The sequence below is a fragment of the Eschscholzia californica genome, unplaced genomic scaffold, assembly GCF_041429995.1.
Source record: "Eschscholzia californica isolate CP2 unplaced genomic scaffold, dmEscCali1.0.p SCAF_3, whole genome shotgun sequence".
In the NCBI taxonomy this organism is placed as follows: Eukaryota; Viridiplantae; Streptophyta; class Magnoliopsida; order Ranunculales; family Papaveraceae; genus Eschscholzia; species Eschscholzia californica.
In genome coordinates this window covers 44,674,245-44,947,379 of record NW_028238420.1, presented here as the reverse complement: position 1 = coordinate 44,947,379, position 273,135 = coordinate 44,674,245, and the positions used below count along the sequence as shown (strand labels likewise).

General features: G+C 35.4%; 25 protein-coding genes, 4 long non-coding RNA genes, 4 other non-coding genes and 1 pseudogene across 45 annotated transcripts; 15 read left to right on the top strand and 19 right to left on the bottom strand.

Moving 5' to 3' along the window:
• Window positions 1-15,209: 15,209 nt before the first annotated feature.
• Window positions 15,210-16,356, top strand: LOC147550770 (uncharacterized). The gene is made up of 2 exons (XR_015238425.1): window positions 15,210-15,265; window positions 15,879-16,356. It is a non-coding gene; the product is annotated as an uncharacterized LOC147550770 (long non-coding RNA).
• A 234-nt stretch (window positions 16,357-16,590) lies between these two features.
• On the top strand, window positions 16,591-17,197 carry LOC147550769 (uncharacterized). Its single transcript, XR_015238424.1, has 3 exons — window positions 16,591-16,749; window positions 16,866-17,078; window positions 17,171-17,197. It is a non-coding gene; the product is annotated as an uncharacterized LOC147550769 (long non-coding RNA).
• Window positions 17,198-20,004: 2,807 nt separating this feature from the next.
• Window positions 20,005-22,743, top strand: LOC147550768 (putative protein phosphatase 2C 39). The gene is made up of 5 exons (XM_086667930.1): window positions 20,005-20,215; window positions 20,557-20,817; window positions 21,853-22,129; window positions 22,206-22,360; window positions 22,440-22,743. The coding sequence occupies exons 1-5, from the start codon at window positions 20,183-20,185 to the stop codon at window positions 22,575-22,577; spliced, it is 864 nt and encodes a 287-aa protein (XP_086524056.1). The 5' UTR covers window positions 20,005-20,182; the 3' UTR covers window positions 22,578-22,743.
• An 884-nt stretch (window positions 22,744-23,627) lies between these two features.
• Window positions 23,628-29,857, bottom strand: LOC147550767 (putative E3 ubiquitin-protein ligase RING1a). 2 transcript variants are annotated; one of them, XM_086670526.1, is made up of 10 exons: window positions 29,269-29,857; window positions 29,130-29,169; window positions 27,898-27,956; window positions 26,507-26,588; window positions 26,171-26,294; window positions 26,033-26,074; window positions 25,058-25,555; window positions 24,876-24,983; window positions 24,026-24,253; window positions 23,628-23,924 (listed from the first exon to the last, which is right to left on the bottom strand). In XM_086670526.1, the coding sequence occupies exons 1-10, from the start codon at window positions 29,564-29,566 to the stop codon at window positions 23,892-23,894; spliced, it is 1,512 nt and encodes a 503-aa protein (XP_086526652.1). In that variant the 5' UTR covers window positions 29,567-29,857; the 3' UTR covers window positions 23,628-23,891. The 2 variants fall into 2 exon arrangements, with proteins under 2 accessions (XP_086526652.1, XP_086526653.1); XM_086670527.1 differs by having other exon boundaries at window positions 26,174-26,294; window positions 29,269-29,836.
• A 1,508-nt stretch (window positions 29,858-31,365) lies between these two features.
• MBAC1 (Mitochondrial substrate carrier family protein) lies at window positions 31,366-36,014 on the top strand. Its single transcript, XM_086670693.1, has 8 exons — window positions 31,366-31,872; window positions 32,651-32,740; window positions 33,733-33,834; window positions 33,996-34,100; window positions 34,503-34,601; window positions 34,682-34,885; window positions 35,113-35,211; window positions 35,290-36,014. The coding sequence occupies exons 1-8, from the start codon at window positions 31,765-31,767 to the stop codon at window positions 35,422-35,424; spliced, it is 942 nt and encodes a 313-aa protein (XP_086526819.1). The 5' UTR covers window positions 31,366-31,764; the 3' UTR covers window positions 35,425-36,014.
• A 7,389-nt stretch (window positions 36,015-43,403) lies between these two features.
• LOC147550765 (dof zinc finger protein DOF1.4-like) lies at window positions 43,404-45,426 on the top strand. The gene is made up of 2 exons (XM_086669495.1): window positions 43,404-43,676; window positions 43,793-45,426. The coding sequence occupies exons 1-2, from the start codon at window positions 43,629-43,631 to the stop codon at window positions 44,705-44,707; spliced, it is 963 nt and encodes a 320-aa protein (XP_086525621.1). The 5' UTR covers window positions 43,404-43,628; the 3' UTR covers window positions 44,708-45,426.
• A 1,773-nt stretch (window positions 45,427-47,199) lies between these two features.
• On the top strand, window positions 47,200-48,884 carry LOC147550764 (Pentatricopeptide repeat (PPR) superfamily protein). Its single transcript, XM_086672671.1, has one exon. The coding sequence runs from the start codon at window positions 47,322-47,324 to the stop codon at window positions 48,450-48,452; it is 1,131 nt and encodes a 376-aa protein (XP_086528797.1). The 5' UTR covers window positions 47,200-47,321; the 3' UTR covers window positions 48,453-48,884.
• A 7,652-nt stretch (window positions 48,885-56,536) lies between these two features.
• Window positions 56,537-57,661, bottom strand: LOC147550763 (uncharacterized). The gene is made up of 2 exons (XR_015237153.1): window positions 57,088-57,661; window positions 56,537-56,763 (listed from the first exon to the last, which is right to left on the bottom strand). It is a non-coding gene; the product is annotated as an uncharacterized LOC147550763 (long non-coding RNA).
• Window positions 57,662-60,233: 2,572 nt separating this feature from the next.
• LOC147550762 (protein RALF-like 22 pseudogene) lies at window positions 60,234-60,596 on the top strand (annotated as a pseudogene).
• A 694-nt stretch (window positions 60,597-61,290) lies between these two features.
• Window positions 61,291-62,810, bottom strand: LOC147550761 (proton pump-interactor BIP131-like). Its single transcript, XM_086666957.1, has 4 exons — window positions 62,526-62,810; window positions 62,227-62,421; window positions 61,932-62,108; window positions 61,291-61,630 (listed from the first exon to the last, which is right to left on the bottom strand). The coding sequence occupies exons 1-4, from the start codon at window positions 62,634-62,636 to the stop codon at window positions 61,415-61,417; spliced, it is 699 nt and encodes a 232-aa protein (XP_086523083.1). The 5' UTR covers window positions 62,637-62,810; the 3' UTR covers window positions 61,291-61,414.
• A 684-nt stretch (window positions 62,811-63,494) lies between these two features.
• Window positions 63,495-64,599, bottom strand: LOC147550760 (transcription factor bHLH162-like). Its single transcript, XM_086666956.1, has 3 exons — window positions 64,358-64,599; window positions 63,791-64,138; window positions 63,495-63,684 (listed from the first exon to the last, which is right to left on the bottom strand). Exons 1-3 carry the CDS (start codon window positions 64,487-64,489, stop codon window positions 63,619-63,621), a joined length of 546 nt encoding a protein of 181 aa, XP_086523082.1. The 5' UTR covers window positions 64,490-64,599; the 3' UTR covers window positions 63,495-63,618.
• Window positions 64,600-71,414: 6,815 nt separating this feature from the next.
• Window positions 71,415-77,020, top strand: LOC147550759 (putative hexosyltransferase MUCI70). The gene is made up of 9 exons (XM_086666955.1): window positions 71,415-72,958; window positions 73,641-74,036; window positions 74,198-74,411; window positions 74,561-74,670; window positions 74,760-74,959; window positions 75,142-75,245; window positions 75,956-76,143; window positions 76,276-76,475; window positions 76,564-77,020. The coding sequence occupies exons 1-9, from the start codon at window positions 72,697-72,699 to the stop codon at window positions 76,783-76,785; spliced, it is 1,896 nt and encodes a 631-aa protein (XP_086523081.1). The 5' UTR covers window positions 71,415-72,696; the 3' UTR covers window positions 76,786-77,020.
• Window positions 77,021-83,634: 6,614 nt separating this feature from the next.
• Window positions 83,635-86,624, top strand: LOC147550758 (mannan endo-1,4-beta-mannosidase 2-like). Its single transcript, XM_086672503.1, has 5 exons — window positions 83,635-85,149; window positions 85,263-85,460; window positions 85,623-85,745; window positions 85,862-86,073; window positions 86,166-86,624. Exons 1-5 carry the CDS (start codon window positions 84,784-84,786, stop codon window positions 86,563-86,565), a joined length of 1,299 nt encoding a protein of 432 aa, XP_086528629.1. The 5' UTR covers window positions 83,635-84,783; the 3' UTR covers window positions 86,566-86,624.
• A 558-nt stretch (window positions 86,625-87,182) lies between these two features.
• On the bottom strand, window positions 87,183-94,992 carry LOC147550757 (vesicle-fusing ATPase). Of its 2 annotated transcripts, none has more exons than XM_086672502.1 (21): window positions 93,826-94,992; window positions 93,355-93,773; window positions 93,172-93,253; window positions 92,943-92,993; window positions 92,681-92,851; window positions 92,446-92,600; window positions 92,235-92,343; window positions 91,931-92,030; window positions 91,794-91,849; window positions 91,262-91,327; window positions 91,090-91,172; window positions 90,744-90,877; window positions 90,005-90,215; window positions 89,192-89,323; window positions 89,053-89,113; window positions 88,905-88,964; window positions 88,592-88,650; window positions 88,390-88,477; window positions 87,887-88,009; window positions 87,722-87,787; window positions 87,183-87,606 (listed from the first exon to the last, which is right to left on the bottom strand). In XM_086672502.1, the coding sequence occupies exons 2-21, from the start codon at window positions 93,435-93,437 to the stop codon at window positions 87,463-87,465; spliced, it is 2,034 nt and encodes a 677-aa protein (XP_086528628.1). In that variant the 5' UTR covers window positions 93,438-93,773; window positions 93,826-94,992; the 3' UTR covers window positions 87,183-87,462. The 2 variants fall into 2 exon arrangements, with proteins under 2 accessions (XP_086528628.1, XP_086528627.1); XM_086672501.1 differs by having other exon boundaries at window positions 93,355-93,450; window positions 94,056-94,989.
• Window positions 94,552-97,485, top strand: LOC147550756 (large ribosomal subunit protein bL21m-like). The gene is made up of 5 exons (XM_086672504.1): window positions 94,552-95,101; window positions 95,204-95,284; window positions 96,132-96,233; window positions 96,852-96,926; window positions 97,023-97,485. Exons 1-5 carry the CDS (start codon window positions 94,583-94,585, stop codon window positions 97,092-97,094), a joined length of 849 nt encoding a protein of 282 aa, XP_086528630.1. The 5' UTR covers window positions 94,552-94,582; the 3' UTR covers window positions 97,095-97,485.
• A 333-nt stretch (window positions 97,486-97,818) lies between these two features.
• On the bottom strand, window positions 97,819-105,189 carry LOC147550754 (callose synthase 12-like). Its single transcript, XM_086672500.1, has 3 exons — window positions 99,438-105,189; window positions 98,309-98,416; window positions 97,819-98,207 (listed from the first exon to the last, which is right to left on the bottom strand). The coding sequence occupies exon 1, from the start codon at window positions 104,788-104,790 to the stop codon at window positions 99,445-99,447; it is 5,346 nt and encodes a 1,781-aa protein (XP_086528626.1). The 5' UTR covers window positions 104,791-105,189; the 3' UTR covers window positions 97,819-98,207; window positions 98,309-98,416; window positions 99,438-99,444.
• LOC147550755 (small nucleolar RNA J33) lies at window positions 101,727-101,807 on the bottom strand. The gene has a single exon (XR_015239048.1). It is a non-coding gene; the product is annotated as a small nucleolar RNA J33 (small nucleolar RNA).
• Window positions 105,190-107,411: 2,222 nt separating the features above from the next.
• LOC147550753 (DNA-directed RNA polymerase II subunit RPB2-like) lies at window positions 107,412-116,346 on the bottom strand. Of its 4 annotated transcripts, XR_015237152.1 has the most exons (27): window positions 115,721-116,346; window positions 115,318-115,539; window positions 114,943-115,233; window positions 114,638-114,838; window positions 114,333-114,397; window positions 114,166-114,252; window positions 113,428-113,548; window positions 113,305-113,349; window positions 113,066-113,203; window positions 112,887-112,959; window positions 112,713-112,789; window positions 112,511-112,618; window positions 112,311-112,427; window positions 111,630-111,785; window positions 111,421-111,525; window positions 111,221-111,343; window positions 111,057-111,134; window positions 110,854-110,949; window positions 110,637-110,752; window positions 110,462-110,531; window positions 110,311-110,364; window positions 110,084-110,227; window positions 109,587-109,886; window positions 108,976-109,398; window positions 108,745-108,869; window positions 107,844-107,922; window positions 107,412-107,700 (listed from the first exon to the last, which is right to left on the bottom strand). XR_015237152.1 is itself a non-coding variant. In XM_086666954.1 (26 exons), exons 1-25 carry the CDS (start codon window positions 115,961-115,963, stop codon window positions 108,789-108,791), a joined length of 3,534 nt encoding a protein of 1,177 aa, XP_086523080.1. In that variant the 5' UTR covers window positions 115,964-116,346; the 3' UTR covers window positions 107,412-107,755; window positions 108,745-108,788. The 4 variants fall into 4 exon arrangements, 3 of the variants coding, with proteins under 3 accessions (XP_086523080.1, XP_086523078.1, XP_086523077.1); XM_086666954.1 differs by lacking the exon at window positions 107,844-107,922 and having other exon boundaries at window positions 107,412-107,755; XM_086666952.1 differs by lacking the exon at window positions 107,844-107,922.
• A 7,742-nt stretch (window positions 116,347-124,088) lies between these two features.
• LOC147550752 (uncharacterized) lies at window positions 124,089-126,882 on the bottom strand. Its single transcript, XM_086668494.1, has 2 exons — window positions 124,581-126,882; window positions 124,089-124,390 (listed from the first exon to the last, which is right to left on the bottom strand). The coding sequence occupies exons 1-2, from the start codon at window positions 126,880-126,882 to the stop codon at window positions 124,089-124,091; spliced, it is 2,604 nt and encodes an 867-aa protein (XP_086524620.1).
• Window positions 126,883-129,869: 2,987 nt separating this feature from the next.
• LOC147550751 (putative F-box protein At1g32420) lies at window positions 129,870-131,315 on the bottom strand. Its single transcript, XM_086668492.1, has one exon. The coding sequence runs from the start codon at window positions 131,313-131,315 to the stop codon at window positions 129,870-129,872; it is 1,446 nt and encodes a 481-aa protein (XP_086524618.1).
• A 14,214-nt stretch (window positions 131,316-145,529) lies between these two features.
• Window positions 145,530-148,341, top strand: LOC147550750 (E3 ubiquitin-protein ligase RMA1H1-like). Its single transcript, XM_086669730.1, has 2 exons — window positions 145,530-145,701; window positions 147,329-148,341. The coding sequence occupies exon 2, from the start codon at window positions 147,344-147,346 to the stop codon at window positions 148,151-148,153; it is 810 nt and encodes a 269-aa protein (XP_086525856.1). The 5' UTR covers window positions 145,530-145,701; window positions 147,329-147,343; the 3' UTR covers window positions 148,154-148,341.
• An 86-nt stretch (window positions 148,342-148,427) lies between these two features.
• On the bottom strand, window positions 148,428-151,495 carry LOC147550749 (Tetratricopeptide repeat (TPR)-like superfamily protein). The gene is made up of 2 exons (XM_086669729.1): window positions 151,048-151,495; window positions 148,428-149,966 (listed from the first exon to the last, which is right to left on the bottom strand). Exons 1-2 carry the CDS (start codon window positions 151,435-151,437, stop codon window positions 148,719-148,721), a joined length of 1,638 nt encoding a protein of 545 aa, XP_086525855.1. The 5' UTR covers window positions 151,438-151,495; the 3' UTR covers window positions 148,428-148,718.
• Window positions 151,496-151,500: 5 nt separating this feature from the next.
• TRNAG-GCC (transfer RNA glycine (anticodon GCC)) lies at window positions 151,501-151,571 on the top strand. The gene has a single exon. It is a non-coding gene; the product is annotated as a tRNA-Gly (tRNA).
• Window positions 151,572-156,431: 4,860 nt separating this feature from the next.
• On the bottom strand, window positions 156,432-158,615 carry LOC147550747 (F-box protein At2g40925-like). The gene is made up of 2 exons (XM_086670108.1): window positions 158,344-158,615; window positions 156,432-158,248 (listed from the first exon to the last, which is right to left on the bottom strand). The coding sequence occupies exons 1-2, from the start codon at window positions 158,458-158,460 to the stop codon at window positions 156,662-156,664; spliced, it is 1,704 nt and encodes a 567-aa protein (XP_086526234.1). The 5' UTR covers window positions 158,461-158,615; the 3' UTR covers window positions 156,432-156,661.
• A 4,446-nt stretch (window positions 158,616-163,061) lies between these two features.
• Window positions 163,062-163,132, top strand: TRNAG-GCC (transfer RNA glycine (anticodon GCC)). Its single transcript has one exon. It is a non-coding gene; the product is annotated as a tRNA-Gly (tRNA).
• A 5,571-nt stretch (window positions 163,133-168,703) lies between these two features.
• Window positions 168,704-168,774, top strand: TRNAG-GCC (transfer RNA glycine (anticodon GCC)). The gene has a single exon. It is a non-coding gene; the product is annotated as a tRNA-Gly (tRNA).
• A 10,609-nt stretch (window positions 168,775-179,383) lies between these two features.
• LOC147550744 (MLO-like protein 14) lies at window positions 179,384-185,631 on the bottom strand. The gene is made up of 15 exons (XM_086671001.1): window positions 184,417-185,631; window positions 183,902-183,959; window positions 183,523-183,761; window positions 183,213-183,329; window positions 183,027-183,087; window positions 182,779-182,873; window positions 182,054-182,128; window positions 181,572-181,657; window positions 181,254-181,303; window positions 181,132-181,172; window positions 180,795-180,965; window positions 180,652-180,687; window positions 180,329-180,396; window positions 180,172-180,232; window positions 179,384-180,005 (listed from the first exon to the last, which is right to left on the bottom strand). The coding sequence occupies exons 1-15, from the start codon at window positions 184,540-184,542 to the stop codon at window positions 179,622-179,624; spliced, it is 1,668 nt and encodes a 555-aa protein (XP_086527127.1). The 5' UTR covers window positions 184,543-185,631; the 3' UTR covers window positions 179,384-179,621.
• A 4,502-nt stretch (window positions 185,632-190,133) lies between these two features.
• Window positions 190,134-202,910, bottom strand: LOC147550742 (nuclear/nucleolar GTPase 2-like). Of its 8 annotated transcripts, none has more exons than XM_086671000.1 (15): window positions 196,518-196,619; window positions 196,067-196,196; window positions 195,838-195,874; window positions 195,607-195,684; window positions 194,300-194,533; window positions 193,908-194,041; window positions 193,664-193,793; window positions 193,291-193,451; window positions 192,915-193,016; window positions 192,718-192,822; window positions 192,479-192,607; window positions 191,576-191,716; window positions 191,049-191,149; window positions 190,906-190,963; window positions 190,134-190,782 (listed from the first exon to the last, which is right to left on the bottom strand). In XM_086671000.1, exons 5-15 carry the CDS (start codon window positions 194,526-194,528, stop codon window positions 190,327-190,329), a joined length of 1,746 nt encoding a protein of 581 aa, XP_086527126.1. In that variant the 5' UTR covers window positions 194,529-194,533; window positions 195,607-195,684; window positions 195,838-195,874; window positions 196,067-196,196; window positions 196,518-196,619; the 3' UTR covers window positions 190,134-190,326. The 8 variants fall into 8 exon arrangements, with proteins under 8 accessions (XP_086527126.1, XP_086527124.1, XP_086527119.1 ...); XM_086670998.1 differs by having other exon boundaries at window positions 196,374-196,576; XM_086670993.1 differs by having other exon boundaries at window positions 194,300-194,556; window positions 196,419-196,544.
• On the bottom strand, window positions 199,365-202,910 carry LOC147550743 (E3 ubiquitin-protein ligase AIRP2-like). Its single transcript, XM_086671002.1, has 5 exons — window positions 202,777-202,910; window positions 201,214-201,364; window positions 201,056-201,122; window positions 200,730-200,967; window positions 199,365-199,952 (listed from the first exon to the last, which is right to left on the bottom strand). Exons 1-5 carry the CDS (start codon window positions 202,854-202,856, stop codon window positions 199,739-199,741), a joined length of 750 nt encoding a protein of 249 aa, XP_086527128.1. The 5' UTR covers window positions 202,857-202,910; the 3' UTR covers window positions 199,365-199,738.
• Window positions 202,911-216,804: 13,894 nt separating this feature from the next.
• Window positions 216,805-217,925, bottom strand: LOC147550741 (uncharacterized). The gene is made up of 2 exons (XM_086671413.1): window positions 217,732-217,925; window positions 216,805-217,573 (listed from the first exon to the last, which is right to left on the bottom strand). The coding sequence occupies exons 1-2, from the start codon at window positions 217,894-217,896 to the stop codon at window positions 216,980-216,982; spliced, it is 759 nt and encodes a 252-aa protein (XP_086527539.1). The 5' UTR covers window positions 217,897-217,925; the 3' UTR covers window positions 216,805-216,979.
• A 7,517-nt stretch (window positions 217,926-225,442) lies between these two features.
• Window positions 225,443-231,888, bottom strand: LOC147550740 (protein neprosin-like). Its single transcript, XM_086668491.1, has 6 exons — window positions 231,810-231,888; window positions 230,520-230,653; window positions 230,276-230,434; window positions 230,147-230,185; window positions 229,559-230,042; window positions 225,443-225,630 (listed from the first exon to the last, which is right to left on the bottom strand). The coding sequence occupies exons 1-6, from the start codon at window positions 231,886-231,888 to the stop codon at window positions 225,443-225,445; spliced, it is 1,083 nt and encodes a 360-aa protein (XP_086524617.1).
• A 12,518-nt stretch (window positions 231,889-244,406) lies between these two features.
• LOC147550739 (uncharacterized) lies at window positions 244,407-246,550 on the top strand. The gene is made up of 3 exons (XR_015238076.1): window positions 244,407-244,467; window positions 244,594-244,716; window positions 246,508-246,550. It is a non-coding gene; the product is annotated as an uncharacterized LOC147550739 (long non-coding RNA).
• An 18,080-nt stretch (window positions 246,551-264,630) lies between these two features.
• On the bottom strand, window positions 264,631-265,727 carry LOC147550738 (uncharacterized). The gene is made up of 2 exons (XM_086670957.1): window positions 265,525-265,727; window positions 264,631-265,422 (listed from the first exon to the last, which is right to left on the bottom strand). Exons 1-2 carry the CDS (start codon window positions 265,687-265,689, stop codon window positions 264,817-264,819), a joined length of 771 nt encoding a protein of 256 aa, XP_086527083.1. The 5' UTR covers window positions 265,690-265,727; the 3' UTR covers window positions 264,631-264,816.
• A 2,702-nt stretch (window positions 265,728-268,429) lies between these two features.
• LOC147550737 (uncharacterized) lies at window positions 268,430-269,551 on the bottom strand. Its single transcript, XM_086671604.1, has 2 exons — window positions 269,350-269,551; window positions 268,430-269,231 (listed from the first exon to the last, which is right to left on the bottom strand). The coding sequence occupies exons 1-2, from the start codon at window positions 269,512-269,514 to the stop codon at window positions 268,617-268,619; spliced, it is 780 nt and encodes a 259-aa protein (XP_086527730.1). The 5' UTR covers window positions 269,515-269,551; the 3' UTR covers window positions 268,430-268,616.
• Window positions 269,552-273,135: the final 3,584 nt, after the last annotated feature.

The window sequence follows — 273,135 nt, the reverse complement described above, 5'->3', positions numbered from 1 at the left end:
GACATCAATGGCGTCTTCCTCCGAGATTTTTGTGTTCTCTCTGTGAGCTTCCTTCTCATCTACTTTGGTTGTTTTTCTCTCTGTCTTCTCCCTATCTTTTTCGGGCTCCTTAACCGTATTTGAAAGACAATCAATTTTTTTTTGATATTCATAATAGGATTTTGTTTGTCGTAATTTTGCTAGTGCATCACCTGCATCTTCATACGTCGTTCTCCCGAAGCGATCGACAACCGCTTCGACAAACTCTTCCCATGAACGAATACCTCTTTGAGCCCAACGACACCATTGCAATGCTTTTCCATCCAAGTAATTAATTGCAAACTGAATCTTTTGGTCTTGTGCAGTGTCATAGAACTCAAAATATTGTTCAGCTTGAAAAATCCATCCTTCCACATCTGATCCGTTAAACCGTTTAAAATATAACCTTTCACCTTTAAAATGATCACCTCTTTGAGACATAATCTCTCTATTGTCGACCAATCGATCAATCTCAATCAATAATGATTGATTTACTGTCATCTCAACATCTTCTCTGCCAATTCAACTAATTGCTTCTCCATTCTTTTTATCCATTTTTTTTTTGAATTTGTACCAAAAATAAGGTTCTCTAATGAAGATAAAAGTAGTGCGAAAGCGAATAATGGGAGTGTCTGCTCTGGATACCAATTGATAAGAACCTAAGTCATTCTCTAGGCCAGCCAAATATAAACGTAATACTAATATAAAACTTTATATATAACTTCAATATTCATATTCATATCCTAACTACTATGAACTCAACCATATATATAAGCTACAACCAGACAAATTAGACTCTAACTAAGATTCCTAATTAGACTTCAACTAGGACTCAATATTTAGAAATATAGAAATATTGAAACTCTTAAATTACTTAGAAACTCTAAAATATAGAAACTCCTAAATTACTTAGAAACTCTAAAATATAGAAACTCTTAAATTAATTACAAACGCTAAAATGTAGAAACTCCTAATATTAAATAACTATATAATAACTTCCAAAATATAGAAACTCCTAATATTAATTATAAAGAATATCTTTCTCTACCAGACTAGCTGTGACTAGCATTTTTCTTAGTCACATCCTAAATTACCATAACCATATAAACTAGCCAGGATTATGTTCATATCTTGTGCTAAATTTCATTCATTTTCTTGCAGTGCAATAGACACCATAATGAAGCAAGGTAGTCTGACAGAAACCCAAAGATGGAGGGAAGCCAGAAAGTACACATCAAGAGTTCATGTTGCTGATGTTTATCAAGCAATCAAAGCTTGTATTTGAACTCCATCATCTTGGTATTTCTCTTCCCAAAATCATACTATAACTACTCTCTTTCTCGAATTTAGTATTGAAATCATTAATACAAATACAGGAGAATATACAATATAGTTGACGATGAACCAGCTCCACGGGCTGAAGTATTTGCATTTGCAAGAACCCTAGTTGAGATGGTTCAGAACAACATCATAAAGCAGTTGGTAGTCTGGGAATTAGAGCCAAATGTTCACAGGAGTTCGCACGGGCCAACCTCTAAAACCAGCAAAATCAAAATCATTTACGCCAAAGAAGTTGCAACAATCCATCCAATAAGTTGAAGCAAAGCAGGTCGATGTTAGAAAACACTAAACTGTCGGCAGAAGTCTTCAACTCCTTCCTCATAAATGAAGAAAGAAGGCAACCACGTAGATTTTGGTGTGGAAATGCTGGAACCTGGACAACTTTGTGATGTGTTACTTGTAATTGTTCAAAATGATTAATCAGGATGAGCTTGCTGCTCATCAGAATCCATTTTGCATCAGGTTACTAGTCATTTAAAGGATAAAATCAACAGGGATTGTTGTTCAACTTGTATACTATATTATCGTCTTGTTTCTCAACAATGATAATATCCTTCTGAAACGTTTTCAGAGATAAACCGTCAGTATTTTAAATAAAATTCCTCAAACGAAAAACAGAAGGTTAGTACTCTGTTTTTAAATTTCAGACACAAATTGTATCTTTAACTAATAAAATAAGAAAGAGGATAAAGAACAGAAATTATATTAGTTAGGACTGAGGCGAGTGATCTCTTTCCTTAAGACAATAATTCGCCTTGTTTATTGTACCAACAGTATAGGCGATTTGTCTCCTAGGATACAACGGATTACCTTTTCGGACCGGAGGTACTTGGATCTGAAAACTCTTTCGAACGTCAGTAAGTATTGAAAACTCTTGAATGCCTTAAACTCTCTTAATTCGAAGTAAATCTTGAAGTCTGGTTTCATGGCTTATTTAAAGGTGAGAGGTGACTGTTAACAAACAGTCACATTTGGAGGGAAAAGTCACAACCCTCTTGAAGAAAGGAGGTACTGATCCACGGGTTTAATCTGGTCCGTCGGATGTAGATTTAATCTTGTCCGTCGGATTGCCTTTGGTATTAAAATAAAAATAGAGGCTTCTATGCTCCTAGCGACGAGCAAAGTGCAAAGTGCAAAGTGCAAAGTGCGTGCGGGTGCCTCTAAAGCGCCCATTCGCCCACGCGCGTGCGCGGTGCAAACCACGCAAATCGTTGGACCTTTATTTCATTCATACTATAGTATGGGATAGCATCTTATTATAAACCCTACATATTCCTTTAACTTACTCGATATGGGACTTTCCTTAAATATTTCACATATTTCCATATTTAAACTCAAACTTCGAAAATTAATATCTTATTCATACGGAATCGGTTTTGAGCAAACCAAAGCTTGAAATTCAAGCACTCGACGAGACGAACACAACTGTACGTTATTTGAGTTGTTTCGACAAAAGGAACCTTGTCAAAAGGGAAAAAAATGCTCCTGCTGGAAAGTCGATTCCAACAGGGATATGGTGTATTTCTCACCTATTCTATTGGACGCCACTTGGTGCATCAGGTTACAAGAAACTAATAAAGGTAATGCTCTCAATCAAGCTGCTTGGTGGTTGTAAACTTATAGTTTGCAAAATTGCTACAAAACAGAAAGATGTATCTCCTTTTTTGCTTTTCTAATTTATTGTTGCAAAAACTATAAGTCGACCATGTTATTCTAGATATTCAGAGAGATGTGAGCTTCAGAAATAAAATCACATATGATCTCTCTTAACTTTGCAATTTTTGATTTGTATGTTGTTGTTAGATCTCTCTAAATACGTCTTCCGTTATGACTATTGACTACGCTCTTAATATGCAGCAGGGAAGTTTGGTCGATCTATATGAAAATTAGTCTTCCATCCATGATCCTCTTTGTTCCTGTTGTTCTCTGGTTATCAATCGATAAGTCGATTTCTCTCTGTCTTGGCTTGATTTAGATAGAGTTTCATTTCTTTAACTTATAGAGAGATAAATTATTAAAGAATAATAATTTATCAATATTCCTTCTTTCGGACTAACCGAGATAGATGTTAATGTAGTCGAGGCAAGAATAAATTCTCTTTCCTTAAGACATTTTACACCCCCGTAACAGTACCAAACGTTAGGGCGTATGCCTTCGGGATACAACGACTTTCCTTTCAGAGTTTTAAGATGGTATTTCTTTATTCTGAAAGCGGACGAACCTTTGTAAGTATTATGAGCTCTTGGACTAATGCGGATGATCTTCTAGATGCTTTGGAAATTCAAATTTCACTCGAAACTTTTTTCTTCCTTTTTCTAGATATTCTAGTCAAACCAGAACCTCTAGAAATACTTCCTAATTAGATATTCTAGACAAACCAGAACCTCTAATTGTTAGAAGGGAAGAGAAGAAGAAAATGAATTGAATTGATGAAAAATGAAGTGGGTTTGGTGGGTTTATATAGGAATTGAATAGGTACATTAGTTTGGGACACATCTCTTGAGTTTTGGGGACAAAACCCTTAGTTTTTGGGACACAACTCTTGACAAGGAGTTGGTTACATAACTGGGATTTTCGGCAAGGTTTTGGTACGTTCGATCTGGCTAAAAAACAAGGAAGAAACGCCCACCGTTGGATTTCCTTGGTTCTGTTCCGAACCATGCCCAACAGAGCTAACCAGATCCGTTAGATGAAGATCTAGAGAGATCCCGAAGTGTGCCCGAAGCGGAATGAACGCCCGGCGTTGGATCTGGCGCAATCCCGCGGAAGGAACGCCCACCGTCCAGATCTGAGCGCGTCCTCTTCGCGCAAATGCCCCCCAACTTGACTTGTCCTCTTTGACAAGTTAGTCCATATTTCAACCGATCTTCGACCAAACTTTAACCTTGAATTTCTCATTCATCCGGAATCGGATTTGAGTGATTCTTGGCTCTAAATTGAAGAACTCGACGAGACGAACGCAATGGTGCGTTCTGTTTCTGAGTTTGACGAGTCAGGTCGAGCCAAAATTGGCTCCGATTCCAACAATCCCCCACATGAATAAAAATTTGAGGTTTTATGCTATGATATATGCAGACATACTATACTGACAGACTGACACTGACAGAGCTCATAAGCGGAACTTCGCTGCATCGGAAGAAGGTAGTCTTTCGACTTTGAACCTTTCCTAGTTAATAACTACAAGGTCTACAAGGACGACAGTGAACTTTTCGTATTGAACTGAGTCCTGGGATTTGTAATCCAAAATAGCTATCACACAGCTAATCCCTTACTTACTTAGGTTCTCGGTTGTGTTCATTTCGGCCCTGAACAATCCCGATTTCATGTGTGCTTTAGAGAAGTCGGCCTAGACGACCTTCCCACGGAACCGACATCAATTCACACACATATAGGTTATCCGTAATAAGGTATCCTGCTATACCTCACGTTAGAATCAAGTTCTAAGTTTTCGGATTCATTAAAAGCTTAATACTTAGCCTCTCACTGCAGGCAACACTGTTGTCATCCTAGGAATGGGTAAGAGATAGAAGTCTCTTACAGTGTTACTGTCGAGTCAGGATATAGCTTCAGTTTCCCTTTGAACCTAGATCGTGGGATCTCCAGTCATCTAGGTAGGGTTTCACCATGCCTTTACTCATTTACTTTAGGCGTTTTTGTCACATTCCCCTTGATGATGCAATTTCAACTCTTTTGTTCACCCTTGTTCTTTACGGATCCGCCAGGTAACTTAGGATTGAGCATAATTTTAATTTATGCAACTTCTTTGACTTGGTCTTTCTTTGTTTCATTTCATTCAACTGACTTTAACCAAAACTTTGACTTGGTCTTTCTTTCTCATCCGGACTCCGATTCAACTTCTGTCTTCGCCTACGGATTCCTCTAGGACTCTATTTTTCAACCGGGTACTAAAATTTCTAGAACAACCAAATTTCAGAATGACCAAAATGCCCTCAAGTGTGTCTTTCTCCCGATTTTATCCGTTTTCCGCATTCAACTCCGTTAAAGACACCTGGACAAAAGAAACGCACAATTCATCAGAGTAACTGCTCGAATTGGACTAACTAACATCAATTAAGAGATTCAGATGGGACATTTTGATGACTCATCATGTTATACTGAGCAGGAAGAGATATGAGGACCAAATGAACAAGTATGTCTTCAGACAATACAAGTCTTAGTTCCTTGAGTTTGGTCACCAGGTTAGACATATCCATAATGTACCCCCATATGTTTCCCTTACCGTTATACCGCATGGTGACAAGCTTAATAATGCAGTGCTTGTCTCCACTTTCCCACTCGCTGAAAAGCGATCAGAGAGTTGCTTGAGGAACTCCTTATCAATCGCCTTAGTTAGTCCACTGCTTATCGAGTTTGGAATTTAGTTTTGCATGATCATCAGGCTCATCCGATCAGATCTCTCCCATTTTTCCATAACAACCTTCTGTTCAGTAGTACTTGAGCTGGACAGAGGTATCGGGCGATCCATCCTAAGAGCAATGTCAGGATCCATGCAACCAAACACAATCATCACGTGCTTCTTCAAAACACACATGCCTAATTAGAGTTTAATATAATCATGCATAAGAAAAAATAGCAATTGAACGAATATTGCAATTTATGGGCCCATTTCAAGGTATCAAGTGTAACATTACTACCTAATCTTTGGACAAAGATAATAACTTACTAGTGATACTCTCTGATATTGATACAAGATCTGCCAAGTGTTGTGCCTTTCTTTGGACCGACACAATACTCGCATCACACCTAAATATATTGTAGGGATTTACACCCTTCTACTAGTGTTTATAGCGGAAATATGACATCTAATGTCTACACTAGTATTCCAAGGATCACATGCAAAATTAGTAATTAATCTAATGGAGATAGTAGATTACCTTAATCGCTTTTCCCTCGAACTAGTTGAATTGATTGAAGAAGACCAAGAGCTTCAAGTGTAGCTCCTCTACTTGGGACACGAGCAATCAATTTGATCTCCCACCTTGTTGTATAGCTAGCACACCAATGGTGGTTGGAAAAGAAGAACTCCTTTCTTCTTGACTAGATAGATAGTTAATGGGAATTAGCTCACTTTCTCCTCTCTACTTGATGTGGTAGAGTAAGAAAGCTTAGAGAGAAATTCCACACCTTATTCTCTGCCCTAAGAGTGTTTATATAGAACCCTAATAACAATCCACCTCCTTTTAGGTTTCCTAAAACACCCTTTAGAATAAGATTTAGGGAAATAGTCGAAAATAGCAACTATTGGTATTTTCTCAATTCCCTAAGGAGGAGGTGTCCAAACACCACGAAAATTGGCAGATATAATTTTTATTATATCAGAAACTAATCCTCCAAAATTCAGCCCAATCCGAGTCCTAGAAGTACCCGAACCGGTCTAGGCCCAAAAACCCTGTTTTTGGCCTTTTTGTACTATCTTTGCCTAATTCCTTTTTAGGCCTATGAGATATGTTTATGGGACACTCCCATGATTATATCTCACTCCCACTAGTCATATCCTAGATCAATTTGTCACTCTTATGTGTAACCCGTTGTAGGATCCGATCGAAGTTAGCCGCGAATTACTTCGTAATTCGACGATCGTAGTTGGTCTCTAGCTACAACTCTACGATCCCTAAATCAATCGGACTTGATGATCTTCCACATCAATTGTCCTATCCGACAAATTGTTCGCATTGTCACCTTGGTCGAAGGACATCTCCTTCAACTCCTTCATATATCACATATCTTAGTCACAAGGCAATTTGAGGCTTCCCTTAGACCTGTCAAAGTAACCTTCCTTTGGGCCGATCACTTCACATGGACTAAGACATGTTTATCGACACCAACTATGGTATTTTACCCGACAGAGGTCACTTTAGCGACATGTCAGTTCAATCTCATAATTAATGCAATAACCATCCAAGTTCTTGACAAAATTAAAATCATAATATTTTGTCCAAGATTAATCAATAGCCTAACCTTATGTTTAATGATTATTGACATATAATCACTTAATCATGTTTCTAATTACTGCGAAACAAATATCAACATAGATATTGTATCCACTAGAGTTTGATAATCCAGATTACACATAGGCATGAAATCATCGTCAAATTACCACAATTAACGATAAACTAAAAAATCATATGTGCATTATGTTATATTAGAAACATGTGGTGCCTTCAAACACCCAATTAAGGCACTCAACAATAACTCACAATTCATGCATTACAAATAAAATAAATACATTGATGTGAGGTAGATACAGTACTCCAAAATGAGTAATGAGAGGTCTACAGGTGCCAAAATATGATGCTACATGCACCCAAAATTAATATTACGAGCACCCTCTCTAATTGCTAAAGGCACCCTAAAACTATTAGCACCTGACGCTATAGGCGGCCCGCCAAAAAGCTATAAGCACCCTATAAATGCTATATACACCCTACCGAATGCTATAGACACTCTACCGAATGTAATAGGCACCCAACCAAAGACTATAGGTACCCTACAAGTGCTATAGGCGCCCTACCGAATGCTATAGGCACCCTACAAATGCTATAGGCACCCTACAAATGCTATAGGCACCCAACCAAATACTATAGGCAACCCCGTCAACTGGTTCCTCTAGACATCTAAATATTCTCTAAACTATTCTGATTTAGTGAAAAATCATGCCAGGAAGAATTAATTGATACCCAACTTTCTCTCTAAACAACCGAATAAGAGAGATTATGGAACGGAGAAATTAAAACTTAATCAATATTTCTCTGGTCCAAAATCAATATTTCTCTGACCCAAAATAGTTGACAGAATCTTAAAAACAAAAGTATACTTTTCAAAATTAGATCTCCCAAATATTTTCCACAACTTAAAAATTATCTTTGAAACAAACTTCTTAATAAAGATAATCCAAACAATTTGAAAAGATTTCCTACGAGATCTGTTTTAAAAAAAATCAGAAATAACAACTACCCAAAAAATAAGGGATTTAAATCTCTTTATGGAAAATAAAGACTACCAACGAACAAGGGATTTAAACCAATGGTATCTATTGATATTTATGTTAAATAAAAAATTCAACACAAAACTGATGAATTGAATTACTTTAAACATCTCATCAATCCAAACAAACAGAGGTTCTGATACCACTTGATGAAAATTCATTACTCATGCATATAAATTACAAAAACACAAATAATGAAGGTAATCCGAGATCTCTATTTGATTAATTAAAGAGATGTAAAAGGTTATAGGTACTTACGCGAATCCATAGCTTGAAGATACAGTGTTCCCCTAAGATTTGGACAAAATCTTCTAAACCTTGAGAATGGACGTTGTTTCTGATTTCTCAAAAATGGGGGTTGGGAAAATCACGTCTCTCTTCTCTGGTTTAGGGATTTGCCCTGAATAAAATGGGAACTGCCTAAGTGGTTACTAGCAGTTACCCAAGTAATTATTAAAGAGCCCATTATTCTTTGATAATTACTTTTGAGGGCTCTACATATGACATATTGCTAATACGCTCTCCACACTTCAAACTGATATATTATGGTCCATAATGTATAAATCGATTAGATCACCTTTTGGGACTCTTAAGTGAAATAACATGTATTATGTAATTAATACACATATTAGTCCACATTAGTCATTAGTATTAAAAAAATACTAACACTAGTTTGTATGATAGAATTCTAGAATTTTCTTACTCTTTCTCAGTTCTTATTTACTGATTACTTAGAGTGGTAAAGTAGGTTAAAGAACTCATCGTTCTATGAAACATTACATCAGTTGTTGATTATTACTTTTTATTTCTTGATCAATTTTCTTATTCATTAACTTTCTAGATTGATCAGGCTAGAAATGGAATTTGCTATCTTCTCTAGTTTGGATTACTTCAAAGAAAATGTGCTGGAAGGAAATTGGGAGAAAGTTGAAGAATTGATTACTTGTTTCACCGATAGAGTTCCACATACAAGTTTGATAGACCTTTTCTTCGAAATCCAAAAGGAAAAAGGTAAAGATTACTGGAGTAGTAAGATATTTGTTTTTGAAATATCATAGTACCTTATGATTATCGAAGCTTTGCTTTATTTGTCATTTGAACACTAATGCATTTCTCTTTTTTTATAGCCGTGATTGTTTTGACGCTGATCCGGTTGGAGTTCATAAAATTTACAGCAAGGTGCTGAAAATAAATAAAAAGGAATAGGGAAATTTGGAGCAACGCTGAAAATATAGTTTTTGGTAAACATCTCCTTTTTTTATAGCCGTGATTGGTTTGGTCTTGATGGGGTTGTCAAAAAATTTACACCAGTGTCCTTGTAGGAAGTATAAGTCGCGAGCTTAGAAATCTTCAAGGTTAAGATTAGTGGATTCGTTTCAGCAGTTAATAGAAGTTTTTCCTGTCCTCAAGGACACCTCTTTATTATCCGGGTGCAGGACTCAATCGGGCATAAAACTTTTCGTCGATAACTTATACTTGTCCGACACTTTCTACAAGTCGCTCTCATTGTTAGAGGCTGGGGTTCCTAAAGAGGTAATCATCTGTTAGTAATTCTAAGCCTAAAAAGATTTTTTGAACAAAAAATTTTTTGGTCTGTAGTGCGAGATCTCGAGTCCAACAACGCTGAAGTAAAGGAAGTAGATAAATGCGAATTCAGGAGTCATGCTGTCTTCAAATCGGGGAAGGTAATCTATCTTCAATGTTTGTCTATAATGATAACTATAGTGCTAAGTATGTACGTTTTCATAATGCAAAACTATAGCTACATATAAACTGTCTTAGCTCGCGTGATGGCCACCGTTTTGATACTCACTTTCCCCTTTACCCTTACCCTCGTGATTTAACTTGGGCTCTATAAAATTTTGTAGTGCTAAGTAACTCTATCTAATTTCATAGTCTCACTGCTCATTACCTCATTTTGCGTTAAGTAGATTCGAAGGCTGTTATACACCGATTCAGGTGCCTGTATCATTGTAATGGGGTCAGACCCCTACAACCTTTGGTATTAGACACCTGACGTGATTGGACCCCACCGTGGAACGGGGAAACTCTTTCTTATGGATGACAATGATCTCTTCTTTAGTACGCATGGGCGTGATGAGTTTAGGGGTGAACATCGGTTGGATAACCGACTTTTTCGGCCAATCCAAAGTTCAAACCGAAGGGTTCGGTTTTTTCAAATCTAAATCCGAACCAATCCGTTCGTGGTTTGGTTCGGTTACCGATCCAAACTATGCATGAACGGTTTGGATCGGTTGGATAACCGAACCACCTGTGATATTTTACCATATATAAAATTTCGCACTTTCGACTTAAAAACGTGGAACTAACTTAACAATTGAATTAAGCTACAACTCTCCAGATTTGGTCTGTTCTTCAACAGACCCGTACTCCGGCGAAGGGAACCCCCTTCGCCGGAGTTTTTAGAGAGAGAGGGAGATGAGAGATAAAAAAAAAAAAAAATTTTTTTTTTAGGTTGAAGGTCGCCGGCCGGAAAATTTTCCGGCCGGCGACCTTCATCGGAGAAGATAGAGTGAGGTGGAGAGAGATAGAGTGAGGTGGAGAGAGAGAGAGAGGAGTGGTGGAGAGAGAAAAAGGTGAGTTGGAGAGAGAGAAAGATGATTGGGAAAGAGAGGTGAGGTGGAGATAGATAAGTGGTGGAGAGGGAAGTGAGGTGGAATTATGTTTGTTTTTTTTTTTTTTTTTTGAAAAAAAATTTAAAGGAAGGGTAGTTAGGACATTTCCATGAAAATAGGGGGCCATATTTGAATTTACGAGAAAAAGGGGGCCATAAAGGAAGCTGGTCACAAAGTAGGGGGCCATATAGGAATTTACTCTAACAAATAATACATAACCCATAGCATATATAAATATTAAAATTTATTAATTTGAGATATTAAAAAAAAACATTCATTGTTTAAAACAAAATACATACTTTTAAATTTTAATAAAATGTCTTAATTGTATAAGTGGGAGGGGAAGACAGAGAAAGAAGAAACTAAAAAACATTAAGGACTACAGCTTTTTGTTTTTTGTTTTAAGTTTATACCTTAAAACTCCCTTTGTTTACCCCAACCAAAGAAATTTATAAAATGTTAAAAATATAATATGTAATGACTTAAAGTTAAACTTTTTAAAACAAAATATACAAAATGAATTTAAAATTTAAAAAGCAATGTTAAACTCTAGCAAATTTAATTTGTATTGATTTAAAAATATTAAACTAAATTAGTACATTTATTAACAACTAATAAACTAAAGATATCTATTTTAAAAATATTAATTTAAAAAATATTAAAAATGTAAAAGTATTAATAAATAAAATTTAAAGTAACAAAATTTTAAAGTTTTAAAATGTTACACTTTACAAAATTTTGTTAATAAAAAACTATAAAATTTTAAGTCGACTAATATTAATTAATATATCAACAATAAACTATGTTTAATTTGAGATATTAAAAAAAACATTCATTGTTTAAAACAAAATACATACTTTTAAATTTTAATAAAATGTCTTAATGGTATAAGTGGGAGGGGAAGACAGAGAAAGAAGAAACTAAAAAATATTAAGGACTACAACTTTTTGTTTTTTTTTTTTAAGTTTATACCTTAAAACTCCCTTTGTTTACCCCAAAGAAATTTATAAAATGTTAAAAATATAATATGTAATGACTTAAAGTTAAACTTTTTAAAACAAAATATACAAAATGAATTTAAAATTTAAAAAGCAATGTTAAACTCTAGCAAAATTAATTTTTATTGATTTAAAAATATTAAACTAAATTAGTACATTTATTAACAACTAATAAACTAAAGATAGCTATTTTAAAAACATTAATTTAAAAAATATTAAAAATGTAATAGAAATGTAAAAGTGTTAATAAATAAAATTTAAAGTAACAAAATTTTAAAGTTTTAAAATGTTATACTTTACAAAATTTTGTTAATAAAAAAACTATAAAATTTTAAGTCGACTAATATTAATTAATATATCAACAATGAGCTTTGCTTTATTTGCTTTATTAGTCCACATTGGTCATTAGTATTAAAAAATACTAACACTAGTTTGTATGATAGAATTATAGGATTTTCTTACTCTTTCTCAGTTCTTATTTACTGATTACATAGAGTGGTAAAGTAGGTTAAAGAACTCATCATTCTATAAAACATTACATCAGTTATTGATTAATATTTTATATTTCTTGATCAATTTTCTTATTCATTAACTTTCTAGATTGATCAGGCTAGAAATGGAATTTGCTATCTTCTATAGTTTGGATTACTTATTATTACTTTATATTTCTTGATGGGGTTGTCAAAAAATTTACATAAAAATGTAAATATTAATTTAAAAAAAATTTATACCTTAAAACACCCTTTTTTTACCCAAACCAAAGAAATTTATAAAATGAAAAAATATAATATGTAATGACTAAAAATTAAACTTTTTAAAAACAAACATATAAACAAAAATTTAAAATTTAAAAAGCAATGTTGAACTCTAGCAAATTTAATTTGTATTGATTTAAAAATAATAAACTAAATGAGTACATTTATTAACAACTAATAAACGTTATACTTTACAAAATTTGGTTGAAAAATTTTAATTAAAAAATCATTAAAAATGTAATAATAGAAATGTAAAAGTGTTAATAAATTAAATTTAAAATAACAAAATTTTAAAGTTTTAAAATGTTATACTTTACAAAATTTGGTTAAAAATATTAAAATAAATTAGTACATTTATTAACAACTAATAAACTAAAGATAGCTATTTGAAAAATATTAATTAAAAAAACATTAAAAATGTAATAATAGAAATGTAAAAGTATCAATAAATTAAATTTAAAATAACAATATTTTAAAGTTTTAAAATGTTATACTTTCCTGGAAAACGAAAATAGAACAAGACTGATGGCAGATACATGCCTCCAATTCATGCCTAATCAGATTGAATTGCTCGTAATTTATAGATCCGAACTTGCTTTGTACGAAGCAAGCCATCTTAACTTCATACAGAAGATATGTATAATATTCAATTCCTTACATAACACATAATACATAACCCATAGCATATATAAATATTAAAATTTATTAATTTGAGTTATTAAAAAAAACATTAATTGTTTAAAACAAAATAGATACATTTAAATTTTGGGTTTATATTTGGATAAATTTCGAAAAATAGATTTTTTTTTCTCAAATTACATATTGTTACTCTGGAGAACTATAACCAAACTCTTAATCAAGAAATTTGAAAGTGAAATGCTTCTTCGTTTTTCCGAGAACTATAACCAAACACTTAATCAAGAAATTTGAAAGTGAAATGCTTCTTCCTTTTTCCGAAAATGTTCCAGATTGGCTTTATGGAAAAGTAAACTCCTTTCTCCACCCGATAAAATGGTCTTAATGGTCTCTCAAAAAAGACTATTATAAATACTCCACCCCTTTGAAGAAGTTTATGGTTGGACAAACAATCTTCCTCAAACACTTCTTGGAGACCTGACAAAGGCCAAAAATCAAGGTGGCTTAAAATTTATGAAGATATGACAGAATAACAAAGCTCTTCCATCTAAACCTATGTTAAGACTAACCATGAACTCAAATTTAGTAGGATTAATATTGTTAGAAAACAAAATATTTCTCATGTACGACTATCGGGGGAGGGAACCAAAAAGTGCTCTCCCCCGTTGGATATAACATCGAGTAAGATTGAGTGTTGCATTAGCTTGCTGTAATATCAAGGATATAAGGTAGAAGTCTCAACGGAAAGTGCTCTCCACCGTTGGATATAACATTGAGTAAGATCTTATTGTCGCCTCCATGAAAATTGACGAATAAATTTACTTTCTTCATACATCAACACATAAAATCCAGATAACAGTCCTTCAAAATCGGAAGGCACAATCAAACTGACATAATACGACAAAAATTATTCCCAACATTGAAGAAATGTGAAAACCACAATATAATTTCACTAAAGAAATGTCGGACGAGTAAAATAGAAATAAGTGAATAGTTCAACTTCAACATACAACGTAAATCACGAAAAGTAAACGAATAAGGAAGATGAAAATTAAAATATGTTAATGAGTGTGGCTGGTTTTGCTTTCACCCGAAAAGTACAAGAGTAAGAAAAAGGAAGGGACTTAGGTTAAGATTATCATCTCATCTTAGTAATTGAATGTGAGTGGTTTGTGGTTTTAATGATTCTTAAAAAAATGGGTTATTTCTCAAATGACCCCCAACTTTGTGACCAGCTTCCTGTCTGGCCCCCTAGATTAGCAAAAATACCCGTGTGGCCCCCTTTTTCAGTTATCTTTAACTTTCCGTTACTCTCTCTCCTCCATCTCTTTTTCTCTCTCTACCACATCATCTGCTATGCCACCTCATCATCTTTTCCGGTGAAGGTCGACGGCCGGCTAATTTTCCGGTCAGCGACCTTCAAACATAAAAAAAAATAAAGAAAATTCTCTCTCCTCTTTCTCTGTAATTTTTTTTTTAAAAAAAAAACCCTCTCTCTAGATCTGGTGAACCAGATCTGGTTCACTAGGTCTGCGAACAGACTTTCAATGAGGGCCGTATTGGTATTTTTGCTAATTTACGGGGCCAGGCAGGAAGCTGGTCACAAAATTGGGGGCCATTTGGAAAACAATCCTAAAAAAATGGCATCCACTTACCAAACCAAACCGTTCGACTGTATTCAGTTTGAAAACTGAATGGACCGGTTTGGAATGATCCGTTTGGACTAGATCAATTGATATTCGGGTTATCCGTTAACCTATCCTGAACTAGATCAATTGCCTTTCCTAATTTGTGAAATTAGGGTTTATTTATTTCCCTTGTCCATTGAACCCTTGTCAACGTGGTGATCCATGGCAACCACTTCCAGCATCCCTTGTAAGTTCTTCAATTACATCTTTGAATTTATTGTTTTATTTTCCTAAAGACCCTCCAAAATTTACCTTATTATAATGTTGAAATTTGAAACCCTAGAATTTAAATACCATATTTCTCAAGTTAGCACGAATTCAGGTTCGATTTAATATTACTGTAATGCTCATTGGGGAGAGATTCACGTGTACTGTTAATTTGGTTTAAGGGAGAACAATGCATTAAATTAGGAAGATGCCCTAACCCTAGTTTATGAGAGGGAGAAAATTGGGGCTCTCTAAGAAGAATTTAGGGTAGTAAGAGTTATCACACAATTAGGGATGTAATCATTACCAAAAGCAGTACTACTACAAGAGTTATTACAAGACATTGATACGTCACTTAGCGATAATGCAAAGTTACATCAAGATTCATGAATTAAATAAGCACTATAACTGTCTGATCCCCTGCTTTTTTTCTCTCTACATCTAAAACCATTTTCTAGAGAGTTTCTACAGGGTATCATCGTTAACGTTGTTTTCTGACAGTTAGGCCGGAACCTCCTTCATTTTTGAAGGAGAATTCCTCTTTTTTAGTATTAATAAAGTTTTTCTTTTGTTTTTTCTTCATCTTTTTCCAGGGGTAAAGAGGTATATGGGATGATGATGGTTCTTCGTTCTTCATGAGCTTCTTCTTCAATTTCATCAAATCGAAGATGTCATACAGAAAAGGAAGAAAAATGGAAATCATATAACAATACCGATTTGAATTTTCAATGAAGGTGAAAAGAAAAGAAAGACGGATTTATCTCCGCTCAAGAAGATAAATTTCTTAGTTGTTTCAATTTTATTTGTATTAGATTTCATTGTTGTAATTTTCTTGTTGTCGATCTGTAGGGTTTTTCATTCTCGATCTTCAGGATCTTTTTTGTCGACCTTTAGGGTCTTTTTTCACGATCTATAGGATCTTTTTGTCGACCTTTAGGGTCTTTAATCCTCGATCTTTAGAATCATTGTGTCTGCGTCTAGTCCCATTCCTTTCCCTTCATGAGGCCCTTTGCATTTGAACGTATGTAACTCTCATGTAATTCTCAAAGGAATAAAATATCATCCTTGTAACATTGTGATTAATTCACTTATGAATGAAATTTGGTTTCACTAGGTCAAAAAAAAAAAAAAACTGTCTGATCTTTAAGACGTGATGAACCCCTAAAGGCCATCATCATAAAGGGTCCTAAAGCCCATCTAAACTACCTTTATTTTATACATAAGTTCAATAAATTCTGAAACTGCACTTTCACGGTATAACAATATTGTTGTGTGCAGATTGCAAAAAATGTCGACGGCCTTCCTTGTAAACTTTAATTATGATCTTCTTGATGAAATTTTATCACGAATGCATAAGAAGAAAAGCTTAGAAAGATCCAAATTTGTAAACAAAAAATGGTCTTCCTTGATCTCTCATCCTCTATTTGTAAATAAACATATTGTCAATTCCTTGAAACCTAAAAGGTATCTTTCTCTTTATCCTTCAACAACAATAGGTTTCATTTCTTATCTTGGCCTTCTCCTTTTTTAAAGTACGATTTATTCATAACATCATCGACTGGTGTTAAATTGTCTTTCAGGGATATTTTCTTAAAGGAAATGACTGTTTGGAAGGATTTGCCAGGTAAAGTGAAGAGAACTGAAGAGGAGTCTTCTGGTCTCTTTTTTTTTTTTTGTTGAAAGAGAGTCTTCTGGTCTCTCTTTATTCGAAGCTGTATTCGATTACTTTATCTGCAAACTATGCTGCTACCAAAGAGTTGGAAGATTTACAAACACTAATTCATATCTCCAAGGTTATACTACTTTAGATACTACTAGTAATTTCTCAAATCATAACTTTTACTGAATATTTTATAATAACTTTATGTTTCCTTTTCTTGTTTAGGAAGTACTTGATGTGCTCAAGACTGCTTATTAGATGATGTTGCTATTGAATTGATAAAGGTTTAGCAAGTCGGATCTCATCTTAACTTTCTTTGACATTTTCTTGATGATTTGTTTGTTGATCCCCGACCGACTTTATTATGACCACCAGATTCCCGATGCTTTTAAAAGGTGAAACAGGATGAAGCAAAGATTGATAAATTCTGTTTTCATTTCTTCAATAGTACAATGCGGACTATGAAAAAATATAATGTAAAAAAAAAGAACTCACAGGTTGCAGGATTGGACTACGAGGTATTGACTCGATTAAGTCAGAATATTATCATCTTCAAATCATCTTAAATGGTTAACGAGTTGCTCTTTTTTTACAGGCTCTGATTGATATAGTAAATAAAACAGATACGGGCGGGTATCTTTTTTTTTTTCGCAAAAGTTGGTGGATCTTGGAAAAGCTGTGCTGAAAAACTTGGAGGACATAGCTTCTTCTCGAAATAAGAAGGGAACAAGAGAGGAGGGTAAGTGGAAGTGGTAGTTCAACGACATCACCACTTTCGGAAGAAGAATTTTATAATTTAACATGGCAGTTTTTATTACCATCACCATCTTGGTAGAGAAAGTGGGGACAATTTATTTTTGTATGTAAATCAAACTTATGAATACCTATACCCTTTTGTCGCTTTTGTAGACATTCTTTGAGAACACAGGAGATGTCAATAAAAGGTCGAATTTAATAATTTGATTTTTGTTTTTCTAATGGCCATGTATGAAAACTGAATGTTGGTGAGGAGTTGCATGAATGCTTTAATGCGCTGGATGTAGGTAATAGATTGTCAGTTGATCTTTCTTTTCTGGGGTTTTAAAGATGATGGATTAGACTTTCGCTGTGGCTTTCTATGATGACGTGAATGTATTTATAAACAAACGCTCAACGAATGGCAAATAAAATGGCTTTTACTACGCTTTCCTCACTAGTGCGAGCTCTAGTATCTACTTTTGCTTCGTTGACTTCGGACTGCGAATCATGAACCGTATACCTATGTAGACACCGGTCAAAGTGGAGTTAACCCTAACTCCATCAATCTCTCACAAAATCTGAACCAAATTGAGAATTTCAAACTTTCTCTTTCTATAAGCTTTCAAAACCGAACTTCTACTCACGGAATCACTCATAATCTCACGAATTTCTCTCAAATTTTGCTTTTCAATCAGTCATTTCACTCTCTAAGTGTTAGTATCATCCATCATTTGGTGCAGACGAAGTAGAAATCAATCCACATTTGCTCCATCAAGGTTGGTTCAAAAACCCTAACTTTTATGATTTTTTTGGATTAATTTGTTGTTTGATTGATTGAGGATGTTAATAGTATCTCGTAACCCTCTGCTCAAAAATCTTCATGATGGAACAGACTGCTCAGTCCTGGGCCTCTCTCAGCAATGAACGGATCAGGTTGTTCGTCCATGTCTGAAAGGACAACCTAGTCCGTTACCTTTCAGACCTTGACGGACAAGGTGATCCCTTCAAGACTGAGAGTTCCCCGGACAAGGTGATCCATCGTCGGAGAATGTTGCACTCTTTTCTAGGGTTTTGTTTGGGAAGAAAAATGAATTGAGATTCCTTTTGTTTTGGAAGAAGAAGATGGAAGAAGCAAACGAAGGTGAACGTCACCCACATTAAAAACTGGTGCTTATAGAGAACTCGGGTCAATGGACATTGACCCGAATCCATAAAATTTCAAGATGCTAACAACCTTTTGGCCCAGTGCCTTTAGAAGCACCCGCTAATTAAATATCACATTATCTTAGAAAATTTTTTTGTTTGTTTGTTACATTATCTCAGAATTGAAAACTAAAGATGCATACCCCAACAAACTTTTAGCATCCCCAATGCGACACTCAAACTTTAAATCTTAGAGTGTCGTATAGGATTTTTTTAGAGTTTTTCTTTAAATTTCTTCATCTCCAATGGAGAACTCAACATGAATCTCTAAAGTGATGTGTCAAGATTTATTTTAGAGATCCTTAAGAGGACCTTCTAAATTTAGAGTGTCCTCTTGAGGATCTCTAAGTGCCACATAAGTAAATCAATTACTTTTTAACTAAAATATAGGCTTTTAGACTTTGAGTGTTGCATTGGAGAAGGTTTTGCAATAGAGTGTGTCTAATTGGCCAAATAGGAAAGAGACCACTTAGAGATCCATTTTACAAGCACTACAATTTAATGAGGTTGACCAACAATTGATTGCCCACTAGATTAGGTAGAGTAATAAAAAACCAATCAATATGGGTTTGGCTAAGTTTTCGGCGGAAGTGGAAGGAGATCGTAGGATCAAGCGACTTTGTTTGATCGGGTTGGCTGCCCACCCCTGTCCTTGGAGAACAGAGAAATCTATAATGAAATAGTGTTAAAATGATGGAACACTTCTCAATCCTAAGTTGTCACCGACATTATACTTGCTTTAGCCACACTGACATACGGAACTGGTCCGTGGCGAAAATTCAAATAAAAGAACTTAGACACTTATGAAGCCTGAGCACCTATATATAACTCGAGTACGTTTTAACACAAATAAATAAAAGGCAGACATCTAGTTTGTAGGGGGTATCAAATTTGTGACATTAGATCTTTTCGATTTTTTTATTTTTTTTTGTTGAGGATAGATCTTTTCTAATTGATATCAGCACCCTTAACCACTCTTCAACAAAAAAGAAGAAATCCTCAACCACTTCAATGGCCCATATAACTATCCCACCCTTGGTCGGTCTGGGCAAATCTATGGTGTCAACCACTTCAATGGGGCATATAACTTTTCCACCCTTGGTCGGTCTGGGCAATCTATGGTGCCACGCGTATCATGTAAAGAGATATGACCTGTCAATGGTGAAGCTAGATTACATAGACACCTGTTTCTTTCTCTCTCTCTCTATGCACTTGTTTTCTTTCTCTCTCAATCTTTCTGTCTGAGTTGCCGTTATTTAACAGAAGATCAGATTTACCTAACAGAGATAGATAGATATGACCGGAAAAGAAATCCTTCACAAAATTAAGGTAATTAAATTCTTCTCATCATCTTTTTTGAGTTTGGGTATTCTTTGATTTACATTTTTGTTAAGTGGGTTTTCTTCAATAGAGATATATATCATAATTGACAATACTTATTCTCATTTGATATCAAAATTTGGATGATTAAGTAAGAATGAAGTTTTAGTTTTGATTTTTAATTGTTGAAACCAAATTTTAATTCAAGTTTGTGTTAAGTTAAACATTTTCGGAATTATAGACACCAAACACTTAAAAATGAAAGGTTAATAAAAACCCCAAAGTTGTAAAATGTTGGGAAAGCATTTAACTCATAGTTTTGGGATTAAAAAATGTTGAAATTTTTGTAGGAAAAAGCTGGTTTTGGTTCATCAACATCACCAGAAACAGGTGGGAAAGGAAAGAGCAAAATGTTAGGAAAACATTTAACTCATGGTTTCCACTTGGTGAAAGGACAATCACATCATCCAATGGAAGATTTCATAGTTGCAAAATTCAAAAAAGTAGATGATGAGAATGAGTTGGGTTTATTTGCTATATTTGATGGTCATTTAGGTCATGATGTCCCTAATTACCTTTGCTCACATCTATTCGACAACATCTTGAATGAGGTAAAAAATTTACCATAACTTCTTGCCTTTTTCATTTACTTTTCTTATAAAATGGAAATAGTAGTAAAATTTTATCTTTTTAAGAGGAATGATGACAAGGACCAATGGCCGCACCTATGGGGCCCATTTTCCGCTGTAGAAGTTATCGATATTGGCCCACTTTTGACACTTCAAACCCACTTCAAACCTAGTCCCATTCGGACGAGTTTTGTTTTGTTTTTGGTGAAGGCTCCACGAACCCACACAAAAGGCCTCTTATGCTTGAGCGTTCACCTATAGTCCAGGTTCCGAACACTCTCGCGAGTGATGTGGGACTATCACAATCTCCCACCCTCAGCGAAGAGGCGTCCTCGACTCTGATACCACTTGTGACGACCCAAGCCTTACCAATTATGGATATGTTCCCTACTTTTAACACCTCAAGGCCCACATGTACAAGGTTTTGTTCCTAGCGAAGGCTCCATGAGCCCACCCAAAAGTCCTAGACACTTAGCTTGAGCATTCACCTATAGTCCATGCTCCAAACACTCGCGAGCGATGTGAGACTATCACCCAATGAGCCCCCCACCTCATGTAGGGCCCAATGGCCCCCACACTTTACCCACATGCCACATAGTGCAACAAAAGCCTCAAACCCTGGTCTCCCAAGTGGAGAGATACATATGTTACTTATCAACCGAAGATCACATAGTGCAATAGAAAACCGTCTCCCAAAACTGACATACAAATGTTACTACTAAACCCAGTAGGCTTTAGAAATTGTAAGATACTACTTGAGTTAAAGACACCGAGTGTGGTACTAGAGGAGGAGGATCTGACTGAAATGCCCGTGCAAAGCCTATTTGGTAATGCAATGGATGTAATGTACATTAACATATTAGAAGAGCACAACACTTGGATAGGTTATCTGTTGGGTTGTGGATTCAAGTGCAATGGTAGCTTTCCGTGAGGGGCGGTTTAAGTACATACGTTTTGGAACCCGATTTTCTCTAGAAGAACTGAAGCCCTTCTAAGTACAGTTTTTTATACCTGCAGCCTGATTTCTGGACGCACACGGAGAATGCAATCAAGAGAGCCTACCATATAACCGATGACACAATATTGGAGAAAGCAGTCGATTTAGGAAAAGGAGGATCGACGGCTGTAACTGCAATACTGATAAACGGTCAGAAGCTAGTAGTAGCAAATATTGGAGACTCTAGAGCTGTTATCTGCAAGAATGGTGTTGCAAAACAGTTATCTGTCGATCATGAACCAAGTAAAGAGCGGAAAGAAGTTGAAGAAAGAGGAGGTTTCGTATTGAAACTTCCAGGTAATTAAGCTGCCTTTATGAACTGATCTGGAATGTACTAATAGTTAATCTGATGTTTTTAAATTCGATTTTTCAGGGGATGTTTCTAGAGTAGATGGGCAGTTAGCTGTTTCGAGAGCTTTTGGTGATAAAAGTTTGAAAGAACATTTGAGTTCAGAACCAGATGTTGTAGTAGAGATGATTGATGAAGATACTGAGTTCTTCATATTGGGTAGCGACGGATTGTGGGTGGTAATTAGTCTTCTCCCTCTTATGTAACATATATATGTATGTTGTTTTTGGTAGCTAAGTTTATAAAATACTGGTTTAGGTGATGTCAAACCAAGAGGCAGTGGATTCAATCCGAGATATCAAGGAACCAAAAGCGGCGGCGAAACACTTGGCGGAGGAAGCTCTTCGTAAGCAAAGCACAGATGACATTTCATGTGTTGTTGTGAGATTCATGTGATTCTCTTTTCTTTATAATTTCATGTGTTGTTGTGAGATTTATGTAATTCTCTTTTTTTTGTATAATGGTTCGAAGTCTGGTCTCTCTGGCCCTGCTTTTGTCGTCGTAATCTTTAGAATGTTCACCACTTCTTGTGGTCATTGTAATGAAAAATAAAGGTTTCTCAGTTTTATGCAGCTCCATCTGATCATTTGTTTGAATTAGGAAAAATGAGAAACAGGAGGTGAGAATTACACATCGTCGAAATAACTTGAGAAAGGATTATAGACACCCAATCACGTTTTCTTGGGGCTTCAGTTTTTGTTCAGCTAGAATTTGTCTCAACCTTGGTGGGGAAGAGGAAAAATAAACCCTTCTCAACCTCGGGGGGGAGAAGAGGAGAGACCAGCCCTTTCTCAACCTCGGGTAGAAGGGCCGAGCCGGCCTCAACCATGGGGAGCAGAAGAAATGTTGACCAGTAGTGTTGAACCCGCCTCAACCCCAGGGAAGGGGAATTGACCTTGGGAAGAAACTGAACCCACCTCAACCACGGAGAAAATGAAGAAAAGGTGAAGGGGAATCGAAGAAAAAGAAGAAAGGACGACAAAACAGTAAAACAGTAGGGCAACCTTGGGGAGAAGAGAGCTGAACCACCTCAACCTCCCGGGGAAACGAAAGACTAACCATCTCAATCTTGGGTAGAGGGTTGAACCCGAGGATACGAAAGATTAACCCACCCCAACCTCAGGTATAACAGCGCAAGATTAACCCACCCCAACCTCAGGTATAAAAGCGCTGAGCGCGCCTCAACCTCGGGGAGGAGGAAACGAAAAACTAACCCATCCCAACCATGTTCTGGGTGGGTGGGGGTTAAAGGAATCAACCTTGAAGAGAAGAGGACATGGTTGGGATGGGGTCATGTTCTGGGTGGGTGGGGGTTAAAGGAATCAACCTTGGAGAGAAGAGGACTGGACTACTCTCAACCCGCCTCAACCTTGTGGGAGGGGGGGGGGGGGGGGGGGGGGGGGGGACAAAACAGCACAATCCGAGAAAAAAAAGCAAGAACATGAGTTGCGTTAACTACAAGACTCCTCCAATCAATTGAAGTATAGATACAAACAACTTTGATGTGCTAATATATGATTGTCCTATAACTTAATGTGTTTCTCACTTTCTCCCATTCGATTGTAATAACTCAGATTCCAGGAGAATACTTCCCCCAGTTGTAGAAGATTTATAGGTCTATCGGAGCGAAAATAACACCCGTTTTGTTTCAAAAAATAGGACATCGACAAGCAAGGCTTCTTCAACATTGTATAGCTTATCATCAATTGCTTAACTCGGCATTTTCCGTTTATAAGCGAGAACCTGGAAAATAAAATGTTGAAGGTCAAATAGGTGGTTGAAATTAAACAGATAAAGGTGTTCAGAGTTCAGAGTTTCATTTGTAGATAGAGACAGGATCGAACCAAATGGCCTTGGCCAGCAGTGCAGTATTCTTGCAGCTCCGCCAGAGTTTCTGCCGGATCCAGTATCTTCAGATTGTCTTCAGAGGGATCAACCTTGGGGACAATGTAATTGGTGGCTGACGAAGGGTTCAATGCTGAACCATAACTCTCATCTTGTTTGAAAAGGGGCATTTTCACCACTAAGATATCAATATCTTCACTTTGGGCCGATGTCTGGAGAGCGATAAACTGAGACAACAACATGCATTAGTATGTCTATTTCCCCAAGGACCTCTTGCTCATAACCAAATTGAAGAGAATTTGAGAGTAACACACATATAACCAAGAATACCTAAAACATTTTCAGATGATTACTGGATAATGGGAGGACACCTCTGGCCTTCATTAAAATGAAGAAAATCTGAGAATAGTTCCTCATGAACTATCATATGGCCAAATAAGTATACATATAGGGCCCGCTCAACTCGCTGCCAATTGATTTTGAGTTGTGGATTCCCAGGCCAAAGGTAGCTCACTGGCTGAAGCCAGTGCTGGCCGAGTCATTAGGAGTCAGTCAGCGAACGAAAATGGCTAATCTCATTTCGTACATTTTTATGTGGATAGTATATATGTTCTTTTTTCTTTTAATTGACAGCGTGCCTCGAACCCTTGACCTTTCAGGTGGATAGTATATGTTTGTTTTACTCCTATACTAAAGTTCCATAAACACAACAAAATGAGGATATAGACAAAGAAGCGGAGGAGGGGTTTCTGCTTGGACTGGGGGTAAGCCCGATTACCTACGTCACTTATATTAGGTGGTCAAACAGTTACTCCAAACAAAGGCAGCATGTGGTTGAAGAAGACTTACTTGACACAGGTGCTTAATTGACAATGTCGGGCGACAACAAAGGTAAGGTTGCTCCAGACTCCGTATACTTTGTTCATCCAAAGGAACTAGTGTGAGATGTACATCCAACTGAAAACAAGAACCACATGAGTCAAAATATAGGTCGAAGCCTAATAAGAAAGAAATACAGATTTCTCTCATACCTGACTGTCATTTTCTTCTGAGTTGCGGAAGTGGTCAACCAACTTCTGTAGACGGTTTCCCCGTGCATTTTTCCCATTGCCACCGTTTAAACTTCCATGTCGTGTGTGACTTCGGGTACCACCTTTACCCCAAGCAAGAACTTCTGGAGTCCCAATAAGGCCAGAATGACTGCCTGTATTTTCCCTATTTATTACGGAATTGTCAGTTTCATTGTAACCTCCTTCCCCATTTGTAGCTGCTCCCGGCCATCGCTTTTGCCCTTTCTGCCTAAAATCTATACATCTCTCGTCAGCAGAAGATGATTCTCTTCCACCATCATTATCATTTTCATCTTCTTGTTCTTCTTCAGATCCATGCATTTCTATGCCTCGATTACTCCTACTTCTTCCCCTCCTCGACCTCCTTACAGATGCAGCTGCTGTGGATTTAGTTGTCGTGCGCCTCTTGACAAGTGCTTCTGATTGTCTTCTCACAGTCTGAGCAATAGATGCTTGGATCTGTCCATTAAAACTGAATATCAGGTAAAGTTCCAAGGTTGGCTTTGGATTAGTCCAAAACACCCGATGTTGTGTATCAAAAATTGATTTTAGATGCACATATATGCATATAAATAAACTTTTAAACGCTGACAGGTACTCTTATTCATAGATTTTAGATGCTCCAACATTTTCATATTGTTTTCCTCAGTTACTAGTTTGAGACATTGTCACTGTGCAAATGACAACTTATTGAGAAATGAAGTCTTTATGGAAATGGATTATTCTTTCTTGAGTCAGAAGTTATTACATGTTAAAAGAATATTCCCTCCTACTGTTTGTTTAAGTGAACTTTTGCATTTTCAGATATTGTGCAATCATATAATCGATCTTGAGGAGATTAAAGACAGTTTAGCACTGATTTGTGGTGTAGGTCGCACACCCCATTTAACAACAAAAGTTTCTGCATATAAAATTAGTCTTGTTCTGAGTTCTGACCTGCTTATTGCGATTCTTTTCCTCCTCGTGAAAAGCAAGTTCCTGTTACCAAAACCTCCTGGATGAGATGGTATCGATATGCAAAGTTGCAATAATTAATTCTCAATTTAAAAAAGAAGGTATATTCAGTTAACTTACTACCTCCTCTTCATACTTGTCGATATTTGGATATAGGGCCGCAATTAAGGCATCGTATCTTGGATCATCCCTCAAAGAACGACGACTTGCACAGTGAGTACGGCAAGAAGGGCACTCATTATTTCTGCGCAACATTAGCATTTCATATCAATAGGGTTGGTGAGACAACATTGATCTAATATTTAATCAGATGTATGCACACGGTAGTGTATATGCACATTGCAGCCCATCAGTTTTTAACATTTTAATCATTAGTCTCGCCAATGATGTACATCATACACATTGACCATATTCTTTAACCAACAAAGACAATAATGACTCTTTTGTGTAACATACCCCATTCGCATTGATTTGTCAATACATTCCCTGCAGAAGCGATGAAGGCATTCCATCACAGTTCTTGTCTTGCGTATAATACCTGAAAGCATTACAGGACCAATCAATAAATGGACTTTAATCTGCCAAATAAACATAACCAAGAATACAGACTGGACAGCAACTCATGTAGTTAGACGAGTCCTAGATTATGCATCTATACGGCTGTAGGAACTCAAACATCAACAAGAAAATACTTATGTTACAGAGTTCTCATATCGAGGGTTTCATGTCTGTTCCTGGTGATGACATTACTCATCATGATAAAATACAAGCGCCGTCTCCTGTACACAGTTAATAATGTAAGTCCGCGGCTCCGCGCCACACCAACTGAATCACCAATTCTTAATTAAAGTCTTGCTACCCATCTCATAATATTTTGTTCTCTCCCATTATTAATATTTCTGCTCTATTCAAAGTTCCTAAATTCCTTTGTGCATATCTTAGCTAGTTCGTTTCTTTTTAAGTTTAGGTAGGAATTGAACTAACTTTTATTACTAAAGACAGAATTTTAAAGTATCATAGTTTCCTTTTGGGTCAGCCCTTGTTTATAGCAACAATACTAGAGCTAAACATAATATTAAATGATGAATTAAATGAGTTCAGTTTGATAGACTAATCTGACTTAAGTGACATGAAGGTACATTTCCCCAACTTATCATACAAAGTCAAGTAATTGACATCACTACTTATGCAAAATATCTATTATTGATGGCAATCAAGACCAAAGTTTAAGCTTGCTAGAGATTGGCATCACAAATTGCATCTCCCGTACAAACAATGTGATTACATATGGTCGGTCCTTCATCCGATTTCAAAGGACATATCAGAAACACACAAAAAACCTGCCACAGGAGTTAATTGGTGAAGAATTTAATTGTCGACTGAGACAAGAAGCTGCAACAGCCACATTGGTGCACAAGTCCGTACCACGTAATGACCAAAAAGGAAAAGAAAAATGCACATAGCCTGTTTAACTTCCGGCAACCGTTCTATGGTAGATCTCAAACAAAGAGAAGAAAAACAATTATCCGAGTAAACTAGCTGAAGGAACGATACCCAGATATGCATCCATAATACATGAGAATGATACTCATAAGTTAGTTAGGGACTTTTTACTGGAACAACTTAATTTCCATAATTACATTTATGGACGGTTATAGGAGTTGCTCAAAGAATAAGTACTTCATAATTTATTACTTGAACTACTAGACAACTTCTTTTGACAGTATTTCTCTGTACAATCCAAGTTAGATGTACAAATTACCCTGACACGTCAAATTCATGTTCAGGAATGATAGTTTTACTCCGAGCAGCATAACATTGTTAATAAGACGCAGAAACTAACATACCTAGGCATATTGGGCATTGTACTTCTTTGCGTATTTCTGCCAAATTTACACAGACATATCTGAAGAAGAACAACATACAGAAACATCCATTATATACACAAAATAGAAATTCACAGTGATAATTTCGATGTAGAGGAAGATCACTAATAAAATATACAATTAGACACTTATGGCATTAATAGCAAATATTATCTTAACATGACACCATTAGCTGTGTGTTTCACATCTAATTCCAGTATATCATGAAGTTTATATGCCCAAGTATGTGAAGTGTCCTTGGAAGATGCAACTAAAATATATGTTACTTGTCAAACATTAATAAACAAGAAGTCTCCACTTGGCAGTCCTTTGAGCACGTTGAGCGGTCGAGGCCTAGCACATACAAATTTTTTTGCCCGTGACTCTTATATCAAATCTTATTTGACCCGAAAGTCAGCTCATTCTTAGCTTCTCGCAAAAAGCAAACCTAGCTAGGTAATCAAAGCCAATCATTCGTCAACTTTGAAATCACATAACAAAACTCATTAACTTGAAAGGTTCCTATATGTTTCCTCTCCAGGATAGTAACAGCCTATTGTGAAAAGACAATGGTGACCTAGCAAGTGTTTTATACAGCTGACCAGAGGTTACGGGTGACCAAAAAATATATCGACTTGGTTTACAAAGACAGACTGATATAAGTCTCTCGTGGATGTCCTCCTCACATGGATTGTGATGGTGTGGTTGGCACAACAATAGGGAAACAGTCATAATATAGGTAAACGTAACATGAAAAATACACTGGCTAAAGCAAAAAAAAAACCTCTGGGAAGAAATGAATTATGAAAAACAGTCATAATATAGGTAAATCTACAGCTAAAAATCAAGTCAAATTGAAGCTCATTCACTTCCCATCCGATCTCAACTATTGAATCATAGATACTCATAAATGCTTATCGAATTCCCATGAAAATCATATTGGCTAAAGCAACAAAAAAAAAATTAAAATCGAGCAGATTATAAGAATCCCAATTGAACTTATGACATGCAACAAACATATTTCGAGTCACAAAATCAAAGAACTCTACCATTTTCAACACAATTCATAAGATCTCATCAACCACATCGTAAAATATAACATTTCTCAGACCACAAGGCATGATAGCTCTCGATAATGCTCATACATAAACAGAGAAGAAGGATAATGAAGAGTTAGAGAGAGAAAAATTGATAGACGTAAACAGAAAGCATACTCATCGTTGTTTCCATCACTAGAAGGGTTTCCATCAGAATCTGAGAAATTATGAACGAAATTAAGTAAAGATCATGAATAAATAAACAAGGAAATCGATTTCAATAGAACCTAAACAAAATCTGTAACTGATTATATACCTTCTCCTCCTTTTTCATCGTCATCACCATCATCATCATCATCCTCTTCTTCTTCTTCAGCTCCTTCGTCTTTTGACTCTTTTACATCATCACCAACTTCCTTTCCCTCTTCTTCTTCTTCTTCCTCTTCTTCTTCTTCTTCTTGTTCCTCTTCTTCGTCGATTACTTCTGCTTCTTCTTCTTCTTCATCTTTAACTCCTCTTGCCGATTGTTGTCGGAGTTGGTGAAGATGATGATGTCTTTGGTGTTCAGAATCCTCCTCGAGAATCTCAGAAGCTGCTCGTTTCTGAGCAGGCATTGCGAATAGAATAGTAGAGAGAGAAAGCTTGAGCTATCGTCGTTGCTTTCGCTCTCCGACGGGGAGAGAGAAACAAAGGGCTAGAGAGAGAGAGAGAGAAAGTGGATGGGAAAAAATAGTAAGAGATGGGTTGGGGGAGAAACTCGCCGGTGATTTTATACTCCTAACAAACAAAATATCACGGCAAAGAAAAGCACATGCACTTCGTTTAATTTCTTCATTGCCCTTCGTTTACTTTTCTTTTCTTTCTCTCTAATCTCTCTTCTTTCCTTTTTCTTTGCAGACTCTTTCTCTGAACTTTTTTTAGGTAGAGGGTATTTTAGTCATTTTTGGAAAGTTGGGCCGTGCCGATACAACATAAGTTATGGCAAGTGCCATAGTAAAAGAGTGATTTCGAAAAGTCGCGTCGTATTGATACAACAAAAATACGGCAAGTGCGATCGTAAACACGGAAAAACAACTATGGTAGTAGACATAGAAGAATTCATCAGCACAATATGCTTGTTTCTTGGTTTGTATGTTTTTATTATTCCCCCCTTCTCTTGTGATGTATGAATTTTCGGTTTTCTTCTATACTTTTAAGTTATCGTTCGCCTTTTTGCTTGCATTTACATGTGCTTATGCTTTTAGTTCATACATGACTAACTTTAACACTTCGGCATGTTGGTTAATACCGTCAATATGACCATATTACGGTAATTGTTTTAGTAAGGAAAATTGTCTTAGTGTGATTATAAGAGGTGACTTAACAAAATGGTTGTTTTTGTACGTAATTACAGTCATCACAGAGCACTCGAGGAAGTGTTCCTACCGAACTTGGTTAATGCGTCTATGAAATCCTCATTCCCTTATCAATTCTCAACTTAACCAAGAATTCTATATATCTCTCCAAAATGTGTTGAACTTGTATCTTAGCTGTTTTTTTTTTATGAAATGTACCTTAGGTGTTAGAATAAGGAAAACTTGTAAGATTTAAAGGATCATTTGACAATTAAACTAAACTTCTAATAAAAGAAGAATGCACCCTATGTCAAGATCAACGTTGATGCATCTTTCATCTCTGTGATGGAAAACGCGGGTATTGGTATTATAGTTCATAACGCGGATTCAAAGTTTATGGGAGCATCTGCGACCCTGGAAAGAGTAAGGAATAGTGAAGAAGGAGAAGCTGTTGCCATTTTAAAGGGTCTCATCTGGGCTGAAAAGAATAATTACAGTAACATTATGATAGAGAGCGACAATATTAACCTCATCAATCATCTCAAAGATCGGAGAAAGGCCATTTATTGGTTCTCTAACATTCATATAAAGAAGATCAGAGAAGCTAAGAGTAGAATGGACAATGTGCAATTCAGCTACACTAGTAGACTTCTGAAAAAATGGGCGAGAAAGCAGAAGAAGTCGAAATCTTGGACAGTTGTTCCTTCTTTTTTAATTAATATGTATTGTAATAGTGTACTCGTTTAAGTTTTATTTTATGAAAGTTATTAACAAAAAAAAGAAGAAGAATGCTATTGAATCTACCCTATTAGCATTTTTTATTGGTAATTTATAGTTTAAAGTTATGTATAATTATACATGCAAGTTTCGTGTCGATTGAACCTGGCATAGCTTATAGTTATACTATAATGTCTTGTGTCTCTATTTGTTATTAGAGGAGACACACACCATGTTCGAAGACGAAAAGTGCTCTTAGCTCTCTCTTCAATCGACAGGAAACATTAGGTGGAATATGTAAGACACTGAACATTTCTTCAATTCATCTTCATTTAAATAAGGGTATTTTCACCACCAACCGTGCCAATACTGAGGAAAAAAAGAAAATGATAGGCCACCCGAAGTCAATACTGACTCTGGAGAGAAAAATGAAATCGACCACCATTATTTGACAATCAACTCTCTCCAGGTCCATGTATCAGATCCCGAAAATATCTCAGCGGCTGATTTTAATTTTCCACGTGTAGTAGGTCTCACCTTTGAGTGGCTATATCACCACTGAAGGACTGAAGGTTACGGTCCGGTGTAAGTGGAGTGTAAGAAAAGTGGGATTGCAACTGGCCAGTAGGAAAAGGATTTGTCACTGAAAATCACTACTATTTGGCAAAATGCCACGGATTTGAATTGCCATTGTTCTTTTTTACAGTAGAATAAGGTATGGCGATTGACTAGAGAGAGAAAGAAGAGAGAGAAAGAAGGAAATGGGTAAGGCAGAAACATCATATGCTTCCGCTTATAAGGATTATGTAGCAGGTTTAGCAGCTGGGGTTGCTACTGTTATTGTTGGTCATCCCTTCGACACCGTCAAGGTCTGTCCTTTCTCTCTCTAAACCCTAAACCCTTTTATTGACTAGTCTATAAACACATTTAACTGAAAACCCTTGAAAATTTGAGATAATTCGGTCCCTTTTATGCTGCTAATGCTATGTGTTTAATATGGACTGAAATAGCATACTTGTTGTTTGATTAAATGCCACAGAGAAGTTATATTTAACTAATGCTATTATCTGATATCCAAAAGGCCTTTCGGGCACATGCTTGTTTGATGGCTATAATCAATTTAGTAGTTTTTCGGTAAAATGTTTGGTGATATATGGATAGTTAAATTGTAGTATTTGCAATCTCTAAACAATTAAGATCATAATAATCGACCCTTAAATCATAAGGCCCATAAAAGATATAGAATATAAAACTACTAATCTGAAACTGTCTCCTTTGCAGTACATCGCAGTGTCATTATCGACGGACCAACACTGATAAAATCCCAAAAACCTGATACATGTGTCTTGCGTTTGTTTGTTGCCATTCTTTCATTTTCTTGTTACAAATCTATAAGCTTTGCTCTTTCATTTTGTATCGAAGCATGAAATTCTAGGTATATAGTTTTTATGAGAATTATAAAATATGTAGTATGAAATTCTATAATGCGTCTTGTCTTTCTTGAGTTAGCCGTATCTGAAAGATATTTTACGTACATTATCCACTAAACATGTTGATGATATATGTAAAATTTTTGGTAGCATATGTGGTGATTTGAGATCTGGGATTATATGGCATTTTAGTCACATTGTATTTTATGCATGTCAGGTGAAGCTACAAAAGCACAACACTGAAACTCATGGAATTAAGTACAAGAATGCTTTGCATTGTACAAGTAGAATTCTGAAGAATGAGGGAGTACGCTTCTTGTACTTATCGTTATTTTATTTTTTTGTAGTGGATGAAATAGGAAACAAGTTTTGGAGGAACCCAAAATGGTGGTTCCCTAATTTGTTCGAGAGTTCTTCTCCCTCCAATGCCTTTATATGAGTTGAAAGGCATTTGAAATTACTAAAAATCATAGCTATGCATCTTTTGGCCTGTATCGAGTATTGAAGCCTGTATCAAGTATTGAAGTACAGCCTTTTGGACGTCAAATATTTTGGTCTTGAGATTGATATAAACTCCATGAATCATCTGGTGTTCACCATTGTAGGTCTTCCGTAGATAACACCATAGGAAATTCTTCAAAAGCTAAAACTTGCTAAACGAGGTATATACCAAACATAGCAAGTTATGTCCTCCAAAAGGCTGTCCTAACTACAACTCCAAGAAAATGAGAAATAGAAAAAAATCCCGAGGAACAAAAGTCATTATGTCAGAAAAAAAAAAAACTAAAATGAAAGCAAAATAGTTTGTATAAACTTAAAACAGTTCAGATGGGTTCCTCTTTCAGCTGGATGGGCCTGAGCATTAGCTTTGCTCGGCCGGATCTCATCATAAGGTGATGTTAGGGGGCTAACATTATACTTGCTATTTGCAAGGTCTCCTAATTATCTTATTTAATATGAAAATATGACATCATTCAATATTGTATCTTCCATCTCCTTGTAACATATTTGTGCGGTGACAAACCATAAATTCTCAACAGTTTTTCACACCAGCGGTGAATTAGAATGAAGTACCATTTTATTGCATTACTGACTCTTGTATAAATTTTCTGATCGGAAAAGATCGATATCTTGTTACTGTGTAAGACCAATTTTCATGCTTAGTGAACGAACACATGATATTGGAGGTGCTAAGTGTAGTCTTACCATGCCATAATGTTTTTCTTTTGTAACTTGGAGGCCTTGTGTACTACTACGAGTTATATTGCCACGAACTCAAGATAAGCTTATATTTTACAGGTCAAAGGTCTTTACAGGGGTGCAACCTCTTCTTTTCTAGGGATGGCATTCGAAAGTTCGATCCTGTTTGGTGTTTATTCCCAAACAAAGCAATCACTTCAGGTTATTTCTGCAATCAAAAGAAAACTAGACATACTATGTACTTTCTCGTTGATCAATCATTATACTTCAGTTACTCAGGCGGATACACATGTTAGTTGTTTACTTGTAAATGTTCCTTTCTTTTATCATTTTGTGATTGAATACATATTGTGCATGTTTAGGGAGAAGTAGAAAGCAGTAAGCCTCAGCTCCAGGTCATCATTCCTTCTGCTGCTTATGGCGGAGCTATTATCAGCTTCATATTGTGCCCATCTGAGCTAGTCAAAGTAAGTAAATCAGATAAAGGATGAATATAACTATTTCTCACATGTATGGGTATCCAATACCTACGAGATGTTGGATGCGGCAACCAAACAAATCCAAAAATATGGCATCAATGTGCATGTAATACTTTACTGCCGTTATTAGATATTTTTTAAAACTTTTGGATCAGCCGTTGCTAAATTTATCCGTGAATGACATAAACTTCGAGTGGTATTTACCGTTTGGATTATAAACCTAGCACAACTACAGAAAATATCGAAATTTTCATATTATATCCACTGAAGTTATTTCGAGCATCCGATAGATACCCGTGCATTGGATACTTGTATCCGTATCTGACACGGCCAGAAATATCAAGATGAGCTATTTCATATATAATATATTGTGACATGGAACTTTTCCAGTGTAGGATGCAAGTTCAAGGCACTGACTCACTTGTTCCAATGAAGGATAGATATACTGGTCCTCTTGATTGTGCTCTTAAAACGTTCAAGAACCAAGGGGTATGATCAATCTTCCATTTTGTCTTAACTTAGTAGCTAATTCAATTTATGCTGACAGTCGATACACGAAACCTTGACAGGTTAATGGGTTATTTCGTGGAGGCTTTGCAACTTTATTAAGAGAATCTATCGGAAACTCAGTTTTCTTCAGCTGTTATGAATATAGCCGCTACTATATGCAATCACAACTGAATTCCACGTCGTCTGGTCTTAACAATCAAGAGTCCAAGATGTTGATGGATGTTGGGATTGGCATAACCAGTGGAGGGCTTGCTGGTGTTGCTGTAAGTATTCAACAAAATTATGATATCAAATTGGAAAGTGCACTTTATATGACTCTTATTTCACCTAATTTGTTTTTATGATATTCATTCACGCTGCCTATGTAGTCCATAAGTGGAGAATTAACCCGAAATTGTAATATTAAACTTCAAAGTAAAACATTTGTCATGTCGAATAAGATTGCATCTGAATCTAACATCTCGTAATCAGTTAATCTTCATTTTGGTAGTTCTGGTCGACTGTTCTACCTCTAGATGTGGCGAAAACTATTATTCAAACTACACCAGATACAAGTTCAACTCGAAATCCATTTCAGATACTTATTTCGGTACATATACAACTTTCTTCTCTTGTGTCATGTGCTTCTGAACATCCTCGTGATCCTGCTCATTTTTCTCTTCCATAGATATACAAGAACACCGGGCTTAGAGGATGTTACACAGGACTAGCCCCTACACTAGTGAGAGCTTTTCCTGCAAATGCAGCGGCCATTGTCACGTGGGAGCTTACTGCTAGGATTTTAGGAATCAGGCATGAATGAAGAGATGTTCAGTTTGTTTTTCATATCCACATCCATCTTCGAGTTTCTTGCTGACCTGCAATTATCTGCAATACTTGCTTAAGCTGTTTGGTTTTAGCAAAGGCATCATCCTTGAGAAAGTTTCTTGAAGAGTTTATCAATCTGGACAGTTCACTTGAATTGAGTTTTCTGACTCTCATTTTTGTAGGACGTGCAGCCAGTGTTATTCAGAACTAATTAAGAACAATGTGGTAGAAATTTCAATTCCAAATTTCGCCGACGCTTTTGTTACTGAATGATTAATGGAGATAATGGAAGTTGACTTCGTTGTTATTTTCTTACTGGCCATCAATCGGGAACCGTTGTCATACAGAAGCCAATAAGAAAAGCTATATACTGACAGCGATAACTAGGTAAGAATCGATGAAGAACAGACTAGTATTACTTCTGGATTTCAGTTCAATTTCTTACATATAGTTATTTGATAGATTTGATGATTTCTATTTCCTTGGATGCCTGTACTAGATTTGTCAATTGACTTGAGTCACAGTATACGTTGGTAAGATTTTGTTTGAATTTTTTTATACACCCACCATTTTTACCGTGTCAAATTTCACTCATACTTACTACGAAGTCGATATAGGTCAAGCTGATTAAAAAACTACTTAAAATCTTCCACCACTTCGAAAATCTAGAAAATTTTCAATCAATCACATTCACTATACCACTCAAAGCTTCTTTGTCGGTCTAAACATTATGAAATCAAACAATTTTTTTTCAGGACTCTGCCGATGCCTTATGTATCACGTCAGTTTCATCTTTCCGACTGTTTATAGCATCGGCTTCATCTTACTGCTGGAAATATCAATTTTTTCTTAAATGTTGCTCATGTTGCTCATGAGGAGTCAGGAGAGGGAGACCTGAAAATAAAAAGCTGAACTTGAGAATGAGTGAAAAAATTGAGAGCGACAGGGAAATAAAGGGAAAGATCGCTAGGAGAAGTTTTAGAGGGAGAAGAAGAGAGGGAAAGACAACTAGGAAGTAAAATTTGGAAAAAGATTGTGACCAACATGTCTGTATATTGGAGCAGCGAGTGTATTAGGGTAAAAATGGGTCTAAGTGTGATAACCGTGAGCATATTTGGTAAAACTGGAAGTGTGCGACATATCTCATTTTGTTTTTAGAGAAGTTTTAAAGTTTCCCCCACTTTCATGAAAGGTGTGGATGCTGCTAAAATTTGCCTTGAGAGAGGCGCTTTAACACTTTCGTTCTTTTTAACAGCTACTGTTGTAAAAGGGTCGAATAGCCCAATTAGCTTATTATCACCAAGGGAAGTTCTCCAGCGAATATCACCTCTATTACTGATGCGGGAAGTTTCGCGGATACACAATTTTTACCAACACTAATCACTTCACTTGCGCGTGCCAGTAGGCAAAATATAAGAGGGTACTGCTAAAAACACTTGGCCAACAGGCCAAAGTAGCGTCTGATTTGGGTGTTCGACTGGGTCAAAGAACATTGATCTGACCCCCTTATAGGCGCTTATAAGTCACTCGAACTAGTCAGTCTTAGGGCTTGCTTACTCTCTCCGGGCGAAGTTTGCTTACCTTCTTGGACTGACCAGTTTGAGACTTTACTCTCAAGTTGGACCCAACTGAAACCAGCATGATCAAATTCTTTGTAGTCCATTATTACTTACAAATCACTCTAAAATGATCATAAATATTTTTTGTTATCATCTCAAAAATCATTCAAACATTAGATTTAAAATATAACATCACAACAAATACTAGGGTTTTTAGATACAGGAAACTGGACTAAACTTTTTTTTGTTAAAAATCTAAATGTTTGTCTTTTGTTTGGTTAAAAATCTAATATTTTTTGCAATGCGTTGCAAAACTGTTGTTGCAAGGTATTTTAAGACGTTGCAAGGTTGTCACAAGGTGTTGCAAAACTGTTGCAAGTATTTGCAAATTAAAAAAGTACTCAGGGAGTGGAAGAGTAAAAACAATTGACTGATTCTTTTTTTACCAAACTAAAAAGTTTATAGGGAATTTTGGCCAAATTTCACTTTTAGATTCGACATTTATCAAGAAATAGAAGAGAAGTAAAACTAAAAATAGAGGAAGAAGATGAAGTCAAGAGGTGCTTACAACACTTTGGTTGGGCGCTTTTAGGGCACCTCGTATATGACTAGATTTTGGAAAAAAACATTCAAGCAATTTTGGTGGTTGGAGAATTAAAAGGTGGATTAGTCAACATATAAGAGGCAAAAACGTAAGATAGTCAAATACTAAGAAAAATTAAATCCAAAAAGATGGTGAAATTGATGTGAATGAGCAAAATTCAGCTCAACTTAATCTCTTTCTTTTTCTTTAAAAGAAGAATATTGGATTTTAGATTATCTATGTCAAAACTCAACTAAAACATAATCTAGTACCCAAAATCTTTGGTTATTCATCCAAATCTTCATAGTTGTAATTTTTATAATAGTGGAAAACACTTCATACTCAATTGCACATATTGGTACTTGGTTGGCTTCAAAGTCTATGGTCGGCTAGAGTTTAATTAAATTAATAAGAATTATAAGATAATTAAAATTATTCCACTTGATTCAAGTTTAAGATATTTTCAAAAAATAGACCGTTTAATTGTACACAATATTTATTTATTATTATTTCTAAAGTTGTTGAATGGTGGTAGGCTGGTAGCGGAGGATTCTCTTTCAAGTTTCTCACCACATTCTCTCAAAAGTGGTTCTCTCGTTCACACAAATACAAATACTCACCCATCTCTATCTTTATCTTGTCATAAATCTATCTATTCCTCTAATTCATTCCCACATTCTTGTACAAAAAGTTTCACTTAGAAGTAAACCGTGTCTGATCACTATTATGGCTTAAATTTGGCAAGTGTATGTTATGGAAGAGATTTAAAAAGAAGAAGTATTGAACTTTTTAAGAATCTCAACATTATTAAATGATGTGAAAAAATAGACAGATTGAGTCACGGCCAAAAGCAGACGTGACAGACTTCCATTAGACAAGTCCTAATGAGAGAGAAATGACCTATCTAATGAAAATCAATCACATCGACTTTCGACCTGTAATCATTTCATTTTTATCTGCCTGTCTAGCACTATTGTTCAGTTTAAGTTCTAAACTTACTAAGTAAAATTCAGAATATCGTACTTAACGATTACGTTCATCAATTATTTATTTTAGATATCGTTATTCAAACATCAAATTCCGGGGCTTTTCATACCCACAATTTTGATGACATCTACGGATCAATCTCACTAATCCCAATAATTCTCATGATGTTTAATATGTAGATTGAATACAATAATACTAATTAAGTATTATCTAGAACCATTATTTTTAATTATGCTTTTTCTGGTCTTTAGATTCGATCAATTTTTTTTTTGCATGCGGATCATGTGATCGTATCTACGTAGAATTTTTCAGGATGAGTTCAGAGGCCGATCCGATCAAGGAAGATTCTCACGCGTAGTCTTTGTTAAACTACTACTACTACTACTAGTAGTAAAATTAATTACTACTTGGAATTCAAAAATCCAATCTGTCATTCCTTTTAGAGCCACTCAATAGTTGCCATTTGGAATCTAATTCCTTTTTAGCAATCACTAGCTTCATGTGATCATATGAGTAGGTCTCCATCTTTTCCTATTAAAATAATTCATCTCTAGGGTTTCATGCAACTACTTGATTGAATCATGGATCATGACACATATCCCACATATTTCATGAATATGCTTTACTAATTGTCTAATTTCATTTTATATTATCTATTTGTGAGGTGGGTAAGTATGGAAAATTTGTTTTCTTACATACTAGTTTTCAAGAACTTAGACTCAATATGTTTTAGAATAAATGCTAGTATTAGATATTTTGAAGTTTTTGTCCAGGATGTTGCCTAAAGATGATGTGGCAAGTCGTGGGAGTCGAACCTCTGACCTTAGGTTCACTGATAAACTACTCTGCCAACTCTACTACCCAAACAAATGTGATGTTCATATGCATAAAATAACACATACAATAATATATATATATATATATAATGTTACTTAAATCGTGGGCCCTCTAATTTTGGAGGCCCTAGGCTAGGCCCCAGGGCCGGCCCTAGGCTAGGCCCCAGGGCCGGCCCTGCAAACATATCATTCACATAAAAATCAATATAACAACAATACACATGTGGGTCGTGTTAACTATCGAGAACTTTAATGGTTGTAACAGAATTTTCTTAAATCTACTAAGATAGACATACGAGATAAGTCAGTGCTACACCACATAATATATTCTGTCTAGGATATGTAATAACAATATGGTCTTCTAGTAAACGAAAATGAAATATTAATTAAAAACATCTATATATATATATATTATTGTATGGAAGAGTAAGGAGAAGGCAATATGTTTTTTCAACAAATAAGAAAGGGGAAGCTAGGGTCATATATATATTATATTGAGGAAAGAATTTCAAGTTGATTAGGAAGGACTATTAGATCTTAATAATATATTAGAAAATATGAATAAAGAATGAGGACTAAACAAAAGGAATCAAGATATCTATGAGGGGGGAGGTAAGGAAAGATCTTTGTCGGGCTTATGCTTTAGTGCAATTTGGTCAGCCTTTGACGATTATTAGCATTGTTTGGCATGGATTATATTCTTTGGTCCCCTTCACACTCACCTTTTCTCTCTCTCTCTACCACACTGCCTATTCCACATATCCCTTCACATGTTTGGATCCAACTCGAGGGGCCGGACTCTCAACAGAAAAAAAAAACTCCAGAGCCAGTTTTATGTTTTTAGATGAAGCCATGAAAGGCATTCTACAAGAAACCAGAACCGCCACATTAGTTGGGTAACTTCTTTTTCAAATTTTTTTGTGATTTTAGCGTTTCCTGATAAGAAATTATCAAACATTACAAAACGATCAATGAAAATTACAAATCAGTTAAGTTTCGCTGACCCCTCGATCTAAATTTATCCATGTAGTCCAAAAAAAAGCATAAAAGACCATGTTCTACCGAAATAATCTCCGATAACCAAGTTTATCTAATGTAAAAAAATTAGAGAGATGCTAGAATCACAAAAGATTTTGACAAAAAAAAGTTCCCAGCTGATGTGGCGGTTGTGATTTTCATCTCTCAACGGCCTAGATTTGGTCAAAGTTTCAAATCACACTCGCCACATCAGCTGGGAACCTTTTTTTTTGTCAAAATCTTTTGTAACTTTATCATTATATAGTATTACATTTAAACACTTATACGAAAGAGAATCAATAAACCTTATATAAATCCAACAACCTAGGACTTGAAATAAAGAGGTGAAATTCATTGTTATTGAATTTGAATTACTATAGGTACATAATAATACTAAGTTTGTTGGGTTTCAATGTCTTTAGTAATTAAGCTGTTGAAGTTTCACTAGTGATTTAATTTAAGAACTAAGAAGTTATCGTATTTACCACGTTTTGACGATGTATCAATGTTATATGATAACTAAAGTAGATCATAGTCTACTTCTGAAAAAAAAAAAAACAGTTATATATATAAATCACTTCTTAGTTTTGTTACTTTATTTTTTAGATAAAATGTTTGGAGATGGTAACTATAATATACAAAAGATTGAGGGGGGATGAGCAATAGTAATGATAAGGAATTATTATGGGGGTATAGTGAAGGAAAGAATATCACTTGGGAAACTACAAAATCCACTAGTTCCCTCCACCCCCGCAAGTTCATGTTTTTTACTTTTTCTTTCTCATGGTCTTGGACTGAGCTCCCAATCACATAGGTGATAGGTCTGCCATTTTCTTTCGAATGTCCCCTAAATTTTTTCACAAGAGAACCTATCTATTTCATTAGATTTTTTTTGTTGACAATTATTTCATTAGATTTAGTACCTTCATCTTTTTTTTTCGAAAAATATCAATTTTTAGAATGTATAGTACCACATTCTTAAACTTACCGTGACATCCCAATATTAGTTTTGAGATATGTAGAGGCGGAACAATGGAAGACCTAATTATACTACACTAACTTGACAAGCCGAAGAATAGATTTACACTCACATATTATATTCCACGTACTTATTTACCAAAAAGATAAATAGATACATAAATAAGTTGGTGGACCAATAATAGTGGTACAAATATTCTCAACAAAAAAAAAAATAAAAAAAATAATAGTGGTACAAATAACACTAACCATCACTTTCAAGTCTATTATTTTTCATAAAGCGAAGATTTTTGGCATGGCTATGCAAATCGAATTAAATATTTATATGTCAATTAAAGATACGAGGTTGATTTAATTTTGTAGTATTTGAATAGGATTACACTAGGTACCACTATTTCCCGTATTATATAGGTCAGAGAAGACATGTTCTAGATTGAAACATTCTTTTCGATACATTATTTAACAAAAATCGTTAGGTGGTTGATTTTGCTTATTTTTCAAAACTATAAATCAACATTTCACAAAAATACTACTACGGGCCATTAAATGAACCGATGTGTAATATCAGCATTATCCTAATAGCAATAGTCATTTTAGCTAGGTTATGAAGGAGCTACCTATGCTTGTCTAATGGCTCCGCGTTTCACGGGCTATAAAGAATAACTCTAATTTATTTTTCTTTGCTTAGTTTTATTAATCATCTATAGGAATGTTAATTTAAGAAAAAATCCATTGCATTATAAAATTTGGTTCAATATTTATTAAAATATAAAGTGGGATTTGGTGATCTCTTGCTCCTCTAGGATTTGATTTATGGGGATTACCTCTTGCCCTTTGCCACCATATACATAATATTATAAATTTGAAAAGCACAAAGGAATTTTAATAGAAGTTTGTGAGTGTCTTTTCTTCTTGAACCCTGTGATAATAATATATTATCTCTTTATCTGCCAAAGTAGGGTTTCTTTGTTCTTGGATGCTAGTGAGAGAAAGAGCCATCTAATTAGGTGACTTTTTTTCATGCAACAAGCAACTAACTATACCTAGGATAAAATTAGAAGCGTAAACATAATGTTGAGCAACCACCTATTTAGGAAACCAAACTCAACGACAGTTAAAATATGGGGTTAAGTGGACAAATTAATCGCAATAATATTGCTCCCTCCTAATGTAGACTATTCTCACACCTGTGGTATTTTTTAATTCTAACATGTACATTTTTTAACTCGACACGTTTGTGATTATCATGCTTATCTTGTGCAGGTCTAACTGTGACACCGAACTAATATATTGCTCTCTATTTTGGCTATTACTTAAATACTTAGTGAAGTCAGTAAATATTTGGATTTATGGTTTAAAACCACAAATTAATACTATAATATATCTTTTGTAAAAATCGTGAAAAATGTGAACCTTGGTCCTTGGGTAACGTCGGTGTAGACGATGGATATGTAATATGATAATCAACGATGAAGTTGTAAGGTTATTCTCTAACTAAAGGGTTTTGTTAAGGAGATCCATTATCTCCGTTTTGGTCCGCAGTTTGCAGATGACACAATTGTATTAATCTAGTTTATCCAAAATTGTGAAAGATATTTATAATACACTCCATTGTACACCTTCGTGCTCTAAAAGAGTACGAATAGACGAAATAATCCCTTACCTTAGGTAAGGTGGTACACAAGAGTGTACATGAAGATGTTCTTGTATTAATCTAGTTTATCCAAAATTGTATTAATCTAGTTTATCCAAAATTGTGAAAGATATTTATAATACACTCCATTGTACACCTTCGTGCTCTAAAAGAGTACGAATAGACGAAATAATCCCTTACCTTAGGTAAGGTGGTACACAAGAGTGTACATGAAGATGTTCTTGTATCATTGGGGTTTAACGAATATCTTGGTGTCTCTTGAATCAACTACAGGGTTAAAGTTAATAAAGCTAAATGTAAGATCTATGTGATATTCATGGTCATGGTTTATTTATAGACCTAAGATGGCCCCATGAATGAGAGACCCTATGTGTCCAAGCATATGACCATCCCACTCAAGTAGTTATAAATTTGTTCTTCTTGCTTTCTAAGTCTCTCTCCCTCTCTCTCTCTCTCTTTCTCTCTTCAACTTTCCCATTTCAAGTTTCAAATTGCTAAGAACTACCTAGGACTCTCTCTGTTAGACAAATCCAACAACAATTCCTTCTTTAGACAACATTTACAAGTTTGGGTAACTCTGAAAACATGGTCATCTCTTCTACCACCACCACCACTCCTGAATGGCCTCATCAGGTTCTCATCTCTCTCTCTCTCTCTCTCTCTCTCTCTCTCTCTCTCTCTCTCTCTCTCTCTCTCTCTCCCTCTAAATATATACTTTGTTGCTTAGTTTTTTTTATCTATTTGTGCAGATAGAGGAGAGTGGAGGTCTAATAGCTAATCGAAAAGGAAACATGGAAAAAATAGGTAACCAAGATCATCAACAAGCCCTAAAGTGTCCTCGTTGTGATTCTTCGAATACAAAATTTTGTTACTATAACAACTACAGTTTGTCTCAACCTAGACACTTCTGTAAAGCTTGTAAACGTTACTGGACTAGAGGTGGTACTCTTCGAAGTGTTCCTGTCGGTGGCGGATATCGGAAGAACAAGAGAGTAGTCATAAAGAAACCTAGTTCAAATAATGATACATCTTCATCACAACTAACAAGTACAAAACCTAATATTCAATCTCATCAACTCCAAATGAATCCATTATTCTATGGACTACCCGATACTAGCTCTTCTTTCATGAGTCATCTTTCATTTTCACCATCTTTAACTGGCTCTTATGATCACCAATCTCAATTAGGTCATATGGGACTAAACTATGACCATGAGACTTATGGAACTAGATATGTCAATGATTCTACTACTACTGAAGCTCAAGATTTGATTAACTCTTCGAGCTCCCTTCTTTCGTCTAGGTTTTCGCTCTTTGGGTCTCCATCTTCTAGTTTGAATATGGAGTCTAGCCTTGATCAACAACATAAATTTATGTTGAATAGTACACCTAGTGATCCCAGAGAAAGTAGAAGTAGTATTAGTTATATTCAAGGTTTGTTACCTTATGATCTTCAAATGGGAGGGATGAATAGTGATGACATGAGGATGGAAAGGAATAAAGAAATGAAGAGGGAAGAAGGTAATAAGGTTATGGAATGGAATCTACCCTACCAAAATGCGGTAGGCTCGAACGATTCAACTATGTATTGGAACTCCAATATGAGTGTTGGTGTTTGGCCTGAGCTTAACAACTATGGATCCTCTGTCACTTCTTTGATCTAGCAAATCTTGCATTACCTCCCTCTCCATCTTTCATTAGGGTTTTGTTATTTCGCTAGCTTTCTCATCCATGGGAGTCATTTTCATTCTTATTTCCTAGCTTTTCTCTTTGTAATGAAGTTTATCTGTACTCCAGACCTACACGAAATCAACGGTTTCCTGTTTCGTTTCAACTCTGTCTCTCTCTCGTGATAGATTTTTCGCTGCAGATAGATAGTTGACTCTTATTTAGGTCTGAGATTGGTCTACTTTTGTAGCCTCTACTATTATTTTCCACGAATGGACGGATTGATCATCACAAGGGGTTTTCGGATCCGAGCTATCATGTTAGTTGCAAACACTACAACTTAATCATTACATTAGATGTTTGCTCTGAGAGGAACCTCGGATCCTTCATCATCTTCATCGTCACCATCATAATTCAGGACAAGAGCTAGCTAGTAAGTTGATGATTTTTTTTCTTTTTTTTCATTAATGTATTTGTTATTAGGGTGGTGGGTTTTGGTATACTAGAGGGATACTGTTTGTACTAGAACTGAAAGAAAAAGATCTATCAGAGGGGGATGGTATAAGTTTTATTTTCTTGTTCATTATCTTGTTTCAATTTGGGGAAAAAAGGGTTTGGGTATAGAATGTAAAAGGAGATATGTTACTGGGGTAGGGGTTTTAGTGTATTTGTTTGCTCAGTATGGCCATTAATATTGTTAGCTGTTTTCTGGTTATCTTGTTTAGTTCATTAGTTGGTAATGGTTTACTTTGAGTTTCATTTTCTACCCTTTGCCAAGCAAAGGTGGCCGATGTGGCCAACTCCAATTGATCATGCCATGTAAATAGAGAGAAATGCCTCCACCAATTGGAGTCAGCCAGATTAACCTTCAATCTATAGTCGCTCCCAAATTACAGGCGAAATAGCATTTCTAATTGCCAAACACCCATCACATTGTCAATCCAACAATGCTAGAGCAACTTTCTCCTACACAACATCTTGACTGCTCTAACAAATTAACAATCTCACAATCAATTTCTCTCGATAGGCATGTTTTTATATTTCGAAACTTTGTCTTTTTTTTTGTTGAAATTCGAAACTTTGTCTTGGTCGAGAACATGTCGAATACTAGTACATAAAATCCAATTTTTACCACTATGAATGTCAACAAGAAGTTTGTTCACCGACCTATCTTGAAAGCTTCGAAGCATAATCAGTTGTAAGAAGAGAACCAAAAAGACTAAAAGACTTGTAGTATTTCTTTTCCAAAACAAAGTAGATTGCCTACCATCGAGGGAGGTTTCAAACCCTAGACGAGCTAGGGTTCCTACCACCACTATCGATGGACTCGGGCCGAATTTTGTTACAAATTTCGGATCAATTCCACCATTTTCAATTCTAGAATATTGGAGTTGATTTCGGTGGACCTTGAGCCTAGTTTGTAACAAAATTCCAACTCTAGTCCACCGATTTCAAATCAAAACATTTAAGTTGAATTTCGTGGAAGTTGAGCTGAATTTATAATGAAAATCAGTTTGAGTTCATCATTTGGGTCGCCTCTAACCAAATGTAGTCAAATTAGATTTACTAAGTCAAAAGGGTCCATTAGGACAATTACACTGTCAGAGGCCAAAAAATGGTTAATTCTATTTTGACCCCCTAAAGATTATCAACTCATCAAAATGGTCCTCTAACGATGACCAGCTTCCAATATCTAACTCTTTTGAATTTTTTCGTTAGTCGACTTCAATCAACTTTTATAGTTGACTGCTTCTTTTCTTTTTTACTCCTTCAAAGAACTCCACCTTATTTATCTTCTCTCTCTTTCCTTCGTCGGAAAAGGGTCGCCAGCGACGGTCAGACGACACCTCGGTGCGACCGTCACCAAATTTTTTCATTTCTATTGGGAGATGCCTTTAAAACTTCCCATAACAAAAATAAAATAAGGCCAGCGCTTTGGGGAAAGCTAAATAGTTTATGGGGTGTGAAGACTTGGTCAAAAATTGGTCAATTTTGTTTGACAATTTTATTTAGGGGGAAAGCAAAATACTTCTCCACCTCACCTCACTCTCTCTCCACCTCACCTCTGTCTTCTCCGATTAGGTCGTCGGCCGGGAAATTTTCCAGCCGGCGACCATGAAAAGAAAAAAAAAAAAAATTCACTCTCTTTCTTTCTCTCAACAGACCGGAACTCCGGCGAAGGGAAACCCCTTCGCCGGAGTTTCTAGAGAGAGAAAGAGAGTGAATTTTTTTTTTCTTTTCATGGTCGCCGGCTGGAAAATTTCCCGGCCGACGACCTAATCTGAGAAGACAGAAGTGAAGTGGAGAGAGAGTGAGGTGAGGTAGAGTGTTTTTTTTATTTCCCCTTAAAATTTATTTCTCCGGAAAATTTCTAAAATTCTACATATTCCCTTTAAAATTTTACACCCCGGAAATTATTTAGCTTTCCCGAAAGCGCTGGCCCAAAATAAAAAAGAGTCTCTAAAAAAAATTCTCGGCTTCCCTTCACACACCAACCAATCTGTCCACCCTTTCACCTAAAGCGACTTCACCCTCTCTCTCACATCCATTAAACCCTCCAAAACAGAAAACTTTCAAGAACTGTACATCTCCAATTCAAAGAAAAAAAAAATGCTGGTTCGGACAAAACTCCCCAAATCTTTATATTGGAACCAAATTGCTCTTAGGTATACAACTACAAAGCAAAATCTCTGTCCTTTGGAAAAGCTAAATCATAAAGATTGGTTAGCCCCAAATGAAGTCTTGAAGATTTTCAAAACCCTAAAAGACCCAGATTCAATTATGAATGTCTTAGATAAAATCTCCCAAAGGAAAGATTATAAACCTAATGAAACCCTTTATACTCTTGTTATTGACAAACTATCTCAATCAAAGAAGTTCAATGAAATTCAAGACATACTCAAGAGAATCAAAACCCAAAAGAACAATCATTGTAAGCTTTCTGATGATTTCTTTTACTTTGTTATCAAGATTTATGGTAATGTTGGTGGGTTTATAGATGAAGCAATTAAAACCCTATTTAGTATGCCTGATTATAATTGTTGGCCTTCTGTTAAAACCTTCAATTATGTACTTAATATGCTTGTTTGTGCTAAACAATATGAAATTGTTCATCAAGTTTACTTGGGTGCTCCTAGATTAGGTATAGCTATAGATACTTGTTCACTCAATATACTCATCAAAGGTTTATGTGAAAATGCCAAGCTGAAAGAAGCTTTTGAATTACTTGATGAATATCCCAAACAAGGTTGTAAGCCAAACCCGAAAACTTATTCGACTTTGATGCATTGTTTATGTAGTAATGGTAGAGTAGACGAAGCTTTCGAGTTGTTTGATAGAATGGAGAGAGAAAGTTGTGAGCCGGATACTATAACATTCAATGTGTTGATCTCTGGACTTGGGAAACAAGGTAGAGTTGATGAGGGGATTCAACTCTTGGATAGAATGAAGATTAAGGGGTGTTATCCGAATTCAGGATCGTATCAAGCTGTTTTATATTGTATAATTGATTCGAATAGGTTTATTGATGCTAAATGCTTCATGGGTAGGATGGTTAATGAGGGGATTTTTCCTAGCTTTTTATCTTACAAGTTGGTAATTGAAGGGCTTTGCAATGAGAACCGGTTAGAAGATGTGGATTTCGTTCTCGATCAAATGATTTGTCAAGGGTTTGTCCCGAAGATGGGAATGTGGAAGAAAATTGTCCAAAGCATTTTTCGGAACAGAAAGGAACTACAATAGTAGTGTGCAAGGATACCAGCATCTCTGTACCAACTTGTGATGAAACTTGTATTTTCTGTCAGAAAACTGTTTTTTTCAGGGCAGTCGAAGGATTATAAGATTTATGGAAGTTTCAGAACACACTACGCAGTCTAACGTACAAGGAAGATTACCCCAAACCTAGATGATGACTGCCATGGCATGTCAAATTGAGCATATACCCATCGTGAAGGCATTAAGGCTATTACGGCAGGCGAAACGAGACTATCTTATTTAGTTGTTTGACGACCAAAGAAATGTTGTTCCCCAAGGTTTTCAAGTAAAATATCTTGTAAGCAAAACTATGGAAAAATGTTACATTTGGGCATTGTTGATTCATTTGTTGGACTTATTGATATACAAATGTGGATATTCAATATATAAGTTAAATATAAATGGTGAAATTTTAAGTTATTTTTTAGAAGTTTACCCGAAATTTTCAGATTTCATGTGCATATTTACAAGCAAAGTACTAACAAAATGATCACAAAAAGCATAAAGATAAAGAATTCAGAACATAAAAATGAGATTAAAGAAGCTGCATTACTAAGATTTCCTTTGAAGGTTCAATGACAATGATGCTCCAAACCGTAAGAGTTACGGATGTTGTCCACACTATAGACACCAAGCCCGAGCTCAAAAGGTATGGAGTTATGTTCGGGATGAACGCTCTATGAGCCCACCTAAATGACCTTGACCCCAAGCTCGAGCTCATCGGGCATGGAGCTTTTTCGGGAGTAATGCTCCACAAGCCTACCTGAACGACCTCTACACTTACACTAAGTTTGCGCTGACACCGAAGTGACAAAGATACTTACTAGGCTTAAGCTAATACCTAAGCAACCTGGATACTTACTAAGCTTGAGCGACTTTGATAGTTACTAAGCTCAAGCTGACACATATATTCATACCCAAGAGATCCGCAAACTAATGAACTTTACGTTTAAGATATTCACGGCATTGCCATTTAGATATCGAATTAGATTACTTGTGATGCCCAATGAAACACTACAACTTAAAATCTGCAAACAAAACTTTGTTTTCTAAACCCTCAAAACCCATCACTTAATTCTTTCAAATTCAAACATATTTACTGTCAGTTTTTGAAGAATCAAAACAAAAAATTCAAATTGAATCAATTTACACTTGGCAAAAACAATCTGTTTTCATGTTAAAAGATTCAAAAATTTGGTTGTAACATAATCAAAACTCCAAAACTTGAAATGATGAACATAGCCGTTGGAGACTGAATATATACAAATTATAGAAATTGCCAAGCGTCTGTTTGACTGTTACTAAAATAAAAATCTCTCATGAAACGCCCACTCAATTTATTTCATCTTCCCAAAATAGCTTCCTGCTTTCCAACTTTGCTTGTTTTCAACTTACCCTCTCACTCTCTTTCTCTCTCTATAAATACATTCATCCCACCCTGCCTAGCTATTCACACATTACTCCTTTCTTTCTCTCTCTCTAACATCTAGTCTTCTCTCTCTCTCTCTCTCTAAGACAATTTGCTTTGTAGTGAATTAACAAGAATGGAGTCTATTACTAGGGTTTCAATTGTGGGGATCTTGGTATGCTCTGTTCTTAACTTTTCATTATCAGAAGGTCGTGACTTCTATGTTGGTGGAAAAAAAGGGTGGGTGCCAAACCCATCTGAAAGTTTTAATCATTGGGCTGAAAGAAATAGGTTTCAAGTTAATGATACCTTAAGTAAGTAACTTTTCTTTCTCTCTCTACCCATCTCTCTCTCTCTCTACCCATCTCTCTCTCTCTCTCTCTACCCATCTCTCTCTCTCTCTCTACCCATCTATCTCTCTCTCTAACTAATGGGTTGTTATTGATTTTGTTTTGTAGTTTTCAAGTATGAGAAAAACAGAGACTCTGTTTTGATAGTAAGCAAAGAAAACTACAATATCTGCAACACAAAAGAAGCAATTGAGAAGATGGGTGATGGAGAATCAAAGATTAAACTTGATAGATCAGGTCCATTCTTCTTTATAAGTGGTAATCAAGGTAATTGTGAGAAAGGTCAAAAGATGATCACAGTTGTTATGTCTTTAAGACCTAAGAACCAACCAATTTCATCACCACCAACTAGCTCTCCTCCTGCTTTATCACCTACAAATGGTGATAGTGATCAAGATCAAGCACCATCACCTGCCTCTTCTTTCTCACCTTCATTAATGGCTTCTTCTACTTATTCCATTCTCTTGGTTTTATTAATCTCTGTATTGGTCATTGGTAATTTCCCATTGGGTAGTTTTATTGTGTGATGTTGCATGTGTCTTAGTTCTTTCATTTGGTGAAGATTGTTTGTGTTTACTTTTTCTGTTAAACCCTCAAATTGTTGGTTCATTTTGTCTAATTCTAGGTCTTTGTTCATTTTGGTGTTTCATTAGTATCAATGTAATGATTTCTCTTTTGTGAAATATTATGCTTGGATTTCATTCCATATGTTCTTTAGGGATTGTGCTCTTCTTTCTTATCGATATAATATTGACAACACGCCCTCTAACTATGTCGTTCCGTATAGACAGACACTCATGGGCTTATACCCAAAAAATAAATAAAGATTCAAAATTGAGATCTCACACGAAACGAGCAATGGTTAGAATTTTGGGGTTTGGTTTGTAGAACTCATGGCGCCCATATAATTTCCCTCTAGGTTGTGAAGCCACAACCTCCACCCAAGGTGAACAACTTGTTAATATTTTTAATACTAATGACTAATGTGGACTAATATATGTATTAATTACATAATACATGTTATTTCACTTGAGGGTCTCAAATGGTGATCTAATCAATTTATACATCATGGACCATAAAATATCAGTTTGAAGTGTGGGGAACGTATTAGCAATATGTCATGTGCAGAGCCCTCAAAAGTAATTATCAAAGAATAATGGACTCTTTAATAATTACTTAGGTAAGTACCTAAAACCTTTTACATCTCTTTAATTCATCAAATAGAGATTTTGGGTTAATTTCATTATTTGTGTTTTGTTATTTATATGCATGAGTATTAATAAATGTTAAAATTTATTAATTTAAGATATTAAAAAAAACATTCATTGTTTAAAACAAAAAACATACTTTTAAATTTTAATAAAATGTCTTAATTGTAGAAGTAGGAGGGGAAGACAGAGAAAGAAGAAACTAAAAAACATTAAGCACTAGTTTCAACAAAAAAAAAATTAAGGACTATAGCTTTTTGTTTTTTTAAAAGTTTATACCTTAAAACTCCCATTGTTTACCCCAACCAAAGAAATTTATAAAATGTTAAAAATATAATATGTAATGACTTAAAGTTAAATTTTTTAAAAACAAACATATACAAAATAAATTTAAAATTTAAAAAGCAATTTTAAACTCTAGCAAATTTAATTTGTATTGATTTAAAAATATTAAACTAAATTAGTACATTTATTAACAACTAATAAACTAAAGATAGCTATTTAAAAAATTTAAAAATGCAATAATAGAAATGTAAAAGTGTTAATAAATAAAATTTAAAATAACAAAATTTTAAAGTTTTAAAATGTTATACTTTACAAAATTTGGTTAATAAAAAAACTATAATATTTTAAGTCGACTAATATTAATTAATATATCAACAATGAGTTATGTTGAATGTTGTCGATGGGTAAGGAAGTTCCGAATACACCAATAACAGCAAGCACACTTCTTTCCAAAGCAAATTGAACTTGGGCTCTATAAAATTTTGTAGTGTTAAGTAACCCTATCTAATTTTATAGTCTCACTGCTCGTTACCTCATTTTGTGTTAAGCAAATTCGAAGGCTGTTATACACCGATTCAAGTGTCTGTATCATTGTAATAGGGTCAGACCCCTACAACCTCTGGCATTGGACACCTGATGTGATTGGACCGCACCGTGGAACGGGGAAATTCTTTCTTATGGATGACAATGATCTCTTCTTTAGTACGCATGGGCGTGATGAGTACAGAGGATTTTTCTGTCTCGGTTCAGCCTACCAGGGTTCGGTTATTTCATTATGTGGTGGAGATGTTGCTCTCTTCCACAGGAGAGACTCTAATGTCAGTTTTCTTGTTGTCTTTATGTCACCATTGAAACCTCATATATTGCTATGCCACTGACTTGTATGTGGGAAATAGAGATTCTCGAGGTCGAGGGTGATCTCTCCACCAGATGTTGCTACAACATGTGTAATGTTGCATTCAGGAAACAACAACATCATACTAGTAGGACTTGATGATGGAACAATCTGAATATTCATATATCAGAATCCTAATTACAAGGTTACGACAACTCTCCATGTCTCACACATAATAACAAGCTTGTGCTTTTCTCAAGCCCTCAATGTCCTAATTTCAGGACATCAAAATGTCAGGTAAATGTCATATTAATAAGTTTCTTTTGTCAACGTAACTTTGAGAAGTTACAACTACTGATAGTTAATGTCACATTATTACGTAGATTTGTGCCTGGAAGTGGGATACTTGGGAGAAGCGACACACTTTCCTGGAAAACAAAAACAGAACAAGACTGATAGCAGATACATGCCTCCAGTTCATGCCTGATCAGATTGAATGGCTCGTGATTCATAGATCCGAACTTGCTTTGTACGAAGCAAGCCATCTTGACTTCATACAGAAGATATGTATAATATATTCAATTCCTTACATAACAAATAATACATAACCCATAGCATATATAAATATTAAAATTTATTAATTTGAGATATTAAAAAAAACATTCATTGTTTAAAACAAAATACATACTTTTAAATTTTAATAAAATGTCTTAATTGTATAAGTGGGAGGGGAAGACAGAGAAAAAAGAAACTAAAAAACATTAAGGACTACAACTTTTTGTTTTTTTTAAAGTTTATACCTTAAAACTCCCTTTGTTTACCCCAACCAAAGAAATTTATAAAATGTTAAAAATATAGTATGTAATGACTTAAAGTTAAACTTTTTAAAACAAAATATACAAAATGAATTTAAAATTCAAAAAGCAATGTTAAACTCTACCAAATTTAATTTGTATTGATTTAAAAATATTAAACTAAATTAGTACATTTATTAACAACTAATAAACTAAAGATAGCTATTTTAAAAATATTAATTTAAAAAATATAAAAAATGTAATAGAAATGTAAAAGTGTTAATAAATAAAATTTAAAGTAACAAAATTTTATAGTTTTAAAATGTTATACTTTACAAAATTTTGTTAATAAAAAAACTATAAAATTTTAAGTCGACTAATATTAATTAATATATCACCAATGAGTTTTGCTTTATTTGTCATTTGAACACTAATGCATTTCTCTTTTTTTATAGCCGTGATTGTTTTGACGCTGATTCGGTTGGAATTCATAAAATTTACAGAAAGGTGCTGAAAATAAATAAAAAGGAATAGGGAAATTTAGAGCAACGCTGCAAATATAGTTTTTGGTAAACATCTCCTTTTTTATAGCCGTGATTGGTTTGGCCTTGATGGGGTTGTTAAAAAATTTACACCAGTGTCCTTGTAGGAAGTATAAGTCGCGAGCTTAGAAATCTTCAAGGTTAAAACTAGTTGATGACTTTCAGCAGTTAATAGAAGTTTTTTCTGTTCTCAAGGACACCTCTTTACTATCGGGGTGCAGGACTCAATCGGGCATAAAACTTTTCGTCGATAACTTATACTTGTCCGACACTTTCTACAAGTCGCTCTTATTGTTAGAGGATGGGGTTCCTAAAGAGGTAATCATCTGTTAGTAATTCTAAGCCTAAAAAGATTTTTTGAACAAATGCTTAAATTTGACATTTGAAAATTTTTTGGTCTGTAGTGCGAGATCCCGAGTCCAACAACGTTGAAGTAAAGGAAGTTTATACCTTAAAACTCCCTTTGTTGACCCAAACAAGAAATTTATAAATGTTAAAAATATAATATTTAATAACTAAAAATTAAACTTTTTAAAAACAAACATATAAACAAAAATTTAAAATTTAAAAAGCAATGTTAAACTCTAGCAAATTTAATTTGTATTGATTTAAAAATAATAAACTAAATTAGTACATTTATTAACAACTAATAAACTAAAGATAGCTATTTTAAAAATATTAATTAAAAAATCATTAAAAATGTAATAATAGAAATGTAAAAGTGTTAATAAATTAAATTTAAAATAACAAAATTTTAAAGTTTTAAAATGTTATACTTTACAAAATTGGGTTGAAAATATTAAAATAAATTAGTACATTTATTAACAACTAATAAACTAAAGATAGTTATTTGAAAAATATGGATTAAAAAAATATTAGAAATGTAATAATAGAAATGTAAAAGTGTTAATAAATTAAATTTAAAATAACAATGTTTTAAAGTTTTAAAATGTTATACTTTACAAAATTTGTTTATAATAAAAAAACTATAAAATTTTAAGTCGACTAATATTAATTTATATATCAATTTATATTGTAGGACATTCATACACAAATTAAATAAATATAAATTTTTAAAATAATTCCAATTGGTCTCCTCACATTTTCAACAAATTCAATAACAAATTATATAAATTACTACAATAATTTTAGTTAGGGTCCATCGGAATAAGGCCCAAAATAAAACTCAAAATAGGATTAATGTCCTATCTTCCTAGAAAAAAGGGATGTTAGTTCTTTTATATGCAAAATGTTTTTTGTTATATACAAAATGTGTTTTGTTTTTTTATATGCAAAATGTGTTGTTTATCATACATATGTGAAAATTTATAATCTGTTAGTAACTCTGATATAAAAAAAAATATCTCAAGATACGGTTTATTATCCCAAAAAATATAGTGGGACCGGAAATCATAAGTTTTATTCAAGATACGTTCATGAGAGGATCTTTCCCCGCGACAATTAATGAGACCAACCTGGTCCTTATCCCAAAAACCGATCACCCATCGAAGGCTGCTGACTATAGGCCAATCGCTTTGTGCAACACCCTCCATAAGTTCATCACAAAGATCATTGCAAATAGACTGATGCTACTCCTAGATTCCAGTGTTAGGTGGAACCAGAACGCTTTTGTTCCAAACAGACAGATAATCGACAATATTATCATCGTTAAAAAATCCATGCACTCGATGAGATTATCTAAAGCCAAGGCAGGGGCATTCATATTAAAGTTGGATATGGCTAAAGCTTACGATCGAGTCGATTGGGCCTTCCTAAAAATGGTGCTGGCAACAATCGGAATCTCGGGGAAACTCCTGGACAAGGTTGTTCCCTATCGCCTTATTTATTCATTCTTGTCTCACAAGCCTTTTTTTTTTAATAGCGTGTGCCTCGAACCCTTGACCTTTAAGTTGGAAGACTTACCTCTTACCACTTGAGCCAAGGGTTGTTGGCGTCTCACAAGCCTTATCTATACTTATTGATCAGTTTGAAAGGGAATCATTATTTGACGGTTACAGAGTAAACAGAAAAGCGCCTCGAGTCTCCCATCTCCTATTTGCTGATGACTTAATCATCATGGGGGAGGCTACCGATAAAAACCTACAGGCGGTCAAATCGATCATTGAAGATTATTGCAGGTTTTCGGGACAGGCGGTTAATTTCTCAAAATCCTCTCTATTCTTTAGTTCAGGGACGTCAACAGAAATAAAAAATCGATATGTTACGGAGTTACAAGCCCCACTGATGAATGATTCGGAGAAATACCTGGGCTCACTAATTCTTAAGCCAAAAACTCGTATTCAATCATTTAATTTCCTTGTCCAAAAATTCCGTACTAGACTTGCTAATTGGAAGCGGAAATTTGTATCGCAAGCGGGTCGAACAACTCTTCTCAACCTACCTTGAGCCCTATATGCACATATTTCATGGGTTTATCTATACTACCTCAAGGAGTAATTAATCAACTCGAGAGGTTACAGAGGAATTTTTGGTGGAATCAAGATGAAGGGGAGCATAAAATGCATTTTCTTCCGTGGGAACTCATCCAGAGGCCTAAACAACTGGGTGGTCTGGGTATTAGGCCTTTGGCAAAAGTAAACCAGTCTTTAGTGGCTAAATTAGCCTGGCGACTGTTGGTCAATCTTACTTCTACATGGGCAAAAATCACTATTGCTAAGTATTACAACACGAATACATTCTGGAATGAAAGGAAAAAAAAGAATGCATCTCCGTTGTGGTCTGCGTTAATGGAGGTGAAGGAGGACCTGCGTAAACAAAGTTGTTGGCAAGTGGGTGATGGATCCACATTGAAGATAACTGAAGACCCTTGGATCCCCGAGTTACCGGGGTTCATACCACACTGTACTCAGCCTTTACCTGCAAATATTTATTGGGTTTCAGACCTTATAGAGAGAGATCATATGATATGGAAAGTGGATGTTTTGAATGCTTATTTTGATGAAGCTACTACTGCAGCAATTCAACAAATTAATCTTTCTATACTCACTCCTTTGGATAGATTAATCTGGATACCTACGGTCAGGGGGGAGTTTACACCAAAATCTTTTTTCAAAGAGATTACACCACATCACCAGAACCCAAGAACATATGTTGATTTCCCATGGTCAAAATTCTGGAATCTAACTTATGTGGAACCAAAAATTCTACAATTCATATGGAAGCTACTTAATCAAGGCCTACCTGTGTTAACCAGCATCTCCATAGGGAACCAACATATATCAACAGAGTGTGTGCTTTGCAATCAAGAACCAGAATCTATTCTTCACCTATTTAGTGAGTGCCAAAGATTTAGAGATCTTTGGACGCTTGCTCAAGTTCACGAACCCCTCACACGAGATGAAGATCCAAAAAATTTGATCAGAGAACTAATCAATCAAAGCAAGAGAAACCAGAAAAAAGTAAAGTTTTATATTTACCTGCTTTGGTTTTTTTGGAAGGAGAGAAACAACATACACTTTAATAGATCTCATCTTCACCTCCCAAGTATCATCACCAAAACCTTAAGAGCATGTCTTAGCTCAGATGGATAAGGAACAAACTCACCAAATATACCAGATCGGTTATGGACTCCGCCTCATGCAGAGTGGGTTAAAGTAAACTTTGATGGAGCATTTGGGACTCATGGTGCGGCTATAGGAGTGGTTGTTAGGAATGGAAATGGTGAAATCCTTTACCAAGAGGGAAGAACACTAAACCCTAAATCGTCGCTGGAGAGTGAAGCACGGGCTCTCTTATATGCGGCTGAAACAGCGGTGAGGCTAGGGTTTCAAAAAGTGATATTTGAAGGGGACTCAAGGATTGTAATCCAAGCATCATCGTATGGTGAGAAGACAACCCCGTGGAGGATCAAAGGCATAATTCTAGGGATTAAGGAACAGGTGGCAAAAATTGAAAGGAGTGAATTTCATTGGGTCCCGCGGGAGGCAAACACTGCAGCCCATAACATGGCAATGTTTGCTTTACATCCTTCTTAGTTTTTCAAATTCACTTACTGCCCTGAAATTTTCAGGACTCTTGGATTTTGTCTTTTAACTTCATTGTAATTTCAGTTGCCTTAAGGGCTTTAAATGAAGTTTCAATTCCAAAAAAAAAAAAAAGATATAAAAAAATATCTCAATAAAGGTGGAGAGAAGGGAGTACGATGATGGAGAACAAAATGAGTTTTGTTATATACAAAATGCTTTATGTTATATACAAAATGTGTTTTGTACCATACATATATTAAGATTCGTAATTATTTAGTAACTCTGACATAAAAAATTATTGTTTTAGAGAGAGAAAATGAAAAAGAGGATTTCGGTAAGAAGAGAAGATTGATTTTTTAAAGAGGGGTTGGGTCATTGGTCCAAAAAGGGGGCCAAAATGAAAATCCCACCCAAAGTTGCCTAAAAATGTAAAGGAGGTCCAATGTGTCAGTTTGGGGGGTCAAAATTACGTAAAGGGCCCTTAGAAAATAAAGTATTTACCGTTCATGCCATCGAAAATTACAAAATTGCCATCGAAAATTCTCGGGAAACGATTTTTTTTCTGAAAAATAATCTGACAACCCGTCCATCAGAATGTGTACTGTTCAGAAAATTACGGAACAACCACCGAAAAATTCCCGAGAAACGCAATTTTTTTTGGTAAATTATTTTATTTACTGGAAATTTTTTTCTGTACTAGACATTTTTGCTGGGCGGGAATTTGAAATTTCGTAAAAAAATTTGAAAATTTGGGCGGGAATTTGAATTTTCGTTTGAAAATTTCAAAACTTCGAAAAAAAAAATTTGTGACCGGGAAATTATTTTATTTACTGGAAATTTTTTTCTGTACTAGACACTTTTGCTGGGCGGGAGTTTAAAATTTTCAAAAAAATTTCAAAATTTGCCCGGGAATTTAAAATTTTCAAAAAAATTTGAAATTTTGGCCGGGAATTTGAAATTTCGTTTGAAAATTTCGAAAATTTCGAAAAAAATATTTCGTTTGAAAATTTCAAAAAAATTTGAAAATTTGAATTTTTTGTGTACAGGAAATTATTTTATTTACCGGGAAGAGATGGTTTGCTGGGCGGGAATTTGAAATTTCGTTTGAAAATTTCAAATTTTCAAAAAATTTTGAAACTTTGAATTTTTCGTGTACTGGTAAATTATTTTATTTACCAGACATTATTTTTTTTCAGGAAAACGTCAGCATGTCCCGTCCAAGGGCAAGAGGGGAATAAAAAAAAAACTGACATTTGGACCTGCAACTAATTTTTGGGCAAGAGTGGATTTTTTTTGGTTTACCCCCCAGATTTTGGACTGTTGACTCAAAAATCCTTTTTTAAAATGAAGAATTTATCTTATATAGAAGGTTATAAAGGGTATTAAGATAAAATAAAAATCATAGAAATTTGTGTTTTTTATGGAGATGGGAACATCTGGACTAGATTTCCATTATAATTTTTATTTTGACTTAAAAACTTATATCAATATTATGGTAGACTAAATGTGAGATTGGGTGTAGTTTTTTGGACTATAAACTCAAAAATAAGTTTTACCCACTTGCAGTTGTAGTTGTTGCTCATCCTTGGAAGGAAAACAAGTTTGTGGTGGGACTGAATGATGGTGTTGTAGTCATAATAAAGCTTAAACTTGACCCTTGTGCTCCTATTGTTTCTCACATACATTTACAGATTGGTCAATTTTCATCAAAGTAGGAATTTTGGGTTTATATTTGGATAAATTTCGGAAAATAGAATTTTTTTTTTTCTCAAATTACATATTGTTACTCTCGAAGACTATAACCAAACTCTTAATCAAGAAATTTGAAAGTGAAAGGCTTCTTGCAAAACTTGAAAGAAAAATCGAAAGTTTTAATCATTGGGCTGAAAGTTTTTTGTCAATTATTGAATATATTGAAATTGAAAGAAAATTACATTGTTCTTGCAAAACTTAAACAAAGTAAGAATAGCAACAAAGAAAACCATTTTTAGAAGGCAAAAATAGTTTGTAAAACGGTTAAGAATTCCTATGCTAGGGTTGGGTAAGGGGTTGGGAGAGCAAACAAAACCCTAACCATCTCTCTATTATTAGAACATACCCTCTCATGTTAGAAACAACATTTTAATGAGAGAGAAAGACTCTATGATGTCAATTACAAGCGTAAAAGACGTTGAATCACAAACCCTCACCTTAAAAACAATCTCACCCTTCCAACATATCCCCACCACCTCCAATCCACTTTTCTCTCTCAATCCTTTACTTTCTCTCTCTCTCTCCCTCTCCTTTAAACAGGAAAGGGTAGAGCTCAAACCCATTCTCCCTCATCAAATTCATCTCTCTTTTCTTTTGAGTCATATGGCAATGAATAAAGTGATATTGGGTGCAATTTTATTCTTGGCATTAGCTTGTTTGGTTGTTGAATCAACAACTTCTGATATAATATGGGGATTAACAAGGAGTAACAATGGATTATCAGAAAGTAAATGTAATGGGTTAGTTGGAGATTGCATTGATGAAGAAGATGAAATGATGATGGACTCCGAGATCAATCGTCGATCTCTTTTTAGACCTAAAAAATACTTAAGTTATGGTGTTCTTAAGAAAAATAATGTTCCTTGTGGAAGAAGAGGAGCTTCTTATTATGGTTGTACTAGAGCTACTAAAGTTAATCCTTACAGAAGAGGTTGCAGTGCCATTACTCGTTGTCAAAGATACATTCAATGAAAATGTTTCTGAATTTTCTCACTTGGAGAGACCAGAGTTCGAATCTTGTTCTTTCCAAAAAAAAAACATTCTTATAATACTTATTTTACCAAAAAGTACGAAAAAGTGTAGTTTGATCAACTTGTGACGATGATCGTAAAATTTATCACTAACGCTAATTACATTGGTTTGATATGTTAATCTTCTCTCTTTTGGGTTCTTCCTTTTACATTGGTTTGATATGTTAATGATCTTCTTTCCTTTTGTGTTCTTCGTTTCTGTTAAGAAATGTTGTTGTATTGTTTTCTAAAATAAATATTGTTTGTTACTTTTTCTTTTTTGTAATAATAAAAATCAATTTGCCATTAGCAAGTTATATCCCTTTTCATGTTCTTTCTTTTCTTGCTTGGGTACACCATAAATGTTTGGATGTGCTAATGTGGGGTATATAGGCGATTGATCGGTTTGATGGAATTTATTAGATTACAAAATTAATATAAGAAATTGTGATATGATATTCCTTGCAAAAGTATTTGGTTTTTCAATTGGGAATGTAACTATGAAGTCTTCATGTGACTAAAAGTCATAAATGGTGATCTATAGGATATAATGCATGGTTAACAAGGGAATGAAGTCTATTCTGGTTGAACGGAAACATGTATGTCTTTCCATTCTGGAGTCCAAAGTTCAAAATTATTTCAAAAACGAAAAAAAATTTGGTGAAACCGAAGTTTAATTGACATCCACCATTCCGTGATAATCTTAGATAAGAAATTTGATTATATTACAACTTTGGTTTATAAGCAAGAACCTTGGAAAGTAAAAATAAAAAGGCAGAATCACACATTATTCCCATCTCTTTGTTTCTTAATTTGTTTTTTGAGTTCAACCAAGTTTTCATATTCTGCCCTTCTTTTCTCGTTTGTAGTTGTCAATTGCACTTGTAATAAACTAATCTCATTGGATATGGACTTCATTTCATCCTCCCTCTCCTTAATTCTTGCTCTGATTTGTTGCTTGTCATCTCTTAACCATTTCAATTCCAAACCTAGATACTAGAATACCATAAACAAAAAAACATGTTAAACAAGATATTCATGAAATCCATTTGAATCAACATAACTGTTACCATACAACAGAGATAAATGGTGGTGGTCGGAGGTGGTGGCGTTGGTGGGAGGTGATGAAAATCTGTCGGTAACCCACACCGGCGAGCAAAAAAAGAAGTGGGGGTTTAGGGAAAACAAAATAACAATTTCACCCAAAATTTGAAAGGCCCGGAAACTTTTTGTTTCGGAAAAGATCTAATTATTATATACCAGACAACCAAAAGAAAAAGGTTAGAATCAAACTTACATCAATATGATCCTTAATAGCTGCCTCCCCACCAAGTGAGTAAGATCTCACTTTCTTTGCAAAATTATCAACAACTCTCTCCCTTGTCACTTCAAGCTCTTTAATGTCCCTAACAATCTTTTTCTCCTTAACTACGGAGTTGGTATTATGCCGCATCTTAATTTGCAAATTACAAATCTGTTTCGACAACAAAATATTTATAAATAAAAGAAGACTAAAAGAAAAAAAACACTAACCGTATTACAATCTTCTATCGATGGATTCTTATTCCCATCTAACGGTGATTAAAACTTACATATTTGTTTAGTACTTGCTCAGAGGAACATAAAGTAACACCCTTCTTACACCATGTATTTCTTCTAGCATGCCAATTCCCATAAACACAATTGAAGTCTTCAATTTCATTCAACTTCTCTTCCACTAATCTCTTATGTTTCTCATCATGGAGATTTAAATTCTTCAACTGCAAAATCACCTCTTCTTGACGCAACTACTCAAACAATTAAAAAATAAGTACATAATTAGTTACGAAATTTCGAAGAATCGAATTCAAAAGAATGATTTTTGAATCAATATTTGATGTATGGTTTGTACCTTTTTCGCTCTTATCGCTTCAGTAATCTGAAATCGAGCTTTAATCTTTTTCCTAATTCCTTTCTCTGTTCGTTTGATTTTGGTGTTTAGTTCAAAATATTCTTGATTCATTTTTCGATCTCACGAAACAGAATCGTAATTTTTCGTAGAGGTTTTGATTAGAGACAAATTTAGATTTCAATTTAAGATATTTAAAGACCCTTTTAATTGGGCACCAAGAAAAGGTAAGATTGAGCACCAAGAAAAGGTAAGAGGAAATAATTTGGGTTTACTTTCATGTTATATAAGAATATTTTTATAACATATGGGACTATTTAATTATTTGTTGACGTTGCGTATAACAACCACGGCCCGTTGAGGCCACGGCTAGTCAGCTAGGATGTGCGTGTCTGTATACTTTTGGCAACAATTTTTGTTTCATCCAAATGAGAGTTTAGATTTGTTTAATCATTAACATAATATAAATCAAATAAATTTCTCTTCTCTGATAGCAAAAAATAAATTTTCAGAGACAGAGTTAAGTAGGCACTTTGTAAGGACGTTGCTATAGTTTTAACCACTCAGCTAATGACATAAAATAACCAAGGAAAATAAAACATTTTCTTTCTATAATTTGTCTTGTTTAACAAAAACCTTTTCTGAAAATATTAGTGATGTAAGTACTTTTTTTTTTTTATAAAAGGGAGATTAAGCTTCTAACTCGAACTAAAAAGAATACTTTTCGCTGTAAACGACTTATCATAGGATATGATTTAAGACTTAAAATACTCGTCTACCACTCCATCAACACGCATTACTCTGTTTTTATATACATGTCAGCCTTAATTTTCATTTTTTTTCTCTTCTTATCCATGGGTTGGATCATTTTTGAAATAGGCATCTTCTACTGGTTGAAGGTCATGATCAAATCCAAACTTCTAGGAGAAGGACCTAATCATTAATTGTTGTTTCTTAAAAAAAAATTCAATAGACCCCAATAGATTTATTATATTATATCAATTGGGTAACAAATCACTATAAATTAACATGAAGTCTTGCTTCATTGATAATCTGAATGATTTATGGAATTACAAATTATTCAAATACCCAAATTTTATTGTACTATTTCATTGATAAACTGGTTTAATCTCCATGAAATTCTTGGTTCCAATTCTCCAACCTACACAAAAAATAAATTAAGACTTCAGAACCAACCGAAAAATAATCAAAATATCATAATTAAATCGAGACTGAAATATTAATATACACAAAATAAATTAACTAACCTCGGAATATATAGTGTAGAAAGTCGAGTCGTTAACGACTGAAAAATTAGCATTTAAAATCTCAGCTCCTTCTTCTTTTAATATATTGATAATGTTGTAAAAAATCGTCGAAGAATTCTCTGTTCCACTAATGAGAACTAGTTCTAATATGGAACCAATATTACGAATTTCAAGTTGAGGAGGTTTAATTACTTTCAATTCTACATTCATTCCACAACCCATTCTTTTAGTAATCTTTTGAATTCCCGTTAAACTTTCTTTCTTCTTCTTCATGATTTCTAAATTCTCCTCCATCTTCTTGATATAATTTGTAGTTTCATCTAATTGGTCAGACAGTGGCATTAATTCCTGCAAAATTTAAATACCACATATACAATTGAGAGAGAGAACTAAAGAGAAAGAGAGAAAGACGTCACAACATAAACTGTTTTTTTTTCGAAACAGTAAGATTCAAACTCTGGTCTCTCCGTTGCAGAACCATAAATGTCACTACTTATCTAGAAAGAGAGAGACAGAGTTTCTAGTCCTCTAGAGAGAGGCGAGTTCTCGAAAGAAAAAAAAAATTACCTTTGAGGAATTTTGATTATTTGGGAGAAGAGAACAGAGTTGAGAACAGAGGATCTTCATATGAGTTCTTCTATTTTTCTCTATAGTTTTTCTATCAACTGATTTGGGTGAATCAAAGTCTGTCTTCTCCATTTTTTTCTCCTTCTCTCACTCACTTTCTCTATCTAGACTTCACTTGTTACTACTGAAATCTATAAGGAGATGGATGATATAAATAGCTTAGTCTATATTATCCAATACCCATGAATAGATTTTATTCAAATAGTATAAAAAATGTCTCAAATAGGAAAATAGTAGGACCCATAATTAATACAGTACGTGTGGGTCCACTCGTTTTTACTGTTTTTTACCCAGTTTGACTTTCTCTAACCTGTTCATATTTCGTCTTGTCCAATCAGATTACGACATTTGTCTAAAGTTGGAGCATAAGTCAAAAGCACACCAATTAAAGCACGTTTTAATTTTAGGTTTATGTTTTGTGATTAACCTGATTAATCACGTTTTAATTGGAGGTATTTAGATTAATTAATCACTTAATTACCAAATCTCAAAAGTGAGTAGTTAATCATTTACACTAAATTAAGTTAAATTCTCAATCAACCATTACTAAAATCAATTCATCAACGTGAAACTTAGTCATTTGAAGGCTTAACCTAGGTTTCTATTTATGAAAATGACTTCAAAATCTAGGATGATTCGATTAATTTGTTTTTTCGTGAGGGTAAGGTTGATATCTTTGTTAAGTTTTCGCCCCTCAGTTTATTAAGTAGGATATTTCAAGTTAAACGTGATGTTCCAGAGGTCTTAGAAAGTAATTTGTCAAAGGTTTTATCGTTTGCCATAATTAATTAAGGCCAGCGCTTTGGGGAAAGCTAAATAGTTTCCGGGGTGTGAAGATTTGGTCAAAAATTGGTCAATTTTGTTTGACAATTTTATGTAGGGGGAAAGCAAAATAGCTTCTCCACCTCAGCTCTCTCCCTCCACCTCACTTCTCTCCCTCCACCTCATCTTCTCTCTCCACCTCATCTTCTCTCTCTCTTCTCCGATAAGTCGCCGGCCGGAAAATTTTCCGGCCGGCGACCATGAAAAAAAAAAAAAAATTTCTCTCACATCTCTCTCTCTCTCTAAACTCCGGCGAAGGGGGTTTCCCTTCGCCGGAGTTCCGGTCTGTTGAAGAACAGACCGGAACTGGTCTGTTCTTCAACAGACCGGATCTGGCCTGTTGAAGAACAGACCAGATCGGTCTGTTCTTCAACAGACCAGTTCCGGTCTGTTGAAGAACAGACCGATCTGGTCTGTTCTTCAACAGGCCAGATCCGGTCTGTTGAAGAACAGACCAGTTCCGGTCTGTTCTTCAACAGACCGAAACTCCGGCGAAGGGAAACCCCCTTCGCCGGAGTTTAGAGAGAGAGAGAGATGTGAGAGAAATTTTTTTTTTTTTTTCATGGTCGCCGGCCGGAAAATTTTCCGGCCGGCGACTTATCGGAGAAGAGAGAGAGAAGATGAGGTGGAGAGAGAAGATGAGGTGGAGTGAGGTGAGGTGAGGTGGAGGGAGGTGAGGGGGAAATTTTTTTATTTTGAGCCATATTCCCCATAAAATATGTTTCCCCGGAAACTTTTCGAAATTTTGCATATTCCCTTTAAAATTTCACACCCCGGAAACTATTTAGCTTTCCCCAAAGCGCTGGCCTTAATTAAATTTAGACAATCAACATGAGTATTATGCTTACACGATATTTTTTTTTGTAGAGATAGATTTCCTCAATACAGGTTTTGGAGTTCATGTTTTAAAGCTATTCAACATTAGTCTTAAGTAAATTTTCTACTCAATATATACAAGTTTAAAAGACCACAGAAGCCGCTCTAAAATTCATTATTTACTAATGCCTATAACATAACCAATAAAATATGGATTTATACTTCCATACTCTGTAGAGTTTGATTTTCCAAAATTTCAAATTTCTGTTAATGAGTTAATTAGTCTTTTCAGATTCAAACGACAAGCTTTTTGTCATGTCTAGCAGGGGCATTATCAAAATTAACTTTCCAATGTCCAGACAACAATTTGGTGGTGTTTGTCACGTTCACATTAGATGTTCTATACACTTTCTACCCTTGGGTAGAGTTGGAGCGGGCGAGGTTCAGAAAATAAAAAACATTTTTCAAACCGTACAAAAAATAACATCTATGAACCGATTGGTAAGTTCACTCCTCATTGGTAATTTCATTCCTCCTGTTCAGTAAAATGTCTAGGAGGGGGTGATTCTGAAGAAAATATGGAATAAATCAGAGTTTTAAATTTACCATTCAAAAGGACTTTGAGGGGCTTTTTGCATTTAAAAAAAAAAAAGAGGGATGTCTAGTTAGGACTTAGGAGGCAGGTGCCCAGGTCTTAAAAATTGGAACTCCACTGGTGCCTTTACGTGGACCTGGGCTTTGGTAAAATTTGTTGTGGCCTAAAACCACCTTATGTTCATCTACATTTGTAGCCCATCTCCCCTGATTGTAATGATACCACGGAACCCAAAGCCCATCCTGTTTCTGCATTTAAGCATCAAGTCAAAATGGTGTTATTCTTGCCAATTAGATCACTTCCTTCGTAAAGAGAGCGACTAATAGCACCCGTTAAAATTGTTGTTAGTCCCTGGTCTCTGTAGACACCTAGTGCGGATTTGGTGCCTACTAAGGAGGCACCATGTCCGCCCATCCCTTCTACTTCTTCATCTCTTCTTCTTCTTCGAATCGTCATGACCAACACGTTACTATGAAAACAACCTTGTTTCTAAACCCAACATCATCAATCAACAATGAGGAGTCAGAGAGATAGGAAAAATAGAAATTAGAGTGTCTTCTCGAAACTCTCTAAGTGTCACTCTAAAAGTTTAACCAATAGAAACTTCGTTTTTTTACTACTTTGTACATACTCCGTATTGAATTCCAAAGTGACATGTGTACTAAACAGAGATGTTTTAGAGATCTCCATTGGAGAAAAATAGTTTCGAGCGTCTCCATAACACTTACAACATCTCCAATGCAAAACTCAAATAAATTTCTACTCGTCCTATTAGTCGAGTACCAATTGAGATTCTCACTCCTAGGTGGTGAAAATAGAGATCCTCAATTCTTGTTTGTCTCCAATGCAAAATTCTAAACTTGTTTCTTTTTTTCACTTATGTAAAATGGTTATTTTGGTAAAAAAATAATTAGTTATTTTAAAACTTGATTTCTGTTGGTTGAAATTTAACTGTTGATGAGTTGGACAATTAGAGATATCTCAAGAGGACACTCTAGAAATGGAGTGTCCTCTTGAGATATCTTTATTCCACTCTCAACACATAATTTTTTTGAGATCTTAGTTGAGTTTTGCATTGGAGATGATTTTTTTTTTAAAAACTCAGAAAATCCCATGTGGCACTCCTAGTTTCTAAGATTGAATTTTGCACTGGAGATGCTCTTGGGCAAGAGAATCTTAACTCAGACTTGACAACTAGGATTTTAGAAGTTTTTCCTAGAGTGTTCCATTAGAGGTGCTCTAACTAGAGATGTTTTAGAGATCTCCATTTAAGACAAAAAATAAGTTTAGAGTGTCTCTATTTTGACACTTAGAAAAGAGAATATTAACTCATATTTAACAACTAGGACTTTAGAGTTTTCTTAGAGTGCCCCATTAAAGATGCTTTCAGTAATTGATTTTGCATTTTTTTTTGTGGAAATTGATTTTGCGTCCTAAAAACTTAGTTCAAACATATTAATGCTTAGCCCATGATATCACGAACCCTCATTTTTGTCGATATGTTTAAGGCCGCGACTTTGTGGAATAAAGAAAAATTTCTGGGGAATTCATGTTTATTTGTGAAATCTCTAGGGAATATTTTTTTTTGGATTTTTTGAGCTTACCCCCTCGTCGCTAATTGGAAATTTAGTGTACCCCTCTCAATGATGGATAATTGAGCTTACCCCCTTAGACTTATTACTGTTGACAAAAACAAAAAAGTTGTGTTTGGCGTACGTGAAATCATTGTAATTACCAAGAACAATTATTCTTCAATAAGATTCCTAATAGAGATTCCACCTTACTTTATTGTTTGATTTGGTTAGAAATATGATTAGTAAAGGTTGATTTTGTTTATGTATTATTTAATTTACGATTTTATTATCACATACCAAACATGTCGTAGGTAGTTTTGACAAAAAAAAAACATAAATTAGTGGGTAAGCTCAATTACCAATTACTGAAGGGGGTAAACTCAATTACCAATTAATTTTGAAGGGGTAAGGTCAAAAAACCCATATTTTTGATGAGGAATACAAAAAAAAAAAAAATTTGCATCTTACAAAACTAACTTGAATTTTTTAATGTCATTTTCCCTCTTTCTTCTTCTCCAGAGAAAAACTCATTCATCTCATCTTTTTCCTTCTCCATTACTTCTTACTTATTTTTCCAAAATCTCTATCACCTACTAACCTAATTTCTCTGAAATCAAAAACAAAGTTAGGGAGATAAAGAAGAGAAAAAACATTCTAAACTCTAGAAATTATCAAACAAAATATCTTGAAGTTCTTAATACATTTTCTATGGGATGTCCAAAGCAAGTGTCTTCATCCATTAATCTTCTCCAAGATAAAAACATTCTAAAATCTAGAAATCAGTTAATTTTGAATCCTAAAACATATTCACTTCTAAACATGTTTTGTCTGTTCTCCATGTATTTAGGATTTAGTGATTAGAAGAAAACAAAATTTTGGAAAATAAGATGAAGAAAAGAAGAAACAAAGAGTTTAGGGTTTAGAACCGTAGAAAGATTTTGCTTAAGTTCATAAAAGTTCTTTTTAAATTCGTTTATGGGGTCTTCTAAAAATTTAGTGTTGTTTAACTCTAAAATTGGAAGCTCTATAACAACAAATTGATATAAAAAAAGAAAGTCAACCTCAGTTGACCAATTTTGTAGAGAATTTTTATTCCCCGGAGATTTTTCTTTATTCTCCAAAGTCGCGGCCTATGTTTAAACAAGGTGATAGAAGAGACTACAACCGTAGATTTACTCTAGACCTAAGTTGAAATTAACCGTCTATCAAAAAAAAATAAAAAAAAATCTATAAAAACAGATAAAGAGTTGACTTGAAAATGAAAATTGTTGATTTCGTTTAGATCAGGAAGTATACTCGGATTTATAGCATTTTCTAGCCTTGCTCTCCTAACTACCACATCCTCTTTGAATAATTGGTGCATTTATGTACATATTTAAGGAACCAATCTTGTTCCAGCAAAGTTGCCCCATGGAAATTAATTTTTATAAAGTTCATTGTCTGTCTATTCCATAAATATTTGTACCAATAATTGCCTACTAATGAATTCCAACTATTATATTTCAGTCCTTTTGTATTGCATTCAAATCGACTGGCTGTATGCCCTTTGACAAAATATAGAGTTGAGAGTGACTTGTACCACATTACCACAAGTCAAAATGGTGAGTACACGTTTGTATCCACTCCATGTGGTGTGTTCGATCATCTTTGTAAAGTGGGCGAAATAAAACGATTTACCCTTTTTTTTTTTTGGTTGCAAATATTTACCTTACTATGAGAGAACGATAGAGCCGAACAAAAGTTGCCTTCGTACCAAACTAGGGTTTCATTTGGTGTGCTCACAAAATTGGAAAATATACATCGTGGTTTGGCAGTTGACCAGTAAAGGGAATATCGACTTACTTTGTGAAAATTTGTTAAGTAGATTATAGAAGTGAAATGACACAACATATTTGATGCAAAGGTATAATCAGTGTTTGGTGGTTACGGACAGTTCTGTAATCTGATTTTTTAGAGATAAGTTTGAGAGGAGTAATCTTAACTAGTGAAGATAAATTTGAGAGGTATAATCTCAATTCTTAGAGATAAATTTGAGAGATGTAATTCCAGATCTTTGAAATAAGTGTGGGAGGTGTAATCTTAGTCATTGAAGAAAATGATATATTCTAGAAAAAATACACTCTCTTAATATATAGATCTATTTTGACGCTAGTTCAGTTTTGAAGTAATATAAGAAATGAGACAAAAGATAGGTCATAGTCCAAATCCGATATAATAAGGGATAAGTTTAAAAGTCAGATTTGGAAAAGTTACACCAATATATTTTCAGTGACACAATAGTTGGTCGATTTCATGCATAATGTTACTGTATGCTTTGCCTATAATATTATAGATGCATTACAATTCAAAAGTTCACTGATAGAATTGTGATTGACGTTTTATTTTTCAAAAGTTGAAGTTTGTATAAAGGCGGATGTACTTACTACAAATCCATTGTAGGGTCGGAAAAATCTTTAGAAGGCTTAGGCAGAGCGAAAATGGTCCCTTTCTGCACTAACTAAAAGATTGCCAATTTTCATTGTGACAATACTATTATAACACTCCTCTTCCCAGGCCTCCACTCAGCAACTCCGAACTCTTAGAGCATCTCCAATGCAAAACTTAAAAAAATTTCTATTCGTCCTATTTGTCAAGTTCCAATTGAGATTCTCACTCCTAGGTGTCGAAAATAAAGATCCTCAATTCTTGTATGTCTCCAATGCAACACTCTAAACTCTTTTATTTTACTTACGTGTCATGGTTATTTTTGTAAAAAATAATTAGTTATTTTGGAAATATACGAAGACTTGATTTCTATTGGTTGAAATTTAAATATTGATGAGTTGGACAAATAGAGATGTCTCAAGAGGACAGTGTCCTCTTGAGATATCTCTATTCCACTCTCGACACATCATCTTTGAGATCTTAGTTGAGTTTTGCATTTGAGATGATTTTTTAAGAAAAACTCGGAAAATCCTATATGGCACTCTGAGTTTCTAAGATTGAGTTTTGCACTTAGAGCATCTCCAATGCAAGACTCAAGAAAAACTCTAAAAATCTATGTGTCAAGTGTGAAAAATGGATATCTAAATGGTCTCTTTCCTATTTGGCCATTTAGAGACACTCTATTTCAAAACCATCTGCAATGCAACACTCAAGAGAAACTCTAAAAACCTTTATTTTAGTTAAAAACTAATTGACTTGCTTCTGTGGCACTTAAAGAAACTCAAGAGGACACTCTAAATTGATAGTGTCCTCTTAAGGATCTCTAAAATGAATCTTGACACACCACTTTAGAGATTTATGTTGAGTTTTGCATTGGAGATGGATTTTAGAGAAAAACTTAAAAAAATCCTATGTAACACTCTAAGATTTAGAGTTTGAGTGTTGCATTGGAGATACTCTAATAGTTCGATCTATGAAAGTGAACTTCTAAGATTTATTAAATTAGATATAAATAAAGTAAATATAGATCGGGAAGTAAATATAGATCGGGTTGTTGTGCTTACAATTTACTTACTAATGAGTCTCCTTATACATGTGAATAAAAAAATGTAGAATTTCTAAGATTGAGTCCACTTCCCACAATGATCCTATAATCTAAGTTTTTTTTATTTGTTGTTGAAATCCCATAATCCAAGTTAGAGAGATCTTGAGAGAACTACTAAAAATTGAAATAAAAGAGGTAAGAGGTTAATTTTGTTTTCCCTTTTCCTTTGAGAAAGCTAGAAAACTAGAACTTCCCACGAAATAACTGCTAGACAGAAAATATTTCTCAAATTGGAAGAACCCAAGATCCCAGATTTGCAACGACGCAACAAAGATTACTACTATAACATAGCACGAGAGAAACCCTAGAATTTGATTATACAGATAGAAATAAAGGGCTGTGACTATCATGGCGATCCAATGTATGACAAAGAGGTAAACCAAATCACCTCGATTTGTACTGCTTCTATAGCATTCGTCGCGTCGTTTCTGAGACTTCGATTCGTTAAGTAAAGTTCTGGATTCTTTTAAAGTTGAAGCTTGATCTGCAATTTTGATGTTATGTTCTAGTTAGATTTATTAATCTAAGCAGATTGATTCTTTTGTTCATTTAGTTTCCCTCTCTCTCTCTCTCTCTCTCTCTACTTGGAAGTAGGAATTTGAAATACTGTTTTTGATCAAGTACTTTATTTGCATTAGTATTTGTAGTTAAAGCAAACATTGATTCATTGAGTTCTATATATTTGGGTAAGCAAAAGGGGAAGTTTTTATTGTTTTTTAGGTTAGATTTATTCTTTGGGTGAAAACTTAGGAGTTGAGTTTCGATTGGATTAGAATAGGGATTTGATCTCAGAGTTTGATTTATACACATTAAGAGATATTGGTTTAGTGTGGAAATATTTAGTATTGGAAGGGAAATTAAGGAGATAACTAGGGCTTTGAATTAGAGATTATTGAAAAAGGGGGAGGGAGATGAAAGGGAAACCGTTGGGTTTTGAAGGACAATGACAGGAGTGTCATTGGGTCAACGTACGCCGAGTTATGGGTCACTGCAGCAACAACAAATACAGAACATTGTTGTATTGCCGAATCAAACATCACCTGTTATTGTGCGAAAACCTGGAAAAATGCTACCTGGTGCAAGAGAGAAGGAGAAGTTTCTTCCTCGGATCTGTAAATTCGCTGGCCGAAGAAGAGTGGGGATGCTTCTTCTAGTTGTTGTTTCTGTCGTGGTGTTCATGTCTGTATTGTCTGCCGTTAATAAAGGTTTGGCTCTTTCTCCGTTACATTTCAACTTTCATTGATATTACTCTGTTGGCTTTGTACGTCTTACTATCATGCAAATTTTTGAAATCAGTAATGCAAGTGGTATTTATCTCAAGATTCTCATCCACAATAACTCGTATGATCGGTAATAAAAAATAGTATAGAGAAATGAATAGACTACTAGATTACAATCCTGCTATAAAAATACATCATTCTCCCAACAAATGTCATTGCCTCGTCAAAATAGTCGTAATATTATTATTACTAGGGTGCTTGTGCACAATGTATCTGTCTAATCAACGTGAATATTTGAGTTTATGGTTTTTATCATTCTTCTATACGACGGCATGATCTTTATCTGCGTTGTTCACTAGTCCTGTCCACAAAAATGTGACTTGATTGATGATTTTGCTCACCTCAACTGGATCCATTTTTTTTGTCTATGATTCCACATAATACTTTTCGTTTAAATTATTAGAGATGGATTATCTAGTGTATCCATCTATTTTTCTTGCCCTTGTATCAATCTTAGTCAGGTTTTTGTAGACATGTAGAATCATAGCAGATATTTCATCTGGGGACCAACTGATTATGACACGATTTGAAATTTCAATCTATCGTATTTTGGTTATACTTTGATATGTTTTAGAAAGTAACATATGTTAACCGTGGTGTTTTTCAGATGAAGATATACCGGGAGTCCATGATTCAAATCAAAGCTCTACTCTACATGTCAAAAGAAATAGTCACAATGACAGTATGCAACTAAATACTCGCGATCCTTCCCTAGATAATGGGGAAAGAGACACAGCAAAGGATAAAAACTCATCTATACCCACCTCTGTGCCAATAAATGATGAAAATAAAACTAAGCCTCTTTCTCTACCGCCTTCTCCTATGCTTCCTCCTCCATCGATTTCTGCAGCTGCCTTTCCTCCTCCATCGGTTTCTGCAGGTTTCTTTCCTCCTCCTGTTCTTGCACCTCCAGTTCTTGCAGCTACCCTTCCTGCAGGACATCCTTGTGAAAATTTTGCTTTGCCACCCCCTCCAGCTGATAAGAAACGAACCGGTCCACGACGTAAGTTTCAGTTGCTAGATTTTCGAATTTTAAATAGAAACGTGTTTGTATCTTTTACTGCGTCCATGCTATACATTTGTCACCACATATAAGTATGATAATACTGGCAAGTTGTTGTTGTTAGTACTTACGTAGTGTTGTGCATCTTATTTTTCTTTCAGCATGTCCAGTGTGTTACCTTCCTGTTGAGCAAGCCATAGCTCGTATGCCTGTTGTCACATCCTCATCTCCTATTATAAGGAATTTAACTTACATTTATGAGGAAAATTCAACTAGAACTGAATCCTTTGGAGGCTCCAAGTTTGGTGGATATCCTTCTTTGAAGCAGAGAAGTGATTCTTTTGACATAAAAGAGTCAATGAATGTGCATTGTGGGTATGCTTTCTTCATCTCGGTTGCGCTTTAAATATTTTTCAAGCCCTGATTAATTATAAAATCTTTTCAGTGAACCTGCCAGCTACATTTGTCTTGTACTAGAGATCAATAAAACTTTTTTTTTTGTTATGGATGTTTTCACTTATCAGTTTTGTTCGAGGAACACAACCGGGTCGCCGGACTGGATTTGACATTGATGATGCTGATCTTCTTGAGATGGGGGAGTGTAAAGGGGTAGTTGTTGCCTCAGCCATATTTGGTAATGATAAGCATATGAAAATTGTCATTTATCTCTAGCATTCTATAGCTTTCTGTTTCTTATGTAGTTATGTATCCATTATTGAGCAGGGAACTATGATATAATACAGCAACCAAAGAATATTAGTGAAGCTGCAAAAAGAGATGTTTGCTTTTATATGTTTGTGGACAAAGAGACAGAAGCTTACATGAAGAATTCTAGTTCCCTGGATGACAGAAAGAAGGTTGGGATATGGAGAATTATTGTTGTCCATAACCTTCCTTACTCTGATGCAAGGCGAAATGGAAAAGTAAGTTTTCATACACTTAATATAAGTGATTGCTCTTTTGTGCTAGATAAAAATGTAGGCCAGGAGGATACTAGAACAGTCATGTTACAACTATAGAGAATTAAAATCTGGTTGAGAAGTAATGCTTTCGGATGCATAAATTTTTACTCGTGATGGTTTTTAATGAGATATACCTCTCGCAGGTTCCTAAGCTTCTGCTGCATAGAATTTTTCCTAACGCACGATTCTCTATTTGGGTAGATGGGAAGCTTGAGCTTGTTGTGGATCCTTATCAAATTCTCGAAAGGTACGTCTTTCCCAATAATGAGTAAGCTTTAAGTGACCTATGATAGACACGACTTACCTCTATCATAGTTTACTTTAAGGGACTAGTTCATGACCCTCTTCATCGTATCTTCCATTCTTGGTATCGGAAGTATTATTGGGGCAGTTCAGGGCTTCAGGCCCAAAGAACGTAATTGCATATCATCTTAAATTGAAAAGCGGACTAACCCTTCATCCCCAAGAGCTGGTCGTGGGTTTCCTTAATTGTGCCATAAAAAATAGGGTGCTTTTTTTGTTTCATTAGATGAACCCTGGCCATAGAGTGCCTCGTACTCTTGTAATTCTTTATTATCCAAGGTATCCTCATATGATATGTAGGTGGTTGTGTATCTAGTTGATACTACATGAACCATTTTTTAGGTAAATTATAAAAAGGGTTCACTCTTAGTAGTTTAGGAAAAGACTGCGGAGTTTCACACCCTTATTTGCCAAACTTGTAACCAAGCCTCACACCCACTACGAATTGTTTGTATTGTCCCATAGACAACGAAAGTATACCCTGGGCCATGAATATTCGTAATATCACGGCAGACCACACAAAAATCTTTAGTTGTGTCTTATCTGTGTACTCCCTTCACGTGTTCTTGGATATTTAAGTGTGTTTGTAATTCGAATTATTCCAGTCTTCAATATGCATTCCACAATTCATAGTCTGTCAATCTGTTTCATCAGGTTTTTGTGGCGGACAAATGCGAATTTTGCTATCTCTAGACATTATAGGCGGTTTGACGTGTTTATGGAAGCAGAGGCTAACAAAGCTGCTGCAAAATATGACAATGCCTCCATCGATTTTCAGGTTGACTTTTACAAGAAAGAGGGCTTGACACATTATTCTGAGGCTAAGCTTCCAATCACAAGTGGTGGGTGTCTCTCTATAACTGCATGTTCTTTTTAATTATTTGTTTTTTCGCAGATTATGTTTCGCTTCTGACTGGCCTCTCGTTGTCTCTTAACCATCACCTGAACTTTTGTCATAAACTTGGCTTGAACAGATGTGCCGGAAGGATGTGTTATCATAAGAGAACATATTCCAATAACCAACTTGTTTACCTGTCTCTGGTTCAACGAGGTTGATCGTTTCACTTCTAGAGACCAGATCAGTTTTTCCACCGTAAGGGACAAGATTATGTCGAAAGTTGATTGGAGCCTCAACATGTTTCTTGACTGTGAAAGACGAAACTTTGTTGTTCAGGTAGCTTTCTCTTCCTTAATTCCAAGTTATGAGTCTCTTTTGAAACTTGGTTAAATGAATTAACCTCTTAGAATTTTTTTCTTAACAGTCATATCACAGAGATTTGCTAGAGCACATGGTCCCACCAACTACCGTTGTCGCCCATCCTCCGCCTCTGCCACCACTCCCACTCAGATTACCATCGCCCGAGGTTACTACTGAAAGGGTTATCAGGTATCCTGGAAGGAAGCACGGACGAGATAGAAGACCAGGTTCAAGACGTCACCGTCCTAAAGCTGCAACAAGTAACAATGAGAACAGCTCTGTTTAGATATTATCATCGAATAATTTCGTTTCTACAATTTGTTCTCTCTCTTCATGGGTTATTCATGGCATGGAAGGACGAATTGGGTAAGACACAGATGAGTGTAGAGAATCAGGTTTCAGACACCCAATTTTTTGACTGGAATTTTTTCTTCTTCCACTTTCTATATCCTATTCATTGTTGTTGTTGTTGTACATATATTTTGATTTTAAATAAAGTATCATCACATGATTCTTGCTCATCTATTCTCTTACAGATTTCTCCAAACTAAAATTTTGAATGCCAGGCCCATCTCAAGTTCTCAACTTGATGCAAAGCCTATACACTGGGCAGCCCGACCAACTCTGGATCAGACAAGCCCAGCTAAAGAGGGCTAGGTGAGGACCGGTCACTGACCACCTATACTGAATCGAGCTCACCCCTACCTATATCTCAGCCCGAGTTTCCCGAACGTCTTGCTGGGCTTGGTTATCGTTGACATTGGACTATATGCCCTTCTTGTAAAAATTATTTTTCACTCTTTTAAAAATAGCCCAGCTAGAAAAGCCATGTCCAGATACAGCCCATCCAACAACTAGTGATCTAACTCAGCCCAAGGAAATTCTTTTACACCCTAGTCAAGTAGATGACTACAGTAGTGTTTGTATTTATTCCAAATCGGATGTAAAATCTTACCCGTGTTCTAAATTAACTTGGGTTAGATTTTAGAATGTTTGCCGTAGCTAATGTGGTTGGTATCTAGAGAGAGAAATGGCCCAATCAATGAGGGTGTGCCACTGCTTCAGGTTATGGTCGGGTCATTTCAGCACACACCAGAGTGATGTTAGAAGAGGCTACAAGTCAAAATGCACTCTAGACCTACATGAAATCACCCAACGATTCTGCAGAGTTATCTCCAAAAGCATTTTAGCTTTCAGGAACACATGCATTTGGTGTTGACACAAGATAATCCAATACCCAATTCATCTCTCTCTCTCAAATTGCCCTCGATCTCTTGTAATCTCTCTCTCTGTTCTTGGTCATGGAAATGAGCCAACTACTCAACTCTTGGGTTCAACACCTCATGATCAACGACTCTCTTTCTCTCTTTTACACGTCATTCAGATCACATTATATCAGAATACATAATTCCCTTTGAAGAAAAGTAATATAATTAACTAACAAACCACCATTCTAACATATTTTATACCATAAAAAAAAAATCAATGCATGGTTAAACTAAACATAATAAATGTATAACATCCATTACTAAGATAATTAAAAAAACAAAATTGTCCATCTATTTCTTTTAAGAAGGAAAGAGAAAGTCTGAAAAATGCCCTAGTTCCCTTACCCTAATTATCAATCTAATAACTCTTCATCTACATTTGTCATTCCCTCTCTACCAAAATAGAAAAAATGTATAAAAAAAAAACCCAAACCCTAACTGTAAAATTGAAAAATAGAAAATGGGTATTCAAAGAATTGAAGGAATATGAACTGTATTACCAAAACTGAAGATCAGTGTTGGAGTATCATTAATGGCAGAAGAACCATGTTGATTATTAATCGAATTCACATTCTCTGGTTTGATTCCTTGTTCAATAGCTTTAACTCTGCAAATCGGACAATAACACGATCGAATCGGTAACCATTGATCAATACATTCCTTATGAAATATGTGTTTACATCTTGGCAAAACCCTAATTGTATCTCCATATGAAAGTTCCCCTAAACAAATTGAACAATTCTCATTAGAATCTTGTTCTGTTTCTGAATTCTTTTGAACCTGATAAGAAGTTGCTGGTATATCAGGTAGATTATCAGTAGAATTAGGTTGTTCAATTTGGGATTCAACATTTCTACATCTTGTAACTGGATTAACTTCTTCCCCTGTTCTTGGTGAAGAAGGAGAAGAAGAAGTGGTTTGATTTGATGAAGGAAATAATTTAATGATGAATTTGAATAAAAAGAGAATTAGGGTTATGATGAGAAAGGTCATAAGACATATGGTTAGAAATTTGTATCCGAATGGTGCATTTGAATCCATCAAAGATTTGATTTCTCCCTCTCACACACTCTCTCTCTCTCTCACTTTCTCTCTCTAGAGTTGATGAAAATGGTGATTTCTAGAGAGAGAAAGTGAATTATAACAACACATGAAGGGAAGCTTTGATGATATATATGATCATGTAAAAATTAGCTGGTTAAAGTAAATCATTAAAAACCTCTTTTAGGGGTTTGACTTTTTCAAATTACTTAAATGATAAATATAGATTCTGTTCTTATTTTGTTGAAACAAAACGAGATGATATGATGCTTCTAGATGTAGATTTCTAAATGCTTTTGGTCATTTATTTACCGTTCGTGGGTTTGGGGATCTAGATCTAACGGTTTGTATTAGATGTTTGATTGAGCATAGGAAGGTTTGATGTAGTGGATAAACTTGTACGCGGAGAGTCGGTATTTGTTTTGGTACGCGGAGAAAAGAATATAAATTGGAAGCTTCTTAGATGCTTGTATCCCTAACAATAATTTTAGGGAAGTTTTATAGGCGCCTTCTTGTTAAAAGGGCCCCTCAAATTCACAGAGATAGACTACTCACTACCCGACTGAATTTCGGTGGATTCGTAGCAAATTCACAGGAGAATTTGATGGGCTTGTATGATTGTATCGAACGTTCTCTAGTGAATTCGGTAGACTCAGAGGGAGCGAGAGAGAGAGATGGTGGTGATCAGCAGAGAGAAATACTGAGTGTGCAGGTTTATATAAATCTATTTATGGATGTAATTAGATTTTTGTTTTTTGATTTGAATATTACTCAAAAAATTGCAATGACAGAGTTAAAGACACTTAAATTTGAAAAATTAATCTTTGGGACATCAAAAGTTAAATAAAACAGTTCATGAGTATATAGTCCAAAATAATGTTCAAAAAGGGTTTAGGATTCAATCTTCCCAAAAAATAGATTTTTAGTCCTTTTACCATATGGACATAAAACCCCTCACTTTCTAAAACAGAGTCCCGTCAATGTCCCACCTTCATATTTCACGGGTTTTTAATCCTTCATATTTCACGGATTTTTAATTTGGGGGCGGAAAGAATCTGGAAAGGCAAGATTTTGGGGGTTTTAATAGGAAGTAACGGACTTCCCAAAACAGATTTTCCAAAACAGATTTGGAAAACGGATATTTTTTCAAAACAGATTTTCTCTCTCATCCTTTCAGATTTGGAAACCAAATTTATATATCACTTTCTCTCACTTAACTTTCAGATTTGGAAAGAGTATATTTTCTTAGATCAATTAACGTGATTTGGGGGTTAATATTTAAAACATATAGGGAAATTTGGCCAAAACTCCCTAAAAAATTTGAGTTTTGGTTAAAAAGGATTTATCAACTTTTTATAGGCTTCAGCTCCCTATGGCATTTTTATAAATAATCTAATATAGGGAAAAAACGAAACTGACCTTATTGCAAACCAGTTTGCAAACGAGAGTGCAAACTAGTTTGCAAACGAGATTGCAAACCAGTTTGCAAAGCTTTGCAAGACAAATCAAATTGCAAGTGCAAACTAGTTTGCAAAGCTCTGCAAACCAGATTGCAAAGTGTGTGCAAAGTCATTGCAAGGCAAACCAGATTGCAAAGCAATGCAAACGGGATTGCAAAGCTCTGCAAACCAGTTTGCAAAGCTCTGTAAATCAGATTGCAAACCAGTACAAACCAGTTTGCAAAGCTCTGTAAACCAGATTGCAAAGCACTGCAAACCAGTTTGCAAAGCTTCGCAAGCTAAGATTCCAAGGGCAATTTCGGCATTAGAAATGGGAGTGCTTTTAGAATTGTCCTTCAAGCCTATTTCCAAACTATATATGGGGACTAAAAGGACAAAAAGATAACTTGTCTTTTTGACAAAAAAAAAAACATGAAATTGGGCCTCCGACCCAATTTCCTGAAACATATATCAACTTTCTCTCACTTAACTTTCGTTTTTACTTATACATAAACACACATCGAATACAAATTATGAAACAAGTTCGTAAATTATGTGTTATTTATGACGAGGAAACCATCATTTGTCATGTATACAACGTAATTTATCATATGTATGTTTGTCATGTCCATTATGTACCATTGAATACTTAGATTATTTTCTGACATAAATTACTTGTTTTTTACGCGTACATGTCCATTATGTACCATAAATTATGGTAACATGTTAGGAAATGTAAATCTGAAATCATGTTTTTTATTATAAAGTATGTGATTTATCATAAATTATGTATAATGTATAGTAAATAATACAACCTTTGTACGACTGAAATGAAATTTTATTGAACAATAATCTGTGTTTTATTGTAAATGAAAAGAACATAGTAGACTAGGTAACTTAAAAACAAACTTCGTTGGAATGTTGCCCGAGCTCTCGATCCTTACTGTCTTTGGTCTTTTAGGTCTACGGCGAATCAAACATGGTAGTGTTTTTGACTCTTCATTAAATGTACGTGGTTCATCAAAGTTAGGGGCATGGCTTATATGTTCCTTGTAAGTCTCCACATAAGACTTCGTTGTCCAAACAGGATCATAGAAACAATCTTCTTCATCGTAATTTATACTTCTATAGTTTATGTGATGATTCTGTAGGAAACTCCATCAGTAAAAAAACATATACATTAGTTAGAAAAATTTATAATCTATCATAAACGACATTAAACAATGAATAAATTATCCATAATGTTTGATAAACTTCAACATGTGTTGGAGATAAATAGTATTTTAGTTTGAATCACATTGACACTGTAAAATAACACAAATATGTGTAATTTGCTATAAATTACATATACTGTTTCAGAAATTACGCAATTATACGTACTTTATGAATAATTAAACATTCTTTTTAAATAAGGCTGCTAAAGTAACTGTTAACAGATTACATATATTTTACATTTTGTTATACAGTTGCAGTATAGCCGAAATTGGCGTAATGTACTTTAAAGTATGAAAAGTTTAATACAAATTACTTATAATGTACATTCTATTAAGAGAAACCGTACGGAATAATATCTGGATAAAAAATTGTACGGATGCAAAGTTCTGATGTGCAGAAATGTCAGAAATAAAAAACCTAATATCAAAAAATCAAAAACTAAATTACAGATATGAAATCTTCTGTATGAAAAAGAGAATGAATGATGTTTCGGTTTTAGAAAGAGATCAAAATCTGGTTTGTAAATAATTAAAACGATTTATAATCAATAGGAAAACTAAATCTAATGAAATATGATATGATGATTCGATGATACAGTGATTACAACCATTTATAAACAAAATCATATGATACAGTGATTTCAATAATGGATCAACATTATCTGATAATTTAACATGACCAAGCATTATTAGATCTTAACAATGGTGTTAATAAAGAATTTCAGTGTAAAACCTGATACGATATGAATGTTTGCACAGCAATTTAATGAAGATGAAGGAAGATTTCAGAGATTAATGGAGGTTTAACAACTGATCAGGTTTAAGAGAGAGAAAATAAAGAATCTCCATTACTGAATATAATGAAGCTAACCTTATTTTGAATAGAAACGTGATTGGAGAGAGAATGAGGGAGATAAAAAAAGGAAAAGAGATATGCTACGATTTTGATGCAAATCAGTTACATTATATGAGGAAGGTTAGATACGGGATTATGAAATAATATGTATTATAGAGATTTGTGTTTTCTCTCTAGATGAATACAAATGGACTAAATATACATTTAGGATATTATTTTAGTTTTCAAACCCTTTATTGGATTAGAGAGGAATAAAAGTCCTATTAGGGTCCGTTTTTTGGACTAGATATCCATTTAGGATATCCATTTACATTAATATTTTGGTTTTAGTTATAGACATACGATTTTTATTTCAATAGTGATAGATAACAAGAAATTCTAGCCATACTCTAGACAGAAATTCAACGTGTCTTTCCATGATTAGAACTTATAATGATTTGTATCCACTGTTCCTCAAATCATATGAGCCACATTAGATTTCTACTTAGAATTTGCTCCAAGGTGTGTTTTTCCATGACATGCTCTTTTTATTTTGGATTTTTTTTGCTTACTCCCTCGTCACTAATTGGTAATTGAGTTTACCCCCCCTCAATAATGGGTAATTGAGCTTAACCCCTTGGACTCACTATTAGTGACAAAAACACAAATGCTATGTTTGACGTACGTGAAATAATTGCCACTACCAAGAACAACCATTCTTCAATATGATTCATATTAGGGATTCTACTTCGTTTTATTGTTTGATTTGGTCAGGAATATGATTAGTAAAGATTGATTTTGTTTATATATTATTTACTTTCTGATTTTATTATCACATACCAAACATATCCTTAGTAGTTTTGACAAAAAATCTAAATTCAAGGGGGTAAGCTCAATTACCAATTACTGAAGGGGGCAAACTCAATTACCAATTAATTTTGAGGGGGTAAGCTAAAAAAAACCCTTTTATTTTACAATTTTAGGCTCCCAACAACTACAAAAAAACAAATGAACTAGCAAGTTGGGTAGTTTTTACAGAAAACTAGTTGTTGGACGGAGTGGAATGGCCTTGCAGGTTGAAGATTCAACCTAGACCCCTTTCAACATAGAAAACCCCAAGACCAGACTCCATCTAGGCCACAGGCCAACCACTGAATAGGGTCGGACTTGATTTAAACAGGCTGGGTCCGGCCCGCGCGAATGACACCACTATACCCTTGTTGAAATTCTTTTGAAACTTTGTACATGGTCCCATCAAACCATTGCCCACTTCTCAAATCTTGGTATTAGATCTTCCTATAAATCCACATAGTCCATGATAGTTACCTTTTTTTTTTGGTTGCAAACCATGATAGTTACCTGTTGGCGTGAGTTTTGGTTTTCCTCAATGTTGGTAGTAATGTCATGAACTTTTTAAGTATAGATGTCCCTTATGTTTTTAATTTGTCTGAAGTCCTTCTTGATCTCTTCTTTTGAGCTCCAAAAAGAATCTCTTGTAATCCAATCCATCTTTTGCTTCTTCCTCAACCTAATAAAGCAAAGAAGATCTCTTACCAATTTCTTTTAGCTTGGACAACAATTCTTGAATAAGCAAAGTAATCTTACATAACCCATATGTAATAAAGTTGGTTTCTCCGCGTTGTTAAAAATCATTCGACAAATTTCATCAGTACAAATATTTTGTGCCTTAACTGTGCTTCCTTTAGAAGAAAAAAAAAAATATAGAGGAGCTTATAAATTTGATATCTTTCTCTTTGATTGAGATCTCAATTATACGTATGATTTCCTCAGATATCCTACAAAATAATATAGATTCGATTTTTTTTTCTTTGAATGAGATCTTAACTCCACCTATGATTTCCTCAGATATCTTATAACAAAATCCTTCTTTCTCGAACCGATTCATCCTCCTCTATAAATTCCAATTAAGTTTTGACACGATAAACTACTTTTTAGTTATTTGTAGAACCCAACTACTAAATTTCACATATTCACATCTTATTACTAAATTCTTAGTAAGGTGGTATGTTTAATAGTATTAGATCTAGGGGAGAGACATAGTTGTCCCACTTAACCTATATTGATTTCTTACCTTCTACCAAAACAATCCCTTTTGTCTTGAAATCATATTTTGTATCTGAAGTGTATAGAGACAGAGAGTTACATATATTTTTCTCAATAAAACCAAGATCTTTTAATTCCATATAAATCACTCTTTTCTCTCTCTATAGTTCAGGTAAGCTGATTTTCTACCTTTCACCAAACAATCACTTTCTCCCTCAACCCATTTTTTGTTTCTAAAATTACAGAGAGAATACAAGCTAGAAGGTAATTTTCTCTATTAGAGGCTAGCAAAAGATTTTGGTAGTTAAAACTTGACTTGGGTATCTCTGAATTTGATAATTTCAGGTGAATTTTTACATCTTTGCTAAAAATTGGTCAAGTTTTTTGATATTTATGTAGTTTTAGCCTCTGGGTCATCATATTATGAAGAAAAAAATGGTGGGAGGAAATAGAATTTTGTTACCATTTATTGGTTTTGCTTCATGTTTTGTTTTCATTTTTATGTCTTTTGGGAACCTGAAAATTCATTATAAAGAACCTAAGATGGATTTTGTGGGAAGAAATGGGACTAAATTTATGGTGGATGGGAAAGTTTTTTATGTGAATGGTTGGAATTCATATTGGTTGATGGATCAAGCTGTTGAAGATTTTAGTAGGCCTAGAGTGAGAGCAATGTTACAAGCTGGTTCAAAAATGGGTCTCACAGTTTGCAGGACTTGGGCTTTTAATGATGGAGCTTATAATGCACTTCAAATTTCTCCTGGTCGATTCGACGAAAGAGTCTTCAAGGTATCATAAGAAACTGTCTGTATGTCTCTGTTCTTGCTTGTTCTTATTGATGAGAGACAGAGAGAGAGAGATCCTCTAACAAGTAGGTCTTTTTTTTTGTTTGTTAATGGCAGGCACTAGATTATGTAATTGCAGAAGCAAGAAGAAATAAGATTAGGCTAATTCTTAGCTTAGTTAATAATTTGCAACCATTTGGTGGCAAAACTCAATATGTAAAGTGGGCAGTAGAAAAGGGTATTGGTTCAAGCTCTTCTAACGATTCTTTCTTCTTCGATCCGTCTATTCGTAATTACTTCAAGAATTATGTCAAGGTAATCTCTCTCACTCTGATCTAAATTTGTTATATAGTTTTATATTGATTAAGGAATCAAACTAGTAAGCTCATCGATATCATGGATAAAACAATGTTTAAGAAAATTCATGACTTGAATATGAACGTTTTATTTTGCGTGGTTTGTGATTTTTGTTTACAGACAATATTGACAAGGAAGAACAGTTTTACGGGGACTGAATACCGAGATGATCCCACAATTTTTGCATGGGAGTTAATAAACGAACCTCGTTGTATGTCCGATCCTTCTGGTAACACTCTCCAAGTAAGTAGCATTTTCATGTTTATATTATAGATCATTTATTCGAGGTGAACTAAGAATGTAGTAGTTAGTTAGATTGTTTTTCGAGCTAGATTTAGTTATGGGCTAAAGAATTTCAGGCTTGGATTGAAGAAATGGCAGCATTCGTGAAATCAATCGACAAGAAACATCTATTGACAGTGGGGCTTGAAGGTTTTTATGGTTCTTCAAATACTGCAAAATTGGATGTGAACCCGGGAGATTGGGCGAGCGAGTTAGGATCCGATTTTATTCGAAATTCTAATATCTCAAACATTGATTTCGCTTCGGTTCATATATACCCTGATCAATGGTAACCATTACACAAACTATAACTCTTACCATTTTTCTTATAAAACTTCTAATTGTGTAAATGTAAAACAACTTCATTTACGTTTCTTGCAGGTTTGTCGATAAAGGTCGAGAAGAAAAACTAGAATACGTTGTGAAATGGGTAGTATCTCACATAGATGATGGTGACAAAGTACTAAAGAAACCAGTATTATTCACAGAATTTGGTTTGTCAAACAAGAACAGAGACTTCGAGCATTCACATCGAGATGAGTTTTATCATACGGTTTTTGAAATTATCTATCAATCGGCGAAGAAGAATAAAGCGGGTGCCGGGACTTTGGCTTGGCAGTTCTTAGTAGGAGGTATGAATGAATATAATGATGATTTTGGGATTGTTCCATGGGAGAGATCTTCTATGTATAAATTAATAACTACACAGTCATGTAAACTTGCTGCCATTCAGCAAGGAAAAGGCAAGTTAAAGAAGACATCTCAAGAACTTTTATGTTAATAAAGCTTATGAACTTTTTGCTATCTAAATAAAAACAAGATGGTGAACTTTTTTGAGAAGAATGCAACCTGCAAGTAAAGTTTCACTATGGGTTGTGTCGACGCGGAAAGAAGGACTCCGTGACCTAGTTAACAACCACATTTACCCGGTACCACCTGTGCCGGCGTGCCATGAGTAGGCAGGCCGCCTGATCCGGTTAGAAACTATATATATATCCAGCCAGTTACCACCCACATTTACCCCTCATGACCCGTGCGGACCTGCCACGACCATGCAAGTCATAGCAGTCGGGCTCTAGAAACAGTTCACTACCCGTGTTGAAATTTCACTCATCTACGGATAAAAATAACAATTCTTGTTGATGTTGTGTGCTTATCCTTCGGTTCGGGCATATAATATAAAAATTTGCTGAGACGGTTCCGAAGTTCATAGATTTCTTCACGAAGAGCTCTAGAGAAGTTGATAAAAATAACATTAGGAAGTATGAGTTGGTTTAAGTTATATTTAGAACAACAATATGACAACCTAGAAAGGGGTCAGCCTATTAGGGTTGAGTTTTTTCGCCTATTTATGGCAGAAATCACAAAATACTCCATGGATCTATACAAACCACAATCTTCCATACAAAATATTGAATCTTTACTAGATTGTAAACTCAAAATTACAGAAATTCGACATGATAACCATCATTTCCACACGTTTCAAACATAAAAAAAAAACATCGAAAGGACCCCTTTCGCCAAATATATGGAAAACAAAATGCACAAATGATGAAAAAGAAAACTAAAGTACAAAAGCTAACAATTCGTCTGTGATCCAAATATGAACATTGAAAAGATGAAATTATAAATCTCAGTGATCCGAGCGTACAGGCAATGTGGGGTTTATATGAGACACTCAGTAGCGAACGATGTCGCCGAGACAGTCAAAGAAATGAGGAATGTTGATTTTCTCTTTGCCGGAGTAAATAGCTTCGGCAGATCCACCTTCTTCTCCTTGAACAGCCATTTCAACGAGCATATACAACTTCTTGATTGGCATCTGAAATAAAATTTATTCATAGGTAACGAACTTAGTTTGGAGTAAGACGTCATTATGGCGCTCTACTAAATCGTACCAAAACTTCATGAATGTTTTAGTATATTTATCTACTTACATCATTAACGGCTTCAGCAGCAGAATCAATATCTTCTTCAGCAAAAACGTTTAGCTGCTGCAAAACCTGTAATAAGAAATGAAGAAAGAATAAGTAGATATTAAGATCGGAAGCGTTAAAACGTCTTTATGGTTCTCTAATAAACTGCTACTTAGCTAAGCATACCTTTTTAGCATCTGCAGTTCTCAATAGAGGCACGTGATAAGTGACCGAGAAAGCATCACAGATACCTAGTGATTCGAGAAATCCGAGCTCACTTGTCGTGCCAATCACCAACATGTTTTTCCCCTGAGACCAGTTACGGAAACTTATTATGAACAACAAGCATTCAAAGGTTCAGGCAAGATCAATGGTATAAGTCATAAGCTATCATTCGACAAGAGATTAATGATCAAGGTATTGGTCGTCAAAACCAGATGATAGCATGTGATTTATCGTGGTTATAGATGACACAAATATTAAATCAACCACAATTGCATCTAGATACATGAGTGAAAAGTAAGCCAGTTAAAAATGGAAAAGTAAGCTTCACTACCAATACCCCCGTATATACATAAGGATTTAATCGGTTGGAATTCTTCCGACTATTTGAGCAAAACAACACATTCACAAGTTTTATACACCTAATATCACCAACAATTAAGGGAAGTGAGGGAACGGGGAAATACCTTTGGAGGAAGTCGTTTTATGAGGACCAGGAGTGTCTGAGAAATCAAATTTGAAAACCGTGGTCCAATTGCGACATATTCCAATAACCTACATGTTGAAGATTTAGAGCAATTGCTGGTTGCAAATACTATGCCAAGAATAAAGAGAAAAGGCGAGCATGAATGACAAAAGATGCATACAAGTGAAACCACCGACACTCACCTTTCAATATCATCAAGTACGATGATGCTTAACTGTGACTTATAAGCATCTTCAAATACCTGAAACAAAATTGTCGGAAATGATGCTTGAACTTGAACACATACACTCAAGGGGAGTGTCGTTAGGTTGCAACAACACCAAACACTTAAAACGAGGAAACTCAACAACGTCTTGTAAATATTAAGTCATAGGGAAAGAAATAGGTGAACTGATCCAGAGGAAAACAAAATGATCCCCTAAGCCCTAGGTAAGAAGTAGAAACTCGATTTTGCAAAATCATAACGCAAAAGTTTAGGTAATGTCTCCAACAAACCTTGACGATCTGCGCACATTTACTGCTTTCGCTAAGACCAATCATTGTCTCCGCTGATATCTAACCACCACAACAAAGGGTGCAAGGTTAGGAATATCAAACTTACTAAATGAGGAAAAATAGAGAGAGAGAGAGAGAGAGAACTCACAATCTTCACATAAGCGAAATCACTGTCGATGCCGACAGTGGCTGCCATTGCGGTCTTACCACTGCGAGAAAAATAGAGGTTTAAATGTTAAAGGATAAGTAGATACCAAAAAGCTTACTAGGCAAGATAACTAATATACCTGCCACTGGGGCCTTCCAGAAGACATGTAACAAGTGGGCTTCCTCTACTAACTTTAACTTGCTCCACAAGTAGCATAGCTCTTTGATAGATGTGCTTATGCCGTTCACCACAATCCACAATCCCATTAAGTCTACACACAAATAATGATGAGCATTGTGACTTAAACTAAGCAATAAGTTTTTGCAGCAAAATCACCTACAAGATAAACCACTGTAGCATGCGGACTAGTGGCCTACAAATACTTTATTTTACACCTTGGTTAGTTGTACAAACTACAAAGCCGCAAAAAGTTCTGCAACAGGGACCCAAAACTTGGAGCTTCGGAGAGATACAAAGCAGTTGTAGATGAATCAGGTAAGATTCAGCACCTAAATCTTTCTACAACTGTATTTTGCTGTCATTACCTTACGCATAATTAGACGCAAATGCACTCTACAATATGGAGGTATGCTCCACAAAAAGAAGAACCTAAACCTTTCTTACTTGAGGAGTTTTACATGCTTAGTTTGAACCACATGATTGCAAAGGAGATATTGAGGAATGCGTTGATTTCCATCAATTGTATGATAAGAATGAGGCTGTGGGACAACTTTATCAAAAGAAAAGGTTTCTTGAACTAGGTTGGAATAATTGGAATGGAGGCTTATTCTTCGAGCATGGGCATAGATAAGAAAGTACATCAAAACGAAGAAACCTAAATTCTAGAGATTGGACCCTGATCCTTTTCGTAGTTATGCTAAATTTATACCCATCTGACACAGAAAAGTGTTCAAGTAATAATTCACAATGAACTAGTTCTTTAAAGGCATACCTGCAACGCTCAAGATTATCAGTAGAGGCTCCAAAAGCGGGAACAATTTCGTGAAGGGCATGCAAAAAGTCATCCATGGTAACTTTTATACTCTCTTCATCTACTGGCTTCGTAAGATCATCTAGACTTAGTTGCCTGTTCAAGGCATATGAAACTGCACTTTTTACAACACCTTCAAGTTCCGCACCACTGTAGTTCTTTGTCCGAGCGGCTGCATCCAACAAATTAGTTACCTACGATTATTGAAACATTTATTAACAAATGACTGAGCGCATTTCTTTTCCATCAAATGAGATCTATAAGAGTAGAAGTCTACTCCACTCATCCCGCCGAAACACTAGAAACTCTAGCACAATGTGCCCCTTTGTGTATTAGTAGTTCTCTGTCCTTTTGGCTCCCCTAGTAAATTTCTGCCTCACTCAAAACAGAAACTCGAGTACAAGCCTGAACCCAGACTAGTGCATTCCACGGAGCTTGGGTTACCCTCTAAATTCATTCAACTACGAATTCTTATAGAACACTCTCAGAATCATAAGGAATAGAGCTACCATAATTGACGAAGAAAAAACAAAAAAAGTAGGACAGTTCTAGTTAAAGTTCTTTCCTCAGCAAATCATCATAATAATATATGCATTTCATAAACTTGGTCATGTGTATAGATTTATTTAACATTGGGAAAGTATAAGTATAGGACAGTCTGATGTTTTACTTCAACTACTTATTAGACTAAATCACATACCAAGCTCTTGAAGATTCACATCTGGAGCAAGAAAAGAGTTTTCTTTCATCTTGTTTGTATGAATTTGAAGAATTTGTAAACGACCATTTTCGTCGGGAAGACTTATCTCAACTTGAACCTCCAGTCGTCCTGGCCTACAAACAGAAAAACGGAATTGTTAATAGCCATTCAAAAGATTGATTCCTTTGGAAAAAGAAACCCAAAGCCAGTTAAATCAAATCTGACAAACTCTTCCACTACAAAAAAATATACAGTAGCAAGTTCATCAAATAGTCACAGATAATTTTATCTATAACTGCATAAACTTTAACAAAATACACTACATATAGTTCACAGAGATATGCACCTCATTAGAGCTTCATCAAGCAAATCCTTTCTATTGGTCATACCAATAAGTAGAACATTATTCAAAGCTTCCACACCATCTATCTATATAAAGAATTACTTGATTAGCTTGTATCATAGTAGTGCTAAAATAAGTAATGCTGATTCTACCAGGCAAAAAACCATAATCTAACCTTAGTAAGAAGCTGATTGACGATACTATCATGAACTCCAGTCCCATCTCTAGTTGACCCTCTTGACTGTAAGTTCAAAAATTTGAAGCATATTATGTACCATCCGAGAAATTTAACGCAATATAGCAAGGAGAGTCCTTAAATACATCCACAAGTGAAAAAGAAATTTCATATACCAGCAGAGTAACCCATAAGATGATGATCAAGTATGGGGCAAAAGGTTATGTCCGGAACAAAATCAACGTTTTAAAACACAGGTTTGTAATCTAAACATCACGCTCTTTACATAGTTTTTCTAAAAGTAGAAAAAGTAAATTTAGTGTTTTAGGTGGTTAAGACTACCATACACTGTTTTTTAGTCGATTGGTTTTATTAAATAACATTTCGTTGATTTTCTATTATTAGAAAAGAAGAATAATATGGTTCCAATAATCCAAATAACTACAAAGTGCTGTAACTTCTTCTGTTTGTGAGTTGTCATCTTTCTGATTGACAATAAGGAAATCCAATTCACAAAATCTTAAGCTCTTACCTTACAAATAGCATCAATTTCATCAAAAATGATAACATGCAGTTCACTTTGATCCCCTGAAAGCAGAAATAAAATAATTATTTTGAATCCTAGATGGCTATTAACCATACTCGGCATATGAATATTCCCTTTCTCACCTAGAGACCTCTGGTCGTTCTCAGCGTCAGCAAATAAATCCCGTACGTTCTTTTCAGTTTCTCCAACAAACTTGCTTAACACTTCAGGCCCATTAACAATCTAAATTGTACATAAACAGTTAAGGTAAGAGTTAACTGGTGTAATAAAGATCAGACAGAATAGAATTACATTCTCAGACTCAAAACGTTTATAAGCAACTTACAAAACTGACACCATATAATCGCATCTTCTAGGTCTCCACAACAACGGGAAACTGACCTTACGCTTTTAAGATGTATCAAACCGAATAAGTGAGCCATGTACCTTTGGGTCCTTCCCATTTAACATTTTCCCAATCTGCCGAGCCATAAGAGTCTTTCCAGTACCAGGAGGCCCGTAAAGCAGCATTCCCTTGACATGCTTGATTCCAAGTCTGGAACATTATAAGCATTAATACTAAGGAACAGATTAAAAATATTCAACCAGAAATTCCTACAACTTACGTAAATGCTGGCTAATATTAAGAGCAGATTACTTATTCGTCACGTGAGAAGGGAAAACTCGAGAGGCAAATGCTCTTCTAAAGATATCAGCAAACTCTGCACTTAGACCACCAATACCTAGTGACTGGAGATTAAACTCCTTATGCCTGAAGATGTTGCTGCTGGCAGCTTCACGCTGGTTTACAATCTGCATATACGTAACGTGTCTATCCACTATCAGAGACAACTACCGGAACTAAATAGCCAGAAAGTTGAAATGAAACTTACCTTGATACCACTTGCATTTTGTGCTTCAAAGACAAAATAGGTATCCTCCCATATCATCCCTCTTTCGAGGTTGTTGGATTTTTCCTGCCCCTCTACTGCAGCTTGACTAACTGTGAAAATATAATTGGTGCCATGATATTCAAATGAAACCCGCTGTCCAGCTGTCATAATCTGTGTTACAAAGAAGTATGCACAATGAACTTCAAACGACAAGGTTAGGAACCAAACATGTGTAACGAGCAAAAGACCAAGATTACTCTACCTGGTTTAGAAACCGTTTACGAAGCTGCTGAGAAAGAGCAACAGCGTCAATCTGCAAAATAAGAGTAATTCATTTCTCATGCCATTCACAAAACAATGTCACTTGAGGAATGGCTAAACCAAATCCAGTGATGCCTCTCGGTAATATACCAAGAAGGAAACCAGGTAGAATACAAACAACGACACAGTACAGTATAAAGGAAATTAATATATCTTATGTAAAATCATACCTGTTCACTTTTAGTTCCTTTTTTAATAAACTCCAACTCTAGTGTAAGCATCGCTAAGTTGAAATTTTCAGGTGGCACAAATCTATGTAAAATATTCCAAACAAACGATTTGTTAGACTTGATAACGTGCTGAAACATCATCAAAATAAGCCCAAGTAAAAGATACTGGATTAATGGAGCAACCTGCTGACAGATATAGAGTCCCCACTAGAAACTTTAGCATGACGTCGTTGGATGGCATTCATGGCGATATAGCCATCACGCATGCTTTCATGAATAGTATATCTTAGTTAAGGAAACTTCCAAAATTGAATAATACATCCTCATAAAGTCATATGCATTTATAAACACATTAGTATTTCCATATCATCTAAAACAGGTATATCACAAAAGACTGGGTTAGGACCTCAAGTTTTCGAAACATTACGAACATGTGAACTCGCCGAGGAAGCAACCAAAACCCACCACTTGCTTCTGTGTTTGAGTCCTTCAAACTCTCAAATAATATAAGTGGTAACACTTAACACCAAATTTAATTCACTTTTACTGCAGAAACTAAAATAAAGATCTTGAAGTTCAGGATATCTACTTCAACTGACTGTCTAATTCCAATCAACATTGTCATCCAACATAACTAGTCCTAAAGCCTAATACCCATAGTTCATATTGTCAATGTCCCTAAAATGAAACCAAATTACAGCTAAAAAAGCACTATATAACTCGAAAATCTCTGACTCACTTTTGAATTGATTCAATTGATAAAATGAGAATTAAAAAACTACCCAAATCAATGAAATGAGACATAATCACATAAAGTTGTATAATTTACCAAAGATCAATCAAGGGGAGGAAGAAAACTAGAAAGTAATGAATTAAAAGGATATTTGAGAGATAATACGAATGAATCTCCCACCAATGCTAAAGAGAGCTTGGTACCAGAAACCAGAAACTTGTTGAAATCAGAAGAAGAACAATAAGCAAAATTTGTAAGAGCTAGATCTGAAGAAGGTGTGTTTGTAACGATCATATTGAAGGAAGAATTCGATGAGGAACCAAACCATGATTTCCCCGCCATTTCTAGAGAGAGAAAGTAATTCCAAAACTACAGGGAGAAGTTAGAGAGAGAGAGAAAGAAAACCTTCCTGTATCTCTTCGTTGCTAAGAAATGAAGTCTTGGGTCGTTGAAGGACTATTTCATAATTAAACGTTTTTTATAGGGTAAATAGAAGTAAATTAAATTTAAGGGACTAAAGGAGAAACCTTATACCGGGTAAAGTACACTTCCTCTGAAGTGGGTCAAAATATTTTTTCGCGCAAAATTAAAAAAAGAGAAGACGAATTTCACCATAAGCCCTAAATTGAACTAAAACCCTTGTCACTGAAACTCAGAAAAAGCTTCAAGGTCACAACAATGGCGACTAAACGATGTCTCAACACCTTAAGCCGTCATCGATCTTACCTATTCTCCTCAAATTCATTACTTGAGAACTGTAAACCTAAATCTCTTCTTCCTCAAGCTCTCACCCTAGATACTGATCATCATTTCCAACTCGAAATCCCCAATAAGTTTCATCCTCATTTTGGTTCCCTTTGTTATATGCAATCGAAATCGAATTGGGTATTAAAATCTCATCGTAATTTCTCTTCTGAGAGGAGAAATCATGGAAAACAAAGTGATGATGAAGTAGAAGAAGATGAAAACGAAGATGATGATGATGATGAAGATGAAGATGAAGGTGAATTGAGTGAAGATGAAGAAGGGGAAGAAATTGGAAGGAATGGGTCAGGATCAAATGGTGTTGTTAACAGGACTTATTCATTAGAGGAGAAAAAGAAAGAAGCAGCTGATATAGGGTATGAAGTAATTGGACCTCTTGATCCAACTGAAAGACCCTTTAAGCCATGGGAACCAGTTTTTGCTGTTGTTCAGGTTTGAATCAAAATTACTTGAAAATTTTGGGTTTTTTTTTTGTTCAACAATTTGAGCTGATACTTGTTTATTTGATTGGTTGTTCAATTGGTAATTCATCAGATTGGGTCTCATCAGTTTAAGGTTAGCAATGGGGATGCAATTTATACTGAGAGATTGAAATTCTGTGAGGTCAATGATAAGGTAATTTTTATTGATCTTTTTGTTTGTTTATCTATTTCTAGCTTCTCTATATAGACTATATTTCTAGCTAAATGGTATAAGAAATGTAGAAGTTTATGATATAAGTTAGTGTTATTTTCCTCAGTATAGGCATTTCGGAACTATTATACGGTATAGATGAGGATGGCGATATATAAATGTGTGAAAGCGTCTTAAGTAAATCGATTGGACGATATGTTAGAGCAGTGATATTGAGTCCTTATTTCTTCTACCAAAGAAACTCGCTAAATGATGTGGTAATATTCACATTGGAAGATGAAGTCGTAAATGTTAAGATTCGAGATGTCGTGTATAATTCGGCATATTATACTCGATCGAGAAAAGTAGCTTCCACTCGAGTCTTGCTTACTCTACGTCTCTATCTTGCTTATTTTCAATAGATTGTGTTTAAATAGACTTTGTTTTTGGTATTGTGACGACATATAAGTTGGAATTGGAGGGAATAAGAGGTTTCATAAATAAAATGCTTCCTCATGATTTCATATGTGCTTGTGGAAATTCTACTAGGCCTAAAATCCTTTTTGTTGCTTTGCATCACCTCTTAATCTATCTTTTTTTCCTTACTTTATTATTGATTGTGGAAGTTTGGAAGCTTATTATTCGAGTAATCGGGTTTTTGGCAGTTCGTGTTGAATTTTCAATTTCCCTTCCATGTTTCTCCATATCTGTAAATTGATAAGGAATAACTAAGAGGGTAATTAGGTTGTTTACTGGTTTATGTTCCCATTTCTAAGATCTACTATGCTGTTGCTATTTTAAGCGACTAAAAAGTTATCATCTTTATGCTAACGGAATGAGAAATTTGCAGTTGAGTTTGAGCAAGGTTCTTATGGTTGGATCAAAGAGTCAGACCATCATCGGCAGGCCCATTTTGCCAGAAGCAACTGTTTATGCGGTTGTGGAGGAACATGTGAGTGTCATTTATTTCATATTCACATTATTGGCACAAATCTCACTTCTGGGACTTTTTTATTGATATTTTCTCTACATTTTGGGTTTAGTTTCAAACATGGCTCTGAATTCTGATATGTTTAAATCGTTTAAAACTGATGTCACATGAAGATGGTTCCCTTCCATGGTTCTTAAATTTTACTTTAGCTATTTCTTTGTTAGCCGTGGAAGCCCGACCATGATCTTCATGACTAACTATTTTCTAAGTATATATTACCGTGCAGACCTTCATGCTTTTTTGTGTCAATATAGTCGCACACAGCGAAACAAGCTTCATGACCAAGAATAACAATATCTAGCGCCTCTCCACATATTGCCAATTGGTTTTGAGTTGGATTAGCACAAACTTAATATGGTATTAGAGCGCTCCTATTGCACATGCTCAACTAACAAAAAGACAGTACGGTAGGCTCAAAGAACGCCACACTTGAAGATAGTCCCACATTGACAAATGAAGCATTATGACCATGGCCAATTGGTTTGTGTTGGCTAGCTACATTGTTAAGATCTGTGTGGTACTTTTGTTCTTCACTATTTCATATTTCCACTTATTGGTCTCAATGTTTCCCTTTTTCAGGCGTTAGATGCGAAGGTAATAATCTTTAAGAAGAAGAGAAGGAAGAATTACCGTCGTACCAAGGGGCATCGCCAGGTAAGTTCAAAAATTATACATGGGAACAATATTCTCTTTAATGGATCTATATAATCTTAACATTTCAATGGGTTACTCTTCCAAATTCGATTTCAGGAACTAACTAGGCTCAGAATCACTAAAATTGAAGGAGTAGAAAATCCAGAAAAGGAAGCAGTTGCTGCCTAGGAACTATCACCATTCGACTAATTCTTCTTTTTTTTCCTCCGATTCTGGATACGGGTAGCTTGGAATTCTTATTTGTTGGAAAGATCCTCACCAGAAACAACCTAGCCCTGTCTATGCACGAACGAAGTTTGATCCCCCAGGGACTGGACGCCAATAAATTAGCAAAAAGTCAAGTAAAATTTAAAGAAAATCTCCATAATCTTGACTATTATGGTCAAAAACCATCTAGAGTTGAATTATCCTGTTTCTTTTGTTTTTGGCTGGAAAATTTTCATTTATGATTTAGCAAGTTATCTCCATAGACTATAGATCTTCACTGTACTGATTGATACTATGAGAGCAGAAGAGATCGATTTCGACTTTGAAGAGATTTATTTCATACTGTTTGAAACTGTTGTTTCTCTGTAACTTCGACCTGGTAGCGTGGCCTCAACATTCGGACCACAGATTATGAAGATGAAATACCTAAAAAGTTGATTAGGTCCTTTTCTGAGAAATGGTTTGTCTCAACCGATTATGCTATCGTTTTGGTGTGGGGATCACCTCAAGCTCAGATAACCTGAGCCTACCCAAGGCAGAGGAGTTTGGCAGTTAACTCTAGAGACCCAGTCTGACCTAGCCTACTATTCTTGTGGGTTCTATCTCCCATCGAATCAAGCTCAAAATATGACAAGGAACGGTATCATTAAAATACCAATCACATTGGATAAATGAAAATCTTGTATGGAGAATAAAATGAATACTACAAACTCTGTTAATGAAGTTCTCTGAATAGAATTAGAACTAGTTTCTCCATCTGCCCAATGAAAAATTACAATGATCTCAATCAAAACAACCCTTACTACTCATCATTACTTACACTAGTGCTCACAACAAGATTAATCTCCAACACGAATGTGAAACTATAAATATTAGTAATAAAATTTACAACCGTAAAATGGGACAGGTGAAGTATGATATTCTGATTCTCCTTCGTCACCCATGAACTCGAAAAATTAAGAGACAACTCCAATTGTAATTAATGATACACATACAGGTCGGCAATGGAAATGCAAAGGGTCTGTTTTGTGGCTTTCGTTAACTTTCAACCAAACTCAGTTCCGATCTCTAGGCCTGCAAAAAGTCACAGTATGTCAAATTTATGTTTAATTGTGGTGAAAGAAAAGGAAGAAATTGTCACTATACTTAGAGTTTATGCATGAATAGGATTTTACCACTCAGGGCTAGAACTCGTCCCTTGAAAAGCAACGCGCCCACCATGAAATTAAACCCAACATTTCCAATGTTCGCTCCTGATAACAGAAAGTGCCACTTTTGTTTATCTGCATATCACGAAACATTTGTTCAATCATTCACAACACAATCACTTGGATGAGAAGAAACTATACAAGCAGAAAAGTAGGATTATCTAAATACGTATAGGGTTTGTGATCTTTCAAATATCTGAGCAAGAAAAATTTCCTCTTGAGCTAATCATAGTCTGATAAGTAAAATACAAACCCACACAGTTTCAGGTCGATAAAGATCTACCGAAGAGGTTATTACTTCAAAAAGAAACTGAATACTTCTTTGGATTAATCAGGACAGAAGTAATCGAACAAATTAGTTATCATATTAAAAGACACTTGAGGTTAGGCAAGTGTTGTTACACATTGGAGGCATATGATATAGGGGTGTGGATACACCAATTTCTAGGCATGAATTCATTCCTTGTCAAGCTACATCTGCTAAACCACTAAAGTTTCCTACAAACCGATAAGAACAGTAGAGAGAGTGAATTCACCACACAGGAACCCTTAACAGAAGAGTAAAAAAGGCGTATTATGCCCCTACTTAATAGATCCCCCACAAGCTACAGTAATTCTGAAACTGGTGCTATTACTGAATGCAAAAGCAGTTAAACTCTCCTGTGATTTGCTGATGTCAGGCAACAACCAATTACACGGTGTTGCATCCTGATGTCGGCAAACAGTCGGGCAATAGAGCATATATGGTAGAACACGCCCCAGACGCCTAATTGCGCCCAATTATTTGTCGATGGCCAACTCTCGAACATGGTCCGGATGATCAATAAGACCAAAATAAGTTAAAGAGTATCTTAACTACAACATTCAAGCGGTAGTGGAGAAGACATCTATTCGTTACATGATAACATTACTAGTACTTCAGTGACAGATGTTGATAAACTGGGAAGAAAAGAATTCAACAACATAAGCGGAACGAGATACTCCTTTAGATGCCTATGCTTGTATGTTGTGGCATAACGTTAATAGAATAACTTTCATGTTACACCATAAACCATTTAATAAATCAAAGAAAAGGTTTTTGTTAGTGAAGAAATACCTCTCGATCACAAGTCCGCGTTAGATTTTTTGCCAGCTATAATACGCGAAATCTGAAGTCCTCTACTGAATGCTTCATTGAAGAGAATCCTCGTTTGCATCGACTGGAAGCCAGGCAACCATGATAGCAATGCCACAGGGGCCATAACGATCACCCCGAATAGTACATCGTACATTCGAGCAATTGAAAGGAGAGTTCCCCACAGAAAAGTGGATTGCAGAAATGGCCTAAATACAAGGGCAATAGATAGGATACCCCATCCTGTAGGAATGATTGCAAATAACCCTGTGAGGAGATCAAGAAATTTGAAGTGTGTGAACTGTAGCAATAGGATAATCGCTAGCACCATAAGCACGATAACAAGGAACTGAACCAGCCGGTAGTAGATGTGTTCCTTAGCAGCATATCTATCACGAGCAACAGCTATTACCACAAAAACCCCAATAATAACAACTACATAGACCCAAGAGAGCAAATAAACAAGAATACTAGTGCTTCCACCAGCAATGCTGAGCTGGTATACAACCCCATACTGGAAAAAGAAGTATCGCAGATCGAGAATAATTTCCAACAGCTTTCCCCAGATACCGGTCATTCGCAAATGGTCTTGTTCTTCGTACCACCATGTTTCCCAGCTTTGATCTGCTTTTGTGAATACCCCGCCACGAAACCATATCCAGTTCATAAATTCATCAAAGTCGTATACAGTTTTTAACCAGTCAAAGCCAGAAGGATTAAACACAAAGGGGGCCATGATCCACGATACTACCAGAAACCAACTCGAGATTGTCATGGCTATGTATACAAAAGTATCCTTTGCCATGGCGCTGTAGGAAGCATAAACTACCAGTATCAACCCTAGCTCTATTGCTTTCACAAAATGGCTACGAGAATAGAGCCTATAGTTCTCAGCGAAACTTTTATGCTGCACGACAAAGCCACGACCCGTTGCACGGTATTTAGCACCACCATGGAGAATGGTACGACCAAAGAAATGAGTACGGGTTCCCATGGAAAATGAGTAAAAAACAGATGAAAGCTGGAGTTGCATCGTCAAGAAATCCCAGACTGCATTCAGGAATCCATGCTCGAGAGAGTTCTCTACAATCATTGGGAGTGCAGTGAAGAGACCAAGCTGGATAATGAATTGTTGATTTAGTATGGCCCCAAATGCTTTATTGTTTGCAGAAGTTCTCATTGCCTTCTCGATGCCACTGAGAGCTAAATAGAGTCGACCCCATACAAATGCATAAACAGTGAGCACCACCATCATGGTGTTAAAAAAGAACCCCACAGTGGTGTAGAAAAAAGAAAGCATCCTAAAGAAATCAAGCCGGTGGCCCAAGCGGTACACATCCCTGCTCAAAATCTGCTCGCCGTTGCCACTAGCAACCTTAGCCTCGAACATGGATATTTGATTCAACCCAACATCCCTTCCCTTGCCTACCTGGATGTACTCGTGATGAGTAACATTGCCGCCTCGCAATGTGCAATTGAAACCAGCAAATATGTCCTCACTGATGTTGATTACTCTGGAAGCTTTACTAATCCCACCCCGAGTCAGGAACCAAAACCTATCAAATACATCTGGGTGGCCATAATGCATCCGTACCTTCAGAGGGTTTGCTAGAACACGCTGTCCCAGGGTGACAAAGCTAGTCTCCTGAGCCGACATGAACCAAGCAAGAGAGGAAACAGATCCAGTGAAGATGTGTTCTCGGACTCCTAAAATCGTGGGTTTTCGGATGCCATAATTTCTCCTGTATTCCTCCAACAGATTCCGCATTTTGAGAGCCTCCTCAAAATAGTTGTCTTGGTTCATGTCGATGGTTTGAACTGCATCTCCACGAGTGAAGATGATGGCATGATTCTGATTCTCCGGTTTCCCCTCTCCAATCTTCAAGGGACCAGGCAACCTTATCCTGTAAATCTCCACCTCCTTCTGCAAATCTTGGTCATACTTCACAAGGACTGAGTAATACTCCACCTCTTCTCTCCCCGTGTAAACTTCATCAACGTAGGCAACTCGAAGGGCTTCGTTGTTCTTCATTAGATACAAAATCTCCTCAGCATGTGGATCTTTCTTCGCTTTTTGAGTCCCGTAGATCTGGCATGCAACGACATATGTGTATTTCATCAGAGCAGTTCCATACTCATGACCTTTGAATAACAGATCCACTGCACTACTTGCCCTGCTCAGGTTCCTGGAAGACGGTTCCCGTCCTGAGTCTGAACCAGTTCTATCATCATGCCTCATTGAACCAATAGCTGCAAGTTCTTGCGATCCTTCCCTAATGTCCATCTCTGATGCAGAATCAAGGAATGCCAACATCTTTAGAGCCTTATAGTAATACATCATTCCCCTGACAGTACGAGATAGAGTCTGGCCCCGGAATGATGCCCAAAGCCGGATATCCCTCAGTTTCTCTGTCCATATCTCATTTTCATTCACCAATCCATCTCTGCGCATCCTTTCCACAAAATTCCTCCATTCATCATCATAAATTTTCTGCAAATAAAACAGGGTAGAGATGCCATCTTCGTTTTCAGTCCTAAGTTGTTCCTTGCTGTACAGTACCTCTTCGTTATAGTAAGGAGTAAGAACACTAAAAGCCATCATTTTCTCAACTTGGGGAGCATGAGGCATATTCATAAACAGCGAGTTGCTAAAGAAGGCAATACGACGTCTTGCCTCGAGATTTGTGGGAACCTTGTGTATTGAGTCTCTAGATGTTAGAATTGTATGCAAACGACGGATCTGCCGGTAGAAGGATGCGTTCTCGACATCAGGCAACTCAACAGCATTCTCAAACAGTAGACCAGTGCCGGAAGCTGGGTCCTTGGGGGCCAACCCATCCTCCCTTAACTGCGCCATTGTCCTGTTTGCCTTCAGAAAATCCCTCATGAAGGCCTCATACAGGGCCTGCAATGCATTCACCAAATTGTTCAAATCTTTCTTTGGCTTGTTCAGGAGCTGAACAAGGTGTATTAACTTAGAATGGATCTGTGGAAGAGCAGTCATCTTGTATGTCTCTGTAAACTTCTCAATCTGAATTGCATGATCAATTTCCATGAACACGTTCCTAATAATAGCATTCTCTTCTGTGCGGTCTTTGATTATATCAAGCAGCATACGCTTGATACTATCATAAGCTTCAATTACAGCACAACGTCTATACTCACTTTTGCATATCTTTCTCCACAGCCACTTGTCAGTTTTATCCACCAACTCTTTAGCCTGGCTGAGAGCCAGTAATAGTTCATTGCACAGAAGTAAACATGGCCACCTTATAACTCTAATATTCCAAGTATTTGCAGGTAGCTCAAGAAGCTCCACTTCTTGATCACTGATAATGTCTTCTTCCCTAAAAGTCGAAATTATCTCATTCCATATCAAAGCAAACTTGTATGCCTCTATCTGATTGGATTCAAGCTTCTTATAAGGTCTGCCCAACCCATACCGCAGCTTCAACCTGTGAATTGCATCATTGAACTTGCTTCTTAGTGTCCCCCTCGCCTTAAAGAGTTGTTCCTCCGGCATGAGATTAAACTGCATCGCACTTGCAAAGAACTGAAACCTAAGTCTCAACTGTTGGATGTTTCTAATCTCTCCCAGGTGAGAAAACAATCCGACCATCGCCCCAACTAAGGAGGAAAAGATTGAATACCAAATTTGTATATCCATGAGATAAATCAGAATGACTGGAAGCCATAACAGACCAACCGCTAATCTGTTAGTGTCATCAAAGAACTTATGCCAATTCAAAGGCACACCCTTGAGCTTCAAAATGGCCTTTGTCGGCGCAACCAAGGGCTGGATCTGGAGGAAGTAACTGAATGTGAACTTCGCAGCTAAAACCAAGATCCAGAATAGTGTGTACTTAATATTGTCCACGATACCTTCCCTCAAACCACGACCTACAAAAGTTCGGCTCTGGAACCACCACGTCAACATATATAATATCCTCCAATTGGTTCCTTCAATAAAGTTCCTAACCCATGGAATAATGAAGAAAGCCAACGCTAACACCTCTGGTGCGATAAACACCAAAGCTGCATATAAGAAACTCATCAATCGGCTAGTAGCATCAGTCGACCACCTTCCATCACGATCTCTCTGATTCCAAATTCTCCCATATAAAACACCAAAGGCAATAGTCCATACTGTAGCAACAATAGTTTTAAGTATCATTCTAATACCAAGCAACTTAGTCTCCCTCGATATTAAACTATACTGTGTCCCTATATCAATCAACGACTGAATAAATCGAAGACCTGCCCACGTTATGAACAGAGTGAGAACCTTCACTTGAAGGTCACGACTTCTCAATGCCTGCCAAGGTACTGTAGTACCTTCCCAAGCAACAATAATAGCAGCTTGAAGAAACAGTATATGCATAATCCAAAGCCGATCAAAACTCCGGAACAAATTCCAAAACGATCTCTGTTCGACAAAACCTGTCTTACCCACTCTCTTACTCCTACCAGAAGTAACAAAAAAGTTACTACCAACATCAATAGGCCATTTTAACCGTTGAAAACAACGTCGACTCCAAAAATACTCATTAATATCATCATAATTTCTCCAAGCAGAATGAGGGGCAGTTCCATTTCGACTATTTTCAACTTCAGCTTTAATGGTTTGATAAATAGGGGTAACAATACGATTTAAAAATGCATCTTCACCAGATACAGAAGGAAGAACAGGACGACCAGTATTTTCATCGATATAATCTTCTAATATCCTATTAAGTTCCATTGCCATATTATGAAAAATATAACATAAACATTCAGGAAGAAATCTCAGATTAGCAGACTCACCCCAAATAAGAAGATAAAGTGAAGTATAAAGAAGCTCACGACGATGATCAGAACTAGAAGGGTCACGTCGATCTGAAATCCAAACATTTGATTTATGCCCTAGATAAGAACACCAAGAAGTATAATTCTGAAGAAGTTTACGCCTAAACTTCCTAAGTACGTTTGAATCTAGGGCATCAATGTTATCAGGTGGAGGTTGAAGACGCATCTGAGCATTAGCCAAGTGAAGTACAAGATGTTCACGTTGATTTCTAACATTATCTTTTTGAAAACCAAAGAAAATACCAAGCCAGTCAAGAAGGTCCATATCGTCTCGCCATGGAACAAATGGTGGTTTACGAAGGTCTCCGACGGTACGAAGAGCAGCAGTAGCGGCTCGAACTTCAGGGTAACGAAGAGATGGATGATCAGCTAAGAGATTATGAATAGGGATTATGTTATATGTTTGTTCAGAAGGATCTGGTGGGTTAGAAATGGGGGATTCACGGTTAGTACCGGCCGGCGGACGAGGTCGCTGCGGTCGTGAACTCATCGCATCGAACCTCAGTCCCGGAATCTGGATCAGAACACAACTGTTTCTTCTTTTACTCTAGAGAGAGAAAGTTGAGAGAGAATATAGATAGAGAGAGAGAGAGAGAAACAGCTGAGGAGGAGGGGGGAAGGAAGAATACTGCGGACCCCCTTCGTTCCAGTTTATCAATCGTCATAAGTTGCCCGATTACGGATAGCCGATCCTAGCCGGAATCGGACGTGGATATCCTAGATCTGTTTCGCTTCTTAGAGAGATACAAGTAGGATAAATCTAGGCCGTTCGTATTGTATTTCGGCATGCATTCGTCTTGTTATCGGGCGATTTATATTTGTGTATGTCAATTTTATAAGGTAACGTTCGTTTTCCTGCCAAAACCGAAGCTTTTGGTCTTTCTTTTGTACAGTTTTGACAAGTTTTGAAATATTTAATACTACACGAAAGCGAGTAATTTTCTTAGAGATACGGGTAAGATTTATAGGCCGTTGATTTATGTTTTTTCGGTCAAAGTAGATGATTTTTGAAGGGTTTGAATTAGCTTAGGAGAGAAGTACTTCAGATGGCGGACCCAGCGGCATGAACAAGTGCACATCACATGCCACATGAGTTTCTCTTAATCTTGTCATCTTCGAAATTATTCTTTATAATAAGATAGGAGTATATTCTTTTAGGATACATATTTCAAACAAAAGGAGGGACTAAAGGCACACGGGGAATTGTCGATCGCGTCGGGTGTCTAATAGCATTTAGAACGGATTGGTGCCTACTGGGGAGGCACCCAGACCTTTCTTGTTGCACTTCTTTTTCTTCTCCTTCTTTGTATAATCATCATCATCATGTTATCATGAAAACAACTTTGTTTCCAAACCTCATCATCACCAATCTACAATAAAGAGTTAGAGAGAAAAAAAACCTCACTTTAGAGAGAAAAGAAAGTAAAACCATCACGGGAATAACTTTAATTGCAAATCAATCTTGATCTATGATGAAGAGTTAGAGAGAGAGAGCAATCCGAGCAATTTACAGATCGGTCAGTCTGAGACTTTAAGCGAAGTTTTCAGACTGACTAGTCTGAAACCCAAAGCAAGGGGCCCGGATTGCCCAGTCTGAAACCTCTCGTGCTGGTCCGATTATGAAGTGCCTTGCTTTGGATTTCAAACGGGGCGAAGGCGATCCATGCTTGGAGTGCTAATAGATGTTTGGGGTCAAAGGAAATTGACCTTAGTCAATCTCATCTCCCGAGCGCTAACAACAATTTATTTTCGACTGCTTTTAGCAGCTCCCTCAAACAAAACTCTACAAGAGATCTTATAGGCAATGTCCGAGTTTAAAGACAATCTCGCTAAAGAAAAACCCTAGTTTGGTTAAAGACTGTGTGATACGGAGGCAATGCTAAAATCAGAGTTTGACATAACGACGTCAATCCGTCAACCGACATCCTCCAGACAGCGACCTAACCTACAAAAAAAAGTTCTTATTCTTCCTTCTTCTCTTTCTCTTTATTTTCTCTTTACTTTGATTACTTATTCTCCAAACACATTTGTTCCGGCGGAAACTCAATAAATTTCAAATTATTGGTTAAGAACTTTTATAGATATGAAAACTATTCATTTCTATTAACTAGATTAAGTATCTGAAATTTGTAGAGTAACTCAGATAGGATATAAGCGAAAGATCGCATAATCTCTAGAAAACAATAAACTAAGAAAAAAAGAAAACAATAATAGTAAAATCGTTGCGAAGGCGTAATGATGGAACTTGGCCTTATAACAGGTCAATTCCTAACGTAAGCGAAAGATCTTTGTGAAAACGATGGTTTGCATCAACTCTCTGAATATCGTGCCTATTCGACATAGACAACTTCAATTTTGGCAGAATATCGTCAAATTTGACATGGACAACTTCAATTTTGGCACTTCGACCATCTTTCTTGACTATTAGCTACGTCAATGTCTTCTATAAACTTCTCAACCAAAACCATATATGTCTGTGTTGTTCGTTTCGGAAATTTGAAATGTTCGCCAATGTGTTATTGGTTTGGTGTACATGATTAAGAAGACATTTTCATGTAAACAGGTGACTCCGGTTTATGACTCACAAAACTTTATAAAATATACTTATTGCTTTTGTAACTTTAGAATCTCTTGTTCATGATGATAAATAGCATTTGCTATAAAATTGATGTACTAATAGAGTAAAACTAGTTCAACAAAAAAAAAAAAAAAAATAGAGTAAAACTATTTATATTGTGTTAATTTTAGACTTTGGCACAAAAAGTTTGGCTTTAAGTCCAAACACCTCATCTATTATTATATGTCACCCGAAAAGGAAAATGTTGGCGACCCACCACACTGGCATATCCCCACCCACATTATAACAACCCCAACTTAACTTTCTTCTTTTTTCCTTCAATCAAGAATGTTTATTAATGGTAAGGCTTCATCTCTAAAATTTAGAGGTATTGGCTTCAAATTTTGAAACCCTAGTTCAACTCTACATGTCCGGGGAAATTTTGAAGACATCTTAAATGGTTATAGGCAACTGTAATTTGATATAAATGCATAGGCTTTGTAATTTGTCCCAGTTTTATTTTATGTACGACAAAAGAGATGACAAAGGAAGTATCATAGCAATACGTCGTCAGAGATTGACCCATTAGTATTATATCATGCTTTTAGTTTTAGTACTCCAACAGCAAAAGAACTCTATATCCGAGAAATGAGACCATAGCTCAATTTATTGGAACAAGATAAGTGAATAAGCGGAAAAACACCACCACAGAGAATATCAAGGCACCAACAAAACCAGCAATAAGAGACCAAGTTACACGATCGCAGAAGTTGGGGACTTGACCACAAATTGGTTGACAATAATATGCGGGAGAATTTCCTTCCTTCCACACATAAGCTATCTCTAACGTGAACGAAAAGCAAGAAGTTAGCATTGTCATCTGCCATACCAAGAAACCCTAGAGATTAATCCAGTTGATCAAACAAGAATAACAGTAAGAAATTGTATCAAGAAAAGTAGTTCACTAAATTAATTACCATACATACCAGAGAGACGGAAATATACCCTAGCCAATGTACATAAGAAAAGAATAGAAGAGACTGCAAAAGTAGACCTATCCCAGACCTAATGAGGAATCAACCGTTCATCGAGAATGAGAAAATCCATTAAGAGAGAAAGAAAGTTGACTCGAAAATAGAGATAGTTGATTTCGTGTAGGTTTTGACTTGTAGCATTTTCTAGCATTATAAGAGTCATTATGAGTTACAACCCTAGCCAATATAGATAAGATAAAAGGTGCATTATAACCAGGCCTGCCTGGAAGATTTTGGTAAGCAATACACGATTGGCCTACAGGATTAAGTGCCTGAAGACTCTTCTGTTTCTTCATTTTCTATCGTTCAGAATTCATTTTGGATAGTGAGGTTTCGTAAGAGAAAGAATGAGAAAGAAAGATAGTGGGTTCCAAGTAGATAAGAGCGGTGAACTAGTACTTTTACCTTATTAGAGTAAAACTTTCTCAACTATCACCACTACCCAGATCTTAAACTGTTTTTGTTCTTGTTTCTTTAGTAACTTAACACAACTTGGTTCATCTTTTTGTGGTTGTCCTTAGAAAGTAAAGAACTTTCTTCATTTGGGTAAAATTCCAAGTTATACTTTTTGAGAAGTAAGAATATGGGAGTGGTTGAGAATTGTGATGCCAATTTTTTACATATATCTAGATAGCAGTTGTCAAAGCTAAAAAAAATCATGTCTATTTTCTTTCATAAGAACTAGAATATAACCTAAATGTTAAGGTTTATACCTAATCGACCCACCAACGAAGCTATTCTCACTTGACAAGAAGGAACCATTTATTGACGAATAACAGTTTCTAATAAGAAAGATACGACTCACCAAATGTATCGAGAAAGGGAGAGAAACCTCCATCTTGCAAGTGCTTACCCTGTTCCATTAGATGTTTTACTTGTTTTGGTCTTTGTTTGGTTTCACTTCGTCAGCATTCTCGGGGCAATAGCCATGGCCATGAGTTCTTGGAATAGTAGCTTACAGGCATAAGGTACGTAAACCTGTATCCAACAAAAAATCCATAGTAAAATGGAAATACGTTATATACTTGACTCAAAATGAATAACAATTCATAACGAATAAAAACTAGCTTTACAAACTTTCTACCTGAACAATATTGGTTTTGTTTTTGCAAGCTTTGCACTCGAAGGAGTTCTTCTTCAGATTGGCAATAGCTATCAACCCGCAAAGTTCACAGACATGAACTCTATAAGCGTCACTCTGATCAAACAACCTTTCTTTGAGAAAGTTGGCAGCTCCATGTGCTATCATACAGTCCCGCTCCATCTCTCCAAATCGGAGTCCACCATCACGGGCTCGCCCTTCAGCTGGCTGCCGGGTGAGGATCTGCATAGGGCCTCGACCACGAGAATGTATCTTATCATCAACCATGTGCTTCAACCTCTGGTAGTAAGTGGGACCGATGAATATCATAGAGGTCAGTTTCCGGCCGGTGTGACCATTGTACATTGTTTCAAAGCCATGCATCTGATATCCACATTTATGAAGGGCTTGGCTGATATTATCCACCTATAGATTAAGAAAAATGAAGATTAATAGCAACTTTTTATGTCATTTCAAAGCTAATAATTGTATTGTTCATCCTCACAGGTATTTTCCTTTTAAAATCCCATGTAGAACATCATGGCTTATTTCTTTAAGAAGTTATTAGAGGTGATACTTTTTCAAATGCCAAATTTGAAACAGTAACGACTTACAGTGACATCAGTAAATGGAGTAGCATCACCCTCCTTCCCCATGTGAGCTGCAACTTTTCCCATGATACACTCAATAAGCTGAGCAATTGTCATTCTTGAAGGAATAGCATGCGGGTTCACAATAATGTCTGGAGTAATGCCTTCAACTGTCCATGGCATATCTTCTTGAGTGTAGGTCATACCGATAGTTCCTTTCTGACCATGCCGACTACTGAACTTGTCTCCAACCTGAGGTATTCGAACAGATCTCATTCTCGTTTTCACAAACTTTGAACCATCAGCATTTGTTGTCAACATAACCTACAGAAGCCTCAAAAGAGTAAAATAACATATATGGAATGCATCTGAAAGAAGCTCAACCAGAAAATACATTTATAACTAGAGAACATTATCAGCTTAGAAGACTTGAACTTGAATAACCTCTTCATCCCTAAAGGTGCTATAATTATTATCTTGAAGATGAACACCAGTTCGTGTGAAATGTTTCCTAGCATTACCTGATCCACCACCCCACATTCGTTGTGGTGTAGACTCGTACTGCAATCACGTTGAGAGTACTGTGAAGATTGTCCTTGAGACTCATCCTGGACAATCTGAACTGTCTTTCCAATTATGATATCTTCACCTGAAACTAGTGTTCCCTGATACAAAAATAGAGCTAATTGATGGGCTGAAATGAGTCCATGACCAAAATGGCGATGCAACAATGCCGCAATGTACTCACAGGAGGTGCAAGGCCATCATTATCCAACTTGTCGTATGAGCCATGTTTCATCCCCTGGTCATACAAGTAAAGTTTCATTATCACATTTACTGCTTGAATTCACATAAAGCAAAGAACAAGAAGTCTGGTTCTATCCAAACTCGGCACTCACTATAGTGTTCTCCCTGTTTGGGCGACCAAAGTTTTCTTTAACAAGGTTCCCCATCTTTTTCTCCTCCCCTCTGTAAAAGGAACTTCATCAACATACTGTCGCTTATGAAAGGGTTAGGGCCAATTTCAGGAATAATGCAGTAAAGAGGAATTTTTTTCGAGTTCAAAAACATTACTTGTATGAACGGAAATATAGTGAGCGAAAGAATCCACGGTCTATTGATGATTGGTTCATGATGACGGAGTCCTCTTGGTTGTATCCAGAATAACAGGCAATGGCAACGATAGCATTCTTCAACACAGTTTTATTACGAATGACACAATTCATACCTTTTGTAGTTTGTGCAACCAACTTACTAACAAGAAAGTAACAAAAGAAAAAAAACAAATTACCATGCCAGCTGGGAGTTGCCTGAAATGCAAGTGTTCCATTGCTCGAGTAGTAACCAGAGGCTTCTGGGGATAATACAAAATATGGGCCAATGTATCCTTCACCAAGAAAGAATAAGTAAAATCAGGGGTTACATAAAGCGGATTAAGATGTACAGAGGTAGAGGCTAATAAACGAATAAACTGAAGTAAAAAAAGTAGCTCACCATTCGCAACTGGTAATTGGTTGCATAAATTCCCATTGCTTGCTTGCCCATGGCTGATTGGTATGTATTACGAGGGGACTGGCAATTTTATCAAATAAATAATATAATATGAGAATAGGTACTTATTGATTTTGCCCTGGAAGTTGGTAGGGAGAGACTCTAACCTGATTGTGGTCTGGAAATGGAATAATTGAAGCACAGACTCCCAATATCAATGACGGGTGGATCTCACAATGAGTATAAGTTACAGAATAAGCCTCTTTTGGATTGAAAACAGATGCAAGATCCTGTAGTTGGAAGTTAGTAGTTTGATTAGGCTGCAGCGAAAAATAGCAATACCCAAGTTGAACTAGTAGTAACTCACGTTAATTGTCATGGAAATCATTGTGTTTTCTTCTTCCTCTGTGTCTATGTATTCTACATAGCCTTTAGCCACAAGATCTCTCCAGCCACCCTCATCTGGGTTCTCCTGGGAAAATAAGAAACGGAAAACGAAACAGGGTTAACGTTTCTAGATTAAAGAAAGATAATACAATAACCTGAGAAATGAACAATTTCTGGAGTTGTACAGACCCTTTGCTGGATTACTCGAATATCTTTTCTCTTTATCAGTAACCTCTGATTCTCCACAATAAACAATGGACGACAGCAACGACCATAATCAGTATAGATCCTCAATTCTTTCAAACGCGTATCCCGTGTAATCCCAACTTCAGTATTGACCAAAACCTAGAAAGGGAATCTTTAAATTTCAATCCTCAAATTATGATTCAATATATAAATGCATGTTCTGTGTAACTACTAACAGCTTGTTTACTCTACTAGTGTGGTTGTATTTGAGCTGACTGTACATGGACATTGGTCTACTAATGAACATATAAGATCGTCTTTCTAAGTGTACTTATAAAGGACTTGTTATGAGAATGCAGATTGAAGAATCGCTTTGATTTCGTTTTCGTCTTTCTAAAAGGTATTTAAAAGAAACATTTATTTGTAATTACTGTAGGAGTCCAATTGTGGCACAATCAAGTTCTTTTTACTTTCCAATATGAGTGATGATATCTTACATAAAGCCGTAAAGGAGGAGAAAGATTGTTTGTCTCTGACCCCACAAAAATAATATGCATGAGAGCTAATTATAAAGGAGATAGAAATGTTCAAGAACCGATCGAAGTACACTAACATGCTCACTAGATGAAGTGATCAATTAATGGAATAAATCCACAAATTCAACCAGGGAAGGATGACGATTACCCTTCTCCTCAGCAATCTTAGGTTGTTCACTAAAACATCAGCATTACGATGAATGCCTACCCAACAGCCATTTAAAAACACTTTAGTAGCTTGACTAATAGTTGCAGGAGAAATTTCCTGCGAAAAGAAGAAAAAACGTCAACCAAGTACGATACAAATACAAATTAAGACTCAGCACCAAGCACGTTTAACAGACGTACCTCAAAACCTTCAGTGCCAAAATCATTCAGAATTTCCAGAATAGGATTTGCTGCTGATCCTACTGTTACGGAGACCATCAGTGCAAGATTCTTCACCAGTCCACATGCCTATTGTAATATGAAGAGGAAGTATAACCATATAACTTTAGGAGATACACTAAAGAAAATACAAACATATAAAGAATTTTGTTTGTATCAATACTTGTCCTTCTGGTGTTTCTGCTGGGCACATTATTCCCCAATGTGTACTATGCAACTGCCGAGGTTTTGCTGATTTCACTGGTTAGATAGAAAAAGAACAAAATTAGAGCATCAAAAGATACGAAGCTCAAGAGGAAAGTACACCATCTTTCTTTTTTACCACGAAGTTACCTACCTTCACGCCCTACTGGCGAGTTTAACCTCCTTAAGTGTGAGAGAGTCGATGCATATGTTAAGCGATTCAGTACCTGTTAATTTGAACAAGTATCAAATTTGGCTTCTAGTTAACAGGAGAAACACAAAATGAATGAGAGGAAGTACTGGAGGGCGATCTGTCTAACCCCAAATACTGACCTGTGAAACACCAGCTCTACTACCAGCTGCATTTGGTTTTCCCCAGTTTCCGGTGGCAAGGGAGTATTTCAAGCCACTAGTAATTGTTGAAGCCTTGATTGCTAATTGCAAGTTAATATCTTTTCCATTCTGAACACACTGTCCCTTTCACAAAAACATCGTCAATAAAAGAACTAGTAAACAGCAAAAGTATGAAATTGAAACTCAGTAGAAAGTAGAAACCCATGTAAAGAAGGAACCTTCTGAACATAGGCTCTCACATCCTTTGTCAACTTTCTGAAGAGCTACAAAGAACCACAGTTCATGAGTTAAGGCAAAACTGCAAAATTTCTGAACCCTTTAAGGCTTGAGAAATTACAAACCATTCGGAACAGGCTCCCAAGTAAAGGACCAGCAAGATCCAATCTCTTGTTTCCGTAATGATCCCTATCATCTTCCGGCTTTCGGCCAAGTGCACAAAGTAGAAGCCGGTGAATGATGTATCTAGGACCAGAAGGTAAAAGACCTTCAGATATTTTTCCTTAGTATAAGGAAGAATCTCTTGTAAAAAGGAGTATATTCCTTATAAGACATGCCAACCCAATATTGGTGTGCTTACTCCTTGTCCTACATAATACATGCTATTTGTAACACTTAACAGTTCAAGCTTTTGGAGCAGGTACTTGTTAACATTGTTGTATTAGAGCATGGCAGTGCAGATTGTTTGTTCTACTATCTAGCAGAAGGTCAATGGTGGATATCGTAGAATTGAGATCACTCCTAATAACGTACCGACTCTGGTTAATGATGATTTTAATCTACTACTACTACTCTCTCTCTCTCTCTCACACACACACACACACAAACACAGACACAAACACAAACACAAACACGCACAGAAATGCACACAAACACACCCAGACACAGTCATACCAACATTAACGATTCAGGTTTCTGAAGTCATATCGAGATAAGAAGGTAACTACAGACCGTGTGCTTGAGTATCCTGGTGCTGAGAGGAGGAAGCATTAGTTAATTGAGTTTACTACTTACCACAGACCATGTTGAATATATTGATACTCATCTTTTTAACAGATTAAGTGGTTGTTAACAGAATCTACCCAAAGTAGTAAGCTTTGTTAGTCTTGCAATATTCCCCAACTCCAACATGTGGAAGAAATTCCTTCTGGAGTATTTCCTCTGCGTACCTGCAAAACAACCATAAAGCCAATGAACATATAGAAATCTATTTTAAGAAAACTGGTACAGAGTCGAGAACACAGTATACTTGATCCTCTTATTCCTCGTCACGCCTACAGAACATCCTCTTTTACCAATGTAGTCTAGCGCAACCTAAAACAAGTAGTTACAGATGGGTAAAAAAACTGTGTTAAGGAGAAAGAAATGCGAATGAAGACCATGAGTTGATTCACAATGCCTACTCTTTGCGATTAAGAAGTCTGTCAAGGTCGCATAAAACTAGACATCAGAAAGCAAAAGTGAACACCAAATATCACCAACTAGGAAGATAGGTATGGAGCTAAAAAGTGTAAAATCGATCCATTAGCATAACCCAGAGTATACGCAAACTACCTGCTGGTTTTGAATCACAAATGCTTCTTCCAGAGATGGCCGAAGTAACTCCATCATCTGAGTATCAGATAAGTCATAACATATATGTTCCAATATATCCTTATCAGCAACAAAACCTAGTGCTCGGAACACAATGACAATTGGTATGTCTGTGCGTATTAATGGAAGGGTAGCCCGGATAAATTGCTCCGAAGAACGTTGCTGTAACATTTAAATACATGATAAATAATTAACATAAGTTCAATGAAAGAGTGAATATGTTTCACTCAGACAATGATAAATACAAACAATGCATCCTCGTTTACCCCTTTGGTACGAGCCGGGGAAAGCATCCTCACGAACATGCTACTCGGTGGTCTGTTTTGAGATTCCACCATCGATCGTACTTCAGCAATATAAGCATACTTGTTAGGCTGCCTCTTCTTGAACACATATACATGGTTGGTGCTCATCTTCTCTTGAGCAATTAGAACCTTCTCGCTCCCATTGATTATGAAATAACCACCTTGATCATAAGAACACTCCCCAAGCTCTATTAAATCTTTTTCGTTCTTTTGATAGAGAGTGCAATAACTCGAACGAAGCATAATTGGAACCTAAAATGCAATTAAATATGAGAGAGAACGAACGAAATGTCCCAAATTGTCAATATAGTTTCAAACATTGCTAAAATTCAATACCTTCCCAATAAAAACCTTCGGGTAATCTTGTGTTTCGATTACTTCTTCACAATCACGAGATTTCTTTATTTTTCTTTTAGTGACATCCACATATAAAGGAGATGAATAAGTCAGGTTCCTCAAGCGTGCGACATTAGGAAACAAGGTATTAGTTTCTCCATCAGATTCAGTCATTGTAGGTTTACTCAAGTAAATCTGACCAAAACTGATCTTGTTGATAGTCTGCAACAAAATTTTCAAAAGTAAAACATTCATTCCATCAATTAATTCAGCTACATAGACAACACATTTACCCTAATAATCTTCTATAAATCATGAAAAAGGTCAAAAAAAAAAACAAAGAAATACTATCATAGAAACCCTAATTAAAGTAAAAGTTGTTTACGGAGAAGATTAAATAAACCTCAACAAAATCTGATCGTTGACCAGGATTATACTGAGATTCTGAACAAACTTCAATATCATCAGATTCATCCACGATTTCTTGAATCGTATTTTGAATGAATTCATTAAACGAGTCAATTTGCTGCTGAACTAAACCTTTTTCTTCGAAGTAGGCGCTAATAACAGCCCAAACATCTTCTTGTGTGATCTCTTCTTCCTCATTCACATTCACAGATGAACTATATTCTTCTTCCAGAGTCATCTTATCAACTTGATTTCTTGATTAGAAAGAAGAAACCCTAATTAGTAGTTTTTTTTTTCTTTTTGTTGTTTGCGTTTTGAACTAATGTTAATAAAAGTATGAAATTCAGATGAAAAGTATGAAATTCAGATGAAAAGTTGAATCTCTTTAGGGTTTCTGTTTGTTCGTCTGTGTTTTGATAAGAAGTGTAAAAATGGCGGGAAGGGAGCAGAGAGAGGAAGTTGTCTGTCTGTCAGTCGTCGAAGTTAGAATGACGGAGGGAGGGACTGCCGTCTTTATACTCGTTTTCTATCATCTTGTCTCTCTACTCTCTAGTGTTAATAGGTCAAAAATGGCGAGCTTGACTTAAGAGAGGATAAATCTAAGGCCCAAAAAACGAGCCCAAATACGAAATCCAACCCAATAGGAAATAATATCTAAAAAAAACTCAAAAAGTGATTTTACCTTCCTATCCACCCAAAAGAAATACTTACCTCTTATGTCCCTCACCCATTTCCCGCCGGCTTTTGGTATAGGGACCTTGCTTAGATGTATTGGGACATTAATTTTAAAGGGACATTGACACTTTAGTAAGTAGACATTAATTTATAAACAAGCCCATCAAAACATCTTTTATTTATTTACAAAGCCTTGTCAAATATTAACAATTCAGCAACAACTTAAAACCTTAAAATCATTTTGAAAAGAAAAAAAAAAGACCCTAGCTTCTTTTGCTCGTTCCTCTTCTTTTGTTCGTCCCTAAAATCATAAAGTAAAATAGAATTAGTACAAACAACATTCGTAGAAGAAAAAAATTTGACCAATATAGCAGAATTTCGACCATTGTGGACGAAATTTATAAACTATTTCGCCGCCGAAATTTTGTAATCTTTTTGCTAACAAACATAGTCAGTAATTTCGATCATTGTAGCCGAAAAAGGTCATCTTCACCAATTAAAAAAATGCTCGAAATTTGGCAACGAAGAGAAAACCTAAAATTCGATTTTCTTCAATTAAATGTCAAATAAGTATTCTTCTTACCTCTTGCAACAAGCCTTAACTACCATTATTACTACTTGATTGTGTTATTTTACTAGATTGAGAAAAACAATCTTGTATTAATGATACATCATCTTCCTTCCATGAAATATCATATTTTATTAATAAAACATCATCTATGTCTTGAGACATATTAAACACTTGAAATAAAGAATAAACAATGCTATGGTGGTTATTAGTGTTGATTATTTGTTGTATAAAAGGTAAAAGTAGGGTTTTGTGGTAGAGTTTTTAGGGTTTAAAAGATACCTAAAAGATGAACAAAGACATAAAATATTTTATTGTTATTTTTTTAATTAGCTTTGAATCCCTATAAATATTTATTTGTTTATTTTAATCCTTAAAATCAATGTCCTTCTACCAAATTAGAAAAGGGACATAAATCATAAAAAAGTTGCATTTGAAAAAAGTCCCAATACTATATAACCGTGTCCCTATACCAAAAGCCTTCCCGCCCAAACATCCTTCCTCTCTTTCATTGCGTCAGCCAAACACATGTCTCTCTCTTTCTCTCTCTAATCTGAGTGATTAGACACTAAAACCCTAAGACTCTCTCTTTCTTCATTCAAAACGTCCTTCCTCTCAAAACGCTCTCTCTATACAGCCTTGATTAGAAACTAAAACCCTCTTTATCTCTCTTCATTCAAAACGTTTTGGTGCCTCTCTCTCTCTCTCTCTCTATCTCTCTCTATCTCGATCAAACGAAACCAAATTCGGTGATTCTCTATCTTGTTCGAGTATCTTGATCTTCTCATCTCTCTCTCTATTTCGCTCTCTTTCAACAAGCAACTTGATCTTCTCATCTCTCTCTATTTCGCTCTCTTACAACAAATCCGGTGATTCTCTCTCTTGTTCGAGCATCATCAAACCCTAATTTCTGTTCGTCAGAGTTTAACACACAGGTACGTCTCTGTTCTTCCTCTAAATCTTCTTCCTCTCTCTGTTGTTGGTCAAGTTTTAGGGTTGTTTGAACATTTTGGGTTGTTTTCAAAAAATTAGGGTTTCGTCTTTCAGATTTAGTATTTTGATCTTGATTTTTGGGGTTTAACTTGCTCTAAAGTTGTTGTTCTTCGTGATTGCTGTCGACATTTTGGTTTGTGATAAAACATTTATGGATCTTGTTTGTGATTTCGGAAGCATGCATCTTCACAGAAGGTAATTTTGGGGTTTATGGTTCTTCATCAAGTTTCTAGGTTGGGTTTGTTGTAACATTATGGGTTGTAATCAGAAAATTAGGTTTCTGTCGAGACATTTAGTACTTTGTTTTCGATTTTCGGGTGTTTGTCTTTCTTGATGAAATGAATGGTTTGTTTTAAAATTCTGGGTTGTGTTAAAGAAATTAGGGTTATGTTGAGAGATTTTGGGTTCTGTTCTTGGTAAATATTGGAGAGGTTTTTAAAAAAAACAATTTGGTTGGGTGTTGATGCATTTTGTGGTTTTGACCCCCTGAAACTTGATATGATGTAACATCTTGGTCAAGTTTTAGGGTTTTTGATGGTGAAATTATGAGTTTGTTTTGACATTTTGGGTTGTTTTCAAAAAATTAGGGTTTCGTTTCACACCTTTAGTACTTTGATTTTGATTTTTGGGGTTTAACTTGCTCTTAAGTTGTTGTTCTTCGTGATTGTTGAAAATATTTTGATTTGTGATAAAACATTTATGGATTTTGTTTTTGATTTCGGAATCATGCATCTTCACAGAAGGTAATTTTGGGGTTTATGGTTCTTCATCAAGTTTTTAGGTTAGGTTTGTTGTTGAAATTATGGGTTTATTGTTACATTTTGGGTTGTGATCAGAAAATTAGGTTTCTGTGGAGACATTTAGTACTTTAGGTTTCTGTGGAGACATTTAGTCTTTGTTGATGAAATGAATGGTTTTTTTTAGAATTCTGGGTTCTGTTAAAGAAATTAGGGTTATGTTGAGACATTTTGGGTTCTGTTCTTGGTAAATATTGGAGACATTTTAATTTTTTATAAAAATTTTGTTGGGGGTTGATGCATTTGGTGGGTTTTACCCCTGAAACTTGATATGATGTAACATTTTGGGTTGTGTTGAAACATTTTTGGTTTGTTTCAAACATGTGGGGGTATCTTACAAACATTTCAATTTGTGCAGAAAACATATAAAAGATAGTGAAGAGCCAACCACCGCTAGGCCTAGTAAAAAAGGCAAGAAAATGATGAATGTGACATCATCACAGACAAAGGTATGATATTCTATAAATATTTCAAACAATTTTTAAGCATTTTACATAATTTCGAGACATTTTGGAGTTTGTCCTCCCAGTATTGTTTGTGGTCTCGCATTTCGTATAATGTTTTGCCATAATTGCTAGTGTGTTGTCATTCTGTAAAATGGTGCTTCACTTATTCATACTCTTATTCCTAGGGTTTTGTGAAAAGTTCTGAAAACCATTGGCATCAGCTTACAGTGTTGTAGCATTTGTAGTCGTGTTGGACCATTTTGCTGAATGATCTAACATATCTATTACTGTGTGTTTGAAGCATCGATCTGCGACATCCAAATCGAAAGAGCAGATGGTGGAGGCTCAACGTACAGAGCCAATGGAGCAAAAGAAGAAAAATTCTTTAAATTACAAATGTAATTTGAAAGCAGTTCACAAGGTAGTAAGGGACAATTTGGAAGCATTTGTAGTCCAGTTTTTGTTCTCTGAAATGTTGATGAAATGAATGGTTTGTTTTAACATTTTGGGTTGTGTTCCAGAAATTGGGGTTATGTTGAGACATTTAGTACTTTGTTTATGATTTTTGGGAGTTTTACTTGATTATTACAGTGATGTTATTGGTCAATGTCAGACAATTTGGTTTATGTTTTAACATTTAGTGGGGTGTTGATGTATTTTGTGGTTATTAATGAGTAAAAATTGATATGTTTTTGACATTTTGGGTTGTGTAGAAACATTTTGGTTTTGTTATCAACATTTTTGGGTCTCTTACAAACATATCATTTTGTGCAAAACATTTAAAAAGGAGAAGCAGCAAGACAATAGGTTGTACAAAGAGCTAGCTCTAGAAAGAAGGCTAGTGAAGAGACAACAATTGCAGGGCCTAGTAAAAAAGGCAAAAAAAATATTAAAGGTGACTGAATCACAGACCAAGGTAAGATGCATTCCTAAACATTTTGCATAATGTTTAGGAATGCATACGAAATGACTTAAGTTTCTGTGAAAAAAGTTAAAATTTGGGGAAAACAGTGGCATAAAATTTTTGAAATGTCCTCTCATTATTGATTGTGGTCTAACATTAAGTATAATGTTTTCGCATTATTGGTATTGTCCCGACATTTTGACAGTTTTCTAGCATTGTAAATAATGTTTAGGTGCGCAAGGTAATAACAACAATTGTTTCTCAAACAATTCGAATAATGTTAAAGAAATATTAATAATGTTGGAACATGTTCAAGAATGTTTAAGAATTGCAGAAATTGTTCCTCAAGCATTATGTATAATGTAGCATGCAAGTTACATAATCTTCATCCATTTCAGAATATATTTGTACATTAGTGGTGGTGGTGGTATGACATTATACAGATTGTTTGCATAAGTCTTACAGTGTTTGCAAGTAATATATAGAAATACTAACATATGTATTACTGTGTTTCTGAAGCATCGGGCGGTGTCATCAATATTGAAGGAAAACAAAAGATTGTGGAGATTAAACCTCAATTGAAAGTGTGGTTGATATTTTGTGCTTTGAGAAAGAAGTTCTAAGCAATAGTGAAGTTGTTTTTGAGAAATGGTGTTATGTTCACATTCGTAAACCCGCAACGACTTCAATTTTGCTTAGAGGCAAACAAAAAATGACTATAAATTATTTTGTGTGGTATTGTACTGTTTTTGTTTGTTGTGGGATCTTGATGTTGAAAGAATATGGAGTACATTTGTTTAATATATTATTTTTGTTCTTCAAAATATATGAGATGCATAGACAATAAATAGTTTGTCTGAGGAAGTAAACAAAATGTGAAGACACAATCAAAGATGTATAGACATTTTAGAGAATGTCGACAAAATTCTGGCAAACTGTAAAGACACAATCAAAGATGTAAAGACACAATCAAAGATGTATAGACACAATCAAAGATGTATAGACATTTTGTGAAGATGTATAGACACAATCAAAGATGTATAGACATTTTAAGAGTAACTCACGTCTCGGCAAACTTCAAAAATAAGTGGGCCTGCCTCGACGTAACTCACGTCTCGGCAACTTTGGATTTTCCATCCTGAACATCATTAATGGAAGGGCACATAAATGTGTTCCATCCAATAGCGGCGTCTCTGTGCTTTGTCATCTTGTTCATAATCTTCTGTCGAATGGCATCCAAGAGTGTTGTTACAACATCTAGATGAATGTCACAACATTATACTGAATGTTTAGTTTGTTTGTGTAGTGGCCAGACAAATTAACAAATGTTAAGGCAAATTTGGAAATGTTACACAACAGCGGAGTATGTCCGTTTCAAAATCGAAAGTTCTCTCATCAGCGGAGAAGTGTAGGTATTTTAAATTGAATTTTGCTTTGCAATTTAACAAATGTTTGGGCACTGCTTAAAATGCTTAGAAAATGTTAGACTGATCTGAACATCTTTAATACAAAATTGTGGTGAACATTTTTCAAAATGTTCACACATCCTTTAAAATGTTAACACAAATTGTAAAGTGTTTTTAACAAAACGAGAACCAGTTGCTACTGTTAACATAACTGTACGGATTAGTGTTAACACATCCCGTAAAATGTTTAGACAAACTGTAAAGTGTTGCTTACAAAACGAGAAGTGGTTGCTAATATTAACAAATCTGTACGGAACAACAATGTAAACACCATGAAAATACCTTAAAACCAAGAACAACCTCACCAATGGAGCTTCAAATAAGTAGATCTACAAATCTATATATTTAACTCTCTACAAAACTATGAAAACACCATGAAAACAACCTAAAATCAGATTTGAAGTTTTTTTTGACCTCCATTAAGATGATTGAAGATATAAGATGATGAAGGTTGCTCAAACGAAGAAGATGATGAAGGTCGCTCAAACAAAAAAGATGATGGCTGAAGATGATGATTGAAGATAATGATTGGAGATGATTGAAAATAAAGGAAGATAATGAATGTTCTTGAAGAGGGTTTAGGTTTATGTAGAGATACAAATCTGGAAAAAAATTTAGAGAGAGAAAGAGATAATGAAGAAGGTTGAAGATGATGAAGTTGATGGTTGAAGACGATGAAGTTGATGGTTGAAGATGATGAAGCTGGAAATGTAGAGAAAGGGAAAGCTGAAAAAAATTTAGAGAGGGAGAGAGAGAGAGAGAGATTCAGTTTTTAAAGAGTGAGAGGGTGTTGATTTAGGTTACATATATATAAGAGGGCAAAAGAGGGAATATGAAAATAAATAAAGTCTTAGAGATACGAGTTGGGTCCGGATTGAGCATAGGGATGTGTATTTGGGTTTGATTTGAGATATTAGTTGATTATTGGGTTTTGGGTGGGTTAATAATCCCGGTTGGGTTTTTTTTTGTATTTGGGCCCAAAATTTGGGCCTTTCATCAAAATTTTCTTGACTTAATGGGGCTTGAACTTTGCAAAGGTAATATTTTTTTTTTCGCTCGGGATGAGGTGAGCACGATAACCGTCTAAGTTAAATTAATAGTTAAAGGGACATAAAGTCCAACAATTTAGAATGTAAAGTCCGAATTCACAATGACAAAATTTTTGATAAAATTCTTAACTTAATGACTCAGTTTCATTAAAAGACAAATTTTTTTCAAAGAGTTTCAAAATTTGACTTTGATCTAGACCATTCTTTTAACCGTGTGACTCATCGAGTCAAGGATTTTGTCAAAGATTCTTTTTGCACTTAGCATTTCCCTAAATTTATTACATAGTTATACCTTTAATATCCCAAATTCAATAAGCATGAAGTTCATCTCTTTTTAGAATCGAATTTGGGACTTCTAAAGTTTTGGAGTTTACGTGAACATCGACCACTTGGGAAACTAAATGTTCACCGTTCAAAGGTAAATTAAGAACCCATTGTCGTAATATTATAATCACTACTATTATTATATAAAATAGAATAATATTTTAATATCTTATAGGATTTTTGTGAGCATTTTGGGACACTTGATATTTTTATTATACAAAATTATATATATATATATACTTTGTATTTCAATAAGATCTTAGTTGACATGGGTAGAGTTGATATTTTTCGATGAACAATGGCTGTCACCTTTTATTAATCAATAGGATTGTCGATTACAATATTGATTTTATCGAACCTTAATTGACTAACAATGTCGCTCATCAAAAAAAAAAATTGACTAACAATGTAGGATGGTATCTCTGTCTCCATCCATCGTATACAAATGTGAGATTCTAAAGCATTCTTAACTAGAGCATAGGCGGCTCTATTTCCTTTATCGCATCATAGTTGACGAATATTAATTATTATTATATGAAATAACATATTTTAAGCTGATATTTTCGAAATATCTTATTAGACATGATAGAAATTGGTTGGATATTATTGGTATAGTTATTATTAAGTATTATAATTATTATTGTTATGGTGATTCTTTCTCCCAATCTTCTATGTTTTGATAGTTGTCTGTTCCTCAAATTATTCTAAAGATATATAGTATTTATATATCTTCAAATGTCGACCCATATAAGTAAATAATCTCCAAACGAATTATGTTTGTAACTAATGATCCAGAACATTTGAAATGTATCGTACGAAATACTGAGAGAAGTTTAAATGTTCTGAAATATATACGGAGACATCCACCAATGTCCTCATCCACTCCCCCTAAATATATAAAAAAGAATCAAGTTAATTACATAAATTGGCATGTGATGAAATCGAGAATCATACATACTTAAAGGTGAGAAGTTGCTCTCTGACACCCATTGAGCTCCTAGCTAGACTTAAAATTTCAATGCATGTGGGGATTAGGTTTTGGTGTGAAGAGAGAGGTCATCAAATCAAACAATATAGGTGTGTATAACTGAAAATGAGAATATATTTTTTTTTTATGGAAGGAGGTAAATACCTCAATTTATTAGCTATTCAAGCTTGAATTCATGTTGGCAATATCTGTCTCCAACTGACTTACAATGTAACTAGGAGTCTGATAAATCTCCGATGTTTGATTTTGATTTAAATTGAATGCATACTTAGCTAGTAAGTGAGCTACATTATTAGCCTCACGATTACAAAATACGAACATATTATTTTGTAGTTTTAATGCTTCCTCTTTAACTTCCATAATGAGTGGCTTAATTCTCCAAGGAGTATTATCCAAATCACCTGAACAAGACTTAACAATCGTTAACGCGTCACCCTCCAATAGACATTCATATTCTGGGATAGTCAACGCAAGTCATACAGCTAACCTTGCTGCGATTGCTTCTGCCTCCAGTGCGGAAGACGATTGTGTACTCGTTGTTAAAGCCATTAGAAATTGCCCTTTATCATTCCTGCACACCGCTGCCGCAGCTGCTTTGAAATTCGAGAACGCCCCATCAAAATTGATTTTTAACTTACCTCTTACCTTGAGGTGGGGGTTTCCACAATTTAACCGGTTCGAACATACTCACTTCTTCAGTGATTTCAAGGTTTGAGCCTTTTAATGAGAAATCAGCTTGCATTGCCATTGCCGAATTAATAATTTGGTATCCATTAGGTTGTATACCTTCGAAAACACATTTGTTCCTCGCCTTCCATAAAAACCAAGCTACATAAATTCGGAGTTCAATAATCTCTTCTTCTTCGTTGCTCCTTATCCAACGACATAACAACTTTTTAATGTCTTCTTCCCCTTCAACTCTCAATTTCAGCGGAGAGCATAACCAAGTTTCTCTTGCCTTGTGGCAAGTTCGGAATATGTGATCGAGATCTTCTTCTTCTTCTTTGCATATATCACAAAGTTTGGATACTTGTGTATTGAATTTTAACGCTTTTGTCTTAGTAGGTAATGCATCATGTAGCAGCCTCCAAAGAAAGGTTTTAACTCGTGGTGCTAATGTAATTGTATTCCACACTCCCCTCCAAGTTAAACCATAGTTCAGCTCCATTACTTTTGAGGAAGATGGTTTTCGTTTTGCTATCGAAGTATACAAAGACTTTGTAGAGAACTCCCCTTTTGTCGTATATATCCATATAATCTTATCGGACATATTTTTTGTAGATAATGGTATCTCGCATATTGCCTTTGCAGACAAAGCATCAAAAACTTCATATATTACCTTCTTTTTCCAATGTCCCTCTTGATCAATAAGGTCCTTGACTCGAAACAAATTTGGTACTTCCACTGTACTTTCTTTTTTGCTTGGCTTGAACCCCCTCAAGTTTGGTATCCATGGGTCGTCCCAAATTCGAATTATGTTACCATCCCCAACCGCATAACAAACACCCTCTTTTAAGAAGCTCCTCATCTCTAGAATACTCCTCCATATTGCACTACTGCCAGATTTTGCTATATGATCCCAGAAATTTTCATTTTTGAGATATTTAGCTTTTAATAGTCGCACCCATAATGTATCCAGTTCCGTGATGAATCTCCAAGTTAACTTTCCCACCATCGATTGGTTTACAATACCCATATCCCGGATACCTAATCCACCTTCTTTTTGAGTTGCCTGCAATTTTTCCCAGCCCATATAATGCATCTTATGTTTCTCTCCACTATGTCCCCACCAGAAATTTCTTTGACACTTTTCAATTTTATCCACCACTCCTTTTGGTACTATATTAGTTGATAGAAAATATATAGGAATTGAAGCAAGCTCGCTTTTAAGAAGTATCGTTCTTCCCGCATGAGATAAGGAACTTCTCTTCCACCCCATTAATTTCTTTTCAATCTTATTGACAATAAAATCATACGAAGCAATCTTATGTTTCGGCTTCAGTAAGTAATTACCTAGATACACATCATCCTTCTTCATTTCCTTCACACCCAATATATCTAATAGTTTCCCCCTTCTAGCCAGATCACAATTAGCACTAAACTGTATCGAAGATTTTTGGTAATTGATTAATTGTCCCGAACACCTTGCATAGGAGTCCAAAATCATTTTCAACTGTTCCACATTAGTTTCTGAAGCTTTTCCAAAGAAGAATAAGTCATCTGCAAACATTAGGTGACTTATACTTGGAGCATATCTATTCACCTTAAGCCCGTTGTAGAGACCACATAATTCCGCTTGATGTACCAGTTTTGTAAGAGTTTCAGAACAAAGAATAAATAAATATGGGCTGATTGAACAACCTTGTCGAAGCCCTCTTTTACTGAAGAAAAATCCTTTTGGCCTTCCATTCAACAATAATGAGAACGATGCTGTAGTCACACAATTCATAATAAGCCTATGTGTATTTGCAATAATTCCGAATTTTTTGAGCACCTCACTTAAGAACTTCCATTCTATCCTGTCGTATGCTTTTGCCATATCAACTTTCAGCGCAAAAGCGCCTTCTTTAGCTGTTGTAAGAGATATAGAATGAAAGATTTCCTGTGCTATAATTATGTTGTCCGAAATCTGACGACCTGGAACAAAAGCATTCTGCACTTGGGATATGATATTTCCGAGTAAAGGCCGAAGTCGATTAGTAATAATTTTGGAGACAATTCGGTATACTACATTACACAACGAAATAGGTCTATAATCAGCGGGTGTTTCTGGTACCTGCACTTTTGGGATTAGAGCAATAAAAGTATGATTTATCTCACTTGGAAGCATACCTGATTCAAATATATGTTTGATCTGACTTGTCACTTCATCTCCTATTGTTGCCCAACATTTTTTGTAGAAAACAGCTGAAAATCCATCAGGAACCGGTGCTTTACAAGATTTCATCCCTCTAATGACTTGCCAAATTTCCTTAGTGAATATAAGGTGATGAAATGATATCTCCTATATATAGTAATATAGCTTTTTTTTTTTTGTTGAACTCTATATAGTAATATAGCTAGGTAGAAAATAAATTAAGTATCTTTGATAGTTCTTCAACAACCAAATAAATCTAGATATATATAATGTTACATGTACACTGTCAACAAAAAGTGTTGGTGGAGAAGATTTGAAAGATATATAAAGTATATTCTTATTTCCTTCATAGTCTTAGATTTGGGTATAACAATTTAGGCAAGATATGATATCTATATTGTGTTGCTTAAATTAGTTGCCTGTATTGATCTATAAAACTGATGTAACCTCACCTCTAAGCTTCCATGAATGAGAAATACGAGCTCTCTTCTTCTCCCGTGGAGTAGGCTTAGCCGAACCACGTAAATCATTATCTCATTATCTATATTTTTTTCTTCTATAAAAAGAAGTATCAGATCCAACTCGATATGTATAGTATATTCGAACTAATGAAAGCTTGTATTGATTAAACAAGAGTTACAGCTTATATAGAGGGATAGAGGTTGTTAGAGTTTGTTAGGAAGGTTGTTAGAGTTGGTTAGGCAGTTATGGAGTCATGATATAGTGTAGCCATAAATGCTTGAGTAACAGTTGAAGAAGTTTGTTTAATCTTATCAGAAACAATGATCTCTTCACTAACCAGGAGGTTATGAAGTTCATTAATGGTTACTGGAGGATGACGAACTCTGATTGCTGCAGAAAAAGCATCATATTCAGGTGAAAGACCTCTTAACATGGTGATAATGACCTCATTTTTAGAACAAGGCGAACCAGCTGTGGCTAAGCTATCAGTAATCTTCTTTATTTGACCTAAATATTCTTGAACAGATTGATTTCCTTTCGTTATATCTCTTAATTTGTTTTGTAATTGAAGAATATGAGTGGTAGAAGACGCAGCAAAATTTTCTTCAAGAGTTAGCCATAAATCTCGAGAAGAATTTATACCCACAACATATGGAATAATAGAATCAGAAAGTGTAGAATTCAACCAAATTAGAAGAGATTGATCCTCTTCGATCCAATCAAGATATGACTGATTCATTGATTGATCATCATCATCATCAAATTGAGAAGGACAAGCTCTTGTACCTTCGATTATATCAAAACTTTATACTTTTTAAGTATAGGAAGAAATAGAGATTTCTAAGCGATGTAGTTGTCTCCTTGGAGCTTAATAGGTATCGCATTCGCCATTGAATTCACTAGAACAGAATTGATTTTAGGATTTTCCATGATTTGAAGCTAAGTTTGCTTGATTTGTAGTGAGAGAAAGTTGCAGAAGAAAGAAGAAGATGAAGACAGTAATCGAAAACCTAGAGAGAGAAAATAGAAGAAAAAGAGAGAGGAGAGAGAAGGATCGGTTTTGCTCGTATGAGCTTCTAAAGCTCTGATACCATATTCGAACTAATGAAAGCTTGTATTGATTAAACAAGAGTTACAGCTTATATAGAGAGATAGAGGTTGTTAGAGGTTGTTAGAGTTTGTTAGGAAGGTTGTTAGAGTTGGTTAGGCAGTTATGGAGTCATGATATAGTGTAGCCGACTCTACTTAAGCCTAAACACAACAAAACCAAAATTACATTTACACCTCCTATACACCTTCTTTACACCACTCATACACTCTTGACTATTATAGTATAAGGTAATGACATATAATTACCTCATACCGATAACGAGAGACTGCAAAGGGGTTCGTGAAGATCCAATCAAGAAAAAAAGGAAGAGAATAAGATATTCGAAAGATCCTTAACTACTATACTAAAATTAATGTTTAAGGTGACGAGTAGTATTGGTGAAGTCCACCCTAGTTGGTCGGTAACATGAGTTTCTTTATATCGTAGAGACTAAAGTTCGAGCTTTACTGTTTCAAAAAAATAAAGTTGCAGAAACTATGTACCCGAATTAAAAACCTAATAACTATCACCTTTGTTTCCATTAAGCACCTGTGTCAAACACTAAGAACCTCCAAGTTTTTCAATACTAATATGGCACCAAATTACTTGTCAATAAGTCTTTAACCAAATAGTCTAAACCATTTAGGAAATTAACTTAATATCTTAAAGCAAATCAAAACTCAATCCAAAAAGAAGTTATAAGACCATCAAGGCTAGTCCGATAAATTGTTTTAATCAACAATGATCATCATCTCCATTTCAGAAGGCATATATAGATCTTTAGGGCAGTTTCTACTTCTCATTCTCCTTTTACTTGGCTCTCTCACTATAAACTGAATTGATCAACCACATCTGTCTCCCTGCATTACAATCAGACAAGGAAGTCAACAGAGTATCTGCATTACATATGTAATATATATATACAAGTTTCTCTTCATGAATGGGTATAAGACATGCATGTAATATATGTTCCTTTTTTTCTTTAAACTATTTTTGCCATGGTAGACATCGTGGATACTCTTGTTTTGGACATTCAGAATCACTTCAATTTGTACGTAAACGTTGTGTGAGATACAGTATATATGTAACGTCTTGTGTGCATGTCCTAAGCGGAAAAAAGTACTTGTGAGCAAAACAATATTCGTTAAGACCTGAAATAAAAAAAAACACGGAAAAACCTACGAATAAAAGGCGTAGCTAGTACAATTAATACAAGGAAAGGATTCTTATAGTCTTGTCTAGTTTCCTTTTCTTTAGTAATTGTGTCTGGTAGTAGTCGTACTGGTGACGAAAACATATACATGTGTAGTCGTATTAATGTCAATGTTATTTATGGTTATAGTAATAACCAAACTAGCTAGCTAAGAAGGCTAACCATACATGCATGAGGGAAATGGCATTAGGTAAAAGATCATTTCATTAGAGACAACTAAAAGAAATCAAACTAGGTCTTAAAATATTAGGATAGTGAACATATACAATATATTCTAACAATATCAAGAGGAAGAGGTAGAATATTACTTACTTATGGGAGAGGTACCAAGCTATGCTCATAGATAGTTGCTTGTATGTACTTGTTCCCCAAACCAACTTTTTCATACTTGTTGTTTTCGATATCATATGAATATATTCCCATTTCAGTAGACTTCTCTTCATCGTTGAATTTAAACAGAATCTTCCCGTTTTCAATCTTCAAGAGTTGAACAGCAGATGACAACAAACAAAATGGAGTATTAAAGAGTTCTATCCCATTGATCTCCTTAAAAAAGTCCTTGATATCGATAGAGTAATCTTGAACCCAATAATACCCATAATCAGTACTAGTAGTACCACTAGTAGTCGTTGAATCGCCTTTTGTTGTTTCCGACACCTCATTTGTCTCTACTTTCACCATTCTCCATATCTCAAGTACAATAGCTCCAAAGAGCTCATAATCAACTTCACTAATGATCCAAATAATGAACCCAAGACTTCCATTTAAGTCCACTAGTTGTACAATCTTCCCTTCCTTTTCATATTCTAAACTAAAATGAGTAGGAAGAGGATATGTTAGTTCAACAAACTCTTCTCTCTCGATATTGAACGATACAATTATAGCATTCGCATGAAATCTAGTCATAACTACCCAATACAGTACTCCATCTATAAAAACAGCATCATTAAGAAGTGGGTATCTAGGACTTTTGATTTTTCTCCATGTTTTAGTTCCTAGTGTGAGAATTCCACATTCGATCCAATCCGGATCCTCTGATTTGCAGCAAAGACAGCTCGAAGAAGACACCAAAACTACTTTATATACTAAACCAGTTTTGTATGAGGACGAAGACGAAGATGAAGATGGCGGTAGTAGTAAGGGTGGTGAAAGAGAATATCCAAAACCATAACCTACTTTTCTTCTTAAATGATGACCATGACAATTTGGAAGAATTTTGAAGTCTAAAGTAGTTGGGTTACATATATAAGCCGATTTCGAAATGAAATCCATTATACAAATCAACCCATTTACTGAAGGTAATATGATTGGTGATTTGAGAGGATGGTGATTATGAATTCTAGATAATAAATCATTTAAAGTGAACTTAATGGAGAAATAAGTCATCTCAATGTCATTAGTTGGTATAAGCTCCAAACAACTAGAAGAAGATGATTGTTTCATATAGTAAAAACTGCCCCCATTAAAAGTGATGATTCCTAAGTAATTCTCTCTTATGGGTCTTAAGACTCGATTAATAAAAGTGAGATCGGTCGAGATTGTTTTCGACCATTTTTCGATGTTCATAAATTTTAGTATATTTTCTGGAGGTATTCTTACTAGTACTTCATAGAACAAATAGTCAGGGAGAAAGCTGAAAATCTTAACTGAATCTGAATCTGAATTTGAATCAATAGTGATGTTGTTGTTGTGTATGATTCTCTTCCCTTTTCTTGTGACATCTTCCAATGTTGTCAAACCCTTGCTTTTCTCTTCCATTCTCTCTGTACCTCTGTCTCTTCTCTATAGGAATAGAAGAAACTAGTCTTATGCCATCTTCTAAGTCTGTCTATTTTTATTTTTATTTTTATTTTGGGTTGGATTGTATTGGGACTAAATATATGTTGAGATTTACCACTATTTGACACAAAAGGTATATGAGACATTATTTGTGGCAATTCTTAATTGATAATAAATGCTCCCATTATGAAAATTTAACAGTTATATGTAGGAGGGTTCTTCTCTAACATGTGTCTTAAAGGACAAAAGAGTTATTAAGACTTTCTATTTTTAACAAGTTAGTAATAAGGGCTCTCTTTACTAATTGTACCGATAATAAGAATGTTTTGTTTAGAAAAAAACAAAGAACTTAGATTTTAAAAGATGTTAGAAAAACACGTGTATATATACACTTATTTGGTATTTGTCATTTCTGTCAAATGATGGTCACAAGTGATGTAACATTACTACAATGATGTAATGAAACCTCTTAGAATCAAAACATGTTAATGGTAATGAGAAATTGCTAATAATAAGAAAGGAAATTGGATTGTATATCCCGTCGTTACGTATTTTCTGCTAATGTGATATCATACACCTTGTATTGTAACTGGATGGTCGATTTGCTTTATTTTGGAATAAAAGATTTGCATTTTCTAAGAGCATCTCCAATGCAAGACTCAAGAAAAACTCTAAAAATCCTATGTGTCAAGTGTGAAAAATGGATCTCTAAATGGTCTCTTTCCTATTTGGCCATTTAGAGACACTCTATTTGAAAACCATCTCCACTGCAACACTCGAGAGAAACTCTAAAAACCTATATTTTAGTTTAAAACTAATTGATTTGCTTATGTGGCACTTAGAGAAACTCAAGAGGACACTCTAAACTTAGAGTGTCCTCTTAAGAATCTCTAAAACGAATCTTGACACATCACTTTAGAGATTCATGTTGAGTTTTCCATTGGAGATGGATTTTAGAGAAAAACTCAAAAAAATCCTATGTGGCACTCTAAGATTTAGAGTTTGAGTGTTGCATTGGAGACGCTCTAAACTCAGTAATTCAAGTTGTTGGTTTGTTATTGTTCAAATACATTAGAAACCATGTTCAATTAATGAAAATCAATACACCAAACTTGTTTTTCTTTTTCCATTTTTATTGTTTTTGTTAACCAAATAATTCATTATTTAACATGTTAAAATAAGAAAAATATGATAAATGCCTAAAGGTGGGATTCAGATCAGACGGGCAGTCCGCGAATAACTACTCTCCTCGTTCGGACGGATAAGACACATCCCATCAATGACCGCTCAAACCGTCGAACTAAACGGAACTTACTTTGTGAGTAAGCCCGTCCATGACCATTTTTTTTTTGCACTTGCCAGTCGACCAGACACCGGGCAGAATGTCCAAATCAGAAGCAAAGATAATCATTATATTGAAAAAGCACAAAAAGCACCTTCAATGTAACTTATTACATACATTTAGGAACAAAATAAAAACAACTAGAAATGAAGAAGTAAGATTATAGACAGCATCACTTGGTTGGTATTTGGATGAGACTTAGACATATTGTGTCAATACTTAGATTCGAAATCTTGACTCGCCATTATGTTGCCAATTGAATCGAGCGATCGAGCTTCATATGTTTCAAGATTCAGTTTAATTATCTATACGACTGTCAATCGAAGATTGCAATTATCCTAACCATCAGAATAAAGTCATGTCCATTTGGAAAAAAAATTAAGAAATTACATATTCAAATAATTTAGAACTTCATATCCACAAAAAAAAATGTAAAGATGCGGCAACAAGGAGCAGACAACAACACTGCAGCAGCAAGGAACATCCGACATCAAGAAGGAACATCAACCAGCAACAACAAGCAGGAGCAGCAGCAAGCAACAACCAGCAACCGACATCAAGAGCGGACATCAACCATCAACAACAACCAGCAACAAGGAGCATCATCAAAACATAAAACAAAGAAAAAAGTAAGCAATAGTGTCAGCAGAGTCGGTTTTGATATAGCAAACAAGGGAAAAAATAAACAACAATGTCAACAGACTCAGATTTAACAAGCAAAGAGAAAAAGTAAACAACAGACCCAGAAACAGTTCTCCGTGAAGAAAATCGAGCAACAAGTGAGCTATTCATTGATGGAAGATGAAGAACAAAAGTCTCAGTGGAAGTTTTAAAGAATAAAGGCAAGATACCTCAAAAAATGACTACGTAATAAGTGCTCGTCAGTAAATCGCCGGGAATATCTGTCTAAGTTAGACATGACATTAATATGACGAGAAACGACTAAGGCCTCACGCCAATAAAAAGGAGACGCGTGTCCCATGCTTGACAGAAAGGTACCGTGGTCAGTTACTCAAAAGATAATTCAGAAAAAGCATGGGTAGTAGATAAAAGAAAGTAAAAGATAGACGAAAGAGCTTCAAGAATATGATGAAACAAAAGATAAAAACAGAAAAGATATGACACAAATAAATGTTTGAAGATGTGATAAAAAAAATGTTTCTTGATGGTAAACCAAAATCAATAAACAACATGCAAGAACCAATATGCAACAAAGAATTAGAGGTTTGAAACCGTAAAGATAAATAAAATTGAAAGTCTGAACCTAATTAAGCAAGAAATCGAAGAAGAAGTTAAAAAAAATTAAAAAAAAAAAAACAAACAAAAGAAATCTTAAGATAGTCTAGTCAGAGAGTCGAAGTTTGTAGACGTCGGAAGTCTACTGGTCGGAAGTCAGAAGGTCGTAGGGGTGGGAATTTTTTCCGAAAACCCGAAACGCGGTCTAAAATGCCCGAGTTCGACTGATAAACGTTCAACTCGAAACCCGACACGGGTCGTGCACCCGACCCACCAATAGATAGTGGGCAAGATTGGGCTTCATCTAAAAAATTCATGCCCTAGTGCCTAACTTGTTTGTTAAGCCCGAATAGAAAGTCCGTGTATAGGCACCCCTGAAGTTTGATCCATGTGTGAATTTATTTATCTAGATGTAACCGTCTGGAAAACAATACCCTTTAGTTTTATTTTATTAGAAGTCGACTACGATCAACGTACGTCGTCACATTTGGCATTGATACATCAAAGATGTGATAAGCTCGATAACCGCCCACTCAAACTCTAACAGAACCGGGCACATAGCCCAACTAAACAATGGCCTAAATCCCAACTACATTATTTATACCCTAATAATCCCAATTCAAATAAACTAAAGATTTCACCTTCTTTTGGATTCGAACCTGGGACCTCCAGGGCTTTCTGGAGTTTTTGTCAACACCTTGGGACCACTTGGCTACCAATGGTTGACAATACCCTTCGGTTAAGGCCGTTAGATTTAGGTCGATGGCAGGTTAATGCTTATAAATTAATATGACATTAATCCCATTCCCCCACACCCTAGATATATTGCGACACCTTCTTACAATGTATGTAGAGAGAAAATGAGAGATAGAGAAAGAGAGGGAAGAATTTATTTCTCAAATTCCCATTTCTATTAGCTTTGATTTCATCAAAAGTTATTTTAGATGTTCATTATATATCTAGAAGAAAGAAGATGAACTGAAATCGAAGTACTCAATTCTAACATTTACATTTGCTCTCTCTTCTTGTTCTTCTTCTTCAATCTAGCTCTATTTCTTTCCCTCATTGATGCAGGCGCATAAACATGTGGGCCCACGTCCACGCGTGCCCACATCCTATTCGGCCATAATAGTAGTTTTTATTAGTATAGGATTAGGAAGTTACTTTAATTTGATATTTCTTTATTTTGAAGTTTCTATGTTTTGAGTATTTTATTATTTTAGGAATCCTAGTTTGAGTCTATCTAGGAAAGTTTGTTATCCTATAAAAGGAGGTCTAGTCTATTTTATTATTCAGATTGAAGAGAAAACCAAATCAAAGTTTATAGTTTATTAAGTTTATTCAGTTATTTTACCGTTCTTCCTTTACTTTATTTATCGTTTTTATATTTCCGCTGCGTCTACATCAAGTGGTATTCAGAGCCATCAAAATTCTGGATTTTTTTTTCGTGAAGGTTAGTTTTTATATCAATGGATTCTTCGTCTTATAGTGATGAAAGTTTTTTTGAAGAAAGATCTAATTGCGAGGAAGATGATTTATCTTACCAAGAAATTTATTTCAATGATCGACAAGAAGATAACTTCTCCTACTATGAGGCAGAAAATTTCGATGAGTCGAATATGGATGATTTTGGATACGAATGGAAATATTCAACACATAACTATGAAGACAAAATTCCAATTGAAGAAAATCATCATAACCAAAAGAAGCATTTGACATGTTCGTATGATTGGGAACCCGGAGACGAATGGGGCTATTCAAAACATAACAATGAAAACAAAATTCAAATTGAAGAAAATCATCAAAAGAAGAATTCGACATATTCGTATGATTGGGAACCCGGAGACGAACCAAGTAAGTCATATTTTTTTCCTTCCCCTCCATCTTCCTATTGCTCCATAGAACAACCAAATCATAACAAGTCTTTTGGAAATCCCTTGCCGACGCCACCATGGTATTCCACTTATTATTTTACACCAAGCCAAAACCCTGAATCCTCGCTAAACCCTAGCACCATCCATCACCCATCTTTCCCCAACCAAAGCCTAAACGAAACTTCTCCAAACTGAAGCATATTCGGCCACCCTTTACCACCCTACCAAACCCTAGCCGAAGCAACACCAAGCCCAAGAGAAACCGTCCAACAGAACCTACCCACTCAAACCCTAGCATATCAACACTTCTTTGCTCATTACCCTAACCTGCCCGTCCACAACAGTAACTCAACGATCCCATACCCACACACCACCAACCACCTTGCATACCCTACCCATCCGGCTGCAAATACCCGTCCCTATCAACCTAACCAACATTCCCCATGGCCCATTCCGGAACCAAGATACACCCCATCTTTTACCCACGTCCCTTATGAAGCCCGACATTACCCTACCACCACTACCTACTCGGCTGAACCCATCAACTACACAACAAACACACCTTGCACCTCTCTAAATCGCAACCCTACCCTATTACACGGAGACCTCGTCTACAATCAACACCCAAACCCATCCAACTCCTTCCTAGACCAAACCACGAAACAAAATTCTTACCGTGATCCTTATCAATCCCTTGACCATGAAACAACACCAAACCGAATCCACCTAAACCACTCACATGAACCGTTTACTCCAACTTTTGAATTGAACTTTCCATCACCACATTCATATCAACATAACCTATCAATAACCAACCCAACATCAAACCTAGAGTCTTACCTTTCCACCACAACCGAAACCATCCACCAACCAACTACACCACCACCTAAACTAGCCAATTTCAAGAGGAATAAGATGGAACTATCTTCCACGCAAGAGTTTGACAAAAACATAATAGAGGAAAGTCATAATCTGGATTTAACGAAGGAAGCTGAGGAAGAAATACTTGTTACACAATCACCATGGATACAAGATGTCTCTACAAGTTATGGGATTTCAAATGGAGTTCTCTCTTCTTATATCATTGGCGTATGTAACTTTGTTGATTATGCTACTCGACTATTTTCGTGTGCCAATTATCAAGGTAACTACATTTGGAAACCCGGAGAATTGAGTATTTGTTTTCTAGAAGTTTTACAATGTGTTTCAAAGGACATGCCTCTAAGTCAAAAGAGATCTCGACAATTCATTGTTGCACTGAAGGATATTTGGAGACCAAGAGATTTATTCTTTTATGTTGATTCTGTTATTCGATTACTTTCTTGTGATGATTATCAAAGCAACTACATCGGGGGAAAAGGACATATGTTATTTCAAATTCTGAAAGTTTTAAGAGGAGTTGTCCTTCGATCATCTCCATTTGTTGATCCTTACCTCTTACGAAACAAAGTACAAAATCAAGTCCTACAATATTTACCCGACATGTCTTCAAGAAAAGAGAGAACCCAACGATTACATTTTGCATCTCTCAGGATTTTCACTTTATTCCAGGCACACCCTTATATGTTCTTTATTGTGGTTCCTATGCACAACTCAAGGGAGGCCTCTTTTGCTCAATCCAAGCTTGGGTCACTATTGCCGATTGAAGAAGGTTCTACAGAATTGAACACCATCCAAAAGTCGGTTCGGGACGAACCTTCTAGGGAACAGGGTGCTGATGCAGGCGCATAAACATGTGGGCCCACGTCCACGCGTGCCCACATCCTATTCGGCCATAATAGTAGTTTTTATTAGTATAGGATTAGGAAGTTACTTTAATTTGATATTTCTTTATTTTGAAGTTTCTATGTTTTGAGTATTTTATTATTTTAGGAATCCTAGTTTGAGTCTATCTAGGAAAGTTTGTTATCCTATAAAAGGAGGTCTAGTCTATTTTATTATTCAGATTGAAGAGAAAACCAAATCAAAGTTTATAGTTTATTAAGTTTATTCAGTTATTTTACCGTTCTTCCTTTACTTTATTTATCGTTTTTATATTTCCGCTGCGTCTACATCAAGTGGTATTCAGAGCCATCAAAATTCTGGATTTTTTTTTCGTGAAGGTTAGTTTTTATATCAATGGATTCTTCGTCTTATAGTGATGAAAGTTTTTTTGAAGAAAGATCTAATTGCGAGGAAGATGATTTATCTTACCAAGAAATTTATTTCAATGATCGACAAGAAGATAACTTCTCCTACTATGAGGCAGAAAATTTCGATGAGTCGAATATGGATGATTTTGGATACGAATGGAAATATTCAACACATAACTATGAAGACAAAATTCCAATTGAAGAAAATCATCATAACCAAAAGAAGCATTTGACATGTTCGTATGATTGGGAACCCGGAGACGAATGGGGCTATTCAAAACATAACAATGAAAACAAAATTCAAATTGAAGAAAATCATCAAAAGAAGAATTCGACATATTCGTATGATTGGGAACCCGGAGACGAACCAAGTAAGTCATATTTTTTTCCTTCCCCTCCATCTTCCTATTGCTCCATAGAACAACCAAATCATAACAAGTCTTTTGGAAATCCCTTGCCGACGCCACCATGGTATTCCACTTATTATTTTACACCAAGCCAAAACCCTGAATCCTCGCTAAACCCTAGCACCATCCATCACCCATCTTTCCCCAACCAAAGCCTAAACGAAACTTCTCCAAACTGAAGCATATTCGGCCACCCTTTACCACCCTACCAAACCCTAGCCGAAGCAACACCAAGCCCAAGAGAAACCGTCCAACAGAACCTACCCACTCAAACCCTAGCATATCAACACTTCTTTGCTCATTACCCTAACCTGCCCGTCCACAACAGTAACTCAACGATCCCATACCCACACACCACCAACCACCTTGCATACCCTACCCATCCGGCTGCAAATACCCGTCCCTATCAACCTAACCAACATTCCCCATGGCCCATTCCGGAACCAAGATACACCCCATCTTTTACCCACGTCCCTTATGAAGCCCGACATTACCCTACCACCACTACCTACTCGGCTGAACCCATCAACTACACAACAAACACACCTTGCACCTCTCTAAATCGCAACCCTACCCTATTACACGGAGACCTCGTCTACAATCAACACCCAAACCCATCCAACTCCTTCCTAGACCAAACCACGAAACAAAATTCTTACCGTGATCCTTATCAATCCCTTGACCATGAAACAACACCAAACCGAATCCACCTAAACCACTCACATGAACCGTTTACTCCAACTTTTGAATTGAACTTTCCATCACCACATTCATATCAACATAACCTATCAATAACCAACCCAACATCAAACCTAGAGTCTTACCTTTCCACCACAACCGAAACCATCCACCAACCAACTACACCACCACCTAAACTAGCCAATTTCAAGAGGAATAAGATGGAACTATCTTCCACGCAAGAGTTTGACAAAAACATAATAGAGGAAAGTCATAATCTGGATTTAACGAAGGAAGCTGAGGAAGAAATACTTGTTACACAATCACCATGGATACAAGATGTCTCTACAAGTTATGGGATTTCAAATGGAGTTCTCTCTTCTTATATCATTGGCGTATGTAACTTTGTTGATTATGCTACTCGACTATTTTCGTGTGCCAATTATCAAGGTAACTACATTTGGAAACCCGGAGAATTGAGTATTTGTTTTCTAGAAGTTTTACAATGTGTTTCAAAGGACATGCCTCTAAGTCAAAAGAGATCTCGACAATTCATTGTTGCACTGAAGGATATTTGGAGACCAAGAGATTTATTCTTTTATGTTGATTCTGTTATTCGATTACTTTCTTGTGATGATTATCAAAGCAACTACATCGGGGGAAAAGGACATATGTTATTTCAAATTCTGAAAGTTTTAAGAGGAGTTGTCCTTCGATCATCTCCATTTGTTGATCCTTACCTCTTACGAAACAAAGTACAAAATCAAGTCCTACAATATTTACCCGACATGTCTTCAAGAAAAGAGAGAACCCAACGATTACATTTTGCATCTCTCAGGATTTTCACTTTATTCCAGGCACACCCTTATATGTTCTTTATTGTGGTTCCTATGCACAACTCAAGGGAGGCCTCTTTTGCTCAATCCAAGCTTGGGTCACTATTGCCGATTGAAGAAGGTTCTACAGAATTGAACACCATCCAAAAGTCGGTTCGGGACGAACCTTCTAGGGAACAGGGTGCTGATGCAGGCGCATAAACATGTGGGCCCACGTCCACGCGTGCCCACATCCTATTCGGCCATAATAGTAGTTTTTATTAGTATAGGATTAGGAAGTTACTTTAATTTGATATTTCTTTATTTTGAAGTTTCTATGTTTTGAGTATTTTATTATTTTAAGAATCCTAGTTTGAGTCTATCTAGGAAAGTTTGTTATCCTATAAAAGGAGGTCTAGTCTATTTTATTATTCAGATTGAAGAGAAAACCAAATCAAAGTTTATAGTTTATTAAGTTTATTCAGTTATTTTACCGTTCTTCCTTTACTTTATTTATCATTTTTATATTTCCGCTGCGTCTACATCACTCATCTTCTTGGTTCTCGTTAGATATATAGATTGATTATTTTTTCAAGATCTAGTGTTTGTATACTATGATTCGTTATACCGAATTTTCTATGTTTGAATTTGGTTGTGTTATGTTAATTTTGAACCATTCTTGCATCTTTTCCTTGTATGAGAAAATAAACTGCTAATGTTATATCTAACCAAGAACATGCTCTCCTCCAATCACTATCAAAACCAAGATTAAATGTTCAAAATTTTGATGAAAAATGCAGGTTTCACCGTTGGCAGCTTCATAAACACTAATGAAATTTTCTTTTTTAATAATTTTAAAGTGAACGGTCCAGTACCCGCCTGAAACCCGTTAAGCCTGTTGTGGATTACTACTATCCATGGTGGGCTTTGTGCAAGAAATTTTCTATTTTACTCGGCCTGAGCCCGCCCGCCAAGTCTGTTGGTTATTGATATTCTTTCCCGAAATGCCCGAGCTCGGATTTGAAGTGCCCCTGGGCGCCCGACCGGATTCCCACCCGTAGAAGGTCAGAAGCGTGAATGTCTTCTAGAATTCCAAACGTTGATATCTTGATTGATGGCGCTAACAATGTCTAGAAAAACCTCCAAAAAAAGATGAACAGACAAACAAACCCGTGAAGATTTGGGGGACACCGGGATGGTGTCTGCAAAGGACCTCCGACGGTCAAGTCAGCAAACTATAATAATAAATGGAATGTCGAGGGTGTCACCATTGACGTGTAATCGGAGAATGGCGACACTCGTGGAATGACCAGAACTCTAGTCTACGAGAATGAAGATGATCAGAGGTATGAGTTTTGTTGTCACTAGAAACGTTGAGAAAGCTTTTATCTCCTTGGAGATGTTCAGTCGATCTGAGAAGCATGAATAAGTAGACCCAAATAAACGTTTAAAGTAAAGAGGAGAAGTCGTCTAGTGATCAGAGAACTCATAAGTAAAATATCTAAAAAATAATCGAAGATCAGAGAACGAGTAGAGAAGAAGAAGTGTTCCTTAGCTCTGTATTTGACGATCTGAGAAATGGAGGTGCTCCTCTTTATATAGATATAAGGAGTGATCCGTTGGGAGGAATAGTGGTTGACCGCTACGAAGTGAATGCATGGCTTGATACTTGAGATAGGGTGACTTGTACACTAGTTGTACATGCACAACGGTTGGGCGTGTTATCTGCTAACTGCCTAGAATGCGCGCGTACACGATCTCGTCAACGGATATATGCACAACGAGTGAACATAAGCGGACAAACAAAGAGGTAAATGTCCAGACTCATGGACGATCTTTTGAACGAGCAGACATGGGTGGAACGTCGGGTAAGGCTTTTTACCCGCGTCCGTCCACTTTTACCTTCTTGGACGGACGGGTTTTGTCTGAGCCGATTATCGGTGTCCACGAACCATCGTCGTCCATGGGCGTATCCGGGTAGCGGTCAGAATTCCCATCCCTACTATTAAGCAACCTATTTTACAATACTTACATATATAATTATGTTGAACAACACAAATAGACAACTAAAATCACATGAAATGAAAAGACAAACATACCTTGTCAGGGATCGGGTGGCCCAGACAAGTTTTGCCTTCACCATTAGGGCTAGCGGGTTTATCGGATGGGTTTTTTCAAAAAAGATCTTTGTCATTATCCCCCCAAGCCCGCTAGTTGACTCGGTATCTCAGGCTCAGACAAGTCAGGTATATGTCTCAATCACATTCTGAAAAATCAGTGTGGGGAGGCAAGGTGTTGGGTTATATAACCACAAGTCCACAAGCCAGCCCTATATCTTGATTGCATCAACTTGGAAGCCAAGTTGTGGCTGTTACAATCTTTATCTATCTACGTTGATGTGTATAGCAACAAAGTTTCTTCACTCTACAAATGGATAAAATGATGCGTATGTGTAGGAACAAGTGCGAACAGACTGTCGGGCCCGTTGGGCATTTGGGATATAGCAGTACCACGGGTAACCTCCTCTTCCTGTGCCCGACTAATTAAATTCATCAGGCCGGGAGGGCGGGTACTATCCGTCGTGGGCAATGAGGGGTGCCCATCGTTCTTCGTGACGTCGGGTTCCTGTGGGCCGGTCCGAGCCTCAGGCCTTTTTCCCACCTCACGGTTCACCCCCTAAGGTTATCTATTGTTCGGACATCAACAATTGTGGTGGTGGAAGTTGGTTGTCAGTGACTCTGTCTCATAACCAAAACTAAAGATTTTTACTCAACCGTATATGACATGGGAAATGATAAAGTTACAAAAGATTTTGACAAAAAAAGGTTCCCAGCTGATGTGGCGGGTGTGGTTTCAAACTTTGACCAAATCTAGGCCGTTGAGAGATGAAAATCACAACCGCCACATCAGCTGGGAACTTTTTTTGTCAAAATCTTTTGTGATTCTAGCATCTCTCATATGACATTATTGAAAGACACAATAATTCTTTAGTGTCGCTATCAGTGCAGTAGGAAATGCGTTTTATGGATTATTATTTGATGGTTATTTTCAGTGTCACTAATAACACACACAAAGCCTTCATCAAAAAAAAAAATAACACACACAAATACCAACCATTTTTCGGACCGTTATCATTTTGTGAGGCAGTAGTAATATATTTATTAAAGTTAAGTTCAGTTAAAGCAAGACTTATGTGACTTTTGTTTTTCAATAACCTCAAGTTTATCCACAATATATGTATTTTATTGTTTTAATGAAATTCAATCTTAAATCAAGGCTTTATATCCAATTTAGGTGATTTCATCTATAAAAAGAAGTCTAAATAATTTGAGAAAATGGCTTACTTTGACAGTTTGACATCCAAATTTACTAGAAAAGTAAATGGATCCAGTAACTCAAATCGGACCTTCAAAATAAACAAACACGACCTTCATAATTCTAGACAGAAATTTCTTAAATATATTTATCAACAGTATTAGTGTATTGCATGACCTAAATATGTTGTTTTTGCGTTCTATATTTTTTTGTTTCGGTCTATTGAAGTATAAGTACTAATTCTCATTTTTCATTTAAAAAAAAATCGAAACTAATTCTCATTTTTCATTTTAAAAAAATCGAATTTTATATAAAAATATATTACTACCTATATTTTCCATGATGGGGAAACATTGATTCTCTGGCTTCTCTCCTACTTATTTTGTTCTTAAGATGAACAGATACTTCTCATCTTATATATAGTATATACTTTTGATATTATAAGTTTTTTTTTATATTATAAGTTAGGATGAGGAAAAGATAAAGCCCCACTTATCACTATCACTACATGCCAAATGCCCAAATCAATGATTCAAATATAATGTACCATCCTTCATCAAAAAAAAAATATATAATGTACCATACCTTCAACAAAAAAAAAACTATAATGTGCAATAATATCTCTTTTGGATGAATAATTGCATTAATTTGTCTTTAGTTCGAAATATAAAGTCCATTGAATGGTTTAGAGACATCGAAATTACAAAGTGTTAGGTTATGTTTCATGTTTAAACAATGTAATGGAATAATATATTTATAAGTCGAGGGGATCATAGACATCTTGATACTTTGTCGATGTTATAGGTATTAGGTAAGCATCTTCGTCATTTTGACTAATAATTTTCTGACCAAATGAATTTTGAGATTCTCTAAAAAGTTCCATTTTATATTAAAAAGATAGTTTTTATTCTAAAAAACTTTACATTTAAATTTAAATTTTAAAATGTTGTCTTTGTGTTTGTCTTTCAACATACACTAAAGCACGATAAATAATTCTTTATGAATGTATAACAATTTTTTAAATTTTATGTTCACGTTAGGATTCAGATCATTGAGGTGTAGCATGCTCGTCATAAACTTGAATTCAATTAGAATAAGTATGAGGAGTTATTCTCAACAAAAAAAAAAAAAAAAAAAAAAGTATGAGGAGTTACATAAAACATTCTTAATATTTAAATATTCTCACATGAAAGCGTCTTCTTCTAGTTTCGGAAACTATTTCTATTTTCTTAGGGCTCTATCAAGGTAAGAGGAATTCACTGGCTAGGGATTTACAAGAAATATTATAGGAAAACTTTTAACAAATGATCTATTGGTAAGATTCAAGGTACCCAAATTTTAGATATACTCATGGTGTAGTTTTAAATTAGGTCCAAATTCCAAGATTAAGGTGGTCTATGTATATTATGGAACTATTTGACTTCGATTGTAACTCATATCTCTACCAACTAGACGGCAAACAAAAATTATAAAGAAAATAACTATTTTTCTACACCATGTCTGAAAGCAACAATCCACCGTCATAACATAAATTTATAACAAAAGAGTTTTTCTAGTCAACGACTAATAGTTATCTGAAAAAAAAAATATTTAATATTATATTTGTTCAATAGCAGGTTTCCAAATAGTAAGATAACTTTATTACTTACGCGTCTGCCATTTTCTAATAAAACTTGTGAATTTTTTTTAAGAGGATTAATAGTTAACCTTTCTAGACTTCCCCCAACCTTTACTTTTCTAATCACAAATTTTTCACGAAGAATCTACATGCTTTGTATGTTTTTCAACTAAAAAAAAATGTTTTCATACTTTCATAACAAAATTTCCCACTACATAAATTATTCGTTTGTTTTTTTGACAAAAATACTTTCTTTGTACTACGATAATCATTACAATGCGTCGATACATCAAAAATATACGATAAATACGATAACGGTCTAATTCGACGACTTATGTCAATATTATCGACCACTGACACTACCAAATGTCTGACTTCCAATTTAGTGGTATGTGGATATTGTACTATTATTATCTCTTACGTGGAGTAATCATTTCAAGGATTTTGATTTGTCCTCGATTTTGATTTTGCCACGTCAATACTTTTCTAATTCGATGCTTTCCTACAAAATAGTTCCAATAGGAACAAAAAAAGTAGATCCCACAGTTTTCAACTTTCTTACGTGGATTGAACACTTTTCAGTGGTTAACCGAGACGAGTAGGGCCCACTCAAATTCTACCGATTAGAATCAAACGGTTCAGGCTATTTCCACGCAATAAAGTAAACTTGTGTAGCGATGTACGGGAAAGAAAACACCACACGTGCTTACGATTAATCTATTCGCACGTACCAGTTTCACCCACGGTTTTTATCCTAATTTTCGCCTATAAAAGTTGAATTGAGAAGTGGTTTCAGAAACCTTCTTCTTCAATTAGATCTTCGCCAACTGATTACGTTATCTTATTTCCCCCCATTATAAAGCTCTGTAACACAAACCCTAGGTTCACTTTTCACTTTCTTTCGCTAATCTATTTCTCTCTCTTTACCGACTGTGCTTCAAAATCACGGTAAGATTTTGAAATCCTACTCCAAAATTCTCTCTATTAACTATTTCAATCTGTGAGAAGATCTCTTGTTATTGGGTTTTGATTGAAAATGATAGATCTTGCATGTTTATTTGGTTAGCTAAAGTTTTTTTTTTATGTGATTATACGGTCTTAGAGTTAAATATTGTAATTATGATGATAAATTGCTTGATTTTGAATTCTGTCATTGACTGTTTATAATTAGGTTAAATTTGTTTAAGCTATAGGGAAATTTGTTTGACTACACGATTTGTTTTCGATTTTTGTGTATCTTGTTTATTATGATTAAGTAAATACTCAGTAACTTAGATAATGAATTGTTTACCCTTTCCGACGATTTATTTCTGTGCTTCTTTCGATGTTTGCATCTGACTTAACTCCCGCCCCCGATTCACTCACTCAGTTCTGTCTATATCAGAGATGAACATAAAAGTCTTATTTTTGAAGATCTGGACTAAAACCCCCCTCCGTTTATATGACCTCTTATGACTTTGGTGTTAGAAAACTTGAAACATGTATGAACTGTGAGTAAATTTGGTCGATTCAAAACTTATTATTTGCTTGACTCAATAACCAAGCTAAATCACAAGGGAACTCAGTTGTTTACTAGCGAACTTCCGGTTACTGGTTGCATAATGTTCTAGTTGATCGATACACTTCAGAGACTGCGAAAAATGTAGCTTTTAAACATTGTTTGGATAAGTTTATCTTGTTTGGGAAATGGGTTTATAGATAAAATTTTATCTAGCTTGATCTATGGAGTTCATGATGGCTTAGCCACCCTGAGTCCTGTGATCCCGTCTGGCTTCGCCCTTGGTAGTACTCAAGGTTACATCTTAGAAAATTGTCGGTTCACCCAAGTTTACGAGTTTGATTAAATGGTTTGATAGATCTTTACTTGCAGTCGCAGTCAGTTGTCTCACATAGGGTTGTCTATTGTTATTTGCTTCTTTTGGACATCGGCTAATGTATGTGCGGTATCTAGATTTTAGTCAAAAAGGGTTTATGTTTCTAATGGGTTTGTTTACGAAGGCTTAAAAGTTAATAAATGACAAGGATTAAGTACCTTTGTGGGGTTCAAACCAACTGCCTCTGTTAAGAGGCAACAAATGCTTCCAACCACTCTCTCGAGTAGTCTTTACTTACTCAAATACAGTTGGACCATAATTGAATAGCTCATAAAATGTGTCCCCACCTCTTTATGTTTTACAAAACCGAGTTGCTGCAACTTGCCAATCGAATTGTCAAATGAATTTGCAGTTGAATTACTTCAATAAATTACATTTTATACTACGGAAAAATGTCTTTCCCTTCTTTTATGTTTAGCTACGAACTACATCTGTTGTTGTGATGGTTTTAGCATTTTTGATTTGTAAGAACTAACCTTGGAAACCATGAGAATTGTTACCTGACTGTAAAAGACTTCAATGTGCCAAGTTTTAGGGTTTTTGTTATCTTTCACTTAGCATTACTAGATCTTCTTGGAAGATCAGATCAGATCTTAGTATATTGGATGATTTTTCTCTGCCTTGTTGTGTTTGGGTTATCTTCCGCTTCCTTTCTTATGCAAGAGTCACTAACCTTGCTTATTCTCTGTTGTATTTAACAGATTTAAACGAAGAATATGGCGATGGACGAGTATTTCCAGGAACCCATGCTATACCAAGGGATGGAAGATAATGATGAAAAACCATGGCAAAACTCTGTTTCTTCTTCCTCCGCAAAAACTTTGAACAACATCGATGATGGTTTCCAGTGCAACATTTGTCTCGACCATCCCAACGAACCTGTAGTAACTCTCTGTGGTCATCTATACTGCTGGCCTTGCATTTACAAATGGCTCCACTTTCAGAATTCCTCAGATCAGCAACCACAGTGTCCTGTCTGCAAATCCGATGTCTCCCAATCCATGATCGTTCCTCTCTATGGCAGAGGCAACTCCCAACCTCAATCAGAATCCAACAACGAAAAAAGTCCCGTTTTGGATGTCAAGATACCTTCTAGACCTTCTGCTCATAGTGTTCATGCCATTCTCAGTGCTACTTCTACTAATACTGGAAGTACTACCCCAAATGGTGGACAAGTTCATGGCAGGTCATTCCAATCACAATCAACTCATCCTCAACAATATTACCCTGAATTCTACAACCAACCCACAATGTTTAGTAACAGTCTCGGAAGCCCGACGATGATGAGACCTGCAGCGGTTCACCCTATGGTTGGTATGTTCGGAGAAATGGTTTATGCGAGAATATTCGGAAATGATTCAGAGATGGGTAGTGTGTTTGTTCATCCAAATTCTTACTACTTGATGGAAAACAACAGTACTAACAATGCAAGGATTAGAAGGCAAGAGATGAAGGCAGAGAAGTCGCTTAATAGGATTTCTATCTTCCTCTTCTGTTGCTTGGTTTTATGCTTACTCTCTTTCTGAAATAAACTTCCAATTCCTCATCTTCTTCTCAATCTTTCACTTTATTTTCTCATTATATAAAGATTCAAGATTACTACTTATTCTATCGAGTATACTTGTAAGTAAATGAGCTATTACAAGCTACAATATATATAGTTTGGGTAATCACAGATGTTATATAAGATGTTTGATAATAGCCAGTTCGAAAACAGCACTAGTTGAAAGTTGTGAATCTCTGATTATTACTTTCAAAAGAAGACAGGGAAAAAGAAAGAACAAGTCACACTTTCCTCTATTTTATCACAAAACAATTCAACTTGATCAAATGAATTCCATCAGAGTTTATATATAATGTATCATTTAGAGTTTAAAGAAAACAAGATATGCCGAAATTAAGTTTATTGACTAGTGGTCTCGAACAATTTCTTTACTGAAGAGGATACATCTAGCATATTCCAGTTTCAACATCTGATTCCACCTGAGCAATAAGATGCATTCACAGTGGCTCCATGAACAAACCCGAATGATCGCCCGTTTCTGACCTGTTGAGAACTCTGGTGACGGAACAAAGAGCTGTATGCCACTTTCATGCAGCTAGCTCGATGTTCGTGCTTAGGATTTTTTTCGTTTCTTGATTTTCGTCAATTTTATCAGCCTTCATGCTGTTCAGAAGTTCATCAACTTCTTTTCCCCCTCTGATGTTTGCCTTGATCAGAGCATGATACATGTCCCTATTCATGGGAATTACGGTCTTTAACGACCCCACGAAGGCAACTACCTCTTCCGCCTCACAATTATCACCTACCCAATTCAATATTTTCGAAATTATCTTGGGATTCGGCTTCCATCCTTCGTTACCCTCGACTAGTAATAAACATCTGTTCATGCACTTCACAGCCTTTTCCATATTTTCCTTCTGTGTGTATCCAGCAGCAACAATCCCCCAGATGTTTGGAGTCAATACCTTGCCTTTCTTCACTAAATTTTCGAGCATTTCCTCGGCTTTTTCAACCAAACCTTTCTGAGAATACCCTAGAATGAGAGTATTAGGGACTCGTAAGTCATAGTTGTTTCCAGAGGATTCCCATTCCTTCAGCAATTTCTCAGCTGCTTCGAACTCTTCAACTTTCACTAATGCACCAAGCATAGTAATGTAATCTCTGTTCATATACCTCTTACAAGGAGCTTCAAGCTCCCATAGTCTCATCACCTGAGCCTTGTCTCCGAGACTTGCATAGAGCGAAATTAGATGATTATAGGCAAGTTCGTCTTTTTTACTATCTATTTTCTCTTCCGATTTTTGTAGAGAAGTTACAGCCTTATCACTGAGAGATGCTTTTATGTAGAAATTTGCAACCACGGCATAAGTATTCCAGTCCATGACAATATGGGATTGATTTTCCATTTCCTCGAGAACCTTCTCCATTCCATCAATATCACGATTTGCCCCATAAGAGTTTATGCAGATTCTGTAGCTAAAATTGTCAGGGGAGACGCCGCTTTTCTTCATCTCGTCAAGAATGCTAGGGATTTTATCATACTCACCTGTGTTTGTGTAAAGGCACATGAGGTCATTGTAGCTAAGTGGAGAAGAAGTAAACCCTAGTTCCTTCATCTTCTGCATATGAGATAAGGATTTATCAGTAGCACAAGCTCGAACGTAACAATTAAGGAGTGCTCCATATGTCTTATCGGTTTTGTCTTCGTCGTTCATAGCATTGAAGTAGCTTTCAGCAGTGTCAAGCCCACGTACTCGACCAATCAAATCTAACCTAACAGCATGATCTACAGGAGAAAATGCACAAATTCCTTTATTACCCATCCATTCTGACACCTGCAATCGTAAGGGTTTCATGAAACAAATTAGGATGTGAAGACATTATGTGGTATAGACTAATCACACCAGGAAAAAGAATCTGTTGCTCGGTTACTTTCATGTCCATGCATGAGAAAGCTTAAAACATTTATTTCAAGATACCCAATGTAGAAACATAGTGATTTAAGAATAATAAGTTAATCGTTTACACTAAGTATTACCACTTCATTAAGGGCTCTCTTGAGATATTGGTAGACATGTACATGATCTACATGGAAATGACCCAAGGGATTTTTCGTGTTCGTATGATCATCTTCTCTCCATGTAGATAATCCTCATAAATTATTCGAAAGGATTTACCCACATACAATGTTGCGGAATGTTTCTAGACATCACTTTACGCTCTAATGATTAGATTCTAATCTCTATTGATGGGGTTTAAAGGTGTATGGACACTAAACCTTTCTTTTAACTAAAGTAATTCAAGATTTCAAGAAACTCAAATATCATCACATCCGAGCTACTCACTAGTTCAAGATGCAGAAATAATAATCACCACTCACCCATTTCTTCCCACCCGACCGACGAACTAACAAAGAACTACTCTTGACAAACCCTTCAAGATCTCGACACGAAACAATACATCAGAGTTAGACTACATCATGATTCTACCATCCATTTAGATAAATTTCATAATGCACAACTGAAATGAACTACACAAAATCTCTGTCACGAAAGAAAGAATACATCATAGTTAGACCATCAAGGTCTCCAACCAAATTAATCTCCAAGCAAGAGAAAAACATCATGTTTACGAGTCCCAATACACATAATTCTATAACCCCACAGGATGTACATGCTTGAAAATGCCATTACTAATTCTCATATAAAGAGAGGTTCACTAATGTACACCAAACCAGAGAACCACAAATGAACAAGATTAAGCCATTAGAAATGACACATTTTAGTAACTACCCATTAGATAGTTTCAATGCCATTAAAATTTCACCAAATGAAGAACCTAAAACAAACAAAATCAAGTGAGAACCAACATCATTAATCAATGAGATGGAGAGAGAGAGAGAGAGTGTGGTTTGACCTCAAGAGCTTGGGTATATCTCTTTCGTTTACGAAGATCACGAATGATACGTTGAAGTTCAGCAACATTAACTTTTCTCCCATTTTCAACCCATTTATCTAACTCAGGAGATAGATTGATTCCAGGGCTTCCGAGTGGACTAATTTTTGAATACAAATTGTTCTTGGAAACACCTCTTTTGGTTGAACAAAATGATCTGCTTCCTACAAAGACGAGAGTTTCAGAGTTCGGGTATTTGAATATGGTGTTGTTGGAGAAGCTCAATCGTTTCAGGATTGAGAACAAATTTCTGGACTCCATTTTCCTAGTGAGAGAGAGAGAGAAAAGAGAGTGGTATTTGAGAAATTGGGGAAGGGTTAAGGTTTCTATTCTAGGGTTTATGACAAACATTGAATAGCCAGCCACCTGATTGCTTAGATCAAATAGGGGTTAATGAATTTCAATCATCAATTAGCACCAGTGGTCTAGTGGTAGAATAGTACCCTGCCACGGTACAGACCCGGGTTCGATTCCCGGCTGGTGCATATTTTTCATTTTTGGCGTCACCAAAATACTTTAAGGACGCTTTTTTGGTCAAGTCTTATTAGCAGCCACTTTGAGGGTTGATGTTGTCTAGGGGTTTGCTTAAATATACCAAACCGATTCAAACAAATATATATCTTTTCTCAAGTTGTTGCCAGAAACAAGAATAACTATTACCTATATAAAACAACAACACTACTACAATATAATGCTATTTGCTAGTATTTTTTTTTAGAATCAAACTACGATCTACGTTAGTCGTTATAAGGCATTGATACATCACGAAGATGTGATAAGCACGATAACCGTCTAATTCAAACCATAAATGAAAGGGGCCTAAAGCCCAACAACATAAAAGAGCCTAAAGCCCGACAAATTATTACATTATTTGCTTAATATAAAAATGTAAAAAACATAATATTTGGAATTAAGCATTATATTAATAACATAAGATACAATGTTCTAATTGATGTATTTGTGTCGGTATAGCAACGAAAACATTTAATGATTAAGATTTATGTTTAAAACACGACAAAAATTGTTCATGTAAATATGATTGTGTCTATATAACGATGGAAAATGCACAAGAATCAACACAGAATTATATGCCTACGGGAAAGACAAAATACACAAGTCATTTCTAAGAATGCACATGACAATTTGTCAAATGTTTACAAATGTCAAAAAATGCAAAAGACAAAATACTTGAAATTAAGCATTATGTTAATAACACTACAGAAAATGTCGAACACTGTTTACAAGTGCTCAAAACATACGTAAAAGTGTTTGAGACGCCAATCGATTTCTATAAGATACAAAATCTGATTTATGATGGTACCATCTATAAAAAAACTAAAGCATTTTTGAGTTTGCTCGTTGTATTAACATCGTATTAACAATATATTTTAAAATGCTTAAAGCACTAGTCAATTTGTCTGTTAAAAGCCAAGATATGCAAAAAAAAAAACGTAATTTTAGAGAGAGAAACCGTTAAAATAGATCTGAAATTGCACTTTTTGATTTCTTAGAAAAATAAAGTTTATGTTAATCTTTTTCCCTAATAGCCCCCAACTTTGTGACCGATTTCCTGCCTAGTCCCTTACTTTATCAAAAATACCCAGATGACCCCTTTTTCAGATTTCGTTATAACACCGTTAACTAGTCATCATCTCTCTGTCCTCCATCTCATCTCCTCTCTCTGCCACCTCATCATCTTCACCGGCGAAGGTCGTCGGCCGGCCAATTTTCCGGCCGGCGACCTTCAAACGTTAAAAGAAAAAAATTTCTCTCTCATCTCTCTCTCTATTTTTTTTTTAAAAGACCTAGATCTGGCATGTTCTCAAAGAACACACCAACTCTTGGTCGGTTCTTAAAGAACACACCAGATCTTGGTCTGTTTTTAAAGAACACACTAGATCTTGGTCTGTTATTCACGAACAAACCTTTCTCTGTTCGTGAAGAACATACCAAGATCTGGTCTGTTCTTGAGGTCTTTTAAAAAAAAAAAAAAATTTAGAGAGAGAGAGGAGAGAGATTTTTTTTAAATGTTTGAAGGTCGCCGGCCGGAAAATTGTCCGGCCGATGAACTTCGGCGGTGAAGATGATGAGGTGGCGAGAAGATGAGGTGGCAGAGAGAAGAGATGAGATGGAGGAGAGAGAGATGATGACTAGTTAACGGTGTGATAACGGAATCTGAAAAAGGAGGTCATTTGGGTATTTTTGATAAAGTATGGGGCTAGGCAGGAAACCGCTCACAAAGTTGGGGGCTATTAAGGAAATAACCCTTTTTGAAATTATATAGTGTGGAAGTAAAACCAAGAAACTTCATAAGAAGATTGAACCTTAAGATAAGATAACACCAAGAACAACCTCACCAATGAAGCTTGAAATAACTAGATCTGAAAATTTATACATTTATCTCTCTAAAACACTATGAAAACACCCTAAAACTAGATTTGAAGATTCTTTCAACCTCCATTAAAGAAGATATAAGATGATGATTGAAGATAAAAGATACATTGAAAAAAGTATAAGAGAGAAGATGAAGACGTACCTTCAAGGAGAAGCAGATCCGACGACATTTTCCGGCGGGATGCAAATCCGATCAACAAGGTTAGAGAGAGAAAATATTGTCTGATAAAAAGAAAGTGTTTTGGTTTAGAGAGAGAATGAGAAAATGAAAAATGAATTAATAGGTGGGCTGTTGAGTATATATATATGAGGGTAAAAGAGGGAATATGAAATTAGAAGAATTCTTAGAAATGCGTTTTTGGGAGGGATGGTGCCTAGAGATCCGTATTTGGGTTTGATTTGGGATGATATTTGAGTATTGGGTTTTGAGTGGGTTATTATTCCGGGCTGGATTTTATTTCCTATTTGAGCTCAAAATTTGGGATTTTAACCAAAATTTTCCATTAGAATTCCTCCCGGGTAAATACTTGACCCATCACCCGATAACGAAGACGTGAAGTTCACAGGTGAAAATGAAGCAGAAGATGGATAAAGGAAGGAACAAGAAGGTGAGGATGGATCTAAGTTTCCATAACAAGGTAAAGAAGAAAGACAATCATCTTCAAATACTATGGATGATGACGATGGTGGTCCGGGCCCAGGTTCGGGTCCGGATACATTTAATGGGTGAATGGGTTCAGGAGAACAAGGTGAGAACCCGTTAATGACATCGTTGTTGATAAACATTTGTGGTGGTAGGGAAGAAAAATCAAATTGGTCATCTTGGGTTGTAGGAAATTTAGGAATAGGAAATGTAAGGGGTGAAAAGTAATTTATTGACTATGAGATGTTATTATTTCCATTCTCTTCATGAGAGTTGAAAATTATTGACGAAAGATTATTATTCGCGATAGTATTAATGTTATAGTTGTTATTGTTGTTGTTATTACTATTACTGCAGCTATTATTTTTGTTATACTTTTCTAGGGTGTCAGATGTAAATGAAAGATTTGTGGTGTTAGAAGAATTGTCATCGTAGTAGAAGTTTGAACACGAAAGTACGTCAGAATTTTGTATTCCTTTGGAAAATAAATCATAATTGCAAAACTCAAACATTTGAGCACTTATTGGGCTTGAAATATTTTCCTGAAACAACACAAAACATGTAGATTCAATTAGACTAATAGCATTTTATAGTTTCACTCAAATACTAAAATTAAATTAAGAAATTCATAAAATCCTCTATTAATAACTTTGCATCTCTATAAATTAAGAAAGCTCATAAATCAAATCTAAAACCCAATTTATAATTTAACCACTTTATTTTAATTCTCATAAATGTGTCAAGAAAATCAAACAAAATTTGAAGAAATAACTTACTTGATGCCTTTAGTTTATTGTGTTCACTGTTTAAAGCCTTTCATCAACTAGAAAATTTTATTTAAGTTCATCAATAAATTAATTCGTTTTAACAATGAAAGATTAAAGAACTATCAACTTTATATAAAAACTAAAAAACTCACTTAACATAGAATGATAGAACGTATGTACACGATGCTTTACCATATGGGTAATGTGACCAACACGTATCGAACTATTTATGTTAAGAGTTTTCACTAAAGAATGTATAAAGTTGTTTAAAATGAAATGGTAATTTTATCGATATTTTTTAATAATACGTGCTAACAAACATAACTTTTTATAGTTCAGAAAATAGTTAAACGTATCGAGTAAACATGCATGTGACATGAAGGAATTTTAGAAACCCTAGCTGGAAACATAGCAAGGTAAAGAGATTCATGATATGTTGTTCTTGAAAAAGAAACTTACAACCAACTATAATCCATCGATAACAAACAGGAAGAATATGTCCGCATACAGAATCTATTTTCAACCTGTTAGTACCATAACTTATAATGGAAGACTTGTTCGAGTCTCTCCAAAGCTTTTCTTTGGCAAAAAAAAAATCATAAATTTAAAAGCCTTGGATGCTTCAACAAAACAAACGAGACTGTAGTGATTATTGTAGTCACAGTGGGCCGAGGAGGTTGACCCACCAAAGATTATCCCGTAATTAGAATCACAACCATAAGAAGGCCACGACAACTAGCACAAATGGTTGATATACTATACTTAACGATGGGAAACCTAGAGTAAATGGTTGATATATTATCACAAAATGTTTTCGAAAATAAAATACATGTTTCTGAAAGAAAAACTAGAAGCATCACAAGGTGTTTGAAGACTAGTGGGCTTTTAGCGACAAAGTAAGGATCAGAGATGAAGGAATAACATCTTTTTGTTGATAACTTCTCAGTCGACCTAATGTTTCTACAGGTAGACATTCAATGGTGGAACCTCATCACAAACCCCAATACTTTCATCGGTGACTATGCGAAAAAAAAAACTATATGATTCACCTCGTCCTATACAATATTGAACTTGGAAAAGAGTAGCCACCCTTAAACCCTAACTAATGACCTAGAGACCTTCCCATTTTAAATCATCAAATAAGAATGAAAATCGATATGGAAGTAGACCTACCCAGACCTGAAGTAACACCACCCTACCCAGACCTGAAGTAACAACACATAAAGTTAAATAGAATGGTATGTATTCAAGATGCATATAGATTTTGAGATTGAAATAAGTGAGGCGAATAAATCAATACTACGTACTTTTTCAAAAACATTTTCCTCAAACTTCTGAAATGAGCTAATATCTTCTCATTTCCCCTCTTATTGCATCTACTTGTTTGAAATTCTCCCTCCAAGCATACAACTTGGGGAACGTCGATTACTTCTTCAATCACAACAATAAAGCACCTGCAAAAGACGTATTCTCTCCGCATATTCCTGCAGCTTGTTCTTCGATAATTCATAACACTTCTATGTTGCTTATATATATATAATTGAAAATAATAAAAAAAAAAAACTTCAAACTGATTATAATGCTTGTTTTGGCCTTACGCTAATTCAACACCGAAGGTATCCATAAATAAACTGCAGTTCCAGAAAAAAAACTATTGTGCAATTTATAATAAATACATCACACCAGTACAATAAAAAATAAAATTGATTTTTAACCAAAAGTAAATACCTAAATTTCATGATAAGTTCCTAACCAAATTTCGGTTGCCTCTCTAAACCTCAATAAGAGTGCTTGTAATAGGAACACACTGTAATGAACCTCCAAAAGATAAACTACATTCGGAATGTAAAGGTTTTGAAACACCCGTTCGGACATCATGTTCCATCAGGAAATGGCAATAGAAAAATGGATTATTGTATAACATGGTGGTTGAGATGGTGAACAAAAATCTCCGACCATCAAAGAACACTGGTCTAATATAATTTACGGGAACACTTCCAGGATTTATCACATCTTTTCTCTTAATTTTCCACTTGTTGTTTTCGTAATCATGGAGTACCCAAGTTACTATTTCATGTTTAGAGGTACCCACGACAAAAATAATTTCACCTTCTAAAACTCCAAGCCAAGCACATTTCCGCCAAAATTGGTTCACTTCAACCGTTAGTGCGGTCTTTGGTATTTCAATCAACCTACTCTCTTCTTTATCCAAATTGAATGCAACAATATATCCCTGTTGAGTTAACCAATGCATGATCCTTCCATGACAAACAGGAACAGTATCTCTTATACAAAACATTTCTGACCAGTTACTACGATGGCTTATCCACGAAGACTTGTTGGAGTCTCTCCAATGCCTTTCCTTTGGCATAAAAATCATGAATTTAAAAGCTTTGTGTACTTCGACCAAACAAACCAGAGTGTAGTGATTATGGTCATACTGGTCGCCGGAGGAAGTTGACCCACCAAAGATTAACCCGGAACTAAAATATAACGTTTTGGTGGGAAATGGAATACATTTATATTTCTTGGTTAAAGGGTTGCAGATGTAAGTGTGGTAATCAGTCTCAGCAATAAGTAGGCCACGACCACTAGCATAAAATGTTGGTTCAGGATAAATGGTTGGCATACAGGGGTTATCAGGTGGTAAGCTTAGGGTAAAGGTTTTTTCACTAAAGAGATTGGGTGAAGGGCAATCAAAAGATAACAGAGTCGTACGACTGTGGTATGATTGCGAAATAAAAGTAGAATGACCTCCTCGAGCTTCTGTTTGAAGAAGACTAGTAGTGTGTTTGGAGACAAAGGAAGGATGAGAGATGAAGGAGTACCATCTTTTGTTGATAACTTTTAATCCACCTAATGTTTTTGCAGGTAGTCTAATGAGGATTTCGCAGAGGAGGTCGTCGTTTAGGTTGTCCATGAATGCTCCTTGAATTCTCCTTCTCACATTCCTCATGGTTGTTTGGTTACTCCTACTACTACTACTACTACTACAACCCTTGATGATGTTGTTGTTGTTGTGGTTGGATTTGGGTTTGATGATGACCAGTGAATTATGGTGTTTGGAGAAGGTAAATAAAGAATTTTTATGGAAGGAGAGAGGAAGCTGACGAAAACTTAGGCATTTTCCACCTGCTTTTTGGATCCTTGATCTTGCGGACTTAGTGAAACTCAAAGCAATAACCTTTAATGGTGATGGAAATGGAATTACCTCATCATCAATATTAACCCCCCTAGGCCTAGGCATAGGCATAGGCCTAGTAGTAGTAGTAGTGTAATCATCATCATCATCATCGTCGGTGACTATACCAAAAAAACCAATTACTATATGATGATTCCCGTCGTGGTCGTCGTCGTCCTATTAATTGTTTGGGTAAGTAGGGATTAATAATCAAACACACCAAATTTAATTAACAAACAAATAGTAATTCCAACAACTAAAAAGTAGGGTACCTGTTCTTTGATGTAGATGGTTATCAATCTGGAAATAGACGCCATCGGGGTAGTCCTCATTAGATTCTTCTTTGCTTTCTCAATTAAACCTAATCTAGATGATGCTCCCTCCTCCATATTAAAAGGCCAGAGGATATGTTGTATTAGTTTACTTACTTGTAGTCAGCCACCAATGGCTTTCGTTTTGATGGAGAAGAGAGGGAAAAATCGATTTTTTGAGAGAGAGAGAGAGAGAGAGAGAGGGTTTCAGATGGGCTTCATGTACCTGACCCATGGTTCTCCGTGCACCCTTGGAGAATTTTATAAGGTGCATCTATAGGCGCACCCCAAATTCTCTTGGCGCCTCAGATCATGTGGTCAATCTACATTCACTCCCGACACCTGTAGGCGGGTATAGTGGTGGTCAAAAGGCCAGGCCAGGTTGCAGACCGGGTTGCGGCCTAGCCAACCCGGGTCGGTTAGGTCCCGGGCGGGGCCTCAATCCGGGTTGGTTATACCCGGGAGTCCAGGACCAAGTATATAAGGACAGGCCGGGTTGAATTCGGGTCAGGTAAACCCGTTATTTTTTAAAAATTAAAAATTCTTAAATTTGATATACAAATTAAAAAAAGAGTTATTTCTCTAATAGCCCCCAACTTTGTGACCGGTTTCCTGCCTAGCCCCCTACTTTATCAAAAATACCCAGATGACCCCCTTTTTTTAGATTCTGTTATAACATCGTTAACTAGTCATCACCTCTCTCTCATCCAACTCATCACCTCTCTCTGCCACCTCATCTTCTCGCCACTTCATCATCTTCACCGGCGAAGGTCGTCGCCCTGCCAATTTTCCGGCCGGCGACCATTAAACATAAAAAAATATATATATTCATCATTCCTCTCTCTCTCTCTAAAAAAAAACTTAAAAAAAAAAAAAATTGTCCTATCTCTCTAAAAACTCCGGCGAAGGGAAAGCCCTTCGCCGGAGGTGGGTCTGTTCAACGAACAGACCTTCTTCACGAACAGATTTGTTCGTGAAGGTCAGACCTGTTCACGAACAGATCCTTTCGTGAACAGCAGGCACAACAGATCCGTTCGTGATCAGATTCTCCAGCGAAGGGTTTTCCCTTCGCCGGAGTTTTTAGAGAGAGAGAGAGGACAGATTTTTAAAAAAAAAAAAAAAAAAAAGAAGAATGATGAATATTTTGTTTGATTATACTTGAATTTCTCATTCATCCGGAATCGGAATTGAGTTATTACTGGCTCTAAGTTTAAGAGCTCGACGAGGCGAACGCAATAGGCATTTCGTTTCTGAGTTTGACGATTTGGTACGAGCCAAAATTGGCTCTGATTCCAACATCTAAACTATGGAACACAAGGGAGAATAAGACAATGACTCTCGCTGCGCATGAAGGATTGATTGCTACTCTAGCTGTGTCAAATGTGACGAATGTGGTGGCTTCTGCTAGTCATGATAAGTTCATGAAGCTTTGGAAGTGATTCTCTTTTGAACTGGAAATGGCGGTGGTGGTGGAAGCAGTGCTGGTGGTGGAGGTGGTGGTGGCGCGTGGACGGGTTCCCTGTTCCGTGTCTCCGGCGACAGTTTTTTTTTTTAGCTTTGGACGGGTTCTAACCTTGATAGATATTACAGTAGAATACAACAGACCCACAGACAAAAACAAGCCTTTTTCAGACTAATTTGAGTAGTTAGATACTTGAAGTTTGATAGTCTTTTCTAAATTTATATTTATCCATTTGGTTTTTGTTTGATTATTAACATATCTTATTGTTGTAGACTTGCAGTAGATATGAAAACCGGATTTTCCGAACCGATTCCTAACCAAAACCCTAACAAAACTGAAACGCCATTACCAGTGAGTGAAATCTTTCGTTCTTCTTCTTCAATTTATTTTTCAATTCAGATTTCCTCTCTCATCCTTTCAGATTTGAAAACCAAATCAAATCTCCCTCTTTCCGAATCAGATCGAGGACCGAATTTTTTTGGGATCAATTTAGCGTGATTTGAGGGTTAATATATAAAACGTATATATTACTTTCTCTCACTTAACTTTCAGATTTGGAAAGAGCATATTTTTTGGGATCAACTTAGCGTGATGTGGGGGTTAATATACAAAACGTACATATCACTTTCTCTCACTTAACATTCAGGTTTGGAAAGAGTATATTTTTCTGGGAACATTACAGCAGCATTTGTTTTCGTTTTTACTCATACATAACCACACATCGAATACAAATTATGAAACAAGTTCATAAATTATGTGTTATTTATGACGAGGAAACCATCATTTGTAATGTACACAACGTAATTTATCAAATGTATATGTGTCGTGTTTAATAAATTACATGTAACTTCTTTTAATTGCACATCGTTTACATTATGTTTCCAAAAAAAAACGTACAAAATCTTCTCTGGTTCAGAAATGGTGTCCATCCATGTACTGTCCATTTGAAGTGTTGAACGGGACAAACAACAGTTACACGTTTTAAATCATTTTTGATGAATTTGAAATCATGCCCTGTGTTTATACTATATTATCGAAGAGCATACCGAAATGTTTTTGCACCGCCAGGAAACAACTGACCGACTTCAGTAAATATTTTATCCCGATCATCAGATTTTAGTTTGTGTTCTGACTTAGATTGGATGATTTTGTAGGAAATTCCACAAGTAACGACAAAACTACAAAAAGAAAAACATATACATTTGTCAGCAAAACATGTAATTGACTAGAAACGACATTTATAATGGAGTAAATTATGCATACTGTTTGTTAAACTTCATAATGTGTTGGGAGAAAAAATAGAACTTTAGTTTGAATCACAAGGTCACTGTTGTGTGAAAAAATATGTATAATGTGACATAAATTACATATAATTTTTGGAACATTACACAATGTTTACATTCTGTTACAGTATAATTGTACGAAATCTTTAGCGGTTCAAATGTGGAAAGCGCAATAAAGTACATATAATTTTTTGCACAACACACATTGTTTACATTTTATTACAGTAACATCGTACGGAATCTTCTATGGTACAAATGTGTGATTTGCAATAAATGCACATACTTTATGTAAATTACACATCGTTTACATTCTGTTACAAAAAAACGTACGGAATCTTTTCTGGTACAAAATTGTGATGTTCAATAAAGTACACATAATTTCATATAAATTACATATCGTTTACATTCTATTACAAAAAAAGGAAGTAATCTTCTCTGGATCAAAAATGGTATCGTTACCGGATCTGATATCAAGAGATGTTCTAACCATCAAGATCTGTAACCTAAATCTAATGAAAAATAAAATAATACATGGATACAAACATAACATAATCGAAGATAATGAATTAGTAAACAAAGATTTAACATTAATATCATAAATCGGTTATGAAGATCTTAGAGAGAGAAAAATCATGAATAATGATGAATATTTGAAAAGATAATAAAGAGATGAAATCGATTATAATGAAAATCATAAATATCTTTAAAGATGATGATGAAAAACATTAAGAAGAAAGATTAAAATGGTTGCTTTAAGCAACTGTTAATCTTAACAATGGTTCGAACCTGAATCTTTGATAATGAAAATCAAAATAAACGATGGAGTTTTCAGCTGGTCTAATGAAGATGAAGCAGATTTCGAGACTAAAAATGGAGGTTGAATAGATGATTCAGTTTTAGAGAGAGAAAAGTAACATGTTCCCGTTTTGGAGTACAATGAAGATTATGGTTGCTTTTATTAGAATCGTGATTGGAGAGAGAAGGTGGGAGATAAAAATGAAAACGGATATTTGGGAATTTTGAAGGAAATTCAATTTTTATATATAAGGAAGGTTAGTGTAGGTATTATGATTTAATATGTATTCTAGGGATTTGTGTTTTCTCTCGAGATGAATACAAATGGACTAGATATCCATTTACATTAATATTTTGGTTTACAAACCCATTTTAGGATTGGAGATGGCTAAATGTGTGTTTAAGGGTAGGTTTTTGGACTATAAGCCCAAAATTTCATTTAAAAATAAAAAGTGTCCGTAAAGTAGAATTTTTCTTAAGCAAGTCAACCTCCTCATTATCTTCCGAACAAATCCTAACACTTCCCTTCGGAATCCTTAATAGAGTCTTCACCTTTTTATCATACCCACCACTAGCAAATAGTTCCCCATTGGACTAGAAGTCACAAGAAAGGACTTTACTAGTACTTGCTCGGAAAGAACTAATTAGTGTAAACGTAAAATCCTGTATAAGATCGTCCTGCTGCAAGTAAGAACTTTTTGTCATCGACCTATTACATAAGATATTGAATCATCGGTGACACAACTCAGGCAGTGAAGTATGGGATTGATTTTTCATTTCCTCGAGAACCTTCTTCATTCCATCAATATCATGATTTGCCCCATAAGAGTTTATGCCGATTCTGTCGCTAAAATTGTCAGGGGAGACACCACTTTTCTTCATCTCGTCAAGAATGTTTGAGATTTTATCATACTCACCTGTGTTTGTGTAAGGCACATGAGGTCATTGTAGATAAGTGGAGTAGAAGCAAACCCTAGTTCCTTCATCTTCTGCATATGAGATAAGGATTTATCAGTAGAACAAGCTCAGACATAAATAAGGTTTCTATTCTATGGCTTATTGCAAACATTTAGTGGGTATCCAGCCACCTGATTTATTCACTCTTAAATAGAGGATTAATGAATTTATCTCATCAATTAGCACCAGTGGTCTAGTGGTAGAATAGTACCCTGCCACGGTACAGACCCGGGTTCGATTCCCGGCTGGTGCACAAATTTTTCATTTTTGGCGGCAGCTAGGTTACTTTGGCGACGCTTTTTAGACACTTTTGCGTTATATGGATACTTTGGCGACGATTTTTGCTTACTTTCGGCAACATTTCTTGACACTCTCGTCGCTCTTTGCGTCACTTTTAACGACGTTTTTTTTGTCAAGTATTACGGACCTACTTTTAGGGGTCATCTTAGACTCTTAGCTAAGGGTCGGTGCATATATTTTTATTTGGCCCCTTGATTGTTAGTTTTTGCTATACAGCCCATATGTGAACTTTTAAAGAAGTTGTTTAACAGAGTCAACGGATGAAAAACACAAATTCGAATCGAGTTTGAGAGAGAAGAAGTGGAAACATATTGAAACTCAAATTGAAATTCCTGGGAATTAGGGTTTACAAAACAATCATCATACCACATGGAAGAAAATTATAACAAAGAGAAATAGAAAATCAACCACTAAATATGATAAAAACAGAGATTTACATTAAATAAGATAGAGTAAACAAGAGAAATTGAAAATTAATGATCTATCTCTTTAAACTCTTGACCTTGAGCCATCCTTTCTTAAAAGAATAACCCACACTTCTTACTCCTTTCTTGAAGAATGATGTCACATCATATCCTAGCTTCTTCACTTGGTGCTCAAATTTTCCCATCTCTTTCTCTCCCTCTGGATTATAAAAGTAGGTAGGACAATTTGGTGTCTGGGTTTGGAGGAGTTTTTGAAAGGTTGGAGGTTTGAATGTGATTAAGAGAAATGAGAAATCTGATCTTTAAATAGATAAATGGATTGGAACAACTCCCTTTAAAGGTGGACGTCACTTTTTATATTATTTAATTTAATTGAAGGTCTTTGCTATAGGAAAAACACTATTAAGTAAAGGCAGTGGAGGGGATAGGGAGAGTAGTGTGTTTAGTATAGGGAGAAAAACATCCATAAACCTTAATATAGCAATTATCTCCATTAATAATAAGAGTTTCATACCTCTTGTTACTTTGATTGACTATAATTAAACTCCATAAGCGACATTTAACAAAAGAAGTTTCGGGCTTAACATAAAAAATATCATAAATGAAATTAATGAAAATTTTCAACCACAACCACTTAATAAAAATGTAAACAAATTTCGTCCACAAAAGATGATATATAGCACATTTTGCCTATAAAAAGTGATTAAAAAAATAAATTAATTGGATCTGCTTTGATCGAATTTTTTTCTTTCATTCAACCCAATCGAAAGGCCTCTATGGACTGGAATAAAAAAAATTTCTTCAACCATAGAGAAAGACAAAATAAGAATTTTTATTTACCTGAGACATATTATCTTCATTATATATGTTTTCGTTTAAGTCGAATGACTCTACCTCTTTTTATGTTGGTTGTCATTCACTAAAGATGGTTCATCATTCATGAGATCTCGAGACATTATTAAGATCTTGTAACTAAGACAATAATGATAGTAGACATATTTTGTAGTAGTTTTTGTTAGTTAATGGTGATGTTGATAATAGTGAATTAGTGATCAATATTAGGGTTGAGTCGTTTATGTAAGACAAAATTACAAGAATGGAGAAAGTATTAATTTTATTGCTACATTTAGGATCGATTTCATTTTGGGCCCCAATTTGTGACCAACTCACTGTTTTGTCCCCCATAAGGTCGTCATAAAATCTAGGTCGGTCGACAACTTTCTACCGGAGAAAGATGAGGTGGAGAGAGAAATGAGATAAGGAGAGATGGGGTAAAGCGGAGGAAAAATAGATGAAGAGACTTTATGTTTTTAAATTTTTGGGAACTAATTTACTTTTGGCATACAAGGATAGTTCTGGAAAAAGATTAAAAAAAAAAAATTTGTCCTTGAAAACCAAAACAATGAGTTAGTTACAAAGTGAAGGCCAAAACGGTGTGTTGCCACAAATTTAACCCGACTTTTTATTCAAGTCAATATATTTTGGAGTTATTTGTTAATTGATCCTTATATCACTCTCTTTGAACTAATTTAGTAAAGGAAAAAGAAATACACAAACTAACTTTCTTTATGGCATTGCCTACACCAAAGACTGATCTTCCTATACCAAAGACCCTAATTGAATATTGTTTGTCGGTCCGAAATTCTCCCAATAATCTAACCAAACGGCGGACTAGGTGTCTAGGTCTCATGTGGACCACAGGTTTTGCCCCATCTGTCCCGTTAAATTAGGTGAAATCTGGCCGTTTATGTTACATTTCAATGGCATTTCGGCTGAATTTTGGGTAGATTGTCACCATTAAACTTGATTCCTTCTTGATTAAGTATATAGAATTGGACCCCTTCACAGTCTGTCCAATCTTTAAACTCAAAGTCGTTAAAATCACATTAATTTCTCCCACTAATGACATGGAGGAGACCGACAAAATGGTTATAGATAAGAACGATCTAGATATTATAGTAGAAAGAGAAATCATTTGTTAATAGTATCTAGTTACACAATTGTTAATATAATAGCAAGACTTAACAGTCAAATCACATTAATTTCTTTCAAAACTTATTGTCCCGAAAATTTGACTTATTTCTTCGAAACACTGGCATTTAAGTAAGACTTAACAGTCAAATCGAATAATTACTTTGTAACCAAAATTACAAAGATTATTTCTCAATAGTAATTTGGGTTTGTGCCTTCATACAAAATATTTCCTTTTTCAAGTTTACGTGTCGGGATTTTTTAATTAAAAAAAAAAATTTACATGTCAGAATTGTTTATCTAGATTTGCTTCGGCAAATAAGGGTGCTTCTAAAGGCACCGGGTCAAAAGGTTGTTAGCATCCAACTCTATTAGCACCACGTCCAACTGCTCCTTTCTCTGTTAGCACCGTCCAACTATGTAGGCACCGGTCAAAATAGAGTTAACTCTACCACCTCCATCCATCTCTGCCAAAATCTGAAAATTGAGAATATGACCGTATTTATCGTGCTTCTACTAGACCAACCAGACTTCGTCTCTTTCTATTTCCTATGAAATCTTCTAATCCTTCGAGTTTTACTGGTAAAGATCTTGAAAGTAATCAACAGTGGTTTGTTGATGCTTTGATTTCTGCTCAAATTCAACAATTTCTTGATGCTACTTCACCTCCGGCATCTGATACTCATAGTAATCCTGATTTTCTGTTTAGATTGGAGAACAATAACAACAATAAAGGAGTTACTCCAGCTTCTCCGATAGCCAAACTGCAAGATCCTTTGCCTGAGTCAACAATTCAGGAACCAATTCAAACACCATATCAGGTTCAAGTTGGATCTGATTTCGGTAGATAAGAACCGGTCGTTTTTCAGGCTGAGATTCAGAGGCAAATCCATGAATTACAGAGGATGCAGATCGCTAATCAAGAACAAACGGTGTATCAGAGAAATAGTGATGAGAATTTGAAAAGAGGTTTTCATGGAGATTATTATGTTCAGAAATTTCCAGAAAGTACAGTTCAGAGTGGTAATCAAGTACCGGTACTGAAGGAGTTGAAGGAGATGTCCTTCGACCAAGGTGACAATGCGAACAATTTGTCGGATAGGACAATTGATGTGGAAGATCATCAAGTCCGATTGATTTAGGGATCGTAGAGTTGTAGCTAGAGACCAACTACGATCGTCGAATTACGAAGTAATTCGCGGCTAACTTCGATCGAATCCTACAACGGGTTACACATAAGAGTGACAAATTGATCTAGGATATGACTAGTGGGAGTGAGATATAATCATGGGAGTGTCCCATAAACATATCTCATAGGCCTAAAAAGGAATTAGGCAAAGATAGTACAAAAAGGCCAAAAACAGGGTTTTTGGGCCTAGACCGGTTCGGGTACTTCTAGGACTCGGATTGGGCTGAATTTTGGAGGGTTAGTTGCTGATATAATAAACATTATATCTGACAATTTTCGTGGTGTTTGGGCACCTCCTCCTTAGGGAATTGAGAAAATATCAATAGTTGCTATTTTCGACTATTTCCCTAAATCTTATTCTAAAGGGTGTTTTAGGAAACCTAAAAGGAGGTGGATTCTTATTAGGGTTCTATATAAACACTCTTAGGGCAGAGAATAAGGTGTGGAATTTCTCTCTAAGCTTTCTTACTCTACCACATCAAGTAGAGAGGAGAAAGTGAGCTAATTCCCATTAACTATCTATCTAGTCAAGAAGAAAGGAGTTCTTCTTTTCAACCACCATTGGTGTGCTAGCTATACAACAAGGTGGGAGATCAAATTGTTTGCTCGTGTCCCAAGTAGAGGAGCTACACTTGAAGCTCTTGATCTTCTCATAAGCAATTGGAAAGGTTCGAGGGAAAACTAGCGAACAAGGTATTTATCTTTCTAGTTTTAATTAATGATTATCATAGGTTTATGCATGTGATCCTGGGAATACTAGTGTAGACATTAGATGTCTTAATTCCGCTATAAACACTAGTAGAAGGGTGTAAAACCCAACAGGTACAACCAACGATTTCAGTTCCTCAAGGTTACTGGCAAGAAAGGCATATAACGACACCACCGGCTACCAGAGCTATCATCATGTTTACTTGATACCAATACCTTCAGGTTACTATCAAGCTCCAACTACAGTACGCCAGGTGACAACAAATCAAGGTTATTACGCGATGCCTAGAGATGTTTACAGGGAACAACCGGTGTACGACGTTCCACCACCACAACAAGCTGCTCAGCCATAACAACAAGCGCAACATAGGATGGTGGCGGGATATGGTGAAGAAGAAGATGGCAAAAGCAAGCAAAGGTGAACTTCACCCACAGTAAAAACCGGTGCTTATAGAGAACTCGAGTCAATAGCCATTGATCCGAGTCAATAAAACTTCCGAGTGCTAACAGCCTTTTGGTCCGGTGGCTTTAGAAGCACCCAGCAAATAATTGAGCAACTACAAACTCCCCGACACTCCTAGTGGATGATTTGGACCTATTCTTTTAAGAATCAAAGTTGATGAAATAGCCAAAAAGTCAATTTTGCTTTTTTGAAGAACACATTTCAAAGCATAAAGAAGCTAGTTGTATCCCAGGTGTCATCTTATAGTGATTCCAAAACTAAGATGTTGGTATTGCTATAGACATAACAAGAAAAACTATGCTGTCATGATGTATTTTTATGCGGTTTGTCGTAATGTGTCTTTAGGGTCACCTACGAAGATAAACTAATTTTTTTTTTTCGGTGTGAAGATTGACGAGGGCGGTCAAGCTTTGTGCCGACTGTACACACCTCCTCGTTATTCCTATAAGTACTTTTATCCCCTCTTATTCTTAGTTGTATGTATGATAAGTTGAAGTTCAACGTACAACTTCCAATTTTTTTTTCATGTTCTTACTTTCTCTCATTTATCTAGTTAAAGAGCAAGATAGATCTGATTTTGAATACATATTGTTCTTAGAAACACACTTGGTTAGGCAAAACAATCTCAATCTGCTTGTTACCTGTACCAGATTTTCGGAGTTTGGGTGTTGTTGGGAAAGGGTTTAAGGTTTCTATTCTAGGGTTGGGGACAACAGTGAGTACCAACCTCAAATTTATTGAACGATGGATGGACTTAGTTGTTAATTAGCACCAGTGGTCTAGTGGTAGAATAGTACCCTGCCACGGTACAGACCCGGGTTCGATTCCCGGCTGGTGCACTTATTTTATTTTTGATGCACCCATTTTTTCTATTTTTAGTGACACTTTAATGCGTTTGCGACGCTTTTCATGTATTTTTAGCAACGCTTTTCATGTATTTTTAGCAACGCTTGTATGGCACTTTTAAGGGCCATTTCGAAGTCACTTTTACTGAGGCTTTTCATGCATTTTTAGCAACGCTTGTATGGGCACTTTTAAGGGCCATTTCGAAGTCACTTTTACTGAGGCTTTCCAAGTCACTTTTACCGTCGCTTCCATGGTCACTTTTACTTTGTTTGTAAGCAATAGTGACGATTTGTTGGTAAGCGATATCCCAGTTAGTTGGTAAGCAGTAGTGACGGTTTATTGACCGCCACTTTGCCGTATACTCTTCTTAGGTATAGGCTGGTGCATATTTCCTTTTAGGCTCCTGTGTTATTAGATTTTGCTACTAAAGCCCATAGGTGAACTTTAAAGACGTAGCTAAACATAGTCAATGGATAAAAAGCAATAATCAGAGATTGAAAGAGAATAAATTGAGACGAATTGAAATTGCTGCAAATTAGGTTTACAAAACAATCATCATCATACCACATGAAAATAAAATTATCACAAAGAAAAATAGAAAAGCAACCTCAACTACTAATCTAAAAAAACACAGATTTACATTAGTAAGATAGATTAAACAAGAGAAATTGAAAATTAATGATTTACTTCTTTATATTCTTGACCTTGTACCATCCTTTCTTACAAGAATCTCCCACAATTTTTACTCCTTTCTTGAAGAGTGATGTCAACTCCTTTCCTCTCTTCTTCACTTGACTCTCAAAATCTCCCATCTCTCTCTCTCTCTCTCTCTCCCCTAATTGACAAAGTAGGACAATTTGGTGTTAGGGTTTGGAGGAATTTTTGAAAGGTTGGTGGTTTGAATGTGGTTCAGAGATATCTAATCTATAAATAGAGAATGGGTCGGAACTAATACCGACGACACGTCACCGTCACTTTCTATATTGAATAATAATCAGACTAAAAGGCAGTCCAAGTCTGATGTTGACGACGAATTTTATCCCACCTTTATCTCTGGGTAAATCTGTCGAAATCTAGCCGTTCGTGTTGGATTTCAGTCCTATTTGGGTTGGATTTGGGGTAGTTTTAGGGCAGACTGGCGAAATCTAGCCGTTCATGTTGGATTTCAGTCCCATTTGGGTTGGATTTGGGGCAGTTTTAGGGCAGACTGTCACAATTTAATCAATTCCTTTTTTATTAAGTCTATAGAGTTGGACCCCCTAACAGTCTGTCCTATCTTCAAACTCAAAGCTGTTAAAGCCTGGCATTAAATTCTCCCAGCGATCATAATGGAGACCGACAAAGTAGTCAAAATTAAAATGGACGGTCCAGATTTTCAAGATAGATAGACCAAATTTCAGAGTCAACCAACATAAAAATCCTTTTCTTTGTAATAGAAGCATTTTTGTTTTAATAAATTATAAAATTATCAAATAAATATTTGATAAATACTTTTTTGATTGAATATTAAGTTAGCTTACGTTTTGTTAGCTTTCATATATATATAATATATTAATCAGAGTAACGAAAAACAATTTTGAACTCTAACAAACGAATCTGGTTCTTTTTTATATAAACCCTAATATAGGTATTAATAGACTAAAAAAGCATAGGAAAGCTAAAATTTAGAACATACCTTTGGAGTTTAGTAGTTTACAAAGCTTCCACCTTTGGATTGAGTGAATGAAAGGTTGAAAACCCAAAATTTCAATAAAATTTGATTAAAAGGTGAATAGTATTTAAAAAAAATTGAAGTAAGAATAAAAAAAGAAACATTCCCAATGGGTGGGAATAGAGAAAAAGAACCAAACATAAAATTACAAAAGAAACTCATCAATTAACTTTGAGTGACACACTTATAAATATAATAGCAAATAAATTTATTTAAATAAAAGTTAACGGGCCGACCAAGAGTAATTAAAATTTCACCTAATTTGTAATCCAACCTACAACAACATAGGAGTATCTTTTTTGGGGTTCACATGTTGAATTGTTTGTAAAGACAAGTATGAATTCGCCCGCCAATAAATGAGCAACCACACATTCCCAACCAGTTAGAAGGGACGATTGGGACCTATCCTTTTAAAGTCATTCAACTTTGATTTTTGAAAAGGCCAGCACTTTGGGGAAAGCTAAATAGTTTCCGATGTGTGAAATTTTAAAGGGAATATGTAGAATTTTAAAAAAATTTCCGGGAAAATAAATTTTAAGGGGAATAAAAAAAAACACTCCACCTCACCTCACTCTATCTCCACCTCACCTCTTTGTCTTCTCCGATTAGGTCGCCGGCCGGAAAATTTTTTTTTTAATGGTCGCCGGCCGCAAAATTTCTAGAGAGAGAGAGAGAGAGTGTGAAAATAAATTTTTTTTTTTTAATGGTCGCCGGCCGCAAAATTTTCCGGCCGGCGACCTAATCGGAGAGATAGAGGTAGTGATGTTAAAAAGGCCGGGCTGGGCCGGCCCGTCCGGGCCGGGCCAGTTGACGGGCCGGGCCTAACCAGCCCGGGTTGAAAATTGACGGGCCGGGCCCCAACCCGGGTTGGTATTACAAGGGCCCAGCCCGGGCCTGTTAACTGGCCCGGGCCAGGCCGGCCCGCGGGCTTCAAAAAACGGGCCAGGTCAAATTTTTTTTTTTTTTTTTTAGGAACACAACTTTTTTTATTTGAAAACACTTTTTCTTTTCATAAAGCCTATAAGTTGTGTATTACTTTTTTTTTTCCTTAGGGTCCGTTTGATACGTGTGAAAATATATGATGTGAAAACTGTTTTCTTTCTCGTGGGAAAGAAAACCATTATATCATGTTAAAATGCAAATTTAAGTGTTTGATACAACCCCGGATTTTCCCGAGAAATTCAAATTCAAGTGAAAAAAATATGATATTTCTATCACACTAATATTAAAACCCAAATAATTAATGTGCATTAACATGTCATTCAAATAAACAACACAAAGGGAGTAAAAGACATCTATGTACGATTTTGCCGGTGGTACACCTCCCACATAATTGTTGCTAATTGCTCTTTTTGAAGACCACTTTGGTGTCGGTCCAAGTATGACACTCTGCTCTTCAAGTTGAGGTTCAAAGTCAGTATTTCTATGTGGGTTGTGGAAGAGGAGAACTAGGACAAGCCACTGTAGCAAATTTAACTGCAATATAAGTAACCATATTGTAGGACCTAAACCAATCTTTGGTGCTAAATGTTGTTCACCATTTGTAGGACCTGAACCACATTTTTCAAAAATTTTGTGGAGAAACATATGCATCCTGCAGTAAAGAGGCAACGCTATATGACAGCCAACACCAAGAGGGAAGCAATTACTGAACCTATAAAATAAAATACCAAGACTACTTATTTCATTTATAAACCAACATCTTTCAAATATCAAGCACAACTATCATATGCAGTTGCTTGACTGAAAGCAAATGCATACAAGATTATGGTTACAAAATTATTAGTCGAATGACAAAATAATTTAATCTTATCATGAAAACAGTTGAACTTCATGGTACTATGTTTGCGAAGGAACAAAGAGCGTAGGATACAGTGTATCTAACAATAACCAGAGAATTAACCTGGCCAGCACACATCATTCAAATACTTTTGTCACAATAGTGTACATTTTGCACATCATTTGGATTCAATTATTCAAATACTTTTGGTTAGACAAATTTCTCCTAAACAGCAGATGTCTTGGCTAATAAGGCGCAACTTATGAAGTCGATAGTAGTATTTTACTTGTAGGGCAGTTTATGATGCAAGATAGCTAACTATTTATACTGGGTATGACAACAATTTTGAAAGAGGAGAAATTACTATCGATTGAAGCAAACAAATTACTCAAGTTAATATGAGATTCAAAGTGAACTTTATTCATTCCTAGGATCGAGAATCTCATGATTCAATAACCCACTCAGAACTACAGATTTTTGTTCCTCACGTAGCTCGTCCGTTCTTCTCGCTTAATGGAGTATTGGACTTCTTTCTCTTAAAACCTTGAAGTCTATAGGGGTGGTACTAAAATGTAACAAACATAATGGTATATCCTACAATAAGCACAAAACATGACCAAATCCAAATGTAAAAAACTTTAGAAGCTTACTGTTATTTAGATCCAATGAAACAAAAAATGCATAACTATGGTATATGATGAATAAAAACACATTATGCATTCACTAAATAATTCATAGGCTTTAAGAATAATGATGGAGGTACGAATTAGAAACTAATTTTCAAGATGAGCAAGTTGTTGGATAGAACCATAGAACACAAGAAACACTACAAAATTGTCAAAATTATTAGCATCTCAAAATAAAAAAGTATTACCTTACATTATCTTCATCTAATGGAGATTCAACTGAAAGCTTCTTTCAATAAAGTTGAGTTTTGGTTACTTCTTCGGCTTAATGGGATCTGGTAAGAGCAATCGATCTTGGGGTTTGATAAACTTCATTCGTAATTTCAGGAAGTGGATGGGAGAATATTCAATCGATCTTCAAAGTTCAAACTCGGATTTGGGGTTTTAGGGTTTTGATGTTCAATTTATGAAGAAGGTGATCGAGATACTCTCTAATCGTGTGAGAGAGAAAGAAATAAGATCAGAGAGAAGGTCAAGAGAGAGATAAAAGTTGCTTGCTGTTCCTAAGAAGTGAGAGAAATGATAGAGAGAGAGAGAGAGAGATTAGAAGTTACGAGAGAGATGAGGAGAGAGAGCGTGTTCTCAAGAGTGTGAAAATAAATTTCACACCTTTTAGGTGGTAAAATTTATCCAGATATTTTCCTACCTTTTTTTACTATGAGAATTGGGTTTTCACACATTTTGTCCCAACCAAACAGTGGAAAACGAGATTTTCTTACGAAAATGATTTTCCCACCTTATTTTCATATCAAACGGACCCTTAGTTCTTTATCTAGATTAGTTTGTCTTTTAGTGGTTTCAAATTAATTGGTGTCACTTTTAGTGGTCACTATTTTGTCTTTTAGTGTAATTCCTTTAGTTTCTTCATTCTTTTGCAAGACAACCAAATTAATTGGAAACATAAATGAAAGACATTGAAATGGTAGAAATAAAGTTATTTTTTATTTAATTAAAATAAAATGAAATAAAAAAAATTACAAAACAAAAAGTAGATAATTGGATCACTATAGATTAAGCACATCCCAACTAGGTTGGCACCCACTTAACCTATCAATCATTTCCAATGGAAGTAAATTAATTGAAGTCTTCAATAATTGATCACTTGACTCTTGAATAATAGTCCTCTTTAATTACTAAACCAATACTTGAAAATGTTGATATCTTGAATATTTGTAGTTCTAAAGAATGAGAGGTAAAATAATAAAGATGAAAATTTTTAGAGCTTGAAGATGAAGTTAAGAGAAGTAGAGAAGATGAGATAGTTTTGAATGGAAATTGAGTAAAGAAGAGGAGATATTTATAACAAAAGGGGGGAAGTAAAATGACACCTTTTACCCCCCCCCCCAACAACTAGAAAACGGCTAGTTGGGGGATAAAAATGGTAAAAACCCCCAACTAGCCGTTTTTGTACTTGGTTTTAAAAAAAAAAAAAAAAAAAAAATTGAAATCTGACCGTTGAGACGGGCCGGGCCGGGCCAGGTCGGATAACCCGGCCCGTCTCAACGGCCTGCCGGGCCGGGCTGAAATCCGGGTTCTTCCCGGGCTGGGCCGGTTATGGCCCGCCGGTCCAAAACTATAGGCCCAGCCCGGGACCGCCAACAGACCCGGGCTAACCTGGCCCGGTATCCTAACTGGCCGGGCCGGGCCGGGCCTGTACGGAACGGGCCGGTCCCGGGCCCAACCCGGGCCGGCCCGGCCTTTCTAACAACACTAGATAGAGGTGAGGTGGAGAGAGAGTGAGGTGGGTGGAGAGAGAGTGAGGTGGTGGAGAGAGAGAGAGGTGAGGTGGAGAAGTATTGTGCTTTCCCCCTAAATAAAATTGTCAAACAAAATTGACCAATTTTTTACCAAGTCTTCACACCCCGGAAACTATTTAGCTTTCCCCAAAGCGCTGGCCTTTGAAAAACACATATTAAAGCATAAAGAAACTAGCTGTCTTACGTGGCACACTTATCGTGTTTAGAAAGGTAAAATTGGGAGGAGACCAGAGATTTGACTGCTGGTTGAAGAATGGGTTGGCGACTCAAAAGCAGTGACTTGGTTAAGAGAACCCATAGGAGGCGTAGCGAAAGCGAACCTTCATAGGGCAATTGTCTCTATTTATGGACCCAAACTTGAGTGATCTATCCATGATCACGGGATGATGTTGAAATATCTTTCTATATATTAAGATATTCCATATAATAGATATTAGGAAATATCAAATATCAGAAACTACTAAGAATTAGGAACTAGTAAATATATTAGTATAAACTATTAAGAAACTAGTAAAATATTAGAAACTAGTAAAGTTAGAAACTAGTAGTATTGTAACTCTATAAATAGATTCTTATATTTCTTTTGTAATCCATCAAGGAATAAAACAATTTCTTTGATCAATTTCAACTTGGTACCAGAGCCAAAAGTCTTAAATTTTTTGTTTGGGAATTTATATTGATTGAAAGAGAAGAGCCTTTCATCTTCGTCTTGTTTTTCCGGTTTAGCTAAAGTGAAGGGCAACTGATGCTTCCGCAATAATGACTCTCAATAAGGCAAATTCAAATTTTGCTAAAGTTGTTGGTCAATCTGACAAAATTACTTATAAGTGTACTCACTGCAACAAAATTGGTCATACCAAAAGTCATTGTTATGAACTATTAGGCTATCCAGAATGGTGGGATCATAATCGAAAGAAAAACTCTAAGAAGACCCTTGTAGATCCAATTGTTAAGCAAACTTCATCGACGGTAGCCACTACAGGTAATGTAGGCAAGACTTTAAATATGTCTACACAATTTTCGAATAGTACTTGGATAATTGATTCTGGTGCTACAGATCATATGACTTTTGATTCTAGACAGGTCTCAACCATAAACCAATCTTCACATAAATATGTCTCTACTGCCAATGGCACCTCAGCCACTGTTGTCAGTGGCGAGGCCAGGAATTTTTCGTTGTGGGGTCACGTCTTGGTGACAATAAATAAATAAAATTATATGTCAAAAAAAAAATATTCTAACACAGGGTTAAAAGTGAAACAGAAAGTTATGTTTATGCAAACAAACCCACTCATTTATAAGGGACTCATAAGAAAAATCATGGATTTTTTTTGTAAACATATGTTACTTGTACTCACAATATAAAAAATAATGATAAAAGAATGTCGTCGACAAGGGGTTTCCTCGGTCGCGACAGAGAGGTATAGAGAGATGAAGAGTGAGAATGAGTGTTACTCTCGGTTTCTTTTGCTTGTGGCATAGGAGCTCACTACAAACGTGTCTTCTTTGTCTCCCCTCTCTCTCAAAACCTCTCTCGTTTTTTCTTTAATCTAATTATCTCTATCTTTAATCAAACAATTCCCCCCCTCCATTCATCCCTCTCGATTTTACTCTCACTTATTTATTTTTGATCATTATCTGTATCGCTTGCAAAGATTTTCCCCCACAATCGTTCAATATATTTACTTTTTTTTTTTGTTATTGATCGGAAGAATTGAAATTGACAAAATTCAAGATAAATGTTGCTCTGGATTTGAAAAATTGGTGGCACACTTGTAACTTCTTAGTGACAAAAGAGGTTGGTTGTCAAAAAATAATAAGTAAATTTGTGGTTAGTTGGATAGGCATGCATTTGTTTGTGGACTAACTTGAGTTTTGGTGTAATCATAAAGGGAGGTCAAAATTAGGCCTATGGGGGCCCATGCCCCCATAGGCCCCTATGTGGCCTCGCCACTGACTGTTGTAGGGGAAGGACCCATAACTCTAACGAACACATTGAACTTAGACTTTGTTTTGGTTGTCTCATCTTTAGATCATAATTTCTTATCAGTGTCTCAAATAACCACCACTCTATTTTGTGTTGTCATCTTTTGGCCTGAATTTTGCGTCTTTAAGGACATCCAGACAAGGCAAACAATTGGTTATGGTGTTAGGCGAGGAAAGTTGTATTACTTGGATTTAGTATCTGAAAGCTCTAATAAATTGCGTCAGGCATTAGTATTGAACAATTCTGAAATAAAAAATAAAGATGAAATATGGTTATGGCATCGCCGTCTGGGGCACGCCTCCTTTGGTTACCTTAAGAAATTATTTCCATCGCTATTTATTAAATGCGATGTTTCAAGTTTTCAATGTGATGTTTATGCACTTGCAAAAAGTCATCGTGCATCGTTTCCGTTAAATTTAAATAAAAGTCCAACTCCTTTTATGATCTTAAATTCTAATGTCTGGGGTCCATCTAAGGTTTCTACTTTGGGTGGGGCACGGTGGTTTGTTACCTTTATTGATGATTGTACTAGGATGACTTGGGTGTGTTTGATGAAATCTAAAAGTGAGGTAAAGTTATTGTTTCAGAAGGTTCATAAACTGTTTAGTACTCAGTACAACGCAAATGTTCAGATACTCCGTAGTGACAACGGAGGAGAGTATATGGATCATGAACTTCAAACTTATTTGGTTTCTCATGGTATTGTTCATCAAACTACTTGTCCAAATACCCCTCAACAAAATGGGGTCGCTGAAAGAAAGAATCGTCACTTGTTAGAAGTTATCAGGGCTATGTTGATCGAAGCACATATGCCATTATCTTATTGGGGAGAAGCACTTCTTGCTGCAACCTATTTAATTAATAGAGTACCATCTAGTATTATTGAGTTTAAGACTCCTTTTCAAGCTCTATCGGATGTTACAACTTCTCCGACAGTTTCAAATTTACCTCCCCGTGTCTTTGGGTGTGTAGCATTTGTTCATCTTCATGTGCGATATCTATGCACCAACTTGAGGGGGAGTGTTGAAATATCTTTCTATATATTAAGATATCCCATATAATAGATATTAGGAAATATCAAATATTAGAAACTACTAAGAATTAGGAACTAGTAAATATATTAGTATAAACTATTAAGAAACTAGTAAAATATTAGAAACTAGTAAAGTTAGAAACTAGTAAAGTTAGAAACTAGTAGTATTGTAACTCTATAACTAGAGTCTTATATTTCTTTTGTAATCCATCAAGGAATAAAACAATTTCTTTGATCAATTTCAACTGATGAAGCTTGGGCGAAACTAAGTGGAAGTTAAAAAGCTAATATTGAATAAGTTCTCAACTCACAAACAATACAATGTTATAGTTTTAATAGAAAAAACGCCCACACACACATATATATATATATACACTTGTTATCAAACTACCATATTCTTGGATGATAGGACATGCAATGTCCATGCACATTATTGAACTTAATAGATGCATTATAAAGAGATTAGGTAGTTCATACATAACACAATTTCTGAATAAAATATCGCTTTTAAATCATTAGATTTCGCAATGAAATGCTTGTATATGAACAAAATGTTCACAAAAAGAAGATGAGTCCGAGTTTGGGGCAGGCGAAAATTTATGAAAATGCTTTCAAGGTTTGGTTTCTTATCGCGATGCTTTTGATGTTTTCATAACAAATTGACCATATAACTAGAGATTATGGTGTATAAATAGGTAGCAAGGCAGAAGAAGACCCTAAACCCAAAACTACTTATTTGTAATACAGTATTTATTTTGTATACACCTAAAAAGAGAAAATGGTATCCCAAAAATGGGTTTATATGAGTTTCTTTCTCTCATTAGCTTTGAGTGTCTGTTTTGCTCATAGAACTATCATGAGTAAGGTGGATAATGAGCAAAATATGGGTATCCAAAATGGAGAGTCCACTAAGTACTCTGGAAGTGGTGAAAGCCTAGTAGGTGGTGGAGGTGGTGGGGGTGGAGGATTTGGGTCTATAGGTGGTGGAGGAGGTGGTGGTGGATACGGGTTTGGATCTGGAACCGGTGGAAGTGGTATACCCGGATCGGGAAGTGGTAGCGGTTATGGGTATGGTTCAGGGGGTAGTGGTGTACCTGGTTCTGGAAGTGGTACCGGTAATGGATATGGATCCGGAACTGGTTCAGGTTACGGGTCCGGAAGTGGTTCAGGTTATGGATCTGGTTCAGGACAAGGTGGTAGCCAGGGATCTGGTAGCGGTGTGGGTTATGGGTCGGGAGGAGGTAATGGTGGAACTGGTTTCGGATTTGGGTCTGGATCCGGAGGAGGCAACAATGGAAGGGGAAACGGTTATGGTTACGGATCTGGAGGTGGGTCAGGAGGTAGTTCACCCGCTTCAGGCACTGGAAGAAATCCTGGTGATTGGTTAGCAACCATTTGTAGTCAGTTCTGCGCAAAGCCTGGTGCAAACTAACGGTCGATACTAACTTGAAAAATGATATACTAGGTCGAGCTTAAGCATATATCTTGTCAGCTCAAAGTCTTAAATCGAAACTCGACTAATTTTAATTGGAATATATAAATAATTTAATATTGTTGTTGTACTTATATTCTCTCATCGTATACAAAACTACTAAGGCTTGCGACATCACGGTTAGAGACTTGATCTTATAAGCCGAAACTGCCAGGATAAAATAATAATGGTGAACTTCCTTTAACCAATAGCAAAGCAATTACAATTAGCTAGTTTTATTGCTATATTCTCACAAACAGATGTGATTATAGAGTTCTTTTCACTAGCATAGAGAATATTTGTTCTCATATACATGCATTTCATGAACATATAGAACATTTTCTTTGTACAACTAGGTCTACTAATTAAAAACTAAGAAATCCCGTAAAAGATAAAGTAATCGATCTCAAATTAATTACCCTCTTCGTCCTGGCATTGAAGATGATCTAGTAATTTCGTTCCCATGAGAAACCGACAGACCATCGTAAGAGAGATCAGAAACTGAGTTCCTCAGGAACGGCACACTTACTTGACTTGACGTGCTTTCATTCGTAGTAGCTGAAGCAATGATTTCTGCATATGCTTGTAATTCGATTGAAGAAGCCGTGTTGTTGTTAGAGATATCATAGATATGTCTCTCATCGTCTTCGAGTGAGAGAACTGTGCTTGTATCGGTTCGTATTGTTGAATCATCATTAACATGACCAAGCCGTCTTTTCCTCTTTGCTGATTTCTTCCAACCATGAATTGTCTCTCTTATTCTTTGTGGGATTAATGCCGCTTTATAGTTCGTTCCCATCTAAAAACAACAACAAAATACTGAGAATCCCATATAGAGACTAGAGCTAGAAACTTGTTTAATGTCGATCTAGTTTGTTCACGTTTAAAGACTGATTTTGCTGCAACAAATCAGGAGTTACCGATATATTAACATAATTGGGTGATTATATTAAGCATTTCCTTACCTGAGTAACCAATGCATATAGGGGTAAAGTGCTGTAACTGCAGAGGAATTGGCTAAAGAATCTGATCAGGAAACATCAAAGATATTTGAGTCTCATGGTGTCGATGATTAAAGTTAATAAACGTAAAAACTTGAGTAGTTTTGACAAAAAAGCATACCCCAGAAATAGTCGAACGTAAACCAGAAAATGTTGCCTAATAAAGCAGGAATTGTACCCAAATTGCCACTGAGAATAGATCGATCAAGGAAAATCACTCAGCAAACAAATTACTAAGAGTACATTTTAACGTCATTCTGAAAAAAAAAAAAACTGAAATCTCTAGTGAGCTACTTCTAGTTTCAGGGAGTGGCTAGTGGGATTATATATATAACAAAACACATGGATTTCAGGTTCAATTTTATTATGAAGGACCGGTTAAGAGAAAAGATTCATTCGAACGTCTTGTAAAATGAAATGGAAGATTAGAGGAGGAGAAAGTACCCAAAACCAGAAGAACGAAGCCAGCTCGAACGCATTCTGCAATGTTCATAGTGAAATATATGTGCACTTAATATTTCTTGTTGGCATTTGAAGATGAAAGAAAAATCACATTCACGTATCACCAACAACTAAGGGTTACTCACCTGGAAAAGAATAAAATGAATCAAAGATAATAACAGTTCTGGTTTTTTGAACCAGAAAAGTTCATCCCGGGGTCGTAGCCTCATTCCTGCTGAGTACCCAGTTATTCCAGCATTCTCTAAAGCCAAAGTTGCAATGATATGTTGAAGCTTTGTACCAACCAGAAGAACAAGCTGCATTATAGTATAAGCTTCAGTGAAATAGAATAACAGAGAAAAAGCATATCAGATATGCTTTCCGATCATCGGGTTTATATATGGATCTTTGACTTCGAATGTCCATATCCATCATTGGCAATTAAGGTCATGGTTTCTGTATAGAAGTGGAGCATCTACTTACAGTGATGGGAATGATGGCTATCCAGAAATAAAGATTAGATCCTGCACAATGAGATACAAAAAAAAATGAATGGTGAGACATTACATAATTAGCAGTAAGAATGTTGTTAAAAATAACCTTACCTTTTATATTGAACATCATAAAAGCAACAACAAACCCCCAAAGTTGTGCACTGCATACATAAAATAAACGACGTTTTAGCTGGTCAGTTTTGATATAGACCTGACAGAGTGACAGGTACAAATTAACATAAACAATAGAACATCTAGGTGGTCTAGCTAAAAATAGAAAAATTTAATGTTGTTAGATTTCCTCGTTGATCATATTGGTTCAAATTTGGACCAGATAAAAGTATCCGTATAAGCAGGTAATTGGCTCTGTAGTGGAGTAATTACGCTTTAATGGAGGAAATTGTTAAGAGTGATAAGTTTATATGTTACCTCACACCAACTATTTTTCGGAATTCCTCTTCCATTGATCTAACCATATAGCTGTGAAAATCATATTTTGCTGTCAGGTGGTGGTTCTGCCATAAAAGAAAACGTAAACATCAAATATGAAAACCACAGTACCCAAATATATTATATAAAGCGCAATAAAGGAAAAGGAGAAAAAGGGCGTGAGAACTTTAGGTAGAAACAAAGAGACTAAAACGACGTTATTCTGTAACACAAGTTTAGCTTCAGAGACAATGTTCGTATTAAAATTTTCCAATTAAGTATAAGCATCTTTGTTCTGATGACTTTTTTCTGTTTTATGTGATCATACTCTACATGAGTTTCAAAAAACATATTGCCCATATGACTTCCCAAATTTGTGGTGTTCCATGAACAGCGAGCTAGAATTTATACTTTCTTTCAGTTATAAGTATCATATTTATATATATATATATATATATATATATATATAAGTTTGCGCATACCGATATGAAGCCCGAACGAAGAGTAAGGTAGTCAGCACGAACCACTGAATGACGAAATTGCCGGAAGAAACAAATCTGAGAAAAATACAATAGTGTCAATATCTTCACACTATCAAATCGAACTTGACCTGGAAGGATCCGAATTGTACTTTTAAGATTAATAGTAAAACCAGGACTCAATATCTGACACAAGTACAGGGGACACATTGGGTAGAACTTCGGTCCAGTCATGTATATGATTTTCTTACCATAGTTAATAGGTCAATTAGTTGTACTTACACTTTTTACTTTCAGATGAGCTATACAAAAGACGCCGACCTGTAGTAATATTCTATGGTCTTAAGATGGCACTATACAAGTACACTACAAGATGTATATATTGTTTGTACCACTTTGCTTGTGGACACTTTACAAGTATAACAAAGCAGTACCCTCTTGACCTAGCTTTTGGGGTGAGAGAGGCCCAAGACCACTTGGGGTCAAGGAAGGCTAAAGACCTCAAGAACATATAAAATCTCAAATCATACCATTCAAGTGACATCAAGCAAGTGTGCCAGAAGAATATTTGAGTGCCCGGTACAAGTGTCTGAGTAACCAACACGTACAACAAATAAAATAGTACTAAATAGTGTTGCATAGTGTAATTGTAACAATGACAACTTTGTTTTTAAGATTGAATGATTAATTGGTCATAATATAGCAAAATTAGTAACTTGCTTACTTACCAACCAAACAAAGAATCTATTTCTGCTCCAGGTATTTGATGAAGGTAAGTTTACAAAACTTGATTGCCTTTTCATTATAATCTCTCTTGCAATCCCTAAAATAAACAAAGTAAGGATGCTTCCACCAGATATACTGAAGAAAATTAACAAGGTGGTGTGGTTCTAAAACATAAAGTTTGATAAAGTAAAACAACAGGGGACAAAAAAGTTTCATTTTACATCCATTACGTCACAAGCAAATAGCTTACCAGTTAATGCATCATGGCGGTCCATGTGAGCTTCGTCTTCCCATCTCCTCCAAGTATGTATCTGTCCATAATATTAAACAAGGGAAATGTTTTTACTGTAAAAATGCTGACTGCTCAAAAAATATCGGCAACGCGTTTTCGGGTTCATTTCTACCACTAATAAACAAAAAGAAACTTGTGGTATACCTTCACAATCGCCAATAACATTGTCAAGCAGCTGTATGATACATGTGTTATTGCCATGACAAAGATAAACCGATGCAGCTGCTCTAGACCTTCATATGAAACAAATGGCTCGTACCCCTGGAAAATAGATGAGATTCATATTAGGGGAATTGTCACACAATATCAAATAAGCGAGTACTTGGAAAATCAGTAGTTCTACTTTCAAAGACCAGGTATCTTCACAATGAAGTGTCCTGATAAGGAAAAAAGATTCTAGTGATGACCACCGGAAAGGAGGTAAAAATTGATGTAGTATATTTTAGTTACATGCCTTGCTGCAGGTATTTTGGTTCAAACCATTCAAAGCCCTCCTAAGTGTGGGATGAATAAGGGAGCCCATCAATAGTTTCCGGTCCTTGTGGGAACTATCTTCAGTTTCCGTCTCTTCAACCTCGGATCTAGAGCATGGAGAGAATCTACTATTATAGTACTTCGAGTGAATGCAAATATTTGAAATCATGCTTGATGTAGCCGTCAAAAGGAGTGATATAAAACCCAACAACATCAGCTCTGCAACAAGGTAATAAATTAGTTAACAATGTGATGCTTAGATGACTTGATTTTTAAAATAACAGGGAACACTTTAGCCTCTCACGTATCCATGGCGCTAGGCTAAAGTACCAAAATGAGAATTTTCCCATTTCTTATACCTTCTTTCATTTTTTCCACAGCTTCGGACAAAGGCTTTCGGTTAGTTCTCTTCAACCACTGAAATATTTTGAAATAAAACGCTAAAATCAGATTTCGGGCATACCAATGTCTAAAAGTAATTAATGTTCCACATTGAAATTTCAACAATATAAGACAAGAAAATGGACAAACACATTGACTGAAAACAGAAAAAAATCCTAATGATATGATCCAGAAGAACTTGCTCTTTTTCCAATTATGAATAGATTCCGGAACTTCTTCTTAACAAAAATTAACCTACCTATTCATCAACTGGGGAATAGTGGGCATGCCGAAAATAGACTACTGAACGATAAAACATCGTTTTATACCAAAATGGATCATGAGTTAACTCTTGATTGGCAAGTATACATAGTTACCTAGCAAACAAAGCCGTGGATAAAGAATGGAGCTACACACATTAGCAATTAAACGCTTAATTCATAGGTAAACAGATCCATAAACAGAGATTAAAGTAACCCAGAAAGCGACTTACATTAGTTAAGCAATGAATCGCACGCTCGACAACCAACGAAACAGCAACAAAGATGGTCAATACAACAGCAACAGACCATGTTGGTGTCAATGCTAACGAACGCATTTCTTTGTCATCCGATGCCATTTCAAACTCTCTTTACTAGCTGAACACAATCAATCCCAACAACAATAAAAATAAAAGTATTCCTCTGTTTACTAAAATCACCCCACAAACCAAAACCCTCTATTCCTTACTATAAGAATGTCCAAACAAATAAATTATACAGTTCCTTTTATAATTGTGAAATGAAGATCAAAACTAAAAATGTTGTGTTTTTATCCTCAATCTTCAACCCTAGCTTCTGAAACAAGCATTTAATACAGCTTCAACCTTCCTCTATTCTTTTTGCCCTAATTCAGAAAGTTCAAAAATCAATCTTTATCTCATTACAACTTACTAAGCTCCTAACCTCTCTCTCTCTCTCTCAATGATTCAGCAACTTCCAAAACTTAGTCATTTTCATTTCCCTTCTGGTTCTTCACAAAATCCAAATTTTCCCCAAACAACTTCCTCAAATGGAAACAATTTACATGAACCTAACTTCAGGACAGAAATTTGCTTTAAAAAAAACCCTAAAACTGATCAAACCGGATCTCTAATTCACCTATTATATGATCAATAAAACCAGAAAAAGTCTCAAATACAACATACAAATCTTTCACTTACTAAACTTCGGCATCTCCAAAAACAAAAACAAGCAAAATCAAACTCATCACTTTCACCTAAACCTAACCTTTCCTTCACATTCTCAGAATCTCAAACTATCTTTCAATCTCCGATTACTCTTATTTAGTACTAGTTCATATTTTTTTCAGTTATAAACTGGCGGGAACTTCCTCTACTATAACTTAAACGTATATTTCAAACCCTAATTTTACAACAAAACCACTCAAATTCTAGGGTTTCAAAACTTCCATTAATGGTGGAAACTTCTCGAAGGTTTAACAAATTTTTAAAGCTCTGAGATTTTTGTTTATTTTTGGGTTCGTCTCTCCTTCGTCTGAACTAGTACTAATTTAAGTAGATCTCGTTATTGGTGATAATTACTAATTTATCCTTTGTTATTTGACGAAATTAACCTTGATTATTGATGAAATTCAGTTAATTAATCTGACTTTGATCTTATAATGCAAGGACAAGTACTAATTAAGAGAGTTGACATTAGTTGAGACTGACCTTTTCTTTTTTGTTGTTGAACTTGTTGAGACCGACTTGGAGCTATAAAAGTTATTTGAATTAAGTAACCAAAATTTGTGTGGCGTTATTTGAAACGATTCTTAATATGAATCATATGTTATGACTTAATATTTTTACTAATTTATTGATGAAAATATTAGAGAGACAAACTGACCTTTACTTGATTTCATCCGTGAGTCGGTGACACATATTATGACATCAATGAAAAAAATGAACTTTAACTGCACATGTTCTGATATATCAATAAGGAAAGTTGACATTCAATAATTGTTTAGGTTCACGTAGAAAAATTGATACGTGTGCAATACGAGTAGCTCTTTTAGGAATGGTAGTTGAAGTCTTTTGAAACAGAAAAATAAAAAAGAGGAGAGCAAGAAAGAAAAAGTGTTCGTCTTGGAATAGAAAAAAGAGAGGAGGGGAGATTGAAAGGGAGATATGAAGAGAAAAAAAAGGAGAAAGAGATACTTCGAAAGTGTGGGTTCGGTTTTGTGCACAATTAACCCTTGTAACTTCAATATTCATACCGTAAATTAGAAGAAAATTATGATTAAGAAATGAACCACCTATGACTTTAACAGTCTAGATTGTAGCATAAAATGAGAATAGTAGATAGATTACGAGCCAACCGAGAGACTAAAACTCAAAGAAGCCCCATTTTATCTCACTTTGGGCTAACATCGGGCAAAGCAACATTTTTGTAAAAAAATAAATCACCCTCCACTCGCATGCGTACAAGGAAATCGGTTTGTTTTGTTCCACCATCCTTATAGTAAGAGTTTCAATTAATTAAGACTGTTAACTAATCAAACAAGTAACTAATGGGTAGTCATGTCTTCTAACATTGAAATGTCAAAAGGTCAAAAATGTCAAGTGATTTTCAAGTGCTCACGTTTTCAATTTTGACTTCTCTGGTCACATAAACATGGTCACAATGGAAGTCAAGTGATCTTCAAGTGCTCACATGATTTTGACTTTTTGGTCACATAAAGAGGTCACTACTGTGACCTTTATCCCCGGATTACACGCGACTAGATTAAGCAGTAAATTGCGGTATTTACTTTCTTCAACTACATCTTTTGTCCTTTGACGAACAATATATAAAACAAAAAGTATACTCGACCAGCTCCCACTTGAACAGCTTGTGAGAGAAACAAGGATTTCTCAGTTTCTCTCTCCTCTCACATGTTCAGTCACGTGAAAAGAAATTTTTGTCTCTCTCACAAACGGTTCAAGTGGGGTTCATAGAGGCGATCATGTAGTTTTGTTGTAAAAAAAAATCACTTACCTACACAATAAAGTGAAAAATGTACTCATTGTTCTACTAAGTTTGAGCTCATTTGATAAAACCATTCAAATATTTTCTCCTATATTTTGAAACTTTGCAAATAATATAATTTTCAGTCAAATGGTAGACTGTGTTATTTTGTATTAATTTCTTTTAGCCACAACACATAATTTTTAACATAGATAATAATATTGCAAGTGAATCATTGAGTTTCCAACCAACTATTCTTTGATAAGAAGATATAAAATAATTGAGAAATTTCATTATGTTAATAAAAAACAGTAAACCTTTATAATAACAAAGAATGCCCCCATTGACCAAAACATTTTTATTTTAGTTGAAAAAGTTATTTTGTTCTATCAAGAATCTTAAAATTCGGTCAATTTGGTATTTTAGTCTCATTAGCGTAAATTTGAGTTTCTATCCCAATAAAATCATTCACACAACAAGTTTCGGAAATATCTGAAAAATAACTTGAGTGGTGCAATGACATTACTGTTTAAAATTAATCAGCTCGTATATTTTAATCGAAATTTAGTTTGAATACTTTGAAGTCCCTAGAACCCTAGAAAACTAGGAATACAATTACCAAAAGTATCACATTGTTGTAAAGCAATTCCACACTGGTAGTGAGATGGAGACATGGAGTGTGGTGCTCCTCTTAAGAGGTTAAGCACCCTTCCCTAGTTAGGTCTTTTAAAACCGTGAGGCTCAAGTGTGCTAAAGCGGACAATATCACTTGCAGCTTAGAAGGCTGGTCCGCATCATCCTATAACACACATTATTATGTGAAAGATTTACATTATTATAGAACCAAAGTTGAGAAAACCAGTTCTAAGTTGAGTCCGTACCTTTTCCCGTGAGAGGTTTGAACAATTTACAAACCGAGTTTTAGTCATTGGTTTCTAACTCATGGGAAGATATTAACGTTGAAAGAAACAATTAAATCCTAGTCTAAATAAAAAAATGTATAATTTTACTAATTAAGTATTTCAAAATGTCAGAAAATAACTTACTTAGAATCTCAAATTTATATTTTAATTATTTTCAGTGAATCAAAACTATCAAAGTGGTCTTTGATTAGTAGATCCGATTCATTCGGTGGGGTCTAAAATTAATAATACATAATTCTGAACCCACGAACATGCTTTCTTTACTAATCAAATAATATAACAATAATTCTACAATTTGGTACGAATTTACACTAATTAAAAAAATACAAGTGATAAATAGATACTCAACCAGCTACCATGAATCTTACTGACAAAATGTACTTGACCTTCTAATTTAAAAAGTAATTAGTATTGTGTTTTTTTTAATATTTCTCCCATACATATATTTCTACTTCATTATCTTTTATATATAACCAACCTCGTACATAATTTTCAACAAAAAAATTTGGTCAGAACTCTCTGTAAATCTTTTGTTTTTGTAAAAAATGATAAAGCAATTTTCTTAGTCTTCCACTTCCTAAGTATTTTTTTAATTTGCAAAACCTTCCAACAATTTTGCAAAAAATATTGGATTTTTAACCAAACAAAATACAAAATTTTGAATTTTTGACCTAAAATATATAAATTTTGAGTTTTTTAACCCCAAAAAAATATAACTTGTCTTTTTAACTTAAAAAAGTTTAAAATCGAGTATTCGGCTTAATTTCCTGCAGAAGAAAAAAAAACCTTAATACTTAATTGATCATTTTTAATTGATTTCATCGTTTTCCGTTGAGAAATGGTCCAGATAGATAAGTAATCGAGCCATACATATTGTTTATTGATTTCCAGCTATTTCGAGTTAGCTTTCTACCATCACTACAAAAATAAGTCATTAAAAGGTATACAATCTCCTCATATGACCCCCACTTGTGGATTTGAAAAGAAGAGAAGTTGTTCACCACCCTTTGGTGCAACGGTCGGACACTCCTCTTAAGTCCATGAGGCCGTGGGACCGAGTCTCGATGGAAGCAGTTTGCTATCAAGATTTATCCTATGTAATTTAAGTTATAAATAATGTAGTAATTTATCGGGCTTTAGACCTCTTTGTTGTCGAGTTTTAGACCTTTTTCATTCTCGATTAAAAATTAGGCAGTTATCATGATTATTACATTTTCATGATACAAGTAAGAAGACTATTCTTCAACAAAAAAAAAAAAAAAAAAAAGTAAGAAGACTATTATCTTCAGATAACCCAAATACATTAGCTCCATGCCTCCATCAACACATATATATATTTTAATTCAGTTGTCAAATTCATCTGAAAGCCTAACTTTATGTTGATCATAATTGAAACTAATATAACTCTAGATCTAAACTCTGCCTAAAGAATTGTACATATATAGGTGAATATGTGTGGAAGCTAGGGTTATAAGGAGTTGCTTACTTATCTAAGTTGTGGAGTTTATTTCTTATCAGAAGAATTAGATCAATATCAAACCCTTTTTGTAGACTTCAAATAACCAACTATATTTTATTTTAGGACTTTTTTAGACTTAGGATTAAAACAAAAATCTCTGAAACAATAAACAATAGCATTACTCAAAATATGAAATTAGTGTGGCACGGTTGACTTATTAAATTAAATGGTCACATGACTCCTATTACCAAGTTGGATGACAAGTGGATAATTTACATGAAAAAAAAATTGTACGTGCCTTCTCTTGCATGTGGAAATTAATTATGCGGAACACAACATTATACAGTATGTACGGCTCGCTTTTATATTTGTAAAAGATAAAATATTACGAATATCACGAACTTTACATAATACAAACTAAATAAATATTTTAGATCGCACAACATATCAACTGAAGAATCAGTAAAGCACGATTAGAGTTTTGTAATAAATTTTGGTGTATCAATAGAATGACTCCGAAATAGAACATTATCTCAGTGATACTTTTCCTCAACAAAAAAAAAAGATACTTCTGGGTGTGATTCACATTTACCTTTTTTATTTACACTACAATTACATGGGTCACATATGACATACCCGATCTACAATTCAGGCGGTCTCGCGTACCCCAACAACAGTTCAAGCAGTCTTGCGTACTCCAACTACGATTCAGGTGGTCTCGCGTTGGGGCAACTACGATTCACGCCTGGTGGTAACACAAACAATCATTTTTGGTTAATAAAATGTTTTGAGATGTAGGATAATTTTCTCCTAACATAATACAAATCATGATACTAGAAAATTAAACTGGTAACTAAGTGAGCTTGCATTTCTGCTAATACTACCAAAAGTTTTAACTTCGGGGAAATGATTAAAAAACAAATTGATCATGTCTTCACAAAAAAAAGAAAACTACTCAAAATCCTCCAATTAGATATAGAAAATCTCCATCCAAAACTGCATTTTTGGGGTTATAAGAAACAGGTTATAATTTATTACTGGGCCTCTGGTTGCTGCTGAGTGTCCTCAACGGATTCTGGCTCCGGTTCCTTCTCAGGTTCATGATCAGATACCTTTTCGGATTCATGATCAGATACCTTTTCGGATTCATGATCAGATCCCTCCTCGGATTCATGATCAGATCCCTCCTCGGATTCATGATCAGATCCCTCCTCGGATTCATGATCAGATCCTTGTAACTCAGTTTTGTCAAAGAGATCTCTTTGAACAGGAACATGCTTTAGCTGTTGGGATGAGATAACATTTGCAATGGCCCTCAAAGCTGCTGATGCCCGATCATTATCAACCAAAGTTTCTTCATCAGCTTTCGATGTGGAGGGTTCATCGCCTGCAGTTGCTTGTTTTGGTGGAGGGACGAAAAATGGTATCCTCCCTCTCTGCCAATCATGGAGGACCATTTTTGCCACAGTAGTCGTGTCCGGCTCACCACCCTGGATTAACAACAAACCATTAACCCAAAATTGTCTACGGTGTAAAATAAATAAGTATACAGATCACGTAATAGTTTATCAGATCATCTAATGTGATAATGAAGTATTAGAGTAGAAATATACCTTCAAAAGTTTGCCCATTAATCGGCAGAGTTGAATAAGGAAGTCCTCTCCATCAACCCTGAAAAGTATCAATGTAGTTTAATTCCACTTTCCAGATGTTGAATTATACTAAAAACTTGGATATTCCAGCAAGTAAATCATACCAGTCTTCAATCTTATAAGCTCTTTTTAGATGCTCCTTCTTCACACGTTTGAGAACCTCTCCTATGTGCTCGGTTGCATCTTGCAAGTTTGTAACACGTACCTGGTCATTACAACAAGGATGATAATGACTCGATAACATACATTTGAGATAAACAAAAATGGGTAACCGTAAATAAAAACTGATTAATCCATGTCGATCGACGTAAACTATTAGTTGACACTCGATAGGTATTTTCCGCATGTCATCGACAAGTTGACCATAAATTCCTAATAGCCCAACGATTGATTATAAAGCGAGCTGATCACCATAAAACTGGATTCAGGGCGGTTATACTGGAGATAGATGTAAGAATATTAACACAGGCAAGTAAACAAGGTAACAACTTTTGCTAATGCAAAAATGTCAACTGAAATAGTGATATGTGCACTATATGAAGGGCTCATGGCTATTGACTAATTAGTAAGATTTTTGTATAAAACTGACTAAACAAATAGCAAATCACTGAACAATAGAAATAATACTTACAACACCCTTAAGGACGATATCAGTTTCAGTGTCACTACTATGGTACACAACTCCAGGGCAATCTATCAAGAATATCTTTTTCGTAAGTGTGATGTATTGCCAAACTTTAGTTTCTCCTGGAATTGGAGCAACCTTGCACACCTAGTACGATAAGCAAAACCAAATATATCAGTTAGGAAACAAGGCTTATGCATCATTAATATAAAGTGCAATACACTTACACATAATACAGATAGCCATCAAAGACCACAAGAGCCACCAATATCAACGCGAGGAAGCTCTAGGTCATTACTATTGGGCATATAAACTCATCGATTACTCAAAATAAAGCACTAATAAGCTCGTACTGTGAACTTGATTAATGCCTTAGCTTTCTCTTACCAGCTTACGGAGAGCTACATTTTTCTTCTTTTTCTATTAGTTGAGGCATGACAGTGGGAGTTGAGAAATATAACGTCATGCCTCTTACAGAATGAGCTGGAGTTAAACATACTAGAACTCTAGAAGTGGATTGTCCCAAAAGCTCAGATAGAATCTACCCATCAAATCTACTAGCTGGTAGTAATTTGGCGAGACTAGTGGCTTAGCCAATATCTGACCCCAACAAAATGCTTAGCTGAATTACTGTTAAAACTAAGAAAAGAAATACTGGAGGGTGTCCACATCAGCAAAATATAGACCACTCGGTATGAATGCATATGATGGGACGATTAACTAGAACTCATTGCCTATCACTTGAAAATGATGGATATGAATGCTTGAAGGGGCCTTAGGACAAGGGAAGCATTGCCCTCGAACCCGTCACCTTCTCTCTTATTCTACAAGGCACAGTGAAGTCTTGCAAATTAAATTGATAAAAGTCAGATATCTTGAATATTTAATTATGTGGGAACTGGGAAGTACATTTTTTGTCCGTAAGGTGTTGATGACTGATGACTTCCCAACATTTGGATACCCAACAAATCCCACAGATATTGCTTGCTTGTCACTTTTTAAGCGGGCAAATTGCCTCAGTACGGAGAGAAGAGATCCCTGTTAAACAAGAACCAAAAACAAAACAAAAAGATAAAGTGAACTCTTCCAAATATAATCAGAACATGCTAGATTTGCTGTAATCAAGAAACAAGAACTCAGCACATTACCTTGCCGAAAGACTTATTTATGCTAGCGTGAAAAGCCAAAGTAGGATAGTCCTTGGATAAAACTCGAAGCCATCCTTTAGTAGCCCAAGCAGGCACCAGATCACACTAGGAAAAGATAAAACATAAGAGAAGCTCCTAACAAGAAGGATGTGAGTATACGATAACTATCCATTTCATACAACATGATAGATAACTACCTTGTTTAACAAAAACACCATGTGCTTGTGTGTGCAGTGCTCTTTCAAATGTTTCTCTAAATGATAGCATCGTGTACCCTGCGGGTCCCTGGCATCCAAAACCTGTAAAAACAATAGTAAATTAGGAAAGACCAAGATTGTGAACGACTGACAGATTTGATCAAGTATTATATTTTTATGCGTATGTCTTCAGAAGGGAAAAACTAGGTAATATACGGAAAAAAATCATCAACCTATGAGGCAAAAAGCTAGGTGCTCAACTCCACTAAGATTCTAAACATGAACAAAGAAAGTCGATGGAAGTGATTACATAGAAAAATTCAACAAAATGCTAACTGGAAATTTATAGAAACAGTCTGATTTTTGGAAAACTCACCTGCACAATAACATCTGAAGAATCTACAACTTTGTAGAGCTCACCCCAAATACGTTTGCTTTGCCCCTTCTCAAACATATTATGTCTTACAAGGTCCCTAAAACCATCTCCTTCACTCCCTTCCGCTATAGGATTGGCGGCGGATTTTTGTTCGTAGGTATCTATAATATCAGGCAACCAAAAGTATAAATTAACTGCCAATCTCAAACTAAGCGAACGAAGTTAGTTCTTCAGTTTGTAGCAGTCTTTCTTCATGTCTATAGAAGCAGGCAACCTACTACTTCTAGGTCTCGTCTATAATGTAAATATGTGCCACTACTAAATTGCACTTTGAAGTATTGGATTATCACACATCAAAATCATTATTCCTTACCCTGAGAGACATCAGCCTTCTTGAGCAGAGATTCATAATCAGTAGCCCAAAGCTTTGGACGCTTCCTCTTGCTTTTGGACCCAAATGCATCTCCAAATGGTACAGTGTCAAGAAGATGAGCTTTAGCTTGCTTTTGATAACAAAGAAAATTTTGAATTAGTTAGAAGATGAATATTTTAAACATAATATATATATATATACCACCACCATATTACAAGTCTGGAAAAACCATGCTAATAGATACCTTTTGATGATCATTCAATAGGGCCCAGGGTATTTTCGTCGGCTTCAATAAGACATTATAGTTACTCGCAACTCGGGTATTAATTTCCTCACGGAAAAACTCGAGCTCTTTCTGATTTATAGTACGGGTATTTCCTAAACAAACAAGTAAAGTTATATCAATGAAAAGTTACTCCATCTACAGATTTTTGGCAACACTCATAAAAGGTTCCAACTTGAAAATTCTAAACAGGAAAACCAAGCCATATCTAATTTACTACTCAAGATTAATAACATTACCAGACAAGGAATAAGCTTATTAGATCTACTCATCACCGAATTTCAATCAGATACTCATTTTCTCGGTCTCAAAAATTTAATTGAATGAAATAATTAGAGAAAATTAGGGCATACCGAACCAACGACGATCAGGTTGAATCCGAGTATTAGGAAGTTCACGAGACTGCAAGTCGTACTTCAAAATCTTTCCTTTACTATTACGTTTAGGTCTGGTATTATACATCTTGAGACGCCGCACAGTGGCGGCGGTCCGAGCTTCTTTCTTTCCATCAGTACGATTAACATCCAAAGAATGTTTTGGTTTCCCAGACATATTAACATTCCTCTCTTTCTTCATCACCATTTTTGCTGTTCAAAGTGAAAATCAACTCCTGTTAAAACCAATCAAAATCAGAATCTTAAGTTAGAGAGTGTTAGATTGAGAATAAATAAGATTGAAGCTCGTAGTCGAGCAAAATCTGTATCTTGGGGAGATTTAGGGTTTTAGAGGGAGAGACGGCACTGACCTATGAAAGGAGTGAAAGAGAGAGACCGAGGGTTTGGGGGTAGAAGGATAGATATACACGAAATGTTTGGTGCGCAAATATTTTCCCTAGAAATTGTTTCACGCTGGACATATTTTAGTATAGGAAATTAATTTCCCTCGATTTATTTTTCTTTTTTGCGATTTGTGTGATACGCTCTTTTCGATAGGGCTGTTCATCGGTTGGATAACCGAAATTTTCAGGCCATCCAAAGACCGAACCGGAAGTAGCGGTTTCTGAAAAATGATGGCCGAGCCAATCCGGTTGTGGTTCAGTTCGGTTATCCAACCGAACACTATATGAGCGGTTTGGTAATGTTGGATAACCGAACCACCTGTTGTAATTTAAAAACCCCTAATTTCCATTTTCTGGCATACACCTGCTGCAATTTTAATACACCAAATTTTCATTTTCCGACATAAACACTCCAAATCAATTTAATTTAACAAGATAAGCTTTGTTCATGACAGTTCTAAATGAACCTTTAGCAGTGACAGCAAAAGCAAATATGATTAATGGCCACTGTAAAAATTTCATACAATCTATGTTATTTGCTTGGCTACTTGACCTATTCCACCTCCTAATAATAATATTAGGATTGATAATAAGAAAGTCACAAAGTTTATCACACCAATCAAAGTATTACTTCCTCTCATCTTTCTCTATAAACTCACTTTCTCTTCTCTCTTGGACTGTGTTCTTTACCAAGGGTTATGAAGATATTGAAATTTTAGTGTAAAATAAAACAAACCCCACTATATCATTTACTAAAGTTGTACCGAAACTTGTTCACTGTTATATCATTTATATGTACAAAAGAATCAAACCCCAGAGAATCATACTTCATACCAAATCATCAATTCAAACAAAAAAAAACAATAGGAGAAGAAAGCAAACCTTGTTATAGCTTTAGTTGATGTTTTTAGATGAAACCCGTGTGAGAATAACCTTGAACTGAATTTAAGTTTGGTGATCCTGAAAATTTTGGTAATCAATTTAAGTGAATAAACTTTTCAATATATTCATTACTCAATTTTGAGAATAAGCTTGAACTTGAACTGAATTTAAATGAACCCTAGATTTAGTAATCAACTAATCATCATCTAGAGAGAGAGAGAGTTGTGTTACCTTCTGATTTTGTAGCGAGATAGAGAGGTTTAATCACCTGAAATAGAAGAAAAAAAAACCCTAATAAACACTTAAATGAACCCTAGATTTAGTAATCAACTACAACCAATCATCATCTAAGAACTTCAAAAAAGAAAAAACAAACCCTAAGATTAAACAAACCCTAAGAAAAAACAAACCCTGAGATTAAACAAACCCTAAGAAAAAATTTTGGTTCATTAGTCATTACCTTAGCTAGAGAGAGAGAGAGAGTACTAGAGATGGTTGTTTCAAATGGAAGAGATATGGTAGCTTGAGTTCGGTGGTGGATTTCGAGTGCTTGATCGGACGTCCGGCGGTGGATTTCGAGAGATGGTAGTCTGTTTCGAGAGGGAGATTTTGGATTAAAACACCTCTGAATAAGCTTCAATACTATGAACATAGACACATTGTCAATGGAACAAAAAAGAAAATGTTATACAACACTGAATAGCCTGAAAATCGAGGAAAAAACTAAGATAACATAAAATGAAAGCCAGAGTTAGGCGACAGAGAACCAGCATTCGATTTAAAAATAGATGTACTCGGATAATGTCACGAACTCTTATCTTCCCTAGCTATCTTGGTATCTTGTTTCTTCTTTTATTACTTTCTTGATTACTTTTAGGGTTTTAGAGGGAGAGACGAGAGACGGCACCGACCTATGAAAGGAGTGAAAGAGAGAGACCGAGGGTTTGGGGGTAGAAGGATAGATATACACGAAATGTTTGGTGCGCAAATATTTTCCCTAGAAATTGTTTCACGCTGGACATATTTTAGTATAGGAAATTAATTTCCCTCGATTTATTTGGACATATTTTAGTGTAGGAAATTAATTTCCCTCGATTTATTTTTCTTTTTTGCAATTTGTGTGATACGCTCTTTTTGCGAATTGTGTCGTACGCAGCTGATTCTCACTCGATCGTGGCAACAAGGCCACCCCGCGCTGGACATATTGTTGTTATGCTAAACCCATTTTGTTTTACTTCTATATACTTACCGAGAATATTAACAACGTCAAAGATTGGGTTATAATTTGGAAGGAACTTGACGATGATTTAGTTAATTTTTACGTTAAAATTTTATGGTTTATTTGGAAAGCAAGATGTGAAAAAGGCTTCTCCTTGCAAAATCAATCTCTTATGCAAATTATCATACGAATCAAAACCACCCCAACAAAGATCATGAAAGTACCGTACGTGTCGCATTTAGAGCAACAATCTCAGTGGACTCCCCCAACAACTTCCTTTCTCAAAATTATTTTTCATGCACCCTTCACTAAGCTTACGGATATAGCATAATTTGAATGTATAATACATTATCACAATGCAAACTTTGTGATAGTTTTATCAGATACAGTCAGAGGTCAAAACGCGGAAGAATGTGAATGCCTAGCCATTCATCGAGCTATGGTGTGGCCTTAGAATTAAAGATCGAGTACCTTCCTGTTGAAAGCGACAACATCAACGTGATCAGACATCTCCACAACCCCAACAACTCAGTTTACTGGCAATCTAGCAAGCACATTGAAGACATTTTGAATCTCTGATTTGATTTTACAGATATCATCTTCTCCTACTCAGCAAGGAAGAACACTAAGCAAGCAGATACACTAGCCAAATGGAACAGGAAAACCAAGCAAAATCTGACGTGGCACAGTCTTCAGGATTTAATTTCATGTTCTTGGTCAGAGCCGGAGCTGTTAGTAGGATTTAATTTCATGTTCTTGGTCAGAGCCGGAGCTGTTAGTAGGTTAACCTGGGCAGCAGCCCGGGTCAACCTACTAAATATTTAACTAGGTTAGTCATTTAGCTTTTCAAAACATTGGTAAGATGGTATGATGGTTAGATGTCCACCTCATTGACACAAGTTCAAGTCCCAACAACTACTGTTTAAGTCTTTTTTTTTTTTTTACGAACCAACAATACAGGTAGTTTTTTCCTTTACAAACCAACAACATAAAGGCCTGTTTGGTTCTTTTTCCTTTATATTTTGTCGAAGTTAACCTTTTAGACCGGGCCTGCGCCAATTTCTGGCTCCGCCTCTGTTCTTGGTAGTCTTTCGTTTTCCACTTTGTCAAAAAAAAAGGCCACCTCACGCTTTACTCTATTTTTGGCATACGTATACCTTTTGTAAATTATAAGATTGTCAATATATAACTTAAAACTAGCCAAAATATACACTTTTTTTTGTTGAGAGCTATGGATGAGTTACATGTGAAATCCTTTTTCTTTGTTGTCCATAGGTGTCCATCTAATTTGGCTTACTAACCTCCGAAATATTTCAGCTAGCCTGTTTTTTTGTAGTATTCTGGACATTATGCGTCAGATTTTAGGAATGGGAAATGATAAAGTTACAAAAGATTTTGACAAAAAAAAGTTCCCAGCTGATGTGGCGGGTGTGGTTTCAAACTTTGACCAAATCTAGACCGTTGAGAGATGAAAATCACAACAGCCACATCAGTTGGGAACTTTTTTTTGTCAAAATCTTTTGTGATTCTAGCATCTCTCTTTAGGAATAGCTTCCTGCCTATACGTCAGTACAACGTAAGCATTCTCCTCTTCTAAATTTTGCCCGAACAAACGCTACAGTTGCATTCCACATGGTAATTATTCTCCTCTTCTAAATTTTATCCAAGCAAGTGCTAGTATTATACATCTTTTGAGGTCAACAGGAGCGTTGGCTAGTTCAACAGAAAAAAAAAAAAAAAAAAACAGGAGCGTCTGCTGTTAGAATTTTGTTTCTAACTCAAACAGCAACAATCTCATCAAAAAAAAAAAAAAACTCAAACAGCAACATTTGAGGCTTTTTGAATTTAGAGTCCTCGAAAATAAATAAGTCGATCTATGCAACAAAGACTTCACCAAATGTTCCTCTTCACCAAATGTTCCTCTTCACCATTTAAAATTATAGGGCAACAAGTGTTTGTATTCACCCTCTAAGATTATAGGCCCGGACAATGTTTGCCTTCTTCACCAAAAGCCATGCTCTAACTTTATAATATACATAAAATCACTTGTGAAGTGGACTAGCCTCCAGATTTTGTTGAGTTTACTCCAACATTTTAGTACCATCTCTCCTACACTCATTAGTTTTATTTTAATTTTTCTATTCAAATACTTCATTCTCATAAATCCCATTGATAAATCCTTGTATTCATTTACACCATATTGTGATAAAGTGTGCCACGTAACAGTAGTGATGGACTGATGGTGATACTTATAGTCTCTTTTTGTTCCAGGTAAGAAGACAAGTCGGGCCTTCGGGGAAGGAAAAAAAACACAAAAGAAGGAAACATATACAAAAGCGATAGCATCAGATGATTTCATTGCCTTCTCTAAAATAGAGAGTGATTGTCTCCCCAGCCAGTCAGTCGGAGTATGTAGTCGGACATGATTTAGAGAGAGAAGACACATTGCTCTCTGTTATAGGTTCTCTCTATACTTGGCTTAGCATCTGTTCCATTTTTCTTCTAAAATATTGGAACTGACAAAAGATCAAAGAAAAAAGAAGCCAACGAATAAGAAACCTTCATTAATGGAGTAACAATGCCCGCTCTCTCATACAATGGAAGGATAATACCCGTAAAGTCTCCTCGAAAACAGACTCTCCCACAACCTGTACACTGTTCCTAATTACAGTTTATAAACCCTTCCCTCCATCTATGATTTTTATCCCCCTCTTTAATTCCTCTGTCTATAACCTAGGCAGATTGTTTGGATCAGAAAAAGGTAATAAACATCAATACATAGACAACTTACTAGTTATACCCCTATACTCTCCCTAAAACTAAATGAGGCAGATAGATATATAGATTGTTAAAAGACCAAGTGGGAATGCTCAAATTAGAAGATTACATAGCATTGGGATGAGATGAAGATGGTTATTTTATGTGTGAGTCATAGTTATCGTCGAAAACAGAATCTGGGATGATTACCGGCAACTTATCTATGTACATGAAAAGCCTCCTCAGGTTCTCTCTCGTCAGTGTTGTTGTGTCGATTATGTCTCTGCTGTCGGTGAAGACCCAAAGATCACCTGATTTTACCCTCTTTAAACTGTCTCGGCAGAAGGGACATGATTGTGATCTTGAGTTCCTGAAATAAGTAAACAAGTAGCTACTCAAACATTTTAAACATGGAATTCAATTCTACTTGTAAATGCATTTTGTTTACATATATGGAGTAAAGGGTCCTTTGTCATTAAAAGTGGTTCTCTGAATCTCTGTTATATAGGTTTTTTTTCAGCAAGTAACCAATTTGAAGATCATGAAGTGATTCAGCTGTTATTTTATTCAAGGCCCAGTGATACAGTGAAGCTCTAAGCTGAAAGCAACAACATACCAGTATCAAGTAATTGGCAGCTAGTCTCAACTTGCAAGCCCTGCTAGAGCGTAGAAGATATTCCTAACTGTGAAAACTCCTAAGCTAAATACATGGATCGTCGGTAGGAGAAGTTAATCCGAAGAACAGATTCATTCCGCTCATATTGTTGCAAGTCTCTCAACACAGACAATTTAAAACGTATATAATAGGAATTCATCTTCTCACGAAGGAATCCCATTATTCCCTCTCTACATTACCAAAACGCTCTACTAATGTGCATCGTTATTATTGAAATGTGCCTGCAGAAATTTTGGTGTAATTTTATGAGCAAGTAATTTTACCATCCTAAGATCATGTGATCAAGTTTCAAACTTTCCACTAGATAAGCCATTTTAGCACAAGATACGATACAAGTTCCCCACATGCATTTTTCCACTCAAGGAGGGTTAAAACTGCATTACTGTCGAAACGGGTTTAAGGTTATTCGGTTCCCAAAAATATGTCACATGGTAATAAGTGCAATTTTCAGTAAATAAATGGAGGGCGTACCATTCGCGGTAGCATTTCATGCACATTGCATGCGTACAGTTGGGCAGCACTATCTTACTGTTCATCTCCATACAAATCCCACATTCCTCTTCTCTTTCATCATCCACCTCTGAAAACAGTTGTCTATGTTCCTCGTCATCTCTTCTTCTGTACCTTTCAACACACACTGCTTTCTGCTTTTTATCTTCCATGTCACTTATCCCCCGTTCAAGTTGTAGTAAAGAGGGAAAAATAACAGCTGAATGAAACAACACCCACAGTAAGAAAGATGATACGAAAGAAAATGTCATGAATTAATTAAGTTTCACTGCTCGCCATAACATTACCATAGAACTCTCGTACACTTGCTTTCCTTTCATGGGTTGACATTGTTGTTGTTCCATCGACATAAACCTGTCGCACGAGGTAAAGAAGTAAGTCGTTGGTGCTTCAAAGATCATAATATTGTGCTAGTAAATACCAATGTAAAAAGATGGATCCTAACCTTGTAAATTAATATTCTAAGCAATCCAAGGGCACCTGCAAGATGGCAGTCCGTCCATTGTACTAGGAAAAGGAAAAAGGGAGCTGCAGAACTGTATGACATTCTCATCTGAAGGCATGCACCATCATAGTCCCGTGGGTAATCTGATGCCCTGAACAGAACACCAATTATATCAACACTTGCACCACAGATAGGATCACATAACGAAATTATTTTTGGATATCTACGTGTATATATATATATATATATATATATATATATATAAGTGAAGTAGAAGACAATAGAAACAGGAAAAAGGTTGCTGGAGAAACTATGAAAACTGAAAGAGTTCCAGAGGAAGAGCCATAAATACAAATAGTTAATAGTCGATTGTCTCTCATAAGGAAAGGAGCGAGTGGAGAACAACAACAATCTACATTTTCTTGGGTTTCAAAGGCTGCCGACCTGCCGTAATTTGTAACTCAACTTGACCATAGAAAAGACTCTTTAAGTGAGATTGCGTCTGGTTCCGGTGTACTTTACATCGTTATATTTACTTTTTAGTATCATAAAAATGTGTTATCTCATTTGCGGAGATACACTCGCACTTTTTAGTCAACAACCCTTGGTTGGAGTGGTTAACAAGTTGGTTTTTACCCTCTAGGTCTCGGGTTCGAGACACAGATACTATATTACCTTTCTAAAAAATCAGTCGGAGCCGAGCACAAAAATTAGATGATAATTTTAGGTCCAGATAAGTAATAGCATAGGGATCAACTTTCAAGGTCCTCCCCCGTTACCACTCTAGCAATGTCAATTATCTATTTTTTAGCATTTCCTATTATGGAATCAATTAAACAAACCCAATGAGTTATTGATTGGGTTACTTCGATCCCCCCTTCCTGATTAGAAGACCACCTCAACCAAAAATTTCATAAAAATCAAATATAACCTGCCACATTTTAAACAGAAGTTTTTATCATTCAAATACAACCCCAATACAGAAATGGCATTTCCAAGGAGAACCCAAAACAAAAGAAGAATAATTTCAACATCTTCCATCTAACCAGACTAAATGTGATTTTATAGCTAAAAATAAATTTATGCAAACAAAGTTTTATTATTATTTGATCTTACTTGTAAAAAAAAAGCTAAAATATGCCCAATTTTAATCTAAACTACTAGGAAACAAAAAAAAAAACAGTAAATTCCGACACGATTTAGTTAGAATGTGTAATTTGTTCAAAAAAACAGAGCAAAATGAACATAAAAGGAAATAAATTAAAAATTCTAACTAATTAAATTTTGAGGAAGAAATAGGAATTGAACCGTAATAATCAATCCAACTAGTAAAGACAAAAAATAAGTAAGAATTACTTAAGATGAATGACAAAATGTTAACCAGAAACCCTTTTTACTTACATGCAAAAGATGAATTTAAGAAGTACTTATAACTTGTTCAGGCACGAAATCAACAAAAAACACAAAATCAAACAAAACCCACAAAATCAAACTAAACCCATAAAATCAAATGAAATATTGAAGTTAAAAAACTGGAAGAAATCATGAAATGACTTCACTTACAGTGTATTAGCGTGCTGAATATCAGCTTCAAGAACTTTAAGAGAATCCTTGAAAGATTTTCGCATGGAAGCAAGGTACATCTCCTTCTTCTTCTTCTTTTGGACTTGAAATGAAACCCTAATTTCTCCTGAAAACCAACCCTAATTCACTTCCCCTATTTTCCACTTCTCTCTCTATCTGTTGTTTGGGTTTGCTAGGGGACTTGGACTGGTTTTGAAAGGGAAGAAGAGAGAGAAGTTTGTATGTTTAAATGAACGCCACGTGGATGATATAAGCGTCAAATATATATAAAGCGTCAAAAAATGGTGCGGCGTCGGCTACGAGAAAAAATTGACGCTCTTATCCCACTCGACTTTGATGTTGCCACTTTTCCTTTGCTTTCGGTAGCTTTGCCTCCACGCACCCACCAAAGGTGGTGCCTTGTGGTTTGAGAAACTATTTATCCACCCCACCCTAATTTCTAGTTTAATTACATCTTTTCTTTACACTCTATATACACTCATTTTTTCCATATACACTTATTTTGATCATCTACAATGTATAAATGATTAACATAGGGGAATGTCAATGGATGTTGAATTGAAAATGAGAGTGCACATATAACTTATATGTTATCATACTCTCCAATTCCATAAATGCCACTCATTTTATTTTAAATAACTATATTAAACAACCCTTTATAAATTGAAGGAGACAAAATTATTAAAAGAATCTACAAAGGTCTGATTCATTCATGACCTAAATTATATAGAAGAGATAATAATAACAAATAAGACAATAATATAAAATTTAGGTGAGAGGTATATAAATGCATCACTTGAACAACCAAAAAAAAAAGTAGCGCCCTTACTCAACAAAAAGAAAACAGTAGCACCCTAGACACTTTTGTGTGATAAATTAATGATATACCCACAACCAAATTCATTTAAAGACAATAATACCATGGGAGGAAAGGGTGAAAACGATGGGAGTGGTAAAAAGTAGAAAGAATGTCTTTTATTAACGCCTCATTAGTATAATATCTCAATCTTGTCTCAAATTTAGCAATTTGAAATTTTAATTTTTAAGAATTGAGAGCATATCAAGACAAATACACAATATAAATTGGCCAAATAGATAAAACTTATGAGATGAATATTCTATTAACATATTAGTGTTATTCAAGTTCCTCTGGTTTCTTCCATATATTAGTTTTTTGTTTTGTTGAACATTCTTTACATTAATTAGAATAAATGTTATTACAATATTTATCAACTAAAATACAAGGAACATTCTTCTATATACTAATTGGTCATAAAAATAATAATTATTTACCAATACAAAATTTAAAACAAATCTAACTTAAAATATGGGGATGGTAAATGGATCAAGTACTAGTCATAAGAAAAATGACACTACCCGGAGATTTACCCGGAAGTGGCATAGTGTTACTGTTGGATTATCAATTCCATACGTGTTAGTCTCCCTTCGTCACTTTAATAAAGGGAATTTGTTTAACGCGGCATTAGGTAGGCTAAACAACAACTCCTCTTAATAAATCAACCAAAATATTGAAATACATTATGATAGTTTTCATCAAAAAAAAAAAATACATTATGATAGATTTAAGAACCACCTGATCTCATCCTCCTTAACCTTTGATGAGTTCAATATACCTTTTGACTTAGCAATATTAATCAAAGTAGACACAACCTTTCTTTATAAGTAACATTTACATAAGTCAAAATAGGGTCGAGTTGGTCGGGGAATTACTTTTGGGACAAGGACGTATTCATTTTATTATGCTTTTTTAGCTACGTCATGTCTCTGTTCTAAAACCTTAAACCATTCTTTACTTACAGCAATTAACTAACTAAGGATGCTCAATAATACTTAGTATCCACTTAAGCTATATAAAAGAATTTAGAAGGAACTTTTATAAACTTAAACAAAATCTTTCTAGAGACCTAAACCCTAAACTCCTTCAAAAATTTTCTTCTTGTTCATTTTCTTCTCCAAAACTTTGTTTAGGGTCCAAATCACACAAGGTTATAATCGAACGGAATCACAAAAAAGGGATCCAAATCACACAAATTTCTAAGGTTTAGAAGTGTTGTAAATATGTTTTAGGACTCAAAATTGACTGATTTCTAGGGTTTAGAATGTGTTTACCTCTCTCGAGGAGGATTAATAGATGAAGAAACTTGCTTTGGACGTGTCCTTGTAAGAGTTTCAGGAGACTTTGCTGATTCTAGGGTTTATATTGTATGTATCATGTTTATCTCTCTAATTTCGTTTCTGATTTTAGGAAAATAATTTAGTAGGGTTGGAGATTTAGGGAAGATAAGTAAGAGAAAAGATGGAGAAGCAAGAACAAAAAAAACTTACTTCAAGTTATGAAGGAGAATAGGAAACGAGTAAAGAGGGGAGAAGAAAGGGGGGGTTCTGATTTGTCTTTTTTTCCAGAATGATGCCTGAGGGGGAGGGAAGAAGAAAGAGGAGGGATGTACATGAAATATATATTTTTTAACATCTTATCACTTAAAACAAATTTTGTTAAATGTTAATGAATTTTGTATTCCCATAAGAAATTATGCCCTGACGAATGTACAAAGAAACATGGATTCCCTAGAGAATTTATTCCAGGACATTTTTCTTTTTCTCCCAAAACCGTGATCTTTTTTATCAGGTAGAATTTACTAAAATACTATGTGTAATAATATGTAAAGTTTAAAATAATATTGGTAATTACTATTCAGGTTAATTCTTTTTCGTTCCCAAATAACTTTGTCCACTACAACTCACATTCTCTCTTTCTAAAAAATATATAAATTTCTTATTCTTCTTCTGCCTGGTGTACATATAGTTTATATTATGAGCTCTTCTATTAGCCAAACAATAAAAGTGTTTTTTAAGAGTTTATATGAGTCGTAGTACGTTGTATAAATAGTGTTTTATATCTTAAAAAGCTATGACGTGACAATTGGTTAAAAAATGTATATTGTAGCTATTAGTTAAAAAATAAATTATATAATTATATTAATAAAAAATATATAAATATTAAAAAATAAAATAAAATAATAGAAAATTATTAATTCTTCATAAACACATAAGATCAAAATTGGAGAAATTTGAACCTTATGTAGCGTTGATGATGGTTATAGTATTAATGGTGATAGTACTACATTAAGAATTATGCTGTGTTAGTAATGAGGAAGTGGTGGTGGTCCTTAATGGTGGTGGTCGTGCTGTGGCGGTTATGGCGGTGCTAATGGTGGAGAAGTTTTGGTAGTGGAATGGTGGTATGGAAGTGGTGAAGTGTTGGCGATGGTGGTGGAATGGTGGCAAAAGTGGTGGGGCGATGGTCGAAAATGGTGGAGTGATTGTGGTGGCAGAGGTGGTGGAGTAGTTGTGACGGAAGTGGTTGTGATGGTGGCGGATGGATATTGATGATGACAAATAAGATAAATATTTTATTTTCTTTTCATAACTTGCTTTTACAAAAAACTATAAAAAAGTCACGAAATCGTGGCTTCTGCTTTTTGGAGAAAATGATTTTTCTAGTTTAAAATAAGCTGCAACTTTTTTGAAACCAAACGCATAAAGTTTTAAATAAGCGCTTAAGCGGAACTTTGAGATGAAAAATGCAAACCTAATTTTCATTTGAAAACATCAGACTAGGGGTGGGAATCAGGACCGACGGGCAAAATCTCTTCCTTAGTCTGCATTGCCCACGGACGGGCATAACTACTCGGGCATCCCGATGTGCCCTTAAGAAAGTGAAATTCATTCATGCCTCAAAATGAGAAGCCCTTAGCCTAATCCCAAACGTGAAGCCCAATCCTAAGAGCAAAACTAGCACTAGGCTTGAAGCCCATTACAAGGCATGATCTTTGATTTAAATAGATTGTAGGAAAAGTGTTGAACATACTTATAGAAGCTCAAGCTTCTTTAATTCCTCACAAATTGCCATGTGGGACTATATTCTTTTCTCAATAATATAAGTTTTCACCCTTTTTGTTTAGTCCCACATGGAAAAGTAATAAAGTGGAGGAGAGTTTTGTGTTTTATATCTTGGCTTCTTGAGAATGCACCATATATACATTAGATGTTCCCTGCTCAAGTCCCCATTGCGAGCAATAAATGAGCTCTAAACGAGTCGGGCTCAGGTGGGTAATTGGCTCAAGGTTCCCACTCGTGCCTGCTAGTTGTTCGTAACCTGTGCGGGCGGGTAAAGCCTGATATAGGGCAACAAGCCCCGATTTATGAGGCGGGTCTAGGGTACCTGCGGGCGGGTTCGGACCCATGAGTTTTACTCCCACCCCTACTTCAGACCGAATTTACAATTGCAAACTCCATTTGTGATTTTACAGTGAATATGACAGATCGAGAGAGAAATCGGAACCAGATCAATTGTAGGGTATTTCTCATCTCTCCTATTTGTCAGTCATAAGGCTTTGGCTTCATATTACCAACACAGTAAAAACCAGATCCATTCTAGAATTTGCAGAGAGAGAGATAAAGAAAGACAGATCAAGATGCCTTTCTTAAACCATAAACAGATCGGGATGTGTACATGGTTGCAAATCCACAGAGTTCTTTAATGAATCTAAACAAATATTTGTTCTTCTTCTTTTCTCTCTTTCTTAAAATCGAAATCCTAATTTTGATGATGATGATGAATTTGATATTGACAAAGTATTTGATGTTGATGATTTTGTACACTCACATCTGAAACCTTAATTTATCTGATGATAATGAAGATGAAATTATTTAGATTTTAAAAAGAAACTTCGATTTTTTTGTTATCGATTTGCAAAATCTGCAACCCGAGATTACATTTTGTAAAGCTTGCAATTTACATTTTGCAAATCCAATTTGTAGAAGAATGAGAGGAAAATACCATTTTTTGAAAAAAATATTGAAGGGGAATCTTGTTTGAAAGCTAGTGAAATATCATTTCTAAATATATTATTTTTATAGAAATCCGACGTCTGAAGAAAAAAGTTGGCTCGCCAAGTCTCTAATCAGGGATATCGAAGATCAGTCATTTCGGGACCCACGAACACTCACTGCCAACGCGAGTCTGCTCCTCATTCTAGCGTAAGTTCCTCGGGGATAGGCTCTAGAAAAGGAAGACGGATAGAGATTCTTTGGTAGTATAAGAGGAATGACTCTATTTCGACTTATACCCACTTTTCTTATTGATTCCAGGGGCCCAAGCTGACAAGTCCGGGATTCCTTGCTAAAGTTAGGACTGGTCACAGTTCGACTCTGAGCTCCAATATGATCCCCTATCCTTTAAAGCCCCGAAGGATGGTCTTTAGTCCTGCATATAGTACCTCACAAAGATCCATTGAGCTGACGACGCTGACATCAGTCAAGTGAAAGAACGACAAAGAGTGTATCAAGATCCTTCGCCGCAGTCTGATTTGAGCCCCGGTCAAACTGATCCCAACAAGGAACTCCTGAGCGCCGCCCTTGACCCCTATGAATTTCATTTCATTTAATCAACATTTTAAACTTAAAGAAAAAAAAAGAATTAGTTACACAAAATGACAAAAAAAATATTTTAGACTTCGTACATTTTTTACCTGAATTGTAATTATGAAATATCTTGTGTTATTTTTTTTTTACTTATTTTCAATATTAATTTAACATATTTACTTAAAACCTCTCCTCGAATTACTTAACAATATCCACTATTTCTCGAAGTCTTTAATGTTGATTTGGCAGGATATTAAGAGCATTAAGGATCAAATATATCAGGTGAAACTCTCTTCAATGCGTCTAGACGACCCGCATCTTGGGACCGTCTGTTGGACCGTCTTGTCCACGTGGACAAGACGCCAACAGACTTTCCACGTTGTCATCATCAAAGTAATACGTGAGAGAGGAAGGGTCTGGAGAGAGGAATTGTCTAGAGAGAGAGATATTTTTTTGATGGAAATAATCAATTTCTTATCCAACTCTCTTTCTTAATCTTCTTCTCACTCAAGGTCCGTTTTTTATGATCTGGATAAACAAATTGAGTTCTCAAAATTCATGACCTCTTCAACTTGGATGGATAAAAATTAGGGCAAGATAAATTTCATCTTCTTTATGCTATCCAAAAATTAGGGTGTTGTCTTCTTGAAGAACATGACTCCACACTTAGGGTTTCCTTCTCCAGTCCCTAAAATCAAACTATATGGAGTCATCACTTGATCAATCTTTGTTCAAAATCAGGGTTTTTTTTTTCTCAATATCATAGACTAATCATCTGCTATAAGTGGATTTATAAGATCCAACAGAAAAAAAAGAGATCTTCCTTTTCCCCTTCCGGATTTGAGACCAGAAAAAAAGAGATCTTCCTTTTTAGTAGAAGAAATAAAGACAAGTTATGTAAAAACAGATCTTTGAAATTCTTTTCTGATTTGGTAAGTAAATCAGTCTTCACTATCTTCATCTGTTTGGGATCTTAGTTTGAATGAAGGGTGAAGACGGTGAATTGTTTCAGCCAAAACCCATAGTGTGCGGGACTAACTAGAGAGAGAAAGGAGGAGCTAACAGAGATAGAGATAGAGCTAAGAGCATCTCCAATGGGACACTCGATCTCTAACACTTAGAGTGCCACATAGATTTTTTGGAGTTTTTGTTAAAAAATCATCTCCAATGGAACACTTTATTAGACACTCTAATATGAGGTGGACACATTTATTATAGAGTGTCTAGAGAGAGAAACTCTAAGAGCATCTCCAATGCAACACTCAATCTTAGAAATTCCGAGTGCCACTTAGGATTTTTAGAGTTTTTTTCTTAAAAATCCTCTCCAATGCAACACTCTATTTGGATCTCTAAGATGACGTGTCGAGGGTGGAATAGAGATATCTCAAGAAGACACTCTATTTCTAGAGTGTCCTCTTGAGATATCTTTAATTGTCCAACTCATCAATATTTGATTTTCAACCAATAGAATTCGAGTCTTCTATATTTTCTAAAATAACTTATTATTTATTTACAAAAATAACGATGCCACATAAGTAAATAATATAAGTTTAGAGTTTTGCGTTGGAGACAAAAAAAAATTGAGGATCTCTATTAACGCCACCTAGGAGTGAGAATCTCAAATGGAACTTGACACATAGGATGAATAGAGATTTTTTTGAGTTTTGCATTGGAGATGCTCTAAAATGAGAGTGTCTAGAGAGAGAAACTCTAAAATGAGAGTGTCTACTTGAGACTCTCTAAGTGTTACTTTTAAATTTCAACCAATAGAAAATCTTGCTTTTCAACTACTTTTTATCTATTGAATTGAAAAAAAAACATGTGTATTAAGCATAGACACTTTAGAGATCTCCATTGGAGACCAACAAAAATTAGAGTGTCTCTATATTGACATTTAGGAAAGAGAATCTCTATTGGCCCTTGACAACTAGGACTTTTAGAGTGTTTGTTAGAGTGTCCCATTGGAGATGCTCTAAGTTTCAGTTTCTCTCTCCAGACCCATTCAATCTCCGGTCCCTCATCGTTTTCAAAAAAATGCATTGAAAAGTCTAACTGCTTCTTGTCCACGTGGACAGGACGGTCCGTCAAGACGGGTCATTTAGACTTTTCGATATCTTTATATTACTTTCTACTTTATACTTTTCGTAAAAATATTTTGGGTTCCAAACATTGTCTTCGGAAAAACATTTCTAGAGATATCTCAACTCCAACGTCGGAATCCGAACAGGGACTCCCAAATTCAAAATATTCAATTACTATAATTAAAATTCATTAAATATTAATAAATAATTAAAATTCATACATAATTAAAATTCATACATAATTAAAAGAATAAATAATTAAAATTCATACATAATTAAAATTCATACATTCATTAAAATTCCTCATTCGCCTTTACCCAATTTGAGACCAATATCCTATGAATTGCAAGTTGTTTGGGATTCATGTTTGAAGTATCTGTGTTCATCAAGTTTATCTCCATTTGCATCCGTTGAACGTTGTTGGTATCTATTTGCACGTCTAATTTTTTTTGTTTCACGACTAATTCTTTTTGTTTCACGTCTAATTTTTGCGTTTCACGTCTATTTCTTTGTCTTTAAGGATTAGACTTTATTTTTGCGCATTCATGGTGTCATTGAGAAGTTTATCTCTAGTCTTCTGATTCACATTTCTCTCTTTCCAAAACTCAATCGCTGCAGAACTTTCACTACTTTTGGATTTATCTCTAGCCTCATTGCTTGCTTTTCTTCCAAGTGGTCTTTGTTGTATTGTAGAGGGAGATCCTTCGTCTTGGTCCAAAGAAGGTTTTCTTTTGTTTGACGAAGATTGAGATAAGTTTGATGACCATTTGGGATGGTATTTCAAAATTTTATAACAATGTTCGAACTTACAAGCTTTGTTGCCATTGTTTCGTTTAAACAATTCTTTTGCGGACTTCAACTGCAAAAATAAAATTTTAAATTCCAAATATGTTGTAAAAAATAAATCATAATGTTGTCAAAATGTAATAATAGTAATTATCCGATCATCATCATTTTCTCCGCCTTTTGGGTTCCTATGCAACAATGACAAATACTCGCAAAACTTCGCGCATTGCTTGTTAATTTTGCTCCAACGACATTTAAGACCCTTTGGTACACGATTTTGATTTGTACGCTCGTTGAAGTGTTCGACAATCTTGTTCTAGAAAGTACCTGCTCTTTGATCATTGCCAATAATCGCATCGGTCGCAATATGTAAATAAGCATTAACAAGCACATTATCATCTACATTAGTATAACGCTTAGGGGAAACCGACGACGTTGGCGTTTCATTACAATCAAAAATTTCTTCGACTCCATCATTCGATAAATTAACTTCATCATAATTGAAATCGGAGTTTAACAATTCTACATAGCTAGCATTATTGAAATTTGGACTATCCATTGAAGAAAGAAAAATGAATTGAGGAAGAGAAATTGTTAGAGAGAGAAATTGCAGGAAATTGAGAGAAAGAGAGAGAGATTCCAAAAATTAAATTAAAGAAGAGGTGAAGGGAGTATTGGGGTGGATCCCTTTTAATAGGGGATCCCCCAATACGTTGGGAGTGTTTTTGGGGCTGGGAATCCCCCATCCCGGACTCCCATTTGGAAGCCCGGGAACATGGGGCTCCCGGGTTGGGGACGTCAGCCTGGGCTCCTAAAATTTGAATTTGGGAGTCTAGCCCCCCTCCCCACATTGGAGATGCCCTTATTTGACTTTTTTTTTTTTCTATTTTTCTCTTCTGTTCAAATTTTAGATCAGATTCTCTCCTTCTCACATTTATCTCAGTTTTCTCTCATGATCTCATTCTCCGCCTCTTTGATTTCTCCCTGGATCTATATGATATTTGCATTTTCGTCGACTTCATACTTTCACTCATATTTGCCTGATCCTATTGCTCGCTAGTATACAAACGAGTCGTAAATGACAAAATTTTGTTTTTTGTAATTACAAAGATAGACTTAATTTAATAATTCTTTTTGTAGAATACAAATATCCAAAATTTCTTTTTTTCTTTTGATAAATCGACTACGACCTACTTTAGTCGGTACAAGGCATTGATACATCATGAAGATGTGATGAGCACGATAACCGCCTAATTTAAACCATAATGAAAGAGGCCAAAAACCCGACAATATGAAAGAGGCCTAAAGCTCGATAATATGAAAGAGGCAGTCCATCAAATTTTATTATATTTACGTTATATATTGCCTAAAATTATTCTCATCACAAGATCCGACGATGTAAAGTAAATATGCCCTTGCGCAATACTCCTTCTTCTGCTTCGAAAAATTATTCTTCTACTTTTCAAATTTATTCATTAGATACTCTAGTTTCACTCTTTTCAAACTCCTGTTTTTTAATGCATCCTTCGCATCTTTACGACTAAGTCCTAGAGTTCTATTAATCAACTTTAACACATCATCCAAGTACATTGAGGGACTTGTTGCGCCATGTACCGGATTTTCATCAATAGGGAGATTGACAATGTGTTTCACATCGTTCAGTGTGATCATCATCTCCCCAAATGGTAAATGGAAGGTGTTGGTTTCTGGTAAAAAAACTCTCCACAAAAGCACTAATAAGTGCCTTATCTTGCCTTTGATACACATGTTCAATAATTGATTGAAACCCAGAATTTCGAACCTTTTGTTTCACGAAGGTGCACTCCTCGTTGAGGTTTCATTTATCAATCCACCTAGTTGTGGCTTGATGGTCAAAACTTGATCCAGAAGCTAGAACTCAACATGTTATTAACCCAAAATTAAACAAGATGAGTAAGAGAAAATATTAAAATAATTGATCATTCAAAGATAAACACTTACCTCCCCATGCCATATATAGTTGGCAATGTGCAACTTGTAGAACTTAAGTAAGGATCGGTCCGCGGGGAATTCTTCCTCATCAACGACTAGTTCTGCCTCGTTACCCGCTACTTCTCCCGCTTCTACTTCCGCCTCTTCTACCACTTCATCCCCTGCTTCTTTGTCCGCTTCTTCACCTGACTCATCCTCGCCAGACTCCTCCTCACCCGACTCCTCCTCACCCGATTCTTCGATTGACTCGTCCTCGTCTAAAATTTGTGGGTTGTGAAGCAAACTTTTCTCAGCATTGCGTTTGGAGCGTAATTCTTCACGTCGAACACGTTCAGACATAGTATGGGGATTTTTCCTCTGAGTAGGAACCACAACACGAGGGGGGAAAAGGTTGAGCATGTTCGTCCACTCTCTGTTTTTACGCCTACATAACAAAATATTCCAAAAGTACAGGAAAACTGAGCACTAATAAGAATTTAACAGATAAAGGGGCACTCCATAAAACATTGGAATATCTCCTAAACAAACCCACAGAAGTAAAACAGTAAATGGTCACTCCCATTTAGAGAAGCAATTCTCAACTCTGAAACTAAAAATTTAGTGATATTTTACACGCACGAAATCTTTCGCAGGACTGTCGACCCACGAAATCTTTCGTAGGACTGTCGACCCCCGAAAAGTTGCGACGATCGACAGTCCTTCGTGTTCATCATATGCCATCATATTCATCAAATCTTGGTCAAAATTTGCATCATAATGATTCACAAATCTAAACCTAACAACCAATATAAGTACTAAGGAAGATAAACTAATACAAATCTAAACCCTAAGAACCCTAGATTACAAAATTGAATTTTTTTTAGGGTTTTAGGCATGAAAATCAATCAAGGGAAGTAAAAGAAACATTGTTACCTCTCTTGAGGAGGATTGTTTGATGATGATGTTTGATTTGAATGCCCCATTATTGAAGATTCCTGAAGATGAAGTAGAAGCCTCTTTCTCTCTCTAGAAGTTTTTCCGGTTTGTTTTAAGAAATAAGAAAGATGGAAAGTAGACACGGAAAGGGTTTATTGGAAAACAATCAAAAAAAGAAAAATTAAACTTGTTGGACTTTTTGTTAAATTTAATGTAGGATACCTCGGATAATTCGTTTTTCCTGATAATCTTATAAATTTTTCATCCTCCCTTTCAAAATTTTCACCCCGAATCAGCATCCCATCATTAATTGCAAAACTAAAGAATTTTGAATGGCCCATGGCCCACCCGTCTTTTGACGGGATTGATTTCTTAATCTTAAGACCCTCCATTGTTTGAAGGAAAACGTTAAATACACGCATCATTTTTGTTATAGCACTCACCTCTTTCTTTCAACTTAAACAAAAATTAACTTTATGTGTGTATATAACAAGATGGGTGTGCATTTTGAATTTTTCTTCATGTTTTAAACAAGGGTTATTTCCCAAATGGCCACCAATTTTGTGACCAACTTCCTGCCTGGCCCCCTACTTTAACAAAAATACCTATATCACCTACTTTTTCTGTTACCGTTAACTTTCCGTCAACAATTCATCATTTCTCTCTCTCTCTTCCATCTCATTACCTCTCTCTGCACCTCACATTATCACCAACTCATCATCTTCTCCGGCGAAGGTCGCCGTTCGACCAATTTTCCGGCCAACAACCTTCAAACATTTTAAAAAAAAAAAATTAATGTTTGAAGGTCGCCGGCCAGAAAATTGGTCGGGCGGCAACCTTCGCCGGAGAATATGATGAGTTGGCGATAACGTGAGGTGGCAGAGAGAGGTAATGAGATGGAAGAGAGAGAAATGAGGACTGGTTGACGGAAAGTTAACGGTAACTGAAAAAGGGGGTCATATGGATATTTTTTGTTAAAGTAGGAGGTCAGGCAGGAAGCTGGTTACACAGTTGGAGCCCATTTGGGAAATAACTCTTTAAACAAACTACTTGCCTCCAACACATCCACTCACCCTAACCATGGAGGACATTACTTTTAGTTATACACTAAATTCTTTATCGAGTAACTAAAATAAAAAAATTCCACTCCATCATCGTATACTAATATCTTTTTTTATTCATATAAACTAATTTGAATCCTAATTCTAAACTAAATAGGAAATAAAAAAGAATACAAAAACTATAAATTTTTGTAGTTAGTTTTTTTTTCACGAAGTCACGATCTCATCTTTTTTACTGGTCGTGACATCAAAAGAAGGTAGATGTATGATTTTTCCTTTTTATTCTCATCTTTATTTAAATTTAATTGAAGTTTATATCATCTTAGCTTGTTTCACTCAAAATTTTTTTCTCTAAATTGCAAAACAGGTTACGGAAGTTACTATGCAACAATTTCAGAAGATGAAAATTTGTAGAGGACAAATATAAATAGATAAAATTTCAAAATTTTATGATCGATAAAAGTCATTTTCTTATAGCATATGAATTTGTATTTCCTTTAACTTAAATGCACCCCTACATAAAAAAAAAAAATTATGGCTTTGCCACTGTCGCCAATCACGGGCCGAACAAGCTCGGGTTCTTTGAAAAAAACTAATAAATTAATTAATTTCATTTATAAATATATTTATAACAATATAAAATTTACAAAAAGAAAAACATAACCCAAGAAATTACATAAATAAAAAGCAGCAAACAAGAAATTAATTAACAAAATACGATTGCATTTTTCAAATCTTCTAATCCCAACTTTAAAAGAAATGTGTTAAGAAAATATAACTTAATACCAATATATAAATCATATAAGTTTACATCATCACCACCGTTACAAAAAATTACATATTCACATTAGAATGTAGATCTCATCTGTTTCAGATAAGTTTACATCATTACAATGAAAAAAATTACATATCCACACTAGATTCGTTTCAGATAAGTGTCAGAATAAAGATCTTCAGATCTAAATATACAGCATAACAAAAAAAGGTTTCAGAAAATTAGAAAATATTTTTTGAGCAACTGGATTACGTTAACTACAATAGATTGTCATACATCATTTGGCCCGGATGCTAGAACTATCCTGTTGACACTTGTGAATTTCAATATTTTTAATTTCCGCTTCAAGAATTAAAATATATGACCTCCAAACAATGGTAAGCATGTTCTTACTTACGATGGGTCGCATGATATGATTGGCTTAATAATTTTAGTACTTAACATATCCACATATAATTTGGGATTTGACTTCGTACTCGTGACATATTTGTCCTACGTCTATCACGGTACACTAAACACAATGAAAAATGTACTATGCAAATTACAAAATACAACTTGTGACACAAGATATACAAATAATCTTTTCATTGCATTCAAAAAATACTTTTTGAGATGGAATAACATCTATTAAAGAGTAAAACTTGTTTTCTGTCCTAATTATATGGGAGAGACACCAACAAGTAAAACAACTAAAATAATGCATTCTACTTTTATATTGTCTAGAAAATCAAATTGGAAATGTATTGGTATAAAAGGAATTAGAATATAATGCCTAAATAATACTAAGACAAATATCTTTGTCAAAAAACAAGGGTGATGCTCTCTGCCTGAGACATATCTGGACCAGGTATATATCGTCGCACGTTTGTCATCATATAAGAAATATGTCTCGGAATTATATATATCCGGTCACGATTTAGAGAGAGCAAATTATAGTTTCAATTTGTCATCAGCGAAAAATTCTATATAAAAATGATTCATAAAACATAATTCAAATTTCAAAGCAATAGAAATCAACAACTCTTGTTTTAGGTGAACAACCCTCACCTAGTAGGTTCCTTAAAACTCAATTAAAAGCAGTCAGAATCATAATGCTAAAAAAAAGTAGTATTTGCTCTTACTATACCTTATATATCACATGATGCTTATTACTGTGGTGCTGATGGTAGGGGTGGTAGATTTGGTATTATTTGTGCTTTAATCAACTCTGGCACATCCTCCCACGGTAGCCAATCACGGCGTACTGGAAGTGAAACCCTGATATCGTCTATTTTCGACCATGTTTTAGGTAAATGAACTTTAATATGGTTGCAGCAAAATTTACAACCAAACCCATTTGCAGGTTTACAATATTCAGCACCATCCGGTAATATATATAGATATTCTTCACTTGGTAAAACATCTTGGGTAGTATCCACATACTCCCAGAATGGTAATGGTTCTGTCACACCTGCTAATGGGCTATAATTTTCGGGAGCAATTAGCCATTTGGTGGTATCGCGATTTGGTGGGAGAGAAACAATATGTGGTGGAGGGACATTAGGTAAATCAAGCTTTGGCAAAAGATCTTCCTTGTAACTATACTTATCATTTTCATTTACATTTTTAACATAAACCTCTATGATGTCTTTGTTTTTTTGTATTAAACTTGTAAGCTGAAGTGCTTCATAAAATTGTTTTCGTCCTATTAAATAACATGTGTCCATAGCGACTATATTGCCATGAGTTATGAGGCGCCATATCTGCACAATAAACACACAATATGCCATATCTAAAAATTATGGATTTGCAATTCTCAACAGTTAACAAATGGTTGCAACAAAAAAGAAAACACAGTTAACACACGGGGAAAATCACTACGATATATATTCGAGAATCAGATCAGTAGTAATACGGTTACCATGTTAACAGTTTCCATGAGCAAGTTGGAACCTTCAAAGAAGAGGAAAAAATCATTGACATCTATCAGGCCATCGCCTCGGTGATAAGCTGCTTTCTTGAAATAATCATCAAAAACCTTGGGATCCGATACTTGAAGTTCGAGTTCAGCCTCCATCAACACCATTCTTCGTTGCTATAAAATACTTATACTGCAATTTAGTGGTGGTGGAGAGGAAAGATATTTATAGGAATCCCACAGGATACATGTTCACTTCTTTGGGTGATGTGGGACTAAACTTATTTGAATGTTTATTTCTTAGGCGAATTCCATATTTATAGTTTTGTAGGACTACATTTTTTGTTACCAATTTAGTAAATCTCCTAAGTTAAGGGTGAACACTAAATTCTAATATTGTCACATTTACAACCAAATCACTCCCAATAATTTTACTCCCTTTAAAAGAATCCTGGAATTCTGAGTGGGAGACCTTTTGCATTTGTTTCTATAGAAAGTGCTTGTATCTACTAATTTTTTCTAGTGAATGGTTACAACTCTTCCATCTAAGCTTTTGGGTGGCATTTTAACCCACCTTGCCGCACTAATCTCTCTAAATTATAACCACTCCATCAATCTAAGATGGTTCTTATATCTTATGGTGTGTGTGGACGAAGAAATCATGAACCTCTGGATTCATGAGTCATTCGTATTCATGATTCCACACATTCATGAGTCCAAGTAAATTTTTTGCTTTGTTTGGTAACTATTAAGAATCCTAGAATTTATTATTATTTGAGTTTTTAAACGCATCATTTTTTTTAAAGAAACCCTGTTTTCTGAACTTTTTTTTATTTTACGAATATCGTTTTCTTCGAAAACCCTCTGTTTTCTTCAAAAGTTGTTTCTTCATAATTTTTCTTTTTCAAAACCTTTTTCCTAATTTTTTCGTAAACAATTTTTTTTTCCTTTCCAAAAGAATGTTTTTCCCAGAAACTATTATTTTTTCCTGAATTTTTTTTCTCAAAAATTGATTTTTCCCGAAAACTGTTTTCTTCTTGAAAACTTTTTTTCCTGAAAAACATTTTTTTTTTTCTCCCGAAAATTGTTTTTTCGATAATCGAATTATCCTAAAAACTATTTTTCACGAAACACCGATTCAACGGTCTTCATGAAACAATTTTTTTAAGGAAATTTAGTTATCGAAATAACGGTTTTCGAGGAAAAGATGGGTTTTGGCGAAAGCAGTTTTCAGGAATTTTTGGTTAAAGAAAAAAAATGATTTTCGGAAAAATTGGCTTTCGTGGAAAAAATCGATTTTCTGGGGGAAAAATATATGTTTTCGGGGGAAAAAAGTTATATAGGGATATATGGATTTCAAGAAAAACACAGTTGTCACAAAAATCAGGTTTTCAGATAAAACAATTTCGAGAAAAAACTATTTTTGGGAAATAACAGTTTTCGGAAAAAAAACGGGTTCCGAAAATCATTTTTCCTGGTTTACTCATATGAACATAACCCGTTTTCTCAAAAACAACTTCATTTTTCCTTAGAACATCATTCACAAAAAACATAAAGTTTCACCCACACTTTCAATCCAGGTTCAACCTCCACAATCCCGTATTTTCTCCAATATTATATGGGTGGGTTCTACCCTCTTCCTTTAGGCCATTCTTTTCCAATCTGCTTCTCCTGTTTCTTCTTTTTGGCCGACTCTTTACATTCTGAGTAATGTTCTCAACATAAATAGTTATGTTCCCAGAAAAAACTGCAACACAAAGAGTTAGGTTAAAACACTTAGTTTTCACCCTGTGTTGGGAATGTTGGCTCCCCAGAATTTTCGCAGACTTCTTCATGCTACCAGAAGATGTGAACTCTGTCTCTTCCATTGCATTTTCAATGTATGCTGCAAGTTCAGTTGCATTGGCCAAGCAACCCTTTGTCACCTTTCTATCAAAGAACATGGAATCATAATGCGTCCAACTGTGTAGAAATACATCGTATATCATTAAAGTCCAATGTGCCCCTCTCGAGTTGTCCCCTGTCGTCGGGTGACACATGGGTGCACATAGAAAGGTGATCTCATTGTTTCCCGCATTATTCGACAAAGTTCGATGGAGCATCTTCCAGATGGAGGCACTGCTTACATCGCCCTTGATCATGGTATGTTCCATAAAGACACACTTATCAAATTGTCAACCCATTTTTTATAAGCAAATGAAAACATTCTAATTACTTAAACTTACATAGAGTTCGACAGGCAAGAAAAGTACACATTTCTCTTTCATTTTGTGGTATTTGGTGATTTAGGAGATTGATCAATTAATTATCTGTGCATCGCATTCCAGATTCATCATCAACATATCCAGTTCTTTGCCGCATATGTCGTTTATCCCGTCGCTCAACCAAACTCGAGTACTGCAAATCAGGAGCGGGCCCACATAAGAGGCGGGCCCACATAAGGGGCCTGTGGGGGCGCATGCCCCCACATCCCAAATGTGAGCTCCCATAGTGACTTCAAACCCTAGCTCTATGTTTGGTGTGTCCACATAAGAGGCATTAATAAGTAATAACCCACAGTCAGCCTAACGTTATACATTGCCGCCCATTTCATTTCAAGTTTCTAACCCCACCTACTTTCATTTCTAAGTCCAACCTATTAATACCTTAATGTTTTGACCTCATTTATTAGGTGAGAAATGTTAAATGCACTCACCTTTTGTTACATGCACTCACATCTCTTTGATTTGAACTAAATCTTTTTTATTTAGATAGAGGGGTTTTAAATTGGCCACCGCTTTGGGGAAAGCTAAAAAATCTCCGGGAAAGACGGTGGAAAACCAAAAAACTCGATCCAAACACACCTTATCTCTTCTCCGGCCAACTCTCCCACTCCGGCGACCGGATCTCACTCTCTCCTCTCTGGCAACTCTTCTATCTCCTCTCTGTCTTCTCTCTCTCCTCTCTCTCTCTTCTCTGTATTTCTCTCTCTTTCTCTCTCTCTCTCTGTAAGTTCCGGCGAAGGGAATGGTCCCTTCGCCGGAACCCTTCGTCTGGTTTTCCAGACGAAGGTCGTCTGGATCTGGGTTCCGGCGAAGGGGAGTCCCCTTTGCAGGAATTTGAAAAAAAAAAAGGAAAGAGAGAGAAGATGGAAGAAAGAGAGGGATGAAGAGAGAAATAGAAGATAGAGGAAAGAGAAGGATGAAGAGAGAGAGAAAAGATAGAGGGATGAAGAGAGAGATATGGATGACCGAAGTTTCGCCGGAAATAACGGCCGGCGGAGTTGATATTGGTGAGAAAGAAGATGGTGGAAGAAGAAATGGGTAGTGTTTGGAGGAAACAAAAAAAGTTTGTTTCCACCCAAAACTTATTGCCCTAGAAATTTTGCTTATTTCCCCAAAATAGTGGCCTTTAAATTTTATGTTGGCCCTCATGTTTATTTATTTTCTTTCTTTGGTTTGCGGCTACTCATTAACATTAATTTTGGAGTTATTGTTTTATGTTCTCGATTCGAATCCACTTGAAGTCTTGAATTGTTTTTAATTTAAACTAAAATTATTCTTTTTTCTTTATCATTCTTTATCCATCTCTTTAATAGTATTATGAAATCGTTATGTACCAATTTCAAAAGTTGAAAATTTGCCGAGGACAATTATAGAGGTGTATTTATTTGAAATTTTATAATCAATAAAAATAGTTCTGTTTACTTAATTTTTTATCAACTACCTTACAAATGTGCCCCCAGGGACAAAAATTCCTAACTTCGCCACTGCTGCAAAAATGGTTTTGTTATTGTCACTGTCAGTAATTCCGAAGACGAAACGCAACTAACATTACCGGAAGTGTTGAACAAAAAAATAGAATGACGGAAACACTTTCCGTAATGTTTCCATCACAAAGACTTATTTCCAGTTGTAATATGAATTTACATAAATTGGGTAAACATATAGTTTAATGTTCGTTGCATTCTTACGAGTGCAATAAACATTACACTATATGTTTACTAAAATAAAAAAAAGTTGGAAGAAGTTTTTTCAGCACATAATTTTTTCATACCTTTTTTTATTTCTGTCCAAACAGAACTCATCCAACAACATTGTTCGTCTTCCTTCACGTACTTCCAGACAGGGCTCTTCCTTCATTTTCCCAGTTTATGCATCGTTGAAGTTTGCCGTTCTGACCTGTTTTGTCCCAACTCCACCTCACCCATTTTCATGTTTGGCTTTTCGACAAAATCGTCTTCCGAACTTGCAACTTCGACGTTATCATAAGCATTTGCTGTGTCGTAGACTTCTGAAAAAAAATCTTGGCTGCAAGTCATTTGGAACTCAAGATCGTCGTATGCCTTTCAGCTATTCCCATCACCACAGGTTAACAGTCAACAGTTGATATAATGCAAAATAAACAACAATAATTCTCCAAGTCTTGATCAATATATATATAAACATTATCATGAATGTTCTAACATTTTACGTATTGTTCAGAAAAATTCTTACTTGTTTATTTGTTATTTATTACTTAACAGAACACTCTACTGTGTATCGGTCATTCTTCCATTGTCGTGGGAAAAGACATCGTGGGTATACGATAGAACTCTTTTACTTATTGTGTGTCAAAAAACTTGTAGCGATTGCCGAACAATTTATGTTCATACCAATCATCTGATAAGTAAGAATTGCAGAGAAGAGAGAACTGCACAAGTTAATATATTCTTAAAAAAAAACTAGAAATAAAAAACCAACTTAATACTTTAAAAACATTATTCATTTTGTTTATCCAACTAGATTTCAAACACGAGCATTCTGTTAAATGTCGTGAGAAAATTGACATTTGCTCCCAACATTTCAACTTTTTACGCAAGCAAAGACAATAATGTTAACTGAAAGAAATAATTGTCGTGAGCATTTACTCGCTTGACCCTGCATTTTTGCCTTCTGTCTCTCCCACGTTTTGCACTCCACCAGAAGATTCACCCTTTACCAACTTCTATTTTGCCATACCCTCGTCATTTTTGGCTTCTTCAATTTCGGGCTTCGGCATTTTGGGCTTCGACTTCATTCACCCCCATTCTGTTTCTCCTACTGTAGACGGTGAGAATTCTACGAGTCAGAAGTCAGAAGGTCGGAAGCGGAAACGTCTTCTGGAATTCCAAACGTCGAGTTCTTGATTAATGGACACCAGCAACGTGTGCCCTGCAAAAGAAGGTGAAAAGACACAAACAAACCCATGAAGACTTGGGGGGACATCGGGATGGTACCTGCCAAGGGCCCTCCGACGGTCAAGTCAGCAAAGTATTACAATGAACAATAAACAAAATGTCTGAGGATGTAACCGTTGACGTGTAATCGGAGAGTGGCTAGGCTCGTAGAATGGCCGGAGCTCAAGACTACGGGGGTGAAGTGATCACAAATGTGAGAGTAGATGTTACCAGCAGCGTCGAGCAAGAAAGAAGCTTTAACAACCTTGAAGCGTCTAGTAGTGTCGACGATCAGAGCAAGATGAACGTGTCAAGTAAAGGAGATAAAACATCTAAGAACCAAGTAATTCGTATGCCAACGTCTCAAGAACAATCGAAGAACAAAGAGCGAGTGGAGAAGAAGAAGTAGTGGTTGCTTTGCTCTGCTTTCGATGATCTGTGAAGTGGAAGTGCTCCTCTTTATATAGGTGTGAGGAAGGATCCGTTGGGAGGAATAAAGGCTGACCGTTACGGAGTAAATGTGTGGCAAGATACCTGGGATGTGGTGACGCGTACACGAGCTGTACATGCACGACTGTTGTGCATGTTCTCTGATAACTACTCTGAGTGTGCATGTACATGGTCTCATATTTATGTGTAGCGTTACCATGTTATGCATGTCATCAATGGGGGGATAATTATCTCTGGAGTTACGTTGACCAAGTCTGAGATCTATGTCATTATGGGCATATGTAACATACAGATGATCTCTTCGTTAAGTGATCTTTTACACGTGGTGCGTGGAGATCTAGACGTGTCAAGCGCCAGACGTGTGGAGATTCGACCGTGTGGAGTTTTGTGCATGTGAAAACTCCTTGCACGTGGTTGGGCTTGACACGAGTTTTAGGGCCTAGTCGACAAGGGCCCATTAAGAGACTTCTGGGCTGGGCCCGAGAGTGTTGCACTGGGCTTGACGTCTTAATGGGCACTCTAGCGCTGAGGGCCCCTGGTGTGGATTTTGGTCAACATACCTACTGTCTCCTCTCCTTCCCCCATTATGTCTGCAACTCCTATCTCCTGTACTCCCCCTTCATTTCCACCCCTACCTCCACTTCGCCATCTCCACCATCTCTCTTGTCCACATCCACCTCCCCTAGACCAAAATCTATTTCACCACCTTCTCTTTTTTCTGCTATCTCCTTCTTTATCCTTTCCACTACCTCTCGAACTTCCTCTCTCTCTCTCTATCTCTCTCTCTCTCTCTCACTTCACTAACTCATTCTCTAATCTCAATCTTACAATTTTCTCCTTCATTCTCTCTCTGTCTCTATTGTTAATTTTCAATTTCATCTAAAAGCTGAAATTGATCACCCATGTTCACCTCTACCACCACCTTTTCACTGAACTTCAAGAACTCTTCCTCTTCAGCACTCTCTGGCTCCAACTCACCTTGACCCACAGAGATGGACTCATTTTGTTATTTCCTGAACACTTCCCAAAAATGCAGACATTACAGGAAATGCTTCACATATTAAGGACAATGTTCCAAACATTTTGAAAAATGTTCCAGACACATTAAAAAATGCAACGAGCATTTCATACATTTTATCAAATGTTTTTAGAAATGCCAAAAACATTCTTCAAAAGGTTTCAAACACTTCAACAAAAGGATAAACATTTTAACAAATGTTTTAGTACAACAATCCAATCTAAACACTTTTATGTCAAAACATTTTTCAAAATGTTTCCATAGTAAAATAAAATGCTCAGGACACTTTACCTGAAGCCTTTTCCCAAGAATGCAGACATTACGACAAATGCTACAACATTTAGCAAAATATTCCCAACATATATTCACATGTTTTCATATTTCTTAAAGTGATGAGAGCATTATCTTAAATGTTGTAAGAAATTACCTGCTTTTCCTCAAGGCTTGCCATCTCTGCATCCAGTCTTGAAAAGAATGGCTCGATCATCCATCTTGATGTTCTAGGACTTACTCCAACTTCCTGGACCAGGTCCTTAGGGATCTGGTATGCATGCAATACCAATACTGCACAGACATTCAAGGTGACGCCCAGAACAAATAAAAAGGTGCTCATTGCATTTTACGAAATTTTTTGAAAATTTAAGGTAATGTTCAGTAATACTTACGGGAAGCAGAATCAGGCAGCCTGAAGCTTTGCTTGGCTCCTCCCAATGCTTGTTTTATCCTCTCCATCGTATAGGAGTGAATAGCTCTGGGTCATGAAACCCTTTGAATCATTCTCTCCATTTGGAGATTGTGATAAAAAGATCCCACGATCGAGTAGTCGGCCGATGAAGCAAACAAGAATGTGGAAGACATGTACATGATCCACAATTTCAAAAATTCCATGGCTGGAGCCTTGGTCCGTGCAGCCACATTCAATGATCTTCCAATGCTGGTGCTGGCAAACGAGAACGACTTGCCCTTTACTTGACTGTTTCCGAAGTACTTCAGAAACTCGTCCTTCGATACTCTTGACCTTCCATCGGCATTCCCCAACAGTAGATCAACATCTCTGGATGTGAATTGAATCAGCTTCCTCGGATGTTGAAAGCTTGACAGTCTTTGTTGTAGGTCTTCAATATATCAAAGGTTGCCTTGTTCGGCTTCTCATTCACATTTTCTTTTCGAAAATTCCCACTTGTGAGTGCCTTAAACAAGCACCCAAAAGGGGAAGCCAACACCATATTCTTTGGGTCATCGGTCATGCTCATGACCACTGCAGTATAACCAAGTTTCAATGTACATTTATACTATACATTGCCTTTCTTCTTATCGACCGACCTTGGCTCTGTAACCTGAGCCCCCTCCTCGATTGGCTGTTTTGATTGTGATGACACCACCTAATGCTTCATAAAGACAGTAACAGATATGTTAGTATTTTTATAAATTTGTTGCGAACACTATCAATAATGCAATGAACATTTTCCGAAATGTTTAGATGATTATGTAAAATGCTTAAAACATTATACAAAATGTGTAAGAAATAATTTCTGTCATTTTATTGCAATACTAAACATTCTTCAAAATGCAAGACACAATATCAATAATGCAAGAACATTTTTAAAAATGTTTAGCAAAAGAATTCTGATGCCACTAACATTTTCGAAAAATTATAACTTTACACAAAACCCTATAAAAAAATTCAGTGAACATTTTTCAAATGTTTAGAGAATTATGTAAAATGCTTAAAACAATTTGCAAAATGTTTTAGAAGCAATCACCGTCATTTCATTATACCCCAATACATTCTTCAAAATATTTTTAAACAACTAATAAATATGTGAACACTTGTCTTAGTGTCCAATAGTTTTTTTTAAACAGAATTCCTACATAATCCAATCCAGATACCTATACCACAACAGTATACCAAATGTTTCCATAATAATACAAAATGCTCTGGACACTTTTACTTGTGCAATCAACTTTAATGCTTTTTCAAGACACCTAACCTCTTTACTAAAACATCTAACTTTATTACAGAAACAATTTAAAAAATGCTTATGTAACTTTACCACTTCATCATAAAATTTTATGAGTAAATTCCTATTTGGCCCCCTACCTTGTGACCAGCTTCCTTTATGGCCCCCTATTTTTTGTAAATTCAAATTTGACCCCCTATTTTTATGTAAATGTCATAACTACCCCTCCCATTAATATATTTTCAAAATAAATTTAATTAGTAAATATCTCTCCACCTCACTTCCACCTCACATCCCTCTCTACCACACATGTCTCTTCACCTCATCTCTCTCCACCACACATGTGTCTCCACCTCATCTCTCTCCACCTCACCTCTTTATTTTCAAAAAAATCTATCTTTCTCTCTCTCTCTCTCATCCCCTTCGTCGGAGCTTTAGAGAGAGAAAGAGAGTAGGGAGAGAAGAAATGAGAGAGAGAGAGAGGGAGAGAAGAAAGGAGAGTGAGGGAGAGAAGAAATGAGAGAGGAAAAGAGATTTCATTATTAATTTTTTTATGTTGAAGGTAGCCGGCCGGAAAATTTTCCGGCCGGCGACCTTCGTCGGAGAAGAAAGAGGTGAGGTGGAGAGATATGTGTAGTGGAGAGGGATGTGAGGTGGAAGTGAGGTGGAGAGAGATATTTAGTAATTAAATTTATTTTGAAAATATATTAATGAGAGGGGTAGTTATGGCATTTACATGAAAATATGGGGCCAAATTTGAATTTATAGAAAACATGAGGTCTAAAGGAAGCTGGTCACAAAGTAGGGGGCCAAATAGGAATTAACTCAAATTTTATAAGTACAAACACAATTTCTTACCTGTTTCTGTGATTCTGTCACCTTTAACATAGTTTTTCCTTTCTTTGAAGGCCCTGCAGTGGTATCTTCACTAGCCCTCTTTCTAAGGCTAACTCGTTGTACAGTATCTGCTCTTGCTGTTGATGGTCCTTTTTTGGTTGTTCATGCTTTCACCATCTTTATAAATTGTCTGCAGAAAATAAAATGTTTAGTTCTTGAAATTTAATGGTTTAAGCAAAAGCATAAATGTCTTCAACATCACTGTAAATGTTTTCAACAATTCTACCCGACCCCCACCCCAAAACCTTTTTTACCTATAAACACACCCAGAAATCAGCAACAAAACCCTAAATGTTTGAAACATACCCCCAACATATTGTAAACAAAACCAGAAATATTTGGCACACAACCCACAATGTCTTCAACATATCATTTTTATGCAGTAAAATCCCAAAATTCATCAACAACCCCCTTAATGTCGACATAATCCAAAATAACTACAACACAACCGTAAATGTTTGAAACAGAAACCAAAAATTTCATCAACATAACTTTTAAATTTTACAAAACCCCTAAAATGCTTAACGAAGAACAAAAACTTTTTAACCAAGTAAAACAACAAAAAATCATCAACAACCTACTAAATATTTTTATCCGAACCAAAATGTCTTAAACATAACTTAAAATTGTTTCAGGAACCCCCGAAAAACAACTAAAACACCACAAAATCATTAATAACCCTCTAAATGTTTGAAACCGAACCCCAAATGTTTGAAACCGAACACAGATTTACAAACAAAACCCTAAATGTTGAAACCAAACCCCGAAATTTTCACTTACCAATATCCCCAAATTAGCTTTTGTAAAAAATTTCAAGAACCCTAGTGGTTCTTTTATACCTAACGAAGGGATGAATGCTTCAGAAACTCAAAACCCTAACGATTCGTTTAAATAAAACACACCATTTGATTTAAAGATGGAGACGACAAGATGCTTTGAAACAGCAAGAGGGTTGGAAACGTTGGGGAAGAAGAAGATGCTTCAAGAAGAGGTAGATATCTAGAGAGAGAAGAGGGTTGGAAACATTTGAGTTGATAAGAGTGGGAGTCTGAAATTATTTGTGTGCTAATTAAGAGAGAGAGATTTTGAGGGTTTTAACGTCTAATCAAGTCAGACGGCAAGTGAGTTGGTGAAGCAATGACAGGCGAATTCACATTTGGGCGGGAAATGTCAGAACGACATAACAGGTAGGGATTTGTCTTAAGAGGATAGTAAGGTAACTTTATGTTTTGGGTTCTTTTTAGATAATATTCTGGGTTGGGTTGCGTTTGGTATTTCAGGTTTTTTTTTGGGCCTTAGATTTTCGCTCTCTACTTATAAGTTATAACTAGGGTACAAAGAGGTAGAGATAAAGGAATTTGTAAATATCTTCAACAAAAAAAAAAGGAATTTGTAAATAACTCAGTTATCTTAATATTTTGATGTGTACCCTAGGTCCCCAAGGTTAGGGACCATAACCGATATTGTAAGATCAAAAATATTAGCAACCTCAATCCATAATCATATACAAAAAAATTCGACATGTTCACTGATTCCAAACTCCAACAAAAGGGAAATTGGGGTTGTTAAGAAACTCAATTAGGGATTTTATTCGCATCTAAGAATTGAAATATGAGACATTTTGTCACCGATTACGGTTGAATCAAGACCAACTATCAGATTGTTCAGTTGAGAATGAAAATCATGCACGATAGATGTTTGAAATTCAGTCGTCTACGATTGAGGAAATTTGGGTAACTATAGTGTTGATTTGATCATTGTGGAAGGTAACACACTGAGTTTGGTGAGTGTTTGGTGAACAGTTGAGATCTTCAATGTGCATACTCATGGGTTAGTATGTATATATACCAACAGAGTTAAAAGAGAGTCCCTATTAAACAAAGTAAATCGCACTCGGAATGGACATATAATAAAGTTGCCTCTTATTGGAAACCAATTGACCAAACTCCAAAGTCTTTGTTAATATCATCCACATATACCATATACCCCAAAGCGGCAGTAAATGTAAAGTAAGAATTGAGACAATTTATACAGTAAATGTTTAGACTTCTTTCCTTTATGTAAAGTGAGAACGGAGACAATTTATATGGGTTCTATTTCTCATTGATGCACGGGACGTAGGTGTAACTTTTATTATATGTTTTACCAATGAAGATGTAAAATTGTTCTCTCATTTTGATATAATGTTGTTTTTCATCTTTTACATTTTCTTATATAATTATCAATTAGTATATGCATTAAACCACCCATTGGGCCATTACAAATCGACCTTTATTACTCAGACCTTCCTCCACAAAGGGCAGAAGCTTTAACTGCCCGGACATGTGCCTCCAAAGAAAAAGCCACCATCAAACTCGACAGTCCCGAAGCACTCTGGAGCATTCGTGCCAACTTTGGGTTTAGCTGGACTCTCGTTCCCCCTTGAGTCGGTGACCATAATTCGATCTACGAAACAGACTCTTTTATCATTCTTAATAGGGGGTTGTACAGGCCGAACCCCACTGCCCATGGGAGGGAAATGTCCAGGGAGAGTGTCGCCCGGGACTATTACTTCCCCTCCCCACAGTAGAATTGAAGCTCCGTTCTTCAACTCCGGAAACAAATCTTCCTTCCAGTAGCCGATTAAAGCACCATCCACTTTGAGTTTCCACGAGTTTGTTGCACGATCCATAAAAATGTTGATTTCAAAAAAGATTTTATTGCCATCATAAACAGATGGAAAGAGAAGTTGGCCTGGTTTGAGTTCTTTAGAAACTTGTGTATAGCCTTCGCACTCCAGATTGTAGCATTGTTTTCCTTGATAGTTAGATACCTGAAAACCCCCCCAAAAAAACACATGAATGAATTATGGTAACGAGCCGAAGTTGCATTTGAAAAAAATCAGAAAAAGGAATAGTGACTTAGTTTTGTACGTACTGTCCAGTATGTGAAGAAACTAAGAACATCATTCTCCACCTATAATTGTAGTTTAAAAGAAACAGTTATAAAAATATGTATTTAATAATTTGAAAAGCATACGATTTTTTTATTGAAGGGTAAACTTACCCGCCATCCTGCTTCAATAGTATTCATTTTCGGGCCAGGTGTACTGGTGACCCATACTTGGCTTAGTGAAGCTTGTCTCGGGGGTACCTTGGGCTTCCATACTGAAAGAATTGCCCTCGTTCCAAAATAATTCGCCCCAGTTTGTGCACCATATGCATGCTGAAAAATGAGGTATTGGCTTAAAACATGTTTCTCAGAAATTTTGATTATGCGGAAAACAAAGAACTATCGTAAAAGAATGTACCTTATGAATTGCACCATCAGGCGATGGTGCAACTTGTTTGTTTCTTCGGATGATCGGTAAGGTTTTGCTTAGACGTTCGCCATGAGAAGCAGATGCTATCGTTTTTTCAACAGAAATCGTTTTGTTCGGAGAAACTGATTCCACATTCATGAAAACAATTAGAAAAACTGCCAACATCATAATCAACTTGCTCATTGTGTTTGACTGTTGAGTGTACTAAAACTTGATGAACTTAATTTCTTTACCCCTAACATGTTCAATTTATACTCTTACATATAACAACATGAATTATTCTCCCCAACTGCTTTTTTCTATTTGTTTTAGAAGTTCATAGTGGAACATATACATCATTACCATATGGAGCCTTGAACATGGGCAGTGCTCATTTTTAGGAGATTCCTTCAATATTCCTACACATTTCTTTTCATTTAATTGTTATTTTTCAACCAGGTTAGGTATCTATATAAGTAAATTCATCCATCTTATAAGAGATTAGAAGCCACCCTGGAAACCATTTATCAACTATGAATGAGTATAGTCTATATGAGGCCTCAGAATAATATCAGTATTTGGAGTGTATGGATAACCAACTTAAACAGTTGTTAGCCAGATACATTATTTCTAAAGCATATCTTTTATAAATGTCTATTTAGCTTGTGTTAAATGACGATCACTTTCACAGTCTAAACTTGTATAAAACATGTCTGAATTAGTCTAAACCTTGTTTTATTATATGCTGTATTTCAGAATGGTACATGCTTTACCTTTGCAGTATCCTGCAGGTTTTCTTGAGTATGTAAAAAATGAGCGCAACAAATAATGTATGTGATTAAAATTTTGGGTCTTTTGGTGGCTTGTTTTTGTGAAGAGAAATGTTATTTGTCCCAAAAATGAGAGTTGACTACAGCCTGAAAGCTAATGTACCGTAGCCGCCTCCCATTTGTCCAAGTGTTTTTCTCTCCACATTCTCGAACCAATGAGAGCCGGCCACATCAGCTTTCTACCTGTGTTCAGCTTCCATTTCAGGCCAAATAGCATTTATGTTATATGAGTGTGTATAATTTCTTTGTTTGCTGTTTGCCATGACTTCCCCACCAACTAAGGCGTGTGTCTGCTACTGGTTTAACCTTTGATAGGAAATCAGCTGCTTGCTTGATCTCTCAGAAACATGTGCCAAGGTTAGCCCAAGACAACCCCCTCCAACTCATGTATGATCAACGATTTTCGACCTATCGAGGCTGCTACGGAATCGTCATGTTAAATGTGCGGTCCCTTAGGTTGGCTTTAAACCTGCTGAACTAGTATCATATGCTCCATTTGTATTAATTAGAACACCATCTACTAGCGACGCAGTCCATCTGCACGCCATTGTGCTCTCGATCAGACTGTAGTTATAGATACATTTTGTATCTTCATAATATGTCTCCCTCGAACTGTTTCTTCTATCTTATCCTTCCAAATGCTTGACTTTATACGACCTTCAGCCTTAATTCCCTTTAGAATAACTACACTCACTCTTGACCTGTTTTGGAAGACCCTATAATTCCTTTCACGCTGATAAACATATTTATCCGACGCTAGTTTGCCCAGCTTTGCTTCAATCTTTCTCCTTTGAGGCGTCAGATTTAGGCTTTGGTCGGAAAGGGTGTGGGTTCAAATCCCACCACTGTCATTTTCTAATTCTTAATTTCTTTTGCTTTTTATGTTTTCATCATTTGTTACTCTAGCTATATTGAAAAATACAGTTTTATTAAGCATTGGGTGATACTATTTTGAAGCAGTGAGGTTTTATTTCAGACTTTTCTTTTCTTTTGAGTCTAATCTCTCGACAACATATTTTAGGTTAGCCTAATGGAAAAACTGTATATATATGGATTTTGGTCCGATTCAAATAAAGCGTTAGTTGTCGAAAACTATAAGAAAGAGAGGAATCCAAATTCTAAATCGATAATGGGGTTTTACTGTTATTTGTGTTTATAATGTTGATTTCTGTTAAATACAAGATACGTTTTAGGATACCCTACTTGCACCATACAATAGATGCCCATGGTATGATCAATTTTGACTTTCATGTCTGTAAGCTTCTTTCACCGCGTAGCTCCGGTCGTGGCTAATGCTCCATATAACCTTATCTTTTTCTAGAATACTCATCGGAATTTGGTCCAGGTTTGAAGTTACCTCACCTAGTACATATATAGGTGAAATGTACTGGTTTGTATGTGATATTCTCATACACGTTCATACCACCCGTTAGCAACTCCATTTTCCTCCTGAACAACATCTACATTCCCCATCGGTGTCACGGGTCCAACCAAAATTTTGTTTTCATTCTATCACCGATCAGGTGAGTCAACATCTAGAGTTATTTTTCTCTATCTATCTAAAAAATTATAGATTATTAGCGTTTGATGATATATCAATTTATGTAAATTAACTTTTCTAGCTACTAAGTAATTTAGAGTGGGCTAGAAAGAATATTCAAACCAAGTTTTGGCAGAATGTACCTTATCTTTTAGCGTCAATGTACTGTAATCGTACTCTTGTTATTTAATGATAAGTATTGTTCATAAAAAAAAAAGTAATTTAGAGTGCTTCATCAAATTAATGATATTGCTCAGCATATAATGTATAATATAATTTTCAGTGTTTACTTCTGTGTTTTTTTAATTTTTATTTTTATTCTAAATATTTTTCAAAAATTAATATTTTTCATATTCATATTAGAGAAAGTTATTAAAATATACTAAATTTTCTAAACTAATTTTGTCTCATAAAACCAAAATTCGGTGTAGTCAACTATATATATATAATGTATTTGATCATGGTATTATGAATACTTATTCTTTCCAGTGTCATTTAAATTCTTATTTACTACTATTAAAATGTACCCACAAAAAAGAAATTCCTAGGTCAGTCACTGCACTTAAATGGTATGGACAATCGACATCACCACAAAGCCTTTACCCTAAACCAAATTATGTTGTATAGTCCAACCAAAAAAAATGTTTGTTACGGACTATTCTTATTAGCTCATATTCATTCATGTAATTATTTTGGAGCTTTGATCCATTGAGCTCGAGCTCGTACTCTGAAGCATGAGCTCGATATCTTGGCGGTTGATTTTGAAGACCTAGAATAGATATTGACTGACTTAGATTTGATCTCTTGTGTTTGTTTTTCTTTTTGTTTTTTATTTAAACCAAGCGAAACTATATTTCGTTCATAAATGATACAATCACAAAGTTACATGGATGATAATTGTTATTCCTTTGAGAACTACAAGAGAGTTACATAAATGTAAAGTGCTTCATGAAGGGAAAGAAATTGACCAGACAAAAGATGAAAAATGAAAAGATCCTTAAGATCAAAAATGAAAAGAACCTAAAGGTCGACAATACAGAATTGTAATACAAATAAAATTGAAAATAAGAAGTAATAATACGATGATACTAGTATTAATACCAAATAGATGAAGAGATTACTTGGTCAATTTCCGTCGTTTGATCACTAGTTGTTGAGAGGTCAAAGCGGCGGACAAAATAAGGGCCCCATTAGAGAAAAAAAAATCTATGTTGTTGTTTCCATTTTTAAATTACTATGCATAACCCGTGCCTCCGGCACAGTCGATTAATATTTTAGACATGATAAATGACCCTTGATTTGCAAAATTAGACTTATCACAAATATTAGATCTCCTTTTAAGAAACACAACCCAAATAAAATGGAGTATGTAAACCTTCATAAACAAAATGATGTACACAAACAAATTCAATTTATGAAACTAAAATAATTACTAAAGGTACGCACGAAATAAAACAGCATATGTAATTATGATAAGGTGTATCCACTGGAGAGGCCATGATATTTTTTGGGTACTTTGGTTTATATGTAATAAATTGAATTCTTCTAGATATTATACAAAGATTATACTACTTTTTGCATTGATGTCAATATAAAATTTAATTTTTTTCAGACAAATCAAATCCAGCATTTTCCCGTTTTGGATTTTGGCTTGGCTTCTGCATCCATATATCTTCGTGTGTTCTCTCCGACCACTCCATTTTCTTGTCAAGTTTACTCCATTTATACATCATTTTTGCAATTTACATGAGTATCACATTCCGTTATGTTATTCAAGAACATCGAGTGAAGTTGATTTGCAGCGTCCTATACTGCGATGATGCACAAAAATGATTACCACAGATGCGTTAACAACTTCGTTCACATTCTTTATGTTTTTGTGATCCCTTCAATATCTAAGTCAGTTTGTTTTCAAAGGTATGGGCAATAAGAAACACAACTTAATCAACTAAGTTTATAGCCTTATAGGGTTTTTGTAAGGTAGAAAAGAATTAAAATACTATGTTTACATTCTTATGACATACTATTTAGATATTGTGAGCATCCTTCATTAGAGCACAACACTAAAGAATGAAAACCTTTTGATAAATGTGTGTGGGCATTCGTTTCAATATAGATTTCATAGGAAGATCTTCATACTAACAACATATTCAATTGGTTAAGAACTCCACTTCTTGACTTCTAGCTCAGCCTTTCACTGATGGTCGTTGTAGGGAGTTCATACATAACATTAACATCTAGCACTAATACTTCTAATCTATAGAACACCTTGCACAACACACATGATGATGAAATTTTGAGGTTGATCCAATCTCTTTAAAAGAGGCCTAACGATTATTCTATGAAAACCAGGAGAGTTATGCAAATGGGTATTTCGACCTAAAACAAGCGGAATCCTAACGAGGTTTTAAGTTGGTAGAAATGATCAAGCAATACTTCTCCACGATCCCAATCCCGAATATGCTCCTATCCACTGGTTAAAGAAATAACTATCATGAACGAAGTACTCCTTCCTTATTAGAGCCCTCTTCTCTTTTTTTTGAGAGAGAAGAATAAGAACGAAAGAAACAGAATTACAATAAGGAAAAGAAAAATACAAAATTGTTTCTATTATTTTTTTTCTCTATCCACATTCATGGAGATAGACATATAGAGTTCTTACCATGATTCATGAGCTAATGTCTAATTTTTTATTTCTTACCATGATTCATGATACAAGCATACATTGAAACCAAAATCAGAAGAAAATTGGATTTGAGATTACTTGAATTGTGAATTTACAGTTAACAAAAAAATATATTCTTTGAGGCATTCTCACAATCTTATGAAGTGTAACCAAAAAAATGAAGATTAAATTCACCTATTATATAAAGAGGGATAAAAAAGCAAAATTAGAGAGAAATAAAGATCATCACATTAAAGAACAAAGATGCAAACCATCAAATAGATGTTAGAGAGAAACATGGATAAAGAAGTACGGAATAAATGTACGAACAGTTCCAAACGAAATTAGTAGATAAGATATAATAAGATAGATATGGTGTACTTACATATACATAGTCTTTTAGGAGGAGCTTACCTGAACAATATTCACAAATCTATAAATATAGAGAGGAATTACAACATGAGATCAATATCCACAAATTTTCATAAAACAATAGAGAGAGCTCAACCATGAGGTTACAGAGAAGATAACTTCACGAGCATAAGAATCGTGGGATAGTTGAGAGTAATAAGAATAGTGGGGAAGTCAAAACTCAAGAGAGTATTACTGCCCAACTTAAATTCAACAATCGTTATGAGTGTAAAAAGAACCGTTATGACTGAGAAGATGAAGTTTTGTAATTAGAGTCATTAGGTGAAGTTAATTCCCAATTAAGCAACTTAATTGATAGAATTTTAATTCCAAATACACAACCACATTAATTCACGTAATTAGATATATCGATCTAAAAGCCACAATTGAAGCTTAACCGAGATAGACGGTTGTGATATCATGAGGTGAACGAAGTTTGTACAATGGATCTAATGAGAGGGTGAACGAATTTTTGTTTTCTTAAGTAGGTAATAGATTCAATCTGATCCAAAACGGACGGCTAGATTTATCTCATTGCTTGTCTTTTGTATAGATTTATTTTTGTCTCAGTCAGCGCTCATCATTCTATTTTATATAATAGATGTCATAAAATTTATAAAAATGAGCGGCAATAATTTAATTGAGACATATCTGCAAAAACTGAACTAGTCTTGATTTAAATATTGGAGTTGGAAAGTTCTTTTCGCTTTATACTTGTTTTCTTGACTTCTTGCCCCGACTTATATAGAAATTTATAAAAATAAAATAAAATTAGTAAATTATAATGTTTTCTTACATGAACTCTAAAACTTTGGAGGTCTCAGGTTCGATTCTCAGACATATAGAATCCGTGGTTTATTGAACTTGGGGGCTTTAGGGTTTATTGTGCTCACATCTTCCTAATGTATCGATGTGATGTCACGTACAACTAACATAGATCGTAGTCGATTTCTCGACCAAAAAAAGAACCTTTCTTCACATATATTCAATTCAATGTTTATATATTTGTTTGTGTTCAAGTAATGTAATGTTTATATGTTATTTCCTCTTAACTTAATTAAAAAATTATAGTAAGAAAATAATAATTTATTTGGAATGTTTGGAATGTTGGGACCATATCCGAAGTCCATCTTCTCCACGAATCATAACCATGTATAAATCGACTATGAAACCTTCAAAAACGTCTTTGAATCCGTTTTTAGAGAAAGTCTCATAAAAAACGTCTTCGAATCTTTATCAAACCCGTCTATATGTCGTGACGAAACCTCCTGGTGATGGAATTGTTTTTAATGGAGTCTTCATCCTCCCCGCCGCTTCCTCTCCGTCTACTTCAGATTATTCTTATTATATATCTTAAAGAAAAAACAAACTAAAAAAGAGGAAACCCCCCTCATCTGAAAAACTACAAGATCTTAGAACCGCAAGAAATAACCGTTTCCTTCTTTCTCTCTTCTCCTCGAAAACCCCTCCTCTGATTCAATATATTCTTGTGTTTGTTTTCATGTTGTGTTTACTAAATTTCATTAACCTAGAACTGTTTTCGACTGACTTAGTGTCTATATAAAACTACGTTTGGATAACATTGTATTTTGGGCCTTTTGGGGCAGGTTATGAAATGAAACCTAGATTTCGGATTTGGGGGACTTTAGATCCAAGAGAAGTGGGTGAATATTGAGATTATGTGTTTCAGTGTATAGCTATGTGTATGTCTATCCTAAATAAATTACATCAATAAAATGAGAGTTGCAAAAGTGGTTGTTGATTTGCATGTTAATTGTCAAGTCAATATTTGTGGAAGATCTACTGCCTAACATCATTTTGGTTTCGGTGGAAATTATGTACGAAATAGTTAAGTATGATTTCGTGCATCTAATCTTTATTTCCATAATATTTCGTAAATTTTTGCCGAATTTGTCAAATTTTATTCCTTGCTGCCTCGGTGATAGACTCGTACTATTATTTACATACATGATCCATTGCTTCATTCCCGCTTCAATTATTTAAGCTTTCAGAGCAAATAGGTGTTAACTATGTATTAGTCGGAGAGATCGAAAAAGGACACATGGTTAAAGGCCTAGTGCTAGGACTATGAATGTGACCCGTCTCTATTTGTTTTATGGTGGTTGTATCTAAGATTCTAAGTGCAAGTGTCGTATAAGGATATCCACGGACCCAACACCACTCAGCCACCTGAGTAGGCCCGATCCACATTGGATTTTTGATGTACTAAAAAGATAACTTTTGGTTTAGATATTGTATATCTAGTTAAGCATACCCTGATTCACTTTTACATCCATGTATCTCGAAACCCATGTATTTAAAATTAATATATAACATAGTGAAATTATTTAAATCTCTCTCTATCTCCCTACTTCTCTAAACTGCTCTAACTATCGTTCTCTTCATCATTCTGAGTCTCCCAATACTATTTTAATCATTGCCTTTAACAATAAAAAGACATTGGCTATAAAATCTTTCAAACTACAAACTAAAATGTTTTTTAACAATTAGATTACATGAATACAATAGACAATCATACATCATTTGACTCCAATAACATAAAACTATCTAGTTGACACATGAATTTCAATATTTCATTAATTTCTACTTCAAGAATCATATATATGACCTCCAAACAATGGTTGGCATGTTCATAGGATGGGTCGCATGATTTGAGTGGCTAAATAATTTTCGTACTTACCATATCAACAGATAATCATGTATTTGACTTGATGGTCGTGACATATTGGTTGTACCTGTTGGAATCGGAGCCAATTTTGGCTTGACCCGACTCGTCGAACTTAGACATGGAACGCACCATTGCGTTCGTCTCGTCGAGCTCTTCAATTTAGAGCTAAGAATCAATCAAATACGATTCCGGATGAATGAGAAATTCAAGTTTAAAGTTTAGACGGAGATCGGTTGAAATAGGGACTGAAATGTCAAAAAGGACAAAGTTAGATTGAGGACCATCTGGGCGAACCGAGCACGTCCAGATCTGGACGGCTCGCGTTCCACCTGAGTTTTTTAAGCGAGATCTGATGGTCGCGCCTAAAGATGAGCGGGACAATAGTGGCATTTCTCCATGCGTGTTGGATCAGCGAAATCCAACGTCGCGCGTCACTTCCGCGTCGGGATAGTGTTGGGATTTCAATTCTCATCTAAAGGCTAGCGTTCATCGCGCGAGATTGCGCCAGATCCAACGCCTGGCGTTCATTCCGCTTCGGGCATGATCCGAGATCCCATCTAACGGTCATTTAACTCATCTGTTGGGCAACTTTCGGGATTGATCTAACAAATCACGTTCTGGCCGAGTTTTTTAGCTAAATCTGATGGCCCAGAACTCACCCGAAAATCCCAGTTAATTAACCAACTCATTTCTAAGAGTTGTGTCTCAAAAACTAAGGGTTTTGTCCCAAAACTCAAGAGATATGTCCTAAACTAATGTGCCTACTCGATTCCTATATAAATCCACCAAATCCACTTCATTTTTCATCAATTCATTTCTTATCTTCTCTTCTAACAATTATTAGAGGTTCTGGTTTGCCTATAATATCTGATTGGGAAGTATTTCTAGAGGCTCTGGTTTGCCTAGAATATCTAGAAAAAGGAAGAAAGAAGTTTCGAGTGAAGTTTGAATTTCCGAAGCGTCTAGAAGGATCATTCGCATTAGTCCAAGAGCTCATAATATTTACAAAGGTTCGTCCACTTTTAGAATATAGAAGTACCATCTTAAAACTCTGAAAGGAAAGTCGTTGTATCCCGAAGGCATACATCCTAACGTTTGGTACTGTTACGGGGGTATAAAATGTCTTAAGGAAAGAGAATTTATTCTTGCCTCGACTACATTAACATCTATCTCGGTTAATCCGAAAGAAGAAATATTGATAAATCATTATTCTTTAATAGTCTATCTCTCTATAAGTTAGAGAAAGGAGACTCTGTCTAAATCAAGCCAAGACAGAGAGAAATCGACTTATCGATTGATAACCAGAGGAACAACAGTACCTCTATCACCGTACTGTAAACACAATAAAAAATGTACTGTGCAAATTACAAAATACAACTTGTCACACTAAATGTACAAATAATATTTTCACTGCATTCACAAATACTTTTTGAATTGAAATAACATCTATTATTAGAGGAAAACTTGTTTTGTGTTTGTATAAAAGAAATTAGAGTATCGTGTAACAGAGAACAGTATCTCCTAAAACAGAAAAAGTATCCTCGTCAAAGTAGTTGAATATAATGCCTAAATAATACTAACACACAGATCTTCTACTTCTTAACTACATAAAAAAACAGAGGTGTTTCTCAACCCGAGACATATCACGAACAGGTATGAGGTATGTATAATGTATCCAGATTAAGGGTGGGAATCGGGCCGGCGCGGACGGGCTCGGGCAACAATGAGCCGGACTCGGGCGGATCGGGCTCGGATAAGCCGAGCCCGCGGTAGGGAGTCGGGCGGAATGGGCCGGACCAAACACGCACTATAGGAGCCCCGTAGCCCGTCCGAGCCCGGCTGCCCGAGCGGGTTCCAATGGGCTCGGGCCGGACGGGCTCGGGTTTTTGACACTTAAAAAAATATTAAAAAAAACAATTCTTTAATAAAAAATAAATAGTTAATTGAAATACAATTTTATATATGAAAACAAAGAAGGTTATTAGAAGACACAGAAGTTTTGAAAAGAAAAGAGAAGAAGAATAGAAGTATCTGTTTTTAATTACTACTATACTATGATTTTATGATGATTATATTTTAGAAAAAGAACTACTATCTAATCTTTCTGGAACGAAACTCTCTGATCTGTTTGATCAGACAGATCGATGGTGAGATCTGTCTGATCAAACAGATCAGACTCAAAGAAGATGAGTTCTGTTTCAGGAAAAAAAAAATCCACTATTTTTTGTTTGTACATACATTTTACATCAAGATTGAAGTTAACATAAAAAATACATGAAAACATCATCTAATTACAAAAATAGAACTCTAATCTTAGATCTGTCTGATCAAATAGATCTGACTCGTGAGAGCCGAGACCTATATACAACCTTTAAAATAAAATACAATCAACACATAACAACATAATATCAGAATGTAAGAATCTTTAACTTATCTAAGATGAGTTCGAAGGCTTAACCGCGTCATTTGATCCGTAGATCATCGGCGTATACCAGTTAACCGAACATCATCATATTCATATTGCCTTTACTCCAAACCCACATCACATGCAGAAGTAAAACAGTAGAAGACTACAAGTAGATCGAAGAAAGAGCTTTAGTAACCATGTTTGTAGACTTGTAGTTGTAGAGCTTTACTGTTGGATGATGAAGGTGAGATCAGAGACCGAGAGACTTGAGATAATCACAAACTCAGAGTAGTATAATGAAGGTGAGACTTGAGATAGAGTTATCTGATTAATAGAAGGAAAAGATAATCATAGTTAATGTTTCGGTTTAGGGCTTCAGGCTACTGGTAGAGAGAGAGGCGGAGAGGGAGAGAAAGAGAGGCGGAATATTGAGAGAGAGGCAGAGATATTATGTTAGGTTAGGGTTTCTGAGTTGTGGAAAGGGTTTTTATAATAAGTGAAGGGTCTGTAGTGTTGATCCAACGGCTGAGAATGAATTTGAGGAGATGCCTTATCTCAACCATTGGATCAAAAACATGACACGCGGATATTGTCGGACTCTTTTTCGGGCTCTCTATCGGGCTCTCAAATCGGGCGAACTATCGGGCTTCTCAGCGGGCTCTTCGTCGGGCTCGGTCGTCGGGCTCGGTCGTCGGAAGGATTCAACGGGCCAGGACTCGAAAATGTGTAGGGATTTACACCCTTCTACTAGTGTTTATAGCGGAAATACGACATCTAATGTCTACACTAGTATTCCCAGGATCACATGCAAAACTAGTAATTAATCTAATGGAGATAGTAGATTACCTTAATCGCTTTTCCCTCGAACTAGTTGAATTGATTGAAGAAGACCAAGAGCTTCAAGTGTAGCTCCTCTACTTGGGACACGAGCAATCAATTTGATCTCCCACCTTGTTGTATAGCTAGCACACCAATGGTGGTTGGAAAAGAAGAACACCTTCTTCTTTGACTAGATTGATAGTTAATGGGAATTAGCTCACTTTCTCCTCTCTACTTGATGTGGTAGAGTAAGAAAGCTTAGAGAGAAATTCCACACCTTATTCTCTGCCCTAAGAGTGTTTATATAGAACCCTAATAAGAATCCACCTCCTTTTAGGTTTCCTAAAACACCCTTTAGAATAAGATTTAGGAAAATAGTCGAAAATAGCAACTATTGGTATTTTATCAATTCCCTAAGGAGGAGGTGTCCAAACACCACGAAAATTGGCAGATATAATGTTTATTATATCAGCAACTAACCCTCCAAAATTCAGCCCAATCCGAGTCCTAGAAGTACCCGAACCGGTCTAGGCCCAAAAACCCTGTTTTTGGCCTTTTTGTACTATCTTTGCCTAATTCCTTTTTAGGCCTATGAGATATGTTTATGGGACACTCCCATGATTATATCTCACTCCCACTAGTCATATCCTAGATCAATTTGTCACTCTTATGTGTAACCCGTTGTAGGATCCGATCGAAGTTAGCCGCGAATTACTTCGTAATTCGACGATCGTAGTTGGTCTCTAGCTACAACTCTACGATCCCTAAATCAATCGGACTTGATGATCTTCCACATCAATTGTCCTATCCGACAAATTGTTCGCATTGTCACCTTGGTCGAAGGACATCTCCTTCAACTCCTTCAAAATGAGGGTATGTCCGAGTCCGAGTCCCGCCCTATAAGCCCGACTCCAACGGGTCGGGTAAGCCCGGCTCGGGTTGGCTTCGGTCATCGGTCTCTCACGGTTCGGGCCGGACCCCGGGGTTTCAGACCGTTTTCCCAGCCCTAATCCAGACACATTTGTCATCACATAAAATATGTATCAGATTTATATGTCCGGTCATGATTTAGAGAGAGAAAATTATAACTTAAATTTGTCACCAAATAAAAATACTATATAAAAATTATTCATAAAACATAGTTAAAATCTCAAAGCAATAGTAATCAACAACTCTTGTTTTATCGATGATAACACTCTCCAGATATCTCTCTCTCTCTCGCTCTCCTAGGTTTTCTAAAATCCAGTAACCGGTTTTTTCTGAAACCCTCGCCAGATCCGGCGAGGGTTTCGTCCCTTTCTCCCTCTCTCTCCCTCTTTCTTACAGTGAATCCGTTTCATGGTGGTGCAGTCTCTTTCACATATTCTTCTCCCCTTTCACCGAAAATCTCTTCAACCCTACTGCTTTTCTTAACACTAACATTGTCTATTTAAGTTTCCATTACCTTCAAACAACAGTTTCTTCTCAGAGAAGAAGCAAATCTCTCTTTTTATTGATTTTATTTTTCTTTTCTGATTTGATTTCGAAGTGAAGATCTGAATCTGGAAGAAGTTTATCAATTTGAGTGAGAAACCGATATTTGGATGAATTTTTGGAACAAATTTGGACTCAACGACATTTGGAGGGTTTTGAAGTTTGAAACACAACATTATTGGATTGTTTATCGGTGAATTGATCAAAACCTAGGAGATTTCGATATATTAGGTGGATTGATTCTGGTAGTGGTGGTGTGATTCTGGCAGTGGTGGTGATTTGTGATGGTGCTGTGGCGGTGGCATGGAATTTGTGGTGGCGGTTAGTGATAGTGTTGTGGTGGTGGTGGTGGATAAGAGAGTTATGGTTAAGGGTGGTGGTGGTGGTTTGGTGTGTGTTGTGATGGTGGTGTGGGGTAGCGTGGATTCTCGCAGTGGCGGCGGTTTTTCTGTGGTGGCGGCGGTTTCGGGTGATGGCGGCGGTTTTCCGGCAATGGAGCCGGTAACGGCGGCGGTTTTCCGATGATAGCAACGGTGGTTCTTCTCGTTTTTGTATTGTGTTTTTGTCGGCCTTTAGGGTATTTTCATTGTCGACCTTTAGGGTCTTTTCATTCTCCATCTTTAGGATCTTTTTATCTTTCGACCTTTAGGATCATTTTATCGAGTCGGTGTCTAGTCCAATTTCTTTCTCTTCATGAGGCACTTTGCATTTAAAAGTATGTAACTCTCATGAAGTTTTCAGAAGAGCGAAATAGAATATCATCCGTGTAAAATCGTGATTTTATCACCTATGAATGGAAATGTTTCCCTTGACTTAAAAAAAAACTCTTGTTTTAGGTGAACAACCCTCACCTAGTAAGTTTCCTAAATTCAACTAAAAGCAGTCATAATAATAATTTTTGTTTGTAAAGTAATGCTAAAAAAAAACTACTAAAGTAGTATTAGCTCTTACTACCTTTTAGCATATGATGCTTACTGTGGTGAAGGTGGTTGTTTTGATGGTAGGGGTGGTAGATTTGGTATTATTTGTGCTTTAATGGACTCTGGCACATCCTCCCACATCAGCCAATCACGGCGTACTGGAAGTGAAACCCTGGTATCGTCTATTTTCGACCATGTTTTAGGTAAATGAACTTTAATATGGTTGCAGCAAAATTTGCAACCAAACCCATTTGGAGGTTTACATGGTTCAGCACCTTCAGGTAATATGAATAGATATTCCTCACTTGGTAAATACTCTTGGTTCTCAGGCTCCAACGCGTATGCTGGTGATAATTCTATCCCTAGTAATGGGCGATATTTTTCCGGAGTAATTAGCCATCTGCTATTGCGATTAGGTGGGAGAGAAACAATCTGTGGCGGTGGAACGTTAGGTAAATCAAGATTTGGCAATAGATCTTCCTCGTAACTGTACTTTTCATTTTCATATACATTTTTATCATAAGCCTCGAGAATTTTTTTATTTTTTTGTATTAAACTTGCAAGTTGAAGTGCTTCATAAAATGGTGTCCGTCCTAGTAAAGAACATGTGTCCATAACCAATATATTTCCATGAGTTATGAGGCACCATATCTGCACAAACATATAATATGCCGCATCTATAAATTTTGGATTTGCAATTATCAACATGGGGAAATTTTGGATTTGCATTATTGGAATAAGCTTGATTGTTCATAATGCAGAATCTAAATTTATAGCAGCTCAAGTAAAATCTACCAGAACCAGAAATAGTGAAGAAGGAGAGGCTATGGTGATTTTATTCGGAATTGAATGGGCAAAAGAGAACCATCACAAGAATATCATTATAGAAAGCGACAATATCAATCTCATCAAACATCTTCACAATAAATATCACTCTCTTCACTGGCAATCCCTTATGCATATACGGAAAATTCGAGATAGTAAACACGAATTTGAAGCGGTGAAATTCGAGTACACAAAGAGAATGCAACTCCAGCGCAGATAAATTAGCGAAATGGGCGAGAAAGAAGGAAGCTAGTAAAATATGGAGGAATGTACCTTGTATGTTAGTCAATAAGTATTGTAACTTTGTTATTTAATATATGAATATCTAGTTCAACAAAAAAAAAAACATGGGGAAATCACTATTGTATGTTTGAGAATGAGACAAGGAGTAATAAGGTTACCATGCTAACTGTTTCCATGGCAAGTTGGAACCTTCAAAGAACATGAAGAAATCATTAACATCTATTATACCATCGCCAGGTTGAGACCCATCGCCAGGTTGAGACCCACGTCGAGACACTGCTTTCTTGTAATAATCATCAAAAGCCTTTGGATCCGATACTTGATATCCCAGCTCTGCCTCTATCGACGTCATTCTTGACTGCTATAGAATACTTATAGTGATGCTTTAGTGGTTCATATTTATAGATGCCAAATAGAATATGTATTCCCTTAACAAAAAAAAATAAAATAGAATATGTATTCCTTGGGTTGGGTGATGTGGGACTAAAATTATTGATACCAATTTAGTAATCTCTTTTAAGTTAAGAGTCCACAACTAAATTCTAATAGTGTCCCATTTACAACCAAATCACTTCCAACAAGTTTATTAGTCCCTTGAAAGAATCTTGGAGTGCCTGAGTGGAAGACCTTTTGCTCATTTGTTTCCATAGAAAATGTGTCTACTCATATTTTTTCTAGTGAATGGATTATAACTTATAACTCTTCCATCAAACTTATGGGCAATTTTATTTTTAGTCTACCTCCTTACAAACATCTCTAAATTATAACTACTCCCCTCAATCTTAAAATCATCCTTTTATCATAGGTTTTTTATTGATAAATTTCTAGTTCTTCAACTATTCTTTTTATGTTTGCAAAATTTAGAAGGTATATCTTTATTGTGTTTCCTTCATCTGTTCGTGTAATTTAGGTGGTAGATTTTAAAATGGTTTACTTCGTATTGTTCATACTTTTTTCTTCCTTTGAACATATTCAATTTTAGTTCATTAATCTCGATGAATTATTCCTCCCCGCTTCACTATTTTGTTTAAGTTTCCTTTATTTCCCACTCATTTTTTGTTACTTCAATTGTTTGCCTTCGTGGATAGGATATGTAGTTTGACATGAAGGTGAGTTTTTTTTTTTTCGAGGTATCTCTTATTTCCTAGCCTCTTTATCTTGTGTTTTATTTGTAGTGTTTGTTATGCGTGTTCTTGGAGGTGGAAGAAGATGTAAAGGTGAATTTTTAGTTGAAATTGATCAAAGAATTTGTTTTATACCTTCATGGTTTACAAAAGAAATATAAGACTCTATTTATAGAGTTACAATACTGCTAGTTTCTAATTTTACTAGTTCCTAATATTTTACTAATTCATAATATTTTACTAGTTTCTAATAGTTTATACTAATATATTTACTAGTTCCTAATTTATTACTAGTTTCTAATATTTGATATTTCCTAATATCTATTATATCATATAGAAAGGTATTTCAACACTCCCCCTCAAGTTGGTGCATAGATATCGCACATGCCCAACTTGTCTACCATTTTCGAAAATATTCGACTTGAAACTGCTTTGGTAAGAACATCAGCCAATTGATCTTCAGATCGGATCATTGGTAACTCTACAATCTTGTCTTCCAACTTTTCTTTAATAAAACATCGATCCACCTCAACATGCTTTATGCGGTCGTGCTGGACTGGATTGTGAGCAATATCACATGCTGCTTTATTGTCACAATATAATTGAATTGGTCTTTCAGAAGAATATCCTAATTCATCCAACAGGAGTCTTAACCATAACGCTTCACATATGCCATCAGCCATTCCTCTAAACTCAAACTCCGCACTTGAACGTGCAACAACGTTCTGTTTTTTTACTTCTCCACGTAACAAGATTTCCACCAACAAAGGTAAAATATCCTGCAGTTGATCGCCTACCATTTACTTCCCCGGCCCAATCTGCATCAGTATATACATCAATAGTTCGACAGCTCGAATTTTTAGTAAACAAAATACCTTTTCCAGGAGCCGCCTTCAAATATCTCAAAATGCGTAAAACAGCATTCATGTGTTTTTCACCGGGATTGTGCATAAATTGACTAACAATACTTAACGCATATGCAAGATCTGGCCTCGTGTGCGCCAAGTACATCAACCTTCCAACAAGTCGTTGATATCTTCCTTTATCAACCGGTATCTGATTAGGCTCTACTGACAACTTTAATCCTTCTTCGATAGGTGTATCAATCGGCTCACACGCTGACATACCCACCTCATGTAACAAATCTAAAGTATACTTTCTTTGGGATAGGAAAATTCCATTACTAGATCGAGATACTTCAATTCCAAGAAAGTATTTCAACGGACCAAGGTCTTTCATCTCAAACTCTTTAGATAAGTAATTTTGTAAAGCCTTTCGTTCTTCAGGATCATCCCCAGTAACCACCATGTCATCAACATATACAATAAGTGTTGTGAGTTTTCCTTTCTGTCTTTTTATAAATAAGGTATGGTCAGAATTGCTTTGGTGATAACCGAATTCCTTCCTAGCCTTTGTAAATCTTCCAAACCACGCTCTTGGTGATTGTTTTAATCCATACAATGACTTTTTCAATCTACATACCTTATGGTTATGTATTTCTGGTATCTTGCATCCCGGTGGAAGGTCCATATAGACTTCTTCTAATAGTTCCCCATGCAAAAAGGCATTCTTTACATCAAATTGTTGTAGTGGCCAATCTAAATTTGCTGCTAACGATAACAAGACGCGAACAGTGTTGATTTTTGCAACTGGAGCAAATGTCTCTGTGTAATCGACCCCGTAAGTTTGAGTGTAGCCTTTTGCCACTAGTCTCGCTTTGTAACGTTCAATTGTACCATCTGCTTTATACTTCACTGAATAAATCCACCGACATCCCAGTGGATTTTTATCATCTGGACGATCAACTAGCTCCCAAGTCTCATTCTTTTGTAAGGATTACATCTCCTCATTCATAGCTGCTTTCCATTTTGAATCACATAAGACTTCCTGCACATTGTTAGAATATATACAGTAGATAATTGATTTACAAATGACTTATTTGATTCTGACAACCGATGATCTGACACATACTGACTCATAGGATATTTGACTCTACTAGACAGCTCAGGTTCATATGTCGGTTTAGGAATTCCTCTGGTTTGACGTGACAGTAATATTTTCCTAGGTGGTTCAGAAGGTGCTTCAGGAACATCCTCGACAACTGAATGGTTTGGTGTATTACTAACCATTGGTTCAACGAATTCAATTGGAGGTGAATCCACAATTTGTTCAACGATTTCATTAACACTTTCTTCCATTACTGATTCAAGTGTTGGTAATTCTGGAATTTCAATTTCAACTCTAATTATTTCTTCAGGAATCAAATTTACTTCAATATTAGATCCAATGTTGTTCTCTTCTACATGATTATCCGTTTCTTCATAATCAAGTGTCAGAACTTCTTGCTTAGTTTTCTCCCCCTGAAGTTCAGACTCAGGTGAAAAATACTTAAAATCTTCATGAAAGATAACATCCGATGTAACAAACATTCGTTTCGTTGGAGGATGATAACATCTGTACCCTTTCTAATTTGCAGCGTACCCTACAAATACACATCTTAATGCCCTTGGAGTTAATTTTGTATGTTGGTGCTCATGAAGATGAACAAATGCTACACACCCAAAGACACGATGAGGTAAATTTGAAACTGTCGGAGAAGTTGTAACATCCGATAGAGCTTGAAATGGAGTCTTAAACTCAATAGTACTAGAGGGTACTCAATTAATTAAATAGGTTACAGCAAGAAGTGCTTCTCCCCAATAAGATAATGGCATATGTGCCTCGATCAACATAGCCCTGATAACTTCTAACAAGTGACGATTCTTTCTTTCAACCACCCCATTTTGTTGAGGGGTATTTGGACAAGTAGTTTGATGAACAATACCATGAGAAACCAAATAAGTTTGAAGTTCATGATCCATATACTCACCTCCGTTGTCACTACGAAGTATCTGGACATTTGCGTTGTACTGAGTACTAAACAGTTTATGCACCTTCTGAAACAATAACTTTACCTCACTTTTAGATTTAATCAAACACACCCAAGTCATCCTAGTACAATCATAAATAAAGGTAACAAACCACCGTGCCCCACCCAAAGTAGGAACTTTGGATGGACCCCAGACATCGGAATGTAAGATCATAAAAGGAGTTAGACTTTTATTTAAATTTAACAGAAACGATGCACGATGACTTTTTGCAAGTGCACAAACATCATATTGAAAACTTGAAACATCGCAATTAATAAATAATGATGGAAACAATTTCTTAAGATAACCGAATGAGGCATGCCCCAAACGGCGATGCCATAACCATATTTCATCTTTATTTTTTATTTCAGAATTGTTCACTGCTAATGCCTGACGCAATTTATTAGAACTTTCGGATACTAAATCCAAGTAATACAATTTTCCTCGCCTAACACCATAACCAATTCTTTGCCTTGTCTGGATGTCCTTAAATACACAAAATTCAGGCCAAAAGATGACAACACAAAATAGAGTGGTGGTTATTTGAGACACAGATAATAAATTATGATCTAAAGATGGGACAACCAAAACAGAGTCTAAGCTCAATGTATTCGTTAGAGTTATAGGTCCTTTCCCTACAACAGGGGCTGAGGTGCCATTGGCAGTAGAGACATATTTATGTGAAGATTGGTTAATGGTTGAGACCTGTCTAGAATCAAAAGTCATATGATCTGTAGCACCAGAATCAATTATCCAAGTACTATTCGAAACATGTGTAGACATATTTAAAGTCTTGCCTACATTACCTGTAGTGGCTACCGTCGATGAAGCTTGCTTAACAGTTGGGTCTACAAAGGGTCTTCTTAAAGTTTTTCTTTCGATTATGATCCCACCATTCTAGATAGCCTAATAATTCATAACAATGACTTTTGGTTTGACCAATTTTGTTGCATTGAGTACACTTATAAGCAGTTTCGTCAGATTGACCAACAACTTTAGGAAAATTTGAATTTGCCTTATTGCGAGTCATTATTGCGGAAGCATAAGTTGCCCTTCACTTTAGCTAAACCGAGAAAACAAGATGAAGATTAAGACGAAGACTCTTTCCCTTTCAATCAATATAAATTCCCAAACCCAAATTTAAGATTGTTGGCTCTAATACCAAGTTGAAATTGATCAAAGAATTTGTTTTATTCTTTGATGGTTTACAAAAGAAATATAAGACTCTATTTATAGAGTTACAATACTACTAGTTTCTAATTTTACTAGTTCCTAATATTTTACTAGTTCATAATATTTTACTAGTTTATAATAGTTTATACTAATATATTTACTAGTTCCTAATTTATTACTAGTTTCTAATATTTGATATTTCCTAATATCTATTATATCATATACAAAGATATTTCAACATTTTTTCCCTTTTTTTTTTGTCTAGCTTTAATTTTTGGAAAAAGTTATTCTCCATTTTAGTTTACCATCTTATGGCTGATGCAAGTTCTTTATTGTTATTATATTTTGAAGGTTAGTCAAATTTTTGAGTACTCACTATTTTAATTATATTTCTACTAATCTAGTTTGTTTGTTCTTCCAGTTATAATAAGAATTTGTTACGAATTTTCTCTTAAGCGGATGAGTAGTCTGAGGTGTCTTCTTTCAGATGTTTTTCATCAACTTTATTCATGTAGTTTTTCGCTTTTCTAAATCGTTTTTAGATAGACTTATATAGACCCCAAACGAACATGGTAAATTTTCAATGAAATCCTATTACAAGCCGATCAAGCAGTAACCTACTTTAAGCGAGGCGGCCTACGATTTTCCATGGCAAAAATTGCTGAAGAAAACAAATATGACCCCTAAAATTCAACGGTTTATTTGGAAATCAGACCATATTAATGGTAATGCGACTATTGCCAATATTGGTGAAAGAATGGAAGTCATACCCCGACTATGCAGATTCTCTAGTACAGGCGGTGGTGGATCCAAGATTTACTTTCAGTGGAGGCTAAACTAAGAAACTTTTATTTTTTTTACAAAACTTAATTTTATGCAAGGTAAAATTTTCAAAAAATAATTAAAGGGTTTACCCAGTAACCAAACAATTTTTCAAACAAAGTTTTATAGTTCAAGTACTTCCAGTAATATCAATCAATAAAGTGTTCTAAGAGCCGTGACTGTTAATTTCCAATTTGTGATAAGCAATGATGTCAACTCTGATTGATATTATTTGAAATTATTCAAAAGAATGTATTAGAGAAGAGGGAATTTTGCTAGAGGTGAAGGGGTAAGGGATTTTAGAAAGAGAGAGAACGCGATGGAGGAGAGAGAGATGGAGGATTTTAGAAATAGGACAAAGTACAACCACGAAACCGTTAGGCGGAAGTCGTTTAATTATTCACTTTGCACAATAAACACTTCTCAATAAATACAATCAAACTGCCAACAATTGGTAGCCTAGTTGATAAGTGCATATAGTCTCCAAAGTGGAGGTCCCAGGTTCGATTTCATTTAAGTGCAAATCTAAAAATATTGAATTTGGTATAAATAAAGTAGTGGCCTTTTACGCCATTTAATTTCGTCGTGCTTTAGACAATTTCATTTCGTCACGCTTTAGGCCAGTATGTTTCGGCAGTTGTCGTGCTTATCACACTGTATGGATGTATCAATACCTTTGTAATGGCCTTGTAGTCAATATTCAACAAAAAAAAACACAATACAAGTCATGTTGTTTTTTGGTGGTGCAAAAGCAGTTCGATATGCTCTTCGACAATATAGTGTAACTGTTGTTTGTTCTGCTCAAGACTACAAATGGAGAGTACATGGATGAGCACCATTTTTGAATCACATAAGATTTTGTACGTTTTTTTGTAACAGAATGCAAACGATGTGTAATGTAAAAGAAATTATGTGTAATTTATTAAACATGACACACATACATTAGATAAATTACGTTGTATACATGACAAATGATGGTTTCCTCGTCATAAATAACACATAATTTACGTAATTGTTTCATAATTTGTATTCGATGTGTGTGTTATATATGAGTAAAAACGAAAACAAATGTTGCTGTAATGTTTTCAGAAAAATATACTCTTTCCAAATCTGAAAGTTAAGTGAGAGAAAGTGATATATACGTTTTGTATATTAACCCCCAAATCAGCTAAATTGATCCCAGAAAATATACTCTTTCCAAATCTGAAAGTTAAGTGAGAGAAGGTGATATATACGTTCCGAATATTAACCCCAAATCACGCTAATTGATCTCAGAAAATATACTTTTTTCCAGATATGAAAGTTAAGTGAGAGGAAGTGATATATACTAACCACCAAATCACGCTAATTGATCTCAAAAAATATACTTTTTCTAAATCTGAAATTTCGTTAGGGTTTTGGTAACTAATCGTTGGGGGAAAGTTTTGATTCGGTTTCAAAATAGTTGATAGATGAGAGAGAAAATCTTGTGTAAATTATATCATTTTTTTTCCTTTTTTAAACCCAGAATCACGGTAAAATATGCCGTTTAAATTTCGGTCTAGCCCCACGCTAAAAAAATCCCGCGAAATTTGTTTAGGGACATAGAAGGTATTTTGTCTAATATACTAAGGGTCTGTTTGATAGGCGATTTTCCTAGAGAAAAGGGAAACTTTTTCTTTAAAACAGAATTTTCCTAGTGTTTTTTTTTTATGAGAATTTTTCTAGTGTTTGATTGACCAAAAAGAGAAAAATAAATTTTTTGTCACGTGACTAATTTTTCCAATTTTTCTTCAGAAATAGAGAAACTCTTGACCCACCTTATAATAGAGAAAGTCTTTCTTCAAAGAAAAATTTGCCCTTGTTTTCCTCATAAATGTCACATCGAGTGCCTCTTGCTTCTCTCTCTTACTACTTTCATCTGTTTGGTCTTGAGCAGAGCTTCACACTTTAATTCTTCCTGTGATTCACTACTTTCTCTCTCTCTCACTGCTTGCTTCTTGTCTTACCAATGTTAGTGTTAGATAGCAGCAGAAAGATGAAGAGAAGATTAAGATCTTCACATAAGAACAGTTGGACACTCATGGAGCTCTAGGAGGCCTTCCTTAACGGGTGATTTCTTCTGGTACTTATCTCTGGCCAGGAAATAGCCTAGGTTACAAGCCAACGTACTATTTCTAGACCTAGAAAGTAGAAGCTCTTTGACAAGTGACAACATTATCCCTGATTTCAAGCAAGTTGGATTGTGGGGTTCGATGTGTTCGATCAGTGTCGTTAAGAAGCAGAGGGAGTGAAGTGGTTTGACTTAGGCTGCTTGTACCCTAGCATTGTCTATTCATTCAATTTTGGTTTTGTTTTAGTGTTAGCATGAATTACAAATCTAAATCGACATTTTATATCATATGAGATGGTTCTGCGACTTCTATCTTCTCTCACTTGTGGTGTTCTTGTGTTTTGCCCTTGAGGATGGGATATTACTGTTAATATCCTTATCTTCTCTTGAAGGGATACTGGTTCATGAATTCTTTGTTACTTACTTAAATTAGTGATTGTAAGTTATAAAGAAGGCAGGTGAAGAACAATTGTTTTTTGAGATATTTATGTTTCCTCTCCCACTATGGTTGTACAACCAGTAATGTTGTCTGTAAACAAACAACACTGTTTGAACTTTATCAAAGATACAAGAGTTGTTTGCACATACTTAATTTTCTTTGTTCATAATTAGTTTTCGTTCTATATCAACATGTATTTTGTTTATACATACCCAATTTTCTGAATTTGTTTTGTTCGTAACTAGTTTTCGTTCTATATATACATATTCAACAACTTTTTTCTTGGTGGAGCAAACAATAGAAAATTGAGAAAATGGGTAATTTAAATTTTCTCTCTTAGTGATACAAACACCGAAAAATATATAAAGTGTCTATAATGAAAATGTTTCTTGGTGAAAAATTTTCTCGGAGTAAATGTTTCTCTATTTTTTTTTCCTTTCCCCATTTTGCTATCAAACACAACCTAAGGGTTTTTAGTCCCTAGAGCAAAATGACTAAAAACCTATTTTTTTGGGAAGATTGAACCATAAAACCCTTTTTGAACATTATTTTGGGCTATATACCCATGGACCCTTCTACTTTTATGTTATCTAGAAAACTAAGAAAAATATATTCTCTAAAACAGAAAAAATAGTACTCTAGATAACATAAAAGTAGTTGAGTAGGCATTATACTCAACTACTTTGACAAATCAAAAGGGAAAGTGAGTCTCTTTATCAAAGTAGTTGAGTATAATGCCTTAATAATACTAACACAGAGATCTTCTACAAGAAAATAAGAATAAAAAACCAACTAGTGATGCTCAACCCGAGACATATCCATCTCATAAAAAAAAAACCCGAGACATATCCCACCTGGAATGTATAATGTATCCTGACACATTTGTCATCATATAAAAGATATGCATCTATATGTCTGGTCGTGATTTAGAGAGAGAAAATTATTACTCAGATAACACCTCCTAAAGTAGTAGGGTGCTTCTAAAGGCACCTGGCCAAAAGGCTGTTAGCATCCGGAAATTTAATCGACTCGGTTCAATGGTCAATGACCCGAGTTCTCTATAAGCACCTGTTTTTTAATGTGGGTGACTGTCACCTTCGTTTGCTTCTTCCATCTTCTTCCAAAACAAAAGGAATCCCAATCTATTTTTCTCAAGAATTTTAGTTTTGTTTCATAGCCGGCAAATTGTGATTCCATTTATATAATCCAAAGTAGGTCAAGAACCATAAAAATTAGGCCCAAAATAATCACTTAATTAACTTAGTATAGAAAGAACATAAAACTTACTGGTTATTGATGTTCTTCTTTTTATGATTAATATGATCATGTTCTTCGTTTTCATTTGGTTGATCATTCCAAGCCAATAAAGGGAGTGTTTGTTTCTGCCCATTTACAAAATTTGAGAGTGAAGGATTACAACTGTTTTCTTCATCAAGTGCCTTACTGAAACTACGCTTGTTTTTGTTGTTCTCCAAATATGGATTAATGGGTCTAGTAGAAGTAGTAGTATCTTTTGGTTCATAATAAATTTGGTTATTTAGATCAAACCCTTTGATTGTCTGCTGGTTGGTTGATGAGAGTGAAAGACCTAATTGAAGCTCCACCATTGATCTAGTTTTGTTTCATCTGGATGCAGTGGTGAGAATTTTAGTTTTGCTTTTAATCTAGAAGCAATGGTGAGAATTTTAGTTTGTTTCATAGCCGGCAAATTGATCTAGGTTTAGGGTTTTCAAATATGAAAGTGATGGTGTGAGAGATAGATGGAGAGGTTACGGTCAACTCTCCACTTTGACCGGTACCTACAGAATTGGACGGTGCTAACAGAGAAATGAGCAGTTGGGCTTGGTGCTAATAGAGTTGGATGCTAACAGCCTTTCGACCTGGTGCCTTTAGAAGCACCCAAAGTAGTATTAGCCCTCTTGTTTATAGGGGAACAACCCTCATCCAGGAAGTTTCTAAATTCAATTAAAAGCAGTCATAAAAATTATTCATAAAACATAGTAAAAATCTCACAGCAATCTCAATTAAAAGCAGTAAAAATCTCACAGCAATCTCATCCATTAAGTTTCTAAATTCAATTAAAAGCAGTCATAAAAGTACCACATAAAAATTATTCATAAAACATAGTAAAAATCTCACAGCAATAGAAATCAACAACTCTTGTTTATAGGGAAACAACCCTCATCCAGTAAGTTTCTTAATTCAATTAAAGCCAGTCATAATAACAATTTTTCTTTGTGAAGTAATGCTTAAAAAAACACCTCCTAAAGTAGTATTAGCCCTTACTACCTCTTATCACATGATGCTTACTGTGGTGAAGGTGGTTGTTTTGATGGGGTTGTTGTTGATGGTACTGGTGGTAGATTTGGTATTATTTGCGCTTTTACAGACTCTGGTACATCCTCCCACATCAGCCAATCACGGTCTATTGGACGTGTAACTCTGATATCCTCTATTTTCGACCATGTTTTAGGTAAATGAACTTTAATGTGGTTGCAGTAATTTTTGCAACCAAACCCATTTGGAGGTTTACAATATTCAGCACCATCCGGTAATATGTATAAATATTCTTCACTTGATGTATAACCTTGGTCATCAGTGTTAGAGAATAGTAGTCAAATGAGTTATCTTAGATAGTCCCACATTGGATGGGCTATTGTTAGTGTTGGTTTCTTAAGCCTTTATAAAGGCTTCATATGTAATAGCTAATTATCCAACCATCTTACATGGTATCAGAGCTTATAATTATCCTACTCCTGTCACACTTGCTGATGGATCAAAATTATCCGGAACAATTAGCCATTTGGTATCGCGATTTGGTGGGAGAGAAACAATATTTGGTGGAGGGACATTAGGCAAATCAAGATTTGGCAATAGATCTTCCTTATAACTATACTTTTCATTTTCATATACATTTTTAACAAAAACTTCTAGGATTTCTTTGTTTTTTTGTGTTAAACTTGTAAGTTGAAGTGCTTCATAAAATTGTTTCCGTCCTATTAAATAACATGTATCCATACCCGATATTTCGCCGAAAGTTACGAGACACCATATCTGCACAAACATATAATATGCCATATTTATAAATTTTGGATTTGCAATTAGCAACCGCTAACACATGAGGATTTGCAATTAAATATCATATACATTATGGTTATCAATTTAATAAATCTCCTAGGTTAGAAGTGTAAGACAAATAGTGTAGTTCTAATAGTGTTACATTTGCAACCAAATCACTTCCAACAGGTTTACTCCTTTCCAAGAATCTTGGAATGCTGAGTGGAAGACCTTTTTCTGCATTTGTTTCCACACATAGAAAGTGTGTTTACTCTTCTTCCTTTTTCTAGTGTCCATCAAACTTCTGCACCAATCCAGTAATCCACCTTCACACATGTCTCTCTAAATTATAACTCCTCCCTCAATCTTAAGACCATTCTTTTATCTTAGATTTTTTAGGGTTATTTTTCAAATAGCTCCCAACTTTGTGACCAGCTTCCTGTTTAGTCCCTACTTTATTAAAAATACCCAGACAACCCCCTTTTTCAATTACCGTTATAACTCCGTTAAGTTGTCATCACTTCTCTCTTCTCCATCTGATCACCTATCTCTGCCACCTCATCTTCTCTTGCCACCTCATCATCTTCACCGGCAAAGATCGCTGACCGTCCAATTTTCTGGCCGACGACCTTCAAACATAAAAAAACATTTATCTCTTCCTCTCTCTCTACCACTGCCTAGAAAACGCCCTAGAAACCGGCATATTCAATCACTGCGTAGAAAACACATAAATACCTAGAATCGAACCGATCACGACAAATACAAGAGAAAAATTCATCTACCAGTTGAAATATTCCAAAGAGAGAGAAGAGAACAGCCATTAATTGAAGCAAGTATCCAACAATCAGGTCCAACACAGATCCAATAGAAACCCTGGGTACCTGATTTAGATTTATCAGATCAAGATGAAGAATGAGAATCGACATCTAACCAAACAAGGATTTGAATATTTGATGAAGACGGAAATCCCAAAGAGCAATTCGACCTTGACGATTACCAACAGCGAGAAGAAGATGAGAATTAGAAGGTTCATGAGTGAGGAAATCACGATGAAGAAGTTGAGGAGTCCAACGAATAGAAGAAACGAAAGGATCTAGAGTTAATGAAGTAGTTGAAGGAGGAGGCATAGGAAGAACGGTGACGAGTTGCGTGGATCTGAGTTTCAACAATGGCGATACTGCTTCCAGCACCGTAAGCGAGGAGACCGCTTGAACTACAATCGGAAGATCCACCATTGTTGCGATTTTATGGACCAGGAAGCATAAAGTCCTATGATTCATGAGCTAATCGAGGTGTTTCAGAGCCAGACATTCCCGAATCCTGAATTGTTCGTGTTTCTCTCTCTAAAAATTGAGTTTAGAGAGAGGAAGAGAGAGAGAGATGTGCTCTATTTTGGTTGACTCTTACTGAGAGGGTCGAGTCATGTCGCTAACTCGGGTGAAATTAGGTTTAGGGTTAGAGAGAGGGTCGAGTCATTGAGCTAGAGGAAGAGAGAGATGGATTCTTCTTCTTCTTCATTTGTAAAGGATCTGATTGAATAAATTTTTTTAGGCAGTGTTAGAGAGAGAGGAAGAGAGAAAAAAGAATATTTTTTTATGTTTGAAGGTCGACGATCGGCGACCTTGCCGTTGAAGACGATGAGGTGGCGAGAAGATGAGGTGGCAGAGAGAGGTGATGAGATGGAAGAGAGAGAGGCGATGACTAGTTAACGGAGTTATAACGGTAACTGAAAAAGGGAGTCATCTGGGTATTTTTGATAAAGTAAGGGGCAAGGCAGGAAGTTGGTCACAATGTTGGGGGTTATTAGATTTTTAGTTTTTCAAGAGTTCAGTTTTCTATTTGCAGAATTTAGATGGTAGATCTGTGTTTTCTCCATCTGTTGGAATGATTTAGGTGGTGAATTTTAAAATTGTCTAGATTTTGTGAATATTATTTTTGTTTACGATTTTTCTTCCATTGTAGTTTATTTCTCTCATGAATGATTCCTCCAAACTTCGCGATTTTATTCAAGCTTTATTTATTTCCCATTCATTTCTTTTTCTAAGTACTTCTGGTTTCTTTTCCTCTTTATTTTGTGTGTTTGTTTGTACTGTTAGTTATTTATAATGGTGTTTATTGGGTCTGGCCGACCTGCCCTGAGAGAAACACAGGTTGGGTCGGGAGTCGATCCCCCAATGGAATAGTCTTGGGGGTCAGGTCAGTCTGTTGATTGGTTTTGTATTTTCATTGTTGTACTATGAAAATGGTTTATAAGAATGAACAATAGATATAGTTAGTATATATTGAAAAGATCTTAACAAATTAATATACATTTTACGAAGAAAAAAATGATGCATTTCTTTATTGAGTATATCCAATTACAACAATATCAAAAAATAAGACTAATGAAATTCTAGCGACAGTACAAGCCTAGAGGACAATCTCAACAATGATCGAACATATAATGGAAGAAACATAATGATTCTAAACAGGCTATATAAACCAATACAACAATTCCTGCATATTGTAGTGAATTCCTCTCATCTTAATAAATCGTGAAACATTTTCAGAGGAACCAACCTACACGAAAAAGGATTTTCTTACACTCAAGCCAAACATGAAGCTTTTAACACCAAATACGAAGTCACGTGAATCTAGATCTCCGCAAGCAACAATATGCTAATAATGCGCTCATAATTCAGGGTGCATAGAATGTATACCTCTAGCTCGCGTTGACATGATCCCTCCCTCTTGACATGGAGTCCTTACTTTGCTTAAGAACAACTTGTGAACTGAATAACCAATGAGAGATAAGAACCAACTTGATCAACTCGTTTTTTTATTGAACTGCTAGAAACTCTTATATCTACAAAATAGGAATTTTAATTAAAAAATTTCAAATAGAAGAAAGTGGTCGGTGACCATTCATGTAACCCCATATCCTAAGACCAAAGAGTGAAAATATGTGGGGATCAATCAACATATGAAACATATATAAAATAGAAAACTAGTAGTGTGGAATAAAGAAATTTAAAAATTATGAAACAAAAATAAGTTTGTCATCAAATGTTTTCGGTTTGGGATATTAAGAAAAACTTGTAAAATGTAAATTATAGTGATGTCTGTAAAAAAAAACAAAAAGAGAAAGACATTTCTCTTAAGGTGCGAAATTGATTTTACTAAATAAAACTTGCATTTGTAGGAAACAAAACATATTTTGTATTGTGCATTTTTCTTTTTGTGAAATTTTAACATAAACTATATACAGTAACTTTTTCATTTATGGTGTAAAATCGAATCTGTAACAGACAATTGCATGATTTCAAAAAGAATTTAAAACAAACAAAACTTATTTTGATGAAAACAAGATAAAACAAGAATCAGATCGTTAATGGTTTTTCCAAAACTTATTTTGGTGCAGTGGTTGGACATCCCCTTTTAAGCCCATGAGGTCGTGGGATCGAGTCTCGGTGGAAGCAGTTTGCCATCAAGATTTATCCCATGTAATTAAGACAATAAATAAAATAAATAATGTAAAAAATTGTCAGGCTTTAGGCCTCTTTCATGTTAATGGGCTTTAGGCCTCTTTGGTTAATTGTTTAAATTAGGCGGTTATCGTGCTTATCGCATCTGCATGATGTATCAATGTGTTGTAACGACTAACATCGTACTCGATTTCTCAAAAAAAAAAATTTTTTTTCTAGACATAAAGAAAAATTAAACAAGATAAAACAGGAACCATAACAATGAATATGACGAAACAAGGTTTATAAATGGGAGCGTCTAAAGGCGCCCCGAAAAATTGTTGTAGGCGCTTTCCAAATGATTTGATCGTGGTCAAATGCCGACAACTGTAGGATCCTCCCTAGGCTTGACGATCCGATGCCCAAAGAATTACCTCAGACTGGCCCATGTCTGAAAAGAGTTGGATTGGGCCTAGTCCGAGCCCTGCTTTGACCCTCGAACTGACTAGTCTAAGGGCATCAGATAATGGCCGATTTTTTCATCTCCAAATCTCACAAAATTTTAGGGTTTCTTCTCCGTTATTACTTTCACTTAGGGCTTCTTCATACCCCCAAATCTAGAGTTGGTTTCTTCATCCCCAAATCTACGGTTTCTCAGTCTCAACAAAACCTAGAGACTCCAAGCTTTAAGATTATTGGATTTTTGTATTTTTGTAAGTTTGAAGACCTTAAACCAAATCTAGGTTTTTGTTTTGTTTTTGTTTTTGTTTTCCTTCATAATGTTTAGTGATGATATTTGTTAGTAGATTAATGGGTTTTTGTTGGTGTAATGTTTGACCGGTTTTCAAAATTGAGAGTCAAAGTAGTGTGAGAGAGAAAGAAACAATAATGAAGAAAGAAGAAGAGGAAGGTGTTCGGAAGGCGCCTACAATAATTTTGAAAAGGCGCCCACAGAGGGAGGGGCCTAAGCAATTTTCGGAGGCGCCCTAAATGATCCCTTAATAAATTTGGGAGACAATAGTAAAAACTATGGATGAACTCATGAACCTAGGTCTTGGGAATATGAGAGAAGGGCAAAAACAACTCACGTTCGTTCTTGATAAATGAATGAGGACGTTCTATATCAGTTCAAGGTAGACTAACGATTAAGAATGACCCTGCTTACTTACTCACAGTTTTTCTTTTTTCACTAAATACATGTAACTTTCTCTAGGTTGAATGTCAACTTAGACTTGATCTGAAATTGTAAGGTTTTAAATTGACTACCCCCTTAATAGTTTTCTTTCTGTTCGCGTAAGATTGTAAAAAAAATTCTCTTCAAATTTTGTCCACTTAAAACATCTGTTTGTCTCTACAATTTACGTCGTTTGGACTTTTGTTCTATCAATAGTTAGTAGAGTTCAAATTCATTTGTGAAAGTGGTTGAACAAAAAAGTAAACAAGAAATGTTTAGGGTTCTTTCTTTTATGAGCACATAGTCTATCGAGGCACAATCAATCTGCATGTCACCGTGTCCAACCGGACTATAATAACAGATACAGTCCCCTTTTAAAGTGTAACTCCCTTTCAACAAAAAGAAAAAAAAAAAGTGTCACTCATGTTATGAAATTGTGGTTCAGGATACCTCTTTGCACCAAACAATAGAAGTTCATGGTACGATGGCTTGTCCCGAGACATATCCCGAACAAGTATGTATAGTGTGTCCAGACACATTTGTCATCATATAAAAAAATAGAGTCCATGGGTATATAGTCCAAAATAATGTTCAAAAAGAGTTTAAGATCCAATCTTCCCAAAAAATGGATTTTTAGTCCTTTCACCATATAGACATAAAAACCCTCACTTTCTAAAACATAGTCCCGTCAATGTCCCACCTTCATATTACACAGGTTTTTAATTTGGGGGCAAAAAGAATCTAGAAAGGCAAGATTTGGACGTGATTTGGGGGTTTTTATAGGAAATAACGGATCAAGGATATTTTCCAAAACAGATTTGGAAAATGGATATTTTTCAAAACAGATTTGGAAAATGGATATTTTCCAAAACAGATTTTCTCTCTCATCCTTTCAGATTTGGAAACCAAATCTATATATCACTTTCTCTCACTTAACTTTCAGATTTGGAAAGAGTATATTTTCTGAGATCAATTAGCGTGATTTGGGGGTCAATATTCGAAACATATATATCAACTTTCTCTCACTTAACTTTCGTTTTTACTCATACATAAACACACATCGAATACAAATTATGAAACAAGTTCGTAAATTATGTGTTATTTATGACGAGGAAACCATCATTTGTCATGTATACAACGTAATTTATCATATGTATGTGTGTCATGTCCATTATGTACCATTGAATACTTAGATTATTTTCTGACATAAATTACTTGTTTTTTACGCGTACATGTCCATTATGTACCATAAATTATGGTAACATGTTAGGAATGTAAATCTGAAATCATGTCTTTTGTTATAAAGTATGTGATTTATCATAAATTATGTATACTGTATAGTAAATAACACAACTTTTGTACAACTGAAATGAAATTTTATTGAACAATAATCTGTGTTTTATTGTAAATGAAAATAACATAGTAGACTAGGTAACTTAAAAACAAACTCCGTTGGAATGTTGCCCGAACTCTCGATCCTTACTGTCTTTAGTCTTCCAGGTCTACGGCGAATCAAACATGGTAGTGTCTTTGACTCTTCATTAAATGTACGTGGTTCATCAAAGTTAGGGGCAGGACTTATATGTTCCTTGTAAGTCTTCACATAAGACTCCGTTATCCAAACAAGATCATAGAAACAATCTTCTTCATCGTAATTTATACTTCTATAGTTTATGTGATGATTCTGTAGGAAATTCCATCAGTGTTGGTTTACTACAAGGAAAAAAACATGTATATTAGTTAGAAAAACTTATAATTTATCATAAACGACATTAAACAATGAATAAATTATCCATAATGTTTGATAAACTTCAACATGTGTTGGAGATAAATAGTATTTTAGTTTGAATCACATTGACACTGTAATGTAACACAAGTATGTGTAATTTGCTATAAATTACATGTACTGTTTCAGATATTACGCAATTATACGTACTTTATGAATAATTAAGCATTCTTTTTAAATAAGACTGCTAAAGTATGTATAATTGTTAACAGATTACATATATTTTACATTCTGTTATACAGTTGCAGTACGGCCGAAATTGGCGTAATGTACTTTAAAGTATGAAAAATTTAATACGAATTACTTATAATTTACATTCTGTTAAGAGAAACCGTACGGAATAATATCTTGATCAAAAATTGTACGAATGCAAAGTTCTGATGTGAAGAAATGTCAGAAAATCAAAAACCTAATATCAGAAAATCAAAAATCTGAAATCTACTGTATGAAAAAGAGAATGAAAGATGTTTTGGTTCTAGAAAGAGATCAAAATCTGGTTTGTAAACAAAATAATTAAAACGATTTATTATCAACATGACAACTAAATCTAATGAAATATGATATGATGATTCAATGATAAAGTGATTACAACCATTTATAAACAAAATCATATAAATGTTAGAAGATGTTAAGCGAAAACATAAATTTGAAAGATGGTTTCTTACCTTATAATAAGATGAAACTGTAGATCTTGAAAATAAACTTGATATGAAGAGATATAAATGGAAATGAAGTTCTGAGCTTGTGTATTGGATTAGAAGACGAATGTTTGAAAAACAACTAATGAAGATGAAACAAAATTTCTGAGTTTAATGGAGGTTTTGTTATGTGAATCGGATTTAGAGAGAAAGAATAAAGAGATTTCGTTTACTGAAAATAATGAATCACGTTTCTTTGTTTAGAAACGTGATTGGAGAGAGAATGTGGGAGAATAAATGGAAGAAGATCTTTATGGATTTTGAAGATAAATCAGTTATAATATATATTTCTTTGTTTAGAAACGTGATTGGAGAGAGAATGTGGGAGATAAAAATGGAAGAAGATCTTTATGGATTTTGAAGATAAATCAGTTATAATATATGAGGAAGGTTAGATTAGGAATTATGAATTATTTGGTATTCTAGGGATTTGTTTTTTCTCTCTAGATGAGACCAAATGGACTAGATATCCATTTATATTATTAGTTTGGTTTTGAAACCCTTTATAAGATTATAGAGGACTATATCTTCTATTAGGACCCGTTTTTTGGGCTATTAACTCAAAAATTAATAACATAATATGTGAAAATGATTCATAAATTGTAGCGAAAATCTCAAATCAACTCTTGTTTATAGGTGAACAACCCTCACCTAATAAGTTTCCTAAATTAATAAAATGTAGTCATAACAATCTTTATTTCTGAAGTAATGATAAAAAAAAACACCTACTAAAGTAGTAGTTCTTACTACATTTTATCATATGAAGCTTACTGTGGTGAAGGTGGTTGTTTTGATGGGGCTGGTGTTGATGGTAGATTTGGTATTATTTGTGCCTTTACCGACTCTGGTACATCCTCCCACATTAGCCAATCACGGTCTATTGGACGTGTAACTCTGATATCCTCTATTTTCGACCATGTTTTAGGTAAATGAACTTTAATGTGGTTGCAGTAATTTTTGCAACCAAACCCATTTGGAGGTTTACAATATTCAGCACCATCCGGTAATATGTATAAATATTCTTCACTTGATGTATAACCTTGGTCATCAGGGATCCCCATTGCTGATCCTACTCCTATCACGTCTGCTGATGGATCAAAATTTTCTGGAACAATTAACCATTTGGTATCGCGATTTGGTGGGAGACACACAATATCTGGTGGTGGGACATTAGGTAAATCAAGCTTTGGCAAAAGATCTTCCTCGTAACTATATTTTTCATTTTCATATACATTTTTAACATAAACTTCTAGGAGTTCTTTGTTTTTTTGTGTTAAACTTGTAAGTTGAAGTGCTTCATAAAATTGTTTCCGTCCGATTAACATAGTTGTGTTCATAACCCCTATATCACGATAAGTTATGATGCACCATATCTGCAAAATCATATAATATACCATATTTATAAAAAAAATATTTGCAATTATCAAAAATCGCCATTGTATATATGAGAATTAGATTAGGAATAATAAGTGTACCGTAGCAATAGTTTCAAAGGGCAAGTTGGAACCTTCAAAGAAGAGGAAGAAATCATTAACACCTATTAAGCCATCCCCACGTGTAGATGATACTTTTGTGAAATAATCATCAAAAGCTTTTGGATCCGATACTTGAAGGACGAGCTCTGACTCCACTGACGCCATTCTTGGCTGCTATAAAATAAAATACTAATAGTTGTGCTTTTTAGTAGTGAAGGAGAGGAGATATTTATAAGAATCCAACAGAATACATGTTCACTTCTTTACGCGATGTGGGACTAAAATTATCTGAATGTTTATTTCTTAGTGAATCTCATATTTATAGATGTCAAATAGGATTTATATTGTGTTGTGGGGCTAAAATTTTTGTTACCAATTTAGTAAATCTCCCGTTCAACAAAAATATTTTTTTTAGTAAATCTCCTAAGTTAAGAGTGCACGATTGAATTGTAATAGTGCATGATTAAATTGTAATAGTGTTACATTTTTAGGAAAAAGGGCTTCAACCAAAGATCATCATACGAAAGTTGAAAGTCGAGAAGAAGGATTCGAATCCCTCCAACTCGTACGGCTAGGATTTTTCAACTTACTCGAGAATCAGGGCACAAATCTTGATTACATATAATTAAGTATAATAAATTCACGACCTTTAGGGTCTCCTTCGCGATCTTTAGGATCTTTAATTTGTGACATTTAGGGTCTTTTTCTTTTATTCTGGCAATCTTGTACTCCTTTCCTTTCATGTTGTTTTTACTGTTGTAAGTTTTCATTTCGCGATATTAAGAAAAACTAGTAAAATGCAAATTATGGTAATGTCTGTAAAAAAAACATTTCTTTTAAGGTGCGAAATTGATTTGCTAAATAAAACTTGCGTTTGTTGGAAACAAAAAACATATTTTGTATTGTACTTTTTTCTTTTTGTGAAGCTCGTAACATAAACGCATAGAGTAACTTTTTTATTTAGAGTGCAAAATCGAATCTGTAAGAGAATTTGATGATTTCTGTTAGCTACTGTTTTAAAACTTTTGCAAAAGCAAAAACGAATTCAAAACAAAAATAACTTATTTTGATGCAAACATGATAAAACAAGAATCTGTTTGCCATCAAGTATCGGTGGGATCGAGTCTCGATGGAAGCTATTTGTAATCAAGATTTATCCCATGTAATTAGGCAATAAATAACGTAAATAATGTAAAAAAAAATTGTCAGGCTTTAGGTCTCTTTCATGTTGTTGGGCTTTAAGCCTCTTTCGTTAATGGTTTAAATTAGGTGGTTGTCGTACTTATCACATTTGCATGATATATCAATGCGTTGTAACGACTAACGTAGACGTACTCGTTTTCTCAAAAAAGAAAAGTTTTTGCTAGACATAGAGAAAATGAACAAGATAAAACAGGAACCATAACGATGAATATGACGAAACAAGGTTTATAAATGGGAGCGCGTCTAAAGGCGCCTCCCAAAATTGTTGTAAGCGCCTCCCAAATGATTTGATTGTGGTCAAACACCGACAACTGTAGGAGCCTCCCTAGGATTGACAATCCGAGGCCTAAAGCATTACCTCGGACTGGCCATGTTTGAGAAGAGTCGGCATGGGCCCAGTCCGAGCCCTGCTTTGACCCTCGAATTGACTAGTCCAAGGGCGTCAGATAATGGCCGATTTTTTCATCCCCAAATCTCACAAAATTTTAGGGTTTCTTCCCTGTTGTTTCTTTCATTTGGGGCTTCTTCATACCCCCAAATCTAGAGTTGGCTTCTTCATCCCCAAATCTACCATTTCTCCATCGCAACAAAACCTAGAGACTCTAAGCTTTAAGATTAATTGATTTTTTTTATTGTTTTAAGCTTAAAAACCTTAAACGAATTCTAGGTTTTTGTTTTCCTTCATGACATTTAATGACAATATTTGTTAGTAGATTAATGGGTTTTTGTTGGTGTAATGTTTGATTGGTTTTCAAAATTGAAAGTGAAAGTAGTGAGAGAAAGAAGAAGAGGAAGGTGCTTGGGAGGCGCTTACAATAATTTTGGAAAGGCGCCACAGAGGGGAGGGGTCTAAGCAATTATGGGAGGCTTCATAGATGATCCCTTAATAAATTTGGAAGACAATAGTAAAAACTATGGATGAACCTAAATTTGTCGGTCTTGGGAATGTGGGAGAAGGGAAAAAACTCCTCGAGTTGGTTCTTGATAAATGAATGAGGACGTTCTATATGTGTTCAAGATAGACTAACGATTAAGCCGTGCTTACTTACTCACAGGTTTTTTTTTCACTAAATACATGTAATTTTCTCTAGGCCGAATGTCATCTTAGACTTGATCTGAAATTGTAAGGTTTTAAATTGACTACCCTCTTAATAGTTTTCTTTTGTTCACGTAAGATTGTAAAATAATTTCTCTTCAAATTTTGTCCACTTAAAAAATCTGTTTGTCTCTATATTGGTTCTCAATTTACGTCGTTTGGACTTTTGTTCTATCAATAGTTAGTAGAGTTCAAATTCATTTGTAAAAGTGGTTGAACAAAAAAGTAAAATAAGAAATGTTTAGGCTTCTTTCCTTTATGAACACATAATCTATTGAGGCACAATCAATCTGCATGCCACCGGGTTGGACCGGACTATAATAACAGATTCAATCCCCTTTTAAAGTGTCACTCATGTTATGAAATTGTGGTTCAAGATACCTCTTTGCACCATACAATAGAAATTCATCGTACGATCGCTTATGACCTTCGTAAGGACCTATCCCGAGACATATCCCGAACAAGTATGTATAGTGTGTCCGGACACATTTGTCATCATATAAAAAAATATGCATCAGATTTAAATGTCAAGTCATGATTTAGAGGGAGAAAATCATAACTTAAATTTATAATCAAATAAAACAATATGTGAAAATGATTCATAAATTGTAGCGAAAATCTCAAATCAATATAAATCTGCAACTCTTGTTTATAGGTGAACAACCCTCACCTAATAAGTTTCCTTAATTAATAAAATGCAGTCATAATAATCTTTATTTCTGAAGTAATGATAAAAAAAAAGCACCTACTAAAGTAGTATTAGTAGCCCTTACTACCTCTTATCACATGATGCTTACTGTGGTGAAGGTTGTTGTTTTGATGGGGTTGTTGTTGATGGTACTGGTGGTAGATTTGGTATTATTTGCGCTTTTACAGACTCTGGTACATCCTCCCACATCAGCCAATCACGGTCTATTGGACGTGTAACTCTGATATCCTCTATTTTCGACCATGTTTTAGGTAAATGAACTTTAATGTGGTTGCAGTAATTTTTGCAACCAAACCCATTTGGAGGTTTACAATATTCAGCACCATCCGGTAATATGTATAAATATTCTTCACTTGATGTATAACCTTGGTCATCAGGGCTCCCCATTGCTGATCCTACTCCTATCACGCCTGCTGATGGATCAAAATTTTCTGGAACAATTAGCCATTTGGTATCGCGATTTGGTGGGAGACACACAATATGTGGTGGTGGGACATTAGGTAAATCAAGTTTTGGCAAAAGATCTTCCTTGTAACTATACTTTTCATTTTCATATACATTTTTAACAAAAACTTCTAAGATTTCTTTGTCTTCTTGTGTTAAACTTGTAAGTTGAAGTGCTTCGTAAAATTGTTTCCGTCCTATTAAATAACATGTATCCATACCCGATATTTCGCCCGAAGTTACGAGACACCATATCTGCACAAACATATAATATGCCATATTTAAATTTTTGGATCTGCAATTATCTACTGTTAACACATGGGGAAAATCACTATTGTAAATATGAGAATGAGATTAGGAATAATAAGTGTACCGTAGCAATAGTTTCAAAGGGCAAGTTGGAACCTTCAAAGAAGAGGAAGAAATCATTAACACCTATTAAGCCATCCCCACGTGTAGATGATACTTTTGTGAAATAATCATCAAAAGCTTTTGGATCCGATACTTGAAGGACGAGCTCTGACTCCACTGACGCCATTCTTGGCTGCTATAAAATAGAATACTAATAGTTGTGCTTTTTAGTAGTGAAGGAGAAGAAAGATATTTATATAAGAATCCAATAGAATACATGTTCCTTCATTACGTGATGTGGGACTAAAATTATCTGAATGTTTATTTTTTGGGGTGAATTCCAGATTTATAGATGTCAAACAGGATATATATTGTGTTGTTTGGGTGAGTGGGGCTAAAAGTTTTGTTACCAATTTAGTAAATCTTCTAAATTAAGAGTGCACGACTAAATTGTAATAGTGCAGGACTAAAAAATATCACACTAGTTGGACCAGGCAGCTCTAAAGGCACCCCAAGTAGGCATAACTTGACTTGTTTGTCTGTATTGGTTGGTGTCTTTGTTTTTCAATTTCATGATGTAATTCTCATTAGGCTTTTGGCCTTTGAATGAAGTTTGATTCCAAAAAACAAAAAAAAAATTGTAATAGTGTTATCTTTTCAGGAAAAAAGTGTTCAACCAAAGATCATCATACGCAAGTTGAAGGTCAAGAAGAAGGATTTGAATGCCTGCAACTTGTGCGGCTAGGATTTTTCTAACTTACTCGAAAATATGGGCACAAATCTTGATTACATATAATTAAGTATAATAAATTCACGACCTTTAGGGTCTCTTTCGTGATCTTTAGGATCCTTAATTTGGGATATTTAGGGTCTTTTTATTTTATTCTTGCAATCATGTACTCTTTTCCCTTCATGTTGTCTTCAGGGGCGGATCCATGGGGGTGCGAAGGGGTGCGGCCGCACCCCCTCGATCCACCGGAAAAAAAATAATAGTGGTAATAATTTTTTTTTATACATGTAGGTATGTATATATATATAACGATGTGTGTAGATAACATGAAGAATACTCTGGCGTAATGGTTAAAGGATAGGATTCAAATCACCTTGACTTGAAGGGCATGAGTTCGAAACCAAGCACTTGCATTTTAAATTTTATTTTAGTACTTGTGCCTTTATTTATATGTAAGTGACCGTGCATTATAATGACAAAGTTGGAGTGTGGCTTGATGGTAGAAATGACAACCTTCTGGGTGTTGGGAACCAGTGTTGCACGGGTTTGAACACAGCCTGCCCCCAATTTAGTTTTATTTTTTTATAATATAATCAATTCAACTACTAACCTATATAAAATCAATTCAAATATCTTAAACCCATACAAACTTCAATTCATCTACCAAACTTCGATTCATCTACCCTAAACTCCTACAAACTTCAATTTATCTACCCTAAACTCTAAAATTTCAATTCATCTACCATAAACACCTACAAACTTCAATTCATCTACCATAAACACCTACAAACTTCAATTCATCTACCATAAAACTCTATAAACTTCAATTCATCTCGGTGATGCTCAAAGGGGCAAATGGCTATTGTGATTTTTTATGTGAACATCAGTGAACATCAAAGGGTGTGTTATTGAGAGGTTTTTAGGGGTTGAGCATGTGACAGATACTTCGCAGGCCCGACAAAAGCCTTGTATGGCTTCTTTGATTTCTCGATAAAAAGAAATATGACCAACAGTGGTTCGAATGTATATACAAAGCATTTCTTTTTTGACATTTCTTACTATTAGATAGTGTCCATAAATTTCATGATAGGTACCAAAAGAGTCATATTGAACTTCGATAGGAACTTCTCTTGATGCAATGACCCGTTGATCTAGTCGCAACTGGAGCCACAAAGGACTGTCTAAATTGATTCGTTTCTGCCGATAAGCTCCAAGTGCCTCATAGGAACTAGAAAAATGGGGTTCTTTTTCTTTTGTATACTTATAGTTATTATCGTCAATTCTTTTAGTAGTCTTTATTGAAAAATAAATTTTTAGTGAAATTGACAATGAGTCGATTATGCGAAAATTTCAATATATGAACTCTCGTAGAGGTCAATTGCGTTTGTAATCGTTGATGTATCAATATAATTAATGAATATAAGTATTTTATTAATTATTGTGTTTGCAAAAAAAAAAATTTAGGTATATAAATCCGCACCTTCTGAGTGAAAATCCTGGATCCGTCCCTGGTTGTCTTTCCTGTTGTAAGTTTCATGTTGTTATTTATTTAAAGGAGTCAAAACTATCAAAACACATGCAATTTGTTGGATTGTATTCCTTCTATGAATGAAATTCTGGTTTATCTCAAAAAAAAAAAAAAAGTGGAAAGTTGTGGGTCGGGCCTCGCCAATGCAAGTTGGAGTTGTCTCGGGTTGAGTCAGGTCAGTCGGTAGATAGTTCATAATTTAAGAAAAAAAATATATTTAAATGAAATTAAAAATAGATAGATGTTAATTAAAATCATGCCTACGACTAAATAAATAAATAAATAAACAAAAGATTTTATAAAATCTATTATATAAAACAGAAGGGAAAACGATGACTGGGACAAACATCCTTATTTAATTATGTATATTGTTTAGGAGTCCCTCCCAAAATTTAAAATATAGTCCTTCGTAGAAATAAAGTTACCTATTTAAAAAACAAAAATCGTTTCCTTCTTAGAAATAAAATAACTAATTTAAGAAAAAAAGAAACAAAATAAATTTCAAGGGTTAAAAAAAGAAATTAAAATCTTTCTTAGAAATAAAATATAACAATAAATATCGTAATATTTGATTGATACAAGTGTCCGTGCCCTAGGGCACGGGATATACCCTAGTATAATTTATATAGTCCTTCTTAAAATTAAAATCTCTCTCACTCAATAAAATAAGTAACTAATTTAAGAGAGAATAAACAAAAGAATAATACAAAAAAATAATAACTAATAAAAATCTCTCTCTCTCTTTCAATAAAATATCTATTATATAAAACAGAAGGGAAAACGATGACTGGGACAAACATCCTTTTTTAATAAAGGATATTGTCTGGAAGCCCTTCATAATTTAAAATATAGTCCTTCGTAGAAATAAAGTTACCTATTTAAAAAACAATAATCCTTTCCTTCTTAGAAATAAAATAATTAATTTAAGAAAAAAAAAGAAACCAAATAAATTTCAAGGGTTAAAACCTATTTAAAATTCTAATTTAAGAAAAAAAAGAAACAAAATAAAATCGATATGTAATTTATACAAGTTGAAATTTAACAATAAATTTAACAATAAATTACACTTGAAATTTAACAATAAATTTCGTAACATGTAATTTATACAAGCGTCCGTGCCCTAGGGCACGGGATATACCCTAGTATAATTTATATAATATGAGACTTACCTACAACACGAAAATTATAAAAGAAAATATTCCATATAATATAATTTAGAGTTATTTCTGTTTTGGCACTAATTTGTGACAAGTTTTTTTTTTGCTCATTCTTTTTCGTAAATCTAAATTTGGTTTCACTTTTTTTGAACTCCACTGGTTAATTTTAATAGTCAAGAGTTTTCTTGTTATAATTATCCTTCTAATAAAAATGATTTCTCTAAGTTTCACTCCTCTCTGTTTTAAAAAAGGGTTAATTCTCACAAAAAGATTCAACTTTTGTAGAACTAACTTTTGTAAAACATTATTCATTTAAGATATTCTTTATTTTGTTTTTGGCAGGAAGTGATTTGCTAGATAGGGGTAAGCAAAAACCGAACCAATTGGCCGAAC

Bases quoted from the DNA above. Each gene is read 5' to 3' on its own strand.
- LOC147550768 (XM_086667930.1), top strand. From the start codon at position 20,183: ATGACCGGAAAAGAAATCCTTCACAAAATTAAG. The intron at 20,818-21,852 runs GTAAAAAATTTA...TTATACCTGCAG, and splicing joins TCGACAACATCTTGAATGAG to CCTGATTTCTGGACGCACAC. The intron at 22,361-22,439 runs GTAATTAGTCTT...ATACTGGTTTAG, and splicing joins GTAGCGACGGATTGTGGGTG to GTGATGTCAAACCAAGAGGC.
- LOC147550767 (XM_086670526.1), bottom strand. From the start codon at position 29,566: ATGCCTGCTCAGAAACGAGCAGCTTCTGAGATTCTCGAGGAGGATTCT. The intron at 29,170-29,268 runs GTATATAATCAG...ATAATTTCTCAG, and splicing joins CGATGAAAAAGGAGGAGAAG to ATTCTGATGGAAACCCTTCT. The intron at 26,589-27,897 runs GTATGTTAGTTT...TAATGCTTTCAG, and splicing joins ACAATGCCCAATATGCCTAG to GTATTATACGCAAGACAAGA.
- MBAC1 (XM_086670693.1), top strand. From the start codon at position 31,765: ATGGGTAAGGCAGAAACATCATATGCTTCCGCTTATAAGGATTATGTA. The intron at 32,741-33,732 runs GTACGCTTCTTG...TATATTTTACAG, and splicing joins GAATTCTGAAGAATGAGGGA to GTCAAAGGTCTTTACAGGGG. The intron at 33,835-33,995 runs GTTATTTCTGCA...GTGCATGTTTAG, and splicing joins AAACAAAGCAATCACTTCAG to GGAGAAGTAGAAAGCAGTAA.
- LOC147550765 (XM_086669495.1), top strand. From the start codon at position 43,629: ATGGTCATCTCTTCTACCACCACCACCACTCCTGAATGGCCTCATCAG. The intron at 43,677-43,792 runs GTTCTCATCTCT...CTATTTGTGCAG, and splicing joins CTCCTGAATGGCCTCATCAG to ATAGAGGAGAGTGGAGGTCT.
- LOC147550764 (XM_086672671.1), top strand. From the start codon at position 47,322: ATGCTGGTTCGGACAAAACTCCCCAAATCTTTATATTGGAACCAAATT.
- LOC147550761 (XM_086666957.1), bottom strand. From the start codon at position 62,636: ATGAATCAAGAATATTTTGAACTAAACACCAAAATCAAACGAACAGAG. The intron at 62,422-62,525 runs GTACAAACCATA...TTGTTTGAGTAG, and splicing joins AAGCGATAAGAGCGAAAAAG to TTGCGTCAAGAAGAGGTGAT. The intron at 62,109-62,226 runs GTAAGTTTTAAT...TTGTCGAAACAG, and splicing joins AGCAAGTACTAAACAAATAT to ATTTGTAATTTGCAAATTAA.
- LOC147550760 (XM_086666956.1), bottom strand. From the start codon at position 64,489: ATGGAGAAGACAGACTTTGATTCACCCAAATCAGTTGATAGAAAAACT. The intron at 64,139-64,357 runs GTAATTTTTTTT...TAAATTTTGCAG, and splicing joins ATAATCAAAATTCCTCAAAG to GAATTAATGCCACTGTCTGA. The intron at 63,685-63,790 runs GTTAGTTAATTT...TTTTTTGTGTAG, and splicing joins TCTACACTATATATTCCGAG to GTTGGAGAATTGGAACCAAG.
- LOC147550759 (XM_086666955.1), top strand. From the start codon at position 72,697: ATGACAGGAGTGTCATTGGGTCAACGTACGCCGAGTTATGGGTCACTG. The intron at 74,671-74,759 runs GTAATGATAAGC...ATTATTGAGCAG, and splicing joins TGTTGCCTCAGCCATATTTG to GGAACTATGATATAATACAG. The intron at 76,476-76,563 runs GTAGCTTTCTCT...TTTTCTTAACAG, and splicing joins GACGAAACTTTGTTGTTCAG to TCATATCACAGAGATTTGCT.
- LOC147550758 (XM_086672503.1), top strand. From the start codon at position 84,784: ATGAAGAAAAAAATGGTGGGAGGAAATAGAATTTTGTTACCATTTATT. The intron at 85,461-85,622 runs GTAATCTCTCTC...TTTTGTTTACAG, and splicing joins ACTTCAAGAATTATGTCAAG to ACAATATTGACAAGGAAGAA. The intron at 85,746-85,861 runs GTAAGTAGCATT...AAAGAATTTCAG, and splicing joins CTTCTGGTAACACTCTCCAA to GCTTGGATTGAAGAAATGGC.
- LOC147550757 (XM_086672501.1), bottom strand. From the start codon at position 94,246: ATGGCGGGGAAATCATGGTTTGGTTCCTCATCGAATTCTTCCTTCAAT. The intron at 90,216-90,743 runs GTATGTGATTTA...TGTTGGATGCAG, and splicing joins TGTGAATCTTCAAGAGCTTG to CCGCTCGGACAAAGAACTAC. The intron at 89,114-89,191 runs GTATATTAGTTA...TTTTTCTCGCAG, and splicing joins CTGGAAGGCCCCAGTGGCAG to TGGTAAGACCGCAATGGCAG.
- LOC147550756 (XM_086672504.1), top strand. From the start codon at position 94,583: ATGGCGACTAAACGATGTCTCAACACCTTAAGCCGTCATCGATCTTAC. The intron at 96,234-96,851 runs GTGAGTGTCATT...TCCCTTTTTCAG, and splicing joins ATGCGGTTGTGGAGGAACAT to GCGTTAGATGCGAAGGTAAT. The intron at 96,927-97,022 runs GTAAGTTCAAAA...ATTCGATTTCAG, and splicing joins GTACCAAGGGGCATCGCCAG to GAACTAACTAGGCTCAGAAT.
- LOC147550754 (XM_086672500.1), bottom strand. From the start codon at position 104,790: ATGAGTTCACGACCGCAGCGACCTCGTCCGCCGGCCGGTACTAACCGT.
- LOC147550753 (XM_086666954.1), bottom strand. From the start codon at position 115,963: ATGACTCTGGAAGAAGAATATAGTTCATCTGTGAATGTGAATGAGGAA. The intron at 114,253-114,332 runs GTATACTGTGTT...GTTGTTTTGCAG, and splicing joins ACGAGGAATAAGAGGATCAA to GTACGCAGAGGAAATACTCC. The intron at 113,549-114,165 runs GTAGATTCTGTT...TTCTGGTCCTAG, and splicing joins AACAAAGCTTACTACTTTGG to ATACATCATTCACCGGCTTC.
- LOC147550752 (XM_086668494.1), bottom strand. From the start codon at position 126,882: ATGAAATCTTGTAAAGCACCGGTTCCTGATGGATTTTCAGCTGTTTTC. The intron at 124,391-124,580 runs GTAAGAGGTAAG...TGACTATCCCAG, and splicing joins GTGGAAACCCCCACCTCAAG to AATATGAATGTCTATTGGAG.
- LOC147550751 (XM_086668492.1), bottom strand. From the start codon at position 131,315: ATGGAAGAGAAAAGCAAGGGTTTGACAACATTGGAAGATGTCACAAGA.
- LOC147550750 (XM_086669730.1), top strand. From the start codon at position 147,344: ATGGCGATGGACGAGTATTTCCAGGAACCCATGCTATACCAAGGGATG.
- LOC147550749 (XM_086669729.1), bottom strand. From the start codon at position 151,437: ATGTTTGTCATAAACCCTAGAATAGAAACCTTAACCCTTCCCCAATTT. The intron at 149,967-151,047 runs GTCAAACCACAC...TTACGATTGCAG, and splicing joins GATATACCCAAGCTCTTGAG to GTGTCAGAATGGATGGGTAA.
- LOC147550747 (XM_086670108.1), bottom strand. From the start codon at position 158,460: ATGGAGGAGGGAGCATCATCTAGATTAGGTTTAATTGAGAAAGCAAAG. The intron at 158,249-158,343 runs GTACCCTACTTT...AACAATTAATAG, and splicing joins CCATCTACATCAAAGAACAG to GACGACGACGACCACGACGG.
- LOC147550744 (XM_086671001.1), bottom strand. From the start codon at position 184,542: ATGGCATCGGATGACAAAGAAATGCGTTCGTTAGCATTGACACCAACA. The intron at 182,129-182,778 runs GTAAGTAAGCAA...TATTTTTCTCAG, and splicing joins ATAGATTCTTTGTTTGGTTG to ATTTGTTTCTTCCGGCAATT. The intron at 180,233-180,328 runs GTATGCTTTTTT...TTTCCTGATCAG, and splicing joins TACGTTCGACTATTTCTGGG to ATTCTTTAGCCAATTCCTCT.
- LOC147550742 (XM_086670994.1), bottom strand. From the start codon at position 194,528: ATGGTGATGAAGAAAGAGAGGAATGTTAATATGTCTGGGAAACCAAAA. The intron at 192,608-192,717 runs GTAATGTGCTGA...CTTGTTTAACAG, and splicing joins TAAATAAGTCTTTCGGCAAG to GGATCTCTTCTCTCCGTACT. The intron at 191,717-192,478 runs GTACTTCCCAGT...TTATCGTACTAG, and splicing joins ACACCTTACGGACAAAAAAT to GTGTGCAAGGTTGCTCCAAT.
- LOC147550743 (XM_086671002.1), bottom strand. From the start codon at position 202,856: ATGTACCTTGCTTCCATGCGAAAATCTTTCAAGGATTCTCTTAAAGTT. The intron at 201,365-202,776 runs GTAAGTGAAGTC...TGTTCTGTTCAG, and splicing joins ATTCAGCACGCTAATACACT to GGCATCAGATTACCCACGGG. The intron at 200,968-201,055 runs GTAATGTTATGG...TGTTTCATTCAG, and splicing joins AAGTGTACGAGAGTTCTATG to CTGTTATTTTTCCCTCTTTA.
- LOC147550741 (XM_086671413.1), bottom strand. From the start codon at position 217,896: ATGGTGTTGATGGAGGCTGAACTCGAACTTCAAGTATCGGATCCCAAG. The intron at 217,574-217,731 runs GTAACCGTATTA...TTTATTGTGCAG, and splicing joins TCATGGAAACTGTTAACATG to ATATGGCGCCTCATAACTCA.
- LOC147550740 (XM_086668491.1), bottom strand. From the start codon at position 231,888: ATGGCGTGCAGATGGACTGCGTCGCTAGTAGATGGTGTTCTAATTAAT. The intron at 230,186-230,275 runs GTAAGTTTACCC...CTACAATTATAG, and splicing joins CTATTGAAGCAGGATGGCGG to GTGGAGAATGATGTTCTTAG. The intron at 225,631-229,558 runs GCACATGTCCGG...GTTATACTGCAG, and splicing joins TGGTGGCTTTTTCTTTGGAG to TGGTCATGAGCATGACCGAT.
- LOC147550738 (XM_086670957.1), bottom strand. From the start codon at position 265,689: ATGGCGTCAGTGGAGTCAGAGCTCGTCCTTCAAGTATCGGATCCAAAA. The intron at 265,423-265,524 runs GTACACTTATTA...ATGATTTTGCAG, and splicing joins CCTTTGAAACTATTGCTACG to ATATGGTGCATCATAACTTA.
- LOC147550737 (XM_086671604.1), bottom strand. From the start codon at position 269,514: ATGGCGTCAGTGGAGTCAGAGCTCGTCCTTCAAGTATCGGATCCAAAA. The intron at 269,232-269,349 runs GTACACTTATTA...ATGTTTGTGCAG, and splicing joins CCTTTGAAACTATTGCTACG to ATATGGTGTCTCGTAACTTC.